Source organism: Amphiura filiformis, chromosome 7, assembly GCF_039555335.1.
Source record: "Amphiura filiformis chromosome 7, Afil_fr2py, whole genome shotgun sequence".
In the NCBI taxonomy this organism is placed as follows: Eukaryota; Metazoa; Echinodermata; class Ophiuroidea; order Amphilepidida; family Amphiuridae; genus Amphiura; species Amphiura filiformis.
Genome location: NC_092634.1, coordinates 41,165,280 through 41,453,637, shown reverse-complemented (window position 1 = coordinate 41,453,637; position 288,358 = coordinate 41,165,280). Strand labels below are relative to the sequence as shown.

The following is a 288,358-nucleotide window of genomic DNA, read 5'->3' as shown; positions in this document are numbered from 1 at the left end:
TCAACTGATTTTTGTATTGAGTAACATCTGTGTGAATAAGGTACCTTTTTACCCCATTTTTTGCTGTTTTTGATAACATAAGCGAGATACTTAGGCTTTACACCCTTTGTACACTAGTGATGGTATACAACTTGAAACACAAGTGCTTCCCTTCCCCATATCAAAGTTTTTGCTATTTGAGAAAGGAAAATTATGAAAATGAGAAAGGGTAACTTTAAGGATTTCTAGATTTCAATTGCTTACTCATATCCTGGAAAAAGTGAACGGCGTAGGACGGGGAGCTTCACCTGTAAAAAGTATTTTCCCCTCTTACCCCCAGTAGGATGCTGGCCGCTCTGTAGATATTCAATGATTTTTAATCCCATAAATGTCCCTGTCCCATGAAAATTGCTATTTCCCATTCCCCCTTTCACATCATAAATTAGACTGGGAAATTAAACTTACATTTATGGTAAATAGGTCTTTTTTTTTTGCGAACAAGTAAAAGGGGCCTTTTGGAGCTGCGAATATTCAAAATCAATGGTCTTTCTTGGCTTTCTAGTTAAAAATTGCTTTAAAAAAACCCAGAAATTTGAGGAATGAGTAAATTAGGGGTCTTTTGGAGCTGAACTTACCAAAATCAAGGGTATTGGCATGATCATATCTCAATTTATTCTTTTCAGAAAGGTTGTCTGCATTTCTCTTAGATTCTTCACCTAAAGATCACTTTTGTTTTGAGATACTTTGTTGCTGCACATTCTAGGATAAAATTTTAATACACAAAAAAGGTCCCAAACTTTCTTGAGCTTTGTTTGCAAATTGTTTTCTAACATTTTTCATACTTTGGTTGCAATTTTTTGCAACCAAGTCATTTTTAGATTAGGGACACAGATCATCAAATATAGGGTCTGTGCGTATACCCAGCTAACATAAAAATATTTTGGAACAACAAGGGGAATGTTAAAATTCATAAGGCCAAATAAAAAATAAACATGTTTCACGAAAAGAGGGTATGATTTTTTTGTATTAGTTTAAGTATTTCCTAGCCTCTCTTAGCCACAGGGTTGGCTACAAAAGACACAGAGTATATCTTAGGATAAACTGGCATGAGTGCGCCGACCCCAGGTTTTCAACATTTCAGGATTGTTTCTGGACGGAGGTCGGGTGAAAAACGAAATTACGTTTACATGACTTTGTCGAAATTCGTCGTGTGACAAGAATGAGTGTATATATGACTAGGGGGGAAGCTTACTTATTTGTGTCTTCTATACTATCCATCATATACCCTAGGCCCTGCATAACGAAATTTAACAATAATCAATATCCAAAGCAATATCCTCACTACGATAGGCCCCAAAACAGAACTCCCACCCCACATAATCGCAAATTGACACGAAAGCTTCATTCCATGAAGCATTTCTCTCGTATTTGATCATCTTCTACTCTTCCCTAAAAAATCATTATAATACCAAATCTAATCACCATGGAATTCACCATATCCCGTCCAGCTCACATTGGGCGCCCCATTCCTTTTTTAAAGGAATTTTTATTTGAGGTTTCTTCAATTTTATTTTTATTTTTTGAAATTCACTTTAGGGGCTGTGCAATAATTATAAGCCCTGGGGAGGGTAAAATTGGGGGGGGGGGGGCAAGAAATTTTTGTCAAGTCGAAAGGGGGGAAAGCAATTTTGGCAAGCCGAGAGGGGCAAGCGATTTTGGCACACATTCATGGGGCGCCTTTTTAATAAAACGCTCTAAAAAGGCTACGGAAAACAGTACAGAAACGCTTAAATATGCAAATTTTCCTGCTCGCTGCGCTCGCAACATAGGCCTACATAGAGACCATTTAAGGTTTGTAAATTGGGATCCCAAAAATTTGGCATGTTCAAGGGGGGGGCAAAGATTTTTTGGCGGGCCGAGAGGGGGGGCAAGCAATTTTTGGCGGGCCGAGAGGGGGGGGGCAAGCCATTTTGGCGAGCTGTTTGAAATTTTACCCCCTGGGGGGCTCATGATAATTATTGCACAGCCTTTATAACTTTTCAAAAAAATATGTCTACCAAGTAGAGATGCTTTAATTCTATAGCCTTGCTAATATCCAAGAAACACTTTTATAAGGTTTTGTGAATGTTTATTATTTTACTTGGCCTTAAAACTTAAAATTTCAAGACAAAATAATTATAAAATGAATCCTAATCTCATCAAAATTTCTAGAAAATTAATTAAAATGAATCATTGCTAAATGACTAGGATACATTTATCATGAAGAATTGGGGTGAAATTGTATTTTATTTCATAGGCATTCACAATAAAAGGAGCCCTTAGATTTAAAATGCAATTTAATAATAACATAAGCAAGTAGGCGAGGCCTATGTATTTTGTTTTGTAAAATAAATTGATAAAATATAACTATTGGTGCATGTATGCATTAAACAAACTAGCATAAAAATATCTCCCATTTGACATTTTGCATGTACATTTTCAAAATAAAGCCATTTAATAACAGTCCCATCTCCCATATTCTGGGCCCATGTACAATATTTGTTATCCCTGCATAAATACTTTCACCAAAAACATGAACATCTTTGAATTATTCTGCATACATTTTGTAGGGCCTGCTACTAGAAAAACAAAGTTGAAAACTCAGTGTGAAAAACTATGGTGAAACTTATTACATAACATTGGTCCTATCATAACCACAGTTAATTAGAATCTGTCATCAAGGCCATGTGTTGGGTTTCATTTTACATCTGGGTGGAGCTATGATTCTGGGGGAGGGTGAAATGAGAGACTCTGAATTTTGACTAATTGCTCACTGCATGTGAGCTATTAAGGACAGTGTCAAGGGAGTAATAAAAATTCAGGTGAATTTGGTAGGGCTCCGTTGCTGACGCAACCTCTCTGGATAGTATACTATTAATAGCAACAGAGCCCGAAAGTAGTGCTAAATTGTCCCAGTAGAACGGGCCAAAACGCTGCCCACCCCTAATACACACACTGGGGCGAGAGCACAGACGAAAGAGCAACAGACCGCGGACTAAGATATTCTCGGGTGGTGGTGGTGGTGGTGGGGGGGGGGGGGGTTATTTCTTGCCCCGGGCAACTATACAGGGTTTGTGTGTGTGTTTTTGTATTATAATTAACATTTTTAAGCATAATACCGTTTGGTTAACTTGATATCAGTAAACCAGCTGTGTACTTTATCGAGCTGCAGCTAGGTATTAAAAAAAAATCTGATAAACATTTTACAGAGATTGTAATTTTATGACGTTGTATACACATGTGTGCATATATTACTTTTATCGAGCTGTAAATTTTTAAGCATAATACCGTTTGGTTTACTTGATATCAGTAAACCAGCTGTGTACTTTATCGAGCTGCAGCTAGGAATTAAAAAACATTTCTGATAAACATTTTACAGAGATTGTAATTTTATGACATTGTATACACCTGTGTGCATGTTTACTTTTATCGAGCTGTAAATTTTAAGCATAATACCGTTTGGTTAACTTGATATCAGTAATATCCGTATACCTTCCTCGATCGAGTCAGTCAAGTAAAATAAAATTTTGAGATTTTCTCATAAACTGCTCATTCTGTTATGCTAGTTGGATTCCTAGCATCAGTTCCTTTCTAAAATTGTATACTTTTATATATTTCTCATAATTACATTTAGAGATTCAGTAAAAAAAACAATATCTTAAGTACTGAGTCGAGGAATGTATTCATACTATAATAATAAGACCGGCACAAAATATTATCGCCATCCCTAAATTGTAGTCAGTCTCGCTTGGGTACACGGATTAGCTCCTTTATTATTTTTTAAAAAAACCAGTGGTTTATAGTGCGCTACGCAAAGGCACAACGCCCAGACGTTGATCCGCAGGCCTCAGCACATTTTACATGTTGTCGCTGACCACTACGCCCCCACAGCATTACATACACCATTTAGGGATGCACCATTAGGTTCTCAGGGTGGGGTAGGAAGATTTTGAAAAAAAAAAAAAAAACTTTCCCCACCAACACTAAAAAACCCAAAAAAACCTCCCCACCTAACTGTGTATAAATGCATGAAATTAAACAAGAAATGTCTTTAAAAGACAACACCATGGATGAAATTCATGTTTCATAATTTTACATTGACAAGTACTTGGAATGCTAGTAATTTTTTGTGTGTAGCACATGCACAACTAACCGGGTTGGAAATGTTGTTATACCACGAATACCACCAATAAGATACTATAAGCTAAATTGAAAAATGTGTGTTAAATAGGTCTACATTTAATTTATACTTAATTTATACTTGTACAAACAAAGGGATCAATGGAAATCACATCCACCGAGTTTCGCATCAATCCAACAATCTATATTCAGACGACTTTGTGATTACGTTTTATGACATGACTTTGAACATTCTGACAATCCAACAATATATACTTATTCCACCTCAGGCTCAGATGACCTTTTAACAATTATAATCAATAAAAATTCCTTTAAAAAAGGAATGGGGCGCCCAAATTATGTGAGCTTGGACGTGATATGGTGAATTCCATGGCATGGTGTTTAGATTTGGTCCCGGGGATTTGGTATCATAATGATTTTTTCTAGGGAAGAGTAGAAGATGATCAAATGCAAGACAAATGTGTTTGATTGGGGAAGGTGTATCACAGGACCGTTTTGGATGAAATAAATTGAATTGGAATGAAGCTGTCGTGTCAATTTGCGATTATGTGGGGTGAGGGAGTTCAATTTTGGGGCATATTGTAGTGATGATATTGCTTTGGATATTGAATATTGTTGAATTTCGTTATACAGGGGGGTATATGATGGATAGTATAGAAGAGGATCTACCCCTATGTTGACCAAAAGAAAAGTTTTTATGAATGTATAACGTCTGTGATACATATACATCATAACGTCTGTGATACATATACATCATCTACTTGCTAATACACTGAAAATCTAATAGAGATGAAGGATAAAAGACAATTACAGAACATTCATTCTTCAAAAGTAGCTATATGGGTATACAATGTTTACAAGATAAGAACGTTAATGTTTTGTACATGAACGTAACATCTTTGATACATAGTTGTTAACACACTGAAAATCTGACTAGAGATTTACAATTTGATGATATCCAAAAGAATACTTACTAACTTAGCATTGAAGAATTAAAATAATTACAGAACTTTCATTTGTTAACATACACGTAGCAATGATTAACAATGTTGAAAATACAAACGTAACGTTTTGTTCATAAACATAACATCCTCGACACATCTAGGATCCGCATAATTTGTTGATTAATGTCATAAACAGTCACAAAAGATTTATGGTCTGATCATTTTATCATTTTAAGGGGGACCTGATATTGCATTTGGAAGAACCAGGCTTTTCAATTACTATCAAAACTGCTGGGTACCAAACTTTTTGATACAGCTTGTATAGTAATTTGTTCTAATTTCCATGCAAAAGGAGCCAGTTGTTTCATCCTTAAAACAAATAGGCTACACCATAATTTCCAATTACCCCATGCAGATAGATAAGACCTTGGTAAGATAAGCGTGTTAATTGTTATGTCACTATCACTATCTTGATCTTGATAAGATGCCTGACTTTGAAACTTTGGGTACAAAAACTCATACTCTGCAAGTTAGGTCAAATTTTGCACTATGATTGTTTATTTGAGCTTATTGGACTATGCCATTCAGATTAGGCTATTGTAATCCAAAGTGTTGGTCACCGTCTATCGGGTTCTAAGAGGCGGTAAACTGGTTACAAAGGTCAAAGTGGTTACAAAGGTCAAAGGTCTCGATTTATTTGGTGTTTTTACAAATCCATTAATTTTGTCTTTTAAACAAAGAATATACGCACACCATTTTATCCTGTGCATAACAGAAAACAATAATAAAATAAAATCCAAGCATATTGTGGATTTATTTCTGAGCAAGGGCATAATTTTAGCAAAATAGCACAACAATTGCGGAGTAAATCTAGTAAGACTGAAATTAGAAGCTACTCACAAGTACATGCCAATATTGTGGGACGCCTGTAGAGGGCGCCCCAAAAGACTGATTACTCAATCCCAGGGATTCCCTGGCTCAATTCAATCTTTATTTTCTGAATGTGTTGATTATAATTGTTACTACTAACTGCCCAGTTGCTCTCCCAAAATGTATAAAACCAAAGCAACTATCTACCCCAATTACTGGTATTTAACACCCCCCCCACTAGTGTCACTCCCAACATCAATTAGTGATGGTATAAACTAACCCTAGTTAACAGAGCAGGTGCCTTATACCCAGCTTGGTTCCTGTCTGGTCAGACAATTGCTCATTATAATTGTTGAATTAGTGGTCACTTGTTGACAGCTTATCAGTAGCCTGGATCAGCAGGGGTGCATTTATATCATTTTTCATAGAGCAATTGTTCAAAATATTTAATGTCAAATGGTTCCTAAAAACCTTATTTGTGAATGGATTTTTATAGTTGAGAAAACAAAATCTATGTTTAATATATCAATTTTTCCATTAACAGCAATTTCCCAAGTTTCCATCCATAAATAATCACAGAGTATCATCTGTTTACACAAATAAGTGTTTATTTTCAGATTTCCAATTAACCATTATCAGTAGGGTGCCAATACTAGTCTCAGCTAATAGTTATAGTCAGAAACAGGTATTTTGTCCTGTAGTCCCTGGCAACCCAGTCTCCTAGTGGCTCACTCGCAAACATACACGACAGAAACCGGCAGTGAAGGAGCCTAATGCACGTAAACTTCCTTATAACATGTATAATAAAATCTGATTTTGAGTATAATAAAGAAAGTCATGCATATGCAAAATGAAGCAATTACCTATTGCTAACTTGGTAAAATGCATACTGTAGCCCAATCTTGTACATCATAGCACCCAGTTTTGGTTTGTGGTTTCAAAATGTTGCAATTAAACATTAGTTCTTTCAAATATGAAACGCTAAAACCCAAATCTAGAACAAACAATCATATATTTAGAAAGATATAGCAAACTTTCCATGATAGAGATTGGACCCAAGACAAAGTGCACCCAAATTAAGTGTCAATTCAGAATTATCCCACCATGGTGGAAAAACAAATATTTTCCGTTCAATACGGGCCGGGCATTGCAACATTGTCGTCAGGTCTTGTTGCTTGCCTGCCCAGAATGCAATTCACGCATACCAAGGTATTGGATTGCAAATTTGGCTATTTATTCACATTTACGCTGAAAATGCTCTCGTTTTTTTACAAAGCAGCATAAAGAAGGCGATATTTGATATTATTATGTAATTTTAAAGACAATCCATATCCAAAACCAATAGGGTTATCCCCTTTAATAGTTTGGATTATTGATATTGCTTTTAACATTTTTTATTATTGTTGATATTGATGTTAATATTTTTGATTATTATTGATATTGATGTTAATATTTTTGATTATTATTGATATTGATATTTTTGAGTGGATGACCAGAACGTTGTGGAGAGTGGGAACCTCAAAGTGGACTATACGACCCGCACACACACATGCTTTGATGTCGGCCGCTGAGTCACGTCATCATCGCCGCAATCCACCGTCAGCTGCCGTTCCTTGCCGCAAGCAAATCCGCTGCTAGCCGTCTGACCTCGTTGCTTATTGTCGGGCTCCGTCGAGCGAGACATCGTCACTCGCCGCCCAGACAACGTCCGGTTTTGGTCGCTAGTCTCCGTTTCCTGCCGCAGCCATTCGTCCCTTGCCGCCGTGTTGTCGCTGAAGGTCGTTCCCACTCGTCAGCGAATCTTGTTTTTCCTCTTTTTGCCGTCAACATTTTGTGATTTTCACGTCCGTCACCTTTCGTTGGTTATCGGCCGTCATAGTGTGACCGGGCCTAAAGACCATGATTGTCCTCTTTTGGGCCATTTTAGCATTAAGATTGCAAATTTGTTCCGGTGAAGTAATTATAGTAGTCAATTAGTGAGACCATTTGAAAATTTTCCCTTGCCTCATCTGCCTGGTCAGCCTATATCTCCCATGTTTAAAAGAAGTCTACGTGAGGTCACACATGTATCATCAAAATAAGTGCTTAGAACGCGTGGTTAAAAAAAAATCTCAGAACTCGGGGGTGGCTACCACCCCTCTCTAATGCCCACTGCGACCAATGTAACTGCACTGTCTTGCCAACGTGCAGTGACTTTTTCCGCCTAAAATAGCCCCTGTGACAGAAGACCCATGAGATATCACCATTAAACAGACACTCAGTGACAAAGTAAACGACGCACACCGACACCGCCTGGCTAATAATTATTTGGTGCAGAAGGGACACTAAAATGAATACACGGGATCCATACACGTGAATTGCTATGCACGATTTTGATATCAGACGAAAATCTTCTGATACCGGGTTAGAAAATGATGAATATCTCCCGGCCTTTTTTTTTTTCTCAAGAAACCAGATTTGGTCTCATAAACTTGGAAATACGTGTTGAACAGATATGATAGTCGCTAGAATGCGCTTTGAAAATTGGCCGTGCGCTTTGAACTCAAAATTTGACCATTTTATATTGCGTTGGTCCTGTTATGGACTACAGCGTGCAGCGTGTAGTATAGCACTACTTTCGGGCTCTGTTGCTATTAATAGTATACTATCCAGAGAGGTTGCGTCTGACGCGCTCGATCGAACGTCTCGCGCTACGCGCTCGGTTCCACGCGCTACGCGCTCGCTAAGTCCGTGAGGGCCACAGACTGCGGCTACGTGTAGTACAGCTGCACTCACTGTAGGCAGTATAAAAGTCGATGACCATTGACCTCAATGGGGTATACAAGCTTAATCACGCACAACCAAGATCGATTACCCGGCTATTGTGAGAAGCCTTAGTTATGTCCCTCGACTAATTATTAGTTTAAAAGAGCTTTAAAGGTTTGAACCAAATGGCTAATCGTGGCTGTGGATTTAACCTACCATGGCGATTCCTGCCATGAAGATATAGGGTCGAAGACACTGTGCGACGTACGTAATATGCCTTCAGTTGAGAAGGACATCAAGAGGCGTACAAGACCCGGTACAAGATTGACGGCTTTGGGCATTTGGTAGAAGGAGTAGCTTTCTTAGAGATGTAAGCGATATTCTCATTTCAACATTTTCAGAGATATGTATACCAAGGAATTTTAAAGGGAAAACTATTTCAATCACCTGGTTATTAATATTGAGACTTAAGTTGGGAAAGCAATAACATTAATTTTACGGGACACCTTTTAAATAACACGCTCTAAAATGCTTAGGAAAACACTTCAGATATGTTCAATTCCATGCAAAATTTACGCGTGTGTAAAGGGGGTGGGGTGGGGAAGATTTTTGGCAAGGGGGAAACAGCAATTTTTCACGGGCAATTTTTGGCACGCCATTTCAAAATTTTACCCCCCGAGCTCATAATTATTGCATAGCCCCTAAATAAATAAATAATACATATACTTCAGATATGTTCAAATATGCAAAATTTATGCGTGTGTAAAGGGGTGGGGTGGGGGAAGAATTTTGGCAGGGGGAAGCAATTTTTCACGGGCTCATAATTATTGCATAGCCCCTAAATACATGGTATGAATAATATTGCAATACACATTGATACAAAGGTAAATTTACATAATTATTATACATTGCATACATTATGCAAATCAATAACATAATATTGGTAACATGGAAAGATAACCTATCATAATATTACTAGGCATCACCTCAAATTCTAAATCTATTATTGAACAGAATCTGTCCAATCCCTTTAATGATTCCGCAGGCGGCATAGGACACGCAACACGGACGTACGAGGCTGGCGAAGATACAGGGCTGACAGCCCCATTCACAATACACGGTTAGCGATTATAAATGGACAATTAACATACTTGCAGTGGGGTACTTTGCAGAACCCCAACGGTTTTAGAGTAAGATAATTTTGCTTTGACACCACATAACAAATTTAGAATTGTTTGTGAAGATTTCATGATTATGTGTTAATCCAATGGCGACGTCAAAAATAGCGATATCGCATCCACCATCATCTGTGATTCCGGCAGTGTTTCAATTGCGCCATCTCGTGTTAGTAAACATTGCTGTGATATTCCAAGCTATTTGACAAATCACGCAATACCTGTCGAAAATACACACGGACCCCCGCCACCACCGCCCACATACCCCCATCACGCACACAACACACACACCCCCACCACATGTGTGTTCATCTCCACGCAATTTAGGGCTATGCAAACGCGGAAGTCTGAAATCGACAAATCATGTACGTATTCGCCTTTTTTGTGTGTTTGTGTATGAGAGTGGTCCACGGTTAAGGTTTAAAATAACGTGAAATGTCATGTGCGTGTCCTCGTTTGTCGGTAAACACAGACGCATAACAAATGAATGGGTGTTTATTTTTCCAGATAATTCATATCAGAACGTGGTAATAATGCTATCTACTGAAGATGAACTATCTATTGAGATGAAGATAGTTCATATCAGATCGTGCTAATATTCTATCTACTGGAGATAGTTCATACCATACCAGATCGTGCACATGATGCTATCTACTGAAGATAGTTTATATCAGACCTGGCTAATAATGCGATCTACTGAAAAGAGTAAATATCAGAATATGCTAATAATGCTATCTACTGCAGCTCATATCAGATTGTGTTAATATGCTATCTGCTGATATAGTTCATATCAGAACGTGCTAATAATGCTATCTACTGAAGATAGTTCGTATCAGATTGTGTTAATATGCTATCTGCTGAAGATAGTTCATATCAGGACGTGCTAATGATGCTATCTACTGAAGATAGTTAATATCAGAACGTGCTAATAATGCTATCTTCTGAATGTAGTTCATATCAGATCGTGCTAATAATGCTATCTACTGAAGATAGTTCATATCAGAACGTCCTAATAATGCTATCTACTGAAGATAGTTCGTATCAGATCGTGCTAATAATGTTATCTACTGAAGATAGTTCATATCAGAACGTGCTAATAATGCTATACTGAAGATAGTTCGTATCAGATCGTGCTAATAATGCTATCTACTGAAGATAGTTCATATCAGAACGTGCTAATAATGCTATCTACTGAAGATAGTTCGTATCAGATCGTGCTAATAATGCTATCTACTGAAGATAGTTCATATCAGAACGTGCTAATAATGCTATCTACTGAAGATAGTTCATATCAGAACGTGCTAATAATGCTATCTACTCAAGATAGTTCATATCAGATCGTGCTAATAATGCTATCTACTGAAGATAGTTCATATCAGAACGTGCTAATAATGCTATCTACTCAAGATAGTTCATATCAGATCGTGCTAATAATGCTATCTACTGAAGATAGTTCATATCAGAACGTGCTCATAATGCTATACTGAAGATAGTTCATATCAGATTGTGTTATTAATGCTATCTACTGAAGATAGTTCATATCAGATCGTGCTAATAATGCTATACTGAAGATAGTTCATATCAGATTGTGTTATTAATGCTATCTACTGAAGATAGTTCATATCAGAACGTGCTAATAATGCTATACTGAAGATAGTTCATATCAGATTGTGTTATTAATGCTATCTACTGAAGATAGTTCATATCAGAACGTGCTAATAATGCGATCTACTAAAAATAGTTCATATCAGATCGTGCTAATATTCGATCTACTGAAAATAGTTCATACCGGATCGTGGACATGATGCTATCTACAGAAGATAGTTCATATCAGGTCGTGCTTAACATACTGTCTACTATAGAGAGTTCATATCACACCATGCTAATATGCTGTCTACTATAAAGATAGTTCATATCAGATCGTGCACATGATGCTATCTATACAATCTGCTGAAGATAGTTCATATCAGATCAAGCTATGCTAGTCTCCTGAAGAGAGTAAATATCATAGGCCAAAGAAACTGTTGGTTATATTTGATGATGGATGAGTAATAATCACGATGGTCAGTCAACTCTGGTTCTGATGACTTACCTGGCATAATTATGACATTCTTTTAGAGTAATTAGGAATTCTTTAAGTGATTATGAGCAACCACCATCTAGGCCATCGCCATGATGACGTCCAGAGAAATACAAACAATAGCTAACACTAGAGATGAGTTCTACGAAAGTGAGCGTTTCCTGCATGATGATTGGATGGTTAAGTTGGATGTGAGTGATGCGGGTTTACAGTATGTGTTTTGAGAGTTAGTTAAGTTTTTGAAGTTGAACAAGGAGGATCACTAAATAAATATTACAGTCAAACAAAAGGAATATGATCTTTGTAGGCCCCTATAATTTTTCACCGTAAATTCATCAGGTCTTTACCTGAGTTATTCCCCAGACCGATCGTCAACACACCTCATTTAGTCCGGTTATAATGGTAATATCGTCTGCAAACGTATAACAGAACAAAATCTAATGTTTAAAAATATTGTTTTACTTGTAATGTCATTTACAAATTACATACAATATGAATAATAAGGTTCCTAAAATTGACCATTGGGATACCCCACAAGAAATATTTCTATACAGATATATATGGGATTTACATGATGTAGCCCAACTGTTTTCTACTACACAAATAATCGTGAACCAATCATACATACTATTCAGTATCGAAGTTACGTAATGTTACTATGTCAACGGGATCACGCGCTAGAGTAATGAACCACGATCGAAATGATCACCACATACTCGAAGGCATACCAAAGTAGCGTGATCCGGTAACCCAAGAGAATTACGTAACCACTTCGATGCTGAATACCCCGGCTCCTGATAAGCCGCAATATTCCAACTTAAACCGATCCTAACAAACTTAACTTTCATGTCAACACGTTATTGCTTTGGTTTGTATACCTCATTTAATAAGTCACCCCCCCCCCAAAAAAAAAATTCAAAGATAATCCATTGACGCTGCTTAACCCTTTTAAAGGGTTTTTTAATTTTTTTTAATGACTATTCATGAGTGGAGAGATAATTGGTGCCGGGAATTGGTGATGTTCGCCCATAATGACCACAGGCTGCGCTGCACATGCGCAGTAATTGCGAACTATGAAATTGCCGACCATCATTAATTTTGCACTGAAGTTGCCCTAGGTTGCTGCATAAATTGAAGCTAAAACTTGTATTTATACACAATTTCATCAACGATAGCAAGTCAAACCAGAAGCTGCTGTTATGTCAGGTAATATTTACATATATGGAGAAATTATTAGCTGTATGTCTGTAACTGTAGAAATAACTGTTTCAAATTCAGCTTTGTTGCAAAAAAAACACTGCACTAGTGTAGTCCGAATAATCAGACCCAGAACAAAATATTAATTTCTGACATGATCGTGTACTGGGTCTGAACTGTTTCCATATGAAATCTTGATGGCAAATTGGACAATAGAAGCACATGGTTCTACGTGACAGCTTTTTAATCCCTATTCAGGTTACGTGAATCACGCTATTGTGGACCATCCTTCTGATACTTGAGTGGAATGTCAGACGACTCGACCTCCGGACTACTCGACTTCTGACAACTCGACCTCCGTGACAGCTCGACCACGGACAAGTCGACCTTCCTGAGAACTCGAGCTTTATATTCACCGTGCACTTGATGCATTCATCGCCGATGGATGACTTGCTGTGCAGTTGCTGATCGTGCATTTCATTTTACATCATGTTGAAAGGTTTGCTTGCTCCATGTTTTCCATAATATTTAGGATGTCATGATTAGATCTACTCATGGTTTTATTTCCTATGGTTTTATTGTCAATTATTTTAGTGATACTAGTATTATATCCAAACTGCACAGTGTAGAACTTTATTAGTTTCTTTGCTTTATTTTCCTCTTTCTTGCACTTAAATGTATTTTTTTATGCATTATGTATTTATTATGTCATGTTTTACTATTATTATGTTTGTTTATTTATTATTGCAATTTTATTTATTTATTTCGTTTATTTGATTAGCAATTAATTAATTTTTATTATTATTTACTTAGTGGTTTATCTAACATTTAGTATATTTCAACATTGCGTGAGGAATTATTTATGGTATATTGACGATAGGTTTATATAATAATAAAAATTATTATAAAAGATAATAGCTTGAAATAGCTCTGCGTAGGAAAGGGATGGGATATCTTGGCAATATTTTGGTATTGTCAACTTGATAAGGTGATTAGCACAATGTCACATTTACAATAGGAACAATAGCCGAATGGCTAGGATATTGAATTCTTTGGTATTAATCATTGACTAGTATGCTATTATTTATCAATGGAATCTAGTATAATCAGATTCTAATCATCGATACCAAGTTGAAGGAAGGTTATAACAGTAAGAAGAATAGTTTGGATTTCAGATTATTTCCAGCTTCAGAGCACTTAAGTAAATTAATATTACTTTCAACTCACAAGCATGATAGCGCATAACAGGCATATCATAAAAAAATTCAAAAACAGAGGGAAACAGGACAATAATTAATTTATATTTATGAAATTTAGGCCTTGATATTTATGATTATAATAGCTGTAAATGTAGAAATCTTCAGTTACATTGATTACAGTATGTATTTATTATTATGTTAAATTTTTTCTGCGGCACTTAAAGCTATGTAAAATAATTAACTAATTTCTCCAAGACAAATGCGCGACAGAGAAACAAACGCGAAGCGCTCGAGCAGCAGCTTGGAGATATTATACTATTTTTGCTCCGGGATTTTTGGGGTACATTCGGCACCCTCGTTTTGCACCGCGGGTATTTCAGTGCTGCCGAAAGCGCCGGTGAGACAGGGGTTGAATCAACGGCACCGAGGAGTGAAACGCATAAAGGTGACTGACAGAACGGACCCGAACGCACGATCGATTGCTTGAGTCCCGGGCCCCTCGGCTGCGTGTTTGCATAAACTGGTATGATCTCATCACTATAACCGCATGGGGAATTACGAGTCTATTACGGGCCGTTTGCCCGTGTATAATACACGGTGTATTGTGTCGTGTCTTTGTGCTTCCGACGTATCCAGATATGTTTGTTTAATTTAGGGCCTATTTTTAACTTATATATTTCATTTATTTAATTAGCAATTAATTAATTTTTTATATTTATTATTATGTTAAATTCCCTCTGTACTTTAAGTTATGTAAAAATGATTAACTAATTTCTCCAAGACAAATGCGCACAGCGAAACAAACGCGAGCAGCAGCTTGGAGATATTATACTATTTTTGCTCAGAAATTTTTGGGGTACATTCGGCACCCACTAGTTGCACCGCAGGTATTTCAGTGCTGCCGAAAGCGCCGGGTGAGACAGGGGTTGAATCAATGGCACCACGACCGAGCACGCTGCACGCAAAGAACGGACCCGGACGTATAATCGATTGCTTGAGTCCCGGGCCCCTCGGCTGCGTGTCTGCATAAACTGGTATGTTCTCATCACTATAACTGCATGGGGAATTACGAGTCTATTACGGGTCGTTTGCCCGTGTCTTGTGCTTGCGACGTATCCGGACCATGTAGCCTACTTGACTCAACGGAAGAAACATGAACTTGACATTTTGTTTCCAAAACTGTAAAGTAGGTAATGGGGATACGCATCCCCCACAAGAACAAATAAATACAATGGGGAACGATTGCTGGCTACAAGAGGAAACTGAATATATTTAATAAGAAAGAATGAACAGTTTACCAACCCAAAGAGTTACAATTAAACATGACAACAAGACATGTTGACACTTTGGGTTCATTCTTTCTGGTTAAATCAACTTTGAACAGCTGCTTTCTGTTACTTTTTCTTAAATTTTAACTTTGCAACTTTTAATAACATTATTTTCACCAATGAAATGGATAGGTATATGTATTTGTCAGTGTTATTTTTAATATATTTTCTTAAATTTAATCCGCCTACTGAATTCGCCAATTTATTTAGCACGTTGCATTTTACTATGCCATACCATCTGCTTTGGATGATTGTAAAAAGAAATAGACGGCTTTCCTTCCCGGCTCTCCTACTCAAATCATTGTTATAAATATTTCATGTTGTTCGAACTTGTCAACAGGAATTAATTAACCACGTTTTTACACTAGCCATTCGATATACTATAATCAGTTTTGGAAACAAACACTGCACACAGTTTTCCTAGTTTTTCAACATTTCAAATATTAAAGGTCGGATTGTTCACCATTTTAGGCCTCATCGACTTTTTTCACAAAATAAAAATTCGGTTTTTTAACTATATTAAAAGTCGATTGAAAAAACTCAATTGGGCCTCGTCGAGCTAGTCTTTTTTAGAACCAAAATTCGGGAGTTTTTCAACTTTATACACTTTTTCAATCATTGAAAGTCTATTTCAAATCCGAAATTCGGCTTTTTCAACTTTTGTGAAATGTTCAAATTTATCAAATATTAAAAGTAGGCCTTTTCAACTTTTTGCAAATGTTCTATATCAAGTTTATAGGGCCGCTGCACCGCAAAATGCTATTTCAGTAGATAGTGAAAAAACAAAAAACTAACAAAACAACAAACACGAAATATCAAAATACTAAAAGTTTTTCCTAATACATTCTGCCAAATGTGTGCATTAATTTTCAGTAGATAGTGAAATAACATAAAACATCAACCATCCCCGTTCATATCTTAACGTATTGAAGCGATGTCAAATAAAACACAAATCTCGTACTCCGTCCCCTCTATACTATACTAATAGTCCTAAGACAATTTTTCCATCCATTCCAAGTAAAGAAGTATTAATTAATTGTGTTTTAATAAATGCTCCGCATGGTGATGAGCTGTATTTAATTCGTACATTTGAACCCAGAGTATTACTAGAGCTTACTAGCAAGCCAAGAGCATTCACATAATTTCATAAGTTTTCTGTAGAAATACGCGGTCTGATCATGATTTTGTATCTGATTTTTCTAGTGATATTTACTCTCCACGAAAACTACTAGTTTCCTTTTATCTGACTCTTTATTAAATGATAGATTCCATTGATCATGTTCATTGATAACAAATACCTGACAGTCATTGATTTTATATAATACCGAAGAATTTAACCTACTGCACCATTCTGCTATTGTAGATAAGTGACAATGCGCTAATCGCTTTATCAAGTGGTAGGTCAATACAAAAATATTGCCATATCTCTCTATGCAGAGTTCTTTATGATGTTGATAATCATGTCTTGTTATATGGAATATTAATTCATATTACGATATTATTTCACACAAAACAATTAAATGTAGGCCTCCTAATTATGTTAGCTACTCAACAAAGCAATAATGATAAATAACAACAACAACAACAACAACTTCGTGAATCATGCATTTATCACTATTGGTGATGAATGCACCAAGTGCACGGCGATTCTGGAGGTCGACTTGTCAGGGAGGTCGACTTGTCAGGGAGGTCGAGTTGTCCGTGGTCGAGTAGTCCGTGGTCGACTAGTCCGGAGGTCGAGTCGTCCTGATACCCTTGAGTGTTTGGACAAGCGGAACGGTTTTTTGTCTACCTCTCTGTTAGCCAGGCTCACATCTCACACTATAGGTGGCGCTATTCGTCCATAGGGAAGTGGAATGTGCCTGTACGGTCCAAAAATGGCTTTACTGTGGGGCTCAATGGAAAAAATTACTAAAAATTAATTTTGACAACCAAAACCTAAGTGATGTTGACTTATGTTGGTACTGGGATAATAATGGATTCATAAACTATCACATAGTGCAATCCATGTTCCATCAAGTCGACACTCGATTTAGCTCAAAAGCAATTTGTGTGTAAATCAAGACCATCCAAAACAGCTTTCTTACAGTAAAGAATAGGAGGTCATCTGGGGTCACATACAGTAGTGTACATTGTACATGTGCCTGCTGTCACAATTTCACACACAAAATTTTGGACAATTTGGTGACACTATTTTTGTCTGTAACTTCAAAAGTATATGCACTAGAAACATGATTGACCCCTTATTGTTTAGGTAATTTGATTCTCTTTCAAATGAAAGAACTTTCAGCTAAAAATATTGAACTTCAAAATTTTATGAACATACCTATCTCTGTTTGTAAACAAACCAGGAGGTCGAAATCGTCCTCCTCGCCGAATACGAAAGTCAGCGTAATAGTACGGCACTGCACTAGTGGTTGACTCGAATGACTCTGAGCAGTAGCGTACGCAGGAATTTTTCAAGGAGGGTGTGATGATAAAAAAAGAAAAAGAAATTTTAAAAATGGCACGAAGGATATCGCGTCGCGTCGCTTAAGGCGCTTGACGCTTAGAGGTGTCTGAGGGGATGTGCCCCCCCCTCAGAAGTAGGAAATTTTGCAAAATGAATACCTAATTGAAGTGATTTGGTGGACCATTTTGGTACTATTAGTGTGTAAAATTTTAGACTGAAAAAGCCGAAAAATTGTGAAATGACGGTCCACGAAGCCTTTTGTGAACAAGTTTTCCCTTTAATTGTAGGCCTATGATTTATGTTAAACACAAATTGGTAAATGTCGAAAGCGAATATGGCCACTTGTTTATGCACTATGTAGGGGTGTGTCTGAGGGGGGATGTGCCCCCTCAGAAGTAAGAAACTTTTGCAAAATGAAGCGATTTGGTGGACCATTTTGGCACTATATATTAGTGTGTAAAATATTAGTTTCAAAAAGCCGAAATTGTGAAATGATGGTCTATGAAGCCTTTCGTGAACAAGTTTTCCCTCCTCAGAAATGTTGCAAAATGAATGTCCAATTGAAGCCATTCGGTGCATAATTTTTCCACTATTTCAATGCAAAATACTGTCTAAATATGCTTTATTTTAACATATTCTTTTGAAAAGCGATTAGATTTAGATTACAAAGTAAATTTGATTACGTAAGTTGCCAGGGGTGTGATGATGGGGGGGGGGGGGTGTTGACATGTATGAACAATTAACACATATACATATGTTACCGGTCAATACCGGTTATGGGGTGAGATAATTTGTGTGGGGGTTGTTAAGGCTATAGGCCTATGATATTATTGTGATCATACGTCCCCTATGCTTTGCTTATCTCCCACCTCTCCTCCCCCTATCTCCCTCCCTCCCTCTCCCTCCCTCTTCCCCCCTCTCTCTCTCTTTCTTTGTCTTTTCTTTTCCCTCATTTTTTTTGACAGATCCAAGGGGGTGTTTCACACGTAACACCCCCCTAAACGCCAATGACTCTGAGCATGCTGAGAGTACTACACATCCAGATTCTCATTGACGGTTTACCACCGCGGCAGATTACCTTCGCGGCTACACCTGGTGTAGCGGTGTAGCCCTGAAGCTACACCTTAATAGAGCTACTCTGAAGCTACTTCGAAGAAGCTACACCTTAGCAAACCCATCGTGGATACACCATATCAGAGCTACTTCGCTGTTACTCCATCCATTGTCTGTCTAGAAGCCAACTCCGGTGCTACACTAGTGCCAACTTCTAGATACGCCATATCGGAGCTACTCCAAAGGTACTCTTAAGAAGCTACTCTGAAGTACATCTGATCAGCCACGAGCCAACCCTGGAGTAACACCGAAGTCAGCTCCGTGTACAACCGCAGCCAAAGCGGGTCACTGACGGCAGCGGTAAACAACTCACCTAACGCGTAATCGGCCGCGTACTAGTGCGCGCGATACCTAGCTATTTTAGCAAAGTTTAACGTTTGTTGTTTTGATTAATTGATTGACCATGTTTGCACGTTTGCATAGAGCGTCATGACGGAGCGAGAATCACTTGCCGATGTCACAGAGACATTTTGTTTCTCTTTATATTAGTGTTTGTTTCCTTTGTAGAAATGTGTTCTTTTGTTTAACGACAGTACCAGTACGACTTCTTCTCAACTTGTTTTTAAAATCATTTTCAATCATTATTTAATTTTGTGTTCCTTGTTATGTTTTTTAGTTTTGCTAACTTGAGATGCTTGTGTGACGTTGTTTTCCTGTGTGCATACTGCCATTACTGCGGTTCGCGGTTCCACTTTCTCATGTTGTTTGTTTATTTACTGTACCCGGGTTTATTATTACAGTTAAAATTTACTCATAATTTATACTTCTTGAATTTCTTGTTTTTACGCTGTTTTCCTAACATTTTGCACCGCATTTACTTTACTGTTGCAAGGCGTGGGCCTAGGCCTATAATACACCTTCTTGCAATACAGTTTGGTTTTGATTTGTTTGGCTAGGCCTTATGCTGGTTTCATACTACCCTGCGCTTGCCGCTGAGCGGCGTGGCGCACGCGTATTGCAGACAAACGGACACAATCAAGGCTTGTCATTGGTTGAAACGCCTTGCCGCAGCGGCAAGCGGCAGGAAAGTATGCTGGAGGCTTTAGGCCTACTAGTCTTTCATCTTTCATTTATGTTATTCACAGTTTTCATATTTTTTTACTTGGTTGTTATTCATCTTTTAATTTGACTTACCTGTTTGATATGTGTTTTTTCGTTTGTTTGAGTAGGCCGTATTTTGTTTGTTTTTTAAACATTTTTTCTTTGCTTATTATACTTGAATGATTGGTCACTTAGTAAAAAGTAAATATTTAAATAACTTACTAAATAATTAAATAGTAAATAAGTAAAATATAATACATATAAAGAAATAATAAATATAAAATTAATAATAAATTGTGGGGTCCTAAAATAAATATTAGCTATAAAATGACCAATCATTCAAGTATAATATGCAAAGAAAAATGCTTAAAAACATACAAAATGCAGGCCTACTCAAACAAATGAAAAAACAAGTAAGCAAACAGGTAATCAAATTAAAAAGTTAAATAACAACCAAATTTTATTTCACATAGAGGCCTAGGCCTCACAGTACTATTCATTTTTTTTTAAAATTTAGGCCTAAATAATGCACATGTTTACTTATTTACTTTCTTATTTGTGTAGTTTTTACTTGTTAATTTAATTACCTATTTATTTACTTGTTTATTCATTGATAAATTTATTTAGTCAATTATTTACATCATTAATTTTACTTACTTGCTTATTTCTGAACTTGTTTATGTATTTATGTAGGCCTATTTACTTGTTTATTATTTTCTGTTATTATATTATTAACATATATTTGAAAAATAATAAAAGAAAGAAAGAACAAAACTCCCTAATATAGCCTAATTAAAGCATACAATAAAGCTAAATTGAGAAAATAGCATTAAATCTGGCAACAGATCATCACGCATTTTTTTACGGAGTACCTCTAGAGGTACTCCGCTATAGTCTGTCTCTACGGGAGGTACACCGTGGAAAACCGGATAGGAGTAGTCCACGGATTTTTGACTCGTGTTACGGTACATCGCTACAGAGTAGCCCTGGAGGTAATCCGGAGTAGCTCCAGAGTACATCCAGTGAGAAATTGGATGTGTAACTTGAACTTAAAGTCATAATGTACGATCTTTTTTCAGAATTTTTTTCAAAACCGATTTTTTGGCATATTTGTAATACTTACACATGTTCTAACTTAAATGTATGAGCAAACTGTCAAATTTGTCCTATTTGTAGTAAAACGGGACGATTTTCTGTTGCCTGTTGGTCCGACATAAAGTCATAATTTTTTAGATTATGACTTTATGTCGGCCACGATCATAAACCATAGTCTCCTACAAAACTAGCTTGGTTACGCTCCCTCCACATGTGGAGGGAGCATAACCAAACTGGCCGCTTAGGAGACTAACTCTGAGGCCGCACTCGCTGTCCTAATCCAAATAGTGCGAGATGCGTCGAGTGATAGAGGTGAAGTTTATGATGTTGTTTCTTTGCAAATTCCCAATGTTTTTCGCGTCCAAATGTATTGGGAACTTTCATAATGATTGCATATTACATTGTATCATTTTAGAAGAAAAAAAGAAAAATCTAAAAATTTAAAAAGATCGTAGGCCTACATTTAGGCTTTAAAGGAGTATTTCGTGATCCTAGCATCCTCTTTTTATGACATTTTTCAGTACATATCCACGAAAAAAGCATATTCCCAAAATATCAGTTGATTCCGATTTTGCGTTTGCGAGTTATGCATGATTATGTGTATTACACTGCTCCATAGACAATACGTTGTAATTTCGTTCTGGTGTACCAGAACGAAATTCAAATTTCGCGATATCTTTGCTAAACGAATTAATCTGCAAGAAATATTTTGTACATGTAGCCAGAGTATTCCAGTGATATAAAAATCTCAACTTTTTTTGAGAAAAGTGGGGGGGATGAGGCTGTGGATCACGAAATGCCCTTTTAAGAGACAGTTCACAAACATTTGTTAGGGGATGGCCTGATGCAAAGGGGGGGCTAAATTTTTGTTGACCCTCCTGGGGGGGGGGCTGAAAAAATGACCACAAATTTTCCTGGGAAAATTGAGTTTATCAAATATGTTACGTGTCATGTCAAAAGCAGACACTTTTCATCGTAAATGGAGATTGAGAAACAGCCAAAAATCTGCCCGGGGTGAATTTTTCACAATTTGGGTTTGTTGCGAATTTGTGATATTATTGATGTTAAAAATATTGTTTGATAGTTTTAGACCAGAATATAATAGTTCACCACGTAATTTGACGTAAACTTGTATGGCTCAAAATTCGGACCACTCGCATGGACAGATATTATCAGTTTGTGAATGACTAAGAATATAACTGGCATCTTGTATTTTTTGAGACACGTTTCAAGGTAAATCCTACTCTCAACAATGACAACATTGTTAGGTATGTCCACATTGCTTATTATAGAGGGCGACGTTCAACTCAAAAAGTTGCGACCACAGTAAATGGCTTAACTGTGTAATCCCCATAGGAAAATACAAAATTTTGAAATTTGGACACCAGAAACTTGGAGACGTAGTCTAAAAAGTGCTGGTACTTTATCCTTGATAGAAGTCATCAACTTCAGCAGTGATAGTTAGATTTCATAAAATAAAATCGTCTTTTTGTAAAATGGATCGCCGTGGTGAAAAATGATGTATTACTTGCTCTTTTGTACAGTAAGTCATTGTAAGGCATCCCATTGTCAATGATGGCCGCAGAAAAATGAAAAATTTAAAAAACAGACATTTGCCCATAACTTTGTTGATATTGGAGCTACAGACATGGTTGACCCCTCATTTTTAACTTAAATGATCACCTTTTTAAACAAAATAATTTCCATGTGAAAAAACCTACTTGAAAATTTTGTGATCATGCCTAACATTGTCAATAATAATTTTAAAGGCCGATATCTCAATTTCCAATTTTATAATATGCAATAGGAAGTTGAATTGAGTTAAGGATTTATGATTTTAAGAATCGGTGGTATTACAGATTATTTTGGTACCAAAATCTCAAAATGGCCAAAAGTGAGTTAAGGCCTTCTGTTTGTCAACCCTCGACATGTTTATGACATGTTCACATACAAACTACTAACACAACTATAAGGTATGCAAATTAGTTTGGCACTGAATGCATGCACTCATAACATGTACAGAACTGACCAATCACATGCATGGGATCTGAAAATTTAGGTGGAAAATCCTTGCGAATATTGCTTCCGGGCAACATGAAGATTGGACTGGGCAGCACAAATTCACACACAGGCATACATGTAATACAATAAACTTTCATCTACTAGATTCAAAATACCTGGACCCCCAGTTTAATTTTTAACTCGAGTTCTAGAAGAATGAAACTTGCATGTGTTCAGTTTTGAAAATTTTGTATGCATTGAGCCAATGCAGAGGTGCATGGAATGTCGTGATGTCATTTTAAGGGGGTACTACATAGCGCATTGGTGACAAGTAAGATATGTATATTATAGGGGCAAGGACTACAACTACTGCACTGAAAATTCAGCAACTCAAGGCAATTAGTTATTGATTTATTTATCAAATATTGGTTTTCCCTCATTTTTGACTGTAACTCCACAACTGTTGTCTGTGCTGAAATAAAATTTCCAGTGTAGCAGTTGTAGTCATTGCCCCAATAATATACATATCTTACTTGTCACCAATGCGCTATAATTTTAGAGAAAAATGCAAAAATAGGCACAAAATTGGGCAGGGGTGTAGTACCCCCTTAATGAGGGGCACTATTTATGCTAGTTGATCTGGCTAGCTTCTGTGGTTGTTTGGCATTAATTCACATGTAAATGGTGCCACACAGCTACCACAGCTCCTTTATCCTTAGAGTTGTACAGTGCCAATGGAACAAGTTTGTTTGTGGTGTTGGGTTCATGAATATTTAATGACGGTAAAAAAAACCAGGGATCACCAAAAGTCTGATGTTATGCACTTTGCATGCTTAGTGGTGCCTGGCGTGCTAACTGGATCCTTTATTTCCAACTTCGTACAGCGTGAATGGGGGTAGTTTGTTCGCAGCATAAAAAGTATGTCTGCAAGAGTGCTAGATTGAAAAACTGGGGGTCTGCAGGGACCCCTGAACTTGCAGAAAATTTCAAAACAGGGGGTCTGAACTCTATTTTGGTGGGTCCGGGACCCCAAAAAGCAACCTAGAGCATGATTGACTGGAACTTTACCCCGCAACTTAACCACAATCCCGGATAGGGAGAACTTCAAAAGAGACAGTGAAAGAATATTTTAAATCAACAACTTCAAGAAAGTAACAATTAATCCGCATGCACAAAGTATCCTGTCCGGTTGACTCCTTTAAATTTGAAATAAAAGGGGTGTTGGACAGTAAGAAGAAGAAGAAGAAGAAGGAATATATAGGTATATCTGCTGTACAATGAATGATGTATTTTATCACTGAGCCATGCTGAACAGTGATTATATTTTTACACTTCCACACAATCACAAGGCTGCAAGTTGAAGTTTATGTGACTTACAAGCGGTAATACAAGTTTAATACATAACATTAACAATGTGCATAGCATGTAGACCTGTTATCGACACATGATTTCTAATTCAACACTGTGTCGGGGAAAAAAATACGACAATCGACATGTGTCAAAACTTGTAATGAGATAAAAAAAATGCTGAAAAAGTCGATAGATAAGCTTAAAATCACACCGATATGAATTACGATCACCGACTTCCGGTGTAAACACACTTCCTGGTTTGTTCTACTACTGGGTTCGGGTCAACTTTGGGGGGTAATTTTCGACTTTCCGATGAAAACATGATCGTATGGTAAGCTTATTTTGACAAAATAGCATGGAAATTTCATTTTTTTCTTTTTTGATGAGTGTCGTAAAGTGTTGAAAAAGGACAATTTCTTTTGAAGTGTCGGATTTAGGTCCAAATTGACGATAATACGACACATACGACAATCGATAACAGGTCTAAATTAGCATAGTTTCATTTGCTCGAGACTAGCCACGAATTTGCTCACCGATGGCTTTGCATTAAAAATCTAGTCGGATTTGTTGAAGCATGACACAGTGTTTTAAAATCAATGGAAGTTCAGATGTAAACAACGTCGATCACGACGGGCGATCGCATCAGAAATGTTGCTAAAATTGCACTTCAACAAAATTTTAGACTGTTCAAAACATAGGCTTAGGAACCAGGGGGGACTTGGGGGGCTTCTGGTATACCAGAACGAAAAATTCAAATTTCACGATATCTTTGCTAAACAAATTAATCTGCAAGAAATTGTTTGTACAATAAACATTATGTAGCCAGAGGTTTCCAGTGATATAAAAATCTGAATTTTTTTGAGAGAAGTGGGGGGATGATGCTGTGGATCACGAAATGCCCTTTTAAGTTCTAATGACCGATGATACTGCATTAGCAACACATTCGGCACTTCAGTAGACCTCAAGAACCGACGGTCCAGTCTCAAGCAATGAAAGGAATATGGGGGGGGCAATTGCCCCCTCTAGCTACCACCATTAGCGGGGGGTGGGGGTGCATCTCTATAGATTTTAGGGTATAAGCTTCCCCAACTGGGTTAACATATTATAGGGCAACCTGTCAAAAAGAAGTCTTCGCCATTGCTTAAGGTAAAAAGGTGTCGCAAAAATGAGAGATTTTAAAGTGTGATTAAAAAAACCCCAATATTCCAAAACTCGAGGGAGGATACCCCCTTGAGACTGACCCTCCCTGAGCAGCCTGCTTGGGCACTAAAGTATTCATCGGCAAACAAGGACATTTTACATGTGATTTATACATGATACACACACCATCAAACGAGGATGTCCATGTACTGAAATGTTCCGCCTAGCTGTGGATGTCTCTGACTTTTTACTATCCAAGCAAGGACTCTACTTCCATACCAGCAAACATGGTCATGGTCTTACGGGTTTTATATGTATATGCATCGTGCTGGCTTCCTGGAATTGAGAATGTCCTTGGTTTACAATATGATTATGTCTGTGTGCCATGTCTTTCCCCCTTAAAAATGGCCCTTTCTGTGCAATAATTTTCTGCGGCCCCCCTGACAAAAAGAGGGCTAATTTTGGCATGGCAAAAAAAAAGTAAGGTGGAGATAACAATTTTGGCAGGTTGAAAGGGGGGGGGGAAGAGATTTCTGGCACATCATAAAAGAGGAGTAAAGAGATTTTTGACACACATTCAGGAGGTACTTTATTACTTTTTTTAATGCAGTTTCTATGTGCATCAGGGCCCTACTCTGTGGTGTAATGGTGCATGAACACATCCTTTTGTCACTGTGTAAATTAGTCATTAAGAAGTGTAATATAAAGCTGATTCTAAACTGAATCCTTGACACCAACCGTGCAAGATATGTGTGTAAATTACAATGGCAATTTGTGTGCACCCATGATTATGTGCACATGTGATTCGCTTTTTAGCATAAACGATCATGTATAAATTCAGCTTTAGAAATGATCAAAGATTGTGTTTTCTCAAGTGGGATCTTAAGCGACTGCGACCTGACACACATTTTGTATTTGTACAAAATGTACATTTAAGCATGAAGTGCTTTCAACTTTTGTACTGGTTTGTTCGAGCCGTCCCTCCCAGGTTTTTGGCCCTATAACCAAAGGTTGTGGTGGGCTTTTTGGTTAATTGATTGTTTGATGGCTGTCTGTCGGGACGGAAGCAAAATCATAATCTACTTAGCATCCTTCATGTAATAACCAATGAACTTCTAATTTTATTTTAAAGTTTTTCATAGGGCAATTTGTAGAAATAATTTTCTTCACAGAATTGGTAGGGTGGATTCACCCAATTGTTACTTTTGTAATGAATTGCCCGAAACAATTTTGCATTTATTTTGTGAATGCAAGAATGTGTCTCCCATGTGGGATGAACTATGTTTTTATATCAACAGTGTCACTGGGGATTCTTTTATATTTTCCAAATTTGATAAAATGTTTGGTATCAGGGATACCTCAGAACATGACCTATGTATTAATTTCCTTTTTCTGTGCCTTAAATTTTACATTCATAAGTGCAGATTTAAACAGACTAACCTTAGTTTCAATGCTTTTCTGAATATGGTCAAATTGAAGCAGAAAATTGAGTATAAAATTGCTGAAAGTAAAGGTAAACTGCGGCTCCATTTCAAAAAATGGACCATTGATCTTGAAGCATCTTAAATTGTTGTCCTTTTCTTCAATTATTTTCAAACTGATTATGGCAGGATCAAGATGGGTGTAACCAAGTAATGTGTGCACTTGTTTGACACAAGACTGGTGCTTGTGTTTTGTTTGTAAGAGTGAGCGTTCTCTTTGTCCATCGTCTTTGTCTCTTTTGTGATTGTTCTTTGTACCTGTTCTTAAAAATTTTGACTATAATATTATGATTTAATTCATGATCGTTGGGAACTGGTGGCCCATTTTGTATGTTTTTTCTCCCTCCACCAGTTCCAAGGACAGGGAATAAAAACTTCAAAAAAAAACAAACAAAAAAAAACTTCTAAATTGGTAGGTGATAAGGTACATGTATGTCTTGTATGATGACCTGATGTGCTTCATAGTTACGCATCAGGTTATTTGCACTTTATTAAATATTAATGAGCTAATCTGGTAGCAATGCAACAAGAAATATTATCAAACATTTATTAATGTTTTTTTTATTTTAATGTTTCATGTAGTTTGAACTACTGATATACATATCTGGAGAGCTTGGACTGAGACAGGATTGTGGTCTGGGAGTACTTGCTGTTCCACTCAAGGACATCTTTGCTAGCATTGACTTTCATGGTGGGTTTGAGGTGTACACACATCTTTATATGTTGTTGGATTAATCAACTTAATATCTTAATCTAATTTATGTGACCTAATTTAATTTCAGTTCTGTTTCAATCTGCTAAGGGATGCAGCAAGTAATATAATATCAAGCATTGTGTTCTTTTAATGTTTCAGGTAGTTTGATCCACTGATATACATATATCTGCAGTTGAACATCAATAAAAGGAGAGCTTGGGCCGAGACAGGATTGTGGTCTGGGAGTACTTGCTGTTCCACTCAAGGACATCTTTGCTAGCATTGACTTTCATGGTAGGTTTAAATTACTTGATAACTTGAACTATATCTTATGTTATTAGGTTCATCTAAAGTTTGCTGTGTAAATACATGTTGGAACTTGCAAGTAGCAACAGATGGCCTTGAAACTTTTGAAACCATTGTGCATTTTGCAGACTCAAGCATTATTCTTTGGAGAAATTAAAAACCCACATTAACAGACATCTTATTAAATATGTGCAGACTTGCAGATGTAAAAGTGTGTTTTATCTAAAAAGCATAAACGTTTAAGACAAATCTACCAAGTGTGCTCGCCCTTTTCACATGGATGAGCCACACTAAAATGGCCATATCTCTAGAACTGTGAGTCAATCTAAAAAGTGATAGGGGTTTTCATCAATTGGAGTTCTGAAAATAGCTCACACATTGAAATTCTAAACCGAATTTTGATTTTAATCGACATCGGATTCGTTTAGGTTGATTACATGATGTGTGCATCCCGATGTGTATTCTCAGCTACATGTTGGATTAAGCAGAGTTTTTTTCATTTCGTGGACAGTGCCTGAAAACTTTTGAATGCAGATTTTGAAAGTTGTGGTGACAGCTAGTTTCTACTGGTGTATTCATACCATTTGTCATTATTTACAAGTAAACAATAGGTGGACTTAGTTCTTTTGAACATACCATGCCCTCTGGTAAATTCTTAAGGTCTGGCTCTGGTTTTAGCTCATTAACCAAGCAAAAAGTGTTACTATAAAGAATTAAAGGTTTAGAAGAAATTAATGCATTAAAGCGTGAGATGCCAATGTTGAATTTTACCACTTACCAAATGTATGTGCTAGTGGCACAGAGGTTCAATGAAATAATTTTCGCAGTAAGCTATGTTCACTACACGTTTGACTGTGTTCTAGACTCTAGTTATCATGATTTAACATTAACCAAGCTAAAAGTGTTACTATAAAGAATTAAAAGTTTAGAACATACATGTATTCAGAGAATAACTTAATAAGAAATTAATGCATTAAAGCATGAGATGCCAATGTTGAATTTTACCACCTGCCAAATGTATGTGCTAGTGGCACAGGTACAAGGGAAGAAGGGCAAAGGTTAACTTATTAGGCCTATACATAGCTTGGTTGGAGATCTTTCATGCTGAGCGAGAGCTTTTAAGCATTTAAATTGTCTTATCATATAATGCGAACACAGCAAGCAAGAAATTTTACATATTTGAATGTGTTGCTAAAAATATTGTTTGTCTCCCCCATTGTGACCTGCCAAAAAATGCTTCCTTCCTCTTTTGGCCTGCTAAAAAATCTTTGCCTCTATATTCACCACATATTTTTTGCACCACCCTTCATGCAAAAAGTAGAAATATGAGAAAAATTGAGAATGTTGCTAGTCACACATGGCTTCAAAAGTGAACAGGTACAAAAATCATTTGGTTTCAAAAGAGCCTTTAAGACAATAATACCAAACATTAATGTTGTTTTAACATTACAGGTATCTTGATGATCAACTGATAACTGCAGCTGGAAACAAATCTGAAGTTCGAAAACTACTAAAAGAGTACCAGGGCTAGGACAGAAACCTGTGGAAGTTGTGTGTTCTTGTACGCTTTGTGCTCCACTCAAGGACTTCAGTCTTTGGACTTTCCATGGTGGGTGAGATGTGCATGAAGTGTCTTAAATGTAGATATTTGAATGTTACTGGATTCATCTAAATTATAAATGCATTGCAATCAGTATGGTAATGGCACTTTTGAAGCCATTTTCTTGTACATTTTCATATAGACGAATCCAATTGCACACATTCCTATACCTCAATGGCTGCCAAAGTTGGGTCCCCGTCAGCTCAAATCTCACCTAAAATGTGAAATAATGCGGCCTTGGAGGGTATTTTAAACTGCATTCTATCACCTGTGTTACACGTGAACAAAAGAATGATGGCAGTTTACAACACAAAGGAATCTAACATCGGCTTTTTGGTATTGCGGGGACCCAAAGATGGCCGACCAAATCCTGACCATGACTTGGCTCGTTGGATTCGTCTATACATGGTAACCACCTGGAATTGGGTTGCCAATAAGTTATATCCAGTTCTCATGATACATGTTTATAATGAAAGGAAAATTTTCATGCCTGCACTTCAAGCTCCTCAGAAAGATTAGACTTGTTTTCACACACATGATCCATTCTGAAATTGAGTTGCCATAAATGTACCCATGCTAATATAGGTTCAATATATATTATGCGATCAAGCTAAATCAGTCGGAACTCGGAAATATTGATTTTGAGATATAGCCAAACAAAGGAATTATTTCCTTTTGTTCCATATTGTTTTGGAAACTCTTTAATGATTCGTATATTTAGGAGTTGTTGTTCAATTTAAATAGAGTTTTCTGCAAAATGCAGCTTGGTAAATGTTTCTTAAGCAACTGAAAATTTATTATTTCCGAGTTCCAACTGATTTTACTTGATCGCATCACATATGGGTTCCAGTGTATGCATGTTCAGGTACATGTAGTATTTTAAATTGGGAAAGCCAGTCAAGAGAATATCTGTACATATTAATATAGCCTTAACTGCTCTGCAATTAAGTACAGGGTGATTTAAAAGGAACTGTACCCAACTTTACCCATTTTTTTATGATATTCGCGGAGATTGTACATATAAAAAAACTATCATAGAAAGCAGTGATAAGTGTTCTGTAGTAGAAATTTTGAATTTTGATAAGTGGTTTTAGTCAGAAGATATCGTATTTTCAATTTATCATCCCATTTTTAGACCAACACATGGAACTAAGTTTATCTGTGTTCTCTACCGCAGTAACAAAATTGGTGTGTTTTATAAAAATGTACTTTTCTTCAAAACCATTTGTGGTAAAGACATGATTTTTTCACCAATATTAGGAAACATACTATCCTGTTACAGCTTACAAACACAAATTATTAAAATGTCGGTAAGTATTTTATTTTTATTTTTGAATTTGGGTACAGTTCATTTTAAATCACCCTGTATAATTAGTAGATCAATTTGAGATTACGTCCTGTTTTAATATTGTGCAACAAACAAGTCACTCTGTTTATATTTAGGTATTTAGGGATCAGTGTTCACAAATTTTTGGGTAACTTCGCACCCAATTGGGTGCATTTCGGCTGCTGACCGACAAGCGTGTGTGGGGGGGCATGCCCTCCTCGCACACCACTGTTAGGAATTCATTAAATGGTTAACATTGCGAAAAGCTGCCTGAGCGAAGTGAACCATGCTGGACATGAATTGTTAAATATTGGCGATCAATGCTGAAATATTGAATCCTTTTAACAACAAAACAAGCTAAAGATTGTCTAATTCACAAGATTATTTCATGAGGGATGTCAGTTAGTCATTGCCACTCAACTTTATAACAAGGAGATTGTTATAATATTTAGAGATTCAATCAATGACGTCTGCATGGTTTACTTCACAAAAACCTGCCCCAGCAAAATAAACCATTGAGACCTGCCGGACGTGAGTTGTTAAATGGTGGTGAACCATGATTATAGGATTGAATCCCTTTTAATTTCAATCATGCAAGAAGTAGAAATCCAAGAAAATTTGAGTGCGTTGAGTGAAGTAAATCATACATGACTTTAAATGTATGAAAGCTTCATTTAGTTTGAAAAGATCCTTTTAGACAATAATACCAAACATTTAAATGCTGTTTTAAAATTACAGGTATTTTGATGATCAACTGATATATCTGCAGCTGGAAACTAATCTGAAGTTTGAAACTACTTAAAGAGTACCAGGTCTAAGACAGAAGTAGTCTGCAGAAGTTGTGGTCTTGTATTGCTTGCTGCTCCACTCAAGGACTTCAGTCTTTGGACTTTCCATGGTGGGTCTGAGGTGCATGCAGTAACTTTTATGTTGATCTTTGAATGTTGTTTGGATACATTTTGAAGTTATAAATACATTTGCAATCAGTATGGTAATGAAACTTTTGAAGCCATTTTCTTGTGCATTTTGCAGACTCGAACTACATTCCTTGAACAAATTGAAAACCCACGTTAACAGGCATCTTATTAAATATGTGCGGGCTCGTAGATACAAAAGTACATTTTGTCAGAAAAACTTGTCAAAAAAAGGTGAGCTGCAAAGACTATTGAATAACCACAGGGATTTATGGTACCGGTGTGAAAACTGTTTAAACATCAAAGCAAACCCTCATGGGTGTGAGTACTGTCAGAAATGTTTTGTCCGAACAAGTGGCTCTGTGAAGCATATCAGAAGTCACCACAACAAAGAGAAACCTTATCAGTGCGAGTATTGTGAGAAACGTTTTACAAGAAGACAAAGCCTCACATACCACATTAGAATTCATACTAAAGAACACTTATATCAGTGTGAATATTGTCAGAAAGGTTTCCCCCGACAAAAAACCCTAGTGGAACATATTAGAACTCACACAAAAGAGAAACCTTATCAGTGCGGGTATTGTGGGAAATGTTTTGCCCAAAAAAGTAACCTTACACGCCACATCAGATCTCACACTGGAGAGAGTGCCGTTACAAAAGAGAAACCTTATCAGTGTGAGTACTGTCAAAAATGTTTTGCCACAAAAAGTAACCTTGTGAATCATATCAGAACTCACACCAAAGAGAAACCCTTTCAGTGCGAGTACTGTCAGAAATGTTATGCCCATAAACATGTCCTTGTGGCCCATATCAGAACTCATACCAAAGAAAAACCCTTTAAGTGTGAATACTGTCAGAAATGCTTCTCCCGACAAACTGTCCTATTGGACCATATTAGAACTCACACCAAAGAGAAACCCTTTCAGTGTAAATACTGTCAGAAATGTTTTGCAGCCAGAAGTGGCCTTGCACGCCACATCAGATCTCACACTGGAGAAAAACCCTTTGCAAAAGAGAAATCTTATCAGTGTGAGTACTGTCAGAAATGTTTTTCCGAAAAAAGTAACCTTGTGAGTCATATCAGAACTCACACCAAAGAGAAACCCTTTCAGTGTGAGTACTGTCAGAAATGTTTTGCTGATGGAAGTAGCCGTTCACGCCACATCAGAACTCACACCAAAGAGAAACCCTTTCAGTGTGAGTACTGTCGGACATGTTTTGCCCGAAAAGGTGTCCTTGTCGAACATATCAGGACTCACACCAAAGAGAAACCCTTTCAGTGTGAATACTGTCAGAAATGTTTTGCACGGGCTAGTAATCTTAGAAAGCACATCAGAACTCACACTAAAGAGAAACCCTTTCAGTGTGAGTACTGTCAGAAACGTTTTGCCCAAAAATATAACCTTGTGTCCCATATCAGAACTCATACCAAAGAGAAACCCTTTCAGTGTGAGTACTGTCAGAAATGTTTTGCCCGAAAAGGTGACCTTGTCGTACATATTAGAATTCACACCAAAGAGAATCCCTTTGAATAGTTAACAGCACATCTAGATTTATTCATAAGTCTTAAACAAGCTTTACATTTAATCGCAAAACATAATCCATGATAATGAAAGTGTTCAACTCACCAAGGTCCAGACCAGCCTTCAAGAACATTGTAATATGTAAGGACAAGGTTACCTGCCCAAATCCTAGTATAAACATTTAGTAATTGCTGGGATTTAGTTACCATGGTTACTGCACAAACATGGCCACTTGGCCTGTTCAAATATATTAGATATTAGTGTGAATACTGTCAAAAAGGTTTTGCACAATCTTGAAAATCTTAAAAAAGCACATCAGAATTCACACCAAAGAGAAACCCTTTCAATGTGAGTAGTCAGAAATGTTTTGTCCAAAATAATGACCTTGTGAAGCATATCAGAACTCGCACCAACGAGAAACTCTTTCAGTGTGAATACTGTCAGAAATGTGTTTTCCCGATAAAGTGGTCTTGTGCAGCATATCAAAAGTCACCACAACATAGAGAAACTTTATAAATGGCCATGCGTTTTAAACTGGGTACACCGATAGGGTGGAGCAGTACTTTTGTGCGAGATTTTTTGTGCTAATTCTTAGTATTTTTAAGTCAAGGGTGTCACCTACCTAGACAAATTACCTATCAATTTATGTAGCATAAACCATTCTTAAGTTATTTTGATCTTAATGAAAACATGACAGGGTGGAGCCGAGGATTGATATGGAGGATTGATATGTAAATTTAACTAAAAATTTCAAAAAAATGAGGGTATATTGATGTATTTGCTTCTTTTAATTGGTTTTATGTTGTAAAGACTTACGAACAATCATTTAGAAACTAAAAAAGGTTACTCTGTCTTTAAATTTAGTGAATTTCTAGTGCAAATCCCTTGATTACAGATAATGCCTTACATTGCACTGTTTGTGTGTAAATCCCTATAGATTCGTAATGCCTCAAATGTGTGTTTCAAATATGTTCGCACACAGCGAAACCTGTAGCAGGTATCACAATAAAAGTATACATTTTTTTAAAGCTCTTGAGCCAAGGAACTCAAATATGTTCTTTTCAGCATAGGGTGTAATATGTAAAAAATATATATCACTGAAGATCAAACATTTTTTATGGAAAATGTTGCTATTCAAAGTCAACTACCTCCCTAGCCAATCTTCCTATTGGGAAACTAATATCATTTTTGGATTCCCTGTTTAATTTCCTGTCAGGAAATGTATACTTTTCTTGTACTTATGGGGTTAGTTAACAAACAATTATATTTTTATCAAAAAGCGTGCATTTTCATAGAGAAAAAAATTGGAAATTTTGGGTACCGAAAAATCTACCAACTCAAAACACATGGCCAAATGTGAATATTGTAAGAAATGTTTTGCAAAAAGGCATGACCTCGCATCAGAATTAACAGGAAAGGAAAACCCTATCAGTATGACTCCTGTTACAAACGTTTCACCCAAAAACATTTCCTAGTGAACCATACTATTACGTATAACGAGAAACCATTTCAGCGTGAGTACTGTCAGAAATATGTTACTCGGAAAAGTGTCCTAGAACATGTCAGAATTCCCGCTAAACAGCCTAAAAGGAAATTTTGGGTACCGAAAAATCTACCAACTCAAAACACATGGCCAAATGTGAATATTGTAAGAAATGTTTTGCAAAAAGGCATGACCTCGCATCAGAATTAACAGGAAAGGAAAACCCTATCAGTATGACTCCTGTTACAAACGTTTCACCCAAAAACATTTCCTAGTGAACCATACTATTACGTATAACGAGAAACCATTTCAGCGTGAGTACTGTCAGAAATATGTTACTCGGAAAAGTGTCCTAGAACATGTCAGAATTCCCGCTAAACAGCCTAAAAGCTTATTGGTGTGAGTATTGCGAAAAAGGTTTTGCACAAAGAAAGACCTCAGACGCCACATCAGAACTAACACCAAAGAGAACCCTTTTAGTGTGAGTACTGTCAAAAATGTTTTGCAAACGTGTTTCTTTGTTTAACACAACACAACTTACACTGGAGATAATCCTAAGAAGTGATTATTTTGCCAAAAAAGTAACCTTGTGAGTCATATTACAGCTCACACCAAAGAGAAACCCTACCAGTGTGAGTACTGTCAGAAATGTTTTTGTGTACCACAACAAAACTCACACTGGAGAGAATCCTTACAAGTGTGAATATTGTCAGAAGTGTTTTACACAAAGGGAAGGCCTGACATACCACACCACAACTCACTCCAAAGAGAAACCGTATCAGTGTGAATATTATCAGAAGTGTTTCAACCAAAAGCAAGCCCTTGTTTACCTCATCAAAATGCACACCAAAGAGAAACCGTATCAGTGTGAATATTGTGAGAACTGTTTTATCCAGTCTAGTAATATGAAAAGACAAATTAGAATTCACAACAAAGATAAACCCTTTAAGTGTGAAAACTGTCAGAAATGTTTTCCTCAAAAGAAGTCTTTTTAAAACATAGCAAAACTCACTGCTGTTTTACTCACTACCTTATACATTACTTATTAGGCACATCAGAACTCTTTCCAAGGATACACCCTTTCGAATCATTGTGAATATTGTCAGAAATGTTTGATTAGGAACAACAGCCTTTCAACACATAAATTTAGTAAAATATATACCTGACGTTTTGCCGACAGAAGTGGCTGTGTGCGCTACAGCAATATTCACTTACAAGTTTGTCAGTGCCAGTACTGTCAAATGCTTTACCAGATATGGCAATTTTTAAAACGTTTTTACTATTTGTAAAACGAACACATAAGAGATACAATAACTATAGAAGTATGAGCACAGGGATTTATTTTGTTCAGGGTTGTAATTCACACTAACATTGATATGTGGAAGAATTTTAGAAGTATGAAAAAGCACAACAGAAATCAACCAATAAGTTTTATTTGCATCGATCTGTGACCTACGAGTGTGTGTGGGCATAAAACTTTGTCAGACTTGTGTATTGCTTGATGCTCCAAAGAAGACATTGTTGTCAAATTGCCTAAATTGAATGCATTGCATAATAATGTCATAACTATAGCAATATATTATTAAATAATGCATTTTTATTAATGGAAATAAGTCGCAAATCTGAAAACATTTGTGTTTAGGAGCATAAAACAAAGCACATTTTGTCGCTTTACCTTCTTCAGGCATAAGAAGGGAAATATTATTTTGTAAAAAAAAAGGGTCTTATGGGTTTTGTAATAGACCAAATATAACATGGCGAAAAAAACCACATTGAACTTACAATGAAGAGAATATTGTATGAAATATTTTGCTTAAATATGGCAATGTCAGCAATGAGAAAAGCCACTGTTGTGATTAGTATAATTATACGTAGAATGTTTTACTATGATTTGCACTGTAACTAGTTTTATTTGTTGAAATAAAAGTTCAAACTTGAAATATAAATTTGAATGGCTAATTAATATTCAAAAGTGAATTTGATAGAGCTTATAGTACATTGCGATATGGGTTTGGGATTTCCTTTTGATACATTAGTGGAATCAAGGTTGATGCATCCTTAAACGTGAAAGGATACAAATTTGATTGGTTCCATTTTTTTCTATACCTCCTGTGGTTCCCACTAGGGTTTCGAAGGTCACAGAGGGACAAAAACTTAAAAATGTGACACGATCTGGTCCATGGAGGCCAAAGGAGGCATTTTTGAAAATTGAGTTACTGTAATTATTACATTTTACATACAACAGGCTATCATTTACTGAAAACACCTAAGGTCTAGCATACTTGTTTCTAAACTTTTTTGATGTCTATTTTCTTATGTATTTTATTGTTTTTTACTCCATATTTTTTCCTTTATCTCAGTTTCAAATTTGCTGCCTTGGCCCCCATGGACTAGATTGTGTCACCAATACATGCAGTCACATCAAGGGGGGGGATTTGCCCCCCAAATAATTTTCTTGCCCCCTGTTTGCCCCCTCCCCACCGCCACTGTCAATATGGGGTTCCAGTGTGTGCACTTTCAGGTACATGTAGGATTCAGTCAATTTAAAAAGCTAGTCGGGAGAATATCAGTACATAATTTAGCCTAAACTGCTCTACCAACTGACCAGCAGCAAGCATAATCAATTTGAGAATAAATCAAGTTTTAACATTGTACTACAAACAAGTCACTCTGTCATATTTTGGGTTCAGTGGCATCTGCATGTTTTAAAAAGTAGGTTTCCCGACTGTTCAAAATTTTTAGGCGATTGGGTGCAACTGACTGATAAAAGTGTGTGGGGGTGTGTGTGTGGGGGGGATCCATGCAATGGTTTACTACGCGAAATGCTGCCCAAGCGAAGAAGACTATGCAGACACGTCAGACCCAGGGGTCGGATATGTGTACATCCATTTTAAAACGATGCACTTGTCGGCTGCTACATGTGTCTCATTTCATATAACAGCTAGGAATAAATAACCAAACTCATCTCAAGTGAAGGTCACTTCAAATCATCCCCAAGTCACATGGTTAATAAGGAATGTTCTCTGATTTCCTAAACCATGTGACTTGGGGATGATTTGAAGTGACCTCTACTTGAGATGAGTCTGGTATTTATTCCTAGATATAATGTGAAATGAGACGCATGTAGCAGCCGACAAGTACATCATTTTGATATGGATGTACACATGAGTTGTCAACCATTACATCAACAAATTACAGCAACCAAACATTACAACAACAAAAACAACAAACTCGTCTAATTCACCCAATTATTTCATGAGTGATGTCAGTCATTATATGCCACCTCAACATTACAACAAGAAGATTGTTATATTTAGGGATTCTGCATTGCATGACGTCTGCATTCGCAAAAGAGCTACCCCAGCGAAGTAACTGACCAAACAGACGCGCCGGACATAAGTTGTTAAACGGTGATGAACAACATTGAAACATGATTGGGGATTGAATCCCTTTTAATTTCAACCGTGCAAAACGTATAAATTCAAGAAAAATTACGGGCGTCGCTGTAGAGCAAATCAAACATGGATTCTGAAGATAAGGTATAAAATCATCAATAATACCAAACATTTATTAATGTTGTTTTAACATTACAGGTATTTTGATGATCAACTGATATATCTGCAGCTGGAAACTAATCCGAAGTTCAAAACTACTAAAAGAGTACCAGGTCTAAGACTGAAGCCCATGGAAGTTGTGGCCTTGTATCGCTTGCTGCTCTACTCAAGGACTTTAGTCTTTGGACTTTCCATGGTGGGTTTGATGTGTATGAAGTAACTTTATTTTAATCTTTGAATTTTGTTTGGATTCATCTAAAGTTGTAAATACGTTTGCAATCAGTATGGCAATGAAACTTTTGAAGCCATTTACTTGTGCATTTTGCAGACTAGAGCTGTATTCCTGGGACCAATTGAAAACCCATGTTAACAGACATTTGATTAAATATGTGCGGTCTCGTAGATACAAAAGCAGGTTCTGTCAGAAAAGCTTGTCAAGTAAAAGTGAGCTGCTAGGGCTATTGAACAACCACGGGAAGCTATGGTACCGGTGTGAAAACTATTTGAACATCAAAGAGAATCCTCATGGGTGTGAATATTGTCAGAAATGTTTTGCCCGCAAAAGTGGCCTTGTGAGGCATATCAGAAGTCACCACAACAGAGAGAAACCTTATCAGTGTGAGTATTGTGAGAAATGTTTTGCACAAAAACATGGGCTCACAAACCACACCAGAATTCACACTAAAGAAAAACCATATCAGTGTGAATATTGTCAGCAATGTTTCTCCCGACAAAATGTCCTGATGGACCACATCAGAACTCACACCAAAGAGAAACCCTTTCAGTGTGAATACTGCCATAAATATTTTGCAAAGTCTTGTAATCTTAAAAACATATCCGAATTCACACCAAGAGAAACCCTTTCAGTGTGAGTACTGTCAGAAATGTTTTGCGCAAAAAAGTAACCTTGGGAAGCATGTCAGAACTCACACCAAAGAGAAACCCTTTCAGTGCGAATACTGTCAGCAATGGTTTGCACAGTCTAATAGTCTTAAAAAACACATCAGAACTCACACCAAAGAGAAACCCTTTCAGTGTGAGTACTGTCAGAAATATTTTGCACAGACTAGTACTCTTAAAAGACACATCAGAATTTGCACAAAGGCATGGCCTCAAATACCACATCAGAATTCACACTAAAGAAAAACCTTACAAGTGTGAAAATTGTCAGAAGTGTTTTTGCACAAAGGCAAAGCCTCGTATATCACACCAGAATTCACACCAATGAGAACCCATATCAGTGTGAATATTGTGAGAACTGTTTTATCCAGTCTAGTAATATGAAAAGACACATTTGAATTCACACCAAAGAGAAACCCTTTAAGTGCGAGCTGTCAGAAATGTTTTCTCCAAAAGAGAAGTCTTTTTAAAACATAGTAAAACTCACTGCTGTTTTACTCACTACCTTATACATTACTTATTGGGCACATCAGAACTCTCGCCAATTAAGGATACACCCTTTCGAATCATTGTGAATATTGTCAAAAATGTTTGATTAGGAACCACAGCCTTTTAACACATAAATTTAGTAAAACATATACCTGATGTTTTGCCGACAAAAGTGGCTGTGCGCGCTAGAGCAAAATTCACTTAAAACTTTGTCAGTGCCAGTACTGTCAAATAATGCTTTACCAGAAATGTCAATTTTGTAAAGATAAAGAGTAAAACAAACACCATTTAAAGACGTACAATAACTATCGAAGTATGAGCACAGGGATTTATTTTGTTCAGGTTGTAAATTCACACCAACATTGATATACAATCAGTGGAAGAATTTTAGAAATTTTGTCCGAAATAGAAGTATGAAAAAGTTTTATTTGCATCGATCTGTGACCTAATACGAGTGTGTGTGGGCATAAAACTTTATCAAACTTGTGTATTGCTTGATGCTCCAAAGACTATATTGTCAAATTGCCTAAATTGTATGCATTGCATAATAAAGTCATAACTATAGCAATATATTAAATAATGCATTTTTATTAATGGAAATATGTTTAAAATCTGAAAACATTAGTGTTTGGAAACATAAAACAAAGCATATCTTGTCGCTTTACCTTCTTCAGGCACAAGAAGGGAAATATTACTTTGTAAAAAATGGTCTTATGGGTTTTTGTAATAGACCAAATATAATATGCTGACAAAAAAAACCACATTGAACTTACAATAAAGAGAATATTGTATGAAATATTTTGCTTAAATATGGCAATGTCAGCAATGAGAAAAGCCACTGTTGTGATTAGTATATACGTAGAATGTTTTACTATGAATTACACTGTAAGAATGAAAAACTAGTCTTATTTGTTGAAATAAAAGTTCAAACTTGAAATATAAATTTGAATGGCTAATTGATAATTATTCAAAAGTGAATCTTATAGAGCTTATAGTACATTGCGACATGGGTTTGGGATTTCCTTTTGATACAATAGTGGAACCAATGTTGTCTGGCACGAGAAAGGAAAAAAATTTGATTGGTTCCATTTTTTTCTATGCCTTCCTGTTGTTACCACTACATGTAAAATTATTCCTCTCACCACCAATGGTGTAACTAGAGTTGGTAGCACCTAGGGCAAGAAACAAAATTGGGGCCCCTCCCCCACCCACCCAGAGGCGTAGCTAGGGGTTGTGGTGGCCAAGGCTAAACGCACAAAATTTAAAACAAATAAGGCCTACCCCTAATTAATTTTGGTTACTAGAAGTTGAATATCGGCCTTAAAATGTTCTTTCAATTGATAATGTGCTGAAATGCACGCGGAAATTTTGACTTTCATCGCTTGAGGGGGGGGGGGGTGCAGAAATGATGCTGAATTGGTCAATTTGGCACCGGGGCACTTTGCCCCCCGTGAAGTTACGCGACTGCTCATCACAAAAATGAAGTCAATTGTCATATTTTTACGGTTCTTTAATAGTTGGCCCGTACGCAGGATTTTTTTGGGGGTGCTGATTTTGAAAAAGTGGACTTCTTTCCAAAGGGGGGTGCAATTTTGTGAAAAGTGGACTTTCCCCCCCCCAAATTTGGACCTTTTTTGACCAAAAAAACCGTGAAAAACAGATTTTTTTACTCACTACGCTCGCAAATTCTTACATTATGGGACTTTTTGTATACTTTTGCAAATTTGGGGAGGTGCGGTCGCACCCCCCTCGTACGGGCCTGTAAGTTGACTTCTAAGGTTATAGGTCAAATGTCAAAATGTTCATACATGTTTTTTGGGCCTTCCCCATTTCAGACCTCAAAAATTTCCCCCCCCCCTTTTGACATGAAAATTAAGGGTTCAACCCCATAGAAAAGCATAAACTCAATTTTCCCAGGGAAATTTGTGGTCATTTTTTTCAGGGCCCCCCTTAGGAGGGTCAAAACTTTTAAGGGCCCCCTTTTTGCATCAGGCCCCCCCCTAAGAAGTGTTTGTGAACGGTCCCTGAGTTGTCAAACATTACATGGAGAACAATGGTGCAATATTATTGAATCATTTTAACAAAAAAACAGTTAAAGCCCGTCTAATTCACACAGTTATTTCATGAGTGATGTCATTCATTAATGCCACTCAACATTACAACAAGAAGATTGTTATATAGGGATTCATTCTGCATGACGTCTGCATGGTTTACTTTGCAAAGGAGCTACCCCAGCACAGCGAAACGGATGCACCGGACATGAGTTGTTAAACGGTGGTGAACAACGTTGAAACATGATTGGGGATTGAATCCTTTTAATTTCAATTGTGCAAAAGTATGAATCCAAGAAAAATTGAGGGCATCGCTGCATGTAGTGCAAATCAAACATGGCTTATGAAGATAAGGTATAAAATCGTCATTTGGTTTGAAAAGAGAAGTTTAGACAATAATACCAAACATTTATTAATGTTGTTTTAACATTACAGGTATTTTGATTATCAACTGATATATCTGCAGCAGGAAACTAATCCGAAGTTCAAAACTACTAAAAGAGTACCAGGTCTAAGACTGAAGCCCATGGAAGTTGTGGTCTTGTATCGCTTGCTGCTCTACTCAAGGACTTTAGTCTTTGGACTTTCCATGGTGGGTCTGATGTACATGCAGTAATTTGATGTTAATCTTTGAATTTTGTTTCGATTCATCTAAAGTTATAAATACGTTTGCAACAATCAGTATGGCAATGAAACTTTTGAAGCCATTTACTTGTGCATTTTGCAGACTAGAGCTATATTCCTGGGACCAATTGAAAACCCATGTTAACAGACATTTGATTAAATATGTGCGGTCTCGTAGATACAAAAGCAGGTTCTGTCAGAAAAGCTTGTCAAGTAAAAGTGAGCTGCTAGGGCTATTGAACAACCACGGGAAGCTATGGTACCGGTGTGAAAACTATTTGAACATCAAAGAGAATCCTCATGGGTGTGAATATTGTCAGAAATGTTTTGCCCGCAAAAGTGGCCTTGTGAGGCATATCAGAAGTCACCACAACAGAGAGAAACCTTATCAGTGTGAGTATTGTGAGAAATGTTTTGCACAAAAACATGGGCTCACAAACCACACCAGAATTCACACTAAAGAAAAACCATATCAGTGTGAATATTGTCAGCAATGTTTCTCCCGACAAAATGTCCTGATGGACCACATCAGAACTCACACCAAAGAGAAACCCTTTCAGTGTGAATACTGCCATAAATATTTTGCAAAGTCTTGTAATCTTAAAAAACATATCCGAATTCACACCAAAGAGAAACCCTTTCAGTGTGAGTACTGTCAGAAATGTTTTGCCCAAAAAAGTAACCATGGGAAGCATGTCAGAACTCACACCAAAGAGAAACCCTTTCAGTGCGAATACTGTCAGCAATGGTTTGCACAGTCTAATAGTCTTAAAAAACACATCAGAACTCACACCAAAGAGAAACCCTTTCAGTGTGAGTACTGTCAGAAATGTTTTGCACAGACTAGTACTCTTAAAAGACACATCAGAATTTGCACAAAGGCATGGCCTCAAATACCACATCAGAATTCACACTAAAGAAAAACCTTACAAGTGTGAAAATTGTCAGAAGTGTTTTTTGCACAAAGGCAAAGCCTCGTATATCACACCAGAATTCACACCAATGAGAACCCATATCAGTGTGAATATTGTGAGAACTGTTTTATCCAGTCTAGTAATATGAAAAGACACATTTGAATTCACACCAAAGAGAAACCCTTTAAGTGCGAGCTGTCAGAAATGTTTTCCCCAAAAGAGAAGTCTTTTTAAAACATAGTAAAACTCACTGCTGTTTTACTCACTACCTTATACATTACTTATTGGGCACATCAGAACTCTCGCCAATTAAGGATACACCCTTTCGAATCATTGTGAATATTGTCAAAAATGTTTGATTAGGAACCACAGCCTTTTAACACATAAATTTAGTAAAACATATACCTGATGTTTTGCCGACAAAAGTGGCTGTGCGCACTAGAGCAAATTAAATTCAATTAAAACTTTGTCAGTGCCAGTACTGTCAAATGCTTTACCAGAAATGTCAATTTTGTAAAGATAAAGAGTAAAACAAACACCATTTAAAGACGTACAATAACTATCGAAGTATGAGCACAGGGATTTATTTTGTTCAGGTTGTAAATTCACACCAACATTGATATACAATCAGTGGAAGAATTTTAGAAATTTTGTCCGAAATAGAAGTATGAAAAAGTTTTATTTGCATCAATCTGTGACCTAATAAGAGTGTATGGGCATAAAACATTATCAGACTTGCGTATTGCTTGATGCTCCAAAGACTATATTGTCAAATTGCCTAAATTGTATGCATTGCATAATAAAGTCATAACTATAGCAATATATTACGGTAAATAATGCATTTTTATTAATGGAAATATGTTGAAAATCTGAAAACATTAGTGTTTGGGAACATAAAACAAAGCATATTTTGCCGCTTTACCTTCTTCAGGCACAAGAAGGGAAATATTACTTTGTAAAAAATGGTCTTATGTGTTTTGTAATAGACCAAATATAATATGCTGAAAAAAAAACCCACATTGAACTATTGTATGAAATATTTTGCTTAAATATGGCAATATCAGCAAGGAGAAAAGCCACTGTTGTGATTAGTATATACGTAGAATGGTTTACTATGAACTGCACTGTAAGAATGAAAAACTAGTCTTATTTGTTGAAATAAAAGTTCAAACTTGAAATATAAATTTGAATGGCTAATTGATAATTATTCAAAAGTGAATCTTATAGAGCTTATAGTACATTGCGACATGTGTTTGGGATTTCCTTTTGATACAATAGTGGAACCAATGCTTTCTGGCACGAGAAAGGATAAAAATTTTATTGGTTCCATTTTTTTCTATGCCTTCCTGTTGTTACCACTAGGGTTTCGAAGGTCACAGAGAGACAAAAACTTAAAAATAGTCCCATCATTTTGTAATGTATGTAAAATTATTCCTCTCACCACCAATGGTGTAACTAAAGTTGGTGGCACATGGGGCAAGAAACAAAATTGTGGCCCCTCCCCCACCCACCCAGTGGCGTAGGGGTTGTGGTGGCCAAGGCTAAACACACAAAATTTAAAACAAGTAAGGCCTACCCCTAATTAATTTTGGTTACTAGAAGTTGAATATCGGCCTTAAAATGTTCTTTCAATTTATAATGTGCTGAAATGCACGCGGAAATGTTGACTTTCATCGCTTGAGGGGTGCGCGCAGAATCGATGCTGAATTGGTAAATATGGTGCCGCGGGCACTTTGCCCCCCCCCCGGTTGTTACGCCACTGCTCATCACAGAAAATGAAGTCAATTGTTATATTTTTACGGTTCTTTAATAGTTGGCCCGTACGCAGGATTTTTTTTGGGGGGGGTGCTGATTTTGAAAAAGTGGACTTCCTTCCAAAGGGGGTGCAATTTTGTGAAAAGTGGACTTCCCCCAAATTTGGATCTTTTTTTGACCAAAAAACGTGAAAAACAGATTTTTTTTGGGAGGTGCGGTCGCACCCCCGCTCGTGTACGGGCCTGTAAGGTTAATAGTTATAGGTCAAATGTCAAAATGTTCATACATGTTTTTTGGGACTTCCCCTTTTCAGACCTCAAAAATTTCAGCCCCCCCTTTTGACATGAAAATTAAGGGTTCAACCCCATAGAAAAGCATAAACTCCATTTTCCCAGGGAAATTTGTGGTCATTTTTTTCAGGGCCCCCCTTAGGAGGGTCAAAACTTTTAAGGGCCCCCCTTTTTGCATCAGGCCCCCCTAAGTAGTGTTTGTGAATGGTCCCTGAGTTGTCAAACATTACATGGGGAACAACGGTGCAATATTATTGAATCATTTTAACAAAAAAACAGTTAAAGCTCGTCTAATTCACACAGTTATTTCATGAGTGATGTCATTCATATAATGCCACTCAACATTACAACAAGAAGATCGTTATATAGGGATTCATTCTGCATGACTCTGCATGGTTTACTTTGCAAAGGAGCTACCCCATCACAGCGAAACGGATGCACCGGACATGAGTTGTTAAACGGTGGTGAACAACGTTGAAACATGATTGGGGATTGAATCCCTTTTTAATTTCAATCGTGCAAAAAGTATGAATCCAAGAAAAATTGAGGGCATCGCTGCATGTAGTGCAAATCAATCACGGCTTATGAAGATAAGGTATAAAATCGTCATTTGGTTTGAAAAGAGAAGTTTAGACAATAATACCAAACATTTATTAATGTTGTTTTAACATTACAGGTATTTTGATTATCAACTGATATATCTGCAGCAGGAAACTAATCCGATGTTCAACACTACTAAAAGAGTACCAGGTCTACTCAAGGACTTTAGTCTTTGGACTTTCCATGGTGGGTCTGATGTGCATGCAGTAATTTGATGTTAATCTTTGAATTTTGTTTGGATTCATCTAAAGTTATAAATACGTTTGCAATCAGTATGGCAATGAAACTTTTGAAGCCATTTACTTGTGCATTTTGCAGACTAGAGCTACATTCCTGGGACCAATTGAAAACCCATGTCAACAGACATTTGATTAAATATGTGCGGTCTCGAAGATACAAAAGCATGTTCTGTCAGAAAAGCTTGTCAAAAAAAGGTGAACTGCAAGGGCTATTGAACAACCACAGGAAGCTATGGTGCCGGTGTGAAAACTATTTGAACATCAAAGAGAATCCTCATGGGTGTGATTATTGTCAGAAATGTTTTGCCCGCAAAAGTGGCCTTTTGAGGCATATCAGAAGTCACCACAACAGAGAGAAACCTTATCAGTGTGAGTATTGTGAGAAATGTTTTGCACAAAAACATGGGCTCACAAAACACACCAGAATTCACACAAAAGAAAAACCATATCAGTGTGAATATTGTCAGGAATGTTTCTCGCGACAAAATGTCCTGATGGACCACATCAGAACTCACACCAAAGAGAAACCCTTTCAGTGTGAATACTGTCAGAAATATTTTACAAAGTCTTGTAATCTAAAAAAACACATTAGAATTCACACCAAAAGAGAAACCCTTTCAGTGTCAGTACTGTCAGAAAAGTTTTGCCCAAAAAGGTAACCTTGGGAAGCATATCAGAACTCATACCAAAGAGAAACCCTTTCGGTGTGAGCACTGTCAGAAATGTTTTGCTGATAGAAGTAGCCTTTCACGCCACATCAGAACTCACACCAAAGAGAAACCCTTTCAGTGTGAATACTGTCAGCAATGTTTTGCACAGTCTAATAGTCTTAAAAACACATCAGTACTCACACCAAAGAGAAACCCTTTCAGTGTGGGTACTGTCAGAAATGTTTTGCACAGCCTTGTTCTGTTAAAAGACACGTCAGAATTTGCACAATGGCATGGCCTCAAATACCACATTAGACAAAGGCAAAGCCTCGCATATCACACCAGAATTCACACCAAAGAGAACCAATTTCAGTGTGAATATTGTCAGAAGTGTTTTATGTTATCCAGTCTAGTGATCTGAAAAAGACACATAAGAATTCTTACTAAATAGGAACTTAGCTTCTTAAGTGTGAATATAACTGTCAGAAATGTTTTGCTCAAAAAGGAGGCCTTGCGGAACATGTCAAAACTCACACCAAAGAGAAACCCTTCAGTGTGAATACTATCAGAAATGTTTACATAATTATATATGTTCACTTGTCTTTCCTTCTGTATGGAAAAAAAGCCAAGGTTACACATATTTACAAGGATGGTGACAAGAATGAAGTCAGCAATTATAGGCCTTTTTAGAACGAACCGTTCATGATCAACTGTACAATTACCTTACTTTAAACAATATTTTAAATACATGTCAGTCAGGTTTCAGACGTAATCACAGTACTAATAGTGCTCTACTAAACAGCCAAATTAAAAAGTCTCCACTAGTTCCATCCCCATTTAATTTATATAATAATTGTCTATACACTTTCCTTCGAAGGTTGATACCAAATTTGATATCAAAAGTTTAATCATCGTAAGCATACGGGAACCGTTGTTTGGAAATTTGTGCAATTTTTAAAATTACAAATACGAATTGACTTCGCAAAAGCCAATGCATGGTATCAGCCTATTATGTGGCCCGAAGCAACCCGTACAGGAATCATTGTACACTTGCCTGTCAAAATTAAAAGAATGGGGTATTTGATTTGCATTTTGATGTGCATGGGTAATTAGACCTCTCAGATGCATGTAGATGTGTAGATGTTGAGAAGAGGTGGTTTATAATTGATTAACCTGCCGGCCTATTCAGGCGACGTAATTCTTGACACTCACGCTAGCTCCGCCGCTGCTTGATACAACTCCATATGTCATCTTTAAAATTGCACGAATTTCCAAACAGCGGTTCCTATGCTCACAATGATTAAACTTTTGATATCAAATTTGGTATCAACATTTGAAGGAAAGTGTATAGAAAATTATAATATAAACTCATCAGACTCTGATTAAATAGGGATGGAACTAGTGGAGACTTTTAAATTTGGCTGTGTTTTTAAAAAAAATAGTTGTAAATGATTAATATGATATCCTAAGTAATGAACAATGGTAAAGTAAGTGGGTAATTTTTTTAGATTTTAAAAAAGCTTTTGATACGGTAAATCATGATCTTTTATTTGAAAAATTGTATTCATATGGTATCACTGGTATGTCGTTGGACTGGTTGAAATCGTATCTGAGTGGTAGATCTCAAGCTGTCAATATAAATTATACTCTTTCTGATTTTAAAAGGGACAATTGCAGCAGCATAGCTGGGATTTTTTCCGGGGGGGGGGGGGCAAGCCTGTATGGGGCGGGGGCCCAAATCAGACCAAATTTCCCTGCACTTGGGGGGGGGCGCGGGCCCCGGGGCCCAAATAGACAAATTTTGCCAGGCTTATTGATAATAATCGTATGATATTGCATATATCGTATGGATTCCCCATCTCTCTGCCCTCCTCTCCCTCTCTCCTCTCTTTTTTCCTCTTTCTCCCTCCTTTTTCCTCTTTCTCCCTCCTTTTTCCTCTTTTTTCCTTGCACTAGGGGGCTGGGGCCCACATCTGCAATTTTTGCCAGGGGGAAATTGCCCCCCTGCCCCCCGGCAGCTACGCCACTGGACAATTGGTTAGACAGTCTGAAGAATAAAGTCCACTAGGGTCATGCATGTTAATGTGTCAATACTTACTGTCATATCACTTACCACCAATTACAAAATATAAACAATGCCAACACGAATTGACAACTGAAGGACATAAGTATAGGGCCTACATACACACTGGTATAGTAGCCTTGATCTTTGAACAAATATGACATACCACAATTAAGTGCATCTATTAATAGGCAGTAAAATGTTACTCCTGTAGACAGATGTGTCAATTCCGATTTAAATATATTAATATTGGGATACCACAAGGATCAATATTGGGTCCTTAGTTATTATTATGTTTGTTAATTCCTTACCAGAATCTTTTAATTGTAAGTGTATGCAGATGAAACAACTTTATTAGTTACTTCACCAGATCCAACTATATTACAAACTGATCTAAAGAGTAACCTTGATATGATAGCCTGCTTGTTTAAGTCTAACAAACTCACCTTAAACATTAAGAAGACTATAAGATCATGCTATTTGGCTACAGGCAGAAATTAAGTAAATTTAAGGACATATCTCTTACCTATGAAAATGAGAGCATAGAAATTGTAAATATATATTTAGGTGTTGTATTTTAATCAAAACTTATTTGGAGTGAACATATAAATTTTATGTCATCTAATGTATCAAAATGTATCGGTGTAATTGGTAGAGTCAAGAATGATCTTCCACATACTACTGTAAACATGCTTGCTAAAGCTCTATAGTCTTCCCTCATGTGTATATCATCATGAGCTCCAGGTCTTGCAAAACAAGCTTGCTCGTATGCTTCTCCATGCTGACATCAGAACTCCAATTGACAAAATGATGGAAGACATGAATTGGGTAAAACTTAATTGTAGATGGGATAATCAAGCACTGATTGTTATTTTCAAGGGTCTGAAACAATTAATGGCGCCATCCTACCTCTCATCTATTTTCACTTTCACACATTCAACTCATCATGACAAATGTTCCCGAAGTCACAACTCATAATGCCCTGATTGTTCCTGCATGGAACATTCTTGCTGGTAAAAGAACCTTCAATTATACAGCTGTGGTGAATAATCATCCACTAAACATTCGTTCAAACTTCATGGCCATGACTATGTACGAGTTCAACAATTCTATTGCTGTTTAATTTGATAATGCTGTGTATACATTTTATAATTATTTTATGTTTAATATGTATTAATAGTAAAATGATACATTTCTTATTATAATCTTATTCTCATGCCTATTCTCATGTATGTCGTTTAATTTAAGAACATATTATGACCTCTTTTGTTTAAAACTGCATGTTCATATTCTTGGCATCTTTGATAAGCATACAGATGAAATAGCCATACTTTTCCTGTCGTTTTTTAAAACCTCATTGAAACTTGTTGTTGGACGAATATATTGCTCTTGTTCCATGCTAGGTAAATTGCATTTTTGGCTATTTCATTGCTGTATTTCCATATCTTCATGATTGTATTATAGTATTCTTTGCATTTTTGTTTTTGTAATTATTGTCCGATTTTAAATTTATGTTGTCTGATCTGGACCTCTTGGGAGATCAGTATGTTTGTATTGAAAGAGCTTACGAGAATAAAGATAAAATGAAAGAATGAATGATAAAAGCTACCTTAGAATTATTTACTATGAACTGCTTACACTTATAAAGAAGATTTTGTGGAAATAAAAGTTCTAATTTGAAATATAAATTTGAATGACTAATTAATAATGATGATTCAAAAGTGAATCTTGTAGAGCTTCTGACTTTTGGGTAAAATTCAGAAATTTGGACTAAAATAATTAAGAATTATTTAAAAATATGTTGTATTCGCTGTAGAAGTAGCCCGGGGGGCCACTCAAATATGACAGTGTACGCATGCGTGACCATTTTTTTTTCAAACACCCCCTAAACGAGTTTTACCCTACCAGCAAATTTAGCCCCTTAGGTAATTTAGTGTAGAATTTACCCCCTAATGAGTTTTTGGCTGATGAAAATGCAACAAATGTACCCTTTTTGGACTCATAATTTACCAAAAATTTGAAAAGGTACCCTAAACAAGTTGTCCTGTTTCAGAAAACTACCATTATTCTTGAAAATCACTGTTTTTTAAACCCTAAACGCGTCACGCGCGTAACTTGCCTTGCCTAAAAAACACCCCCTTTTACTTGTTTTTTTGGTCACGCATGGGTACAGACCATTTATGTGAGTGATCCCCCGGGAGAAGTAGTGATGTAACAGGATTAATTACCATAGTGATAGTAAATGTATTGCTCTGCACTAGACGTACGCTGTAAATCTGCATCACATCATTTGTTATGTGCAAAGAATAGGTATAAAGATCTGGATCGTAACTGTATGGAAATTTCACATCACATTATGCTGAGTCAATGTACATTTCACTCACACCTGTACGACAGACATGACAGGTGATGAGTACAGCCTACTTATAGTGCACGGCAATGCATTAAAAACTTAATTGGTTTACCTATCGCTATGGTAAATAATTCTGTTGCATCACTACTTCTACAGCGAATTGGGATACTGTAAAAAGTCAGAGCTACTCCTGACGAAAGCTTGACAGTTCTAAACTTGTCGGACGGTGAACCTGCTTAAAACCCACTAATTGTTATGAATTCCTGTCGTAAAAGCCTATCCCACAATTCATATAAATTTGTAAATACATATTGCAATCAGCGAAAGGCAATGAAACTTTAGAAACCATTTTCTTGTGCATTTTGTACACTCAAGCTATATTCGTTGGACAAATTGAAAACCCATGTTAACAGACATCTGGTTAAATATGCGCAGGCTCTCGAGTACATTAGTGATTTAGATTTTAGATTAGTGATTTAGCCAACGCAAACAAATAATTTTGATCACAGAACATGGTGAATAAATCTGGGTTTATAAAAAGTGTTTAATTAAATTTAATTGTAATTATAATTTTTATCACAAAAATTAAATATTGAAAAAAGGTGGTCACCATGCGCCATTAAAATTGTGCAAAAAGTAGAAATCCCAGAAAAATTGAGGGAGTCACAGTAAAGAAAAGCACACAATAGCAATATGGCATTAAGTTAGGTATAAAATCATCATTTAGGGACCGTTCACAAACACTTGTTAGGGGGGCCTGATGCAAAAAAAAAAATTCATTGCGAAAATTTTTCGGCCCCCTTTACAGACCTCAAAATGTCAGGCCCCCTTTTGACATGAAAATTATGGGTCAACCCCATAGAAAAGCATATAAACTCAATTTTCCCAGGAAAATTTGTGGTCATTTTTTTCAGCGCCCCCCCTTTTCAGGGCCCCCTTTTTACATTAGGCCCCCCTAACAAGTGTTTGTGAACGGTCCCTTAATTTGCTTTGAAAAGAGCCTTTTAGACAATACTAAACATGTTGTTTTATTAAACATTACAGGTATTTTGATCAACTGATATATGCAGCTGGAGACTAATCTAAAACTACTGACTGAGTACCAAGGCAAAACAGAAAGAAGCCTGTGGAAGTTGCGTGCTTGTATCGCTTGCTGCTCCACTCAAGGACTTCAGTCTTTGGACTTTCCATGGTGGGTCTGAGGTGTGCAGTATTTATGTAAATCTTTTTAGTTTGGATTCATCTCAAGTTATACATTTGCAATCAGTATTAGCAATGAAACTTTTGAAGCCATTTTCTTGTGCATTTTGCAGACTCAAGCTATATTCCTGGGACAAATTGAGAAACCATGTTAACAGGCATTTTATTAAATATGTGCGGGCTCGTAGATACAAAAGTATATTCTGTCAGAAAAGCTTGTCAAAAAAAGGTGAGCTACAAGGACTATTGAATAACCATGGGATGCTATGGTACCGATGTAAAAACTGTTTGAACATCAAAGCAAATCCTCATGGGTGCGAGTACTGTCAGAAATATTTTGCCCAAAAATGTAACCTTGGGCACCACATTAGATCTCACACCAAAGACAAACACTTTCAGTGCGAGTATTGTGAGACATACCACGTCAGAACTCATACTAAAGAAAAACCATATCAGTGTGAATATTGTCAGAAATATTTCTCCCGACAAAATGTCCTAGTGGACCATATCAAAATTCACACCAAAGAGAAACCTTTCCAGTGTGAGTACTGTCAGAAATATTATGCCAAAAAAAAGTGACCTCGTAAAGCATATCAGAACTCACGCAAATAAACCCTTTCAGTGCGAGTACTGTCAGAAATGTTTTTCCCATAAACATGTACTTGTGAACCATATCAGAACTCACACCAAAGAGTACCCCTTTCAATGTGAATACTGTCAGAAATGTTTTGCACAGTCTAGTAATCTTAAAACGCACATCAGAATTCACACCAAAGAGAAACCCTTTCAGTGTGAGTACTGTCAGAAATGTTTTGCCCAAAAACATGACCTCGTGTCACATATCAGAACTCACACCAAAGAGAATCCCTTTCAGTGTGAATATTGTCAGAAATGTTTTGCCCAAAAAAATGACCTTGTGGTACATATCAGAACTCACACCAAAGAGAAACCCTTTCAGTGTGAGTACTGTCAGCAGTGTTTTTCTCTAAAACGTGTACTTGTGAACCATATCAGAACTCACACCAAAGAGAAACCCTTTCAATGTGAATACTGTCAAAAATGTTTTGCTGATAGAAGTAGCCGTTCACGCCACATCAGAACTCACACCAAAGAGAAACCCTTTCAGTGTGAGTACTGTCAGAAATGTTTTGCTCGAAAAGGTGTTCTTGTCGACCATATCAGGACTCACACCAAAGAGAAACCCTTTCAGTGTGAATACTGTCAGAAATGTTTTGCACGGGCTAGTAATCTTAGAAAGCACATCAGAACTCACACCAAAGAGAAACCCTTTCAGTGTGAGTACTGTCAGCAGTGTTTTTCTCTAAAACGTGTACTTGTGAACCATATCAGAACTCACACCAAAGAGAAGCCCTTTCAATGTGAATACTGTCAGAAATGTTTTGCACAGTCTAGTAATCTGAAAACGCACATCAGAATTCACACCAAAGAGAAACCCTTTCAGTGTGAGTATTGTCAGAAATGTTTTGCCAAAAAATATGACCTTGTGTCACATATCAGAACTCACACTAAAGAGAAACCCTTTTAGTGTGAATACTGTCAGACAGGGCCGTTCCTAGGGATTTTGCCGCCCTAGGCAAAGCCTCTCCCTGCCGCCCCACCAAAGCATACCTCGACCTCGCCCCCTTTTTATTTTTCCTCCCATTTTTTCTTTTTATCCGCCCTTATTTTTTCTTCCCTTTTCTTTCTCCATTCCAGGTTTTTCTTCTTTTGCGCCCCTCTTTTGCGCCCCCTAGGCGACCGCCTTATCTGGCCTAATGGTCGGAACGGCCCTGCTGTCAGAAATGTTTTGCCCAAAACCATGACCTCGTGTCACATATCAGAACTCACACCAAAAAGAAACCCTTTCAGTGTGAGTACTGTCAGAAATGTTTTGCACAATCTTGTAATCTTAGAACGCACATCAGAATTCACACCCTTTCAGTGTGAGTACTGTCAGAAATGTTTTGCCCGAAAACGTGACCTTGTGAAACATATCAGAACTACACACCAAAGAGAAACCTTTTCAGTATGATTATTGTGAGAAATGTTTTACACAGAGGTATGGCCTCACATACCACATCAGAATTCACACTAAAGAAATACTTATAGATATGTGCGATTCCTGTCAGAAATGTTCATTAGGAAGGTTAATTTCAACTGTGGATTTTGTTAATTTTGAACAATAGCAAATAAAAAGGAATATGTTTGACTCACCTTTTGTGACATTTCGCCAATACTCTAGTGGTTTCATCAGACTGTCAATGTCAACTCATCATATCAGACTGTTTCCTTATGGGCAACAGGAACCGCTGTAGACGGCGTGGTGATTTGGTCAAAGATGATGTTGAGTGCGTAGGCCCCCACCCCAACATAAAAATGTCCTAGTGGGACATTTGGATCCTCAGAAAGGGATATGACACTCTAAATAAGGACGAGGGGACCTATACTACACATTCAACAACATCTTTGACAAACTCATCACACCCTCTAGGGCCTGTGCAACAATTATGAGCAAGGCAAAAAAAAAAAAAGGGGGGGATAAGCAATTTTGGTAGGTTGAAGGGGAGGGGTACATTTTAGGCACATTCAAATATGTAAGGCTCGCTGTATGCTTGCAGGATATATTTAGATCATTTAAGGTGTGAAAATTGCCATGAACTTGAAGGGAGGGGCCAAAGATTTTTTGGCAGGCAACAAGACAAGCGGTTGAAACAATTAATTTCGGGCAAGCTGGGGAGTGGGCAGGAGCAAATTTTGGCAAACCTAGTAACTTTGAAAATTTTACACACCCCACTGAGCTCATAATATTGCACAGCCCCTAACTTACGAGGCTAGTAAATTTATTTTCTATTTACTTTTTGAGGTGAAAGGTGGTGAGTAAGTCATTGTTATGTTTTCCTTTATTTTCTTTATTTAAAATCTGGGTATATATTTATATTTTAGTTGTGATGGCCGCCACACATATGTCAACATTGCTACTGCCCTGTATGTCATTTTTATATTTTCCTGATCACATACATTGGAAAATATTAATAAAATTGGTCACTTTCATGAAATATCATGTTGAATTGTCGATTGTAACCCAAGTGTAATCTTGCAGGAAGTATCTTTTCAGGAGATAAAAGTCACACTCATGTTGTTAGTGATAAGTTATACTATATTTTAAATTATTCATTTAAAGGAGCATTTCGTGATCCTAGCATCCTCTTTTTATTGCATTTTTCAGTAGATACCCAAGTTATACTATGTTTTAAATTATTCATTTAAAGGAGCATTTCGTGATCCTAGCATCCTCTTTTTATGACATTTTTTAGTAGATATCCACGAAAAAAAGGTTATTCCCAAAATATTAGTTGATTCCGATTTTGGGTTTTTGAGTTACGCATGATTATGTGTATTACACTGCTCCATAGACAATGTGTTGTAATTTCGTTCTGGTGTATTTCAAATTTCACGATATTTTTACTAAACGAATTACTCTGCAAGTCATAAACATTATGTATCTAGAGGTATCCAGTGATATAAAAATCTAAAAATATTTTAGAAAAGTGGGGGATGATGCTGTGGATCACGAAATGATCTTTTAATGGTTAGGTCGTCTTAATTAAATCCTGATTTTCAAAGTTGCCGTGCACGGTTGTAAAATTCATCATTGAAATTCAAGACATTCATTTTTTTGTCTTTTCCTTTTTTTTAAACAAAAAGGCAAAAATAAAACTCAAAATTCCAATTTGATTTCAAGTTTTCAACAAGTTTAAAAGTTCCAAAGCCTGTATTGACACAAAAAATTAAAAAAAATAAACAAAAAATTAAAAGTAAGACCGCCTTTTTAGAATGAGAAAAACATGCAGACATTTCAAACTGCAAAAAAGCAGTACAAAAAATCCCACAAGCAAATAACCAAACCTATTACAACCACTAACCCACCCAAGCTCTCCCCCACACCATTCAACCACATACCTAAACCCTGGACCTAAACCTACACCCACTCACATTTCACTCATACCTAGGCTACACCCCATACACATACACCCCCACCCCACCCCACCCAAAACACACCCCTTCTTGCATACCAAAGTTCAGATGTACCCACGAACTCACCCGCTACATCCCACCCACAAATGGGAGAGAATCAAACAAATCTCATATCAGTTATTATACAGGGTGTCCAAAAAAAAAGAGGCCTCTCATTGCGCCCTCTTTTTCTCCTATTTCAGAAAAGTTAAGTATATGTTGGTATGTAAAGAAGCTTTTACCCGTTAACTCCCGCGTTAACTTTAATAAACTGACACAATTGTTTCAATCGGCTCATAACTTTTGAAGATATGCCCTTTTACAGAAATGTATCCGTTTTTCACTCTGTCCACGGAGGAGGTTTGGCTACTTCAAGGATTGCAATTAATTTGGGCAAAATTTATGTGCGATGGGACTTCTTTTGCTATACTTGCAATTACTTATGTTTTTCTCGGTTATTTTATGCCTTTTTGTATTATTATGTTTCTTACTTTTTTATTTTATTGTTTCTAAAAGGTAGCCCTGAATAGGGCGGTTTAGTTTGTCTTTGTTTCTTTTGAAATGAGTTTATTGTGCTGCTCTGCCCTCTGCCTGGTTGCCTCCTTGACGAATACAGGTTTCAGCCCTAGTCCTCATTGCATCAATTGCGTTGCGTACCAACCCGGATACTTGCGAATATAGCAGTAATACGTTTGCAAAGATCTTGGATTTTGCCACAAATGAAGAAATCAAGTGGTGTGAGGTCTGGTGATCTTGCACCATTTCCCCCGGCCACTCCACAGCATGACCCATCCCAACCACTCTGTTTGCTATCCGTGGACAGAGTGAAAAACGGGTACTTGTCTTTAAAAGGGCATATCTTCAAAAGTTGCGAGCCGATTGAAATAATTGTTTTGGTTTATTTAAAGTTAACAATTAAAGGTTTCTTTACATATCAGAATATATTTGATCAACTTTTCAGAAATAGGCGAAAAAGAGGGTGCAATGAGGGACCTCTTTGGTTTTTTTGGACACCCTGTATCTATGAGCTTTGCAATAATATACATATGTCCCCATGGGGTGGGTAAATTTCAAACTTAAAATGACCCCATAAACATGCCAGAAAAAACCTTGGCCACCCTCTTGACCTGCCAAAACAGGCACCCCTTTTGCACATGCCACATTTTGGGAACTATAGCCAAATCCAAGGAAATACTACTCACGAATCGGAGCTTTCGCCATCTTGGCTGACAGTGCTGATGACTTGATCACAGATGAACTGGTCCACTGCTTCTCCCGCGAGACTTGGTTGCTAAGGATGCATCCTCGTTACCCGGAAGTGATGTTGATTTTAGCAGTGGGTCCAAGGTGCCGAGATGGCGAAAGCTCAGATTCGTGAGTAGTGTTTCCTTGGATTTGGCTAGCAAAAATATTAGTTTTTGATCTCAACAATCCTACCAAATGAATCTCTTTACTGAAATTGGGCAAATCTTTCTTTTCCGATCTAAGCGTGCTTCTGTTGATGTCATGTTGAATTTCACTTAAAGGAGTATTTCGTGATCCTAGCATCCTCTATTTATGTGATTTTTCATTAGATATCCACGAAAAAACCTATTCCCAAAATTTCAGTTGATTCCGATTTTGCGTTCGCGAGTTATGCATGATTATGTGTATTCCCATGCTCCATAGACAATGCGTTGTAACTTCGTTCTGGTGCACCAGAACGAAATTCAAATTTCGCGATATCTTTGCTAAACGAATTAATCTGCAAGAAATATTTTGTACATAAACATTATGTAGCCAGAGTATTCCAGTGATATAAAAATCTCACCTTTTTTGAGAAAAGTGGGGGATGAGGCTGTGGATCACGAAATGCCCCTTTAATTGTCACGTTCATTTTGCAAACGGATTGTGCAATGGTCATTGATGGTTGATGATTTGTGTGAGGTTAGCGACATTCTCCTCCTGAAACTTATAGCCTTTGCTTCTATGAGCAAGTTCAGGGGGCAACTACGAAGAATGTGTGAGGGTAGCTTGGTATAAAAGCAACTATGCCTAACAGATACCTCTGGTGCCAAATATGTTACAGCCATCGATGGTATGGTTATCTCCAATCACTAGATATATCAGAAAGATCAAAACGTGCTCTGACTTCGCAAGCCATTTCATAGAACGGCACTGTTAAAGCATGGTGCGTCGGTGACCATGATCTGATGATGAAGTGTGTTTGCATGAAAGAAGTTGAAGGTCTCCCAAGCTCACAAGAACAAGCAGACACAAAGCTAATTCTACATTGTGTTAATGTCGCAGAACATGGTGCCATGTCTGTCAACATGGTCAAGATTTATTCGCCAGATAGAATCTGGCATTATAGACGCTACCTAAACCTCTGTAAACAATAGTAAAGATATGTCTTTTGAGACAAGCAACAGAGAAAGTAGAGTAATATCGCTTGCGCCCATCTACTTTGCGTTGGGTGCTGGGAAGGTAGCGTCTCTTTCTGGATTCCAATAGTTTCCAATCACTATCGGGGGCAGACCCCGGGGGGCACTTCAATATGAAATGGATATAGGTGTAGGGCTGGCACTTTCGCACTAAGGGGCATTTGGTGAGAGCAAAATGTAAAAAATATGGGGTCATTGGGTGAGAGCATGATTTTGGCATTCGGTGAGAGCAAAATGTAAAAAATATGGGGTCATTGGGTGAGAACATAACCTTTTTTAAATGGAATCTTTGGGTGAGAGCCGAAACAGCGCCACAAAAACCTCGAAAATCGAATTTCTAGTTCTAAATGGCTTCAAATGTCATTGTTTTTTCAAAATAAGTAACAAAATCAGTGAAAAATGACAGTTGCTTTTCAAATTGAACTTGTAAGGGTCTTTGGGTGACAGATCAAATGCAAAAAATAGGGGGTCTTCGGGTGACAGAGCATTTGTTGGTAAAAAAACATGGGGTCTTTGGGTGACAGCGATGCTGAAAAAGGGGGTCTTAACAGCGTCACCTCCAAAGTTGGAGCCGACATCACTAGGAGATTTGCTGGAACTGCATTGGTCGGCGCGGAAAGAACTCGGATGATGATACAGTGTTTGCACACATTGAAGCTAGCAAGTTTAATTTGCCTCACACAGATTAAAATCTGTAAACTGCAGCAGATGTATAAAGCATATGTTAGGGTGCTCTTGAAGAAGAGACAGGCGCAATCAGAGGGGCTGCCGCCAACTAAAGCTTCACTTGTACCAGCTATCATCAACTTCTCTAAAAGCGCTCTACCAGACGATGATTCTAGGGGTACGACCCCAGTATATGGCTGTGACTCGGATTGTTTTTGGCCCAGATTTTTAGTGGGAAGGGTATCAAGGAAAGCATTCAACATAAATTTCATAATATTTTGTATTGCACATTGCCAAGAGAATAATCAACATGGTCAACTGCATTGTGACAGTCCTGGAGGGGGGGGGGGCACTTCAATATGAATAGGTGGAAGGCATTCGGTGAGAGCAAAATGTAAAAAATATGGGGTCATTGGGTGAGAGCATGATTTTTGGCATTCGGTGAAAGCAAAATGTAAAAAATATGGGGTCATTGGGTGAGAACATGACCTTTTTTAAATGGAATCTTTGGGTGAGAACCGAAACAGCGCTTCAAAAACCTCGAAAATTGAATTTCTAGTTCTAAATGGCTTCAAATTTCTTTGTTATTCCAAAATAAGTAACAAAATCAGTAATAAATGAAAGTTACTGTTCAAATTGAACTTGTAAGGGTTTTTGGGTGACAGATCAAATGGAAAAATAAGGGTCTTCGGGTGACAGAGCATGTGTTCGTAAAAAATATGGGGTCTTTGGGTGACAGCGATGCTGAAAAGGGGGTCTTAACAGCCGTACGCGTCACCTCCAAAGTTGGAGTGCCCCCGGGGCTTGTATTCACCTCTGACAAGAAGGTTGTCGATACGATATACGACTCAGCCGGTACGAAAATGGTCCAAGACATGATCAAAAGCATCACCCTGTTTCCCAGAAAATGATAAATCAAAATGAGATCCAAGAATTTATTAGGATCGTCTTGGATTTCGTTATTATTTTCACCTCTAGAGATTAAAATAAATCAAGCAAGTTTTCAAAGTATATGTTTTAATTTGTAGACTAAACTTTATATGCAAAACATCAAGGTGTTATTTTTTCAATAATATATTGATTTCTACAATGAAGATCGATCTTTTTGGCTGCCTCGACCAACAATACTAAAGCGCGCTTCAGACTCCGAGTATTGTACGTACAATATTGTATGTACTGTATGTACGTTATTTAATCCATTGCCATTCTATTTCCAGTAATGTTTAAGTTCTAACGAATGTTTGATGACGAAAAATCGATAATATGTTACATACAATATCTAGCAGAAATATATTATCGATTTTACGTCATCAAACATTCGTTAGAACTTAAACAGTACTGGAAATAGAATGGCAATAGATTAAATAACGTACATATTGTACATACAATATTGTACGTACAATAAAAAGTCTGTATACTGCTTTATAGTCAACCCTTAAGCTTGAATTCATAGGAAGCCAGAACACTAGCCATGCTTCGAGAAACCGGCTCTTAGAGACCCTAATTCGATCAGCATGGTAAGATGTTTTTGCTTTAGTAAACCTAAATTTTATCACCTTCAAAATCTATGAGATTCTTAACAATGACCTTTGATCATACTATGGGTCAAATGCGTGCACTCAAAAAACAAATTCTTCTTTTAGAGCTTATTAGGGGCTGTGCAATAATATGAGCTACCCGAAATTTCAGAACGGCTCGCCAAAAATCGTTTGCCCCCCCCCTCGGCCCGCCAAAAATTCTTTGCCCCTTGAACATGCCAAATTTTTGGGATCGCAAATTCCAAACTTCAAATGGTCTAGATGTATGTTGCGAGCGCATCGAGCAGGAAATTAGCATATTTAAGCGTTTCCGTACCGTTTTCCTAAGCCATTTTAGAGCGTTTTATTAAAAAGGCGCCCCGTGAATGCGTGCTAAAATCGCTTGCCCCCCCCTTGGCTTGCCAAAATTGCTTACCCCCCCTTTCGGCTCGCCAAAAATTTCTTGCCCCCACCCCCACCCTCCACCCAGGGCTCATGATTATTGCACAGCCCCTTATGACTCTTATAAGTTATATTGGTTACCACATTAGTTTAAGTTCAGTATATACTTAATCTATCATTTAGTTATGTTTGTCAGTATTTTTTTTTACTTTGTTAAATTGCTACAGTAATTCCTAATGAGCTTACTTGATTTTATAAAATTCATATGTATTAACGGTTGCCATACAATACGACTTGAATAAGTTTGTCAAATATTTACGATCTTTATCAGGGAATCTACAATGTATATAAATTCATATTGACATAGCTATAGGTCAGTTTTGGGCCGGCATATGTGCTATTTAAGCCCATTTTGTTTCCTATACATAATACATTCCAGTATTGTAATACACGTACTTATATATACACCTGAGACAAATATAATTCCTTTAGTTATATTCGTCATGTTCGTCTCAGCTAGAAACGTTATATGGCCGTGGTCACGGGCGGTCGAGGTCACTTCCCGTGACAGTAAGTTCAGCATTGCTCTTGTAAACAGTCACCTTCCTGTCTAAAGTTTATCTGCTGTTGATATTGGGAACCCGGGGGGGCCACTGGTCATTGACAAGGGGGTATCATGCGTGGCCATGGAGTTTCAAAAAGCACCCTAAACAAGTATGTGCAACGACTGAAAATACACCCCTAAATAAGTATAACAAGTGTAATATCCTACCCTAAACAAGTATTGGCGTTTTTTTACCCCTTAGCAAGTAAAACATATATTTTCGACACCCTAAGCCAGTACGGTAATACTACTTGAAGCTCCATTGCATTGATTTCTTTAATAGTAACTCAGAATGGCTCTGCTACCAGGGCTTAATATGGCTATTTTAAAATATACGTTACATTATTTTAAGCTGATTTATAGTATCAGAGAGCCTAAGAGGGAATTAAATGAAAAGAAAATCTACAAAAGCTTACAAACCTCTAAGAAAAAACAACAATGAAGAAATGAAAATAGAGAAAAAGAAGTCAAGAAATGTTTTTTATATCATTTTTGTAGGCCCTATTAAAGTTTCGACAATTCTCCATCCTCAAAATATTATTATAGACCTACAAATCATGTTTCAAAGTGAGACAAAAATCATAAAATAGTGGTCAGATTTTTTTTTTATGACCTAGGCCTTATTGCGAAAAGATGAAAAGTGCATATATTTTAAAATAATTTATTTTAAAAGCTTAAAATGACAACAATTAAGGCCTACTTCTGGAAGGAATCGGATGGATAATAGTGGTATTATTTCATAAGTTGAATAAAGTATTAGGATGAAAATAAGTCGGTAAATAGCGACTGAGACGCATGGTACTCAATCAGTTCAGCCAAGACTTGCAAGTTGCAGGATTCGTGTATGACTGCAGAATTTGATACCAATCCAAAAACGTATTTTAATTCTGCACCATATCCATCTTACCTTTTAATATTCATTTGATGTTTTCACAATTTATTCAAAAGTTTAAAATTTGTTTTTTAAATAAAATCAAGATCACTTATTGTGACAAAATTCTGACAAAAATCTGATGCTTTTGACGATAATAACATGCATGGTTTTATTTATTTATTTTGTGGATAATAGGTCACAGGTCAAGTCAATCAATCCTCTTCCGTAGATATTTGTGGTTACAACATGAAAATTAGCTTGAAAATCTTTATTTTTATCCATAATACAAGATAGAAAATTCAAATAAGGCCTAGTAAAAATATTTTAAAATGAAATGAGAAACTTTGGACTTTATAAAGGAGAATTAAAACTCTTAAAATCAGAGTATACACGTGCTGTGCATGTACAATGTACATTGTACATGTACTGCATGTGTACATCACCATTGAATATTGTAGGGTTGTGTAGCATTGAATGGGTTAATGGAAACAGGGCCAGCTGGGCGAAGTCGGCAATCTTTATGGACTTAAAGAAGAGACTAAACAGAGAACTACACAGTCAAGTCTAGGGATAAACATGAAGGACATGAAACTTATGAAGGACTGGAGTCTGGGCGGACCCTAAATACGTAAATCTGTTGTGAAAAAGATACCCTTTTTCTCTAATTTCCATGTTTTTGACACCCTATTCACGATACGTACGTACAGTGCCTGATCGTGAAAAAAGACCCTTTTTACGTGATTTTTTGGCCACGCATGATACCCCCTTGTCAATGACCAGTGGCCCCCCCGGGATTGGGAACCAATCTGTACATGATACCTGATAGTAACCCGGCAAGCTAACACTTATATTTTGATGGAACACTTGTATAAAGTCTATTTTAAGTTTCCTGTCGGCCGCCCGTGGTAGTTGCATTAACCATCGTACTGTAACTTGATGGTACCAAATTACCAGTACAAAAACGTCTTTCCCGGTGCCTCGTTCCTCTCACAAAACTTTCTGATATCACCATGGACAGCAGAGTGGTACTCGGAGTCATTCTTTTCGTCATATGCCATGCATCTTTAGTGGAAGGCTATGGCTCAGGGGCACCATCTACATCCTGCGTGACAATGACACCAGGACATCTTAATCCAAACAATGAACCCATTAATCCATCAAGTGATCCTTCACCGTATTCTTTGGCCGTTGACAAAACGATGGTACGGATAGGAGGAACTGTTCGAGGTAAATAGACTATTTTAGCAATGAAAATCAATTACAGGAACATTATTTCGCAGAGGCGGCAGAAGCATGGGGAAAGGGGGGGGGGTGATGGGACGAACATAGTTTGTGCCGCTTTTACTGGAACAATTCTCAATTTCAAACCTTTTTTTGTCCAAAATGAATAGCCCAATCATCAAATTAAAAAATCCACCACTAATTGTAACACTATTAACCATTTAATCGCCATTCATTTCAGAAAAGTATATTAAAGGAGTATTTCGTGATCCTAGCATCCTCTATTTATGTCATTTTTCATTAGATATCCACGAAAAATACCTATTCCCAAAATTTCAGTTGATTCCGATTTTGTGTTCGCGAGTTATGCATGATTATGTGTATTACACTGCTCCATAGACAATGCGTTGTAATTTCGTTCTGGTGCACCAGAACGAAATTCAAATTTCACGATATCTTTGCTAAACGAATTAATCTGCAAGAAATATTTTGTACATAAACATTATGTAGCCAGAGGTTTCCAGTGATATGAAAATTTCATATGAGGATGAGGCTGTGGATCACGAAATGCCCTTTTAAAGAACATATTAAAAGTCCCCAAAAGTCCAAGTAATGGAACAGTGCCTAATTTGCATAAATCCAACATGGCCGCTTGTGTAGGGGTTACAATTTCAAATTTTGTCAATTGTTGTTAAAAACACTAAGGTATTCCCTTTGTCATGTCAAGGATTCAGAAAAAAAGTATCTCCGATATAGGCCAATATTTCTTGAGTTCTGGAGGAAAAGGTCAAAATTTGGATTCCACATTGAAAAATGCCCCGATTTGGATAGAAATGGTTTCATATTGCTCCGCTTGCAGAAACAATAAAAAAGAATAGTTTGCCATATCTCAGGTGGATTGTTACCTTGGTAACATGGCAAAGAAGATCAAATTCCATTGAGCCTTCAGTTGACATTGACCTATTTTGTTGGATTAAAATTGGAGCCTATTTCCATTGTAAACGACCTACTTTTTGCATATAACTCAAGAACTGTATGTCGGAGGCTGGTCAAACTATACTTTTTCCGAGTCCTTATGATGAGCAAGACATTGGTAATGGTTTTAAACCATATTTGACCAACTTTGAAATTTCACCCCTGCATTAGGGGTCATTTTGGATTTATGCAAGTTAGACACTGTTCCACTACTTGGACTTTTGGGGATTTGATATTTTCTTTAATATACTTTTCTGAAATTAATGGTGATTAAATGGTTTCTGTTAAAATTAGTCAGGCGCGTGCCCAAGGGGGGGGCTTTGGGGGCTTCAGCCCCCCCCCCCCGGGTCTTAAAAAAAAAAAAAAAAGAGGGAGAAAGAGAGACAGAAGGGAGAAGGAAGGGAGAGGGAGTGAGAGGCATAGCCAGTGTGGGGAGGGGGACGTAGTACCTCCTAAAATCAAAAGGGGAGAAAAAAGCGCCCAAAAGTGGATTCATAGGCCTATTTCACAAATTTTGAATGGAATTATAACACATTTTATAGCCACTTTTTCGGTCAAATTCTCGTTCAAAAATCCTATAAATACGAGGGGGTATCAAAAAGTTTTAGAAATCGCCCAGAAGTGAAGAGCTATATCAATGAAATTTTGTCAGTGCAATCACTGGTCCTTATGTACACTATGGTGCAAAAATGGTCTCATAAGTATGTTTACTTTTTTGACAGGAGCTAGATGTCACTACCTGCCTATGTAACCACATAACCAGCAAAATGGAGAAAATTGAGGCATGCAGCATGATTAAGTTCCATTTTAAGGGTTACAGTGCCCAGAAAATCTGTGATGAAATAAAAATTCCTTTTCCAAAACGTGACAGTGACATATCACAATCACCACCGAAGATAACTTTCATTTCATCATCAATTTTCTAGGCACTGCAACCCTTCAAAAGCAGGATCTTAATAATGCTGCTTGCCTCAATTTTCTCAATCTTGCAGTTTATGCACAGTAACTGGGGCAGCAGGTTATTGGCATCTAGTGCCACCTGTAAAAAAGTAAACATACTTATGAGACCATTTTTGGACCATAATGTACATAAAGACAAGTGATTGCACTGACAAAATTTCATTGATATAGCTCTTTCACTTCTGGGCAATTTCTAAAACTTTTTGATACCCCCTCGTAGATGCATTATATAAAAGGCTCAAAAATAACCAATAATATTAAATGTAAAAATGTTGCACCAAATGCCTTCACTGAGGCTTTGATTGCGAGTTATTGAGCATGCGTGTTCTTATAAAACTAAAATTCGCGGCTCAGTTGGAAATCTGATAAAATATACATGCTCAGAAAATAACTCATAGGCCTAAATGTGTAAAAATGTTGCACCAAATGGCTCCATTGGGGCCAGTTTACTTTCAAAAGCTTTCAAATTCTGAGGGGGGCACATCCCCCCTCAGACACCCCCCTGTCGCGCAAGCGTTACACCTTTCAACATTTTGCGTTCAGACTTCAGCCCCCCGGGGTCCCGATTTCTGGGCACGCCCCTGTTAGTGGTGGGATAAGCCCTGACTTTCTTTAATTTGATTGCCCTAGAAGGTGAATTGTGGTATTTAATGGCTATTAAATGGTGCAATTTATCATATTTTGGCCCATAACACGGTGTTCATCGAGCTAAAAAGAGGATACACTGGGTAATTATTGCTTTATTTTATCTTCTTTATGATAAAATGTTTTCCCTTTATGAAAGTGTACGGACGAGGATGTGCCGCGGTATTTGGTTAGGCTTCAGCGATATATCAGACTTATCAAAGGGATAGGGCCTATATTGATGGATGAGTTTTCAGTCAATACCAATGGCTATAATTCGCATTTGAGCAAAAATGCCCTTAAGGGGGTACTACACCCCTGTCCAATTTTGTGCCTATTTTTGCATTTTTCTCAAAAATTATAGCGCATTGGTGACAGGTAAGATATGTTTATTATAGGGGCAAGGACTACAACTACTGCACTGGAAATTTTATTTCAGCACAGACAACAGTTGTGTAGTTACAGTCACAAATGAGGGAAACCCAATATTTGATCAATAAATCAATAACTACTTGCCTTGAGTTGCTGAATCTTTAGTGCAGTAGTTGTAATCCTTGCCTCTATAATATACATATCTTACTTGTCACCAATGCGATAAAAATTTTGAGAAAAATGCAAAATTAGGCACAAAATTGGTCAGGGGTGTAGTACCCCCTTAAAAACACTAAATTTAGGCAATTGTGTGCTATTTGGGTGGCAAATTGGTATACTGATGGGTTGCTAAAATAGTGAGTTGTGAGAGAAAAGGTCACTAGCACCCGAAATCTGTGGGCCGCATCACAGCACACATTTGGTTAAAGACCTCCCCACCGGACTTTCTGTTTCCGAAACTAAATATACTAGGCCTACTTAAAGGCCCATTCAGTGATTTGCTCATCCGGACGATCGTAAAAATCATCAAAATTCAGATTTTGGTACCTTTGTAATTGGCATAGATGTGCTAACATAGCCTGCTAGTGGTTCGGTCGAAAGCCGTGTATTTTAGACAAAATAAAGCATTTGCATGATTCTGGACTTTTGATACTGACAGTACAAAAGTCCGACTCGAGATCGAAAGAAGCTCACTCTCCACGTACCAACACGCGTTGCGTATTGTTTCTACTACTTATTACATCAGTAGCTACTATTTTAAACAAAATACACAATTTTAACTGTTTTTCATATTTGAATTGACCGTTAGTTTGCCTCGGTGACCTTTAATTGCTTATTTTGTTTTCTACTACAAAAATTAAGCGTCTGTTTTAAATCAATTTAGACTCTACTTCCCCGTGTTAGAAACACTGGACTAGGAAGTTTTTCCAGTCGATTGGTGGCGCACTGTACGAAAATCTCGATTTTCTCGAGTCGATCTGAGTTGAAGTAGAAAACCTTTCTAAAACTTCTGTTTTTTGACTAATTTTTCGATGTATTCAGGGGAAAAGTGGTTTAATGAAATTCTGTAGACTTATTCTTTATTTCTAACCAACTCTGACAAATTTCCATTTTTTTTAATGTTCCTGTGAAATCACTGAAAGGGCCTTTAATGTAAATTATTTAAAGGTCGCGCTTTGTAATCGATTATTTTTATTAAAGGAAACGCTTGATGAAAGCCAGTGGGTGGACGTGAGGAAAAAAACCCCACACGTTTTGTAATGATGAACTCTACATTTTTCGACGGGGTGGGGGGAGGGGGTGGGGGTGTAACGAAGACGACTAATGAGAGCATTTTTGGCTAATGCGAGCACTTGGAAACAAGGGGCTACACAAAACACAAATAATTATGCACCTTCCGTAAAATTGGAGTTAGATTGAAGTTTGCAAAAAGTGATTGAAGTTTTCAAAAAGCGATATTGAAATTTGCACAAAGTGATTGAAGTTGGTAAAAACTGATTGAAGTCTGCAAAAAGTGATTGAAGTTTGCAAAAAATGATTGAAGTTTGCAAAAAGCTATTGAACATGTTGAAGTTGCCGACGAATGGTTTTTAGTTCATATTAAATTTCCATGTTTTTAATCTTACAGTCACCATTAATCATGTTAATGGCGTCACCTTCCGAGGGTTTCTTCTTCAAGCCAGGTTGGCTGCGGATGGTTCCAGCACGGTCCCTATCGGAACATTTAGTACCTCAGTTGAGAACACAAAGACAACAACGTGCACAGCAACTGATGACAGCGTAACTCATGAAAATACAGAAATCAAGCCAGAAGGCATGGCTGTTACATGGATGGCACCAAGCACCGAGTTTGGGGATATCAAGTTTGTGTAAGAGAAACGATTAGGCCGTGTAAAATTAATATTTTGGTTCTCGTCCCTCCCTCCTCAATTTCTGGGATTTGTCAGATTTTTTTTTTTTTTTAGATTTTTCAATTTTTTCAGACTTTGGAATGATTTATGAAATCTTCATACATATAAATAAGTTTATTAGATCTTGAAACAAATTCATCAGGTTTGGTAATGAACGAATAAATAGAGTTTTTCTTTTGTCAAAACCAATTTGAAGAAAACTTACTAGTTTTTCTTGCTGACAGTTTCGTCAGTTAGCAACTGACTTTATCAAAGCTTGGTGTTGTTGTGATGATCCAACAGCTGACGACTGGCGGGAAGTTATGTCACTTCCGGTGTTAGTCTTGCTGGCAGTCTTCAGAAGTGGATCATACACGTGACTAAGATTGTAGACCCCCTCGTCTCTGTTCTCTGTTCTCTGTCGATTATACGGGCAGCTTAGGTTATAACACGTCCAGAGCCCTGGCTGATATCATTAATCCCATTGTATGCACTACCGAACATCATGTCAAAAATTCGTATGATTTAGCATAAGAATTATGTGGGGTTATGATCGAAAACAATGAGCAATTCATCTCACATGATGTAGTATCCCTATTTACGAATGTGCCTATAGACGAATGCCTTGACATAATCCGTGACAGACTCGAAAAAGATCCGGATCTGAAAAAACGCACGCTGTTAGAGGTTGAAGATATTATGGTTTTAATGAAGTTTGTTCTGACCACTACCTACTTCACTTTCCGGGGCACCATCTACAAACAAAAATTTGGTGCAGCGATGGGGTCACCGGTCAGTCCCCTCACAGCGAACATCTTCATGGAATGGTTAGAACAGCGCGCCATCCTTACTGCCCCACTACAGTGTAAACCCCGCCTCTGGAAACGCTATGTCGACGACGTTTTAGAAATAGATCAAAAAGACTCAGCTGAAACATTGACAGAACATCTGAACCAGGTCGACACTACCTCTAGCATAAAGTTCACGTATGAGGAAGAACAGGACCACCAAATTCCCTTTTGGACACCCTAATAATCCGTAAACCTGACAATTCTATCAAACTCATGGTCTACAGAAAAAAGACCCATACAGACCAATATCTGTCTTTCACGTCCCATCACCCTCTTCATCAGAAAATGGGAGTTGTGCGCACGTTACTTGATAGGAAAGACAGAATAGTTACGGAGGAGGATGATAAAGTCAAAGAGGAGGAACACATACGACAGGCTCTAGCTAAGTGTGGTTATCCTAAGTGGACAATTGATAAAGTCAAGAATCAAATGGAAGCCAAACAACAAGAAAAGACAAAGAAAAGTAAGAGCTGAACATAAAAGTAAACTGGTGGTGTTACCTTACGTAGCGGGAGTGTCGGAAAGAATAAGTAGAACTCGCAAAAAACACGACATCGCGACCGCCATGAGACCCCATACCACGATCAGAAAAATGGTGGTCCATCCGAAAGATAAACAAGATCCGGTTAAAACCCCTAATTGTGTTTATGAAGTTCCCTGCGGTAGCTGTGAGCTAACTTATGTTGGTGAAACTAAAAGAACTTTCGGCACGCGTCTGGATGAACACAGGAGGGAGGCGGAGAAAGCAAGTCAACAAAAGTATACAAGGTCAAAGAGGAAAGAATCAGAGAGCCGTTTTAAGAACTCTGCCATAAGCGATCACGTAGCCAGGGCTAATCATATTATCAACTGGGGGGAGTCCAAAATCTTAGAGAGAGAGAGTGATAGGAAAGCCAGATGGATTAAAGAATCAATACAGATCAGAAAGAGGGGGCGAGGAGTAATGAACAGAGACGAGGGGGTCTACAATCTTAGTCACGTGTATGATCCACTTCTGAAGACTGCCAGCAAGACTAACACCGGAAGTGACATAACTTCCCGCCAGTCGTCAGCTGTTGGATCATCACAACAACACCAAGCTTTGATAAAGTCAGTTGCTAACTGACGAAACTGTCAGCAAGAAAAACTAGTAAGTTTTCTTCAAATTGGTTTTGACAAAAGAAAAGTTTATTAGAGAACAAGCATCACTTCCAAGTCTTTTTGTGGTACTCTAGGGGGTTTATCCCTCAGAATCTCACATTTGAAAAAAAAAAAAAAGGGCCTCATCGTTTCCTCGAGCACTGTTGAAGAAGACCGAAAACTACTGACAATGCTAATTTTACATTGGAAAAAAAAAAAAAAAACAAACACCTCCCTCCCTCATCAATTCATGAAAATCCTCTGGACGAGAACCAAAACATTAATTTTATACGGCCTTAGCAAGTTTCGTTTTTATGCATGTATTCTTTTAAACATATTTTTGTGACACAGATTTTAGGTAAGAGCGAATGAAAATAATGATATAAAATTGGATCGGTTGAGCCCATATTTATTGGTTGAGCTATGAGTTTTAAAATATTTTACAACTCATAGCTCAACCAATAAATATTGGGCGTAAAGCATCCAGTTTTATCAGCTAATAATAATTTTTTAGCTAATTTAGGTGTTTGGAAATATTTGCACTTTGGTGTTTTAGTGTATATGTTATAGGTAATAGGACATTGCCTAGTTAACGTCACTGTGTGAAAACTAACCGGCCAATATTTAAAGTATTCTCTGAAATTCTAGAAAATATAGTTTTGCAACATGTCCTAAATTTTTAGCTAATTTAGGGGTTTGGAAATATTCGCACTTTTGTGTTTTAGGAAGGATATGTAAACGACAGATAACACCAAAAAAATATGAAGAAATTATTTCCAAACCGTGTTACGATCTTCAGCCATTATGTTTCTCATTTTCAAGAATGCTGGTTAACAATGCGCACACTATTGTCTCATTTTGTAAAGAAAGGCTCGCACAGTATTATTACCTTGCGTTTGCTTTATTATCGGTAAACAATAGGTAAAACAGAAACATGTGTAGTGTGGATTTAACCAGAGAAGATCTGATGTAACATAGTTGAGCTGTTTTTAATGAGTGTTATCTTGGTTTAATAGCTTTTAATGGGGTTTAAGTCCTGCAAAGGTCGTGGTGAATTCTACTGTAGACATAACTGCATCATGACCAATAATGTGTGTGTAATGGGGGGGGGCGTCAAGTTGGTGAATTCCCCCAAGGAAATTCATTAATCAAAAATGGTGTATGTTGCCTTTTGATGTGACAATCTTGTCCATGATCACTTGAAACTGATTGATACCAATCATTTTGATACTTGCCTGTACATGTATCACGTACTGGGAGCAGCCGAAGAAGCACGGGTCGTCTGCCTTGACATCAGCAGAGCTTTTGACCAGGGGCGTAGCCAGCTTTTTTGGTCGGGGGGGGCAAAATCAAATTTCGGGGGCACAGACGAAAAACATTACAGTTGCATCATACAATTCATAGAGACTGCATGTCTTCTATATATGCTCATTATATGACGGAAATAAATGGGCATAAAATAGTTTGAATAATCATGTATAACTCTTGTCGTTAAGGGTAGACGAGGTATTGTTGGTCGATGCAGCCAAAACAAAAATCGATTTTCATTATCTAGATCAATATATCATTGAAAAATAACACTTTGAAGTTTTGCAAAAGTTCATTCTGCAAATCAAATACTTTGAAAACTTGCTTGTTTTGTGATTTATTGTTGTTAATGAGTTATGTACGTTTTACAAAAGTGTTGTTATTTCAGCCCTCTTTACAACATAACTCAAGAACCACAGACCCTACAAACGTACATCTGTGCTATTTGAATTCTTCTACACACTCGCTATTAATGATCAAATCGCAACAGTTTAAAATATTTGCTAACCTTAAATTCTGAATTTGATAGACAGTACCGTACTGTAAACCGGATTCACTTGATAAATCTATTGGGGTACGGGGAATAAATTTTGGGAAACTTCGTGATTAAAATGAGCTAAGTTACCAGACACAAACTTGGGCGATATTGAAGTGTCTTTAATATACAATCTGTGTTTGTTTGCATATATTTCAGGGCGACTGTTGCAGAAAATCATGATGTATTTTGGGTTGGTCACGAATCATCTACTGTTTCATATGATCCAACAGGTAAATCACTTTTATCAATGGTGAAATTAGATGAAATTAGATTAGTGAGAAGCGCATTTAGTAGCACTACTTTATTTACTCTTGAGTTCATATGCAACACTACCGAGTCAACTGGCTACAAAGGTCCGATTTCTCAAAGCTTGGGCAGTGGTCAGGCTTCCTAAGCCAGCAGGCTAGCCCACCAAGTGGATCCATTTAATTGATTTACGAGGTGATGTATGATGTGAAATAGTAATAGTAATTGGGATTAAGCCTATAGTGGGTTAGGAAGCCTGACTACTAGCCATGCTTCGAGAAACCGGCCCTAAGTGGCTAGTAGTCCCAGCAAACACAAAACGTTTTCGACAAAAGGTTAGAAAAGATTGCCAGAAAACGTTTAAATGTCGGGTTATAGAAAGGGTATATAAAGGGTATAAAACGTTTCAATAACTTTCAAAAACATTATTGATAACTTACTGCAAACATTGTAACATAACATTGTGTTAAGTGTTGACAAAATATTCGGCAAAAAATGCTTGCAGAAATATTTGTCAATAACATTTTGAAAATATTAAAAAATATTTCTGTAGTGTGTTTTCATGACCTTTATGTAACCCGACATTTAATGTTATTAAAATGTTTTTACCAAAACCAAACAAACAAAATATAACCTGTTTAAAACGTTTTAAAAACGCTGGGCGGTGTACAAGTAGGCCTATATATTAGGGCGTGGGGTGTGTGGCGGTGGGGTAGGGGTAGGATAGGGTGTGTGTAGGTGTATGGGGGGGGGGAGTTATCAAGTTTCATTTGGGTAGGGGTGTGCCGCGTAGAAGGTTTTTTTTAGGCCTTACACTAAATAATAAATACACACCCGGTGGACACATTCTTCACTTATAATAAATTCGCGAAATGTCTCGAGATGTCTTCAAAATTCATGCTCAGACGTAGACGTAGGTTTAATGTGTCTGTGACTGTGAATAAAGAAAAATCATGAAACCCTTAATAGTATTAACCAAGCCGTGCCAAAATTAAAAACAAGTGAAAAATAGATGAATTATTTTTTTCTGCCACATTTGACTCTTGTCACTTATTAGTAAATTCAACAAGTTTCAATCGAGGTAAACGTTTACTTCTCCCTCGCTAACCATGAACAGTTTCATTTGTTCAGTCAACTGATCACAGACTATTCACGTGACAAACTAAATTGCAATTGAAAACAATCAATCCATGACATTGCATATTTTTTTTTTATTTTAGGTAATGCATGCTATTGCTATGACCTTTTGAATGGACAGTAGTGAATATATATCTACTAAACTTGCGGTTCATAGGTACCCTTTACATTGTTCTTTTACATAACTGCTGACTTTCACACGCGTTTTTAAACATCCGATACATTATGACCCAGACGCAAGTGGTCGTACTGACAAGGTGCCTGAGAATTATTTGCCTTAGTTTGAACTACCTTACAATAAAATGATTCAAGTTTGAAAATCAAACTGAACGAAAAAGCAAACTTAATCTTAACTTGCTCAGTCACGGAGAATGTCGATACGTCTACTATATATATAGCAAGTGGTTATGATTGAAAAAACACACCCTGTTTTATGAGCAGTATGACTATGATGTCCAGTATTTCAACATGTCATTGGTTACTTGTGGGTGTGCTCTTACTGATTTGCACCAAGTTTGGGAATGCACATATTGCACAGGGTGAGTTTATTTTCGAATAATTTTCCATATGTACACTGAACAAGGGGTGAGACGTTTTTGGGGGCATTCTTAGGTCTTTTTGGCGACGGGAAGGGAAAGAAGGAAATAATAAAGAAAAAGCAAAGAAAGAAGTTGTTTGCCATGGGTGGGATTCGATTTTTGGATTCGGAGCAAGCTAGCCAAGTCCATGCAAACCGAAACATGCTGCTTCGGCACCTTAAAAACAAATGTAAATACTGTTTGAATACTTGTACGCGTTAATTGTTATTGTTAATTGTTATAACTTTTTATTATACTTATTACGTACAAGTGTTAACAGAATTAATTTTAACGCTTGTGAGTGTGCACCTACTTCACGTGTATGGCAAGCCAAGGGGTCCAAAAGCCTGGAACTGCTACGCGTAGCTTCTTTCTCGTTACGAGCAGCTGTTTGACCAATCAAAATAGTAAAATTTAATCACGTGGTTGGGTCGTTAGCTGCGCGTAGTATAGTGCTAGGTATCCTCTTTCACAATTATTATCTTGTAATTAATTTACGGAATTAGCATAGATAACGAGCGGGTAAGGAGGCCAAATCACAGCACGTATCAAGAGAACATGTTGCTAATGCCTGGCTAAAATGACACAAAGCATATTTATTTAGTGTTTCCAAGTTTACACCGTGTTTAATAGCAAGTAACTTTATACTCGGGCTGTATTAGCGGTGCAGGGGATATGAAGGTCAAACAACAACTACTACTGATGTAAATAGGAGTGGGCTATTATGGCTCTTACTTTGTTTTATTTTCTAAACAGTTTTTTTTGTTCTATATAACCTATCTCAGCATGAAATGACAAAATTTTTGGCAGGGGGTCTGAGAGCGCTGCACACTTTTTTCTCGGACACCACAGGCGGCATAGGAAGCGCAACACGTGACGTACGAGGCTGGCGAAGATACAGGGCTGACAGCCCCATTCAAAATACACGGTTAGCAATTACAAATGGAAAATTAACATACTTGTAGTGTGGTATACGGTCGTACCCCGGCGGTTTTAGAGTAAGATAATTTTGCTTTGACACCACATAACAAATTTAGAATTGTTTATGAAGATTTCATGATTATGTGTTAATCCAATGGCGACCTCAAAATTGGCGATATCGCTTCCATCACCGCCTGGGACACCAGGCCAAATAAAAACTGTTTAGAAAATCATATGACAAAAAAAGTAGTTTTCACCTCTGTATAGCCCACTGCTAATGTAAAGCGCTGTGTAAAGATATTGCAGGGAAAGCGATATCACATGCCACTGTGTAAATATGGAGAGAGTAAAATGGGTCATCATTTTTTTCGGAAGGGGGGGGGGGGGTCCTAAATTTACAAAAAGTCGGTGTCAATAAAATTGCGGCCCTCACTATTTCGGCATCAAAAATGTTATGCCCCCGACTCCCACCACAGATACATCTTACCCCCTAGACAGGCTAAAATTGTATTGAAATCAGTCTTTATGAATACAATAAACACACTATCTGTAGTCATCTTGTGACTCCCTACATTTTGTCATTATCAATTTATGACCCCCTATATTTGGGATCCCCTTTCGAAGAAAATGATAGCCCCCTAATATAGAACAGTCATCATTCTGTTCAGATCTTACTTTAATAGCACCTATACCATTTTTTGCTGATATACTACAGATATTTTCATTTACAAAAAATAACAACGTAATATTTGTGAGAGAGGATGTTTACATCAGCTCCACGTGTTTAAAACCGCGAATCTGATTGGTTAATAAGCTGCACGTAACGAGAAAGAAGCTACGCGTAGCAGTTCCACGCTTTTGGACCCCTTGGCTTGCCATACACGTGCGGTGGTGGGTATTTTCATACCATTTCAATGACACACATATACTATTTTATCATAACTTTTGTTTCTTTGATAGGTCAATTTACGTGCCCAACATGGTTTGCACCATGGGGCAGGAAATGTTATTACTTCCAGGGCGCCCATCAGTCCCTGGCTTTGGCTGAGCATACATGTAGGGCCGTCAATAGGGATGCTCTTCCGGTGAGTTTTCTTTATTTAGAGCTATTTTTGTGGGTTATGAAAGTTTTTGTTGCATTAATTAAAACTATTGGACACCCTTAGCCCTATGCCCTCTTACATCTACAACTGGCCGATCTGCTTTTGAAAAATAATATACTCAAAGTCATAACATGAACTTTTGGATATGTTGGATACAAAAACTCACACAAGATTCGTATAAGATGGGTGTTAAATAATTGTACATCAATGGCGAAAGTGTGCTTCCGACGACTCAGTCACACCCGTCGGCTGTTTGAGAACAAATTGTACCACTGACTTAAGTGGGCGCTTTCACATGACTTTATTTTGATCACTTATTGACAGAAGCCTGGTAAAGCGTTAATACGCTGTCAGATCAGTTACCGATTTAATGACGGAACCCCTTTGTCCTGAACAAAAGGTATCACTGTATGAATAGCTTGCCGGCAAATCAAATCGGCACAAAGAAACGATACGTTACGTAATCTATTCTTATTAAAATCTGCTTGGCTGCCTGGCTAGGAAACACCACCGAGCAGGCAACAATGAGTATTTTTGACGAAAGAGCGAAGGCAGATCCTGTCCAACAAAAAAACCATTGCAATAGATTGGTCTTAAAATAATGCATGTTTGCGCCACCGCCTGTATCAGTAATATAATTATAACTCCAATAATGTTTTTGTGGAGGATGTCTGCCTTTCGTCCAAAGAAAAACACTCATTTAGAGGCAAAGTTTGCTTGAACATGGAATGCTATGGTATGCCATTGGAAATGACACCATTTTGGCTCAAAGTGCAAGCCATATTTTCATGATTTTACGGATTGCAATTATTACTGCAGGTGTTAGTTGAAAGTCAAGCCGAAGGGGACTTTCTTAAGGGCAAACTAAAAGAGCATGACCCAGCGACTCATGAAGGGTTTTGGTTACGATGTAAGGATGATACAACGGAAGGACAATGGACATGTGATAGCTCATCCAACTATTGGAACTCGGCTGGTGATAACTTAGGATTTTGGGGTGAGTTAGTTATTTGTAAAACATTTTATGTTTGCTGGGAAGTTACTACGTTCCAATGATTCAAAGGCTGTCTTGTAATTAATGTAGCTTATGCAAAGCTTCAGCTGAAGAGCTATATCCCAGATATGTCGAAATCCAGCCCTGGCTTGGATTTGCCACGCCATGCATGGGTGAAATTCAACCGCCTGCGAAGATGAGTAGGTCGCTCCAGGGCCAGTATGCATAGATGGGGCCTCACCCAAAGCCCACTTTGTGAGTGCGGAAAGGAAGAGCAGACGGCAGACCACATCATCAAAGCTTGTCACCTTCATCGACCCCCAAATGGAGCCAAGGGACTCTCTGAAGTTGATATTTCCACACGAGACTGGCTGCTCAACAGCAAACTTGAGATCTGAATCTCCCTCTTTAGAAGCATACGAAAGAAGAAGAAGCTGATACTCATTTGTTTTCTCAATCAATTTATATATCAAAATTAAAAGAATCTTTCATTTGTCAAAACCATTTTGAAGAAAACTTACTAGTTTTTTTCTTGGTGACAGTTTCTTCAGTCAGGGCCGTTCCTAAGTATTTTGCCGCCTTAGGCAAAGCCTCTTCCTGCCGCCCATTTCTTCTTTCCTTTTCTCTGCCCCGTTCCTTTTCTTTCTCTCAGGTCACTCTTTTCCTTTTCGGCCCTGATCACCACAATCACAATAACATTCAGCTGATGACTGGCGGGAAGTTATGTCACTACCAGATGTTAGTCTTGCTAGCATTAGACTTAAAGTGAAAAGTCTACATTAGTTTTATTACAAAGAAATCCAGAGAGTGTGAAGTCTACATTAGTCGTAATACAAGAGAGTGGAAATTCTACGTTAGTTTTATTACAAGGAAATCCAGAGAGCGTGAAGTCTACATTGTCGTAATTATGTATAAGGAAATCCAGAGAGTGTGAAGTCTACATTAGTCGTAATAGAACGAAATCCAGAGAGTCGGAAGCCTACATTAGTTTTATGACGAGGAAATCCAGAGAGTGGAAGTCTATATTAGTTTTGATACGAGGAAATCCAGAGAGTGAAAGTCTATATTAGTCGTAATACAAGGAAATCCAGAGAGTCGGAAGTCTACATTAGTTTTATTACGAGGAAATCCAGAGAGTGGAAGTCTATATTATATAGTTCTAATACGAGGATTTCCAGAGAGTAAAAGTCTACCGTAGTTTTGATACGAGGAAATCCAGAGAGTGAAAGTCTATATTAGTTTAAATACGAGGATTTCCAGATAATTGAAAGACTAAATTATAGTCTCAATACAAGAAAATCCAGAGAGTGGAAATCTACATTAGCTTTAATACTAAAAAAAAAAGAAATTCTGAGATCGGAATGTCTGCATTAGGAGGATTCCAGAGAGTCGAAAGTCTATATTATTAATACAAGGAATTCCAGACAATATTGAAAGTTTATATTAGTTTCAATACAAAGAATGCCAGCGAGTGGAAAGTCTATATTAGTTATATTACAAGGAAATGCAAGGGAGATGAATGTCTGGATTAGTTTTAATACAAGGAAATCCAGAGAGTGGAAAGTTTATCTTAGTTTTATTGCAAAGAAATTTGGGAAGAAGAATGTTTGCATTAGTTCCAAGGGATTCCAGAGAAAGAAAACGTAAAAGCTTCATCAAAATGATAAAGAAGCATAAATATATCAACTTGATCATGAGAGTTCGATGCTTATTTAATAAAACAGTACAATGTTCTGACCAAATTAAGTGAGTATCCTCAGCCGGAGTTCGAATGTTAAAGCCATATTATAACATTTGCTGAGGAGGACGCCCCATTTCTTTACACGATTATATTGTACTTTATTAAACCAATATACTCTGCAAAAATCAAGACTCTAGGTGCTGTAGTTTTGTCAAAATCCGAGATTTTGAATAAAACGATGGAACCGGCGTTTTATTATTACGATGGAATTATTAGTCGAACGCATACACGATGTTCATAACACACAGTACGTACACGGCGTGCGGGACGGTGATCTACACAACAAAGGGTCGTACCATAACATGACCGAAGGAGTGGTACGTATTGGCGACATATGCGCTGGTAGTAAATTCCAATTTTCTTTGCTTTGCCGTAGTTTTTCGGCTCAAAAATACACAAAGGGTCGTACCATAACATGACCGAAGGAGTGGTACGTATTGGCGACATATGCGCTGGTAGTAAATTCCAATTTTCTTTGCTTTGCCGTAGTTGTTCGGCTCAAAAATAAAAGGGGATATATCTGACAGTAAAACTAACATTTAATGGCAAAGAAATGCTAATCTATTTTGTAAGAAAATGTTCTAATATGGCTTTAAGTTTGTTGTCTGTTTGGTATTCCAAAATCTGAATTTGGATGAATTTTAGAGCAAATTATTGATTCCACTTTAATTTGCTTTCGCTTGTTTTTATTGACTTTTTTTGTTATAATTTTATTCTTAGATTGGCGAAATGGAGAACCTGGTGGCGATACCGATGAAAATTGTCTTGTGATCGACTTTGACGGCAAATTACGTAGTGTCCTTTGTCAGTTATTGCTATCATTCAATGCAGCGGCCTGTGAACTCACGATGGTGACCGCGCCGACCGTAACGCCTGCGCCAACAGGTCCATCTGAAAGTAAGTCACGTTCAATAGAGTTAAATGTATGATGATTGGATGATGACGGGTTGACCTTATCATTAAACTAACCTGCAAACATGATGAAGTTATCCCCGGGGAAGTTATTCAAGATGGCGACGAGAGGAAAACCTGAACCGCGAGGAATTGACGCAATGGGCTGGGTGTCTGTGTGAGGGCTGTAGGGGAGTGCCAGGTGGTGGCCGTATTGCATTCTCTAAATTCAGTAAATTTTCATCGTCAACCGTGTAATTGAATGGGATTATTTTGAAATTTTATAACGCTTGAAATATCACAAACAAATAGGCATATGTTGATAAATAATATAAATACAAGCTAAAACCGTTGGGGTTCGATAATGAACCCCACAAAACTAACCGATTATATTGGAAAATGCCATACTGCCGGGCGATTTCACAAGTTGTCGGCTCGATCATGTCATCCGCCGCCTGGGGAGTGTGTGACGTTGGTGTCGTTGTAGGGAATTAGGAATATGATTGGTTAGGATTAAAGGTCAGGGGTTGTGAATAATATTTACGTCTACAATGACATCTTGTTAACAGAACCCACATCAGAACCTAAACCAACCACACTAAGTCGTAATTAAACTTAATTTTTGTTATTATCATTTGGTCTTGGTCATCATTATCAGATTTTTCCGTCTTTTTGGTGTCAAGATCTTAAAATCGTAGATATGATCATCATCACCGTCGCCTCAACACTACCAACATGATATGACACACCATTAACCCAGTCAGAGCATGGTGGCATCACTAAGTTTGTGTTACGCTTTCAATTGGTGAATGAAAAAAAGGACTCGCAATTTACACAAGCATAAGTTAGGACTTCACACGCGCAGTAACAAAAACCTAATAATTTTCGGTAATTATAAAGCAAATTACAAACTTCAATTACAGTTGATCTAAATTCCTGTCAATTCAAGAGGATTTAACGTTGCATTTGGAAAAAAAGAAAAGCGCAGTGATAGTGCTCTACGCACAAGCACAACGCCTAGACGTTGATCCACAAGCCTCAGCACACTTTACGAGGTTGTCGCTGTCAATACGGCCCCACATCATTCCATAAACCATTTAACAACAACACAGGGACTTTGCAGCTTCAAGAGCGCACACCCTAGACATTCCACAAATAACCTTCGCAACCAGGATCAGCTCCCCGAGTTTCGTACGGGAGCTTACGGGTTACAACAAGAGAATTAGCAGTAAGTTCCCCTGTCCCCCGGAATTGACGCAATGGGGTAGGTGCCTGTGTGTAGGGTGTAGGGGAGTCGTTGGTATCGTTTTGTAGGGAATTACGAATAATGATTGGTTAGGATTACAGGTCATGGGTTGTGAATAATATTTACATCTATAATGACGTCTTGTTCACAGATTCCACAGAAGAACCTGAACCAACTACACAAAGTGGTGAGTAGTAAGGAACCGTTCACAAACACTTGTTAGGGGGGCTGATGCAAAAAGGGGGAGCCCTGAAAATTGTTGATCCTCCTAAAGTGGGGGGGGCCCTGGAAAAAAATGAGTTTATATGCTTTTCTATGGGGTTAACTCATAATTTTCGAAGCCTTCATGGCTTCACCTGCATCGACACGTTTTTTAGGACGTGCTCGGTTTTGGAGTCGGAACAAGCTATAGTCAAGTCGGGAGTCAAGTCCATGTAGACTGCTTTTGCACCCTAGAAACAAGTGTAAATATTTTTTAACACTTGTACGCGTTAATTGTTATTAATTTGAATTATATTTAATAAGTGCAAGTGTTAACAAAATACTTGTGAGTGTGCACTTTGACGTGCGGTGGTGGGTATTTTTATAACCAATTGAAAAAAATATGTTCAATGACACAGTAAGGTATAAACTATATTTCCATAACTTTGATTTATTTGATAGATCATACGTGCCCAACATGGTTTGAACCATGGGACAGGAATTGTTATTACTTCCAAGGAGCCCATCAGTCCCTGGCTTTGGCTGAGCATACATGTACGGCCGTCAATATGGAGGCTCTTCCGGTGAGTTTACTTTATTTAGAGCTATTAGGGTGGTTGAAAACAACCCAGTTTTCTTAAAGTCTTCAAAACTATTGGAAAACTAAATATTGAAATTTGACCCCTCCCCAAATTTCTTTCTTTTTTGATTTTGGCTTCATCCCCTCCCCTCTCCTGGCGACCCCCCCCTGCGCTTTCCCTTTGTTCACCACTCCCTCCATCACCTCCCCCTTCTTTTAAAATTGAAATTCATGAAATTAAATGAACTCGCTTGACTTTATTAAAATGGCCCATAACTATGATAACAAAATATACTGCAAAATATTTAGTTGATAGAAAACGACACAGGTAGACATGTACCTATATCTAGCAGCCACGCCACGTTGTTACGGTAATCGACCAGCAACTCTATTCAATTTATTTAAATAATACGCCTAAAAAGGTGGCGGTAAATAACTGTACATCAACGGCTAAAGTGTGCTTCCGACGATTCAGTCACATCCGTGGGCTGTATAAGAACAAAAGGTATCACTCGCATTCACATGATTTTCTTTTGATCACATATTGACAGTAGCCTGCCTGGTAAATCGCTAATACGCTGTCAGGTCAGTTACCGATTTAATGACGTAACCGCTTTGTCTTAAACAAAAGGTACCACTGGATGAATAACTTGTAGGGAAATCAAATCGGCACAAAGAAACAGTACGTTACGTAATCTATTTCCTCTCCATTCTTATTAAAACCTCCATGGGTCCGACTGCCTGGCCAGAAAACACCACCCGAGCAGGCAACAATGAATATTTTTTTGACGAAAGATGCGAAATGCAGATCCAGCCCAGCACAAAAACATTACAATAGATTGGTCATAAAGTAATGCATATTTGCGCAAACGCCTGTATCAGTAATATAGTTGAGCCATTCCATGTCAACTCCAGGGATGTGCACCGCAGCACCTCTTCAATTTTTTTTCTTTTTCTGTGTGGTGGTAGATATTAATGAGAAAGTAAAATCCTGAAAATTTGAGCTTCATACTCCATTTCGTTTTCCCGTGGCATCAATTTGAAATTTAGGGGTTCAGCGTAAAAATGTGTTGAAGAGGTGATGTGGTGCACATCCCTGGAGTTGACATGGAATGGCTCAGTTTCGCAAACTCTGACTGTTTTGTGGTGGGTGCTTGCCTTTCGTCTAAAGAAAACACTCATTTTTTTGGTTGTATATAGATGGAATTCTATGGTATTCTATGGTATGCCGTTGGAAATGAAACCATTTTGGCTCAAAGTGCAAGCCATATTTTAAGAATTGCTATTATTGTTGCAGGTGGTAGTTGAAAGTCAAGCCGAAGCGGACTTTCTTAAGGACAAACTCAACGCCGATTTTAACCCAGCGACTCATGATGGGTTTTGGTTACGATGTACGGATAATACAACCGAAGGAAAATGGACCTGTGATAACTCAACCAATTATTGGAACTCGACTGAGGATAACCAAGGATTTTGGGGTGAGTTATTTGTAAAAGTTACTATGTTCCACCGATTCAAAGGCTTTATCGTAATCAATGTAGCTTAAGGGGGTACTACGCCCCTGTGGTAAATTTGTGACTATTTTTGCATTTTTCTCAAAAATTAATAACACACTGGTAACAAAAGTTATGTATATTATTGGGGCAAGGAATCCAATTACTACACTGAAATTTCAGTGACTCAAGACAAGCGGTTCAGTAAATATGATAGGAAATGAGGTACATCCTAGCGATACCTCATTTTCTATCATAAGTATCGTACCGCTTGTCTTGGGTCACTGAAATTCCAGTGTAGTAATTGAATTCCTTGCCCCTATAATATACATAACTTTTGTTACCAGTGTGTTATTAGTTGTTGAGAAAAATGCAAAAATAGTCACAAATTTATTGAGGGGTGTAGTACCCCCTTAATATATAAAGCTTCAGCTGATACTCATTTGTTTTCTCAATCTGTTTATTCAAAGCCTGCATATGATCAGTTGTTGAAAATCCACCTCTCTAGGTTGATTGTTACCAACTATTCTCTTGATTCTGTTCTGCATGATTCGTATGGAAATTGTAAGTTTGTGATAGCATGCTGAATGGTCGGTAGGTTTGATATCATCTTAATCTCCTTTCTTATCATGCTTATTGAGAAGAATAATCTTGACTTCCGTCCAGGCTGCTGGTATATTCTTTTCTGTCAATATTTGGTTGTAAAATGTCGTTAATTCTCGATGAGTCCGTTCTGCATGATTCGTGTGAAAATTGTATGCGTGTGATAGCAGGCTAAATGGTCGGTACTTTTGAAATGGAGAATAATAATCTTGACTTCATTCCAGGCACTGGTATCTTCTTTTCTGTCAATGTTTGGTTGCAGCGTCTCGTTATTTGTGTGTTGATATCTGCACCGCCTATCTTATAGACGAATCCAACGAGCCAAGTCATTGTCAGGATTTGGTCGGCCATCTTTGGGTCCCCGCAACACCAAAAACCCGCTTAAAATGATGTTACATTCTTTTGTGTTGTAAACTGTCATTATTCTTTTGTCTACTTGTCACACGGGTGAAATAATGCAGTTTAAAATGCCCTCCAATGCCGCATTATTTCACATGTTAGGTGAAATTGAGTCGACGGGGACCCAACTTTGGCAGCCATTGAGGTATAGGACTGCGTGAAATTGGATTCGTCTATACAAGTTACTGGATATCACACAGGGAGTTCCGGAGAGGGGAAGTCTATCTTATATAGTTTTATTATAAAGGGATGCGGGGAGAGCAATGTCTGCATTAGCATTAATACAAGGGATTCCAGAGAGTAGATAGTCTATAGTATTAATACAAGGAATTCAAGAGAATTGAAAGTCTATTAGGTTTTATACTAGGAAATCCTGAGAGTTGAAAGTCTAATACAAGACAATCCAGAGAGTGTAAAAAGTCTACATTAGTTTTAATACAAGGAAATCCAGAGAGTGGAAAATCTATCTTAGTTTTAATACAAGGATATCCAGAGAGTGGAAAATCTATCTTAGTTTTAATACAAGGATATCCAGAGAGAGGAAAGGCTATCTTAGTTTAATTATGAAGAAATTCGGGGGAGAGGAATGTCTTCATTAGTTTTAATACAAGCGATTCCAGAGAGTGGAAAGTTACGCGACAGCTTCACCAAAATGATAAAGAAGCATAATGATATATCAACTTGATCATGAGAGCTGGATGCTTATTTCATATAACAGTTCAGATATAACTTGTTCTGACCAGATTAATGACTATCCTCAGCTCGGGTTGGAATGTTATAGTTGGTTGTCTGCTTGTTATTCCAAAATCTGAATTTGGATGAATTTTAGGGCGTTCGAGTTTGGCAATTTATTGATTTCCACTATAATTTGCTTTTGCTTGTTTTTTATTGACTTTTTCTGTTATAATTTTATTCTTAGATTGGCGAAATGGAGAACCTGCTGGTGATCCTGATAAAAATTGTCTTGTGATCGACTTTGACGGCAAATTACGAGATGTCCCTTGTCAGTTGTACTTTTCATTCAATGCAGCGGCCTGTGAAATAGGGTCATCAGCAAGTAAGTCACGTTCAAAAGAGTCAAAATCAGTGGCGTAGCGTGGATCATCCGATTGGGGGGGGCACCGACCATGATGGGGGGGTACCGGGTCTGATTGGGCACAAGCCGTTTTTTGGCCATTTTCCTATGGGATTTTCTAAAATTTGCAGTCGGTTGGGGCGCCCCTATGACGCTACGCCACTGATTAAAATTAAGATGATTAGATGATGACGGGTTAACCTTATCATTAAAACAACCTGCAAACATATGAAGTTATTCAAGATAGCGACGAGAGGAAAAACCCAGAAACATATCAGAGTTGATCTGCAAAAATATGAGTATGTGTATAATAAACTTATTCTGTAACGTTACGAACATTTTCCGCTAGCAATTTTCCAGCAACCGTAAAAATCTTCCGTAAAATTATATACATTCTGTAAGAATATGATGAGAAATTTCTTTTTATTATGCTAATCCAATACACCCGGGTGTCAACGACAAGCTTGAAAAGCGTTTCACCACGAATACGTACACACCCCAACTTATAAACAAAATGATTAGAGAGAGTGAGTGTACATTTTCCCCTCAAAATTTCACCCTTTTAGATTTATCAGACGCATTTCTCCATGAGAGCAAGGCAGCGGTAAAAAGTCAGTCGTTGCAAAAACAGCAGTTGCCACAATCGTTATCACTCGTCCATATTGCCATCGTTGTCAGTGAGCTGTTGTCTTCATCATCACAATAAGCCCAATCGGCATTGGAAGTTTACAATGCATTGTGGGACAGTTTTTGTAGTTTTGGGACACTTTGTCCTTCGACCTATTGGGAAAATTCAGAAAAATTCGGGTTTTGTGCGTACAAAATATAATTTAAAACGTGTTTACTAGAATAAAAACAAACCTAAAATTTTGGTTATTGTATAAATTAATTATTTTATTATTTATAGTGATAACACTATTACAATAATAGATTAATTATTAATAATTACAGCAATTTTCCCGATATGTCAGAGGTCAAAGTGTCCCAAAAATGCTCTCAAAAACCGGAAGTTACGTGAAGTTATGTGAAAGACGAGGACAAGGACGATGATGACATCTACAATGACATTTTGCTATACTTTAATAGTTTTTTTTTTGCCTTTTCATTTTTCAGGCTGGATTGTACCAAGTCTTTCAGCGATGATGAGTCTCCTTGTAGTCGTTTTTGCTCTTTATTACTAATTTTATTGGACTATAAGGTCAAAAAAGTTTGGCTAACCTTCTTTGGCCAAAAACACAAGCTTTTATTTACTGTCACGAAGTGGCCAATTTTTAATTTATAAAAAAAACCTAAAACAACTCACAACCATGAAAAAGAGGAAGCTCAAATGCGAATAACCTATTCGCGATCAGGCAGCTGAAACAAACTTTTTATGGCTTCGTAACTCGGATTTCAGGTGTTTGATGCAGAGAACATCTGGTTTGATGATAGAGGGACATTGCTTATGTTATAGCGCTATTTTCTTTCGATTTATCAATTATTTAAATATATATGTGACGTGTCATGTCAAAAGGAGACACTTTTGGGCAGGATCGTAAATAGAGAAATAGCCAAAAATCTGCCGGTGGGTGGTTTTTTCACAATTTAGGTTTGTTGCAAATTTGTGATGTTATCAATGTTAAAAATATTGTCTGATAGTTTCAGATCGGAATATAACTGGCATCTTGTATTTTTTGAGACATTTTTCAAGTTAATTCCTACTCTCAACATTGTCAATAATATTTTTAAAGGCCGATATCTCAATTTCCAATTTTATAATACCATAACTTCCGAACTCAATATCTTCGCTTAGGAATGTCCGATTTCATTGGGGAAAACGGCGTTGTGAAGCAAAATATCTCTTTATTTAAGATATGTAAAAACCTCAAAATTCATAACCTGCCCAAAAGTGTCTCCTTTTGACATGACACGTCACATATATCGCTCCGCGGTCTTTCTCTCATCGATTCTGGCTAAATACGAATCCTCGTATTTGGCAGCCAGCCAGGCGGCGGATGACATGATCGAGCCGGCAACTCGTGAAACCGCCCGGCCGTATGGCATTTTCCATATACTCGGTTAGTTTTGTGGGGTTCATTATCGAACCCCAACGGTTTTAGCTTGTATTTATATTATTTATCAACATAGGCCTATTTGTTTGTGATATTTCAAGCGTTTTAAAATTTCAAAATAATCCCATTCAATTACACGGTTGACGATGAAAATTTACTGAATGTAGGGACTGCACGTCATACACCACCTGCAGCCAGCTATCGAAGGGACAACATATCGCACTAGCGTATTCAAACCTTAATCAATGTTGTGATACTTTGTGACATTTGATGATACGGAATTAAAGATTATTGTGAAGTTATATTTTGTTATCCGTCTACTTCTCTTCGTGTATTTAGCGAGTTTTCTCCGTGAAACTTCAATGTCATATGAGATCCATCGGTCATCTATTATGGTGTGCATTGCACACTGTGCAATCTATCTTTCATCAGAATAACAGATGAATCTCGTGTAAGTTTCAATGCATATACATGCATCATGTACACCCCAGTTCATTCCTGTTCATCCCAGTTTAATCCTGTTCACCCCAGTTTATTCCTATGCATCATAATTTACCCTGGTACATCCCACTTCATTACTGTTCATCCTGGTTCATTCCTCATCATTCCAGTTCAATCCTGGTCACCCCAGTTCATTCCTGTCCATCCCAGTTTGTTCTTGTTCTTCACTGAGAGTTCTTCCCAGTTAACCCCGTACATCCCAATTCATTTCGTGTTCATCACATTTTATCCCAGATCACCCTGGTACATCCCAGTTTAATTCATATCAGTTCATTCCTATGCATCATAGTTCACCCTGGTACATCCCACTTCATTCATGTTCATCCTGGTTCATTCCTCTTCATCCCAGTTCAATCATGCTTGCCCCAGTTCATTCCTGTTCATCACAATTCATCCCTGTTTACCCTGGTACACTTCCGTTCATTCCTGTTCATCCCAGCTCAATCATGTTCATCACAGTTTATCCTAGTTTACCCTGTTCCTGTACATCACAGTTCAATCCTGTTTACCCCAGTTCATTCCTGTTCATCACAGTCCATTACTGATAATCCTAGTTCACCATGGTACATCCCCGTTTATTCATGTTCATCCCAGCTCAATCATGTTCACACCAGTTCATTACAGTTCATCCCATCCCACCTTGGTACATCGCACTTCATTCATATTCATCCTAGTTCATTCCTGTTCATCATATAGTTCAATCCTGCTCACCCCATTCCTGTTCATCCCATTTCATTCCTGTACAACCCCCGGGGTACACCCCAATTTATTCTTATCATCCCAGTTCACCCCAGTTCATTTCTGTTTACCCCAGTTCATTCCTGTTCATCCCAGTTTATCCTGTTCATCACAGCCCATTCCTGATAATCCTAGTTCACCCTGGTACATCCCCGTTTATTCATGTTCATCCCAGCGCAATCATGTTCACCCCAGTTCACCTTGGTACATCCCACATCATTCATGTTCAGTATAAATCAAATACTGGAACTTACGTTTCGTTAACACGACGTTTCGTCCGAAACCATCGGACATCATCAGGTGACTGAATTAGGTCGATTGGTCACGTGAGAGATGGCGATCAATTCCTTTCAGTGTCTGGTCCCACGCGTGCGAGAGTTGAAAGCGTAGTCCTCCTGTTCTGCGACGGGCTTTCGACTCTCTCCCAGACAGCTTCGCGCACACCCCTTTCAAACCAGCGTTCCTCCTTGTCCAGAATGATGATGTCTGGATTAAAGGTGTGTCCCGTGACTTTGTTGTGGGTGAAAACAGCCGAGTTATGGGCTTCGTTTGAGCTAGGCCTGCGATGTTGGCACCCCTAGCTCTAAGGGATTGTTTTGTTTCTCCAATATAAGAGTCCTTACAGTCCTTTTCCGCACATGAGATAAACCATAAACGATGTTGCTACGTTTATCCTTTGGAGGTTTGTCTTTGACCTTGACTAATTTGCCGCGGAGGCTGTTAGTGGGTTAAAAGATGTGTTGATGCCAAAGGTCTTAAAGGTTTTCTTTAACTGAAAGGCCAGCGACGTAAGGTATGGTAATGTGCGTTGAGTTGGTGTTTTGATTCGTGTTCTGTGCACTTGCCAAGGTCTGATCTTTCTTTGTCTTAGCTTTCTGGAAAGCCCAGTTTGGGTAGCCGCAGGTGCTAAGAGATTTCTGGATGTGATTGAGTTCCTTAGCTTTGGGCCCCTCTTCGCTAACGAGGGTGTCTGCGCGGTACTGCAAGGTTCTATAACCCCAAGTTTATGAATATGGGAGTGGTTGGAGCCAAATTGAAGGCAATGGTCCGTGTGAGTAGGCTTTCTGTATACTATGGAGGTTAGGATGCCATCGGTGTTGCGTTGAACCAAACAGTCCAGAAAAGGCAACTGATTATTCTCACACTCTCCTGGCCTGCGTAAACTTAATGTTAGGATCAACGCTGTTGATGTACTTGAAGAACTGTTCAGACTCACCTTTGCTTATCACCACGTATCTCAACCACAGCTTAATAGAGGGGGTTGCCGGGGTACTTTTTCAGAACCTCTTGTTCAAATGCTTCCATATACAAGTTCACAACAATTGGACTGACACGTGAACATCTCTCACGTGACCAATGAACCTAATTCAGTCACCTGATGATGTCCGATGGTTTCGGACGAAACGTAAGTTCCAGTGTTTGATTTATATCTGTACTTTTGATTTACCAACTGGATGAATAATCTACACCAAGATATCCTGGTTCATTCTAGTTCATGATCATTATAGTTCAGTCCTGCTCACCTCCATTTCATTCCTGTTCATCCCATTTCATTCCTGTTCACCCCAGTTTATTCTTATTATCCCAGTTCAATCCTGTTCACCCCAGATCATTTCTGTTTGCCCCAGTTCATTCCTGTTCATCCCAGTTTATCCTGTTCATCACAGTCCATTCCTGTTAACCCTAGTTCAACCTGGTACATCCCCGTTCATTCCTGTTCATCCCAGCTCAATCATGTTCATCAAAGTTCATCCCAGTTTGCCCTGGTACATCCCAGTTCATCTCAGTTAATTCCTGTTCAACACAGTCCATTAATTCCTGTAAATCATATAGTTCACCCTGGTACATCCCCGTATAAATTCCTGGATCCTGTTCATCCCATCTCAATAATATTAGGTTCATCCCATTTCACCCTGGTACATCCCAGTTCATTCCTGTACATCTCAGTTCAATCCTGTTTACCCCAGTTCATGTTCATTGCAGTCCATTCCTGTTAAACCTAGTTCACCCTAATACATCCCCGTTAATTCCTGTTCATCCCAGGTCAATCATGTTAACCCCAGATCATCCCAGTTCACCGTGGTACATCCCACTTCATTCATGCTCATTCTAGTTCATTCCTGTTCATCCCAGTTCAATCAAGCTCACTCCAGTTTATTCTTATTCAACCCATTTCATTCATGTTCACCCCATTTTATTCTTATTCATCCTAGTTCAATCATGTTCACCCCAATTTATTTCCGTTTACCCCAGCTCAATCTTGCTCATCCCAGTTTATCCTGGTCATTCCTGTTCGTCATGTTCACCACAGTTCATTCAGGTTTACCCCAGTTCATTCCTGTTCATCACCTCACCACAGGAACTGGGATGAACTGGAATGAACTGGGATGAAGGGGAATGAACAGGATTGACTGGGATGAACATAATTGCACAGGAACATATCAATTTGTAAGCACTCTTTAGCAAAGTCATAGTCCATTCCTGATAAACCTAGTTCACCCTGGTACATCCCCATTAAAGCATATTATAACATTTTCATACAAAATAGATTCATCATTTCTTTGCCATAAAATGTTAGTTTTTACTGTCAGATATATCCCTTTTTATTTTTGAGCCGAACAACTACGGCAAAGCAAAGAAAATTGGAATTTACCCCAGGGGGGGGCACTGTAGTGTTCTCTAAATTGGTAAATGAACTGGCAACTTTATATCCTTAACCTGAACTTGAACTGAACTTGAACTTACCCCTGTTCTCATATACACCCTGCCACGTAGGCACACTTGGACTATGCAGGACCATGCTATGGGCAGCTAAAGAGCTGCATCTCTTATATTATTAAAGTGATACATATTAATCATATGAATTGTATTCCTGTGTCTTCATTCATCATGTTATAAACCTAACAACATTACAGGCACTCAACACAAATGACCATACGGATATGCTCCCCCGGAAAGACCCCCCTTTTTGGGTTTCGCAGCTCCGAAAGACCCCCTATATTTGACCAAAATAAAGCTCCGAAAGACCCTTGATATTGATAATTTCCGCTTTAAAAGAAAAAAAAATTGCTCATTCCTCATATTTCTTGTTTTTTCAGGCGATTTTCAACCAAAAAGCCAAGAAAGACCCTTGATTTTGACTTTTCGCAGCTCCAAAAGACCCCATTTTACTTGTTCACAGCCCGGTTCGCAGCTCCGAAAGACCCCTTTTACTGGTACGCCGTCAGCTCCCAAAGACCCACCACCTCAAAATTCCGGGGGAGCATACCCACCAAAAATTTTTGATGTGCCCCCCGGGGAATTTACTACCAGCGCATATGTCGCCAATACGTACCACTCCTTCGATCATGAATATGGTACGACCCTTTGTTGTGTAGATCACCGTCCCGCATGCCGTGTACGTACTGTGTGCTATGAACATCGTGTATGCGTTCGACTAATAATTCCATTGTAATAATAAAACGCCGGTTCCGTCGTTTTATTCAAAATCACGGATTTTGACAAAACTACAGCACCTAGAGTCTTGATTTTTGCACTGAGGGTATCGTGTAAAAATGAATTTTAAAAAATCAGTGAGGGCGTCCTCCTCAGCAAATGTTATAATATGGCTTCAATTCCTGTTCATCCCAGGTCAATCGTGCATGTTCACCCCAGTTCATTACAGTTCATCCCTGTTCACCCTAGTACATCCCATTACAACCGTATGACAAAACAGGCGAAAATAGTAACTTTTTGCTCAAGATTTGCAATTTAAGACAATCGGCCATTTCTCATTTCATTTAATGACATAATGTGAAAAATATTATTAGGAACAGTTGAGGTTTTGACTTTTAAACCCTACATTTTGGTCAAAAATCGTGCTTGGAGAGGTTGTTTTCAACAGATTTACCACATTCGTCTTGCTATAAACATTGAATTGCGTTATCTGATGATGACCAAAATTTAAAAAAAACCCTGTTTTTAGATGAAAGTGTTGGCTTTAGCTCGATATAAAACAATTCTGATTGGATGAAGGGAACACTTGAGGTTTTGAGAAAAACCAATCACAAAAAAGGCCTATTCTCCAGCTAGAATCTCACACAGCTCTCTGGTGCTATGCACTCAACCGTGTACTCTCTAAATTCCTAAGATTTAAAAATAAGTCTAAGAGACTTGTTAGAATGACAAAACCTTTCAGAGACTTAAAATTCAAATCTGTATTAGAGTAAAATTTAAATCCATTAGATTTGAATTTTAAGTCTTTTCAAGGTTTTGTCCTTCTAATAAGTCCCTGGAATTTAGAGAGATAGTGTAATGAAAGACTGTAGAAACAATTCATTGCTAGCTTGGACGAAATTGTGTGCTCAGGTGTATCGAGGTGGAAACTGTGCATAGATGGTTTATAAGAGAATCGTTTTTGCAGCGAAACCTTTCCATATGTGAACTGGGATGAAGAGAATGAACCAGGATGAACAGGTATGAACTAGGATGAACAAAAATGAACTAGGGTGAACAGGAACGAACTGATGGGATGTACCAGGGTGAACTGGGATGAACTGTGATGGACCAGGATAAACTAGAATGAAATGAACGGGATGAACAGGATCGAACTGGGATGAACAGGAATAAACTAGGATAAACAGGAATATACTGGGATGAACAAGAATAAACTAGGATGGACAGGATCGAATGAACATGAATAAACTAGGATGAACATGCGGTGAATAGGGATGAACTGCGATGAATCAGCAGACTGAATCAGGATGAACTGGGATGAGCAGGAATGAACTGAACATGTATGAACCGGAATGGTCAGGATCGAACTGAGATGAACAGGAATGAACTGACATGAACATGAATAAACAAGGATGAACAGAATTGAATTACTCAGTCCCTCATTTCAAATATATAGTTTTGGTTTCTCTATTGTTCAGAAACCAAAAATCAAGGGATTAAAATGTGGAGATGAACTGGTATGCAATCATAACACTATTGTGCTGGGAGGACACAAGAGGGTATATATAATCAAAAGTATAATGGCCTATAACCATACGTATATAATAGCCTATTGTGCTAACATTTTCATTATCGATATCTATCAACGCGGACGACTTTTGATGCTCTCTGCCGTATGTGGCACACTTCCATGACACCATAAAATTACACCCGAGTTTGATAAGTTATGCATAGACATCATGTGCATATATTGAGGGGTGGGGGTGGGGGTGTTTTGTTTATTTGTCTGAAATATAAACGATGCATGATGATGTAGATGATTTGATTATGAATTAGATTATTCCCGGAAAACACAACCCATACCTCTTACCTATGTTCCCTCCGCCACCTATATATAACCTCCTCCCTCCCCCCTCCCCACACTCGATATCGACTCTTCCCTATTATTCCACTCCACTCTTGAGCCCCCCTCTCCCCCTCCTTCCCTTCCCACTTCCCACGCTCTCTCCCCTCTCTTTCTCTTTCTCCCTTACCCCTACCCCCGCCCCCCCCCACCCCACACATACCCTCTTTCCCTGGCGATCTCTCTCTCTCTCTCTCTCTCTCTCTCTATTCTCCAATATATAAATTGAATAAAAGTTAGTTTAAACCAGCTTTCTATGATATTGATCTTCCGTCATGCGACATGCACATAAATAGAGTTGTGTATAATAGTGTTTATAACACTGAAGTCATAATCTGTCAAGTGCCTATTGTAATGTCTGTGAAATATTTCGATGGTCTATATATTTTCACAGTGAAATCAACTTAGGCTAATTCGTAGTCTCAAGTCAATGCTTTCAAACTAAATCAATGCTTTCAAATGTAGACTGCTTTGTTCGACTTCTCTGCTCGTGAATATTGCACTGCGAAATTTAAACATTTCTTTTGTATACTAAGAGTAGGTAACTTCAAATCAAATAATTTTACGATCCACACCACTTATAAGAAACTGAAACCAAAACCGAAACTGACTGACACAAATGTTCGGTTTTAAACAAAAGGTAGAAACAATGAGTTCGATATCTTGTGATTCAAGTGGTTAGGCAGCACTGCCTCATTTCAAATATATAGTTTTAGTTTTGGTTTTGGTTTTGGTCACGTGGTTTCCTATTGTCCTGCCTAACCACTTGAATCACAAGATATCGAACTCTTTGTTTCTACCTTTTGTTTAAAACTAAACATTTGTGACAGGTAGTTTCGGTTTTGGTTTCAGTTTCTTATAAGTGGTGTGACGAATAAAATTACAGGATTTTCGAGTTACCTGATCTAAGTATACAAAAGAAATGTTTAAATTTCGCAGTGCAATATTCACGAGCAGAGAAGTCGAACAAAACAGTCTACATTTGAAAGCATTGATTTAGTTTGAAAGCATTGGCTTGAGACTACGAAATAGCCTAAGCTGATTTCACTGTGAAAATATATAGACCATCGAAATATTTGCATTCGACATTACAAAAGGGCCACTACTGTAATTGTATAGGTGCTATAAACAAAATCGATTCATGTCCTTAATCCCATGTACCAGAATCGATGGAAGGCCATTATATGACCTCTAATAACCTAATGACTTTTACTGAAGCAATTTTTACTGCAAAAGTAGAAGATAGAGGGGAGAAGATTGTGTGTGTGTGTGTGTGTGTGGGGGGGTTGGAGGGCAAGGGGATATGGGCCGGGAGAGAGAGAAACATATGAGAGAGAGCATTGGAAGTGAAAGAGAAGGGGGCGGAGAGCTCGAGATGAAGATATCGAATGTAGGGGAGGAGGAGGGGGAAAGGGGTAATTTAGGAAAGAGGTGGTTATATAGGGAGGGGAGCCCCCTCTTAAAGAGGTATGGGTTGTGCTTCCCGGGGATAATAAACTAATTCATAATCAAATCATCTCCATGCATCGTTTATGTTTCATACAAACAAACAAATTCCCCCACCCCACCCCATCCTTCAGTATACGCGCATGTATATGATTTCTAGGCCTAGAACTCGTGAGTGTAATATGCCACCTATACCTTCGACAGAGAGCATCAACTGTCGTCCGCGGGATAGATATATTTCCGATATCAATCATGGTAATAATTATGTTAGCACAATAGGCTATTGTATACTTCTGGTTATATACCCTATACTGTGTCCTCCCAGCATAATAGTGTTATGATTGCAGATCAGATCAGCTCTACTTTTTAATCCCTTGATTTTTGGTTTCTGAACAAAAGAGAAACCGAAACTATATATTTGAAATGAGGGAAAGAATTGGGATGAACATGAATGAACAAAAATGAACCAGGATGAACAGGAATTAACTGTAATGTACAATAGTGAACTGGGGTGAACCAGGATCAACAGGTATCAACCGGGATGAAAAGTACTGAACTGTGATGAACAGGATATTGATATAATTATATACATTTCATGATGCATAAATCAAAAAAAAAAAAGGGGGAGGAGAAAAATATTGGGGTGGGGGGTGGGAGAGATGCGCCGCCACAGTATGTTCTTCAAAATTAGGCCTTCCGGGAGCAGATCATACTTAAAAGTTGGGTCTTTATTCCTACAAGATTTTTTGTAGCAATAAAAGAAATAAAGCACAAACGTTTCTAAGGAGCAACTATGGGCATGGGGGGGGTGGAAACCAAAAACAATATGGTGGTGTCTTTGGGGGAAATGGGTCACTGAGAGGCAAATAAAGAAATAATGGGGTCTTTGACGGACACACGCGACTCATGATCAAATACGGTCTATAGATAATTTCCTGCGGACGACCTAGAAATACATTTCATGAGGCATAAATCAAAAGGGGGGGTGGATGGGGCAGAAAAATATTGGTGGGGTGGGGAGAGATGCCACCACTGTATGTTCTTAAAAATTAGGCCTTCCGGGAGCAGATCATGCTTACTGAAAGTTGGGTCTTTATTCCTATAAGATTTTTTTAGTACAACAGTAAAAAAAAAAAAAAGCACAAAAGTGTCTTGGGAGCAACTATGGGCATTTGGGCGGGGTGGAAAGTTAACTGGAAACCAAAAACAATATGGTAATGTATCTTTGGGGGAAATGGGTCACTGAGAGACAAATAAAGAAATATATGGGGTCTTTGACGGACACACGCGACTCATGATCAAATACGGTCTATAGATAATTTCCTGCGGACGACCTAGAAACATTTACTGCTAATATGCAATTATAACTGACAGTAGGCTTTGAAATTAGAGCAAAAAAATATGAATTCTACTTCGCAATTATGCACTTTTCAAATGGTCAGTAATGTTTCTATTACTATTGTTCATTATATTAATAATTAATAATTATTGATAATTATTATCAACCACATTCTGAAATTATTGCAAATATGAAGTCAACTTTCAAAATGCATAAGTACAACAGTGCAATAACTACATTTTGAAATTAGTGCAATTGTGAAGTCTATTTTGCAATTATATGCAACTTTCGAAATGCTTACTGATAATAGAGCAATAATTATGCAATTATGAATCTACATTGTGAAGATCATGAAACCACATTTTGCCTTTTCTTTGAATTCTTCCAATAGCTTAAGGGAAGACCCTCATCAAAAACACCCATTTATTTATAGTCATATTTCATATTTCATAATTGTTACTCCAGGTAAAAGAGCCGACCTTTTTCTGTCACATACTTTTTATTCTACAAAAATCGCACTTATATGGTTCCCAGGAAATTGTAGCTTGAAGTAAAGCATCTTGTACGATCAAATGTAGGCCTATTATTTATGTATTTTATTGTTTTTCAAGCAGTGATTATGTATTTCAAGTGGCGATATAATATTTTTACAGTAAAAAAATATGTATCTCAAGAAGCAACAAAGTTTTTAATCATGTTATCTTCACAACAAATTGTAATAAATCAAGTGCCTGCTTTTTTACATGTTACATGTTACATCTAATTTGCATAAAAAAAATAAAATGTGTTTCTAGATATAAACGTATTTTTCCCAAAATGACGATTCTTAACCCTCAAAATGGTCACTGGACCCCATTTTTAAATGGATTTCTGTTGAAGTTGGACAGAATGTACGTCAGGTCATTTATCAAAAAAAGGTTGGAGTCAGATTTCCTGATTTTGCCCACAATTCTTGTGTATCTTTGGCCCTTTTTGTCCAAAAGGGATTTTTGTTAGTGTTTTGGGGGCTTTTTTGCTATGTTAGACCAAAATTAAGGTTTAAAAAACAAACAAACTGACTCCCAATTTTTTTTTAATATGCCTTTTTTCTTTCATTTAAAATAAAAAAACAAGTTCCTAGCTCATTTCCCTGGGTTCATAGACTATTTTGAAATTTGACACCTTCAAATCCAAGATGGTGGCCAATTAAATATGAATGACCCGAACGTCCTGTAGACCAAATTTGGTAATCATAGCACCTTTATTAAAGAAAAAGTGATTTTGATGAGGGTCTTCGCTTATAATCAAGGAGTCTTGTATAGCCCTCTGATATCAATAACACATAAAAAATTACTAAAAATGTGCATTTTATAGGTGAAAATCGAGAAATGTTGTGACTGACTTTTGTGATTTAAACATCCATCTCAATAAACTGATTGACGTTTCATGATGCATAAATCATCAACAAATTCCAATGTAAAAATTTCATGTTGAACTAGACAAAAATCACTAAAAATGAGGGCCTGCTAGATCATGCTAAAAAAAAATTGGTTCTTTATTCCTGCAAGATTTTTTTTGGGAAACAGTAAAAAAAATCCACAAAAGTGTCTTTGGACTATTAATGGTGTCTATAATTAAGTTTCTATATTTTGTACATTTTGTTCTCACTGAATGCTAAATATCATGCTCTCACATTTTGCAATCGACTGGTAAAAAAAAAAGTACATGATTGTTTCAGTGGGGCTATTATTTTATAGTGGTGTGCTCCCTTTATGAGGACGGGCTTGATTTAGCACGAGATTGGCAAGCCAACAAATGCGGCCGCGGCTTGTACTATTATTGCTGTGCTGTTTTTGTTTAAAATATTCATGGTAAAATACTTGATTTTGTGAGATTTCAAGAAACAAAACAGTAAGTGGCATAGTTAAGGGAAGTTTTGTCTAACTCTTAGTACACCGAAAGATCGAACAGAAGCTGTGAACATAGCAAACTTACTATACAAATTTACGTCCGGGTTTGAGGGAGTAAGTAAGCTTAAAGATCCATTCAGTGATCCCAGCGCGGGTCCCAGCGGCGCAAGTGTAAAACATAAATTGTTTATAAATTGCTTTAAAAGGTGAAGGATAAGTTATTGAAATTGTCATTTGGTGTTTTTGAAATGAAGCATTTGATAAAAAATGAAGAAAACAGCAGTATCGACGAAATTGAAGCCCCCTTGGCCTTTCAAATAGTCATGTATATAATATAGTATTATAAGGCCAAGTAACAAAAATAACGTGTATATCGTCCGGACTTTTTCAAAAATCTGTGAGGGAGGTCCTTATTATTTGTTATTGTGTTATTTTTTTACCATTCATTTCTGTATAAAATTGCAATTGCAAAGTGTTTGTCCACACATCATCAAATCTGGGAGGCCCCCAGATATTTTTGTTATTTCCCCCAAAGCCCTACCCCTAGCTTGAAAAAAGTGTTTGCAATGTGTTTATAAATGATAAACAAGAACTTCTGAACATGTCTTTTCATCACAACAATTTTAGAAATAAAGTAAGGGAGCAAAAATTATAGGAAAAATAACAAAGATATTTGAAAATCTCCAAAAATCGGTGAGGGCGGGGACGATATACATGTTATTTTTGTTGCTTGGCCTAAATTACAGATTCATATGTAAATTCCTTATTTGTGACGTGTCATGTCAAAAGGAGACACTTTTGGGCAGGATCATAAATGGAGAAATAGCCAAAAATCTCCCGGGGGGTGATTTTTTCCCAATTTGGGTTTGTTGCGAATTTGTGATGTTATAAATGTTTAAAATATTGTCTGATAGGTTCAGACCGGAATATAACTGGCATCTTGTATTTTTTGAGACATTTTTCACGGTAATTCCTACCCTCAACATTGTCAATAATATTTTTAAAGGCCGGTATCTCAATTTCCAATTTTATGATACCATAACTTACGAACTCAATATCTTTGCTTAGGAATGTCCGATTTCATTAGGGAAAACAGCGTTGTGGAGCAAAATATCTCTATATTAAAGATATGTAAAAACCTCAAATTTGATAACCTGCCCAAAAGTGTCTCCTTTTGACATGACACGTCACATTTTATCTTAAATACATGGCTTTTTGCTGGACCGACATCTATGACAAAGGTACCGTACCAAAATTTGAATTTTGATGATTTTTATTATGATCATCTGGATGAGCAAATCACAGAATGGGCGTTTAAGTTTCTAAAGGCCAAGTAAATTAACATGCATGTCGTCGCAAAATTTGGTAATGGAGTCCTTATTATTTAATTTATATTGCAAATTATTAATTTGCTCAAGAACTGTAGCTTTGAATTTGCACGTATGATAGTTACGCATTCGATTGCTAGAGTGCTTTAATTTGCTAGAGTTTTCAGGGGTGGAATTTCGTTAAGTGCCACAGGAATCCAAGTGGATTCTCGCAGGAGATTTTTGTGAGAGTCCATGGATTCCCGCAAACGGATTCTTGTAGTACAATCTTGCGGGAGTCCAAAATAAATTGGCAAATTTTGTTCACCAAAAGCATCTTGCTTATCAATGTAGATCATTTTGGGCAGGCAAGGTACTTGCATGTAAAATGCATTCAGTACTATAAGGGTGTAGAGTATGCAAATAAATGATTGTCAAATAACACACTCTGATTGTATCTGTACCAACTTTTAATTAGCCAGTGTCATTATCACCATTTTATTTAAGGTTTATAGGTACCGTACTAATGATACGACCCACAATGAGTTCAATTTTGTTCAACCGTACAACGCAAATTCACACTGAATTGTGTGCAACATTGAATACGAGCTCAACATGAATGGAATCGTCCGCCCACTTCATTAGTCCGTCTTTTGATATTGCTTTACCGGTACCCGTCTTGCTAGCCATTGTCACTCGCTCAGAAATGATCCAAAATCGTTTAATTTAACACATTCCAACATGCGGTAACCTTCCAAACAAGTGTGATTGGCGATGACAGCGTGAGAGCGCAGAGTGCAATTTTGACAGTCGTAAACATCTACCACATATACCCGGAAGTGAGCACACAATTTCGGCTTTTTATTTCTTATAAAAAGAATTATGGGTAAAATGGCTGAGGGGCTGGCTTTGCAGACTCAGGTCGGGTAACAGTGCCGTCATGTATAGAAACCAGTTATGATTTGGCGCATTTTAAGATATTTTATATTTTGTCAAAACCAGTAGAATGCAAAACTATGAACGTTTACTGTAGGTTTCAATGTATACATGGTGGTTGTTTACTCTTCCATCTCGTTTTCCAAGTATGAATCTGTAAACAGTGCCCTCACTGTTTTTGAAATGCTCTCAAGGCTGCAAACCTGTTTCTATTTTCTCATTAATTATAAGAATTCAACTTTTCTGGTAACTCAAATTCATGCATATAGGTTTTACACTATCCACCACCCCGGCAATTTTCAATATGCCGGTTCTCAGAAACGACAAGAAGTAGAGACCTACCATTTGAAATGTGTTCAGCTGGCACATATGGTTATAATATATGTGATTCTAAACAAAATCTGAGAACAAATGTTTCAGCCAAATGAAAGTAGCATGTTTAGCTGCCAATAATCAAATATGAACATTGAAGGAGATATATGGCTCAAAATAAGCTAAGGTGTCATAAAAGTGTAACACACAATTATTTTTCCAGCTCTTTTCTTTTGGTCTCCAACCAGGTTTAAATTATAGTATGCACATATATCGCTCATAATACACTAAAAGAAAGATAAGTTATAGACCATTTACTTCACAAATTTAATTTTCTAGCCCTTGCGTACGTTATATTTGACAGACACAATTTTGATGATTTTCTGCAATCAAATAAAAATTTATAAAGTATTACATTAATTTATTTTGTGGTTATTTAGGTGTAGGACCTACAGCAACTGATTGTGGAAAAAAAATGTGTCCAAATATTACAATAAGGAGGATAAATTGTTATAAATAAAATATGTGTGTCTGTCAAGCCATAACATACATAAGATGTCTGTCAAATGTAACATACAGAATAATAATTTGGCAAAAACAGTAGTTCAAGATGGGAAATTGAATAAAGATCACATGCAGTTTATAAATCACATGTTTTAAAACACTTTTATAAACTCTAAACTATCATCATAATGTGAACATCAAGTGATTTTAATTTTTTAAACGCATTGCGTATGTTACTTTTGACAGACACATACAAATCTTATGTATGTTACTTATGCGTACAAATGTTTGACAGACAACACTTAACAATGGATTGTGTCATCAAAAAGCTTCTCCTCACAAAGTGATAGTGCCACAAAGCTAGGTGGAGCTAAATGCTATGTCATGTAGCATAATTAGCTGTATCACCCTAGTTTAGCAGGAATTACAGCACCGTCTTGCGTATGTTACTATTTGACAGACATTTCAAGAAAAAATTTAAAATTGTTATATGTTCAAAAAAGATGGCAGCCACTTAAAATTGATTATAATATGGAGAAATGAAGTTATTTACAATAGATTTACCCTTTAGTTTATGCTTCAAGTCTTTGTTTATAAAAAACTGAGGGACTTCAAAATCAATCAAAAGTTTGACAGACAATAGTAACATACGCAAGGCAAACTTTTAAATCCTTTTTTTGATCTGTTAACTTATAATTCATAATGCCTCTTTCTGTTTTTTTGATTGGTTTACTGCACCATTTGGGGAAACAGGTCACATGAATTTCTATAAGAATCCAAAAAAAAAAATAAAAGCTGTTGAAAAAAAAGGCGTCTCTTGGCATGTTACAAATAAAAGTGTAAAAATAGGCATTTTACAGCTATTTTTATTATTTTTATTATTTAGAGTGAAAGGATTTTACTTAAATTGTGTATGCTATGTCTTTACTACCTAAACTTGCCACTAAACTAGCAAATATTCCATTTCTATAATTATTATTTAAAAAAAAAAAAGATGTCAAAATATATGGCTATAATATGACACCTTAGCATATTTTGAGCCAGATGCGTGCGAAGCGCGCACAAATTTGGAATTTGAAAGTGGCATTTTGCTCCCAGATTAAGTTTCTCTTAACAACTTCCATGCGAAGAGCAAAAAATTAGAACCGAGGGGCACAACTTGTAAATGTACCGACGCAAAATATTTTTTGCATAAATAGAAAAAAAGAGACCTAGGAGGGCCCGTAAAAGGCAAAGAAGAGATACCTTAAGCCTAATGGACAAGAAAAGAGACCTTTGTTGGCCCGTATAGCCTTAATAACAAGGTATTATTGCTTTACCTTTTACAGGCCACTGAGGTCCCCTTTCTTTGCTTTTACTGCCCCATAGTAAAGTGTGTTTTCTTCACTGTTTACGGTCTCCCTATAGGACCCCGGGGTAACGCACCCGGTTACCCCCACCCCCACCCCTTGTCGGCGGCACTGCACGTATGTGATGCTACCGACGATTTATTTGCTGCAAATTAAGAAATAATTTAACAAAGAATTTATCATTTGCTGAAACAGTTTAATAGGCAACTTGAAATCTATTTTGACAAAATCTTTGCTTGTTCCTTTCACCAAATATTTATTAAAGTTATTTTTATCATTACAGGTATTTTGATCAACTAATAAGAAGTTTGAATGTATTTAAAGACAACCTCGGAAGACAGCCAGGGCCAACACAAAAGCTAGTGACGATTGTGGTCTAGCATCGCTTGCTGCTCCACTCATGGACTTCAGTCTTAAGACTTCCATGGTGGGTCTGATGTGCATGACGTAACTTGATGTAGATCTCTGAATGTTGGTGGATTCATCTAAACCGGGTTGGAAGTACATTTGCAATCAGTATGGTAATGAAACTTTTAAAGCCATTTTCTTGTGCATTTTGCAGACTCAAGCTATATTCGTGGGACAAATTGAAAGCTCATGTGAACAGGCATCTGATTAAATATGTGCGGGCTCGTAGATACAAAAGTATATTCTGTCAGAAAAGCTTGATGAAAAATGGTGAGCTGGAAGGACTAGTTGATAACCACGGAAAGATATGGTACCGGTGTGAAAACTGTTCGAACATCAAAGAGAAACCTCATGGGTACTGTCATAAATGTTTTGCCCACAACAGTGTCATTGTGAAGCATATCAGAAGTCACCATAACGGAGAGAAACCTTATCAGTGTAAATATTGTGACAAATGTTTTGCACAAAAACAAGACCTCACAAGACACATCAGAACTCACACGAAAGAGAAACCTTTTCAGTGCGAGTATTGTGAGCAATGTTTTGCACGAAGGCATTACCTCACAAAACACATCAGAATTCACACCAAAGAAAAACCATATCAGTGTGAATATTGTCAGAAATGTTTCGCCCGAAGAACTGTCCTAGTGGAACATATTAGAACTCACACAAACGAGAAACCCTTTAAATGTGAATACTGTCAGAAATGTTTTTCAAAGTCTGGTAATCTTAAAAAACCACATCAGAATTCACACCAAAGAGACACCATTTCAGTGTGAGTATTGTCAGAAATGTTTTGCTCAAAGAATCATCTTACATGAAGCATATCAAAACTCACACCAAAGAGAAACCATTTCAATGTGAATACTGTCAGCAATGTTTTGTAAAGTCTGGTAATCTTAAAAAACACATCAATATTCACACCAAAGAGAAACCCTTTCAGTGTGAGTTTTGTCAAAGATGTTTTGCGCAGTCTATTAATCTTAGAACGCACATTAGAATAATTCATACCAATGAAAAACCTTTTCGATGCGAGTACTGTCAGGAATGTTTTGTACGACAAAGTGGTCTTATGAAGCATATCAAAAGTCACCACAATATAGAGAAACCTTATCGGTGTGGATATTGTGAGAAATGTTTTGCTCGTAGGCAACACCTCACAAACCACACCAGAACTCACACGAAAGAGAAACCTTATCAGTGTGAATATTGTGAGAAATGTTTTGCACAAAGGTATGACCTCACATTACACATCAGAACTCACACTAACGAAAAACCATACCAGTGCGACTCCTGTCAGAAATGTTTCGCCCGAAAACAATTCCTAGATAACCATATCAGAACTCACACAAAAGAGAAACCCTTTCAGTGTGAGCACTGTCAGAAATGTTTTGCTCGGAAAGGTGTCCTTGTGGAACATGTCAGAACTCACACCAAAGTGAAACCGTATCAGTGTAAATATTGTGAAAAATGGTTTTCACAAAGGCATGGCCTCAAATACCACATCAGAATTCACACTAAAGAAAAACCTTACAAGTGTGAATATTGTCAGAAGTGTTATACCCGAAGGGAAGGCCTCAGATACCACATCAAAACTCACACCAAAGAGAAACCACATCAGTGTGAATATTGTCAGAGGTGTTTTATGCAGTCTTCTGTTCTGAAAAGACACATACGAGTTCACACCAAAGAGAAACCCTTTAAGTGAGAGTACTGTCAGAAATGTTTTTCCCAAAAACAAAATCTTTTCATACATAGTAAAACTCTCACCAAAAGATGTTCTAACAGAATTCACAGGATCTCGATGAGAATATTGTCAGGAGTGTTTTACTCACAACTTTACACTTATAAGGCACATCAGATGTCTCACAGATACACCCTTTCGAATCAGTGTAAAATATATTGTCAAAAATATTTGTTTAGGAATAGTTACCTACAACAGATGTTTTTGCCGACAGAAGTGGCTGTGTGTGCTACAGCAAAATTCACACTTTCTCAGTGCCAGTACTGACAAAAATGTGTAACTATAGTCTGCATGCCTTTTTCGAGGCAGTTATATAGATATTATTTTTATTTTATCTTTAAAAAGGATGGATGATAAGAACATATAAAGTAAGCATTTTCAGAAAGGAAATGGCACAAGGAATCCGACCAGCATAAATGAGCGGTTTTTGAGAAAATCACAAAATTGGATTTTACTTTACTGACTTGAGGAAAGGAAACAGAAACGGACTATACAAATGGCAATTTTTAAGATATAGTAAAACATACTAATTCCATTTAAAGGAGTATTTCGTGATCCTAACATACCCTTTTTTGACATTTTTCAGTTGATATTCCCGAAAAAAGCGTATTACCAACATTTCAGTTGATTCCGATTTTTTGCTTGCATGATTATATGTGTACTGTTTCGTACACAATGTACACAATGAATTCGTTCTGGTGTACCAGAAATTGATTAGAAATTTCACCACAATAAATTTTGGTACAATTCTGGTTTACCCTGCGCCACCATAGGGGTTTTTTAGGGTTAGAGTTGGGGTTAGGTTAGTGGTTAGGGTATACTTGTGCGCAGGCCAGGGTATACCAGAATTATTCCAAAACTTGTTGTTCATAACATATGGAGCCAGAGGTTTCTAGTGGTATAAAAAAACCTTTTTTTGGAGAAAAGTGTGGGGGGGGGGGGGTGATGATGTGGATCACGAAATGCCCGAGATACTATGACTATTGTAAGTTTGAGCACTGGTGGATTTCTTTTGTTCAGGGTTGTAAATTTATATACAGCAGAACTTACACCAAGAATTAAACAGTTTTATTTACCATCTGCGACTTGCGTCACAGATTTAAATGCGTATATAACTGTATTTATAGTCTTATTATTGTGTGCCTTTTCACACTAGGATATTTAACTGTTTTAACTGCTAATACAATTTTCATGGTAGTGACTAAACATCGCCGTTTTTTCTGTAATTTTATTGCTGATATCAATCATGTCAACATCACCGATCTTATAATGTTGAGTGGCAATGACTAACTCAGATTTCTTATGAAATAACCATAATGATGTAGACGACCTTTAGCTTCTTTTCGTTGTTGAAACGAATTCAATCATGCTTCCCTCACCGGTGTTCACCCAGGGGGGGGGTATGTGTGACACGCCCAATACACAATTTTGTCGTCAAAACCATGTGACAGTCGGCAAATGTAGTCAAAGGTATGTGTAATTGTCGGCAAATTGCAATAGTCATATCAAAGAATAATGTCTTACGAAATTATGCCGTTGTTACGTATATAGACCTATTGTAAATTTTATAGTAGTTACTACGTACTAGTTAATAACAATTAGTCGAAAATTGCTAAAAAAAAATTGGGTCTACAAATCACAAACGGTGATGAACAATGGTGAAACATGATTGAATTGCTAAACAAAGCACATGTTTATTGCAGGACCTTTTTCAGGCACAAGAAGGAAAAGGTTACATGGTAAATCAATGGTCTTATGGCTTTTGTAATAGAGCAAATATAAAAATATGGCGGGAAAACACCTTGATCTTACAATAAAGAAAATATTGTAAATTATTTTGCTTAGTAGATGAACTCATTGGCAATCTCAGCAATGATAAAAGCTACCGTAGATTTTTTACTATGAACTGCGTACGCTAAGAAAGTTGTATTTGTGAAAATAAAAGTTCAAACCTGAGATATAAATTTGATTGGCTAATATGTAGTTATTCAAAAGTGAATCTTGTAAAGCCTACGGACTTTTGGGTGAAATTCATAAACTGGGACAAAAAGAATGATGACAATTTATTTGAAAATATGTTGCATTCGATGTAGAAGTACTAAATAATGATATAACAGGGTTATCGCCATATACTGATAGGTGCATGAAACAGTTTTTGAATGCACTAGATGAACACTAGACTTACGCTGATTGATTATCAGTGCAAAGTATAGGCATAAAGACCTTCATCGTAATTGTATTGAAATTTCACATTTTATATGTATTTAAATTTCACATTTTATATGCTGAGTCAATGTACGTTTCACTCACACCTGTATGATTGTGTCTTTGAAAAGAGCGGTATTAAATTTATGATTGCACACATACACAACAGACATGACAGGTGATGAGTGCAACCTACTTATAGTGCAGGGCAAAACATTCAAAACTTATTTCACCTATCACTATGGTAATTAATCCTGTTACATCTCTGGTCACATCACTACTTCTACAGCAAATGAGAAAGTAGAAATCCAAGAAAAATTTAGGGCTTCGCTGTGGAGCAAATCACACATCACACTTACCCAATAAACTCATAAGTAGGGGCTGGCATTTTCTTCGGAAGGGGAAGGGGTCCCAAATGTACAAAAAGTCAGCATCAATAAAATGCGACAAAAATTTTATGCCCCCCCCCCCCCCACCACCACCGATACACTTTATTTCCCCTTAAACAGGCTAAAATTGTATTGAAATCAGTCTTTTTGAATAAAATAAACACACTATCTGTGGTCATCTTGTGACTCCCTATATTTTGGTCATCAAAAATTTTGTGACCCCCCACCTATTTTTCTTTCCAAACATTTATTGTGACCCCTAGTATATTTGGGACCCCCCCCCTTTCCGAAGAAAATGCCAGCCTCCTTAAGTTTGAAAAGAGCCTTTTAGACAACAGTACCAAACATTTATTAATGTTTTAACATTTACAGGGATTTTGATGATCAACTGATAAATCCGAAGCTGGAAACTAATCTGAAATTGGAAAGAGTAACAGGGCTAAGACAGAGGCCCGTGGAAGTTGTGTTCTTGTATCGCTTGCTGCTCCACTCAAGTACTTCAGTCTTTGGACTTTCCATGGTGGGTCTGATACAGTAACTTGATGTAGATCTTGTGTGTTGTTTGGATTCATCTCAAGTTGTACATCAGTATTAGCAATGAAACTCTTGAAGCCATTTTCTTGTGCATTTTGCAGACTCAAGCTATATTCCTGGGACAAATTGAAAGCTCATGTGAACAGACATCTGATTAAATATGTGCGGGCTCGTAGATACAAAAGTATATTCTGTCAGAAAAGTTTGTCAAAAAAAGGTGAGCTGCAAGGGCTATTCAACAACCACGGGAAGCTATGGTACCGGTGTGAAAATTGTTTGAACATTAAAGAGAATCCTTGTGAGTGTAAATATTGTCAAAAATGTTTTGCCCGCAAAAGTGGCCTTGTGAGGCATATCAGAAATCACCACAACAGAGAGAAACCTTATCAGTGTGAGTATTGTGAGAAATGTTTTGCCCAAAGAAGTAACCTTGTGAAGCATATGAGAACTCACACGAAAGAGAAACCCTTTCAATGTAAATACTGTCAGCAATGTTTTACACAGTCTAGTAATCTTAAAAAACATATCAGAATTCACACCAAAGAGAAACCCTTTCAGTGTGAGTACTGTCAAAGATGTTTTGCTCAGTCTAGTAATCTCATAACACACATCAGAATCCACACTAAAGAGAAACGCTTTCAGTGTAGGTGCTGTCAGAAATGTTTTGCCCAAAAAGGTGACCTTGTGAAGCATATCAAAATTCACCAGAATATAGAGAAGCCTTATCAGTGTGGATGTTGTATGAAATTTTTTGCTCGTAGGCAAGGCCTCACAAAACACACAAACCTTATCAGTGTGAATATTGTGAGAAACGTTTTGCCCAAAGGCAAGACCTCAGACGCCACATCAGAACCCACACCAAAGATAAACCCTTTCAGTGTGAGTATTGCCAAAAATGTTTTGCACAGTCTGGTAATCTTAGACTTGAGGTTTTCACTCATTTTGGTGACATAATTATGTGACCTAACGTAGACTTGGATACATGGGCGCACTGGGGGGGGGGGGGACCAGCCCGGTGTGTGTGCGTGTGGTGAGTGTGAAGAGGGGAGGGGTTGATGGGAGCCCGAAAATGTTCAAATCGGGCCTACTGATCCGCTACTAAAATTACTTTACTGAGACAAATATGCAATTTTAATGCTAAAATTGGCCAAAATGAGGACAATTATTTTGACCTTAAACTGGGCGAAAGGAAGTAAAATAAGATGATCATACAAAGCTTTTGAATTATTCCAGTGGCGGTGGAAGCATTAAACATAATTTGTCAGGTTTTACAGTTACAGTTGCGTGAGAAGCGCGCATCTCAATTTCAATTTAAGATTATGTTATCCTATTAAAAATATAAAAAGGGTAAATTTTGCTTTTCAGTGCGCGCGGAGCGAGCAAAATGTTGCAATTTTACCCTATTTTGGGCCCAAAACACGGTGTTGTAGGGCTGAAAAGGAGGGTTTGCAGGGTAATTATTGCTTTATTTTTTCTTCTCTTAGGATTTAGAAAATTTAGTTTCGCTGTCAATGATTAATTCTGTCCTGGTATTTGGAGTCCGCGAGATGTCTGCAATCCATCAACTGTAATGTGTTGGAGGCTCATACAATATGCAATTTATCAACAATGCGCGAAGTCCTTCCCAGTCAAAGTTACGCCTAGCTAAATCTGCTCATATATGAATCATGCTGAACAAATTCCGCGTGCAGCAAAAACTCACATTTATAATACTAAATTGGCAATAATGAAGATAAATTTCGCGCATTAAAATTAACACAATCTTTCATTTTTCAATAATAAAAAGGGATATCTAGATCATGTTCAATAAATGCCCGCTTTTTCAGCCTTTTTCACACTAATTGTCCATAATTAAAGTGAATTATTGTTATAAATGGGTCTAAAAGAAGACATCCAGATCCACTGCAATGCATTTTTTATTGAGTTTGTCCCGATATTGAGCCAGAGTAGTTATCAAGTTGCCTTATTATCAGGCCTGCACTAAAATTAAAGTATAACTTGTAATTAAACCAAAGGGACAGTGTTGATTTTATTTTGGATTTGTAATGTGTAGGAGAATAGGTTTGAAAATATGAAAACCTTTTTTCTTGTCTGAAAAAGGTACATGTAGATAATAGTACCAATTCTACGGTGTCTGATCTCCGCCAAACTCCTCCTTTTATAATTCATCTCCCCAAATTTTCAGTTTTCCCCTTTTTCAAATATTTCCCCTTTAACTTTCCCCTTTTCAAATAGTTCCCCTTTTGACTTTCCCCTTTTCAAATAGTTCCCCCTTTCGACTTTCCCCTTTTCAAATAGTTCCCCCTTTTCGAATTTCCCCTTTTCATATAGTTTCCCCATTTTCGAATTTCCCCTTTTCATATAGTTTCCCCTTTTCGAATTCCCCTTTTCATATAGTTCCCCTTTTCGAATTTCCCCCTTTTCATATAGTTTCCCCCTTTTCGAATTTCCCCCTTTTATATAGTTTCCCCTTTTCGAATTTCCCCTTTTCATATAGTTTCCCCTTTTCATATAGTTTCCCCTTTTCGAATTTTCTTTTCACCTTTTACATAATACCATTTTACAGATTTTACCCCATTAAAATAGTTTCTCCTTATTTTTTATTCCCCTTTTTTTTACTCCCTTTTTTATTCCCCTTTTCACGATGCGTAGGCTTTACCAGTAGGCACGGACCATCTATAGTACCGTGCATTCACGTCCCATGTACTTCGATATTGAAATAGGTCCGGCCTACACGTTGAAAGCACGTGATTGTCTGATACAAATTCTTGAGCTAAATAAAATGAATAAAATGATACTTATTATGTAATTTATGAATTCTATAGGATATAGATCTACATTTAAGAAAAATCATAATCTGAATTATATCATGCAACTAAATAAAGACCCAGGAAAAGGCCAGGAGATTGGAATTCGAATCAATTAGATTGGCTTATTAATCGTTATTATTTTGGACTTGTCTCGACTTTTAAAAAGACTAGGCAGGGGTTTTACACCTGTCCAATTTGCGCCTATTTTTGCAATTTTCTCAAAAATTATAGCACATTGGTGACAAGTAAGATATGTATATTATAGGGGCAAGGACTACAACTACTGTACTGAAAATACAGCAACACAAAGCAAGTAGTTATTGATTTATTGATCAAATATTGGTTTTCCTTCATTTTTGACTGTAACTCCACAACTGTTGGCTGTGCTGAAATAAAATTTCCAGTGCAGTAGTTGTAGTCCTTGCCCCTATAATATACATATCTTACTTGTCCCCAATGCGCCATAATTTTGAGAAAAATGCAAAAATAGGCACAAAATTGGGCAGGGTGTAGTGCCCCTTAATTGCTACTTAATTCTTCATCTAACATATAGGGCCTACTAATTCTTTTTGGATTTTTGAGGCGTGCACCACTTTGTCTGGTCAATTGAATATACGCCATAGAGCCTTTGATTAGAAAGCACATTTTTATTGTTAACGGGATTGTTGACAAACAAAGAATAGCGAAAATTACTCGGAACTGGCTTAAAAATAAAGTTGCATAAAATCACACAGCCACACTTGTCATAAATATGCAATGCCCATTTTGTCCAGGCCCGTTTTATAAATGTATGCTTTATTGTCATTTCACTGTTAAGACCGCTTGTTTTAAACTTTGGTGCTAACTTAAAAAAAAACCTTTTGAATAATTATATAGCACAAACAATTCTTATTATCTAGGCTTCTGTAACAATGGCAGCCAGTTGTTTGTTGTCTCTGACATATTCCTGTTTATAGACAAGTTCTTCACAGACTTTCAAACATCATTGCTATGAATTTGACCAGCATAAATATTTATGCATGCCATTTCACCCGTTTAACATTCTGAACATCATTTGATTTATCAATCATATCGGATTTGCTCTTTGTACAGCCCCTCTATAAACGTGCATAAAAGTTGACGGATCCCTAACCCATTGAATTTAGCGGCGCTTGCACAACAGGCTATAAATCTACCTACGTTGGTATCCAAATTCATGTAGAACACCTTTCCAATAATGGATGTAGCGAAATGAGCTCTAGTGAGTGCACGGTACTCTCCGGCTCCAGGGTCCAGGCTTACTGGTAAAGCCTACGCACGGAAAAACGGGGAGTACCCAAACAAAAAGGGAGTATTAAAAACAAAAAGGAGTATTATTTAAAAAGGAGAAACTATTTAAAATGGGAACCTATTTGTGAAAAGCGGGAGGAAAGTTAAAAGGGATTATTTGTAAAAAGGGGAACTATTAATTTTACAAAATGGGTGAAAATAAAAAGGGTATTATTTGTAAAGGGGTAATTCGAAAACGGGGAAACTATTTGAAAAGGGGGAAATTAAAAAAGGGGAAACTATTTGAAAAGGGGGGATTCGAAAAGGGGGAAACTATATGAAAAGGGGGAAAGTCGAAAAGGGGGAAACTATTTGAAAAGGGGGAAAGTCGAAAAGGGAGAAACTATTTGAAAAGGGGTAAGTCGAAAAGGGGAAACTATTTGAAAACGGGGAAAGTTAAAAGGGGAAATATTTGAAAAAGGGGAAAGCATTTCGCAAAAAAGGGGGAAAACTAAAAATTTGGGGATATGAATTATAAAAGGGGGAGTTTGGCGGAGATCAGACACCGTACAATTCGGCTAAACGCCTAAGAATTGATACAGCTCTACGGTTTAGCTAAACGACATGTTTAGATATTGCCATGTATATAATCTAAACACTACTGTTTAGCTCTTCTTATTAGGTTAATACCCCGGGTTAATACAGGTTGATGTTTGACATTTTAACATGTATAATATAAACACACGCTAAACATGGTGTTTTATAGGATGGGGTATACTGTGTTTAGAAAGCGTTTAGATACAAATTCAAAAGTGCGATAACTTGTAAACCGAAGGGACGGTGTTGATTTTATTTTGGATTTGTCATGTTTGTTTAGGAAATGTATATTTCAGAATAATCCAAAATTATCAAGTTATTGAACAGCAAGGATGAATATAACTGACGAGTTTCTTTTTGTGCCTGGTGTAGATTGACATGGGGGGATTGTAAACATATTTTTAAAAATCCATTTTCAAACCAAATAAAATTTGACCGTCCTCCTTTAATTGACGAAGGTTAAAAAAAAAGTTCATAAGCTGTCCTGCATGTAGACCCTTAAGTAGTTCTACAAAGAACAAAAAGGGTTCTGCAAAAGACCATAAAGAACCATTTTAAACATGAAAAAGGTTCTGTAAAGGCCAGAAAGAACCATTTTGACGTTCTTGCAATTCCCTGGATCGCTATCTCTGTCCTGTAATATAACCCCTAGAATGTGTGTAGATTTGATTATTTTCAAGTATATTGAAAAGAATCCAAAAAATCAAATACAGAAGAATTGAACCATTGTTTGAATAGCATGTTTAGTTTAACGACATCGCTCATTCCCCACTCACCCCTTCACTCACTCACTCACTCACTCACACCCCCACTCACTCACTCACGCACTCACTCCCCCCCACTCACTCACTCGCTCACTCACTCACTCACTCACTCACTCTCTCACTCTCTCTCACTCACTCACTCTCACTCACTCTAATTTTATACATTCATATACATTTAATAAACCACTCTCAATCATTCATAATTTCGTTGATTCGTGCAATTCATTCATTCTCCATTCACGCACGCAATCATTCTTCATTTCCATAGCTTTCCATCAACCACTCTCGTTCATTCATTCATTCATTCATTCATTCATTTATTCATTCATTCATTCATTCATTCATTCATTCATTCATTCATTCATTCATTCATTCATTCATTCATTCATCCATTCATTTATTCAATCATTCATTCAATCACTCATTCACATTCATTGCATTAGTCATTTTTAATCAATTTGAATTACTACAGTGAGTGTATTTTTATCTTGATATTCTTCGTCACCTTTGCCACCCTTACCTAATAACCAACCCTCAAGAAGAGTATATTGGTATTTCCTTTAATAAAAACAAGCAAGCAAACAAATTCAACTTTTAAACTACGTCATACTGAAGGAAAACAGGGCATGTCTATAGTGTTGGTTATAGGAAGTGTTTTTGTGGTCAAGTTACTATTAGCTATATTCATTCATTTGCCTTACTAACCCCCGGGACTAATATAGCTCATGAAACCAGCATAGCAGCACGTACAATCTTTTCATACGAAATACACTAATTAAAAATTATGCTAGATTACCGTTTCAGCACAAAATTCAGCATTTACAAATTATACGTTTTCCCCGCAGACAAAAAGTTTAACAAAAAAAAAATCAACAAAATCAGTATATCAGTTTAACAACCCATTTGTGGGACGAGGCGCACAATTTGATGGGCATGACAGTGTTAAAAAAACTTCGCCCACTACTGAGACGAAAACAAATCGCCTCACTGATGAATAAAAAAAACATAATCCCCACCCAACTCTGCATAAAGGTATACAATAAAATTGGAAGTCAAAAAATACAAAAACATAAAAAACCCAACCGACCCAATCTCCCATGCCCCCACCCCTGAAAATTAAATAGTGCATCCCTGGAATACCATCAAGTACCGGTAAACTTAAATTCCACGGAAGCAGCATGGCCGTTTGAAGTGTTTTACTTCTCTGGTTTAACAAAGCAGCTCTTTAAATAATAAATTTTACAATTAGGCCTATATTTATTCCGCGCATGTTAATCAGATTTTGAGTTATCAATAGACAAAGGAATTGGTCATACCCATTCCCAATTGGTTAATTCTGTCCTAAATCTGCTCAAGCCGATTTTCGACGCAAATGCCGATTCTCGACGCTTGCGTCCAAAATCGGCAATTAGAGTAGCATGGCGGGTATCGGCCCATACACGTTCAATTTTATTGGGCAATATCAAAGACCCTAGATACAAAATCTACCATTGTGCACTATAAATGATCGCGTTAACGGGTGCACAAGTATGGTAGATTTTGTATATAGAGTCTTTGATATTGCCCAATAAAATTGAACACATATGGCAGGGTTCAAACTGATGCTTAAATTCAAACGTCTAGTTGTGTATTTACAGGCCTGTGTATTTCAGCCTTGTGAAGTCTATAAGTACATTTTTTTAACTGCTAAATTTATAATTTTGGATAGGGTTAGTATTTAGAAATAGGAGAAAAAAATTAGGGTTATATGATTATATAGAGATGGCGCCTAACCGGGATTATAAATAAAGTTGCTCCTAAAAATGCTAAAAGTAAAATGAAAAAGTTTGACTGTAGCCTATACAAATTTTCATTTGGTAATAAGTTCTATAACTCGAACTATCTGACCAATAATACCCTTTGTACAGAGTTCATGACTAGCATTAACAAGCGTGGCATGGTGGGCGTCTAATACTTTGTATAATTTCCACTCTGTATCGGGTAACCAATTCCGGTCAAAAAGTAATAATAATAATTACGATATTTTAAATTTTAAAAAGTTCATTTGGCTGATGTCTTTGTAATTTTATCATATTTTTCGCAGTAAGGTGTTTTCGTCACAGAGCAGCTTGATCAACACCGCGAATATGCGAATCCTGAGATTTGTTTGTTTTTCACTTTCTAGTGTAGGAGTGAAAAGGGAGACTAAACGAGGAGCTGAAAATAACTATCCCACAATTCACTCGGCATCCTGGTGAAGAACAACCGCGTGGATAAAGTACAAATCAAAATTGAAAACAGAAAATACTAAAACGTTTTTGACATCATTCGCAAAAGGTTATAAAAGGTTGTCAGATAACGTTTAAATGTCGGGTTATATAAAGGGTACATTAATGGTATAAAACGTTTTCATAACATTAAATAACATTTGTTGGCAATTTACTGCACAGCAAACACAAATGTTTTACAGAAAACATTTAAATGTCGGGTTATATAAAGGGTATAAAAACGTTTTAATAACATTCCAAAAACATTTTTGAAAACTTGGTACAAATCATTCTAAACAGAATGTTATTTTGAGGTTGAAAAAATATTTTGAACAAAATGTTTGCCCAAAATATTTACAATAACGTTTTAAAATGTTTTCACGACTTTTATTAGGCATAGCACACTACACACAGTAAAACCTGCCAACCTTGCAATCATGCACAAAAACAGATTTTCACTTGATTCAAGTCAATGTTTCAACAATCATTGTGAGAAAACGAAAGTAGCTATAAACATAATCATTTCAACATTATTTAGCTTGATATGTCCTTGTTATTACCTTTAAATATTATTATTGTAATTACTCCAGAAGTATTTAAAAAAAAATTATTACCGCACCCATGTTTTCATGCACGGCACAAATTGTCACTTCAATGGCCGTAATCACCAGCCTTCACAGAGCTCCACTCAGTTTTGCAAAAACCCCTCTTTTAAAATGGACTCTCCTGGTGTGTTACACTCCATATATAGAGAAACCCTTACCATATATGGTAGCCTGTGACCTGCTCTACATGACCATATGTTCATCTTTTGGACAACACAAATATTTTTGGAGTTACGATCGTTCAAATGAATTTTGTGAACTTGCCCAGAATTGCTTAATTTTTGACCGTTTTGACTAGATGAAACTATATTATAGAAGTATAAACACCATATTTGTCTGTGATCTACTCATATTTTGTGTACATTGAGTGTAACACTCCAGAAAATGCGCGAGAACTTTCAGTTCAACTTTCACTCAACTGATTGAAGACGCCAAGCCATGCCCCAGTGCATGAACAAATTCTTCATTTGACAGGCTGGTCGGCCGACGAAATAACCCATCTTGTGCATGATCGGACTTATTTTGGTAAGATATTTTGATTGTTTTATGTACTTAAACATATTTATAACACGTGTAATAAATAACTTGAGTATCAGAGGCATAATAATGGTAGAATAAATGAGGAAACCAGCACATATTTTAAACATGCATATTTTAGGGAGTATGTAAAGTAAAGAGCACTGCGACCAACAACTTGTTGCATGGAAGAGTATGCTAGCATGTACATGTACGTGTGTATTGTGCGTATGTGGAAGTGCTTTGTTGTGGCTGTTCCACTGATTGCGCTTACTCCAAAGGAAAAGAATTGCATAGAAGAGTTCCAGCTAAATACAGGGAAAACTTTAAAAATTCTAGTGCTGTTTTGGCAAAATAACTGGAAGTTTTTAATGTGTATAATTTTAATATTATCCAGTTCCAATACATGTAGATAAATATATCATGGCTTAGATTTAATAGGCCTATCACATTTCCTAATTTTTCAAGGGAACAATAATGAGTTTGAAAAATGTCATCTTCAGTAAAATTAATTTTATTTGATCAAAAATATTTTGTTCATCACTTTGATTTATTTTTATGGAAAATTTTTTCCAGGGTCAGAAATTCGCAACCAATTGCGAGAATTCTCCCAGTGGAATTTCGCAAGAATCCATGGAATCTCACCGTATAACTTTGTATGATAAATTGAAATATTTATGAGAATCCATTTAGATTCTTGCAATTTTGTTGACGAGAATCTTTACGAGAATGAATTCTTGGATTCAAGCCGAATTCTTGGATTCAAGCCGAATTCAAGCCGAATTTGTGAACGTGTTTTCTGTACATTGTATTTTGTAAAGGAAAAATATGTTGTTAATTAATAATGACTTCCATGAAGACCATGACATAGGTCTACATACGGTATTTATTATTTCTTTTCTTTGTGTCATTTCAGATCACTTGTATATTGATGACCCTGCCAAGACCAACCTTTGCACCGATGGAAATTGGAAATTATCTGACAATGAATCCATTATGGAAAGAACTTTAATGAATCCTAATTAATCGGCTTTGCATATGCAAATAATGTAATTGTTTACACATGTATTCAATACAATCCAGAAATGAAAATGTATGAATCCATCAGCTGTCTATACAAATTCAGCATAATCAAGAAATAAAAATGTTGAATTATTTGAATTTGCTGGCCTGTGGACCATGTTGTGTTTTCGCATATTTAATTAGGCAATCAAGGGCTTTCTTTACTTTAAATTATTTGCATTTGCCAAATGTTTTGGAGTTTTAACATCTTGTGAATGTATTGGCATATTTATTTATGATTGTTGACCAATTCTGTGATGATATGTAATTTCTTTACTGGTTAGTGGCTCAACAAAGTTTTTCGCATATTTAATTAGGTGATCATTTACCATGTTATATTTTCAAACTTAAAAAATAAATTATTTCTTTCAAATTGACAACAATATTCATGTTTCATGTGGTGTAAAGTGTTCAGATATATTTAAACATACTATAGATATGTTGTGGATTACATTCATGTTGAAAAAGTGCCGATATATCATACTTAATTTGCATATTTGAAATTTGAATATGTAATTAGCTAATTTGCATATTTAATGAGATAATTAGCTGAATTGCACATTTTAAGATACATCTTGGCACAAGTAATCATGATACCAAGTTTCATCACTGAACTACTTGTAGAAGTCCAGATATTCAATTTACGCATATTAATTAGCTGTACTTAGTCGTTTTTTCATGATTTTCTCGTTTGCAGTTGTGATTTTTGCATAAATTGGCATATCCGAGAGTGTATTGTACAAAAATGGGATTAGTAATACACCTGATTTTATTACATATGTATTAACCTATGAAAAGTGTCTTGTCTCTGTGATTTTCAGTCATTGTTTTTGTATAATTTTAGTTTTAGGGTGTTTGAACTTGAGAAAATCTCATTTTGGCCAAAATGGCTTTCGGTGGCAGGTTTTCGGTCATTTTTTCCGAACTTCAAATGACAATATCTCAAGAACCGTAAGCCCGATCACGATGATTTTTTCACCATTCTTTTTCTTTTTCAGAGATCTCTTAAATGCGCCTAATTTTGTAGACCTGCTGTGTAATTGAATTTTGTGTGTGCTATACCTACTTTTATATAACCCGACATTTAAATGTTATTAAAACGTTTTGTTAAAACATTTTAAGAACATTTCTGTGTTTGCTGGGTGCAAATATTTTAATATTATGTTATTTAAGTGTTGACAAAATATTTTGCCAAAAATGTTTGCAAAAGTAGTTTACAATGACATTTCGAAAACATTTTAATAATATTGTTGTAGTGTGTTTTCATACAAAACGTTTTAAAACGATTTCATGACCTTTATATAACCCGACATTTTAATGTTATTAAAACGTTTTTACCTAAACCAAAACCCAAAATATAACTTATTTAAAACGTTTTAAAAACGTTTTGTGTTTGCTGGGTACCTGGCAGGCACATTACCCGTCAGCATGGTCACTTTGAAAGTTGATGCCCCTGCGAATAATTTTATATCAAAATTGTGTCAACTTTCATAGTTTACCCCCAAATATTTTCTCAGTCTCATGGAAATGTCCCCAGTTTTGATAAAATGTTCCCTAGTCTGATGAAAAGGCACCCTTTTTGGCTTTCTCGCCCAATTTCCCCTTTTTTGGTGTCAAATCTCTCACCTTACTGCACGCCGACTGAGAAAAAAATAATCGCTAATACTTTCAGCTACTTTCTATTGGCACTCTATCTGTAATATTATACTTATGCCTACATTGTTACGACATCAAAAAGTTGTAGGCCTACACAATTTTTCAAAACTTCATGATATCAAAAAATACTCATCAAAAATAATTGTTTCATTTTTATGTGGAACGCCGGATGGAACGCGACCTTTACACAGACAATTATTTACAGTTTGACAGTACTTAAACGCAATGCATCCTGGGTAATGTTGTAAACCTCTCCAGTATTATAGCCTGGTGAAATGTATATAAAGCACAGCCCAGAGGCTGACATCGCAACTTGTGACCCAGATCATGGTTAGTTGATGGTGCAAATGGTAGAAAAATCGCAGGAATAAGTTATCTACCTGACTACTCACTTTACAAAGACTTTAATAGATTCGATTCTGAGAATACTCATTGCCGAAGCTATAACTGACTGAGATAGAAGATAATTACCTACTTTGGGAGAAAAGCCGTGAAAATGAAGTATTTACCAGCGATTGGCATCGTGATTTTAGCGGTTGTGGCTTTATCGAGCTCACAAGGTAAGTTCTTCAAATCATTGAAATTAGTCTGGGAAATTAGTTTAGATTGCAACCTTTTTTTTTTTTCGAGAACGGGTTCGAAAATTATGAGTTATCTGAGGTTTATAGAGGTATTGGGTTTGGTAAAAATGTAGTAAGAAATTCTCTTCTTAAATTACGCATGACTATGTGTAACTATAATATACTGAATCACTTTTGGCTTCATTTTCGATATGTTGATGTCATAACCGGTCATGCCGCCCTTCTCCAGCTTTCAACAGCATGCAGTAAATCAGCGACCCGATCAGCGATGAGCTAACGTGTCTTTTAAGTTTGACGTACTTCCTTAAGCTTCTTAGTTGCATGCATCGGGTTCCTTAGTCCCTGGTCAGAAGACCATTGCAAATTATTTTGAACACAATCATGATCAGTGATGCGCTTCTGCATCAGCAAAGTGTATTGAGGAGCTTTGAAGAAGACTTGTTCATTAAGGGCTCTAGTATGAACGTTTGAACAGTATTTTTTGTGGAACATGAGAGCACATCCATATGACATCAGACATATCGAATTGAATTCTGAATACGAGGAATATCCTTCTGATATCAAATATTTTGATTTTTTTTTAAAAATTCGCGATATAATAAAAATTTTATGACAAATCATTAAAGTTTGATGTTTTTTTAAACGAAGTAAACTTTTTTAATGATATGCACTTTTAAGTGCATATCATTAGAACTGTATGGAGCTGGGACGAAAAGTCGACGATCAATTGAAAATGTTGACCTTTGATATTGAACACATACATTTTTTCCCAAAAAGACCTAATTTTTTTTTTTTTTTTTTTGGAAAAATCCATATCTTCAATATAAAAGGTCAACATTTTCAATTGATCGCCGGCTTTTCATCCCAGCTACATACACTGTTAGTACATATCATTAGATTTAGAAAGTTTACTTCGATGACTGTTAAATACCAAAAATATCAATTTTTAATCATTGGCCATAAAATGTGTATTATATCGCGAATTTCAAACAAATCAAAATTATTTGATATCAGAAGGACATTCTTCGTATTCAGAATGCAATTCGATATGCCTGACGTGCTCTCATGTCCCACAAAAAATACTGTCCAAACGTTCATACCCCACCCCTTAAGTTTGATACTATTTCACTCTTTTTAGTTGTCAATTCAATTCGTAATCTCCCAGGTTATAGTATACGGACAAGCCCTAGAGCAGCAATTTGACACTATTTATTTAAAGTCAAAATTGACCGATGATGATGAGTAAGTTTGGTTTATTTTTGCTACCATGAGACCAACGTGACTGATAATATTTCAAAACAATGGAAAGTTTGTTGAATGAACAGTACGATTAAAAAGTTCAAAGTGACTGATAATTTAAACTAAGGGTACACATTATTATTGCATTATGCCTGGGACAAAATATTTAATTTGTGTATCTCAAGTTACTAGAACTTTTTCATTATAAACTTTCCATTGTTTTGTTTATCTGGTCAATGTCTTGTCACACTTCGGAATGAAAATACAGCCGAATTCCAATAGGAGTATGTAGGCCTCGAGAATTTGAATCAAGACACATGCACAGTATGTCCTATAGCATTAAAAAGGATATCCGAAGTTTTCATTTCGGTCTTTAGAAAAAGTTGTGCAACAAATTAAAACCTATTTGTCCTGTTAGGAGCACCCTTAATAGAGAAAAGGGTTCTCCAAGGGCTCTTTATAATAATGTTCAAGAGCCCAAAAAATCAGTATGAAACCAATAGGTTTTTAAACGACCCCTCTAGACCCCTTAGGAGAACCTTTAATGGTTCTTTGAAAAACTTTTAAAGGTGCCCCTACAGCTGAAAACTCCTTATAGTGCCCTTTTTCTAAGAGTGATATTTATTGCCTACCCTTTTTAGAAACATTCAATGCTGTATAAGTTATGTGTAAATTTTTGAAAAATATTCCAGCTTTTCAATAAGAGGTCTTTCAAATATTTCAAATGCACGACGAGTAAATATAATAAAGGTCAATAGGTCAAACGTGTTAGAGTGAAAAATAAAACCAGCACGTTCTTCCATATCCTTCCATATCCTTCCATTATTATAAAGAGAATGCATTGCCCTGCCTCTGAAAAGAGAGAAACTTTAGAGGAGAATTATATTTCAAGAGTAAAGTGCGATGAACCCTTTAAAAAAGAGGTCGGGTTCATTTGTGGGTTTTATGTTATAGGTTTGACCACTTTGGAAGTGAAAAAAAAATGCCATTGAATAATTGAATAATATGAAACTAAAAGAGTAATAATTTAAAATTATAGTTGTTCCTTTAACTTCATGGTATTGTTTATAGGTCCTTTTTTGTTTCCTATGTTAAGGAGGTACCACATCCCCTGATAAATTTTGCATTTTTCTCAAAAATTAATTATACACTGGTAACAAAAGTTATATATATATATATTATAGGGGCAAGGAATCCAATTGCTTCACTGAAATTTCAGTGAATCAAGACAAGTGGTTCATTATAGGCTATATGTTAAGAAAAGAGGTACATTCTAGCGGTACCTCTTTTCTTATCATAAATCACGTACCGCTTGTCTTGAGTCACTGAAATTCCAGTGTAGTAACTAGATTCCTTGCCCCTATAATAAACATAACTTTTGTTTCCAGTGTGTTATTATTTTTTGAGAAAAATTCAAAAATAGTCATAAATGTATCAAGGGGTGTAGTACCACCTTAAATAATGCCTATCAATTCGGGAAAATATTTAGGCCTATAGTGCGATAGCGTCTTTTTTACTGTCTGGTTCAGACGCACTACAATATAATAGGCCTACATATTTTGTCGATGGTAGCCTAAACATAAAGTGGCCTCAAAATGAAACGATATCTCAATTATACAAAGGCGTGTTATAGTTCAATGACGTTAATCCTGAACTTGGATATCTCCATAAATTAGGGACCCAGTTGAATTAAATTTGATGTCTCTCATACATAAAATTTTTTCAACACCTCAAAGCATAAAAGCAATATGTTAGCTCTTTCAATTTTTCACTACTAAAAATATTGCACTAAACAGCACTGATTTTGTGTTGAAATAATAATGGTATTGGTTTCAAGCGTATAAAGTGATCATGCCACTATAAATCGTGTCCAACAAAAATTGTGATTTCAAGTTCAGAAAGTTACAACAGCATTTAGAATATTAGTTTTAGTGTCCGCATTACGCATGGAACCATGCAGTAAAATCAAGTTTTATTGCAATTATTATTCTTGATATTAACCATTGACAGGTATGAGGATATGTGTCAGCTGAAATGAAAATATTGAGTGCTAGCTTTTAATCACAACCCAGCAAAGACAAAAATGCATGTTCTTACGTTTATTCAAAACGCTTTAATAACATTTAAATGTCGGGTTATAAAGGACTTGAAAACGTTTTTAAAACGTTATTGTGAAATATTTTGGGCAAACATTTTTGCAAACTATTTCGTCAACATTTAAAACAATACTCTGTTTAGAATGTTTTGCATCAAGTTTTCAATATGTTTTTTGAATGTCATAAAAACGTTTTTTTTATCCTTTACATAACCCGACATTTAAACGTTATCTTTAAAACGTTTTGTGTTTTACTGCATGCCGGATTGGTTGGAGATCTTACTTTCTTAGCGACTCTATTGATATGCCTACCATTTTATATACTGTGCCAAAAAGTATCCTTACAATTGGAAGAAAAATCTAATTTTAAAACTAAACCATATTTGGGTAAATTTATTTGTTTAATAGATTCACTATCTATAATCCGGCACATTATGGCACCACATTGAATCTAATGTGACTTCAATTAGAAGCAAAGTTACAAGCATTTGATTAGACGAAGGTCCAGTTTTAAAAGTGACAAACTGACCTATTCAAAACTCCACGGACTAGACATCTGGGTTGAGAGTCATTTATTCGTGCCTTTAATTTAAAACAAATGGGACAACAGAAAACTGAAACAAAAGAACTGACAAATAAAATGGAAGTTATGAAAAGTACAGTTTGTCACTTTTAAAACGGGACTTTCGTCTATTCAATTGCTTGTAACTTTACTTCTTGAGGTCACATTGGACATGTTGGATTCAATGTGGTGTCATAATGTGCATCATTAGTGCATATATTAAAAAAAATTACCCCAACATTGTTAATGTTCAGTTTTGAAATTGTGATTATTTTTCCAAGTGTAAGAATACTTTTTTGGCGCAGTATATATCATATAACTGGAGTCATATTATGTAGTATCATATTTTGTTCATTTTCTGAGGTGGAAGGCATAATAATGTAGGTTACAGGATATAAACTGTATTTCGCAATGTCCTATATACCTGGAATGAACCTCCGTTTGACAGTCAGTAGTTTAAAGGTTGTTATTATCATTGATTATATGGGTCATTTTTATAATTTTCGTGTAGACTTTCTGCACAAATCTGTCTGACTGCTCCACCAAACGATCAGCAATCTTACATACTCCGATTTGATAATAATATCTCATGATTATTTCATAAAAATCTATCAAACATCGCAAATAACTCATTATGTATTATAAAAATTATTGATATAGGCCTATCCATGACTGCTCGTGCAGACGTACACGTATGTTATAGCCTTGCCCAGCAAAAACAAAACTTTTAAATTTCGGGTTATATGTATAAAAACGTTTTAATAATAACATTAAAAAAACATTTTTGAAAACTTGATATAAAGCATTCTAAACAGAATGTTATTTTTAAATAACATTCTGTTTAGAATGTTTTATATCAAGTTTTCAAAAATATTTTTTTAATGTTAGGTCTATTATTAAAACGTTTTTATACATATAACCCGACATTTAAAAGTTTTGTTTTTGCTGGCCAGTATTTTTTCATGCGCACTTTGTAAATCATAGGTTACAAACTGTTCTATTTTGCAATTATCATTGCCATAAATTATGATTAATGAACTCAAATAAATCAAACATCAAATGAGAATAATCGAGCTTCTATTAATTAAAAAGGGCTAAAAACAGGTGAACCGTAATTATGCAAGATGACACCATTACAAAATATTCAGCATTTTACAAATGAATTACATGTAGGCCTATATCTAAGATAACATAAACACGCCCGTGAAGTACACACTAGCGTATAATATCATGATCATGCTTTATAATACTGAACAAATTGAAAAATTCCACTGTCGTGTGTTTTAACAATATTAGTAGATTTTAAAGTTCAAATTGTAGAACTATAAAGTCCAGTTGATATTGATATATAAGTTTATTCTCTCATCTCCATTCACCGTAGTACTACATGTATATAGTGGGACGTCAAAATCGATTGTTTCCAGGTCAACTGCTTCAGTGCTCTCTGTGTTCGGAACCACGATATTAAATGATCACAACATAAAGTCAATTGGTTACAAACCATGCGTTAATAAGTTACTAAAGTATGACGTATGGCGCAATCGATACAATTGAATACATGAATACAAAAGCCACCTAAGTCCATGCGAAGTTATTTTGAGAGAAAAACCCGTGTATCATTTTAATTCCTTCAGTTAGATTTACCTGGTCAATATGGTAAGTTTTACGTGCAAATGAGTGGATTAACCTGTATTAGGTATGACAATTAGCATTCCAGGGACTTCGTGGGGTTCATTTTAAATTTTGGACTTAGGTGGTTTTTTGAATCATATACAAAGACAACAATGTTAGAATGAGATTACCACTAGTAAGATAATACAAAATAAAGCACACAGGTATGTATAATGTTGATAAGCATTCTGCCATGTAATATAAACCACACACTTTCCTTTATTAAACCCATTTTTTGTTCAAAAGTCATTCTCTAGCAATGAATGTGTTACAAGTGGACTTTTATACATACTGGATTTCAATCAATGTGTTAGAAGACTCAAATCATGGAATTGGGTGATTCTTTCATACATGCTATTTTTCACATGCCCAATAGACACAGAGAATGCATTTGAGTTGTTCTTTCATGCATATGACAGGCCTATGTATAGCAACAATTTCCCATGCTTAACTCAATTTGGCCAAAGTATGGACTTAGGTGGCTTTTGTATTCATATATTCAATTGATAGCTAACTTTTACAGTGATTGATTTTCTTGACCACTTATGCTACCTGGTCAATGACCTGACGGTGTTTTTAAAATTTAAGATATTTTACCTAATATTCAAACTAATATAATGAATGCAGCAATTAATATTGCCTATTGTTTTAATACACTCAAAGTATATGACGGATAATGTACTCGTGCAAATGCATTCGTCAAGATAATCGCACTTGCCATGGAGTTATTGCATTTATCTCTCGAGCCTATCGGCTCTCGAGCTCAATGCAATAACTCCACGGCGCGTGCGATTATCTTGACTAATGCATTGCACTCAGTTCATTATCCTTATCATAAAACCTATAATATTATAAGGTCTATTACGTTTATAATACAATACATACATGTAATCTGTCAATAGTTTTTCACAGTTATTAAAAGTAGAACCGAAATTAACGAACACACTTTTCCATCCTGTCCAATTGTTTGCTGAAATGTATATACCTCAGTTTATGCAACGTTTGAACTGTCATAACAGAATTATGTAAACAAGTTGGTTTGACTTTCATATCATTAATCACCTTCCAAGAGTATCGGGTTTCAATCTTGGAATGCATATCGGGTGAACGAGTGTTCAACGCTGGGCTCAGAGTGAAAATCACTCCTAAAAGAGTGAGAAGGGTGAATATCATTCCAAAGAGAGAAAATTACTCCTAAAAGAGTGAAAACCACTCCTAAAAGAGACATAGACATGATAGAAGGGACAGCCTCTTTTTCTTATATCATACATTGAAAGAGTGGTTTCCACACTTATGGGATGGGAGTGGTTTTCACTATTTTAGAGTAATTTTTACTAGATCTCTTCCCACTCTTATAGATGTTTTCTCTCTTTTACGTTAAGAGAGTAACTTATCCTGGTATAGCTTGTATTGGTCCTATTCTTTGGAATACTTTAGAGAATTCCCTTAAAACATCTAAATCTGTTTTTGGAAACATTTTAAGTTGAAAGTCTACATAGGATTGATTGAAATTGTTTATTTTCGCGACTTTTTTCTTTGTGGTCTTTGAAATTAGAGGGCAGCCATATCTAGCCATATTGGCCTTCTGACCATCTCCTCAATAACTGTTTGTTTATTTATGATGTGTTTTAATGTACATATGTTTGTTATGGGAATTAATAAAGTTCAAATTCATTAATAATTTTGATTTGTTTCTTCTTTAAACGCAACAGAATGTGATGAGGTGATGTGTCAGATGTTTTGTGAGAAAGGTTTCAAACAGGACGCTAAGGGATGCAATATCTGCGAATGCAACGGTAATTAAAGTCACTATCTTTGTATGTTCAACGGTATTTTTTTGGTCCAACGCAATTTACTTATTTCAATTAATTAACAACAATAGGCTACTAAGGGAACAAACCAAAAGATCGATGACGTCCTACAAACGAAACTAGTTTCGTTTAGGGGGGAGGGGGTAAAAATACTCGATTACGTTTGTACAAAAACATCGGTCTGAAGAATGTGTCATTATAATTATTATGTCAAATTTTCAACATTTCATTATTACGTTTCTGGCCGGGAGGGAGGGGGTCGGCTGAGAAACGAAACTAGTTACGTTTATAGGACGTCATCGATCTTTTGGTTTGTTCCCTAATTTGATCATGAGCATTTAATATCTATTTCATAAACATACAAATTACTCGCTCTGTAGTCATGGTAGTGCAAGGCTACGAGTTGTGTCCATTGTCCAGTGTTGACGTTTTCCATGGTTTCCTAACTTCGACATATTTACTTGCCCGATAATAAAGTATGTCACCTACTTGTACTATACGTACTTGATCATCTTCATAAAGTACCAATGAATAATTTCTTTAAAGTACCAATGAATAACTTCTTTAAAGTACCAATGAATAACTTCTTTAAAGTACCAATGAATAACTTCTTTAAAGTACCAATGAATAACTTCTTTAAAGTACCAATGAATAACTTCTTTAAAGTACCAATGAATAACTTCTTTAAAGTACCAATGAATAACTTCTTTAAAGTACCAATGAATAACTTCTTTAAAGTACCAATGAATAACTTCTTTAAAGTACCAATGAATGACTTCTTTAAAGTACCAATGAATAACTTCTTTAAAGTACCAATGAATAACTTCTTTAAAGTACCAATGAATAACTTCTTTAATATCCGATTTCTTTGTCAGATAATTTCACGTTTGTCATAACAGTGTGCGGGTTCATAGTAGGTCTACCGAAAAGAAGTTAAAGTTCCGACCTAAGCGCATGGTCAAGGATTATTTATAGGAAATACGCACAAGTTTCAAAACTTTATATCTATATAATAGGCCTAGATAAGATATCCGTCTAGTATTCTGGTGCAGAGCACCAATACATGCCCTGCGCTATAAATACGTGTCTCAGACTTTGCTCAAATGTATAAGGTAATGTTGTACCGGAGTAATGCTCAAAGGCTCAAGTAAGTTTCCACATGATATTTTCACAGAACGCTTTGGCAGACACCCCACCCCCGAATTAAGTGGCTGTCATTTTCTTCGGATCTTCGGGGGGGGGGGGGGGGGGTCACTAATACATTTGTTATGACCTCCGCCCCTATATCTGGCTAAACAAAAATATGATCCCTTCCGTACATACACCAGAAACAAATTTTTCCGAGGTCAATAAATATGTGTGCGGCTGTGCTCTTGACGGAAAGAAGGTGCCCGGAGCGTAGACCGTTTGCCCGGAGCGAGCACATTTTTTGATTTGAAGTAAAGTTTGTGCAAAAATTTGATGGAAAGTGTAAAGAATGCGCGAGTAGCGCGCTCGAAAAATTTTCGGTATTTAAATTTTATGACCCCTGTATATTCATGACCCCTCTTCCGAAGAAAATGACAGCCCCCTAAATTGTTGTGGGGGAGGCTCCTCGCTCGCGCACGGCGAATCAGTTTTACCCTCCGAATTCCGAGTGCTATTATATATAATGGTATATTCCCTTGAACATTTGTACCCCTGCATGTTGCATGTTGAGTGAGACAATAAAGGTTAAAGAAGTTTTTTAAGTGCACCACACGATAACACCGCCAGCATTAGAACACGCAACCTTCCAATCATGTCAGACCCCGTACCGCTGCAGTGCTCTGTACACCAATAACTGCTAAAAATAAACAAACTAAAACAAATGTCTAAAATAATAGTGTTCAAACATTTTAATGCGCTCAACTGATAAATGATAGTAATTGTTTATTTGCTTGTTTTTCTTTTCTAGAATGTGATGCGGTTATATGTGGGATGTATTGTGAATATGGTTTCAAACAGAATGCAAATGGATGCAATATCTGCGAATGCAACGCAAAAACCGGTAATTAAAACCAGCTCAATTCCGATGTATTTTCAAGTATTTAACAATCCTGTACACATGGTACACATAAGGTTTGGTGTTCAAATCCCGACCCAAGTGCATGCGGCAAGGATTTGCGAATGTACGTGATCTACGTATATTAAATTGGACACATAGACGTATATTCTATCCAGTATGGCATATAAGTATGTTACCTATACTTTAAGATATGCATACAATACATGTAGTTATATTATCATGGCAGCTTTGTATATCCGGCTCGATCTCGTCGCTTCGCGACTCCCACTTGACAAGGAACGTCAGGAAGAATTGTGAGTCGTTTTTGACAATTTGTTTGTAAAAGTGTTTTTTTAGACCAACGAATTATTTAATTTGTTTTTGTTAATTTCCTTCGCTATCTTATGCATATAGAAATTAGGGCTGGACAATGTCCACCAATCGACGAGGATGCAACAGGTACATGCGAGGAGTCATGCGCACATGATGGACTGTGCCCAAGCAATCAGAAGTGTTGTTCCAACGGTTGTGGCCACGTGTGTATGGATACTGTTGTCAAATCTGGTTACTGTCCCGCTGCAAGTTCAATTGGCAGTGAAGTTGGCGTGTGTGCAAACATGTGCGAGAGTGATTCTGCATGTCAGAGTGGCACGCAAAAATGTTGTAAAAATGCATGTGGTGGTACTGCGTGTGTTGAGCCAGCCATGGGTTAGTATACAAACGTATTATCTGTATCACTAAAGGATTTGACCCCATACCAAAATTTAAGAGAGCCATTGAAATAATAGTTGAACAGTTTGATCTCAAAGCAACATTCGATAATATTGCTTTTATTTTGTGATTCCCAATGCATGATTAATTAACCCTAAAACATGTGAAATGGACCATATGGTTTATTGCTATCTGAAGGCAGAGAAGGAACAAAAGATGAGAGAAGATGAAAAAGAGTTCACTTGGTACCCCCGATAATTGACCCTGGGACACCTCGGGTCCCACGCACACGCACACGATCACCGCCACGGGGGTTTCGCTGACCCGGCCAGCGATGCGGTGCTTATGACTTAGGATGAGTGCTTCATGGCATTACGTGGCATGCATGCTTGCTCAATGGTTTTCCTTGTAAGATTTTATGTGGTTAGGGTTAATAAAATCCAATCAACTCCAACATCTATTTCAGAAAAGCGTGGGACCTGTCCTGTAGGAGATTTAGCAGAAGGCACATCAGGGTTGTGTGCTGAGTTATGTGCTGGAGATGGTGACTGTCCTGCCTTGCAGAGATGCTGTTCTAATGGTTGCGGTCATGTCTGTGTTACACCGGTCGATTTACTAGGTAAGTCGCATTGACCTGTTCCATCCAAAAGGTATCAAGTTGGCTTCCAGATAGAACTGCATTGAATACCTGAGCGCAAGAAGACCGTAAGTCCACTTGGCCCCTCAACATGTATACACTAAAGTTGCGTATAGTTTCGTATAGTTTGATAATGTTTTATACATGTTCAGGGGGCAAAACAAATCTTCCACAACATTTCATGATGTTGTCACCCTGGAACATGTATTAAACATGAAACCCTAAGAAACTATATAATACGTAACTATAGTGTATACATGTTGAGGGGCCAAATGGACTTAAGGTCTTCTTACGCTCAGGTCTTCATATTTAGATCGCACGTTTTGTGTACTTGCGACCACCCAAACATTGTACGTCTGAAGAAAAGGTCTCATTTTCCGTGACAGCTGACGCTTAAAACATGAGTTTCTGAAACCTTTTTTTTGCTCGCTACGTTCGTAAATTGGATTTTTTATACCCTTGCAAATTGAGGAGGAGCACACTCCATCTGTCTGGAAATAAACTATGAGCTGATAATTGCTTGTTTACAAATTTTAATTTGGAGATAGAAAACACTTGTTTGGACAATATTCGCCAGAAACTAACCAAACATTCTGCCTCTTACCATTATTTCTACAAGTTCCCATTGCAAAAACATCGTTATCTCAGCCTTCGTGGTTTCCATGTATGTCATCAAAATATTTCAGAAACAACTATAAAGCCCGCGAAAAAAGTTTTTATTACGGCACCCTATATGCCCTGGTCAATTTTTGCAGTTGCCAAAACAAAAGTGATGATGTAACAGAATTAACTACCATAGCAATAGATGAATACAAATGTTGAATATATCGCGCTGTACTTCAACGTTCTCGCAGTACCTATGCATTGAACCATGGATGTCAAAGAACAGGGATAAAGACCTGAATCGTAATTCTATAGAATACTCATAATCATGCTGATCACTCGCACCTGTAAGATTAATATCTTTGAAAACATCGGTATTTTATTCAATCTATAATTACAGACATGCACAGGTGGATGGATGCAACCTGCTTGTAGTACAGGGCGATATATTCAAAAATTGTATTCATCTATTGCTATGATAGTTAATTCTGTTAAATAATCACCTCTACAGCGTATATCAGTGGGAAGAAGATAATATTATTGTAGATATTTTGTTCGTTTATAGGTTACAACATTTGACATTTTGACCCGGTTTTCATTACTCGGCCACATTTTACTTTCCTTTACATTTCCTTCGCGTTAATTAAGGTTGGTACATGACGGTAATGTGAGGTATTGTTATTTCTCTTAAAACAACAGAAGTTCATCCCGGATCCTGTCCTGTGGCTCAACCCGGGCCTGGTACTTGTGCCAATGTCTGTGCTAATGACGCAGAATGTGGGGCCACGGAAAAATGTTGCGGACAAAATGGGTGCAACGGGTACTCATGTGTCGCAGCAATTGACGTTCCAGGTACGTAAAAGTTGTCCTCAGTAGCATTTTGTGGGGTAATGTAAAGTCGAGGCTGTTTGGAAAAATAAAGTCGAGGCTGTTTGGAAAAATAAGTTAAACTTTTTGGGCGCTGAGTATGCTGAGACACCGCCTTGTATTAGATGAAGGAGGAATCCCTTTAAACCTGGGACACACATTCCATGATTGCCGCTTCCATCCGCCACTCTTAAGATGATCTGCTCATTTTGAATAGAAACTTGTCAAATTTGACATTAAGGAAAACTATTCAGATGGGGCTACATGTATAACAGATTTCTCTTCAAAATTAATCGAATATTCTCATCAAAATGACAAGTGAAACTCATCAAATATGATAAGATTGCCGTGTCACTTAAAACGGTGATCTTATCAATTATTATAGATTATTAATGAATAGATTCTTATCAAAAATGACCCAACTTATCAAATTTGAGCAGTTTGTCTTGTCAAAGAGGGACTTAATAGGATCTTGTCAAACTGGAATGGACAATCTTGTCAAATAGCCTAATAGGCTGGAGATCTTGTCAATACTTGTTAGAATAAAACGGAAACTATTCATTTTGATAAAGATTGCCGGTTCAAAGTGATAATACACACCTAATCAAAATGAACAGTAGATCTTATCAAAGATAGTTACGGAATCAAAAATATATCAGTAGGGATTCTATTTTAAAAAAAATGAATAGTGCGAAATTACAGTGTACGTGAGATTTGATCGTACTGTAAGTTACAGTGGGCCTATGTCAAAAATATCACCGTCGTCAATGCCAATACCACCATCAGAAACCTACAACCCAGGAAAAAAAAAAGTTGGCACACTTGCACTAAACAATGGAAATGCGTGCCCTATCAGGGTATCAAACTTGGAGAGGCGAGTGAAACATGCATGCAACATATGTAAAGTACATACTCCCCCCCCCTATATCTCACCCCACCCCTATATCTCACCCTTCCCCACTCCCCATCTTTCAATGTTGGAGGGTCTCACGGACATCTTGACAACATGGCTTGGTCCAACATTGAATTGGGGAGCAGGGGCAGAGATATACCAAAAAGACAGGCAAAGTGTGCCAACCTTTTATTCCGGGATTGTAGGTACATCATGATTGCGTGCAACGATACCATCCGATGTATATCGACGGCCCGAAATTACAACATACCGTAAACATTCGATAATACGCATGTTTTTTAGGTAGTTAGGTAGTTAGTTAAACTTTGACATTTTTTCTTTTCATTAAAGATTATGGTAGGTTCTTTTTACTCCAAAGTAATACTGTCGATGTTCCGTAAAAAGGTACGATGTTTCACCAAAACAATATAATAGTGACATCCTCAATGATTTAATGTTCTTCTCACGGGGTAATTATTAGCCTACATCAGACAAAAATAATTTAAACCCCGAATATTAGAATAGATAGTGTCTAAGCAAAAGCAAAAAAAAATCACTGTTCCTATGTTTTATTACGTTTAGTGAAATGTTCGGACGTGGTGTGTCTTCGATGGTGTGCGCATGGATATAAGAAGGATGGCGAGGGTTGTGATACGTGCAACTGCGTAGACGAACCGACTCCAGGTAATTTCCGCGAGAAAACATCACTATCGATGTTAAGTTTTCCAGGAGTGCTATGCGAGGTGATATTCAGATAGTTCTCAATATGAATTAAGTAGATAAACTGGGCACTAAATGGTGCCGAAATTTCATCATCTTGCATGCATCTCGTTATACTTTACATTGAGAGCTATTGAGAACCATCGCATGGAAAATTTCGGGACGGTCGTGACCTAGCGGTGTTTGCGCTCAAACATAAAGATGACACTCAAAAGGAAAGACCATTGGTATGCATGCAGCAGAAACCTATGGCTACACAATGACATTACACTTGTTTCATTTTTCAGTAATTCACGAAGGTGAATGTAAACCCTCAGCAAACGACGCTATGGGAATCTGCTCGGAAGACTGTGATAATGATGGTGATTGCGAAACCACCCAGAAATGCTGCTCCAATGGCTGCGGACATAGTTGTGTGGAGTCCATTATGCCTAACGGTAGGTTTCATATATTCACCATAATAGTAAGTATAGGCATATATTAATACCCTACAAAATTCACCTAATGCCACATATGAGAGCTTATGAGCTCCCTTGACATAACTGGAATTTTAGGCACAAACTTAAAGTGCCCTCCCTAAACATTTCACCAGCAAATAAAGGCACATACCCTTAAGTCTTGTTTGGATTTACAGAGGAGTGAGTTATCTATTTGTACGTTAAAATTTGCCTCAACCAAAGGAGCCCATGTGCGCCATTAGGAACTTTACGGTATTTGTTCTTAAGGCAGGCCAGAGGGAAGCATGACTGCAGTGTTTGCACTCAAATATTGAGACAAATAAAGCTGACACACAAGGGGAATGGTATGGGTGTTATAAAGGAGATCCCAAGATGATATTTCCAACCCATGTGCATGATATTTCTCGCGATGTATATGAAAACATTCTATAATCTAAATCTTTTTTTTTTTTGCAAAGATCCCGAAGGATGTCCAATCAATTCGGTTCCTGAAGGCGGAGTAGGTATATGCGTTGAGAGCTGCGGTCCTACCAATGAGTGCCCAACAGGGGAGCTTTGTTGTTCAAATGGGTGTGGGCACGCTTGTACAAAACCTGTCACAGGTAGGTGTCATTGTCTGTCTGCACATTTATATGTTTGTTTGTATGTTTATTTGTTTGTTTATTCACAACCTCTCTTTCCTGAAAGTAACTTCAACACATTCGAGTCGACACTGTTTCTTCTTCTTCGTAAATACTGCCCAATCCTCCTCCTTTACGAGCATGATTTACGTGCTTTAATAACTACCAATACAGTTAAATTTCTGCAGTGCCCAAAATTACAAGGCCTATTATAGTACCTATTCCTCTGATAGTTTCTGTTGTAGTTTAACTACGCCATCGATACGATAAAGGTGACCGTGGGTATCTTAGTTAGAGGCGGCTTCAAAACTCGACCGGCGGTTGATCATGTTGAGTGGCAGATGATATTACAACCGCGTTCCATTGCTTAGAATAATAGAAACCGGTTCCAATTGGACAGAACTGGGTGGAACCGGCGGTCGAGTTTAGAAGCCGTCACTGCCTACTATACAAGATCCATTTCAGCTATGGAACTTCAATGTTGTACCATTATGCAGTTACTGTCCGTTTTTCCTATTCAGTGCACACACAGCGCTCCAATTGATGATTGACCTCTAGCTCACTCACTGTATTGTAGGCATAGGCAATGGACTAGTTAGTGGGCTGGTGGGAAAACCCTTCACCCAATAATAGCCATAGAAGCTCACATGTGAATTATAATGTTCATCCTTAACATACTACAATTTGAAGTAAAAAATGTCACGGGAAAGCTGTTGTCGAGCTGTTTTCCCGAAGAAAGTCTTTCAAAATTTTCATAACAGTCGGACATGTAATTTCAATGGCAAATTGTGCTCAACAGCTGACTCGCGATAGCGCCAACTTCGAACGAGCACCATCGAAGCTGTAAATAAACTTCAATTCTTTCCCTCTATGGTCATCTAAAAATGATTAAAATGATTAACCTTGTTAAGTCTAAAATCACATGTTTCTCATTTACTTGTGTGATACGATCACAATGACTGTGACAAGTTTGACATGAGTTGTACCATCCACATGGCTGGAGAACAATATGCAGACTATTGTTCTCGTTTCGGAAACAAAGGCCACGCTCAGTATTGTTAACTGTGCGTTTGCTTTGTAATGGTGCATCCAACTGAAATTATAATACCTATTTCATCACAGCACATTGAATATCGCACAGGTAAATCAGAAACTATGTTTATGAATTTAACCAGGGCTATGAGACCCATCCTTGATTTAACATAGTTGAGCTGTTTTTAATGAGGTTTATCTTGGTTTAATGGGATTTAAGTCATGCAAAGGTCGTGGTGAATTCTGCTGTAGACATGACTGCATAATACTGATACTACGTCTTTTAAAAGGTTATATCGGCTTTATAGGATCGTTGGCAGGTTGGCACTTTACTCCTGTTGTCAAAGAGCTTCAAAATCTTGCTCACTCACCGATGTATAGTAAGCCAAGTGTTTAGTTATTCGATAATCTTTTTCTCATATAAACTTCGGCTATTTTAAAAACTTAGTTTACTGAACAATTTGTGTGATAAACTACGTTTATATGAGAAAACTTATTTTATCTAAGAAAAACTTAAGTTTATCGAATTACTGAACATTATTTTGCTCTAGATGTCGGTAATATCGCGTCTGGAGTAGCCGCCACGTGGTTCCTGTGTAGGATGCGGTGTGATTGTTTAATAGTTAACATTTTCGTTTGGGAATCAGAAATAAACACATACCATTATCAGACATTTGTCACATTTTCATCTCACTTTCTCTCTGTGTCTCTAGTTAGGGAGGGCTCGTGTCCAACTGGAGATTTAAAACTAGGGTGGAGTGGTGTTTGTGTGGAAATGTGCAATAACGATGGACAATGTGCAACCAATCAGAAATGTTGTAGCAATGGATGTGGCCATGTTTGTATTACCGTACAAGAAGAGAGTCCAGGTAAGATAGGAAATTGTTTACAAGTGTAAACTAATAGTTATGGTGATTCGACACTTTGCGGGAAAATTCCGGGTTTTTTACCCGTTTCAAAATGTGTATTTTTCCAAATTCTGAACATACATTTAAATTCCTTTCAAAAATATATAGTTTTACTTTTATATACTTGTCTCTGTTACTTTTAATGATATAATGAAAATAAAGTAAAATTTCATTTCCACATAAAAACGCGATCCTGTATGCACCATTGCACTTTTAAAAGATGTTAGAGAACATTGGCTTAGTAAGATTTTCAACAGGGGGGGGGGATAAAACGTGGACAAAGTTGTGGTGGTCCACCATGGGGGGTGCCCGAGGGAGGGGGGTCCCCATTGGAGTGAGAAAATTTTGCAAAATATAGGTCACAAACACCCATTTTCCCTCTATTTTATAGAACTTCACCTAGGATTATGGGGGGGCTGAAAGGTATTCCAGCCCCGCACCAAAATTATTGAGGGGCTGAGCCCTCCCCAAGCCCCCGGTTCCTAAGCCTGTGCTCTCTCACGATTACTGTACATCCTTGTTAGAATGTCATAGGGTGAGAAATCTACAAGGAATTGTACCCATTTTGTATCAATTTTGTTTGATTGACATAAACGATAGGGAAACCTAATAATTAAAGACAGTGGCGTAGCTGGGATTTTTTCAGGGGGGGGGCAAGCATGTATGGGCCGAAATGGTTGACCCAATATTTTTCCGGTGGTCTAGTGAAAGCAAAAAAAAAAAAAAGAAAGAAAGGATTACAGCGCCCTAAAAGCAACACATTTTGATATATTTTTCCCTCCTCTCCTCTCTCCTCCCTTTTTCCTCTCTCTCTCTCCTTTTTCCTCCTTTTTTCCTTGCGCTAGGGGGCGGGGGCCCAAACAGGCAATTTTTGCCAGGGGGGCAATTGCCCCCCTGCCCCCGGCAGCTACGCCACTGATTAAAGATGACCCTCGAATAACGAACGTAGCAAGCTTGCTGGAATATCTTAGATCATGCCTTCTCAACTAGTTTATTTGAAGTGCCAAGTGGGAAATTTTAGTGATAATGAAGTGCCAACATGTTAGGGAGCATTTTGTGAGGGAGCGTGTGCGAGATCGAACGCATATAGCGGGTGGGGGCCAGGAGGCCCGCGCCTTATGGCCCCTGTAGGGTTCCAGTGTGAAAGCCCCAGCCGCGGGGGTCCGGGGGGCAGCGGCCCCGGAAGCTCTGAGATTTTAAGGCTATCTAAAGGCTCAGATGTGGTATTTTCACCCCTTTTTTGTAAACAATTTATGAGGAAAAAACTAGTAAATTTACCGTGCGTCACTTCATGCGCCACTTCGACTAACTCCAAGCGCCACAAGTGGCGCGCGCGCCGCCAGTTGAGAAGGCCTGTCTTAGATCATCATAGGTATCAGAGTCCACCGGCCACAGGGCCTGTGCTATCTAGCCACTACTTCTTTTTAACTCATTCAAATCGTCTCTGTTTATTTTACAAAAGGTTGTACTAATAATGTAGTCTGTCAGCTCTTCTGTGAATATGGCAACAAGAAAGACAGTCAAGGATGTAAAACTTGTGAATGCCAAGATGCCACATATGGAGGTACGTGAGTCCACAATAGAACTATACAAGCAAATTTACTTGATTTTATATGTAGTCTTGTTGGACTCATGCATACAGTCACATCATACGCCTTAGAAGTACCCTCGGCAGCCAAGCAACACTAATGGAAACTTAAAATGAAAACTATGAGAATTGAAAATGTTCTCATTTCTATAAAACTTTCTCATCCAAATGAATGAGAAATATGTCAACAACCTGTCACACTGTGTAATCGTATTAAATTTTCTCATTGAAAACAATGTGACACGTTGCTGACACGTTGATTAGTATTTGTTATTCATTGGGATGAGAAAGTTTCATAGAAATGAGAAATTTTCAATTCTCATAGTTTTGTCCAATTCATCAGTTTGAAAGAATTCTCATTTTAGATGTCTACTAGTGCATGCAAGAATTTGATTTTCCAAATAAGGTCACCTTCCTTTAAAATAAATGTATTCACGTATTTTCGTTGCATCACAAAATAAGCATTTATAAAATATAAATTAAAAAAAATATGACACCAATTTTGTTTTAGTTGAGAGGCCTGGGGCGTGTCCTGTCGGCTTCTTACCAGAAGGAATTGCTGGCACTTGCGTGGAAGAATGCAGCAGCGACGACAACTGCTCAGATGTGACACAGAAATGTTGTTCCAATGGATGTGGACATGTTTGTGTCGATGCACTCAACATTAAATGTAAGAAAAACTTGTAACTATACTTGATTGTTATCAGAGAAAAAAATTATCGCACGTTAAAACGAATGATGGGGGCATTTCAATATTAATGATTACGAGTTTTGATAATTTAATAGATACCCTTTTTACTCCTAACAATTCCCTTTTAGAATTGTCGACCAATAATTCCCATGCTATAGTTGTCTTTTCAATGTTAATGTTCTTTTATAATGCCCTACAAAGAAGAGTACATACGCACAGATATCACCCCATAATTCAAATACGGTATTGGAAAGAGCGGGTGTTTTTTTTTTAAATATTTGCTCAAAGGGGAATTGAATCGGGGACCTCTCGCACCAGAGTCAGCATGGTTAAAGACCTTAACCGCTGAGCCATTCGGTTCTCTTGTTTATAACTAGCTACCACCAAATGCCAAAGACATATACATTGGAACTTTTCTTCCTTACGAGTAAATATTGGCAACATTAAAAAGCATTTAAAATATAATTAATATTACTGTACTTACAAAAAAGTAATTTGTCCACATTATTGTGTTCGATTGTGTTTTTAAAATACCTATATAGCGGAGTGTCCACCAGTTCTGTGTACTTTGGCTTGTGAGAATGGATTCGAAAAGGACGACAAAGGCTGCGATATATGTACTTGCAGTAAAGGTTAGTAGCTTATGTTATACCAATAAATTGTTATGTTGTCCTTACATGAACATTTTGAATAGGGTCATCTTTGTTAGATGACAGATTTTGACATTTTAGCCAAACAGTATTAATTTGTGTAGATTTTTTTAAATAAAAATTTTCTTTTATAAAAATAAAATAAAATAAAAAAGATGACGACCCATGATACTAGACTAAGGGCAACACATCAATAATTTTGGCCTTACGTAAAAACAAAATCTATGATTTTATGGATATTTTCCTGCAACCGGAACTGTTCTACTCTGCAGACTTGTAGTCGAGTCACTGAAAGTCGAGTCCGAGTCGAGTCGAGTCATCGAGCCCTCGAGTCTCGAGTCGAGTCGAGTCATGAAGCCTTCGAGTCCGAGTCGAGTCGAGTCATTTGAAGTTGTCAGTCGAGTCGAGTCGAGTCGAGTCAGGCCATTCTGTCGAGTCGAGTCGAGTCGGATATGTTTTGTCGAGTCATTTCGAGTCACTTCACGTTTTATATATGCTCATGATACCAGCTGTCAACTTGATAGCCCAATTTGCATGAATTTGTACTTTTTTTAAATTAAAATCCCAGTGAGAGTACATAATATCAATTTATGAATCTATGTGCTCCATCCAGTGCATTGTGGAAATCAGTAATCAGTCAGACTTGTAGTATTGCCATTAGGACCCGCCATGGGTGCGGGTGCGTGTCCCGGACCAGGAGAACTTGTATGGGTACGGGTCCCAGGCCATGGGTACGGATTTCAGGTCATGGGTAAGGGTACGGGTACGGATCCCTAGCCATGAGTATTCAATACTGGGTCCATTCCAAAATAGGGTGCGAGTACAGGTGCGGAGCCATGGGTGCGGGTACAGTATGGGAACGGAAATTGGGACTCGAGTACGGGTACTGGTCCAGTAGTGGTATGGAAATTCTGACTTCAAGTACTTGTATGGGTCCTATTATGGGTATGGGTATAAACAAATAAAATTAATGAAGTACAAAAAGAGATCAAATATTGGTGGTCATAGTGTATTTTGGGATGCAAGTGAAAAAACTATGTCTATGTACAGTATGGACAGCCAGACTGTGCAATACTAATTTCAACATATATTTAGCAATGATGTAGCTTTCTAACATCCCAAATTTCTGTATATGGTAAGAACCTCTCTATTCATTTGACTCAGATGCACAAGCCCAAGCCTGGGCACAAGAAGTACATGTTGATGTGGCTGGTGGAAATGCTCACACCAGTCAGTCACATTGCAATGTAGTTCTTCATGTGTGCAGCATGTAGAGGAGTGTATTTGGATGGGGAATAATCAAAATGATTAATAAAAACTATAATAATGATATTTTAACATGATAACTTGAAATTCACCACAAAAAGAAAGTATCTCGAAATGTTTTCCCAGTTTGCTGGTTTTTTTTTCTGTATTGGTCAGTCATTGTGTGAATGAGACATGTAGCATACATGTAGGGGTGTGTGCACAGGCTGTTACAATGACATGTGTGTAGCATTCATGTACATTTTGTGTAGCCAGGGCTGGATTTACCTTTTTCAGGGCCCAGGACCAGGCTAAAATAAAATTAAGGGCACTTGATATAGCTTGCTATCTGCATCCATGCATTACTCCCACCCAACCCCATCCATGATGTAACCTATTTGTTTAGATTATGATCAGAGGACTCACAGTGGGATTTCCTGCATTTGTGTAGCCACATACTGTATGGTACCCATGGGTACGGTGCGTGTCCGGACCATGAATACTGGTACGGGTCCCATGCCATGAGTATGGGTCCGGGTGCCAGGCCATGAGTACGGGTGTGGGTACGGGTCCCAGTCCATGAGTCCGAAGACAAAATAGGGCATGAGTACGAAAGCACGGGTCCATAGCCATGGGTACAAGTACGGGTATGCAGGTATGGAAATTGGGACTCGAAATGCACGGTACGAGCACTATAAGTCTGATAATCAGCAATGATGGACAATGGACTTTTCCACCATGCCAAGTTTGAAGCATGTAAAAAAAATGGTGGATCTTTTAGCCAGATCGACAGGCAATCATACATGTACATTGTACACACATATACATATAATTTATATTTTAAGTTATTATAAAGATGCTGAGAGATAGTAAGCCCACTTTGTAAAATATAAGAATCACAATACACTGAGATGTGTGGAAGAAAACGTGCAGGTATTATTAGAAATATTAAGGTATAATTTATATTTTCGAGTCATTTTTAAAAAGTCAATTCAGCCACAGTGACTCGAGTCACAAGCCTCGAGTCATCGAGTCGAGTCATTAAATTTCGAGTCGAGTCGAGTCATCGATTCATCAACCCTCGAGTCGAATCGAGTCGTCGAGTCACCTTGCCTCGAGTCGAGTCATCGAGTCACCAAAACTCGAGTCGAGTCGAGTCGAGTCATTTCGAGTCGAGTCACTACAAGTCTGCTACTCAGGAGGCTTTGTTCAATCTCCTCCATATTCTTATGGTAGATCCTTGCAGTTAGACCCGAAATGTCGTCATTTGACGTCACGCTGACTTGCAATGCGCAGTAACGATGTTCGCTAAACGATGTACGCATCGACGTGACGTCAAATAATGACGACATTCACGGGTCTAACCGCAAGGAATTAGGGAATTTCCCGAAAAGGTCAATTGAATAATGTTTAATATTAATGCAATCCTGAATTATTAGAAAACCGTCGGCGTCGTCGATCCCGGGCGTCGTTCATTTTCTTTTATTTAATAAAAATTTTATGTTTAAAATACACTGATACTTTGATTGTTTTCAGAAAAGAAGTGTGGTGACGTGTTATGCCTAAGGCACTGTCCTTACGGAAACAAGGAAGCCGAAAACGGATGTCCAATCTGTGAATGTGAAGAAAAACCAGCAAGTACGTAGATAAAAAAAAATACCATATCTAGCCATTTCTGTTTGACGTTTTAATATTTGGAGCGATTACCCATAATAAATTAGATACCGAACCATGCACGAGTAAACACTGCAATTTGCAATTAGATACCGAACCATGCACGAGTAAACACTGCAATTTGCAATAATAAAAAACCCTGAAAATGACAATGTTAAAGAATTGATTTATTATATAATTTTTACAAGTACAATGTATTCTGAGCATGTAATAATTTCACTTTCCAACCAGCAGAACTACAAGCGGGAGATCATATCTTCGGCGCTGTTGCGAAAAGCGCTAACCCGTCAGCATCACCTTAAATAGCCTTAAAATAATTGTGGTCTTATTGATTTAAAAGGGATTAGCTGCGATATGTAAGATCCTTCTTACAGGTTGAGAAGAATATGACTACAAATCTTATCCACTTCTGTTCTGCAAGAATTGTTTATACTAAATCCCTTTTTTATATTTCAGAATGTAAAGCATCAAATTGTCCCGATTTCTGCATCTATGGTTACCAAAGAGATCCTAAAGGATGTGAAATATGCGAATGTACATCAATGCTTTCAGGTAAGGCACAACATCTTTTTGGTCCTATAGCGCTATCGGTGCCCGAAGAGGTACCGATGACACTTTTTATCGTACCCTGAACTTTTGTACAGTGCATTCCCTCCAAAACAAGCAAAGTCATCTACACTTTGATCAGCTCGTAATCGGCGGGCCTTATAACTTTGCGGATTAATATCTGCATATTTTATTTCGAGAATTGTCTTGTGACCTCTTGCCAGAAGCATCACACATTATTCATTCAAGTCCGATATGTTGTCTATTTTCTTTAACAAGCACAATAGACCAGGCAGGTCAACTATGACATTTTTAATGTGGGTCTTCTTTTCTGCGTAGTGATAAAAGCCTAACAATTCCCGCCGATTACGAGCTGATCAATCTGTATTATAAATGAGGCAGTTTGGCGAAAGTGTAAAAACGGTCTACAATATTTTGGGAAACAAATTGTTGTGATGCGAAGAATAGTGTTGTCCGCATCCCAATAAAACATCAAATTATGTTTTGTTTACGTTAAGGGTCAGGGTGTCTAATAAGTTAATTAGTTTCAAAAGCGCTGAAAGGGCCTTCCGGACTAATTCACCAACAATTATTCACCTATTGGGTTGCTGTTTAACTCTCTCCACGCGGGTGTCGACTGCAGACGACAAGTTTCATTTTTTTTTTTAATTCAAAAATTTCAGAAATGTAAATTTTCATGACCATATTTGGAATCAGTATGAAAAATGCATTAAAATGAGTACAAACATGCCTAGTATTGATCCAGTAGTTCTTAAGATAGCTCTTGATATTTTGAGAAAATATTTCAAAACCTGAACTTTTTCCATTGAAGCGCATGCTAGCACGCAGAGCATTAAATCCGCAGATCCTATGATTTGTCTGATATTGTGTCACTGATACCATTTCATAAAACATGAGAGGCTCACTGAGAAGTAATTTGCATTGTATTGTTTGTTCAACTAATTTGTCAACATTGGCGTATATTCAGTAATCAAATCCCATGCAGAAAGCCGACAATAGAATGTTTTTAGACGATAACTAATAACATTAACATTGATAATGATTTTTGTTTTTCAGCACAAACTGTGAAAGAGGGTACATGCCCGGCAATATCGGGTGATAATGAGGCTGGGTCATGTGCAGACTTATGTGACATCGATGACGAGTGTACTGGTGGAGACAAATGTTGCTTCAATGGATGTGCGCGGGTTTGTACCGGTAAGTTACTTTATTAGTTGGGTACAAACGATATAGTATACCAAGTTTTTATACTACATTCACATTATTTCCCCCGGCGTTTACGATTTACGTACTAGCATAATTCTTAATAATTGTCACAAATTCACAAAATAGCGAAAAGTTTGAGTGCCCATAAACGTAACAAATATTGACCTCTCCCGAAAAAAAGCAGGTCTATAATATAAGCTTGAACCTTAGAAGCCGTCTCAGAAGTAAAGGAAATAATGCACGTTTAGGCTAATAATTCACGTGACTCTCACGTACACTATCATGATGTGTCATCGTGCCACTCACGTGATACGCAGAGTCATATTATAATAATGAGTCGTGATTTCCGCATACTGACGAATCCTCACCGTAGTATAGTATAAACCGCCCCTTTGTATTGAACGATACTGGAGAGCGAAATGTGGTCGCTTCTCGCGCACAGCGAATCGCGTAAGATAATTCACTGGTTATATTTTGGGGACGGTCTGTTAGCTGGTTTTCGACAGTATGTAAAAACAATTTTGTAATTCCAGTATAATACTTAACATGTATCATCCAATGTTGCATTGTATTGTATTGTATTGCAGAAAGCAGGGCCAATCTACTCACATCTTCTATTATGCTTGTGGTTGGGACATTACTCTCCGTCGTAGCAACATGGAAATTCTAGACAGGGAGAGTAAATTTGGGATATGGGCACATGAATCTTAACAGACTTCGGTGATCAATTGCATTATTTGAGAGAGGTCTCACCATTTATGTCACCCAGTTTGAGTTCGCATATTGACTTTAGATTAGATATACTTTGAAAAATCACTTTATTCTAGAACTATAAAGTAACTTTCCTAATTGTTAAGAATTCCGGGTACGCAATGATAACGGCACATAATTCAGAACAATTGGGGTATTTGCAGTAAGTTTAATAAGCATGATAAGGGCAAGTTTCCTGATGGCCACAATGACAATTTAGGTCGAAATATTTCTAAAAATATGAAAAATTAGGATCCTGTACATATGTTTATCAATGTATCAGCTTTACCTAAAAAGGGCATTTCGTGATCCACAACCTCATCCCCAACTTCTTTAAAAAAAAGTTGAGATTTTTATATCACTGGAAACCTCTGGCTACATAATGTTTATGTACCAAAAACTTTTTGCACATTAATTTGTTTAGCAAAAATAGTGTCAAAATTACAACAGTGACCTATGGCGCAGTGTAATACACATAATCATGCATAACCCGCAAACGCAAAATCTCAATCAACTGAACTTTTGGGAATAAGCTTTTTTTCGTGGATATCTACTGAAAAATGTCATAAAAAGAGGATGCTATATAGGATCACGAAATCCTCCTTTAAGCTTTTGCTTCAACTTGGTGAACGAAAATTCTTCGTCGAATATTTAGAGTGTATGTGACCCTTTACGGGCTCTGGTAGCAACGTTTGGACACTTTATTTTTATGGGACATGCGAGGACATCAGACATATCAAATTGCATTCTTCTGAATACGAAGAATGTCCTTCTGATATCAAATAATTTTGATTTTTTGAAATTCGTGATATAATACACATTTTATGGCAAATGATTAACAGTACTCGAAGTAAACTTATATATCAATTATATATCAATTGAAAATTTTGACCTTTCGTATTGAAGATATGGATTTTTTCCCCAAAACACCAAAAAAAATAGGTCTTTTGGGGAAAAACGTCAACATTTTCAATTGGTCGTCGGCTTTTCATCCCAGCTACATACACTTTAATATCATTAGATTATGTTTACTTCGAGGACTGTTAAATATCAAAAATTTTAAAAATATTAAATTTTAATAATTTGCATTATATCGCGAATTTCAAAAAGGCCAGTCCTAGTCCTTTGTCTGGTGTAATCGCAGCTTCCACAAAATGTGCAAATGTTAATATCCGATTCCTTCTTCCAACTGAAATAAGTAGCATTCTTAAAACAATGTGTTTTGATGATTTGTGATGAAATAATTAAGTTTTTCATAAATTGGAACATTAAATTAATTTGAACTATATGTATATTTTGACTCAATATTGATTGCAATATTTATATTCGGCAAAGATGAAGTGTTGATCAATTCTGTATATTAGATATAGTATTTTCATTGGCGAAATAATGGTAAAACTTGGCAAAAGTCGTCAAAATACTTTATAGATATGAGCAAAAAACATGGCAAGTTTGAAGACAATTAATCATATATTTTCAAGAGGAAAGCACTATATTTAACCTGTCACGTGACACATACTTTAAAAGTAGATTTGTCAACTTTTGCTTGGTTTTGTCGTAATAAAGCACAATTATAAATTTTTTTATAATGAAATGATTTTTATATCACGGATGTATTTTGTAAAGAAATAAAAGAAGAAATAAAAGCAAAACTTCTACAAGTTGTTCTTTTTTCTTCCAAATGGTTCATAATAATGACAAACACTACTCATGTTGGATTACTTTTTTCCTTCTTGCTATGACCTTACTCAATAATAACTCCCAAAAACGTTAAATAAATCAAGAGAAGGAAAAGGTATCCGCATGATGTTGTTTGTGATGTTTGCCGATGTTCGGTTTTGAATCCAAACACCATGAACTATAAACCATGATAAACACACATCCACATCCCAATTACCTGTGCAAGGGTTTCGTTCCGGATTTCGTATGCTAAAGGGTTATTTCAGTTGTCTCCAAGTCTGCAGTGCAGTAAATAGATCGGCAGCAAGAACAAGACTTTTATAAAACGAGATTTACTAAACATTTTGGTCTGAAATATGTTCATTTGTTTCTACGCTCTACAAACACTGATAAATTATGGTTTTGAAAAAGGTGACTTGTCAAAAAGTCAAAAGCATGGATACATTTCTCTTTTGCCGAAAGGAATAAACCGAGACAATTTATTGGAAATTGGAGACCAATATCAATATTGAATGTCTCGTATTGCAAACCGTATTAAAATTGTTTTACCAATTAATATTAAAGGGAGTCTCCGGTAATCATAACATTATGTCTAATATCTTAGAAAAATAAATAATTATCAAGCACGAACCACATGGTTTTATTTAAAACAAATTTGACATACAAACATATTGACCATAAAAAACGAATAAAAACAGTCGGCTCTCAACACGCTATATTCAAAATTGCCGCGCCGAAATTATCTAAGTGCAATTGTCGTCAGCCTTCATTGTATTATTGGGACATTATTGGGACGTCACACAGTGACATCGCCCCGATATCTTCATAGTAGAAATCGCCATGGTAGGTTGAATCCACAGCCACCCATGACCATTTTATTCGGACCTTATGAGATGCATATTATTAGCGAAGTGACCTGACTAAGGCTACTGACATAGACGGGTAATTGATTTCTCGCTCTGTGAGCAAGCTTGTATACGACATTGCGGTCAATGGTTATACTCTCTCCACTTGAGTGAGTGCCGCTATAGCCTCCTCCATACAAGACCAACGCAATATAACATTGAGAGTCTTGGTCAAATTTTGAGTTCAAAGCGCACGGCCAATTTTCAAAGCGCACGCTAACGACTATAATATCTGTTCAACACGTATTTTCAAGTGTATGAGACCACATCTGGTTTCTTGAGAAAAATTCATTTACGGGAGATATTCATCATTTTCTAACTCAGTATCCGAAGATTTTCGTCTGATATCAAAATCGTGCATAGCAATTCACGTGTATCGATCCCGTGTATTCATTTTAATGTCACTGCTGCACCAAATAATTATTAGCCAGGCGATGTCGGTGTGCGTCATTGCACTCGAAACTTTCGGCGCCCGGGAATTTTGAATATCGCGTGTTGAGAGACGGATGTTTTTATTCGTTTTTATGGTCACTATGAGTTTGTTTTAAATAAAACCACGTGATTCGTACTTGATAATTATTTTCTTACATAAAATTATTATAAGGCATATGTTGTAATTGCCGGACACTTCCTTTAATGAAAATCAAACTGGTTTTTGTGGCAGACAGATATATTGGAGAAAATATTCGTCTGATATATGATTTATTTAGCTATATTGAAATCGCCAATATTTCAGGTATGATGTTATTAATTGATTATTAAAAAGCTTTTGATACGGCATCTCACAATTTTATCAGAAAGACAATTAACTTCTTTAATTTTGGTAAAGATGTTATCAAATGCATTTGGTTTAATATATTTTATAATAAGATCAATTCATCCGTAACTTTAATGGACACATTATATAATTCGTTTAACATTTCTGCCGGGTGGCGGCAGGGGATCCTATGTCCTCATATATCTTTGTTTTGTGCGTTGAAAGCTTTTTGGTTCGATGATCTGATGTATTGAGTCAATTAAAGGCATTGTAATAAATTATATGTCTTTTAAGCTCTCCAAATATACCGATGACACACCCTTAATTCTCGATGGAACTTTTGAATCATTAGAACATGCGATGAAAATATTGAATTGAAAATCAATTTAAAAATACCTCTGCAATTTGGATAGGCTCAAATAAACACAAGCGAGAGTCAATATGCACACATTTGAAACTAATATCTCTGGTGCAATTATAAAATTATCATAAAAACAAACAAACAAAAAACAACAAAAACAAAACGAAAGCAAAACCAAACAAACAAACAAAAAATACAGAACCCTCATTGCTCTCACTTTTTCTTCCATTTTAGAAAAGTCAATCAAATGTGAAGAAACCTTGAATCGTTAGCTTTTATAAACCGAAAAAAATATTTCAATCGGCTCATAAAGATATCCTCTTTTTTATGCTGGTTTCATACTACCCTGCCGCTTGCCGCTGAGCGGCGTGGCGCACGCGCATTGCAGACAAACGGACACAATAAAGGCTTGTCATTGGTTGAAACGCCCTGCCGCTTGCCGCAGCGGCAAGCGGAAGGAAAGTATGCTGGAGGCTTAAGAAATGTATCAGTTTTCACTCTGTTCACGGAGGAGGTTTGGCTACTTCAAAGATTGAAAAGGAGTAGACGTACCATGCATGCATGTGAAACATTCCTCAATGATAACTTCATAAGATAATAATATCAGGGAATGGGCTTTACCGGTGGACTTATGGGTTATGGATTTTGTTAAGTGTCATTAATTTATGGGCAAAATGGACGTGGGATGGGACTTCTTTTGCCATACTTGCAATTATTTTTTTCTTGGTTATTTATGCCTTGTTGTTTTATCATGTTTCTTACTTTGTTGTTTCTTACTTTATTTTTATTTATAGCATAAGTCATTTCTCTTTTTGGGATAAACGGTAGCCATGAAAAGGGCTGTTTGGTTTGTCTTCGGCTTTTCAGAAGTGAGTTTACTGTGCTGCGCTGCCCACTATATGGTTGCCTTCTTGACAGGTTTTAGCCCTGGGCCTAATTGCACCAAATACGTTGCGTTCAATCCTTGTGCACCGGATACTTGCGAATGCAGCAGTATTTCGGTTACCGAAGATCTTGTAGGATATATTATGGTACTCGCTCACAGACCAATAGTTAGCTTTAATAAACCAAAACAATTATTTCAGTCGCCTCACAAATTTCGAAGATATGTCCTTTTTAAGAAATGTACTCATTTTTCACTCTGTCCACGGATGAGGTTGGGCTTACATTAAAGATTAAAATGAAACGCATGGTTAATGCCATGGAAAAATAATAGCATAATGTTTTGGAACGCATTCAGTATGAGCGAGGATAACCAGCCAGCTTCCCAGATTTTCCCAACCGTGTTACTGATGCATTCGCAAGCATCCGGCGCACAAGGATGGTACGCAACTCAACTGATACGATGAAGACCAGGGCTGAAACCTGTATTCGTCAAGGAGGCAACCCGATAGAGGGCAGAGCAGCACAGTAAACTCACTTCAGAAGAACCAAAGACAAACCAACTTTTCAGGGCTACCGTTTATCCCAAGAAGAGAAGTGGCTTATGTTGTACATAAAAAGTAAGATACATAATAAAACAAAAGGGCATAAATAACCAAGAAAACAAAAGTAATTGCAAGTATGGCAAGAGAAGTCCCATCCCACATCCATTTTGCCGAAAAGTTAATGATACTAAACAAAATCCATAGCCCATAAGCCCACCGGTAAAGCACATCCCAAAATAACTTATTTTGAGAAACGTTTGATATTCATGTATGGTATGTGGAATCCTTTAAAAGAGCATATCTTCAAAAGTTGTGAGCCGATTGAAATATTTTTCCGGTTTATTAAAGCTAATTAACTTACCAAAAACATATTTGATTAACTTTCCAGAAATAGGAGAAAAAGAAGGATCATCTGTTTTCCTCTGGGACACCCTGTATTTGCGGTAAACATTAACTTAGATTATTGTCAAAAATCTATATTTAAGCTTTTTTGGGACACCCGATCTTAAAATTTACATTAACAGTGTGGTTAACACACTACATCCTGCAGGTAATATTTCAACCACTCTGGTATCGATATAGCCCGAACAGGTAACTTAAAATTGATAGTCTCTTAGTTATAAAGGATAGTGCAGAGGCTTACATCGTCACTTGTGACCCAGATCCAGCACCGTCCAAATGTGTATGGTATAAATGGTGGAATAATCGCAGGAATAAGTTATCTAACTCACTAAAACATCTGTAATACTAGCAGATGCGAGCATCTGTCTCATCTAAGAATCCTCATCCCCGGAGTTACTGAGCTGAAGATATAAAGTACATTCATATGCCTACTTTGGAAGATAAGTCTTGAAAATGAAGAATTTGAAACCAATTGGCATCGTGATTTTAGCGATTGTGGCTTCATCGAGCTCACAAAGCGGGTCACAAAGTAAGCTCTTCATATTCTTGTAATTATTTAAAGTTGCGAGTGACTTTTTTTTGTAATTGACGTAATAGTTATGATTATCATAATCATAGCAGTAGTAAGGTTAATACATGAGTATCATTTGTTGAGAGTGAAGTTGGGAGTACGCATTTATTAACCTATTTCATACACGAGAAAAAAATCCCGTGATTTTTGGTATTTTCATAACAAAATTGACGCAAAATATGTTGAAAAATGAAAGCAAATATAAGTGCATCCACTCGCAAATAAAATGAACGCGTCCGAAAGCACTACGCGGAATGTGCGCCCGTGTAATTGTACAACATTTATGCACGGCTAGTAATTTACTAATGTTTGCTCTGATTGGTTCTCACTATCTAGGAGTCGATGAATTTAGTACAAACAATATTCGAATTTAAAAAATATGATGGGGTGATATAATATTCTCTTTCCGAAGACCTCGTGGAAAAATTATTTTGAGTTATAGCTTTATATTTCCATTATTGTGTCGTTCTTTCCACACTTCTTTGTGTTGTTTGAGCTTCTGCTCTATGTTTCGTACTTCTAATACGTGCAAGTAACACGTAGGCCTATAGGTCAATAATATTAAAGTGATTATAGGTAAAACCTGCACGAATGCACGTACTTCCATTTCCTCCCATTATTGAAGCAATGTCCATAAGAATTGATTTTTATTTTTTTCCACAAAATTTTATTTTTCACTGTCCCCTCTCAATTTTGAGCCGAACAAATGAAGTTATGAAATTAATTCCAGCGCCTATAAACCCAAAGTGTGTATCTGTATGCCTATATGTCGGTCGTGACTGAGGGTGATCGGCTCGATACACTCTAAGAAATAAAGGTTCTAAAAATGTTCCAAAGTTGTTCTCTAAAGAAACCAAAAATGGTTCAAAATCCATCGAAAATAGCCCCAAAAATGTGATACAGAACCGTTTTCGGTTCTTTAGAGAACCTTAAAGAGTTCTCTAAAATTAAACAACCCTTTTTAGAGGTTCAAGAGGGAGGGTTCTTATGAGAGGACAGAAAGGTTCTATCTAGACCCTTTATTTCTTAGAGGGTATGTGTTATGAACACGCCATGTCAGTGCTATGAACATCGCGGACACGTCCGATTAATATCGATCAGGGTCTGATTTTGACACTGTACGTACAAGGCGTATGTGATGGTTAACACATCAAACTGATCGACCTCAGTCACGGTCAACGGAGTGACACGCATTGGCGACATAGGCGCTGGAATTAAAGAGTAATTTTCTTTGTTTTACCTCCTTTGTTCGGCTCAAAATTAAAAAAGGGGGAATTTCTTTAGAGTGAAAACTAACATTTTGTGGAAAAGAAATACAATACTATTTCTTATGGAGTATTACATGGATTTAAAGAACTGTGCATTGGATTGCAATAGATCTTATATCTTAAAATGAATAATCAATATTGATGACTTAATATTATTGGATTGCATGCCCATATAGTGGCAATTATTTTAAACTGTTTCGATTTGGTAGTTCACAGCATCTTGCGATTGGTAGTGAGCTTTGGCAAAAAATGCATTGATCATTTCACAGCGAGTGTGTAAAAGAATTCAAATATCACAAATATGCTTTTGTAGGTCCTGTGGTTCTTGAGTTATGTTGTAAAGAGGGCTGAAACAACAACACTTTTGAAAAAACGTACTTAACTCATTAACAACAATAAATCAAACACGTTTTCAAAGTATACCCTTAACATATTTTTGTTTATTTCTAAAGCGGAAAGCATAATGTAGGTTACAGGAAATTATATTTCTCAGCTTCCTGTACCTGTATATGAACCTCCGCGTGACAGTCAGTAGTTTTGGTTGTTAATGTTGAAATGATCATTTTTTTATATTAAAGGGATTACCAGAGGGATTCTGTACGAAATTTGTCTTACATGCACGACAATAACGCACAGTGGCGTAACTAGGGAAGGGCGGGTCGCGAGTGGGGGGGGCAACGTGCCACGGGCGCCACCCTTAGGGGGGCGCCAAATTGATCAATTCAGCATAAATTCTGCGCCCTTCCAAGCGATGAAAGTCAAAATTAGTTAGTGGTAGGCCTTATTCGTGATTGATAATTATTTTTCTTACATATAAGGCATAGTGTTGTGATTGCTGGAGACTTCCTTTAAAACCTATAATTATAAGCATGCTGTCCTGTAAGGCTGTATGAATAGGAAAAAAAACAGAAACGAAGAGCAAGGAAAACAAATGCCACTCCCAGCAAATCAATTGTACAATGGCATTTAGACATTGGGTCGAGAAATAAGATATTTTTACCCTGTATAAGATACTTATCCCGTGCCCCGAAACAAAGGCTACTTGGTAAACATACAAAAGTAGAACCGAAATTAACGAACATATTTTCCATCCTGTCTAAATGTGTGCGGAATTGTATTTAGGTTGGCACAAGGTGTCCCATAAAAGGTTACATGTTGAAAATGAATCGCATTTTCTGATGGTATAACAAAACAATATCATTTTTTTCATATATTATTTGTTCATCCTTCTTGTAACTGTTTGCTAAGTTTCATTTCCGTATCTTAAAAGCAACTTAACTTATGAGTGCAAGATGACATGGATGTCAAGAGTGGCTAACCATCAAAATATCGCACAACGAAAGTTGAACACAAGCACACTTTTGGACTTTTGTTTTGAGATTTTATCTTGATTGATTTTCACTATTGAAATTATCGCAAAAAAGAAACATATTGAAAAATTAAATATTGTTCACTGAAAATAAATCAGTGATAAAGAGCTTCTTGACTCTTGGTGGTAACAAATAAAGGAAGATAGTCATAAGAGAAGAACATCTTTTTGGTGAAAGCAGTTCTGCACGCTGTATCTCCTGTTATCAACATAGTGAAATGAATAACAATCATTTGCATTTAGGCATTGCTTGGATTTTGTTGACTTGAAATCGCTGCTGTTTGTTTTAAAATTTCTGACTGAACTCTTGAAATAAAACTAAACAAATTTTATTCTTTGTTTATCGGAATAAAATACTGCATCTACCATGCTATGGCTGGGCCTGCTCAAGTACCCCGCCAAATGTGACGGCCAGTATAATGAACCTCGTGTTGCAATATGTGACGTGTCATGTCAAAAGGAGACACTTTTGGGCAGGATCGTAAATGGAGAAATAGCCAAATATCTGCTGGTGGGTGATTTTTTCACAATTTGGGTTTGTTGCTAATTTGTGATGTTATTAATGTTAAAAATATTGTCTGATAGTTTCAGACCGGAATGTAACTGGCATCTTGTATTTTTTGAGACATTTTTCAAGTTAATTCCCACTCTCAACATTGTCAATAATATTTTTAAAGGCCGATATCTCAATTTCCAATTTTATAATACCATAACTTCCGAACTCAATATCTTTGCTTAGGAATGTCCAAATTCATTTGGGAAAACGGCGTTGTGGAGCAAAATGTCTCGATATTTAAGATATGTAAAAACATCAAAATTCATAACCTGCCCAAAAGTGTCTCCTTTTGACATGACACGTCACATATGTCACGTAAAGAGCTTGGTCAGGAATGCCTGGAATGCAGGCTAAGTACGTAGGGTGTGAACTTGACATTCACAGGGGTACTAGTAGAGGGTGCATATTTATATTTGTTAACATTAACTTAGATTATTTTCAAAAATCTACGTGTAACCTTTTTCGGATACTCGGTATAATTCGCGATTTTAACCCTAACGCTAAATGTGGTTTTTGGCTATCGGAACGAAAAAGGAGAGAAGATGAACAAAATTTTGACTTGGCACACCCGGGATTCGAACCTTGGACCCCTCGGGTGCCACGCACAAGATCACCGACTTGTAGCTACGGGGGTTTGGCTGGCCCGGCCAGCGATACCCTGGGTATATATGACTTAGGCTGATTGTGTCATGCCCGACACGTACAATGCACTGCATGCGCAGTGGTTTCCTTTTTAAGATTTTGCAAGATTTTTACGAATTATGATGATCAATTTAGAATCACGACAAGAAAGAAGAATGTGCTATTGTTGTATTTGTCCGAACTTTTCAAGTGTGTGACTTACTTCTAAAGTGAGAAAACGAGTATTTTGTGGAAAACTGGGATAATACATTTTGTGTTTATTACAGCTACTGAATGTCAGAGACAAGTCAGCGAAGCAGGACCTCCGATTCCTGGAAAATACATTCCACAATGTACGGACACTGGTGAATTCGAGCAAATACAATGTCATGGAAGTACTGGATTCTGTTGGTGTGTCAATGATAATGGAGAGGAGTTGGTTGGCACAAGACGTGGACCGGGAGAGGGGAAACCATTATGCGAGCGTAAGTACTTTGGAGAGGCGAGGCTTTAGTTATCCGAAGGTGCGGTGTATGACATGTTTGATGGAACTTAATCAAAAATAATGGGCAAAGGGCTATAAAGTGTTTTTCCAGACAATGTGAAACTTGTCTTAGTGTTAGAGAGTGTGACGAAGGAGTTAAGGTACCTCACTGTCGTGCACTCACTTCTGGCGCATGTATGAAGTCCTGGCGTTGTTCGACTTATACGGTATTGACCTAAAAAGAGGATGAATTTTTAAATTAAAATTCGTAACATCGATACTATCATGAAAGACAGAGATAAAGGTCGGTATGCACAAAAGAGTTAGACCGGGTCTAAAGTTAGACTGGGTCTAAGTGGAATTTTGTTCCATCAAGAATGGTGCTTTATTATTATTTTCCTCCAATAGTAGCTTGCAAATTCAAAAGATAATGCAAAGTTTAAAGGAATCTGCAAAGGAAAATGTCCTTTCTCCTGAGACTAACTTCCACTTAAGTTCGCGTCTGAAATTCTGACAACTAAACAGAAAATGCCGTACTGCGCAGTTCGGTAACCAATCATGGCGAGCCTTTGCCCTGACGTCAGACACGATTTAGTCTTTTTTATCTCTGTCATTCATTATATAAATTCCGCCCCCCTCACTTTCCATATGTACATTTATAATGAACCATGACAGTACTCCGTCTTTTGGAGGGATGTTGATTTAAAAATCGTCGTTCCCGTGTACCGTACATTTGGTCAGCTTCTGTGATTCACATAGACTATGCCATAGTTGATAAATAAAATACGTCAATACTGTGCTCAGATGAATAAAATTTGTGTTTTCTTTTCTAGAATGTGATGAGGTCACGTGTCGAATGAATTGTGAGTATGGTTACAAACAGGACACGAGTGGATGCAATATATGCGAATGCAACACAAAAACCGGTAATTAAGACTTACTTAATTCGGACATTTTAACCCATATACTTACTCATTTACTCATAGTCTCATAACCTCATGAATTATACGTGATGCAAGAGACCCAATAATATTGAATTGATAATGTCCCAGAACGCAAACGCGATGCGCTGTTTTCTAATATTGGACTTCCGTGCTTGGTATGATACTAACTATGTACAATAATGACTTACAATTTACGCACACACAACTACCGTATATTTTGTATATACATACAAAATGTTTAGCCTACGTTTTTCACAATACCCAATTCAAAAGCTCATCAGTGAACCATTGAAGTTCATTATAAAGCAAGTAAACGTAAAAAACTGACTGAGGTCCGGGGCTCAAGTCCTGGCACAGTGCAAGTTCGGCCAGGTTTTAGGAAACACGCTGGACCTGTCTAGTGTCATACATGTACGTCAGTGATAAAAAAAAGAGAGCTGAAAATGCGTACCGGTGAGTAGAGTATTTGTATTTGGACTTGTACAGATAGTAGTAATAATAGTATAATAATATTTTATAAAGTATTTTATAATTATCTGATAACTCCAATTTCAGTGTTCATTAATATGTTAACTTTCTTCTTCTTTATCTTTATCTAGAAATTAGGGACGGACAATGTCCACAAATCAACGAGGATGCAGTAGGTACATGCGTCGAGTCATGCGCACATGATGGACTATGCCCAAACAACCAGAAGTGTTGCTCCAACGGTTGTGGCCACGTGTGTATGGATATTGTCAAATCTGGATACTGTCCCGCGGCAATGTCAATCGGCAGTGGATTTGGCGCGTGTGCAAACTTGTGTGTGAATGATTCTACGTGTCAGGTTGGCACGCATAAATGTTGTAAAAATGCATGTGGTGGTACTGCGTGTGTTGAACCCGCAACAGGTTAGCAAGCCAAATTATTATTAAAATAGAGGTTTCTTGGTACAAATCCAAAAATGTGGGTTGATGTTACGTACCTCAATGACAGTTACGTGTTAAGACTTAGCACTCTCTCAAATTGACTGGCCAATTCCTGCACATCGTCGGCTACTTCCGGATGGAGCTGGTAAAGATGGCGCTGTTAGGACTTGGTCGGAAATATGCGGAATAAAGTAGTTCCCCTCGTCTCTGTTGAGTGTCTTGCCCCCCCCTCTTTCTTATCCAGATGGCTTCTTTTATTAAAATACCAGATGGCTTCTTTTATTAAAATTCAATCACAATATGCTTTGACTCAATGCCAAAGGTTATAAAGCACTGGGACCCAGCACTGGGTGCAAGAGGTCTCCGGTTCAATTACCGGTGGATGCAAAAGTCAAAAACTTATTGTCCACTCACTCAATTACTGCATTTAAATTGAGGGACAGGTGCAGTGAATGACAAAGATCTCACAGCCAGTTCAGTTCAGGATAAAGTCTGGCTGTCTAATGTGCATCCTACTCTGGGCATCATTGGATAACAGTATCTAGCATTTACTTGATTCTGTGATTAAATCCTTCGCTGAATAATTATTATCCAACTCCAACATTGTATTTCAGAAAAGCGTGGAACATGTCCTACAGGAGCATTGCCAGAAGGCACATTAGGGTTGTGTGCTGACTTATGTGCTGGAGATGATGATTGTCCTGCCTTACAGAAATGCTGCTCTAATGGATGCGGTCATGTCTGTGTTACACCGATCGATTTACTAGGTAAGTCACCAAAAAATGCCCATGAGCAGTGATACATTTGTTCGGCATAGATGCGTATTTTGCGGGTCGCAGTACCGAATCACCGAGTTAATCGCGCAGAGCGTACACGCACGCATGGATGGCGAATTGTTGGCACCCTTGCAGCGCAACCGTAAAAAACATTGACTTCACTACCGAACTTGAGGTGAACCAAAGAATAGACAGCATTAAATTTTGCTCGTGGACGCGGCCTAAACGTCGTCAATTTGACGTGATTCGTGTTCAAGAGTGCCGATTGGCTAGCTACAACGGTTGAATCGGCGTCATATTATGTCCAATGTCCATGTATCGCGTCCACGTGGAAAAACCCAATGCTGTCTTATGTCGTATTATTGGTAATTGAAACGTTTCACTCTTCGAACAACTATCAAAGCTGATTCTGTTTTTTTTAAAAAACATTTGATGATAGAAAACATTTATTTTGACATAATAAACGACAAATAGAACCCAGCATTCAGATCCTTTTACCATTGTTGCTACTAGTAATAGGCTACTCCAAAGTCCCCAAAAGCATTGCAATCAACACACTTTCGTGGTCTCGGGTATAGGGTGTACACATATCACGGAGACAAATATAAAGCCCGAGAAAAAGGTCAACGTTGGATTTTGTGTTTATTGTGACACCCTGTATGCCATAGTTGCAGTTGTCAAACCAAACTTACAGAATTATATCAGTGAAAAATTAAAATGAATTTGGAAGAACACACTAACATGACTAAAAAGGTAATCATATTATAGATATTTTGCTTTCCTTTGTTTACATTTCCTCTGCGTTGACATGGTTGATTAAGGCTTGGTACATGTTGTATGTAATCATGGTGATGTGAGGTATTGCTATTATATTATTTCTATTAAACAACAGAAGTCCATCCCGGATCATGTCCCGTGGCTCAACCTGGGCCTGGTATTTGTGCCAATCTCTGTACTAATGACGCAGAATGTGGGGACACGGAAAAATGTTGCGCGCAAAATGGGTGCAACGGGTACTCATGTGTCGTAGCAATTGACGTTCCAGGTACTTAAACATTTTTGTGGGATAATTTAAAGTCAAAGCTGTTTGGGAAAAAATTGTGAATGTTTCTGGGCTTCCCGCTTCTGTGAGATCGCTCTTATCATACCTTTGTCACCATGACAGTATATCAAAGTCGCTAAATACCGTGTAAAATACTAAAATTCATGGTTTGGATAGGCCAATGTTAAAAATCTGATTTTGGTTAATATTTTTAATTGAAATTTTAAATTGCTTAAGGGAAGGGGTATGAACGTTTGGACAGTATTTATTGTGGGACATTAGAGCACATCAGACAAATCGAATTGCATTCTGAATACGAAGAATGGCCTTCTGATATCAAATAATTTTGATTTTTTGAAATTTGCAATGTAATATACATTTTATGGCAAATCATTAAAAATTGATATTTTTGATATTTAACAGTACTCGAAGTAAACTTTATAAATCTGATGATTTCTACCTAAAGTGTATGTAGGTGGGATGAAAAGCCGACGATCAATTGAAAATTTTGACCTTTCCTATTGAAGATATGGATTTTTTTCCCCAAAACACCAAAAAAAATTAGGTCTTTTGGGGAAAAAATCCATATCTACAACATGAAAGGTCAAAATTTTCAATTGATCGTCTGCTTTTCCTCCCAGCTACATACACTTTAAAACTATATCATTAAATTTATAAAATTTACTTCGAGGACTGTTATATCTCAAAATGTGAAAATATAAATTTTAATAATTTGTCATAAAATTTGTATTATATCGTGAATTTCATAAAATGAAAATTATTTGATATCAGAAAGACCTTCTTCGTATTCAGAATGCAATTCGATAGGTCTGATGTGCTCTCATGTCCCACAAAAAATGCTGTCGAAACGCTCAAAACGCTCATTCCATTTCCCTTAAGATTAGCAACTATTTTAAACTGTCGCGATTTGGTAGTTCACAGCATCTTGCGAATGGTAGTGAGCTTTGGCAAAAATTGCATGGATCATTTCATAGCGAACGTGTAGAAGAGTTCAAATATCACGGATGTACTTTTTTTTAGGTCCTGTGGTTCTTGATTTATGCTGTAAAGAGGGCTGAAACAGCAGCACTTTTGTTTCCATTAACAACAATAAATCAAGCAAGTTTTCAATGTACATGATTTTGATCAAAAAATGGCGCAACAAGTGGCATAAAGTATATGATTTGTACAATGAACTATTGCAATGCATCAAAGTGTTATTTTTCAATAATATATTGATTAAGATAGTGAAAATCCATGTTTTGGCTGCTTCGACCAACCGTCACCGCCGCGTGTACCCTTAAGGTAGGCGAGATACTCAATGCACTAAAATGCGAGATACCAATTCACCAATGCACCAGTGACTTTCTCATTAATGATTATAATAATCACGGTTCACTCGCGGAGAGCAAATGAGTCCAAAAACCCAAGATTTCAAATGACGAATATCATGTTCAAACATGAGTTCAAACAAATAAGATAAGGTAACTGCCATTTTAATATTTTATTACGTTTAGTGAAATGTCCGGATGTGATGTGTATTCGATGGTGTCCGTACGGATTTAAGAAGGATGACAATGGTTGTAATACGTGTAACTGCACAGAAAAACAGGTAATTAAAGTTCGCGCGAACATAATTATGAACACCTTCAACCTGTCAAAGTTTAGGTGTGTCAGAATGGAGCATGTCCTAACCGGGTAAGCCATGCCAAAAACTAAAAGGAAGTTGCAAGTAGAAGTTTGTCTTTTGTACTGCCTGCGTTATCAGCGAGTAATTCCTCCTAATGCTTCCAATGCGGCTGATCGACCGCTTGGATTCTGAGGTGGAAGCAAGGCATATGAAACCAGGAAGTGGCACTAAACTAGGATGTGATCTATCATACATGCATTCTAGGGCCCTCACGTGACGGCGCTCTGCATCTCTCATGTGCCTTATCGTCACCTCAAGAGACCCGGTTTTCCTGTATGGATAAAAACCTACCGTTTACAAGGCTTATGCGCATTTATATCTTACCTTATTACTTTAAACTTAAATTTAATACCACATCTCTCTCTAACCGGGCGCCTTATTGTTAATTTTGCACCTTCAAACATACAAACCATCTTAAAAGTTAGGTCTTTATAGAAACTTTCTTTCTCGAAGGCACCATGTCAACAATGCCTAGAAAAGTTGCTTTAGTGCCTTGTAAAAGTACGTAATTTTCACCATTTTCTGCTATTACTTTTCACCGATCAGCAACAGATACATCGGCCTTCCTTTTACGCGCTATTAACCAATCAAGGATCGTAGGGAATTTGATTGACAGTGATGTCAAACGCGATAAAGTCTTTTTTATTTCTGTCTTTCATTACATTTGCGCGATACATAGTGTACTTGCTCCGCAATATATCTTGTTTTCATCACTTTACATTTCAGTAATCCATGAAGGTGTATGTGCGGTGGACAACTATGATTCAGCAACCTGCGTTGATAGTTGTCATGATGATGGTGATTGTAAATCCACTCAGAAATGCTGCTCCAATGGATGTGGACATGAATGTATGGATCCCTATCATCCGGGTAGGTTGGCCATGCCGATTTTCCTCAAACACCATGCGATTTTCTCATAAGCCCGTCAAATTTGTGTGCGGAGACGAGAGCAAGCGGGTTTGGATAGGACAGGATAGGGATAAAGTTTAGTTCTGTAATAAGAAATGGTTATTGATGAGACAGAATGCAATCACCCTCTTACCTAGGTAACAAAACACAAGTGAGATATGGCAAACTATTTTTGTGTAAAATGTTGCTGCAAGTGGTATATTTTGAGATCAATTTAATCAAAATCGCAACATTTTTCACATTTTGCCCCGACCCCCATTAAACAAAAAAACAAAACGAAAAAACAAAAAACAAAAAACAAAAAGAAAAAAAACCAAAACAAAAACAGTAGTATTTGTTCTATTATTTCCAATGTAATCAGTGCAATAACAATTAGTTTATTTGGAAGTAGAAATATTCTAACCTGCCTACTTACTTATTTTGCAAAGGTCCTGAAGCATGTCCAATCAACACTTTTCCTGAAGGCGAACTAGGAACCTGTGAACTGCTGTGCAATCCTAATACATGCAAGAGCCCACCAGAGGAATTTTGTTGTTACAATGGATGTGGGTTTGCTTGCAAAACACCTGTTACGGGTAGGTGTCTTTGTCTGTCTGCACATGTTGTTTGTTTGTTTGTTTGTTTGTTTACAACTTTTCTTGAAAGCAAATCTGTTCACATGGTCTAGTAAACTATTAAGTACCCATTCATATGACAGCTATTTCCATAGCATTTCTGAATATCAAAATAAGCTGTGTTCACATTGTCGGACGTACGCACGGCGTAACTAGGTCGGCGCAAATTGCAAGGAGTAGCGGTAGGTGCTGCTAGGAGTAGTGGCAGTGTGAACGATGGTCAGCGTAAGTTCCGCCAGGCGTACGTCCGACGATTTATTCCTGACAAAGGTCAGGAGTAGCGAGCTGGGTGCCCGGGGCTGGGTGTAACCTCCGCCAGGCGTAAGTTGCAATGTGATTGCTGCTACTCCAGGCACCCGGTGTAAGTTTGACCTTTTGTTGGTCGGAACTAAGACATTGTATATCGCGAGGTTGAAAAGGTCACGGAAACACCGGAAGTGGTAGCCGATGTTTACGCCGATCAGAAGTGAATGCTTGGTGGAACTGGTCGACGTAGTGTTAGGAGTAGGCTAGGTATGGACACACGGTAGGAGTAGCGAAAATATTTGTGGAATGTTTATCAATGTTAACGAAAGTTTACGCCGGGTGTAACTCCAAATGTGAACACGACTTATAGACGAATCCAATTTCACGCATTCCTACACCTCAATGGCAGCTACAGCTGGGTCCCCGCCGGCTCCATCCCACCTAAAATGTGAAATGATGCTGCCTTGACGGGGATTTTGAACTGCAGTCCATTACCCGTATTACAAGTAGACAAAAGAATGATGAAAGTTTACAAACTCTAACTCCAATTGGGCAGTTACAACACCAATTTGGTGTGGAGAGGACCCAGTAATGTCCGAATGAATTCTGACCATCACTTGGCTCGTTGGATTCGTCTATAGCAACGGTGGTCATGGACCACATAGATTTGTGGTCATGGACCACAAGTTGGAAACAGAATATTATTCTGCCGTCAAAATCTTGCTCATGCCGACAATATTGCACTTACAGTAGGTGCGACCATGTGGTAAGAATATTTCTTCGGCGGTTGTGCCATTTGTTGCGCCATTTTTTGATCAATTATCAAGGTGCTAAAACGTTCCATTCTAGCAACGACACTGCACTTTGCCGTCAACGCACGGGACAAACATACAAAAGGGACATGAATCCCCGTACAGTACTAGCTAACAATCATTGCATTGTAATCAGAAAATGCATAACTTATTATATTTTTCACTTTCGTCAGATTTTCACTCGCCATTCTCACCATGTATTTTTGTCATGTCCAACTGGAGATTTAAAAGTAGGATGGAACGGTGCTTGTGTGGAAATGTGCGATAGAGATGGACAATGTGCAACCGGTGACATCCCGCTATCTCTAAGGTCCGCTATCTCTAAGGTTCGCTATCTCTAAGGTTCGCTATCACTAACGTGTAAAGTCTATGGCGATCAGAATCCCGCTATCTCTAATAGAGAAAAGGGTTCGCTATACCTAAAAAAGGTCCGCTACTTCTAAGGTTCGATATCACTAATTTAGAATAAGGTTCGCTAGTTCTAAGGTTCGATATCACTAATCATAAATAAGGTTCGCTATCACTAATTTAAAATAAGGTTCGCTATCACTAATTTTGAATAAGGTCCGCTATCACTAATTTATTGAAGGTTCGCTATCTCTAAGGTTCGTTATCACTAATTCCAATAAAGGTCCGCTATACCTAAGGTTCGCTATCACTAATTTTGTTTCAGGTTCGCTATCCCTAATTAATTAAGGTTCGCTATCTCTAAGGTTCGTTATCACTAATTTCGATTAAGGTTCGCTATACCTAAGGTTCGTTATCACTAATCTTAAATAAGGTCCACTATCTCTAATTTTAAATAAGGTCCGCTATCTCTAATTTCAAATAAGGTCCGCTATCTCTAATTTTAAATAAGGACCGCTATAGCGAACCTTATTTGAAATTAGAGATAGCGAACCTTATTTAAAATTAGAGATAGCGAACCTTATTTAAAATTAGAGATAGCGAACCTTATTTGAAATTAGTGATAGCGAACCTTAGAGATAGCGAACCTTAGAGGTAGCGAACCTTAGAGATAGCGGACCTTATTTAAAATTAGAGATAGCGAACCTTAGGGATACCGGGATTGTTAAAATTAGAGATAGCGGACCTTATTTTAAATTAGTGATAGCGAACCTTAGAGATAGCGAACCTTCAATAAATTAGTGATAGCAGACCTTATTTAAAATTAGAGATAGCGAACCTTATTTAAAATTAGTGATATCGAACCTTAGAAATACCGAACCTTTTTCAAAATTAGTGATATCGAACCTTAGGTATAGCGAACCTTTTTCGTAATTAGTGATAACGAACCTTAGAGATAGCGAACCTTAGAGATAGCGAACCTTAGAGATAGCGAACCGTAACCGTGCAACCAATCAGAAATGTTGTAGCAATGGATGCGGTCATGTTTGCATTACCGTGCTAGAAGAGAGTCCAGGTAAGATGCTAATCTGTACTTCGTAACCATGGTAACAAAGATCCCTTGATGTTAACACTATGTATACTTTCATTCATCTGGGAAATGTTCAAATTGTGTAAAATTGAATCAGAAAAACTCACTTTGGTTAGATGGAATCACCGACGTTGCGGCCAAAACCTTTGGCCTTCAGGTGGGTGGATGATCTAGGGTCATCCGAGATCAATCGATGAGGAAGTTGCTTGATGACCCGATCCCAACCATGTGACAGATTCACTCTAACGCCCCCACTCCTGTTGAGCGACGGTTGTTCGGCTCGTACCCACACTGCTTCTTTGACACCCCGTTCGAACCAACGAGGTTCCCGATCCAAGATGTACATGACCACGTCGTCTATGTCAAAACTGTGGCCGCTGCCCTCAAGATGTTTGTAGACCGCCGAATCGTTGCCACTTGAACTGGCGCGTCTATGTTGGGACATGCGACTCTGCAGGGGTTGGCCGGTTTCTCCAATGTAACGATCTTGACACTCCTGATCCTCAGGGAGGTCTTGCACCAGAATTGCCAGGAAGATAGGTCATCATTTCACTTCAGTTTTCTTTCATCATAACACGCATTGGTACAAGTAAAGAATACTGTAATACAGAGTCAACGTTTTCGTAATCATGCTAATAAATTAGTATACATATACTAAAATTAAATTCAAGACATAATAATTAATATACAAATGAGATAATGACCGACCGTCGTGGTGTAATACTATGATCTAGAAACACAAATATGATAAAGGGCGTTAAACTTTGACGAGGCGATGCTGAATGTGCTGTTCACTTGATGATACAGATTTTTTAAATACTTTAATCAACTTTTACCTCATGATGTTTGATGTCTGTTTTTTCACGAGGTTGTACTGGTGTAAACTGTCGGATCTTTTGCGAATATGGCTACAAGAGATACAGTAAAGGCTGCAATATTTGTAAATGCCAAGACGCCACAGATGGAGGTACGTTAGTCAACCAGGCAAATTCAATTATAGTTATACGTGGTATAGACTTAAATCAACGAATCAAAGGAACATAAATCACAATCAACCATTCATCTTACACGTATTCATTTATTATCAGTTCCAACTTCAGTGACACCTCATCCCTATTTTTCCGGCCATGATCCCGGGGATTGTACTCAGTACAAATGACGATACGGGGACGTGCCGCAAACATGGGTAGCATTTTCAGCCTTCTGGTATATCAATGACCCCTTTTTCTAAGCCTATTTTGGTATATGAATGGGTCCTTTTTTCAAAATTTTCTCAATTTTTTCGGAAAACAGCCCAATTTTTCCTTAATCTAGCCAAAATTTTCAAAATTTCCCCAAAATTTTGGGAAAATTTGTAAAAACTAAGACAATTTTGGGTAAATTCGGCCGAAAATTTTGACTTTTGGTATATCAATGGGTCCAAATTTCTCGAAAAATTGGTATATTTATGGGTCTACTTCCAAAATCTCAGCGGCACGTCCCTACCAAAACCAAACTTGAGTACCCCCCGGGCCATGATCATGATTAGTCCTAAGTTCACTGGATGGGCATTAATACTAGCACTACAGCACAGTGTCATTATCCCTATCTTTGTGCAAAATGATCAGCCATAGGTAATTAATGACATGAATAGCCTCACAAGTTTAAGTGGCCGCTTTTTTGTTTTACTGTTTAAGTTGAGAAACCTGGCGAGTGTCCTGTCGGCTTCTTACCAGAAGGAATTGTTGGCACGTGCGTGGAAGAATGCAGCAGCGACGATAACTGCACAGACGTGTCACAGAAGTGTTGTTCTAATGGATGTGGACATGTTTGTGTCGACGCCCTCAACATTAAATGTAAGAAAGGCTTGTAATTATCATCAGAAAAGGGACATAATTAATGATGGGGCACTCAAATATTAGTAAAAATGTCATGCCTTTTAGATGGCACCGACCCTTTTGTATATCCCAATTACCTCCCTTTTAGGATCTAATGACTGCACCTTTTAACATATTTAAGATATCGTTTTAAGTTTAAATTGAAATTAAAATTAATCTTGCTTGTTTTTGGTTGAAATTCTATCAATTTATTCAAAAATTATTTCGTATTATTTTAAGAATGTACTTGTAAAAAAAGGCAATTTGATGACATCACCTTTGTTCATTTGTGTTTTCTAGCGGAATGTCCTCCAGTTCTGTGTACTTTGGCTTGTGAGAATGGATTCCAAAAGGATGACAAAGGCTGCGATATATGTTCTTGCAATGAAGGTCAGTTCATTAAAATGAGACAATCTTTGATACCGTATTCCATTCGAAATCTGCCAGAATCCTGTGGAATAATATTGTAGGACGCCTTCAAAAGTTCTTTACACTGTTTTAATGTAATTTAGTAAACTAACAAACCGTGCAAAAATCAAGACTTATAGGTGCAGTAGTTTTTTCAAAATCCGAAATTTTGAATAAACCGTCTGAACAAGACGTATTATTATTATAATGGAAATATTTGTACCCGATGTTCACAACACAGTACGTTCATATCATGGCGTGCGGGACGGCCATACACAGATCAAAGGACTGCACTGCGTAGCACGACCGACGGAGTGACACGCATTGGCGTCATCGGCACTGATCATGCTGATAGTAAATTCCAAGTTTATTTGCTTTAACTTAGTTGCTCGGCTCAAAATACTAATCTACTTTTATGGAAATGTTACAATATGGCTTTAAGAATCATCTTCTACAGCGGGGATATGTTTTGAAATTATATTGCCTAGGGTTAATTATTTGAAACCCATACTCCCTCTGCATGAGGCTCGGTTTATATGTATCTTCCACAACTGGAGTGATTACCGTAAAACCTCGTTTACAAGCATTTATAGTGCTATTGGTGAAAGCTAAATTAATCAATCCATCGGCAGAATTATAACATTTTGGAGTATGAGCAAATAAATAACAGATACAAATTTATACAAATAAGCATTATTGTAAGACTAATCCAATTGTATCGGCATATTTTCGGCTGTGACGTATTAATTTTGCTTTCATCAGAAACACTGTAATGCTTGTAGACGAGATTTTACGGCATTCCAATTCAAATGGCAGTTGCAATTGTCTATTCTATTTGAAACCCTCAACTCCCTCGGTAGAAGACATACGCTAAATCGTCCACGGGGGGAATGTGGATAGCAAATAAAGTCTGCACAAAAAGTAACTCAGCTGTTATAAATACGCCTATAGATTCAGAACTAATAATTGTTTTCACAATATTTCAACATAGAGAGAAGCATGATTTATTTACGCGCATTTTGATACCCCATTCGTCAAATGTCGTTCAATATTAACAACACAGTAGTGCTTTTACAGAAAAATACCCGAGTTTAAAACTTACAGTTTATAGCGATCAATGGTTATAATGCCAGCACTGTAAACACGTAAAGCCCGCCATTAACTTCGCGCTTACTTCAAATCAATACAAATAACTGCAACTTTTAAATTGGGGCATTTTTCTTTCAAAGCACTGCTGTATTGTCAATATTGAACGAAATTGGACAAATGGGGTATCAAAATGCGCGTAAATAAATCATCCTTCTTTTTATGTGGAAATATTGTGAAAACAGTTATTAGTTCTGAATCTATAGGCGTATTTATAACAGCTGAGTTACATTTTGTGCAGACTTTAGAATAGCAAAATGTGTCATTTCAACTGGCTCAGTTCATGCAATAATCATAATCAAATTAGACCTCAAGTTGTAGAGTATGAGTAATGGTACCAATGCTTTCAGTCATTCTATTACTGTAGAAACATAAAGAAATAGAAGAAAATGTTTGAGATTGTAACATTCGCCAAAATTAAAGATGCTGATTTTGAAACAAGCATGACTGAGTAAATAATTATTACTTTGCAAAGGGCAAGCGTGAAAGCAATCTTATAAAACCAAAATCTCGTGCGCCAGTTTGTTATGTTTTAATGTTTCCATGTTCCAGTGTATGATGCGCACGGTAAGCCTCTTCCCCTGTTTGTATGATTATATTAGGCTGGCGGGTAAGCATATTGATCTCGTACACTGGTATGTAATGTGTTGTTTGTACAGCTCACCCTTGACTGCTCATATCCATAAGTACCAGACTTGAGTTCTGTTTTAATATCAGGGACAGTCTGTGTAGATCAGTGGTAGAGCGCTCGCCCGACAAGCGAGAGGTCTGGGGTTCAAGTCCCCGCACAGGCAGATATGGCCGGGTTTACGGAAATATTTTGCCGGAACACTCAACTGCTTCCATAAAAATAAGTTTACGTTAAGTTTAAATGAGCAGTTCTAGCAACTGTCCTGCCGGGATCGGGGAATATACGGATAAAAATTGCAGCAAAGATTGTTTACAGTGTATTCTCCTTTTGGGCAATGTTGAATAAAAATGCATACCCGAAGTATCAGACTATCGGCGTCGTCCATTCACTTTCTATTGAATAAAATTATGTGTTTAAAATAATTATACTAATACCTTTGCTTTCAGAAAAGTCATGTGGCTCTGTATTTTGCACAGGACACTGTCCATACGGAAACAAGGACGACAAAAACGGATGTCCAATTTGTGATTGTAAAGAAAAACCAGCAAGTACGAAGATAAAATAATACAATATTTATCCATTTCTCATTTCACGTTTTAATATTCTCTGTTTTATTTTTTTCATCTCGTGAAAGTTATTCCTCAAACATTTCAGGTTCTTTTCATTTGTAGTAATAGTTCAATGTTGTTGATTTAATAACAAATACCGCAAGTAAACACTGCAGTTTGCATAATAAAAAACTCTCAAAATAAACATTTGAATTGAATTAGTTTATAATTATTATAAAAATTAAAATTTATTCGTGATCGTTTAGTTTTGATTTCCAACCAGCAGTAGTGCATATGTCAATATTCAGATATTCATTAGAGAATGAATTTGGAGAAAACCTTCTGATAATTACAAACATTCGCTGAGCAGCAAGACATTCCCTCTAAGATTTTAATCCGATAAGCTGATTATCTATTTGTTTTCATGAATTGGAAATTCTTTGATGTATTACTGAGCTCAATCATCTGAAATTACTGGAGCGTGAGTCACCCAGGCTGGTGGCTCAGCATAGTATCTTATTAACAGAAGGTTTTCTCCAAATTCGTTTCCTAATGAAATGGTTTTTGAGTTAGCATCAAGTTTTTCTACATTAGTGGAATCAATGTTTTTTGGCATCCTTACACCCCAAAGGATAAAACTAGAATTGGTTCCATTTTCCTCTATGCCTTATGCCCCGATGGGTCGAAGGTCATAATGGGGCCAAAAGGTAATATTTTGTTCTGTCATGCTGTAATCCTCAAATTGTTCAAGTCATTGCTAATAAATAAAAATTCCTTTAAAAATACTAGTCCTAGATAAGACTACCTAACATGTAATAGATCATAAGAATTACAAGTTGTTTATTAAAGGGGAGGGGGTAACCCCCGGTGTTGTCACTTCCTATTCAAAGGCGTAACGCATGATCGTTCCCAAAGTCAAAAATACCCCCCTATTTTGCGCGGTTTCAAGAACATTTTCAGCATTTGTTACCCCTATTTTACACAAAAATGGGTACAAATTAGCCTTAAAAATTACCCCTATTTTTTGCATTTCAAGTACACTTTTACAAAGGCACCCCTTTTTAAACATTTCTAGAACACATACCAAAGAACACAGCGGCCAAACTTGGAAATGAGTTCCTGAATATTACTTGGAATGCACAAAAGTTTCACAAAAGTGAAATTCGGGAGTAAATTGAGCAAGAAATGGTATAATGATTTCAACATCAGGATTCACAAAATATACCTTACCCTATTTTTTAATTTTGAGTACACCGTCGTCAAAAACAACCCTATTTTTTAAATATCGCGAACGTTTTATGTTCGCGAACATAGTTTAAACATAACCCCTTTTTTCTTGAAATTGGGAACGATCATGCGTACACATAGTCAATGTTAAGTGATAACACCGGGGGGTAACCATATTTCAGAATATATACGATCTTCCTTTTGGGATTGAGCACTTTATTCAAAAGATGAGTAAAATGTTGTTATTACGTCCTATTTTGCAGTTGAGCACTTTCTGACTATCTCCGATAGACAGACTGACTCTGGGATATACTGTGGCTGTGCTGACACCAAGAGATGGTAGTCCCTCCAAAGCATTTCATCGTGTCGTCCGATGATTGCCTTTTTAGGCATGAAACTCAGAGTAATTCTGGAAGGTCTGTTCTTAGAACTTTTATACGCTCTCCCTTTTGGGACTGAGCACTTTATTCAAAAGATAGTCTAACTACGAGTAAAATATTGTTATATTTCAGAATGTAAAGAATCAAATTGCTCCGATTTCTGTGAATATGGTTACCAAAGAGATTCTGAAGGATGTGAAATATGCGAATGCACATCACAGGATTCCGGTAAGTTTTTCTCAGGACAAGCAAACCCAAAGTCGTTATTATCAGTTCAAGCGGGAGTTCAAGCCGCCAGACCAAGTGGAATTAGATTTGTGGATTTCAGCTCGAATCATTGTATCTTGTGAAAGTGAAAACCAGGGGCGTAGCCAGCTTTCTTGGTCAGGGGGGGCAAAATAAAATTTTGGGGGCACAGACGAAAAAAATTGCAGTTGCATCATACAATACACAGAGACTGTATGTCTTTGAGCTTCCCGAAAAGGGCTTTATTGGGATGATGTGCGCGCGCAGCGTGAAAAAAATGGTATTTTACACTATTTTTGCCCATTATCCGGCTAAAAAAGGGCTTTATTGTTACAATGTGCGCACGTAGCGCGGAAAAAAATTGTATTTTAGACTATTTTGGCCCTGAATTTGGCTAGAAACGGGGCTCCTTGCCCTTTTTCTTTTCTTTTGCCCTCCTGATTTTCTCTTTCATTTTTTGTCAGAGGGCACTTTTTCTTTCAACATAAATCCATTAACATTTGGGTATTCCAGGGTGTCTTCTACATGGGGTCCCAGTATATTCATACGCAAAATTGATACCAGTTGACATAATCAGGTCTACATCTTCTACACACTTAGAATGAGGACCGAGACAAGTTTCATTTATATTTGGCTAAATGTGATATGACCGTACATTACTCACGAGAATTATGAGTCCATTCAGTGGAAGCACCTGGATCTCCTAACCCTAAGAAGATCATCACTCGGTCACCATAGTGGAAGGTCTTCATCGCTGTTTTCTGAGACAAATGAAAGTACAATCATAGGCATACATCATACTCTTTTTATAGCAAAATTGAGGCAAGCCATCAAGTGAAGAAGGTTGGTGGTAGGATCTAGGAATGGGATAATGTGTGTCCTGTAGCCTTTTTTCAGTTTGTCAAGCTGCTATTCACGACAGCGGGTCATTTAATTAAATCAACCATATTGTGGTCCAGGCATGACCTCCAGCTAGCGAAAACTATTTTAGAATTTAAAGTCCTCCCTTCATACTACCAGGTTTGCTGGTGATCAATACTGGTGAGCCCTCACTGAAGACTTCCATCGGAAGACTTCCATTTTGTTGACATAGAAGGTTTCAAGCAAAATTGCGACGGGTGCATTAAGGTATGCAGTGACCATGTTCAAGAGTGAGATAGAAAGAATTTAGCTAGTCCTCTTTCAAGTACCTTATTCTACGAACTTATTGACCGCCTTAATGATTTTAACTTTTGTTTTTCCAGCACAGATTGTGAAAGAGGGTACATGTCCCGCAGTATCGGATGATAATGAGGCTGGGTCATGTGCTGACTTATGTGACATCGATGACGAGTGTACCGGTGGAGACAAATGTTGCTACAATGGGTGTGGGCATGTTTGTACCAAACGTTCTCAGTCGGAAAACGGTAAAATACTAATGGCCATGTTTAAATCGAGTTAAACACGTATTCCCTGAGGCGTTTACGGTCCAGAATCGTAGCAAATGTTGACAGCCCCTGCAGGTTTATACACTTAGGCTCAATTAGAAACCGTCTAAAGTATAAGAAATATAATAATCCACGTTTTAGGCTAATAATTCATGTGACTCCCACATACACTGTCATGATGTCATCGTGCCACTCACGTGATACCGGTAAATTGTGTATTTCTACATACTGACGAATCGTCACCGTACTATAAACCGCCCTTATTATTAGTGGTTGGCGTTTTTAGATTATTTTTTTCTCAGTGCAAAGTCGTTTTTGACGTGGTTGCTTCTCGCGCTCAGCATGCTCAGTGAATCGCGTAACATAATTCACAGGTTATATTATAGGGACGATTTATATTAATCTGGTTTTCGACAGTATGAAGCGGAAATAATGAAAATATGAAAACAAATTTGTAATTCCAGTATACTAAACACCATATCCTTTGAATGTTTTATTGTATTGCAGAAAGCGGAGCCAATTTACTCGCATCCTCTATCGTCCTGCTGCTGGTTGGTACATCACTCTCCGTCGTAGTAACACAGAAATTATAGGCACAGAGAGATGTCATGAAATGGATCGGGCGCGTAAATTTACAATATGACTTCGGTGAAACAATAATATAAGTGACAGAGGTCTCACCTTTTATGCCACCCTTGACTAATAGAAATGCATTAAAAACTCACTTCCCAAATAAACAAAATTATTAAAGCCAGTCATTTTTCTGATGGCCACAATTTGGGATATCATGAAGTATCATGATTGGTATACTTGTTTATTGAATATTATGAAGTACATTTTTGCTTTATAGGCTACTTTATAACATTATTTTCAAGGTTTGTTCATTTTATTTTATTTTTTTCGATGAAAAGTTACAAGTTATACATGTTATACAAACATGGTAATTATTGTAGGTCGTTTAACATTCACGGCCTTAATAATTATCGTAGGTCGACCTTCAATAGGTCGTTTTAGTTAAATTCTAAGATCTTAAGTTAATAAGCCTAATCTTTAAAAGGTCTAGTTGAATTTGACTAGATTCCCAGTAACAAAAGATATCACTGTACCGTAAAAACTCGATAGTTAGCATACGGTAAAGTGCTGCGCTTACTATCGACCGCATTTTGAAAAAAAAAATTATATTGTACCAAAGTCCGGCACTTTACCAACTGAGCTAATGGGGTTGAGACGCAAATTTGCAGGTTTACTTATTCGTATAACTATATGTATCGATGATTTGCTCAAAACCCTTTACACTTTTGTGGATGGGGCACTTCAGTGTTTGCATGTTTTAAAAGCGCTCGATAGTAAACACATATGCTAACTATCAAGTTTTTACGGTATAGATATAGTTAAAATTTCACCCGAAATTATCATTCTGAATGTTTCCAACTTTATAATTCTTAGGTTGTGCAACTATGTTATAGTTTAACTTTCCAAGGAACATTTGAGCTAAGAATGACAATGATCAAGTGCTTATAGCTTAATGTGTGATGGAGGTTTAAAAGAAAACTTTGCATTACAATTTATTGGAAATATTCCATAATGTGTGTGAGATTGGAATACACACATTAATGCGTGTGAGATTTTTTAAGGGATCTAAAATGAGCGTTTATTGCTTTTCGACAGTATTTTTTGTGGGACATGAGAGCACCTCAGACCTATCGAATTGCATTCTGAATACGAAGCATGTCTTTCTGATATCAAATAATTTTCATTTTTGAAAATCACAATATAATACAAATTTTATGACAAATTATAAAAATTTGATATTTGTCAAATTTTGATATATAACAGTCCTCGAAGTAAATTATATAAATCTAATGATATATTCTTAAAGTGTATGTAGCAGGGAGGAAAAGCCGACGCGTCGGTCAATTGAAAATTTTGACCTTTCATATTGAAGATATGGATTTTTTCCCAAAAAGACCTAATTTTTTTTGGTGTTTTGGGAAAAAATCCATATCTTCAATACGAAAGGTCAAAATTTTCAATTGATCGTCGGCTTTTCATCCCACCTACATACACTTTAAGTATAAATCATCAGATTTATAAAGTTTACTTCAAGTACTGTTAAATATCAAAAATATCAATTTTAATGATTTGCCATAAAATGTGTATTAAATTGCGAATTTCAAAAAATCAAAATTATTTGATATCAGAATGACATTCTTCGTATTCAGAATGCAATTCGATATGTCTGATGTGCTCTAATGTCCCAAAATAAATACTGTCCAAACGTTCATACCCCAGCCCTTAAGCCAGTTGAAATTCTTTATGCAATAGTTCTTTATACAACATTTATATCAACATTAACGGAAAAAGATATAATAATAATAATAATAATAATAATAATAATAATAATAATGAATGGTTCTTTTAAGGCGCAAAATCTTCCGTGGAACTCAGAGCGCGCAAACACATGAAAACAAACAAAGAAGCAATTAATTCTGCGAATCTGGAAAAGCTTGACGAAAGAGATGGGTTTTAAGCTGACGTTTAAATTGAGTACCTTGCATCATCTTACATGCAAGGTTTTATTTTTTCAATGTCGTGCAGGTTTTCAAATTAGCACAGTAAACTCACTTTAGAAGAACCAAAGACAACCCAAACCGCCCTTTTCAGGGCTACCGTTCGTAATGTAAGAAACATAATAAAGCAAAAAGGTATAAATAACCGAGAAAAAAAAAAGTAATTGCAAGTATAGCAAGTGAAGTCCCATACCACATCCATTTTGCCGAATAGTTAGTGACACAAAATCCATTGCCCATAGGCCCATCGGTAAAACCCATTCCACAAAATTAATAAAGTTGTTATTTTGAGGAATGTTTGATATTCATGTATGTTACGTGGACTCCTTTTTAACTTAACCAAACCTCCTCCGTGGACAGAGTGAAAAACAGATACATTTCTTTAAAAGAGCATATCTTCAAAAGTTGTGAGCCGATTGAAATATTTTTTTTCCGGTTTATTAAAGCTAATGAATGAGGGTTTCTTTAGGCCTACATACCAACAAATATTTGATTAACTTTCCAAAAATAGGAGAAAAAGAGGGATCTGTTTTTTTCTGGGACATCCTGTATTTGCTTCAAAATTTATATTAACATTAACTTAGATTATTTTCAAAAATCTGTATTTAAGCTTTTTTGGGACACCCGCTCTGAAAATTTACATTAACAGTGTGGTTAACACACTACATCCTGCGTCTAATATTTCAACCACTCTGGTATCGATATAGCCCGAACCGGGAACTTAAATAGTCTCTTAGTGAAATATATATAAAGGATAGTGCAGAGGCTTACATCGTAACTTGTGACCAAGATCCAGCACCGTCCAAATGTGTATAGTATAAATGGTGGAATAATCGCCGAAATAAGTTATCTAGCTCACTAAAACATCGGTAGATGCGATCATCCGTCTCATCTTAGAATTCTCACGGAGTTACTGAGCTGAGATATAGGATATAAGCTACATAGGTCTAGTTTGGAAGATAAATCTTGAAAATGGAGTATTTGGAACCAATTGGCATCGTGATTTTAGCGATTGTGGCTTCATCGAGCTCACAAAGTAAGTTCTTCAAATTCTTGTAATTACCGGGTGTCCCAAAAAAAGGTTAGGCCTACATGTAGAGTTTTGAAAATAATATATGTTAATGTTAACAAATATTTATCTATTTTTCATGACATAATCTATGCACCCTCTACTAGTATCTATGTGAATGTCAAGTTCACAACTGTTGTAGTTAGCCCGCATTTGACGCATTCCTGATCAAGCTGTTTACGTGACGTTTTAATGTATACGAGGTTCATACTACAGTCACAACCCCGCGCATTTGGCGGGCTTTATGCAGTATTTTATTCTGATGAACGGAAAATCAAACTTGTTCAGTTTTACTTCAAGAGTTCAGTCAGAAATGTACAATATTCTTGCAGTATCACAGCAGCGATTTAAGATTGTTATCAATTTTACTGTGGTGAATTTGTGATGACATGACAGGAGATACAGCGTGCAAAAACGCCGTCACCAAAAACGTCTTCTTCTCTAATGACCCCCTTCCTTTATTTCTAATTACCCCCTTCCTTTATTTGTTATCAACAAGAGTCAGAAGCCAGAAACGCTTTAACTGATTTATTTTTAGTGTACAATATTTAACTTGTCAATATATTTCTTTAATGCAATAAGTTCAACCATTAAAAAAATAAGAGAAAAATAAAAGTATAAAGGCAAAATAATTAAAACTAGACTTAGCTGTGGTCCAAGACACAGCCGTGTTTTGACCCGTTAATGACCTTTGACCCCAAAATCTACGAAAACCCCACAGGCATTGCCTTATGTCAATGCATGTGTGCACTGGCATGTTATTTGTGACAGAAGGGACATTTGAATGTTTTTTGTCTTGGACCGGAAGTGATCCCTTAATAACCTTTGACCCTAAATAAATAATATCACATATACATTAGGTAAACATAATTCATGTGTGCACATACCGTCACTCTCCTATGTTTTTCTTAGCTAATACATTTTTTGAAGGAATTTGGTTTTATACCGTTTATATTTAACGTCAACGGATGTGTAATAACCTGTGCTTGTGTTCAACTTTCGATGTGCGATATTTTGATGGTTATAGCCACTATTGACAACCTTGTCATCTCACGCTCATAAGTGAATTTGCTTTTAAGATACAGAGTTGTAACTTAACAGATAAGTACAAGAAGGATGAATAAAGAATATCTGAAAATTGATATTGTTTTGTTGTACCATTACCAAATGCGGTTCATTTTCTACAAGTAACCTTTTTATGGGACACCTTGTATGTAGAGTTGCGAATGACTTTTTTTTTTGGTAATTGACGTAATAGGTGTCATAGCAATAGCATGTCTTAATTTAGTACAAACAATATTCGAATTAAAATAATATGATGTGGTGACAAAATTATAATATTCTCTTTCCGAAGACCTATTCGAACCCTGGCGATTACGCTCTCGTGGAAAAATTGAGTTTAATATAGGTTTATATTTCCATGGACAAGGAATATTATTGTGTCGTTCTTTCCACACTTCACATTGCTATATATGGCAATATCATTGCACGTATCATAGCACGTGAAGGGGGGGGGTCATAAACCTATAAGCTTATTTGTGTGCAGCCCTGTCATACATCTACACAATCCTAGTTGATAATACTCACATGCCTATCGCAGACTTCCAAATGTCCATAAATCCATAATGAACATGGAATTAAACAGGCTTTTATGATGCTATCTGATATCACGTCCATGTTCGTACATTTTGTCATGGTGCTGAATTCGGCAGCAGTTTAACCAGTTTGTCCGGGTGGAAACAGGCTTGGGTCCTGACGGGATAGGCTTTAAGTAAAATGCTCAAGCCAAGCTTAAAAGCTTATAATTATAACCATGCTGTCATGTATGAATAGAAATAAAACAGAAACGAAGAGCACGGAAAACAAATGCCACTCCCAACAAATCAATTGTACAATATTGCATTTAGCCATTGGGTCGAGAAATAAGATACTTTTGAATTCTTATTATCACGCGCCCGAAACAAAGGCTACTGGTTAACATACAAAGTAGAACCGAAATTAAAGAACATATTTCCCATCCTGTCTAAATGTTTGCTGAAATGTATTTAGGTTGGCCTATATATATAATAATTCGAAACTCTGTCGCTAAACGTGGTTTTTGGCCAGGAGGGAGGAACGAAAAAGGAGAGAAGATAAAGAAATATTTGACTTGGCACACCCGGGATTCGAACCTTAGACCACCGACTTGTATATAGCTACGGGGGTTTGGCTGGCCCGGCCAGCGATTCCCTGGGTATATATGACTTAGGCTGATTGCGTCATGCCCGAAGCATACCATGAATGCACACATGCGCAGTGGTTTCCTTTGTAAGATTTTTACGAATTATGATGTTTAATTTAAAATTACGACAAGAAAGAATGTGCCGTTGTTGTATTTGCCTGGACTTTTCAAGTGTGTGAGAAAACGAGTATTTTATAGACAACTGTTACTGAGATAACACATTTTGTGACTCCTTTATAGCTACTGAATGTCAGAGACAAATCAGCGAAGCAGGACCTCCGATACCTGGCAAATATATCCCACAATGTACGAACACTGGTAAATTCGAGCAAATACAATGTCATGGGAGTACTGGATTTTGTTGGTGTGTCAATAATATAAATGGAGAGGAGTTGGTTGGCACACGACGTGGACCGGGAGAGGGGAAACCATTATGCGAGCGTAAGTATTGTGGAGAGGCGAGGTGTGCATGCTGGAACTTTAATAACCAAATATGTGACCATCCAGCACAACTGAGCCCTGAAGTCGCCAATCATCATTTTTGAGATATTCAACCAAAATATTCTGCTTGAAATTAGCTTTAAAATGATGTATATCATGTCTATAGTACTTGATATTTAAGTAGTGAAAAATCAATAAAACAGTCAATAAATCCTTTGTTTCCTATTGTTTATTGTCAAGTTCAGTGGAGCATATTTTAATAGTGGCGACATCCGGGCTCAGTTGGGGTGGATGGTCACATATTATCCGCTGAGTGCACCAAAATCCGCGTAACTAATTTAATTGTACAAGTTTGCTCTTAGTTCTTCAAGTTTGGTCGAGAAACAAGATATTCTGGAATTCTTATTCCGTCCCTCATATTTTCAAACCTGCTTTATACTGTGCTCAGATGAATAAAAATTGTGTTTTCTTGTCTAGAATGTGATGAGGTCAGATGTCGAATGAATTGCGAGTATGGTTTCAAACAGGACGCGAATGGATGCAATATATGCGAATGCAACGCAAAAACCGGTAATTATTTTAAAACATTTATATACTTAATTCGGCCATTTAAACCCATATACGTAATCATTTATTTATGACGTGTTATCGTGCCACCAATACGTGATACATTGTGTATTTCTACATACTGACGAATCGTCACCGTACTATAAACCGCCCTTATTATTAGAGGTTGGCGTTTTTAGATTATTTTTTCTCAGTGCAAAGTCGTTTTTGACGCGGTCGCTTCTCGCGCTCAGCGAATCGCGTAACATAATAACACAAGTTATATTACTAGGGACGGTTTATATTAATCTGGTTTTCGAAAGTATGAAGCGGAAATTATGAAAATATGAAAACAAATTTGTAATTCCAGTATATTAAGGTTGGTCTGAACCCTGGAATTATGAAAACTTTCGGGCCTCATAACTGCTAAATTATTAGTCTAAAGAATATAAAAGTATACATTTTTAGAATGGAAATGACTTGATGAATTCATCTGTGAGGCCCAATTTGGGCCAAAATGCTCATTTTTGGAGAAAATCCTAAAAAACGGTTTTTTATTGATTTTTAAAAACTAGATAAAAATATCTAGGGAGCGTTTTTCATTTTTTTGAATTTTGACCAACTTCACCAAAAATATTTGAAATTTGGGCGAAAATCACTTTTTATGATTTTTTGAAAATTTTGCATTTTTTGACCATTTTTGGTGCAAATTTCTCAAAGTTGGTCAAAATTCAAAAAAATAAAAAAACGCTCCCTAGATATTTTTATCTAGTTTTTAAAAATTAATAAAAAAATTTTTTTGGCCAAACAATTTTTTTGTTACGTTGCACGAAAAAATTTGGGCCAAAAAACCCGTTTTTTGGGATTTTCTCCAAAAATGAGAATTTTGGCCCAAATTGGACCTCACAGATGAATTCAGCAAGTCATTTCCAGTCTAAAAATGTATACTTTTATATTCTTTAGACTAATAATTTAGCAGTTATGAAGCCCGAAAGTTTCCATAATTCCAGGGTTAAGACCACCCTTAAGGGTACATGCCACCAAATAGCTTTCCATATAGACTTTACGTGCAAAACAGGGGTCACGTTTTAGGCTATAAGTCGAGTTACGTCTTACTTTGAAATATATATTTGATATCATTTTAATCAGAACAAAATTCTGCATAACATATCTGAAAATGACACCATATTTTAGGTCTACTTTTTGAGAAAAATAGCGCTATATAAAAAGACCCGATTTTCCCGTGTTTACGTCTGACTGCTAACCGCGTTTTGACCTCGTGTGTTCATGCGCTCATCATCGTAAACATCACTCAAATTTTCGCGTTTTCTGTTCAAATTAGTAGAGATCACATTCACAAGTTCTAGCAAAACACGATTTGCAACACTAAAATTGTTAATATTGTACCGATTTTGCACATTTTTTTTTTTTTTTTTGGACTATAGTCGTGATAAACTTTTACCTGAAACCGCTTCACACGCGGATTTAGTGGTATGAACCCTTGAAGAGGCTAAAACATCGTTTTTAGGCCTTGAAAATGATTTTGTTATCTTTTTCACTACATTTTGAATAAATTGTAAGAAATTTTGGGTTATTTTCTTTCATACTTTAGACAGGATGCCGATTTCAAGCACAAGCATGATAGCCGACAATTGCCATTTTTCGTCATTTTGATGCACATGAATGAACAATGGTTGCTGATTTGCTATTTTCATGAAGATATTAATTGATGTTAATAGTAAACGTTCTTTGAACATCTTTTGCAAGTGCATAACTTCAAAATTAAAACATTCTCAGTACCTGCAGAATATTTAAAAAGACAAGAAATGTCAATCAAGTAGGCCTACCCCCCCATCGTCACTTTTAACCCGTTTTGTCCAAAAAGCAAATGTAATGAATGGCTATTTGAAATTAAATATTAATATAAATTAAACTTTGAATGTTATAACAATTTAAAATACTGGACAGTGGTATAAATAAAGCAAACTAGAAACTTAAATATCTTAAATCTAATTTTTTATGTAATTTTATTAAAATTGAAGGCCAAAACTTGAGTTTAAATGACAAAAAATTGGTTAAAAATAACAATGAAATTGAAAAACTTCTTTGTAATTTAAACACCAATAAACAATGTTTTCAATATTTTGAAACTCTTCTTTATTCATATCAAAAGGTTTCAAACTTCTACCAAAATCGGAACTTTTATTAAATTGGAGATAAAAGTAAGCCTATTCGCGGAAAACGCACGTACAGCGAAAAACATGGCGGCGTCCATGCACGCGCTTGTTGATGTCCTTCCTAATTTCTTCGCGTGCATTTGAAATAGATAAAGACGCGCGAAAAACGCATGGAATTGCTAAGGGTACATGCCACCAAATAGCTTTCCATAGACTTTACGTGCAAAACAGGGGTCACGTTTTAGGCTATAAGTCGAGTTACGTCTTACTTTGAAATATATATTTGATATCATTTTAATCAGAACAAAATTCTGCATAACATATCTGAAAATGACACCATATTTTAGGTCTACTTTTTGAGAAAAATAGCGCTATATAAAAGACCCGATTTTCCCGTGTTTACGTCTGACTGCTAACCGCGTTTTGACCTCGTGTGTTCATGCGCTCATCATCGTAAACATCACTCAAATTTTCGCGTTTTCTGTTCAAATTAGTAGAGATCACATTCACAAGTTCTAGCAAAACACGATTTGCAACACTAAAATTGTTAATATTGTACCGATTTTGCACATTTTTAATGCAACGTTGGGACTATAGTCGTGATAAACTTTTACCGGAAACCGCTTCACACGCGGATTTAGTGGTATGAACCCTTAAACACCATATTCTTTGAATGTTTTATTGTATTGCAGAAAGCGGAGCCAATTTACTCGCATCCTCTATCGTGATGCTGCTGGTTGGTACGTCACTCTCCGTCGTAGTAACACAGATATTATAGACACAGAGAGATGTCATGAAATGGATCGGGCGCGTAAATTTACAATATGACTTCGGTGAAACAATAATATAAGTGAGAGAGGTCGCATCATTTATGCCACCCTTGACTAATAGAAATGCATTAAAAACTCACTTCCTAAATAAACTCTTCCAAAATTATTAAAGCCAGTCATTTTTCTGATGGCCACAATTTGGGATATCATAAATTGCGAGCATTGATTATTGAATATTATGAAGTACATTTTTTGCTTTTTATAGGCTACTTTATAACATTATTTTCAAGGTTTGTTCATTTTATTTTTTTCGATGAAAAATTGCAAGTTATACAAACATGGTAATTATTGTAGGTCGTTTAACATTCACGGCCTTAATCATAATCGTAGGTCGACCTTCAATAGGTCGTTTTAGTTAAATTCTAAGGTTTAAGTTAATAAGCCTAATCTTTAAAAGGTCTAGTCGAATTTGACTAGATTCCCAGTAACAAAAGATCTCACTGTACCGTAAAAACTCGATAGTTAGCATAATGTGCTGTGCTTAATTACTATCGAGCGCATTTTGAAAAAATGATATTGTACCAAAGTCCGGCGCTTTACCAAAATGGGGTTGAGACGCAAATTTGCATGAAGGGGAAACATGACAGTGTTGAAAATATTTGAAATTCCTCCAATTCCTCCGTAAATAATGACCGGTCCCTTAAAAGGTCAAAGAGAACGATGAACATTGATAAGCATGATATTAAATAGTTAAAATAAGTTAATAAAGTTAAAAAAAAGTTTAAATTAATTTGGGATACGGAATGAACAATATTATGTACATGTTGGACCAAGATTTATTGCAATATTGTTAATATTCATCAAAGACGAAGTGTTAATCAAATCTATTGAAATAATAAAACACATTATTGTCTTGGAATAGAGCTGCAATCCGAGACGAATATTCGTCTCAGGCTGCAATTGCATTTTCATTGGAGAAATAAAATGGCCGCAAAACTTGGCAAAAGTTGTCAAGACACTTTAAACGATATAGGCCATAAAACATGGAAAAAACAACAACAAAAAAAACCCCAAAAACAACAACAACAATAATGTTCAAGAAACTATGGGAAAACTACTATAACCTGGCCGTTTGATACCGTCAACTTAAAACGTAGGCATATAGAGGCCCTGCATTCTTTTATCGATTGGCTCCAAACAAAGGATTTGAACTGGTGTCCTTCACCGTAGTTATGGCGGAGTGCAGTCCATTCAATCAAATGTTGTCATCAACCTATTCGATCGTAGTGCAGGGTTATATGAGCGAGACGAACTGTCACGGTAGATTGCAATCATGCTTTTGTTGAATGCATTTGAGTAGTCAGCCATATTTACGGGATGATACGTCACATGCAAGGCCTCTATACCTAAAGGAATCACATCACATGTAGGTCATGTTTACTTTTCAACAGGGGCTACAGCTTAAAGCGGTAAAACCAGTACTGAAGCCGGGGTCCAGACAAACGAGGGGGGGGGGTCAGAGTGCGCATCCCCTGACAAAGAATGAAAGAGAAAAGTGACCCTCTGACAAAAAAGAATGAAAGAGAAAATCGGGAAGCAAAGGGGACAATAGGGATAAGGAGCTTGGGATAAGGAGTCCGTTTTCCAACCGCACTTGAAAATTCTAGGATCATCATGAATAGACCTATTATTGTGTTTTCAATCATGTCGTCACCAAGTTCGACCTCGACTTCGATTCATAAGAAAAGTAAAACTAAACATTTAGATACGCATAAGAATTGTAAATAGGATAAGAATAACATCAGTTGATCGATGTTCGATTTAGTTCATCGAACACAATTGAGGCGACACTTACACCTGAGACTATTATAGGCCTACCTGAGCCTATTATATAGTCTCAACTTACACTGAGGTTTCTGAGATCATTATTTGCTCACAACCAAGGTAAAATAAGTGATGCCAGTGTTACAAAGTAGCCGCCCAATTGGGTTTATTTTTCATGATAAAGATATCACTCAGTCCATACCATCTGGGTATCAATGATCATGACTGCCTCAATTTGTAAGCTATTGTTGAAGATATTGTTTAAATATCACAGAGAAAATTGTTTAATACGAAATATCGAACTCCATAACTTTTATATACTAAAACAGACATTTTTTAAAATCAACTTTTTACTAGGTCGTCGAAACTAACATAATTGTACAATTTGTTATTTTTGGCATTCAATTTCTGGGAATATTTTGACACAACAGCTACGCAGTCCTATATTACTCGTATAAAATATAAAGGGCTGGGGTATGAACGTTTGGACAGTATTTATTGTGGGACATTAGAGCACATCAGACATATCGAATTGCATTCTGAATACGAAGAATGGCCTTCTGATATCAAATAATTTTCATTTTTTGAAATTCGCAATTTAATACACATTTTATGGCAAATCATTAAAAATTGATATTTTTGATATTTAACAGTACTTGAATTGAAGTAAACTTTATAAATCTGATGTTTTATACTTGAAGTGTATGTAGGTGGGATGAAAAGCCGACGATCAATTGAAAATTTTGACCTTTCGTATTGAAGATATGGATTTTTTTCCCAAAACACCAAAAAAATTAGGTCTTTTGGGAAAAAATCCATATCTTCAATATGAAAGGTCAAAATTTTCAATTGACTGTCGGCTTTTCGTCCCTGCTACATACACTTTAAGAATATATCATTAGATTTATATAATTAATTTCGAGGACTGTTATATATCAAAAATTTGAAAAATATCATATTTTTATAATTTGTCATAAAATTTGTATTATATTGTGATTTTCAAAAAATGAAAATTATTTGATATCAGAAAGACATGCTTCGTATTCAGAATGCAATTCGATAGGTCTGAGGTGCTCTCATGTCCCACAAAAAATACTGTCGAAACGCAATAAACGCTCATTTTAGATCCCTTAATTTCAGGTAATTAATAAAGAAATTAGGCCATAATCATCATCTTTACTCACGGTCTACGGTGGTTAAAACTTGTTAAGTAAGTTATTACTATCATTGAAAGCACCCGTTTTTCTTTTAAAAGTCCACTAGCCCCGAGTTTCGTTTACACTGCTTATCTTTGTTAATGTTAGTGTCCTCGTTTGTTTATTTGTTTATTATTATTATTGTTTTTTATCATTGATCATGTTCTGTATGTTCATGGTTTCAAGCCCGGTTTCAAGTCATCGCGTTTTGTTATAACCATGAGCGCGATTATGGCAACACTGTACCAGGTACAAACATATCTGAATGCAAATTATTCATAATCACACTAAGGACCTTCAATGTATTGAAGATCTTTAAATTATCTGCCGGCGGCTCCGATTTAATTTAAAGGTAGGCCTACTCTAGACACGTACACACCTTGCTTTGCTCAGTGCAGCGGCAAACCATCGGGGCTTTCTGGATTTCTTCAGCTGGAGACTTTGGACTTCACTCAAGGTATTTAAATATTAAAAAATGTAATTATTCTACTCAAAAATAAAGAGGGTTAAAGAAATAGCAATCGTTTAAATACATATGAAATAAGGTTAAACCAATATATTTGTACCTCATCTTCCGGGCTCATCCCACGGATCTGCATTTTAAACCATTGTCGAAATTTACCCCTCTTTTTTGACAGTGTTCATTCTAAAACTGGTATCATTTATTGTGTATACTGTAAAATGATATACGATAATACTGAATTAGAATATGCAAGTTTATTTCTTAAATTAAATAATTACAAAAGCAAATTTGTAAGAGATGGCAGATAGGATCCGTGGAAGTAAAGTAATGCCGGCATAATGTATCGGTCAAATTGTGATTTTGTTATATTCTTTATCCAAAATGCTAAATAGTAGTGATAACTCACAAAGTTTTGAATTCAATCTGGAACTGGAACTTGCAACCTGCTACGTTTCGTCTAATACCTGAGACTAATATACCTGAGATACTTAGTCGATTTACATTATCTAAATCAATTATTGAAAAATAACACTTTAATGTTTTGCTATACAAATTCATTATACAAATCATATGTGCCTGGACACCTCGAATAAGCCGTAAAGTCCCCCTCTGGTCATTTGTACTTTTTTACATATTTGCAAAGAGCATGTTTCAGGGATTAAAATGACACCTCAATGAACTTCATAATGACAATCAGAAGCGAAGTTATGGCTTGTTATAGGTTGCCATGAATCAAAACGCGAAACCAAGAAAAACGCGTTCAAAGTTAGGGAAGCAAAATCACCATTCATCAGATGGGCCTCAGAAAATGTAGATTATTTCATATTTCCACTTATTTCTTTAAAATAAAACTTTGTATGTGTTTAGAAGAAAGCTTAAACATTTCAAATCTGCAAAAATCTCAACTTCGCCAAAATACGAGATTTGCATATATTTTCACCTGTAGCTCGAAATGAAGTTTGCCGAGTTTACGGCTCATTCGCCGCGTCCAGCCACATATACTTAGAAAACTTGCGTGATTTATTGTTGTTAATGAGTTATGTACGTTTTTGAATTTTAAGAATTGTCTCGTTGGGTCATTTCTGTCGTTTTTTATACTGGTGCTAATCACTTTCCTGTATTTTATGGATTTAAATATGTACATTCTGGTTTAAAATGTGTACATTTGTATTTTTTATGATGTTTGAGTGTTGAATATAAATATGAATAAATGAATGTACGGCTTTAACAAAGCCACGGGCCCTAGCTCGAGCCGCTCCAGACAAAGTATTTCGACGTAGTTTGATTTTGATGTAACACGTCTTCGTTATTTAATCTATTTCCATTTAAAAGGGCATTTCGCGATTCACAGCTTCATCCCCGCACTTTTTTCAAAAAAAAGTTCAGATTTTTATGGAAACCTCTGGCTACATAATGTTTATGTACCAAAAATTTCTTGCAGATTAATTCGTTTTGCAAAAATATCGTCAAATTTGAATTTAGTTCTGGTATAGTGATTTTGGGAATAAGCTTTTTTCGTGGATAACTTCATAAAAAGAGGATGCTAGGATCACGAAATCCTCCTTTAATTCTATTCTCAGTAATGTTTTTAAACATTCGTTAGAACTTAAAAGTTCTAACGAATGTTTGATGACTTAAAATCGATTATCATGTTACGCAGAATATCTGCATGGTAGAAATATATCATCGAATTTTCGTCATCAAACCATATTCGTTAGAACAACATTGCATTACTTATCTCGAGCTAGGGTCCGTGGCTTTGTTAATGGCTTTGTTAAAGCCAGTCATACATTAATTCATTAATCATATTTATGTTCAGCACCCAAATATATAAAAAAAAATTACAATTGGACATCCACCAAAAAGTCGTGAACATGGTGAAGGTCTTTTATCTGAAACAGGTTTACACATACAATCTAACATTTTCTATAATCAAGATAATGACAAAAACTATCAATGGAGCAAAAAATATTTCAACTATAATATACAAAAATCAATAACCTTGTTGGGTGGGTCATGATTTGCATACAAAAGACATCACAACGAACCATGTATCACTTTTTACTTCTCTTAACGCATGGACGGACAAACAACAAGTTCGCTATAATTTAAAAATTATGGATGCTCAATAGAAAGACATTATAATGACGTCAGACAAGAATATCCACTTGAAAATTTGAAATTGTTTAATATAGCCCGTTTATAGTGGTATAATTCGCATTTTTTCGATTATATCCGACATCATCGACTTTGCATCTATTGTTTTTTCCCATTCTCTCTCTAACTTGCAGGTGTAGTCGACATCCTATCTTGGTAATGGAATCATCAAAATCGACTGAAAACCTCGCTCCCAAAATGTCTAGTGAAAACGGTCGAATTCTACTGGTGCTGGTGGTAATGGCATTGGTGGTTTCCGTTGTTGCCTTGGTTGTAGCATGTGTGGGTCTCAGCCTCAAAGGAACCACTCAAATCATGATGCCAGGATACGACGATCATGCAGACGATCATGATCATCATCATGCAGACGATCATGATCATGATCATGCAGACGATCATGATCATGCAGACGATCATGATCATGATGATGATCATGATGATCATGATTATGAGGAGGATCACTATCACGGATCAGGTATGGTTTTGAATAGATTGGGAATCGAACCCGGAATTGCAAACATTGGGAATCGAAGCCGGAATTGAAAACAGACGATTCTCATCACGATTATGATTTTTTGAAATGATAGAGTAATATGCCAACTTGCAATGCCTTGTGATTGTTTTGAAATATTAAACTCCAGTGTGTGTTTTTGTTTGGGTTAGATAATGATCAGTAATATATTTTTGACAGTTTGCGTGCGTTTCTCTACACCGGTGAATGCAATACGTCATTCAGCTATTAAACATATAAATGAACATTCGCTTTGACCCCACCCCAATATTCCAGAGGATGATTTAAGGAAGCCCCATCATGCACTGTAAATGTGTTATCACTAGAGTTTCAACTGCCACTTTACTTTTCAAATCCCATTGAACTCTGTGCAAAAGATGTTGTTTTAGAATTGCCCGTGTGTTGTCATTATTTGGTCGATTTCAGATCTAAAGTGATGTATGCATGAATGATAATTCACACCTTCTGTAGATAACATAAAATGTGAAATCGACCAACTTTTTGAAGGTGTATTTATTGTAAATATATCTGTCCAAATTCAAATTTAACCATGCACGTGTGTATGCAGTGGGCGGGCAGTGGTGTCATGTTTACGCACACAGCTGTGCTAACCGCAAGACCTGCTGGGAAGTGCTTAAATCATCCTCTGCCAATATTCATTTACAAATAATTTTAAACATATTTAGTACGTCATGTTCTCTAATCTTTTCCCAATTTTCTGTTAGAAATCCATTATATTATCATCACAATGATGATGATCATCATTTGACTAATTCTTCCAGTATCTTTTTTTTTTCCAATCAAGAGGAGCGATTCTCAATCTTTTAGCGATTAAAGTTAGGAGCAAATCATTTTCAATTGAATTTTTAGTAGAAAGGATTGATTTTCATTGTCTTTCAATCCTTTGAAGGCTAAGGACAAATCCTTTTCAGTTGAAAAAAAAAAAATTTGAAAAATGTTTGAAATCTCATTCCAAATATAATATTCCAAAAATGTAACACATGTTATTTGGCAGTACATTAGGAGAAACACGCCATAGTGAAATCAGTCTAAAAAGATTAAGATTCAAACCAAAAAACATTTCAATCTATTTTACTTGGGATTAAACTAAAGATAAATAATTTAAAGATATATATATATATGTCTGATGTGCTGTAATGTCGCAGAAAAATGCTGTGCAAACGTTGTTGAACGAGCCCTTAAACATTACTGGAAATACAATGTTGCATCGAATATTCTACGTTGAATAGAAGCGGGCCTTAGTTTTGTTTTCATTATTATTATTTGTATAATTACGTGTGGAACTGAATGTACGCATACCGTAAAACCTCGTCTACAAGCATATAGCATAATGAAAACTTCGCGACATCTGCTCTGCACACTACTACACGGCCACTAAAGCATGTGTCAAACCCTCTCTGTTTTACTTCCATAGCTCATATCTTTGGATTTACTCATAGTATCAACCTGGGGTGAACGGCATTGAAAAGAACTTTTTTTCATCTAGTCAATGGACTTCAAGTGATTTATATATAGCTTCACAAAATATATGGGTTTTTTTAACTAGAAAAGTTCATGTCTGACTACTTCTCAATGGAGAATTTCCCCTTTGGCCTCAAAATATCTGGGTCGGACAGTTATCTCAATTTGGTATATGAAAACCAAAGGTCGTACAAATTGCATTGATATGCCATTGAAATTCTCCAGCTTATGATATAAACCTCATTCCTGTTGAATAAGCAGATGTATGGTTTTTTTAGCTTGAACATGTTGAAAAACTGTGTTCAGTCGAACTTATCCTCTGTGTTAAACAGGAAGCCCCGCTTGGTCAGTTCTCCACAGAAGAACTGACAATACACCTGTTATTTTGATGACAGACAGAACAGAATTTACATGGACAAATTTTAACCTTGAATAATTCCCCAAGGAACTTGAACCAAAAGTGGGACTTTCACTTTGAGCTCAAATCTGTGACGTCATCAGAACTGACTGCGCGGAGTATCCCACGCACTACAACCCGGGAAATTAATAGTTGGCACACATGCACTGATTAATTGAAATACGTGCCATATCACAATTCGAGAGGGTAGTAAAACATGCATGCGATATATGTGACGCACAGACTCCCCCTGTATCCATTCTTCCCCACTCCCCATCATTCAATGTTGGAGTGTCTCACGGACCTGTTCACAATATGGCTTGGTCCAACATTGAATTGGGGGAGTGGGGGCAGAGATATACCAAAAGACAGGCAAACTGTGCCAACCTTTTTTTCCTGGATTGTCCGAATCAAATCCTAAATAATGCATCTGTTTTCCGTTTTTGCTCTATAACTCTGGAACGGAATGTCGTATTCACTTCAAATTTCACACACAAACATGTAACATATAGAGGTTTATGATGAAAAAACAACGATGGAAAAACACATCTTTTTATTTCGGGAGCGGTCATTGAAACATCGTTTTTGCTGAATTTTGCGTTATGCCATATTGGTAAAAAGGTGACTTTGCTCAACATTGGTTGGGGGGATGGGGGTGTTTACATTACTTGTTATTCAAATATCATGTGTAATATTAGAATCAATGTAGTATTGATCATGTTGCCACATTCATTTGTTTGCTTGTGTGTTACATGTTTGTAGGGATTGCAATGTGGGGTGGGGGGGTGACTGTAGCGTGGGTGTAGGGATGTGTTGGGATAATGATGTGTGTTATACAAGTTGAATACGGGCCCGGGGTGTTCTTTTAACTACCAGTCCTTATAAGGAAACCCACACATCCTTACCCCCCCACACCCCCACACCACAAGCTACAACCCCCCCCCCCACACACACACACACACACACACACGTTCCAAACCCTACAAATATACATACACAAAGAAATGAATGTGGGAACATGATCAATACTACATTGATTCTGATATAACACATGACATTTGAATAACAAGTAAGTAAAATTAACTTCTTTCACCATTACGCTTATATATTTAACAGTTTGAAGGAAACCTTTAATATTACCTCAATTGGCAACTTTCAATTGGCAAAATGACGTGATGATGTTCTTCAATAAAGCTGACATATTTGCATTCCGAATACGAAGTTCATCTGTGTAATGTTAACTCCGTATTATTTGAATGGATATGAGCAAAATGGGAAACTAAAGTAACACGAGTTTTACATGAAAAGTTCCAACTAATTTGAATCTGTGGTGTTGCAGTCAGAAATAAATAAGGCGCCTCTTTAACATGAGTTTTCTTTTGTATTTTAAGTACACATTTATAGGGTGAAGTCATCATCACGATCGCCTTGCATTTCAAAATTCACATCACTTGCGATCACAGTTTTATAATACATGCACGTACAATATGGCTCTCTTGCAAAATCACCAAGTCCGCCAAGTATATCTGATTACTTATAGTCAGGCTGATTTACAGCAGTTTCCTACGAGAGAGACTTTTGCTGTAGCAGTCACTGATGCTTTCGCCTCTCAGGGACTTGCCTCAGTGACGCAATGGGTTTGTGCTAAAGAGCAGCATGAAAACGGCGGAGTGCATTACCACATGGCCATAAAATTAAACCGTATGCAACGATGGCTTCGTGCCAAGAAATACTTGGAAGACCATCATTCAATCGTTGTGAATTTTAGTGCCAATCATGTAAACTATTATACTGCATGGTTATATGTGACGAAAGAAGACGATGAACCTCTTCAATCTGAAGATCACCCGATCTTAGCCAATCCACCACAGACATTGCAAGCAAGTCAAGCCCATAATGATGACATGCGTCCGCGTAAGAAGCAGAAGAAAGTGAGATTAACGTCTTTTGATGTTGGAGAAATCTGCATAGCAAGTAACATAAAGAATCGCTTGCAGCTTCTTGCCTTGGCAAACAGGCTGAAAGTCGAAGGCAAGTCGGATCTGGCTGAGTTTATATTCAAGCGTGGTAAGAAGGCCGTCGAAGAAGTGATATCCACAGCATGGGATATGGCAAATGCCGAAAGTGCTCTTGAGCGTGCTCAAATGCGTCGGGTAGACATCCTAAGAGAAGCTTTTGATACTGAATGTGGATGTAATGGATCTTGGTTGGACCAGGCCAAAGACATTCTCAAGAGGAACTCAATTACTCACGACAGATTCAGCACAGGAGTCATGTCCCTATTACAATTGGGACGTGGCAAGTATAGAAATCTACTGATCACAGGTCCTACCAACTGTGGGAAAACATTCATTCTTCAGCCTCTAGCCACCATATTTAAAACATTCAGCAATCCATCAACAGCTACGTATGCCTGGATTGGTGCAGAGGCTGCAGAAGTGATTGTTTTAAATGATTTCAGATGGAGCCCAAAGGTTATTATTAATATCGTAACAATTCGTATATAAACATAATGTGCTATTAACGAGTTACTGGGATAAGAACGACATTTAGTTTCTTAAATTTGTAATTGTTCCCTTTTAATTTAATGTCCGTGTTACAGATATTTGCCAATAAAAAGAAGAAGAAAATGACAAAGTTAGTTAACTAACTACCCTACAAATTTGTTCTTGTCTGAGCAACTCATTAATAGGCACATGATGCTTGGATACGAATTTTACGGTATTAGTTATTACTGTCAATAGTTGTGTTCTATATACCTTGTAAAATTATATTCACAATAATGTGTTTCTTCGTCTTTTACATATTATACAGGTCATTGCGTGGTCAGATTTCCTCCTACTACTGGAAGGCGAAGTAGTACATCTGCCAGCCCCAAAGACGCATTACTCCCGTGACCTGTTCATTGATACTGATGTGCCCATATTTTGCACAACAAGCCAAGAAATCCAGATGGTTGCAGGAGGTATGGTCCAGGAGAGAGAGTCAGCGATGATGGCGGTGCGGTGGAACCACTTCAAATTCACCAGTCAGATTGCACAGGCAGATCAACGACCCATTCCCCCATGTGCACGATGTTTTGCGGCACTTGTACTGCCAACTGCAGATCATCAGCAAGAATAATCTAAATATAAAAGAGGAAGAACACAGAATAAGAAAATAATGTTCGAAACCAGCACTTAAAAGCAAGGAAACCCTGATATCATTTCATATATTTAATAAGTATTTCAAATACGTTGATAGCAAAGAGAGCTTATTTATTTAAATACGTGAACATGTACAGCCATTATAAAAACATTCCAAAACATATTTGTGTTCACTGGGATAACAATGCTGTCTTCAGTAGATAGCAATATTTGACAAAAGAACAGTTCGTGCATAATGTTAATATCGTGTAATTGAAAGGATATTGCCAGCTAAAAACTAATATACAATTGTGTAAAGATTAATGATGACATTAAGTACGATGTGAAGTGACATCGTGTTTGGGAACAAAGTATTTAAAATATGTATAATAATTGCTAAAAATGACAAAATTGCTCAATCAATCAATCAATCAATCAATCATCCAATTACTTAGTAATCATGTAGCCTAATCAATCATCCAAGCAATATATGCACCAATAATAACTGAAATAAGTTAAAATGAACAAATAGTCTTCAAAATGTCATCAAATAGTGACATTTGGATGCAAAAATGAACCAAGACAAACCAAAAAAGTAAAGAAATGCAGAATCAGTCATCTATCAATCAATCAATAGATCAATCAATATATCATCCAATCAATCGTGTAAGCAATCATGCAAGCAATACATGCACCAATAATTAATAAACGTTTTAGTAAAATAAGTTGAAAAGGAAAAAATAGTATTAAAATTGTCAAGCATTGTTTATAATAATTGAGTATAGACGTGATTTTGGATGAAAAAATGAACAAGGAAAAGGAAAAATTGAAGAAACAAATTATAATCAGTCAATGTATCAATCAATCAATCAATCAATTAATCAATCAATCAATCAATCAGACAATAGATCATCCAATCAATCATGTGATCAATTATCCAAGCAATACATGCACCAATAATTAATAAAAGTTTTAGTAAAATAAGTTGAAAAGGAAAAATAGTATTAATTGTCAAGCATTGTTTATAATAATTGAGTGTTGGCGTGACTTTGGGATGAAAAAAAGAAAAGATATGCAGCGTCATTGAATCAATCAACCATTCAATCAATCAATCAAACAATAGATCATGTAATCAATCATGTCATCAATGATCCAATATATAGGCCGACATCCTGATTGACAGAATATTTACGGAAATGGAAAACGAAGAAATAGCATTCAAAAGATCAAACATTATTTATAATAGGGCTAATTGCATGTAGGCCTCAGTTTTTGATGAAAAAATGAACAAAGAGAGAAATGCCAAATGGAAAGAAATGCAAAATCAGTCAGTCAATCAATCAATCAGTTGATCAATCAATCAAGCACTCCCATCCAGCAAATATTGAATAGAATATTGCCATGCCCGTTTTGTCCCGTAACCTTTTTAAATTTATAACTGGACACATTTTAATCTTATGTCAAATGTTCCCTGACAGTCATGTGAAATGTTCGGAGACATTATAGTAAAAGATATTTTCATTTTGTACAATGTACGCAATGAATGGCGTGCGCCAAAAACGTAGAGAACTCATAACACGAATGCACATCATTCAGCCATTGCCATTTTAATGCATTAGAGGTACGATTACTTTGGGTATGCGGTTATCCATTGTATATCAGGATCGATCTTCACAACGGCATACGCCACGATATACAGCATAGGGAGACACGTTGTAAGACGGTCTACAGTATAAAAAAGAAAAGCTTTTAGTATACATTATACTTACTTCTTGATAAAAGTGTATACCGTTTGTAATTTGCCCCACGAAGCATGATAATGTCCTTAAAATGATTAAATGATGGCCAAGGTGTCAAATACAATTCCCAATCAATTAAACGTTGTGTGAAATGAAGAAAATTATGAAAAATCAGCCTTTTTGTGACTGTATATCGTCTGTTGTGTTACTACGCCACACACGTGCATACACATAGCCTAAACCTTTCAAATTTTTGTTCAGCACTGGATTGTGACGCTACTTCGTGCCGCAATGAATAGCGAGAGTTGAACTGTCCACCACGACACGCATGAGTGTGTATACTGTATAGTGTATGCACCGGTTCGGGACCATCTCAGGGCATATCATTATTGCATTTGTTATTAAAAGTAGTAGGCCCTATTTGTTTTTCCTTTGAGGTTCACGCTTTAAATATAAATCTCGAAAATTACTCACCTTTATTATACTAACAATTCTGCTGAAGTTAATATTTCGTTCTCTGTCCGCCCGTTGATAAGATCTGCTGCAGTCGTGTCCTCGTTGATTCTATTGTCTTATCAATTATGTCCTTTGGAATGTTGTGCAAAGTTCTGACAATCCTTATTTTAAAATCCTCCAACTTTTCCTTGGAGAGATTCAGTTTGATGGCGTCTTCTCTCAGTGCCTTTCCTCCTATATGAAAGATGGTTTCTATAGGGTTCAAATCCGGACTGCGGGCCGGAATGTTCAAAACCTGCGCGTTCGCGCGTCTTATGGCAGCAAGAGCTTTTGCTGAGTTCTGTGATGGATCACCATCCTGGACAAACAAATTGGTGTCTTTGTCACAAACATCAAGCATGTTTTCAAAATTGTCGTCCACAAATGTGGCAAAAACGTCACCATTCATGCTGTCATAGGGTTCGCAAGTAACAACTCCTTTTCCATGAGATACTGCTACTATAAATTTGGCAACTGTGCCACCAGATCCCTCTTTTCTGCCCTTCGTGGTACATCCGCGTAATAGGCCTTCTCCTCTTTTCCGAAAAATTCTTGATTTAGGTGCTCGTGCTTGATCCAGTGGGTTCGTTTTATACACGAAACCGACACCATCCAGATAAAAAGCTACATCTCTACACCAAAAATGTATGGGCCGTTTAACCATTCGTGCAGCAAATTGCTTGCGATTCTTTAGGTCTTTTAATGTCAGTAATCCCTTCTTCCGGGTCTGCCTAAACTTATACCCGTTTCGATGAAGAACGTTCAGCACAGTTCTACGAGTAACATTAGCTTCTGAAATTCCTGCAGCCGTCATTAGGCGTGACACAGAAAACGTGCCCTCAGACAGTCTGAGTTTCTTCAGTTCACGCAGTAGGTAGCGTTCCTCATGTTCTGATATCTTCCGTGGTCGTCCTCTTGGACGTGCGACCCGTTTCTTTTTTTCCTTTTTACCTTTGTCTTCGTCGAGGATCCGTTTCACGCTACTCCAAGAAATCTTGCATTTTGTACCAATTGCACGGAGAGACATGTGACATTCTTCTCTAAGCAGTTTCACGTAGGCCTTAACCTTTTCGGGAATAGGCGAACGAAACACCATGTTTAAATAAAATTTGAAAACCACTCTTAGGAAAAACTAACGGCTCAGCTCAAACTCATATACTGCTTTTCTCAGGTAGGGTGTGGGGATGCTTTTATTTCGAATGATAGTACCTAAATGAACAATTCAATTTAAAAACTTTAAATCTCACGGTTATTACCAAGGCGGGATTCCCTATATCGATCCATGGTGTATACACCCACATTTAAGACAGAACACCCACTCTCTGATCTCCCCGCTATTTCTGATCTCCCCGACGGCGGAGAGATCAGAAAAATATCGATTAATCAATGGAAAGAAAAGATCAGTGTTTAAGTGTCATATTGGCGATTACTGTGAACTTGTTAATTATAAGCGTGTAAAACAAGAATTTAAACTATTTTAATTCCTTGATCTAAGAAAACTATGATAACAATTCACAACTTGATAGTATTACTATCAAAATAGGTATGTCTTAGTTATATCATGCATGTTTTAAGCGCATGTTTTAGGGAAATTGGTGCGTGTATAATGATAACTCCGAAATATTACAAATTAAATTGCCACTCCAAGATTTGAAAGCCCAATCAAGTGAACCATGTTTAAAGATGTTAGTAGTTTAATATTTTAAAAGTTCGTGTTTACACCTCGGTAAGGTTACATGCTCTTAAAATTCCTAAAAGAACGCAAATGAAATGCTTGTCGTATCCAGAATATTACAGTTCAGTGAAGTTTATTTATTTTCCATCAAATAAAAAAAAAAAAATGACAAATATGTTACTCAATATGAGACAAGAATATGATAATACTAAATATTAAATACAAAATATGACATTAGATGGTTTTGAAGATTAATCATAGCTTTGAACTGCGAAAATAATCGGCACTCATACATTATTCTTTTGACATATCCGTATTTCGCAATATGTTTTGTTAATATTCATTTTGTATATTAACATGAATAGGATAAATAATCCCTGAAAACTTGGTGGCCATATCTTTTATGGTTTTTATTCTATAAGCCAAAATATGACATTATATGCATATTTTTGAAGATTTGTCAAAACTTTGAAACTGAAAATATTCGGCACTCGTACATTATTCTTTTGACTAATCCCGTATTTCACAATATATCTCATTAATATTTCTTTGATATATTGACATGAATGTGAAAATTCATCCCTGAAAATTTGGTGGCCATACCTTTTATGGTTTTATTTTTACAAGCCAAAATATGAAATTAGATGTATATTTTTAGAATTGATTCGGACAACCCGGGAAATTAATAGTTGGCACACATGCACTGATTAATTGAAATACGTGCCATATCACAATTCGAGAGGGTAGTAAAACATGCATGCGATATATGTGACGCACAGACTCCCCTGTATCCATTCTTCCCCACTCCCCATCATTCAATGTTGGAGTGTCTCACGGACCTGTTCACAATATGGCTTGGTCCAACATTGAATTGGGGAGTGGGGCAGAGATATACCAAAAGACAGGCAAACTGTGCCAACCTTTTTTTCCTGGATTGTCCGAATCAAATCCTAAATAATGCATCTGTTTTCCGTTTTTGCTCTATAACTCTGGAACGGAATGTCGTATTCACTTCAAATTTCACACACAAACATGTAACATATAGAGGTTTATGATGAAAAACAACGATGGAAAAACACATCTTTTTATTTCGGGAGCGGTCATTGAAACATCGTTTTTGCTGAATTTTGCGTTATGCCATATTGGTAAAAAGGTGACTTTGCTCAACATTGGTTGGGGGGATGGGGGGTGTTTACATTACTTGTTATTCAAATATCATGTGTAATATTAGAATCAATGTAGTATTGATCATGTTGCCACATTCATTTGTTTGCTTGTGTGTTACATGTTTGTAGGGATTGCAATGTGGGGGTGGGGGGGGTGACTGTAGCGTGGGTGTAGGGATGTGTTGGGATAATGATGTGTGTGTTATACAAGTTGAATACGGGCACGGGGTGTGCTTTTAATTATCAGTACTTATAAGTAAACACACACATCTTTATCCCCACACACCCCTACACCACAAGCTACACCCCCCCCACACACACACACATACACACGTTCCAAACCCCTACAAATATACATACACAAAGAAATGAATGTGGGAACATGATCAATACTACATTGATTCTGATATAACACATGACATTTGAATAACAAGTAAGTAAAATTAACTTCTTTCACCATTACGCTTATATATTTAACAGTTTGAAGGAAACCTTTAATATTACCTCAATTGGCAACTTTCAATTGGCAAAATGACGTGATGATGTTCTTCAATAAAGCTGACATATTTGCATTCCGAATACGAAGTTCATCTGTGTAATGTTAACTCCGTATTATTTGAATGGATATGAGCAAAATGGGAAACTAAAGTAACACGAGTTTTACATGAAAAGTTCCAACTAATTTGAATCTGTGGTGTTGCAGTCAGAAATAAATAAGGCGCCTCTTTAACATGAGTTTTCTTTTGTATTTTAAGTACACATTTATAGGGTGAAGTCATCATCACGATCGCCTTGCATTTCAAAATTCACATCACTTGCGATCACAGTTTTATAATACATGCACGTACAATATGGCTCTCTTGCAAAATCACCAAGTCCGCCAAGTATATCTGATTACTTATAGTCAGGCTGATTTACAGCAGTTTCCTACGAGAGAACTTTTGCTGTAGCAGTCACTGATGCTTTCGCCTCTCAGGGACTTGCCTCAGTGACGCAATGGGTTTGTGCTAAAGAGCAGCATGAAAACGGCGGAGTGCATTACCACATGGCCATAAAATTAAACCGTATGCAACGATGGCTTCGTGCCAAGAAATACTTGGAAGACCATCATTCAATCGTTGTGAATTTTAGTGCCAATCATGTAAACTATTATACTGCATGGTTATATGTGACGAAAGAAGACGATGAACCTCTTCAATCTGAAGATCACCCGATCTTAGCCAATCCACCACAGACATTGCAAGCAAGTCAAGCCCATAATGATGACATGCGTCCGCGTAAGAAGCAGAAGAAAGTGAGATTAACGTCTTTTGATGTTGGAGAAATCTGCATAGCAAGTAACATAAAGAATCGCTTGCAGCTTCTTGCCTTGGCAAACAGGCTGAAAGTCGAAGGCAAGTCGGATCTGGCTGAGTTTATATTCAAGCGTGGTAAGAAGGCCGTCGAAGAAGTGATATCCACAGCATGGGATATGGCAAATGCCGAAAGTGCTCTTGAGCGTGCTCAAATGCGTCGGGTAGACATCCTAAGAGAAGCTTTTGATACTGAATGTGGATGTAATGGATCTTGGTTGGACCAGGCCAAAGACATTCTCAAGAGGAACTCAATTACTCACGACAGATTCAGCACAGGAGTCATGTCCCTATTACAATTGGGACGTGGCAAGTATAGAAATCTACTGATCACAGGTCCTACCAACTGTGGGAAAACATTCATTCTTCAGCCTCTAGCCACCATATTTAAAACATTCAGCAATCCATCAACAGCTACGTATGCCTGGATTGGTGCAGAGGCTGCAGAAGTGATTGTTTTAAATGATTTCAGATGGAGCCCAAAGGTTATTATTAATATCGTAACAATTCGTATATAAACATAATGTGCTATTAACGAGTTACTGGGATAAGAACGACATTTAGTTTCTTAAATTTGTAATTGTTTCCTTTTAATTTAATGTCCGTGTTACAGATATTTGCCAATAAAAAGAAGAAGAAAATGAAAAAGTTAGTTAACTAACTACCCTACAAATTTGTTCTTGTCTGAGCAACTCATTAATAGGCACATGATGCTTGGATACGAATTTTTACGGTATTAGTTATTACTGTCAATAGTTGTGTTCTATATACCTTGTAAAATTATATTCACAATAATGTGTTTCTTCGTCTTTTACATATTATACAGGTCATTGCGTGGTCAGATTTCCTCCTACTACTGGAAGGCGAAGTAGTACATCTGCCAGCCCCAAAGACGCATTACTCCCGTGACCTGTTCATTGATACTGATGTGCCCATATTTTGCACAACAAGCCAAGAAATCCAGATGGTTGCAGGAGGTATGGTCCAGGAGAGAGAGTCAGCGATGATGGCGGTGCGGTGGAACCACTTCAAATTCACCAGTCAGATTGCACAGGCAGATCAACGACCAATTCCCCATGTGCACGATGATGTTTTGCGGCACTTGTACTGCCAACTGCAGATCATCAGCAAGAATAATCTAAATATAAAAGAGGAAGAACACAGAATAAGAAAATAATGTTCGAAACCAGCACTTAAAAGCAAGGAAACCCTGATATCATTTCATATATTTAATAAGTATTTCAAATACGTTGATAGCAAAGAGAGCTTATTTATTTAAATACGTGAACATGTACAGCCATTATAAAAACATTCCAAAACATATTTGTGTTCACTGGGATAACAATGCTGTCTTCAGTAGATAGCAATATTTGACAAAAGAACAGTTCGTGCATAATGTTAATATCGTGTAATTGAAAGGATATTGCCAGCTAAAAACTAATATACAATTGTGTAAAGATTAATGATGACATTAAGTACGATGTGAAGTGACATCGTGTTTGGGAACAAAGTATTTAAAATATGTATAATAATTGCTAAAAATGACAAAATTGCTCAATCAATCAATCAATCAATCAATCATCCAATTACTTAGTAATCATGTAGCCTAATCAATCATCCAAGCAATATATGCACCAATAATAACTGAAATAAGTTAAAATGAACAAATAGTCTTCAAAATGTCATCATTTTGAATAAATGGGTGTAGGCGTGACATTTGGATGCAAAAATGAACCAAGACAAACCAAAAAAGTAAAGAAATGCAGAATCAGTCATCTATCAATCAATCAATAGATCAATCAATATATCATCCAATCAATCGTGTAAGCAATCATGCAAGCAATACATGCACCAATAATTAATAAACGTTTTAGTAAAATAAGTTGAAAAGGAAAAAATAGTATTAAAATTGTCAAGCATTGTTTATAATAATTGAGTATAGACGTGATTTTTGGATGAAAAAATGAACAAGGAAAAGGAAAAATTGAAGAAACAAATTATAATCAGTCAATGTATCAATCAATCAATCAATCAATTAATCAATCAATCAATCAATCAGACAATAGATCATCCAATCAATCATGTGATCAATTATCCAAGCAATACATGCACCAATAATTAATAAAAGTTTTAGTAAAATAAGTTGAAAAGGAAAAAATAGTATTAAAATTGTCAAGCATTGTTTATAATAATTGAGTGTTGGCGTGACTTTGGGATGCAAAAAGAAAAGATATGCAGCGTCATTGAATCAATCAACCATTCAATCAATCAATCAAACAATAGATCATGTAATCAATCATGTCATCAATGATCCAATATATAGGCCGACATCCTGATTGACAGAATATTTACGGAAATGGAAAACGAAGAAATAGCATTCAAAAGATCAAACATTATTTATAATAGGGCTAATTGCATGTAGGCCTCAGTTTTTGATGAAAAAATGAACAAAGAGAGAAATGCCAAATGGAAAGAAATGCAAAATCAGTCAGTCAATCAATCAATCAGTTGATCAATCAATCAAGCACTCCCATCCAGCAAATATTGAATAGAATATTGCCATGCCCGTTTTGTCCCGTAACCTTTTTAAATTTATAACTGGACACATTTTAATCTTATGTCAAATGTTCCCTGACAGTCATGTGAAATGTTCGGAGACATTATAGTAAAAGATATTTTCATTTTGTACAATGTACGCAATGAATGGCGTGCGCCAAAAACGTAGAGAACTCATAACACGAATGCACATCATTCAGCCATTGCCATTTTAATGCATTAGAGGTACGATTACTTTGGGTATGCGGTTATCCATTGTATATCAGGATCGATCTTCACAACGGCATACGCCACGATATACAGCATAGGGAGACACGTTGTAAGACGGTCTACAGTATAAAAAAGAAAAGCTTTTAGTATACATTATACTTACTTCTTGATAAAAGTGTATACCGTTTGTAATTTGCCCCACGAAGCATGATAATGTCCTTAAAATGATTAAATGATGGCCAAGGTGTCAAATACAATTCCCAATCAATTAAACGTTGTGTGAAATGAAGAAAATTATGAAAAATCAGCCTTTTTGTGACTGTATATCGTCTGTTGTGTTACTACGCCACACACGTGCATACACATAGCCTAAACCTTTCAAATTTTTGTTCAGCACTGGATTGTGACGCTACTTCGTGCCGCAATGAATAGCGAGAGTTGAACTGTCCACCACGACACGCATGAGTGTGTATACTGTATAGTGTATGCACCGGTTCGGGACCATCTCAGGGCATATCATTATTGCATTTGTTATTAAAAGTAGTAGGCCCTATTTGTTTTTCCTTTGAGGTTCACGCTTTAAATATAAATCTCGAAAATTACTCACCTTTATTATACTAACAATTCTGCTGAAGTTAATATTTCGTTCTCTGTCCGCCCGTTGATAAGATCTGCTGCAGTCGTGTCCTCGTTGATTCTATTGTCTTATCAATTATGTCCTTTGGAATGTTGTGCAAAGTTCTGACAATCCTTATTTTAAAATCCTCCAACTTTTCCTTGGAGAGATTCAGTTTGATGGCGTCTTCTCTCAGTGCCTTTCCTGCTATATGAAAAATGTTTTCTATAGGGTTCAAATCCGGACTGCGGGCCGGAATGTTCAAAACCTGCGCGTTCGCGCGTCTTATGGCAGCAAGAGCTTTTGCTGAGTTCTGTGATGGATCACCATCCTGGACAAACAAATTGGTGTCTTTGTCACAAACATCAAGCATGTTTTCAAAATTGTCGTCCACAAATGTGGCAAAAACGTCACCATTCATGCTGTCATAGGGTTCGCAAGTAACAACTCCTTTTCCATGAGATACTGCTACTATAAATTTGGCAACTGTGCCACCAGATCCCTCTTTTCTGCCCTTCGTGGTACATCCGCGTAATAGGCCTTCTCCTCTTTCCGAAAAATTCTTGATTTAGGTGCTCGTGCTTGATCCAGTGGGTTCGTTTTATACACGAAACCGACACCATCCAGATAAAAAGCTACATCTCTACACCAAAAATGTATGGGCCGTTTAACCATTCGTGCAGCAAATTGCTTGCGATTCTTTAGGTCTTTTAATGTCAGTAATCCCTTCTTCCGGGTCTGCCTAAACTTATACCCGTTTCGATGAAGAACGTTCAGCACAGTTCTACGAGTAACATTAGCTTCTGAAATTCCTGCAGCCGTCATTAGGCGTGACACAGAAAACGTGCCCTCAGACAGTCTGAGTTTCTTCAGTTCACGCAGTAGGTAGCGTTCCTCATGTTCTGTTATCTTCCGTGGTCGTCCTCTTGGACGTGCGACCCGTTTTCTTTTTCCTTTTTACCTTTGTCTTCGTCGAGGATCCGTTTCACGCTACTCCAAGAAATCTTGCATTTTGTACCAATTGCACGGAGAGACATGTGACATTCTTCTCTAAGCAGTTTCACGTAGGCCTTAACCTTTTCGGGAATAGGCGAACGAAACACCATGTTTAAATAAAATTTGAAAACCACTCTTAGGAAAAACTAACGGCTCAGCTCAAACTCATATACTGCTTTTCTCAGGTAGGGTGTGGGGATGCTTTTATTTCGAATGATAGTACCTAAATGAACAATTCAATTTAAAAACTTTAAATCTCACGGTTATTACCAAGGCGGGATTCCCTATATCGATCCATGGTGTATACACCCACATTTAAGACAGAACACCCACTCTCTGATCTCCCCGCTATTTCTGATCTCCCCGACGGCGGAGAGATCAGAAAAATATCGATTAATCAATGGAAAGAAAAGATCAGTGTTTAAGTGTCATATTGGCGATTACTGTGAACTTGTTAATTATAAGCGTGTAAAACAAGAATTTAAACTATTTTAATTCCTTGATCTAAGAAAACTATGATAACAATTCACAACTTGATAGTATTACTATCAAAATAGGTATGTCTTAGTTATATCATGCATGTTTTAAGCGCATGTTTTTAGGGGAAATTGGTGCGTGTATAATGATAACTCCGAAATATTACAAATTAAATTGCCACTCCAAGATTTGAAAGCCCAATCAAGTGAACCATGTTTAAAGATGTTAGTAGTTTAATATTTTAAAAGTTCGTGTTTACACCTCGGTAAGGTTACATGCTCTTAAAATTCCTAAAAGAACGCAAATGAAATGCTTGTCGTATCCAGAATATTACAGTTCAGTGAAGTTTATTTATTTTCCATCAAATATCACAATAAAAAATGACAAATATGTTACTCAATATGAGACAAGAATATGATAATACTAAATATTAAATACAAAATATGACATTAGATGGTTTTGAAGATTAATCATAGCTTTGAACTGCGAAAATAATCGGCACTCATACATTATTCTTTTGACATATCCCGTATTTCGCAATATGTTTTGTTAATATTCATTTTGTATATTAACATGAATAGGATAAATAATCCCTGAAAACTTGGTGGCCATATCTTTTATGGTTTTTATTCTATAAGCCAAAATATGACATTATATGCATATTTTTGAAGATTTGTCAAAACTTTGAAACTGAAAATATTCGGCACTCGTACATTATTCTTTTGACTAATCCCGTATTTCACAATATATCTCATTAATATTTCTTTGATATATTGACATGAATGTGAAAATTCATCCCTGAAAATTTGGTGGCCATACCTTTTATGGTTTTATTTTTACAAGCCAAAATATGAAATTAGATGTATATTTTTAGAATTGATTCGGACAACCCGGGAAATTAATAGTTGGCACACATGCACTGATTAATTGAAATACGTGCCATATCACAATTCGAGAGGGTAGTAAAACATGCATGCGATATATGTGACGCACAGACTCCCCCCTGTATCCCATTCTTCCCCACTCCCCATCATTCAATGTTGGAGTGTCTCACGGACCTGTTCACAATATGGCTTGGTCCAACATTGAATTGGGGGAGTGGGGGCAGAGATATACCAAAAGACAGGCAAACTGTGCCAACCTTTTTTTCCTGGATTGTCCGAATCAAATCCTAAATAATGCATCTGTTTTCCGTTTTGCTCTATAACTCTGGAACGGAATGTCGTATTCACTTCAAATTTCACACACAAACATGTAACATATAGAGGGTTATGATGAAAAAACAACGATGGAAAAACACATCTTTTTATTTCGGGAGCGGTCATTGAAACATCGTTTTTGCTGAATTTTGCGTTATGCCATATTGGTAAAAAGGTGACTTTGCTCAACATTGGTTGGGGGATGGGGGTGTTTACATTACTTGTTATTCAAATATCATGTGTAATATTAGAATCAATGTAGTATTGATCATGTTGCCACATTCATTTGTTTGCTTGTGTGTTACATGTTTGTAGGGATTGCAATGTGGGGGTGGGGGGGGGGGGTGACTGTAGCGTGGGTGTAGGGATGTGTTGGGATAATGATGTGTGTGTTATACAAGTTGAATACGGGCACGGGGTGTGCTTTTAATTATCAGTACTTATAAGTAAACACACACATCTTTATCCCCACACACCCCTACACCACAAGCTACAACCCCCCCCCCACACACACACACATACACACGTTCCAAACCCTACAAATATACATACACAAAGAAATGAATGTGGGAACATGATCAATACTACATTGATTCTGATATAACACATGACATTTGAATAACAAGTAAGTAAAATTAACTTCTTTCACCATTACGCTTATATATTTAACAGTTTGAAGGAAACCTTTAATATTACCTCAATTGGCAACTTTCAATTGGCAAAATGACGTGATGATGTTCTTCAATAAAGCTGACATATTTGCATTCCGAATACGAAGTTCATCTGTGTAATGTTAACTCCGTATTATTTGAATGGATATGAGCAAAATGGGAAACTAAAGTAACACGAGTTTTACATGAAAAGTTCAACTAATTTGAATCTGTGGTGTTGCAGTCAGAAATAAATAAGGCGCCTCTTTAACATGAGTTTTCTTTTGTATTTTAAGTACACATTTATAGGGTGAAGTCATCATCACGATCGCCTTGCATTTCAAAATTCACATCACTTGCGATCACAGTTTTATAATACATGCACGTACAATATGGCTCTCTTGCAAAATCACCAAGTCCGCCAAGTATATCTGATTACTTATAGTCAGGCTGATTTACAGCAGTTTCCTACGAGAGAGACTTTTGCTGTAGCAGTCACTGATGCTTTCGCCTCTCAGGGACTTGCCTCAGTGACGCAATGGGTTTGTGCTAAAGAGCAGCATGAAAACGGCGGAGTGCATTACCACATGGCCATAAAATTAAACCGTATGCAACGATGGCTTCGTGCCAAGAAATACTTGGAAGACCATCATTCAATCGTTGTGAATTTTAGTGCCAATCATGTAAACTATTATACTGCATGGTTATATGTGACGAAAGAAGACGATGAACCTCTTCAATCTGAAGATCACCCGATCTTAGCCAATCCACCACAGACATTGCAAGCAAGTCAAGCCCATAATGATGACATGCGTCCGCGTAAGAAGCAGAAGAAAGTGAGATTAACGTCTTTTGATGTTGGAGAAATCTGCATAGCAAGTAACATAAAGAATCGCTTGCAGCTTCTTGCCTTGGCAAACAGGCTGAAAGTCGAAGGCAAGTCGGATCTGGCTGAGTTTATATTCAAGCGTGGTAAGAAGGCCGTCGAAGAAGTGATATCCACAGCATGGGATATGGCAAATGCCGAAAGTGCTCTTGAGCGTGCTCAAATGCGTCGGGTAGACATCCTAAGAGAAGCTTTTGATACTGAATGTGGATGTAATGGATCTTGGTTGGACCAGGCCAAAGACATTCTCAAGAGGAACTCAATTACTCACGACAGATTCAGCACAGGAGTCATGTCCCTATTACAATTGGGACGTGGCAAGTATAGAAATCTACTGATCACAGGTCCTACCAACTGTGGGAAAACATTCATTCTTCAGCCTCTAGCCACCATATTTAAAACATTCAGCAATCCATCAACAGCTACGTATGCCTGGATTGGTGCAGAGGCTGCAGAAGTGATTGTTTTAAATGATTTCAGATGGAGCCCAAAGGTTATTATTAATATCGTAACAATTCGTATATAAACATAATGTGCTATTAACGAGTTACTGGGATAAGAACGACATTTAGTTTCTTAAATTTGTAATTGTTTCCCTTTTAATTTAATGTCCGTGTTACAGATATTTGCCAATAAAAAGAAGAAGAAAATGAAAAAGTTAGTTAACTAACTACCCTACAAATTTGTTCTTGTCTGAGCAACTCATTAATAGGCACATGATGCTTGGATACGAATTTTTACGGTATTAGTTATTACTGTCAATAGTTGTGTTCTATATACCTTGTAAAATTATATTCACAATAATGTGTTTCTTCGTCTTTTACATATTATACAGGTCATTGCGTGGTCAGATTTCCTCCTACTACTGGAAGGCGAAGTAGTACATCTGCCAGCCCCAAAGACGCATTACTCCGTGACCTGTTCATTGATACTGATGTGCCCATATTTTGCACAACAAGCCAAGAAATCCAGATGGTTGCAGGAGGTATGGTCCAGGAGAGAGAGTCAGCGATGATGGCGGTGCGGTGGAACCACTTCAAATTCACCAGTCAGATTGCACAGGCAGATCAACGACCAATTCCCCCATGTGCACGATGTTTTGCGGCACTTGTACTGCCAACTGCAGATCATCAGCAAGAATAATCTAAATATAAAAGAGGAAGAACACAGAATAAGAAAATAATGTTCGAAACCAGCACTTAAAAGCAAGGAAACCCTGATATCATTTCATATATTTAATAAGTATTTCAAATACGTTGATAGCAAAGAGAGCTTATTTATTTAAATACGTGAACATGTACAGCCATTATAAAAACATTCCAAAACATATTTGTGTTCACTGGGATAACAATGCTGTCTTCAGTAGATAGCAATATTTGACAAAAGAACAGTTCGTGCATAATGTTAATATCGTGTAATTGAAAGGATATTGCCAGCTAAAAACTAATATACAATTGTGTAAAGATTAATGATGACATTAAGTACGATGTGAAGTGACATCGTGTTTGGGAACAAAGTATTTAAAATATGTATAATAATTGCTAAAAATGACAAAATTGCTCAATCAATCAATCAATCAATCAATCATCCAATTACTTAGTAATCATGTAGCCTAATCAATCATCCAAGCAATATATGCACCAATAATAACTGAAATAAGTTAAAATGAACAAATAGTCTTCAAAATGTCATCATTTTGAATAAATGGGTGTAGGCGTGACATTTGGATGCAAAAATGAACCAAGACAAACCAAAAAAGTAAAGAAATGCAGAATCAGTCATCTATCAATCAATCAATAGATCAATCAATATATCATCCAATCAATCGTGTAAGCAATCATGCAAGCAATACATGCACCAATAATTAATAAACGTTTTAGTAAAATAAGTTGAAAAGGAAAAAATAGTATTAAAATTGTCAAGCATTGTTTATAATAATTGAGTATAGACGTGATTTTTGGATGAAAAAATGAACAAGGAAAAGGAAAAATTGAAGAAACAAATTATAATCAGTCAATGTATCAATCAATCAATCAATCAATTAATCAATCAATCAATCAATCAGACAATAGATCATCCAATCAATCATGTGATCAATTATCCAAGCAATACATGCACCAATAATTAATAAAAGTTTTAGTAAAATAAGTTGAAAAGGAAAAAATAGTATTAAAATTGTCAAGCATTGTTTATAATAATTGAGTGTTGGCGTGACTTTGGGATGAAAAAAGAAAAGATATGCAGCGTCATTGAATCAATCAACCATTCAATCAATCAATCAAACAATAGATCATGTAATCAATCATGTCATCAATGATCCAATATATAGGCCGACATCCTGATTGACAGAATATTTACGGAAATGGAAAACGAAGAAATAGCATTCAAAAGATCAAACATTATTTATAATAGGGCTAATTGCATGTAGGCCTCAGTTAAAAAAAAAAAATGAACAAAGAGAGAAATGCCAAATGGAAAGAAATGCAAAATCAGTCAGTCAATCAATCAATCAGTTGATCAATCAATCAAGCACTCCCATCCAGCAAATATTGAATAGAATATTGCCATGCCCGTTTTGTCCCGTAACCTTTTAAATTTATAACTGGACACATTTTAATCTTATGTCAAATGTTCCTGACAGTCATGTGAAATGTTCGGAGACATTATAGTAAAAGATATTTTCATTTTGTACAATGTACGCAATGAATGGCGTGCGCCAAAAACGTAGAGAACTCATAACACGAATGCACATCATTCAGCCATTGCCATTTTAATGCATTAGAGGTACGATTACTTTGGGTATGCGGTTATCCATTGTATATCAGGATCGATCTTCACAACGGCATACGCCACGATATACAGCATAGGGAGACACGTTGTAAGACGGTCTACAGTATAAAAAGAAAAGCTTTTAGTATACATTATACTTACTTCTTGATAAAGTGTATACCGTTTGTAATTTGCCCCACGAAGCATGATAATGTCCTTAAAATGATTAAATGATGGCCAAGGTGTCAAATACAATTCCCAATCAATTAAACGTTGTGTGAAATGAAGAAAATTATGAAAAATCAGCCTTTTTGTGACTGTATATCGTCTGTTGTGTTACTACGCCACACACGTGCATACACATAGCCTAAACCTTTCAAATTTTGTTCAGCACTGGATTGTGACGCTACTTCGTGCCGCAATGAATAGCGAGAGTTGAACTGTCCACCACGACACGCATGAGTGTGTATACTGTATAGTGTATGCACCGGTTCGGGACCATCTCGGGGCATATCATTATTGCATTTGTTATTAAAAGTAGTAGGCCCTATTTGTTTTTCCTTTGAGGTTCACGCTTTAAATATAAATCTCGAAAATTACTCACCTTTATTATACTAACAATTCTGCTGAAGTTAATATTTCGTTCTCTGTCCGCCCGTTGATAAGATCTGCTGCAGTCGTGTCCTCGTTGATTCTATTGTCTTATCAATTATGTCCTTTGGAATGTTGTGCAAAGTTCTGACAATCCTTATTTTAAAATCCTCCAACTTTTCCTTGGAGAGATTCAGTTTGATGGCGTCTTCTCTCAGTGCCTTTCCTGCTATATGAAAAATGTTTTCTATAGGGTTCAAATCCGGACTGCGGGCCGGAATGTTCAAAACCTGCGCGTTCGCGCGTCTTATGGCAGCAAGAGCTTTTGCTGAGTTCTGTGATGGATCACCATCCTGGACAAACAAATTGGTGTCTTTGTCACAAACATCAAGCATGTTTTCAAAATTGTCGTCCACAAATGTGGCAAAAACGTCACCATTCATGCTGTCATAGGGTTCGCAAGTAACAACTCCTTTTCCATGAGATACTGCTACTATAAATTTGGCAACTGTGCCACCAGATCCCTCTTTTCTGCCCTTCGTGGTACATCCGCGTAATAGGCCTTCTCCTCTTTTCCGAAAAATTCTTGATTTAGGTGCTCGTGCTTGATCCAGTGGGTTCGTTTTATACACGAAACCGACACCATCCAGATAAAAGCTACATCTCTACACCAAAAATGTATGGGCCGTTTAACCATTCGTGCAGCAAATTGCTTGCGATTCTTTAGGTCTTTTAATGTCAGTAATCCCTTCTTCCGGGTCTGCCTAAACTTATACCCGTTTCGATGAAGAACGTTCAGCACAGTTCTACGAGTAACATTAGCTTCTGAAATTCCTGCAGCCGTCATTAGGCGTGACACAGAAAACGTGCCCTCAGACAGTCTGAGTTTCTTCAGTTCACGCAGTAGGTAGCGTTCCTCATGTTCTGATATCTTCCGTGGTCGTCCTCTTGGACGTGCGACCCTTTCTTTTTTTCCTTTTACCTTTGTCTTCGTCGAGGATCCGTTTCACGCTACTCCAAGAAATCTTGCATTTTGTACCAATTGCACGGTGAGACATGTGACATTCTTCTCTAAGCAGTTTCACGTAGGCCTTAACCTTTTCGGGAATAGGCGAACGAAACACCATGTTTAAATAAAATTTGAAAACCACTCTTAGGAAAAACTAACGGCTCAGCTCAAACTCATATACTGCTTTTCTCAGGTAGGGTGTGGGGATGCTTTTATTTCGAATGATAGTACCTAAATGAACAATTCAATTTAAAAACTTTAAATCTCACGGTTATTACCAAGGCGGGATTCCCTATATCGATCCATGGTGTATACACCCACATTTAAGACAGAACACCCACTCTCTGATCTCCCCTATTTCTGATCTCCCCGACGGCGGAGAGATCAGAAAAATATCGATTAATCAATGGAAAGAAAAGATCAGTGTTTAAGTGTCATATTGGCGATTACTGTGAACTTGTTAATTATAAGCGTGTAAAACAAGAATTTAAACTATTTTAATTCCTTGATCTAAGAAAACTATGATAACAATTCACAACTTGATAGTATTACTATCAAAATAGGTATGTCTTAGTTATATCATGCATGTTTTAAGCGCATGTTTTTAGGGGAAATTGGTGCGTGTATAATGATAACTCCGAAATATTACAAATTAAATTGCCACTCCAAGATTTGAAAGCCCAATCAAGTGAACCATGTTTAAAGATGTTAGTAGTTTAATATTTTAAAAGTTCGTGTTTACACCTCGGTAAGGTTACATGCTCTTAAAATTCCTAAAAGAACGCAAATGAAATGCTTGTCGTATCCAGAATATTACAGTTCAGTGAAGTTTATTTATTTTCCATCAAATATCACAATAAAAAATGACAAATATGTTACTCAATATGAGACAAGAATATGATAATACTAAATATTAAATACAAAATATGACATTAGATGGTTTTGAAGATTAATCATAGCTTTGAACTGCGAAAATAATCGGCACTCATACATTATTCTTTTGACATATCCGTATTTCGCAATATGTTTTGTTAATATTCATTTTGTATATTAACATGAATAGGATAAATAATCCCTGAAAACTTGGTGGCCATATCTTTTATGGTTTTTATTCTATAAGCCAAAATATGACATTATATGCATATTTTTGAAGATTTGTCAAAACTTTGAAACTGAAAATATTCGGCACTCGTACATTATTCTTTTGACTAATCCCGTATTTCACAATATATCTCATTAATATTTCTTTGATATATTGACATGAATGTGAAAATTCATCCCTGAAAATTTGGTGGCCATACCTTTTATGGTTTTATTTTTACAAGCCAAAATATGAAATTAGATGTATATTTTAGAATTGATTCGGACAACCCTGGGAAATTAATAGTTGGCACACATGCACTGATTAATTGAAATACGTGCCATATCACAATTCGAGAGGGTAGTAAAACATGCATGCGATATATGTGACGCACAGACTCCCCCCTGTATCCCATTCTTCCCCACTCCCCATCATTCAATGTTGGAGTGTCTCACGGACCTGTTCACAATATGGCTTGGTCCAACATTGAATTGGGGGAGTGGGGGCAGAGATATACCAAAAGACAGGCAAACTGTGCCAACCTTTTTTTCCTGGATTGTAGTATGTTTTACCATACATGTGGACTAGGATAGGTCACAGAGTCAAGATAATACAGTCTCCCCACAGACCTGTGGCTCACACTTAGTATTTGTCCATTTTCTTGGTAAAGTTTTCATTATGGCTAGTGTTTTTGATGAACGCTAAATTAATACGAGGCAGCCGTAAATATGCCATTACAATAGATTAGTTTTACAACAGTACTTGTTTGTATATGCTTGTAGCGGTAATTTATTTGCTCAAACTCCATAATGTTATAATTTTGTCGACGGAAGGCGCCCGGATTGAGTTAGCTTTCATCAAAAGCACTCTATATGCTTATAGACGAGGTTTTACGGTAGTTCAGTCGTTTTTTTATTAGCCATGATAACTTACCAATGAGATGGAATAAATCTATTTATACACCAAGTACGTTCCATCTTTAATAAGAACAATCGTTTATTCAGTGATGAAAATCACTGGACCGTTAAAGGTTGTCTGCATTGAAAAAGTATCTTATAATGTAAGGTCGTTTATGAAGTTGTGTAAAAAAGGATTTTAGCAAAACAAAACAGTGACCTCTCAAATAACCTCCATTTAACCCTCTTCACGCGGGTGTCGACTGCAGACGACATGTTTCACAAAAATTTTAAAATTCAAAAATTTCAGAAATGTAAATTTTCATGACCATATTTGGAATCAGCATGAAAAATGCATTAAAATGAGTACAAACAAGCCTAGTATTGATTCAGTAGTTCTTAAGATAGTTCTTGATATTTTGAGAAAATATTTCAAAACTTGAACTTTTTCCATTGAAGCGCATGGCTAGCACGCAGAGCATTAATAATGTATAATCTGGGCAAATGGTATTTAAAAATATTTTTCAAAATATTGAGCCTGCTTATAACACAGCTTATTCACATAAAGCTAGAAATTATTACAACATACTGCATGTCTAAATTTGTAGCAATTTTTGTCCGCCGCCGCGCGCTGCTCATCCCGCTTTTGCTCCAACATCACTACCATACCTTTATCCGCTAAAACTTACTCAGGGTTTTCTCAGTATACTTCTCAAACGTGAATAGGCCCGTTCATAAATACTGACATAATATTTACGCATTACTATTATCTTTAATCATGACGTTGCTATGATTATTAATGACTATTATCATTCTTCTTCTTCAGGAAAGATTTGGTCTATTGCAATTGGGCATGGTAACTACAACGAAGCCTACATGTAAGTACTGATCAATGACTCGCTGAATGAAAAATTGAATGAACGAGCAAGTTATAAAAGCCATAATGTGTGCCCAGCAAACACAAAACGTTTTCGACATCATTAGCAAAAGATTATAAAAAGTTGTCAGAAAACGTTTAAATGTCGGGTTATATAAAGGGTATATTAAGAGTATAAAACGTTTTCATAACCTTAAAAAACATTTTTTGATAATCTTCTGCTTAGCAACCAAAAATGTTTTACAAAAAACGTTTAAATGTCGGGTTATATAAAGGGTATAAAAACGTTTTAAAAACATTCCAAAAACATTCTTGAAAACTTGATACAAAACATTCTAAACAGAATGCTATTTTGGGGTTGAAAAATATTTTGCGAAAAATGTCTGCCCAAAATATTTTCAATAACGTTTTAAAAACGTTTTCATGACCTTTATATAACCCGACATTTAAATGTTATTAAAGGGTTTTGAAAAAAACATTTTAAGAATATTTCTGTGTTTGCTGGGTTCAAATATTTTAACAAAATGTTATTTCAGTATTGACACAATATTTGGCAAAAATGTTTGCAAAAATAGTTTACAATAACATTTTTGAAAACATTTAAAAATATTGTTGTAGTGTAGTTTTCATACAAAACGTTTTAAAACGTTATGATGACCTTTATATAACCCGACATTTTAATGTTATTAAAACGTTTTTACATAAACCAAAAGTCAAAATATAACTTATTTAAAACGTTTTTAAAACGTTTTTGTGTTTGCTGGGTGATTTGCATAAAGAATAGATTCCTATTTAAATATTAGATTTCAATTATCACATTGTCCCCTTTTAATTTTGAGCCAAACAACATGAACAAAGTGAGGTAAAACGAAGAAAATTGCTATTTCATCCCAGCGCCTACAATGCGTGTATTTAGCTCGCCGATCATATTATTGTCATAAACAATGGTGTAGCTTCACACAGCTAGGACGAACAAACAAGACGGAAGACGAATCACGATATGCACACAGTTTATACGTCAAAACGTAAGACGAATAGCGCTATGTAGACAGTTTATACATCACTGATTCAATAATACACGTGCACGTGATGTTTTTAGCCACCGCTCAATCGGCGATCTCCGGTTTTAACCCCGGGTTTTAACATGTTTAATATAAAATCTTAAATCTTACTGTATAAAGAACTTCAGGCTCATGAGTCTTTCACATGGTATTCAAGTACACAATTATAGGCATTACAATCATGCAACAAAAGAAATTCAACAAAAATTGAGGGCGTCGCTGCGATGTGGAGCAAATCACACATTATGGCTTTATGAATCATGAATGGAACGAATAAGTAAATGAAAACAATGAATGAAATAATGAATGAACGAACGTTCGATACGTACGTTAATGAATAAATGATTTTGACTTACCAGATTCCGCCCAAAGTAGCAATTCCCTGGACTAATTATATAATGTGCTTCACTATTCTAACATAATCGCCACTTGTCAGGGCTGTCAGGGCACAGTTCATAAAGACTTTAACCCCAAAAAGTTCAACGAATGACCTATGCATATTTTACAACTTGAGGTCAGAATTTGAATAATTCTTGAAGCTGCTTGACATAGCGTTGTGTGTACATGTGATTTTATTGTTATTACCAATGTTATTGACCGTGCTTCACACGTATTTTCTTCTTCTCAGTGATGAAGCAACGGGTACTTTGAAAGGTTTCCTTATAGATTTTACGAACGCAGGTAAGAAAATGGTTACAACATATACATGATCATACACAAAAGAAGACAAAGACAGACAAGGTTATAAGGTTTACATTCACAGACTAACACAAAAGTCGTTACAAAGACAGATATTGGGGTTGCACCCACAACTATACACTCTTACTTCAGAAGTTACGATTGCGCTGTTTTTGAGAAAGTTTACGATTTGAAGCACTTTCTGTTTTTAAACATACATACATACATATTCATTTAAACATACATACATATTCATTTAAACAATTTGGTTTAGCCGGTTCAAACAGAAGAATAAGATCAGTTAACTTTTTACAAGTTAAACCTTTAAGCAAGTGGGTTAGTTACCATGGTTACGGAAATATCCTAGTTTTGGGATATTAAAAAAAGATTTTGTGGGCATAGTCAACGGAAATGTTTAGAATGTTAATATTTTGATCTCATGATGTGGAGCAATCAACACGAAATAACAAATGAAAGTTGCAAGAACATTTATTTGTACAAAACAACATGATTTGTGGGAGTTTGTGTTTTCTCAAAACTCTAAGGTTTGGGCTATTTTTGTGTATGAGTACCATTTTGTTACAAGCGCATTCTGAACTAGATAAAGTAACAGTCTATAAATTATAAAGCTGCAAAGGCATGCAATCCTAACAAAGAAATATTAATTTGCTTCCAATTAATTGTGAACGAATCTCACAGTTGCCAAGATCTAAAATAAAACAGAAAGAAAGAAACCCCATCCCCAATCCTATTGACCCATTCATATATTTAGACAATTATTGTTTAGGTCGAGCGTACTTTATACAATTAACGTTCAAAACCTTTTAAACAATTGATAACGAGTAAAAAAGGTGTTAAAATTTAATTTCCATAACAACATGAATAACAAGGACCTTAAATGGAGCCTTGAGGTACACCACAACAGATATGTGATCAAATTACATTCATTTGGAGATTATTACTACATCTATTATAGCAAGAGTCCTACCATCCTGTTCTTACGACAATGATTGTTTTGGTTGTGAATCTGTTGAGGTATTTGTCTCAATATCAATCTATATTTAATGCAATGTTTCCCTCCTCTTCATATAGTTTGCCAAAAAGCCAATAAGAACTGCCGCATTGTGTACGACATCTGGACACGTTGTTGGGACTCCGAAGGAGGACAGGTTGCACGTGGAGGAACCGGCCTTATGAGTGATTGGTACGATGCATGTACAGGTAAGATCATCAACACTATCATGGCACAGACAACAAAAAATTAAAACATAGGAGATTGATACTTTTACAGAGACACCCGGGACATTCAACTTTCGAAGTAATAGGTATGTGTCTGCTTTCGTCGGGAAGTAGGGAGGAGTCTATGACGTATAAATTATGTTTAACAAAAGGGGTTTTTGGGTATTTTTAGTATCTTTGGTATAAAGAAATGAAAAAGGTGGTCATTGGGTACCAAGTTTTGATAAAAGGGGGTCATTGGGTATACATTATGAAAACATGTGTAATTGGGTAGAAAATTTCGAACAAAATTCATTAAATTTTTCCCAATTTACAATACATAATTGCTGAAATAAGAGAATTTGAAAGTTTCTACATTATTCTATGGCATTTGGCTGATGATATTCTTGGAATAAAGAGGGTCATTGGGTAGCCGAACCTAAGGGGGGCGGGGGCGTCATCGGGTATATTCGACTTCAAAAAGGGGTCTGGCAGGCAAATACCCGTCATTAGTAAAGTTGAAATTTTAGACTTGTTCCAAGTCTTTGATTTTTGTGACTTGATTGTCAGAAAACATGCCGAAAATGCATGTTTTTGGCTCTTATTTCAAGAAATTAGTAAAATAGTAAGCCCTTTCTTTTATCTAAATGCATGATTTAATAGCATTAGGATTAAACTATGTTTCATTTGTCAGAACTTGGTAATATTTTTTAATCCGAACAAATTAAAGGCTGTATTTTTCTAGAATGGGAAATAGTTAATTGCAAATTACACGCATTTCTTGAAAGTGGTGAAATATTGTTTTTTCCCTTGTAGGTTGGTATGGAACCTATGACAGGTACAGAACATTCGCATTCACGGACGCATACGGCAAAGCTGATCCTGAATCCTTGTATGTAAAACCCGGTAGTCCTCTGAAAACAACATGGAGGGAGCAAGCTGGGAAGAAGATTGGTATTCTCGATGGCTGGTGGACTGATGAATTTTGCCTGAATCGCAATGCTGATAGCTTTACATCGGTAAGCCATTTAAAGTCTACCATGTCTACCGAGGCAGTATTGTATGTATGTGTGTGTGTGTGGGGGGGCTTTACACATGCATGACATGTACTCATAATATATGTGACCGTACACCACGAATGAGCCGTAAAGTCGGCCCAGTCAATTTTGTTTTATTTCGTGTTTAGAACATATAAAATCATAAGCTTTAAAATGTTATATCATTTGACTTCAAACGATATCCAGAAACGGAGTTATGGTTTGTTGAACTTTGCTCCTTCAACAAAATGGTATACCTTTTTCGGTTCTACATGTGTCTCTTTTCCCACATTGCTGGTAATAAATATCAAACAGTCATAAGTGGCGGTCATTTCAGAGCATCCCCAAGAAAACGAAATTCAGGAGTGTCCTCTCATTCATCCTGTTCTTTGCCAATCTCAATCTTTGCCACCCGTCGAGACTGCGATACTTTGAAGATGATTATGTTGTCCTCTGGAGCCCTCTGTCTCTCCTTCCATTTATCTTCCCCGTAAGAAACAAACACTCCAGGTCTTCTTCTCATTGTTAATTCACATGTTAACAATGTTGTCATTCCCATCCTGCTATCACCTGTTATAATTGTTTTCAAGGTATCTTTATCCAACTTGCAACATATATTGTGGTGTGTATTATGTGTATTATTGTTGCATGAAGTCAATAGAAATGTCTAAGTTATATTCCAACAAAACATGCCAAATAGGAATTACCTTCATAAAAAACAATTGCATCAATTCGTATATTAAGTAGTATTATAACACCGTGAGTTTCTTGTTGTAAACATGGGAAACAATGACAGATACTCGTAGCATGGATAGTCAATGACAGACATTTTCTTATTACTTGTTTTCATTGCAGGGAACACCTTTTACTTCTGATCGGATTTGGCATTATCAAAATCCAACTGATCTTGTAGAAGCTGTAATGAATGGAGAAGTAAGTGCAAAATATTTTTTAATCACTAGACATTTAATTTCAATAATTCAACCCAACATTGAGGGGGGGCAAACTGGGGGGGCAAGAAAAATATTGGGGAATGCCCCTTGCCCCCCGTAGCGCCGCCACTGTGTGCAATGTGCATAGGGTATTATAAATCACTGGGGTCTGGTTTTAATTTATCATCTACAATAAAATAAAACTTGTTTCATGATATTCATTGTCTATCGTCGTCACATGTATCTTTAATATTACGATATTATTGAATCATCAGGTTGACTATGCTTTCCAATCTGCGACCAGTTATGTTGCTCAAGAACTTGAGCGTGTTGAAGGTGATCCAGTTATTCCCTGTTCCGTGCACGGCCCTGCCACCATGACCCGCCAAGTCAACCAAGAATTCTTGAACTGGTGGAATGAAGCGCAGAAACGACTGATGGCGACCACAGAATACAAGAGGATTTGCAAAGATTTAGAAGAAGAACACGGTAAGAAGTTAATTATACGTTTTAACATATTTATATAACTGTGCGTTACTATATATATATAAACTCCTCAAAAAAAGTTTGGAAACTTTCCAAAACGGCTTTATATCAAAAATATTTGAAATCTATTTCCACATTGTTTCAAATCAATACAAGCATTGTTATTTTCTGTCAAAACTTACACCAAATTTGTGACCATAACTTATTCCATTTTTGAGTAACTGTCTTTGAAAGACAAGGAGGTCTCAAACAAAATGTGCCAAATCTGCCATTGTCTGCGCCATTTGCATCAGAAAATATGAAAAAGGAATATCTCACTGTTTCATTAAAAACGGTTTCAAAGTGCTACCAGTCTGATGTGCCGGTCTTCTGCAGCCGTTGTTTTTCTTTGGCGACCACTTCTGTCTTTGACATCTCCGGTCTGACGAAACTTGACTTTTAGCTTGGAGATCATACAGCGGGAAACTTTTTTTGAGGAGTTTATTGAAAGAGAATTTTACATCATACCCGTCCCAAGAACGTTAGTGCTTGCTTCATGTGCATCATGTACGTCTCCGACACGTTAGTTTTAGTCTGATGTTATACATTCAAGTGAAAAACATGATGATGCGAGTCAAGGGTTGGCGTATTAGTCTTATTTTGCCCGTGTGACGTTCATTATCTCCCAATGATAACTAACGATGTTTATGTTTTTCTTCTTTTTTTACAGGTCACATACCTGGTCAGACTGCAAACAACTACTGTTTCATATAGGGTCTTTGGTTAGACAGAAAAATGTACATTTTTAATAACTACCGTATATAAATAACAAAGAGTGACTAGCACTTAAATACCATAATACATGTAATATGGCAGATAGAGTAGATTAAACCCTTTTAAATCTTACCCTGAGGTATCTTTGCTTTGCTTTTATGGGCTCATTAAGGTACGTTTTCTTTATTTTTACGGGCCCCTAGGACCCCGGGCCCGGGGTTACACACCCCTTCTTGTCTGCGGCACTGATAGCAATCAGTGGTTTGCCAAGACAGAATGCTTCACAAACTTCGTAGATTTCAAACTACAGGCGTTGTCGTTTGTGGAACTATAAAGGTTCTCATTAATTTGTTGAACCATTGGAGTGTAAAAGATTTAGTCTAAACCTACCGAGTAAGCCTATTTTGTACTAGAAGCACTTATAAGAAGCGAGACTAAAAGATGATGCCTACAACATAGTGACAGAACTGTATAGCTACAGTGAACTGACGTATAGATAATGCAGATATAGTTTGATCAGCTCGTAATAGGCGGGAAATGTTAGGCTTTTACCACTACCTCGAAAAATAGACCCACGTTAAGAGTACTATTGGTTGACCTGTATGGTCTTTATTTTGTGTGTTAAGAAAGTAGACAAAGTATATAGGACTTGTATTAAAGGCCCATTCAGTGATTTGCTCATCCGGACGATCGTAAAAATCATCAAAATTCAGATTTTGGTACCTTTGTAATTGGCATAGATGTGCTAACATAGCCTGCTAGTGGTTCGGTCGAAAGCCGTGTATTTTAGACAAAATAAAGCATTTGCATGATTAAGACTTTTGATACTGACAGTACAAAAAGTCCGACTCGAGATCGAAAGAAGCTCACTCCACGTACCAACACGCGTTGCGTATTGTTTCTACTACTTATTACATCAGTAGCTACTATTTTAAACAAAATACACAATTTTAACTGTTTTTCATATTTGAATTGACCGTTAGTTTGCCTCGGTGACCTTTAATTGCTTATTTTGTTTTCTACTACAAAATTGTAGCTTAAAAGCGTCTGTTTTAAATCAATTTAGACTCTACTTCCCCGTGTTAGAAACACTGGACTAGGAAGTTTTTCCAGTCGATTGGTGGCGCACTGTACGAAAATCTCGATTTTCTCAGAGTTGAAGTAGAAAACCTTTCTAAAACTTCTGTTTTTGACTAATTTGTCGATGTATTCAGGGAAAAGTGGTTTAATGAAATTCTGTAGACTTATTCTTTATTTCTAAGCAACACTGACAAATTTCCATTTTTTTAATGTTCCTGTGAAATCACTGAAAGGGCCTTTAATAATTCGTGATGCTTCTGGCGAGATGTAACAAGACAATTCTCAAAATAAAATATTTTGATATCAATCCACGATGTTATAAGGTCCGCCGATTATTATTTTATAGTGAATTTTGTGGGTATTTGTCTTTGAAAGATAGAGATGAAATCCTGCATGAATAAACAATTACAAAGAACATATTAAGAAAGCATGACCTATTTACACTTATTAAAGGAAGTCTACAGCATCACAAAATTTTGTCTTGTATGTTAGAAAAGTAATTATCAAGCACTAATCACGTGAATTTTGTTTAATCAGGCTCATATTGACCATAAAAATGAATAAAAGCAGCCGTATTTCAACACGCGATATTCCCGGGCACTGTAATTGTCTAGTGCAATGACGTCCCAGTAATACAATGGAGGTTGACAATAATTGGACACAAATAACTATTACGTCATTGCACTAGAAAGTTTCGGCGCGGCAATTTTGAATATCGCGTGTTGAGAGCCGGCTGTTTTTATTCGTTTTTATGGTCAATATGAGTTTATTTTAAATAATGTGATTCGTGCTTGATAATTATTTTTCTTACATATAAAGCGTGATGTTATGATTGTCGGAGACTTCCTTTAAAAACCTAAATACCTTGATCAATTTTGACAAGTGATATCTCAAAATAAAGCTAACTAATAATTTTTTTCTTAACATGGCACTATATTATTTTGAGTTTACATCCAATTATTTCTTTTATCATGTTTATAAACACAAATAACTTTCTATTTACATAAAATGTAGAAACAAACAATATGGAAAATTCTGTTCCAACTGACCAGCAGGCAACCAAAGGATGGATCTAAAAGGGATACATCAGTGTCACACTAGCAATGAATAAAATTAAAAACAGGGAAAATGTGACACAACATCCAACGATGGAATGACACGAAAAATGATCTTTAAAATACCCGTTTAAAATCCGCCCGGGCACCTTTGTTTCAGATGGACATTTTATTGTGAAAGGACCATATATTTCATTGTACAAACAATACAATACAGTAAAAAATGAAAAGTATTTGATTAAAATTAGCTTTGTAATTACTCAAAAAGTATTTTGTGTGAATTTAACATCCGAACTTATTCAATTTTTATTAGCCTTTTTATTTTACAGGTAAAGTCAAATGGACGGCAATATTGAAAAATCCTCATTTTGGGCCATTTTAGACACTAAAATACCCATAAAAAAGAATATAAAATTGTTATAAAATTCACGCACAATCCTACCTGAGTGAGAACGAACAAATTAATACAGGCTAAGTTAAAAAGAAGTAAACTCATGTTTGAGGGGCTGTAACTCGAGATCTGTAAGGAATCTGCTAAAAATGAAAATACCACTGAAAAGAGCATATTCTACACGTTTAAAAAAAAAAAAAAAAGAATTGTTGCAATTGCTCACAGCAAACTCAAGTTATACTCATTTGAATACAACCACCCATTTGTGTAGCTGCACACACGGTTTCACTTCCCAAGTAGGGGCCTACCTATTATATTGATTGGTAAGGCGCGATTATCAAATGCAAATAAAGTTCTATGACAGGCGTGGTTTCGATTAATAATTCCTACATGTTAAAGGTCTCTTTTCAATATGAAATTTACCTTATTGCACTACATAATAATAAAACGGGCCAAATGACAACATGGCACCACAATTTACCGCACGGGAGCGCACGTTTCTATCGACGAAGTATCATGAAACTAAGAGTCCCACTGCAGTTCGGCGTCTTTTTCTTTTCGTCTCCAATTTCCTACAGCTAAACGGCTTTCATGTTTATAGGGAGCAGTATATAAGAATGTGAACAAGCTCAATGTGCACGAGCCATTAAGGAACAGACAGCCGGAAGCTTTAGGCAGACCACGAACTGCTAGATCACAACTGAACATTGGTAGAGTTAGACATGCGTTACAGCAAGACCAAAGACAAGAACGATCAGCTCAATCCTTTACCCAACATTCCCCGATCAAGCTTCTGCCCGATCGTTCGTAAAGACTTGAATTGGTATCCTTACAAACTATGGTAGCGTCATCGACTTTGTTGAATATTAATTAAAAGCAAAAGTTGTCTTTTCAACAATAAATCATGTTAGCACTTTGCTGATTCGTCGAAATTGAAATGGATGAAAATCAACCAGCTAAAAATGGGTGGATGTATTCAAACGAGTATAACTTTAGTTTGCTGTGAGCAATTTTATTTAGACGTGTAAAATTTGCTTTTTCTAGTGGTATTGTTATTTTTAGCAGAGTCCTTGCAGATCTTGAGTTACAGGCCCTCAAACATGAGTTTACTTCTTTTTGACCCAGCCTGTACATTTCGTTCGGGGCTGTAGCAAAAAAAAAAGAAATCCCATCCCTTAATGGTTACAGAACAAAGGGTGTGTGTGTGTGTGGGGGGGGGTCTAATCGTTTGAAGTGACTGGTTTGAAGTGACTGGTATGTCCCCTTTTCGGAAGTCGAATACCCCTCCTTTTTATATTTTGTCATTTTATGCCATAAAATAATGCTGAAACATTCAAATTTAATGCTCCCATTAAACAAACTTGTATTATAAATTTGCAAAATTTGGATAAAAAAATAGAATTTTGCAAAATTTTCTACTCGACTCGATGACCCTTTTTTCAAAAGTGTATACCAAATGACCCCCCTTTTCTGAATTTCAAGTTATACCCAACGACCCCCCTTTTTTTTAAACAACATTCAATTTAAAGGCCCCTACTTTCTGAAGCCAATAGGCACATACCAGTTGTTGAGTTAAAATACCACATTACATAGACCCCTGCTGTAGAGAACCTTTTTAGTTGAGGAACAATTGATTTAGTTCATTTTTGGGAACAAGGTGTATACTTGTAATTATTGTTTTTGCTTTTCATGCCCTGACAAGGGAGTCTGATGAGAAGTTTTAATTAAAGGTGCAGCACCATGCGCAAAGGTTTGCACAATATACGACAAAGTCAATGCAATTTCAATATTCACTGATGCGAGATAAAGTATAATTATGAAACTTTCCATTTTCCATTATATCCCGTAATCCTATTTTGAAAAAAGTAAAATGCAGTTTTATGTTTTGTTACTTTATGCGACCAATATTATTACAACGTGACATATCGCGAAATGCATTCTGGGATGCGGCATATAATACAATAGATGTAGGGAGCTCCGGACCAATTGTTCTTTAACAAATGGTTTGACCATATTCGTGATTTTGTATTAATATTTTGTATTTATTATTAAATTCCTGAAATCGGGTAAAAGTACGCGGCGTGGACTGGTTTAACATCAATATAGTTCTCAGTTCAGTGTTGAAATTCTAAGTCAGTTGAATATTTGCTGTATCGTTGGATCCGGTAAGTTATTCTTCTTATTATTTTTCTTTCCCATGCTAATGTTGAGGTTGAATTAACTACTCAAAGGTCGCTTGCAACAATGTCTTTATGTGCGTGAAAAAAGAAACCTTACTGAAGATGACGGCCCGCTGAGACAGCTTACCATTGGGTTCGCAAACGAGGGGGGGGGCACACCGACATCGCCTGGCTAATAATTATTTGGTGCAGCAGTGACATTAAAATGAATACACGGGATCGATACACGTGAATTGCTATGCACGATTTTGATATCAGACGAAAATCTTCGGGTACTGAGTTAGAAAATGATGAATATCTCCGTAAATGAATTTTTCTCAAGAAACCAGATGTGGTCTCATACACTTGAAAATACGTGTTGAACAGATATTATAGTCGTTAGCGTGCGCTTTGAAAATTGGCCGTGCGCTTTGAACTCAAAATTTGACCAAGACTCTCAATTTTATATTGCATTGGTCTTGTATATGGACTACAGCGCGCAACAGGCTATAGCGGCACTCACTCAAGTGGAGAGAGTATAACCATTGACCGCAATGTCGTATACAAGCTTGCTCACAGAGCGAGAAATCAATTACCCCGTCTATGTCAGTAGCCTTAGTCAGGTCACTTCGCTAATAATATGCATCTCATAAGGTCCGAATAAAATGGTCATGGGTGGCTGTGGATTCAACCTACCATGGCGATTTCTACTATGAAGATATCGGGGCGATGTCACTGTGGGGGGGGGCACACGGCCATGCTTGAAATGCATCCAGTCGGGGCGGGAGATGTCATGGAGCTACCAATTAAGACGATCAATGTTAGCAGTCAATGGATCTTATACCTGTACGCCCTCATTTTTGAAAACCTGCGTTTTGGCGTATAGCCTACCTGCTATGGATTTAGGCTCTTTGGAAAGTAGTCATGGTAGTATTTCTTATTCTGGCCAGGTAAGTTTTGGGCTTAATTCTCCCCACCCGAAAACCTCAGCATAGTGCATATGGGCGGACATGACACGCCTTATAATTATCATGTGTATCAATCCTTGTGATTTTCTTTACAAATCTACACCATAAGTCTTGTGTCAGTTTTATTTTTCTCAATATTTGAGGGCAAATACCCGCGCTAGGTCTTGTTCCCTTTTGACTCAACTTAAATTGAAGTATAGCTGAAACTTTATTAAAATATATTCAAAAACACTGTTTTGTAAAACTCAGTTCTATTTTGTTGACAAACTTGGTTTTGACCCATTTCCCCAAACTTGTCGTCAGGCTAAAGTCCACCGGCAAACATTTTCAAACACAATACAGTTTAAGAATTATGTCAAAATTCAAAATCTGCAAAAAATTGGGTCAAACATGGAGAGTGTTTTTGATCATTGCAAAACTATGTAATGTAAAGTAATAAATTCGGGTAAATTTTCAAAAGAATATTAAATGTTACTTGAACGTGATTCGTCATGCTCATTGTTCTAGAATAAATATGAGGTCTATTTCTGTGCTTTGTTCAAGTGGTAATGTGACCTACTTTATATTTATTTTTTTCAAAAATCTATATGAAATTCAAACCGAGTTTGTCACACATGAATTCAGTTCGGGAATGCTATAGACCGAGGTTTAATAGAAACTTATTAGCATTCGTCTTTATTCTCAAGACAAGTTCAGGGTTTTTCTAGTTCCTGTACTGTACTTTTGTCGCATGAAACTCGATGAATCTCTAGAAACCTTTCAGATAATAGGCCTATAACTAATATAAAAATATTGATATTATACGTATGTAAGGTCCATGGTTTAACTTCAACGCCTTTATCAGGACTGAGCCACAGTGGGGAACTCAACTTTAGAAGTAACGGTATGTGCCTGTTAATTGAATAGGCCCCTGTTTTGAAGTCGACTATACCCAATGACCCCCTTTTTTAAATTTATACCCGACGGACCCCCTCTTTTAGTTGCGGCTACCCAATGAACCCCTTTTTTCTGCCTACCACTAATTAATTTTGGTTATGATGAAGTTCAATATCGGTCTTAAATATTGATCTTTCAATGATTATGTGTTGAAATGCGGTCGACGCGCAAAAAGTTTTACTATCGATGCTGAATTGGTCAATTTGGCGCCCCCTAAAGGGACTAGGGCACGTGCCCCCATGCCTCACCCGTCGCTACGCCACTGTCTATAACTTAGCAATGTGTATTTTCATAATCTGACATTGTATTCTCGATTTAGTATCGAATCCATCGATCTTATTTGAATTTTCCCTCTCTGTCTTTCTTAAACATGTTAAAGGTGAATAGTTAGTCCTGTCACAGATCCCTGGTCGTATCAAGGTGATGGAATCAGCCAAGTCTACTGAAAACCTCGCTCCCAAAATGTCTGGTGAAAACGGTCGAATTCAACTGGTGCTGGTAGTTATAGCTCTGGTGGTTGCCGTTGTTGCCTTGATTGTGGCATGTGTGGGTCTCAGTCTTAAAGGAACCACTCAAATCATGTTACCAGACTATGAGGAGGCGGATCGAGTATCATCAGGTAAGGTTTTGGAAATATTGGAAATCGAATTTGGGGGGGGGGGGGGGCAATTTTAGCTTCAAAGTTTGCACATTTATACCCAGAAAGTTATTTGCACTGTCAACAACACACACTTTTTAGCGGTCCCACATTGAATGTCAGCACCAATGGCTCCGTTTTCTTGGAAGCCCACATTGAATGACGCCTCGTTTTTTAATTTGCAGGCACTATTAAAAATTGAGTTACAACAACTCAACCAAACAAAGAATGTCTTGTTGGTTGTAAAATGGTCTATTATTACAAAATAGCTTCTCGTTTCATTGAAAAGTGACTGAGGTCAACTTGACAATCCACTTTCTTATTCTTTAAAAAATAATTCCGTACTAAGACTGGGTCTTATTCTTTTGTAGGGTCGCTTTTGTTCGACCTTTTCCATTTATTGTTCAATTACGGCAAGAAAACTAAAAAGAAAACCAAAAATTAACCTTTCTTATTGTGTGACCCTTAAGGGTATCCGTAGGGAGAACACTTTGTTTTACGGCCAGGTCCCCGGGGGGGTACTCAAATTTTTTTTGGGTAGGGGTGTGCCTCCGAAGATTTTGAAGTAGGACCCATGGCTATACCACTTCAAACCTGATTTTTACTACCGATGCATATACCAACATAGAATAGACACCCATGACTATACCAGTTGAAAAGACAAAAATACCACCCATTGATATACCAACCCCATATTCTGACCCATCCATATACCACTCAGGGTTGGATCCAGGAATTTTGATAAAGGGGCGCCTTTTGGTCGACGACGAAAAAATGTGTTAAAGGGGTTACCCCTCGAAAACTCAACGGTTTTGGCCCATTGTTTGCAATTTTGTATTTTTATGTTACCGGCGCCCTTTGCTAGTCAAAAAATAGAGGGGCACCCCCCCTAAATCCGCCCCTGCCACTATACGTTTAGAATACCGTAACAAATTTTCATATCATATTTTTTATTTCTTGTTTACTGTATTTTGTATTTTTTATTCTAGATTCTATCAAGGGTCTATCATTTATTAATTATTATTTTGTTTAGGGGTGGTGCAATAATTATGTGTACCCCGGGTGGTGAATTATAGGGGAAAAGATTTTTGGCAGGCCAAAAGGGGGGGCAATTTTGGCAGAACATTTTGAGAATTCACCACCCCGGGTACACATAATTGTTGCACCACCCTTATTTTGTAATGAATACAAATCCAAAATATATTTGTTGTTTTGTTTTCTCAGTTTCCTTCACTTATGTTCGTTTGTCTTGTAGGGCCAATATCTAGCATAGTTTGTAACAAGTATTGTGTAGGGAAAGATGATTCTTGCACTTATTTATTTTAAATTTTATTTAACAACATACAAAAACCACGAAAACAGTGGTGCAGCCAGTGCCCCCCCCCCGCATCATACCCTGCATGGTGAAAGAAGAACGAAAAAAAAATTAATAAAAATTAATAATAGAAATTTTGAACATCAACATGAATTTTTTTTTTTTTTTGTACAGTACGTTTTTTTTCCCACTCATGATTTATTGACATTTTAAACGAATTGAATATTAATGCATTTCTGTTCAATGCAATTGCAATTATCATTGAATTATCGAACCAAAACAACATCAATTTGACCCATGCATATCGATCGTGTATGATCTTGGCAGTGCTGTCGACGCGTGTCATGTCAGCTGAATTCGGCACCAAAAATAAAACTCAACTTTACACTAAAAACTTACCCGATTGTTGATAAAACCTATTTATATGATTCGATGCATTTAAAAAGTGGCAGTTAATTTATTCAAAGTTTGCGATCCCGAGTTCTGAGAGGCAAAACTGACTTAAAAAACAGCGATGAAAAACTTGCTGTTGCAACTTCGGTACCGGTACCGATAGTATTTCAGTGATTTTGGCTGGAGTAAACAGAAGTAGTGCTGGGCTCACATATACTACACCGGAAGAGTGTCGCTATCTGTTTGCAATGACAACTCAACGTTTGCTAATCGGACTATCAATTGATTTGCCCAGCTCTAAATTTATGGTTCTGATTTGCCTTATTTGGATAGCGACGTACCTTATTTGGACAATTTATTTTCGTGAAATTCATGCAAGTGAGTTTAAAGATTTTCGACCCATTGATATACCAAAATCTGATTTAGACCCCATTTCAATACCAATTTCAACTTACTACCCATGCGTATACCACAAAAACGGAAAAAATAAGGGGTCATTGATATACCAAGCGGCCGAAAATGCGACCCATGTTTGCGGCACGTCCCCGTATGGCCATTTGTACTGAGTACCCCCCGGGGCCAGGTCTGGCCAGATGCATGTTTGTTCGCAGTCTACAGGTGTAACTAGGTTGTTGTATATTCTATAATTTTCCTGGTGTGTTAACTGTGATTACATCTAGACACCAGTTTATTTTTTATTTGAACGGGACCCTAATTTAATGAGAAAAACGCCGAAAAAGAGAGGCCCGGCAAAAGCCGATTTGCAGACAATTTTGTAGCTACAGACAGCTCGTATTCCATATAACAACTACGGAAACCAATCAGTGCCAGAAGTGTTGATTTATATTTCATCCACTTAGGTTTGGCTTAACCCACTAAAAGGTAAAACTTTAAGGCTGATCATTTTTATTATAAATGTAGTGTGTGTGTAAAAGTATATTTCTCAAAATGGAGGAGAGCGCCTATGACTATTGTCCGTTCTGTCTACATGGTCTATGATAATTATTTTACCAAAATATATTCACTTAACACAGACCACGGTTGCTTACCGAAATATATTCACTTAACACAGACCACGGTTGCCAAACAAATGAGGGCAAACCGCGGGTCAAATCATTGAAAAGTCGCCCAATATTTTTTTTTATCAACCGTTGGTTTCTCTGAGATAAAAAACTACCAGACGTCGCGTAAGCCAATGTTGAGAAGTCATGCAATATTTTTCTTAACCATCAATTGGTGTCTATAGGACAGGAAATTGTCGCGAGGAAAATCTTCAAAACTCATCCTATTGACCTAGGCCTATTACATCGCGGGTTTGGCAACCCTGCAATATATACAGTTATATAACATCGCACCGCATTGTGAGGTGAACGAACTGAATGTTGACATTGTATTCAGTATTTAAAACAAGAACTGTCTTTAACCAGACAATGCGGTTGGTATAAAACATAGCGTGTGATATCATGATATCAACTTCAAAATCTAAAAACAAAAGTAAAGAAATAATTTAGGGCGAAATAAATAAACAGCGTACAGCAGGTGCTATCTTGTCAATAATGATAAGAGGAACATGAAAAAACCCAGCAGAGAGCATGCACCCCAGTAAAGAGTTAAATAAAGCAAGGAAAAATCATAATGTGCAGAAGGCCTGCTTTTCGGATGATATTCACAGAAACAAAAATAAAGAACTAAAGATCTAAAAACAAAAGTAAAGAAAATGAGGGCGAAATAAATAAACAGCGTACAGCATGTGATGACTTGTCAATAACGATAAGAGGAGCATGTACCTCAATAAAGAGTTTAAATAAAACAAGGAAAATCATAATGTGTAGAGGCCTACTTTTCGGATGATATTCACTGAAACAGAAAAAAAGAAATAAGTTTAAAGAATTATATATGTTAAGATTAGATAATGAACAATCATACATAAAAATGTGACAGGTGTCTGATGATATTTATACACTTCGAGCAAAAAATAAAGAACTACTTAACACGCGACATAAATAAATAGCCATATTTTATGAACGAACTGAATGTTGACATTGCGGACCAGGATTTGAAACAAGAACTGTTTTCAAAAAAGAAAACGTGGTTGGTATAAAAACATAGCGTGTGCTATCATGATATAAACTTCAAAATCTAAAAACACAAGTAAAGAAATAATTTAGGGCGAAATAAATAAACAGCGTACAGCAGGTGCTATCTTGTCAATAATGATAAGAGGAACATGAAAAACCCCAGCAGAGAGCATGCACCCCAGTAAAGAGTTAAATAAAGCAAGGCAAAATCATAATGTGCAGGAGGCCTACTTTTCGGATGATATTCACAGGAGGCCTACTTTTCGGATGATATTCACAGAAACAAAAATAAAGAACTACGTTAGTACGTTTAAAAAATTATATAATTTGAAATTAAATAATGCAAAATCATACATAAAATGTGACATGTGTCTGATGATAATTATACACTTCGACCAAAAATTAAAAAAATACTTAACACGCGACATAAATAAACAGCCATCTATCAAGAATGACAAGAGGAACATGAAAAAAACCAACCTAATATATGAGAGCATGCACCCTAATAAAGAATTGCTTTAAAATAAAACAATGAAAAATCATGACATGTGAAATGTATGTTGATACACTTATAAATAATACTCAAGGGTGAAATAAAAAACCCCTTATCTACCGATATTTCCACAGTTAAACATACTCAGTGATCACTTGTACTAAAACAAAAATAAAGAAATACTTCACAAATGATAAGAGGAACACATAAAAATAAATAAGCGAGCATGTCCCAAAAAAATTAGTAAAAGATAAAATAATGATAAAACGTACAAGAAGGGCAAAATATTTGTCGCAAAAACTTATTAAATGCTCATTTGCTCTAAGATATTTAATGTTTGCAATTTACTCCTAGTTTATCATTTATTTATTATTTATCTAGGCTTATATATCTTTTATTTATTTAGCGTAAGTGAAAAACTGTCAGGAAGCTCTTCAGGAGAAAGTGCTCAATTCTTTATTGAAGAGCGTTCTAGTAGTTGTACAGAAAATAACAGTTAAATGTTACATGTTTTTAGTAGTAACTGGCAGTTTCATGCTGCACACGTCCATATAGGATGGCAACAATCATCAGACTGATAAAACAAGTTCATTTTACAACAAAAAACATTATTGATCAAGAGAATACATAAAATCAATTATTGATTACAACAAATCAGTTCTGTGCTGGAGGTGTTGCCAGGTGAAAAGTTGCTAGGTGATGCTGAATTGTTCCAGTTTGTGCTTATTTCTGTGCCTGCAATTGGAGATGAGTTCGGAGCGCTTGTTAAGAGTTAAGTTTCTTTTATTTATTTATCTATTAATTTATCTATTTATCAATTTATTTCAATATCATTATTATTAAGTGCCTATTTATAATGATATTTAAATCTATCAACATTATGCTTACGTCATCCAGGAGTTATTATCCCACTTGAAATCGCCATATAAACACAAATTAATAAAGAAATACCCAATGGGTGAAATAAAAGCATGATCTATCTTTTCAAGAATGAAAAGAGGATATAAAAATATAACAGAGCATGTCCTATAAACATGATAAAGAATTATTTAAAATCGTACAAATGTGAAACATGTAATATGACATATACTTAAGGGATCTGGAATGAGCGTTTTGAGCGTTTCGACAGTATTTTTGTGGGAAATGAGAGCACATCAGACATATCGAATTGCATTCTGAATACGAAGAATGTCTTTCTCATATCAAATAATTTTCATTTTTTGAAATTCACGATATAATGCAAATTTTATGACAAATTATTAAAATTTGATATTTTTCAAATTTTTGATATATAACAGTCCTCGAAGTAAATTTTATAAATCTAATGACATATTCTTAAAGTGTATGTAGCTGGGAGGAAAAGCCGACGATCAATTGAAAATTTTGACCTTTCATATTGAAGATATGGATTTTATTTCCCAAAAAGACCTTTGGGGGAATCCATATCTTCAATACGAAAGGTCAAAATTTTCAATTGATCGTCGGCCTTTCCTCCCAGCTACATATACTTAAAGAATGTATCATTAAATTTATAAAATTTACTTCGAGGACTGTTATATATCAAAAATATCAATTTTAATGATTTGTCATAAAATGTGTATTACATTGCGAATTTCAAAAAATCAAAATTATTTGATATCAGGACATTCTTAGTATTCAGAATGCAATTCGATATGTCTGATGTGCTCTAATGTCCCACAATAAATACTGTCCAAACGTTCATACCCCAGCCCTTAACATAAAACAAAATAAAACGGTCATGATAATATGACATTTAGGGCGAACACCACTAATGAAGCGTCTTGGTTGAAATGCGCGTGAAAATTAATGTCTTTCTTTGCTCAATTTGAGGCCTTTTTGGCTCTCATAGTTGCCTGATGTACCCCGTTACATTTTATTAAGAAACAAGGTAGTATAGTTTCTCTCCATTGATTTTGCAATAGCGTCTCCAGGAGGGGGGGCTCAGAGGGCTTTCAGATTTATGCGGGGGGGGGGCTTAATGGCTAAAATCGCCAAAACCGCCTGATTTTACATATCCCTCTAGCGTTGGTTGTCAGTAGATTGCAGTCACTCCTCATCAAGTGTTGACAAAGACAACAGTGGTTGTTGAAACGTACACAGTAAGTGCATTTTCTTGGATCAGATACTACGAACTCTGGTTTACTAGTTTACTCTACCGATCCTGATGAATTTGTTCAATCAATAACGATATCTGGGGACCAATCACAAGCCAGATTCATTTAAAGATGCATTACATCATGACCAATTTTAGTTAGGCCAGAAATTGGCCTAACTCTCCATAGAATCCCGTGTTAAAAAGTTATCCGCAATCCAAAGTCAGTAGTCCACTTGGGAAGCTAACAAACAGAGGGCGTACGGTGACTGAAAAGATTAGATGTGAAAATCTATCAATTGTGCACAAATAATAATCAGAGTTTTAAGCTTAAATGCAATAGCCAGAAGCACAATTGGCAAGTGGAGTACGGAGAAGTCTAGCTACACCCTGGAAGGGAAAAAACAGTATTTGAAACGAGGAAATGTGCAATATGACTTAATGTAATACATTAGAAAAGGCTTAAAAGGCAACTATTAGGCCCTGATTCATATTTAATCATCATTTAGGCCTGTAAATTAGATTGTCTGTGTAAATTTAGCAGGATCCGACTTTTTATGACGACTTTCAAAATGTGTTACATTTCAGAAACACCAAGCTGTTTGTGAGGTGGCGTTAGCTGTATGGGTTATAGGTTGAACTTTTTACAATATTTCTGGAAAAAAATCCTGAAATCCATATATTAATTTTTACAATGGATGTCGTCATCTGACCTTCTGCTTGCAGAAGGGGGAAGTTTTGAAGAACTGAGTTGTTTTCCCGGCCCCTGTCTGTACAGAAAGTCAGTGGGGGTTATTTACTGGTGTGCACCCTAAAAGGCCCTTGTCATAACCAATGGTGGCGGCATGATTTTTCCCGTGCATGAGGGTTTAGGGAAAATTAAATTATATGTCTAAACTTGAGGTTGCATGTGTAAAACATGGTCTTTTTTAACGCATGTTTGGGGTATTGAAATGATATTTTTTTGGCTTGCACAATCATGGTAAAGATCCATGTCATACATAAGAGATTATAGGACATACAATACTTGGTAGGCCTAATGATAATGCGTAAACTTTGTACCTGTGTTAGGGAACTGAAATCAGACTGAAAACACAAACGTCATTCGAGGCTCTGTCTCACCAGTTGCATTTACAAGGCCCTTGTTATAACCAGTGGTGGCGGATGATTTTTTTCTGGGGGGGAAGGGTCACACAAGGTTCTGAACAGAAACGTCACATACGGACCAACCCACACTACCGAGAACCGCGAATGCCGAGAACCGCGAAAGCCGAGAACCGCTCTAGTTGAACGATCTAACTAGGCGAACAATTAGCATGATTAGAGCTCGTACTTAAATATTTTCGATAAATATTGTGAGACTGCGCACATTGAAATAGCTACATGTAACAATGGTGGCAACAAACAACATACTGCCAAACTTTCAGTAATTTCTGTCCACCGTTAGTTATCCTTCTGACATAAACTTGTCAAAAGTTATTTTTTACTTCAGTCTCAAAATCGAAGCAACACTGACATCCATTGTTTATTTTGTAGTCCGCACGTATAGGCTACCGTCTGATTAAAATATATATCTTCTTCTTTCTTCTTTTTCAGGAACTTCTGGCGACAAGATTTGGTCTATTGCAATTGGACATGGCAACTACAATGAAGCCTACATGTAAGTATGTCTGACTGATGACTGATGAACGAAAAAGCGAATGAATTATCTGAATGAACGAATAATAATACTAATGATAATAATAAAAGTTTGGCTTTCTATCTAAATGTGAAAGAGTGAAAAATCACTCAAAAAGAGTGAAATCTCACTCTTTCAAAGAGCCATCTGAGTGACAACTCTTTTAGAGTGAAGCTCACTCTCAAGAAAGAGTGAAAAAATTCACTCCGGAAAAGAGTGAATCAGAAAAGAGCATTTATTTATTTATTTATTCATTTAGGCCTATTTTATATACAAGAATATCACAGCAGTTCATAACAGCTACTATGTGCTTTAAATTGTTGTGAGGCTAGGCCCCAGGTTAGGGTAGGGCCCGGTCTAGGAATATTGAACTGGTCTAAAGCTTAAGCACATACATGGTGTCGAACTTCAGTGTGGGATGAATGATGAAAAACTTTGGATTTAGTGAAGCTAATAGTCAAACTGTTCAATGGTGAGTACACTTAGGTGTAGGACATAACACTTGGCAAATACTATGTTTACGGTCACAGTCTGGAGAAGCGTGATGCGGCGTAACCTACATAAGCTTACATATGCGTACATGTAAACCGGCACTGGGCCGGTAACAAACCGCTCACATATGACTTTAAAAGCTTACTGCCGCCGTTGTCTCCAGACCAAGTGTATATACTTGCTACGAGTTATGACCTACACATAAATGTAATCACTACTGAGTATGCTGTCTATTTCTTCATCAAATCCGCTTTCTTTTCGCCATTCATTCACACACTGTTCGCCATTTTGTTACACAAGTTCAACAAACATCGGCCGATTTTCGGCGCTTCTGATTGGCTGACAGTTCACTCCAAGAAAGAGTGAGATTTTGCGCCACTTTTGAGCGAGTGAGGCTCACTCGAAATCGCGAGTGAAATTATGTGTACTGTTTTCACTCTTTTAGAGCTAAAACCCACTCTTTTAGAGCTAACTTAAATTCACTCTGAAATTCAGAGTGGTTTTTCACTCTTTTACATTTAGAGAGTTCGCTATCGTTTGTTTTTGTTTTCTGGAGTTGAAAGTTGGATTTCGAGGGTCCTACGCGAGCTGGATGCGTTAAGCAACTCCATGGCGAATTACAGAGAAAATGAATGAATGATTAATAAATAATTCAAAACAAAACAAAAACAAACAATAAAAAACATGCATTATTTTGTACAGGTACTACAAATTAAAAAGATCTTCGGAGAGGTTTTAAAGCATGCATTTAAAACACGCTGACATGGTAACACTCCTGATATGGTATAGCAAATTCCATTCTTGCACTGAATGTATAAATGAATGAATGAATGAATGAATGAATGAATGAATGAATGAATGAATGAATGAATAAATAAATGAAACAATACACAATACGATGATATTTGAATGTTAGACGAGTCAATTTAAGTAAAATAACGGTGCACCTCAAAGCCAATTAAATCATGTTAACCTTGACCTATTTGACCTGCAATGTTACCCAAGTAGTAAAGCTCAAGAACTGTACATCGGAGATAGGTCAAACTATACTTTTTCTAAATCCTAATAATGAGAGGAATACAATTATTTGCCCAATTTCGAAAATTTAGCCCTGTATAAGCCACCATTTTGAATATATGCAAATTAATTTTTGTCCTATGTCCTTTTTATTCCCCTTTGGATATGTTGTTCTGAGCAAGCAAAAACATTGAAGTTCCAATTTTGTTTAGCTCAAACATAAATTGACTCGTCTTTGTGTTAAGTACAAAAACTCATACAGAATATGAATAATGCTTTGAGTGATAACTTTTTGTATGATTCTTTTTTAATGAACAATATTGACGACGTTTTTTTGCACGTATTATCTTTTCAGCGATGAAGCAACGGGCACTTTGAAAGGTTTCCTTATAGATTTTACGAATGCAGGTAAGTAAATGGTTACATGCAGTCGTTCACATCCTATAATGCAGAAGTCGTTTAAAATAAATATTTTCTTTTAAACGTTTAACTTCTGACATTCCTGGTTATGGTCGTCCTGTCAGATATGTCTCATTACGAGTGACACAAATTCTAGATGTTTAAATATCTTTTACAAAAAGCGTATAAATAATAAAGACAATGGTCTATAATGTAGAACACCAAAACGGACATGTTTATATTCTGATCAAATTAATTTTATTTGAGATTATTTTACTACATATACATCAAATTTCATACAAAGTTAATCACGGACCATCCTGAAACAATTTGTTTCATTTGGGAATCTAATTTAGGCTAATGTCTCAAAAGTATGCATGATTTAGCTATAACACATAATATTATTCTTAAGGTTTGGCTACAACACGATTCTCTTATAAACCATCTATGCACAGTTTCCACCTCGATACACCTGAGCACACAATTTCGTCCAAGAGCTTCCAAGCAAGCACTGAATTGTCTCTACACAGTCTATGATTACACTACACGGTTGAGTGCATAGCATCATAAGAACTGTGTGAGCTTCTAGCTGGAAAATAGGCCAACAGATAACACAATTCAATGTTTGTTTATAGCAAGGCGAATGTGGTAAATATGTTGAAAACGACCTTTTTGTGGGTTTTAAAAGTCAAAACCTCAAGTGATCCTTACAATATTTTTCAGATTTCATGTCATTTAATGAAAGAGCAAACTTATATTGTCCATATACTATAGCTTCATTTCAATGAGCAGTGGCCAATTCTCTTTAGATTAGAAATCTTACGCACAAAGTTACTATTTTCGCCTGTTTTGACTTTGCTAAAGAGCGCTTACAAATTGATATGATGGGACATTATTTTTTCGATTGAAGGTACCTGCAATAGGTCTATGTATTATTATACAATGATTCAACTTGCTTCTGCTTTTTCCCCTCATCGTTTAGTTTGCAAAGTAGGCAATAAGAACTGTCGTATTGTGTACGACGTCTGGACACGTTGTTGGGATTCAGAAGAAGGACAGGTTGCACGCGGTGGAATCGGCCTCATGAGTGATTGGTACGATGGATGTGCAGGTAGGAATATGGATTATTATTTATATGAAGACACGAAACGTCCGCAATCAGGTGGGGGGGGGGGGGGGGTAAACCAAAAAAGAACATGACTAATGCGTTATATACCATAATGCATGTATTGGGTGAGAATGTGGAACAACCCGATGAAACATTATTTACGTTGGGTGACAGTTAGTCTCCTCCGCAGCCAGTTTGGTTACGCTCCCTCCACACAAACAGTCTGCCAATGGCCACTTATAACGCCGGTTCTGATTGGCTACACGTAAGTAGCCGTAGAGCTGTACATACGGGAACTTGATTGACCTCAGTCTAGCTGGCGAGATGGCGGGTCAAACTTGCTCATGAATAATAAAGTAGCCGTCTAGCCGATCGACCAATTGAAAGCTTTGTTTGACCTCAAGCTGGATGACGTCGGCAGAAAACCGTTAGCGAATCAAAAAGGACCAGTTCGTGACCATTGGCAGACTGTTTGTGTGGAGGGAGCGGAACCAAACTGGCTGCTGTGGAGACTAGGTGACAGTTCGTAAGGTGCGCACACTCCCTGTCCAGATGCCACAGGGTAATATGTTTTAAACATCTTCTGTGTGTTGACCCTGACTCTATGAGAATTTACCGGTATTACCGATATGCCTTGGCAATCTGTGTCACTTATTTCACTGAAGTTTCTGCCTCATGTAGTTTAATAAGAGTATTAACATTTGTTGAAAATGGGATGTGGTGGTGGCATGAGGTGGTTGGGGTGTGGTGTGTAGGTGTGTGTCACATGTAGACCATTCCTATAATTGGTATTTTCCTGTCATTGACGGGGTGAACATTGATGTTACAGCGATATCAGGTATTATAAACCGAAGCAAGGTCACGGTAATGTTATTCTTGATTTCGTTTTCGTTTATTTCATAATACGCATAACACGTGATATCGATGGTTAATGGCAGGAAAGTGTAAACTATATAAACATCTAAAAAAAAGCAACCAACCCCCCTTAAATAATGGCCATTATTTAAAAACGGGCTATTTGTATTGCAAATCTGTAAAATGCGTATTTCTGCGCATTTTGACACCTCATTTGATACGATAGCCCAGAAACCAATAACACCCCGGTCTATTTAATGTAGTGAGGTCCAGCTTTGAAAGTTGCACTTACATACAAATGTTTACAATACAAAAACACTCAGTTATCATTACACAGATTTCCTTCCATTACACTGAATGCAAAATCAATATAATTTACTGCAACTTTCAAATCTTGGGTTACATTGATTTAATTGTACGCTGTGACGTCAATATTGAGTCAATTGCTACAAATGAGATGTCAAAATGTGCAGAAATAAATTCTGCTTCCAACGCATTTTACAGATTTGTAATACAATCACCCGTTTTTGATTAATTGTCATTATTTAAGGGGGGTCAGTTACTTTTTTTGAGATGTTTATATGAACATGATGAATGGTCTATTATATTGCATTCTTGTATAGGTTGGTATGGAACCTATGACAGATACAGAACCTATACCTTCTCTGAACCATTTGGCAAAGCTGATCCTGAATCCTTGTATGTAAAACCCGGTAGTCCTCTGAAGACATCATGGAGACAACAAGCTGGAAAGAAGATTGGTATTATGGATGGCTGGTGGACTGATGAGTTTTGCCTGAGGCGCAATGCTGACAAGTTCACATCTGTAAGTCATTATGAGACTACACAGGGGTTTATAGTAGGTGTGTGTGGAGGTGGGAGGGGGTGTTCACGGGGTATATATGTGTGAGTATGGCCTACTCCCGATTCCATACATAGTGCAGTTTTGTCCATGGCAAATTCACCGTGACCTTTTCAGCCATAAACCCGCTTAGTGAAGATTAAACCGAAATATGCAGTACTAAACCATTATAGTAATCGATTGTCCAATGCGAATTTCTTACCACGTGATAATATTAATCCAATAAGCGATCGAATTGTCCGCTACGGTCGACTAATCCAATCGATATGACGCTATTAACATGCACGGGCGAAGCTCCGCTGACTGAGTTGTGGGGTATTATTCACTGGTTTGCTATCATTTACTTATCAAGGCGGTCCCCCGTTACAAGGAATATGCTAAGAATTTAAAGATTGACATGTAGAAAATAAACCATACTTGATTGACAGAAAGTACTAAATTTGTACCTATTACGGTTTTGTGGCACCCCTCTTGCAAATGCGACCAAGTCAGGGCGGCCCGGTGAAGCAAAATGTGCATTGGTTTAACACGGGAGTTTGGATAAGATGTAGATTTCCTTTCTCATACAAATGTATGGTCCCCGTTATTAAAGCTTATGAAAAGAATAAGTAATTGAAACATAGAGCAAGTACTAAAATCATAGCTTTTATACTTTTTGATATATGACGCTAACTAATTCATCTCCTATATCTACAACACAGCGCTACCAGTGCGGGTCATTTGCCTATTGTGTTATGTGCATTAATAATAACTGCATGATGAATAAAATACAGCACTATTTTGGGAGGATTTGAAACATTATTTTGTTTTGGAAAGATGAAACTTAACTCATCTAGTTTGACCTAACTGGCACCAATAGTCAACTTTTAATGTTAATGTTCGGCCACTTTTTGGAAATAGTGGGCAAAAGTATGCATTAATGCAGTTAATGGATTTTTTTCATGCTTCTCGAGCAAGTATAATGTCTATTTATGTCGCTTTGTATCAATGAAGTATTCTACAGTATTTTGTTCAATAGTTTGATCAGCTCGTAAACGGCGGGCCTGATGACATCGCGGATTAATATTAATATTTTGTATTTCGAGAATTGTCTTGTGACATCTCGACAGAAGCATCACAAATTATTCATGTAAGTCCTATACGTTGTTCATTTTTTTTTAACACGCACAATATAGACCAGAAATGTCTTTAAAAAGTAACCAACCCCCTTAATTAATGATCATTACTAAAAAACGGGCGATTGTATTACAAATCTGTAAAATGTGTGGAAACAGAATTTATTTCTGCGCAGTTTGACACCTCATAATGTAGCAATAATATTGAGGTCACAGCGTAAATTTAAATCAATGTAACCCAAGATTTGAAAGTTGCAGGAAATCCTATTGATTTGTATTCAAATCTGTGTAATGATATCTGAGTGTTTTTGTATTGTTGTAAGTGCAACTTTCAAACCTGGACCTCACTACATTAAATTGACAGGTGTTTTATTGTTTTCTGGGCTATCGTATCAAATGAGGGGGTGCAATACTATAGTTAATAGTAACATAACATCATAATTTATAATTATGTTGGTCTTGTGAACAATGACTGGTAGTCTTTCATATGGTCACACCATATATATTTGTTTTAATTTCAGGGAACACCTTTCACTACGGATCAGATAGTGCATTATTCTGAACCACAAGAGCTTGTCGAGGCTATAATGAATGGAGAAGTAAGTCAGAAATAGTGCTTTTTCTTTATCACATTTCAGTGTATTTTGCCCAGCCAGTCTGCTGGTTGCTAGGGCCATTTCCTATTGTGAAGGTGGTTTTTATTTTAATGGCAAGCGCTCAAAAAATGATAGCCGTTATACGATGTGAACACGATCAAGGTGGTTTCGGGTTTTTTTGTCATCTCTGGCTTAAGTTTTTAACGAATTTCTCCAGTGTTTACAGATTAGATTTGGTTTCATATAGGTGAAGTATCCTGTAAGATTTACCCCAAACGGTGGTCGAATTTTAAAGAAAATCAAGAAAATTATAATTTGACAGTGTAGTTTAGAAATATGCTTCACTTTCGCAAAACTCCTGTCACTCAAAATCCTGTACAGGGTGTCTCAATAAAAATAGGCCCTGTGGATTGGGGGACTTACCTTAAAATGTCGGCAGTAAAATTAAAACTGTTTAAAAGATTCAAAAACCACAACGCTTCTTCTTTACAATGGTGCACAAAACATCAAAATCCGTTCACGCGTCACTGAGATAATTGGGATCTTACAAATAGACCCATTTTTGAACCGTTCCAATGGGACAATACACATTAAACACCAATGTGCTGCATTGTAGTTTAGAATGTACAAAAAAAATAAAGTAAAACTCTCAGTCTTGCTGGGTACGAGTTAAGCAAAAGTAACCAATCAAATAATCTCTCAAAGAATGTTTTTCACACCTTTCTGTTTGGGTTATAACAATATGTGAAAATAATCTTTTAAAAATATTGTTCAAACATTTCTCAAACAACACCGTGGTCAAGGGGGCCACTTTTAGTTATAATATACACATGTGACCCGAAACGCGAAAAAGGGTTTTTTTCCAAGAATAAATCTCACTAATGGCATTTAGGGGGTCAAAACGCTAGTTGATGCACGACTAGTGATTTTCAAAACAGCCTAAACAGCATTTGCCCTTTTGAGCAAACACACCCATGGAATTTAGCTCATTTTAACAACAAATAAGTACGATTTTTATCTGAAAGGTACACTGGATTTAAAAAGAATACACCGTCCATTTGTATGTTTGTTTTTGATCATTTTCCAATATTCATAAAGTTTGAGTGATGGTCATGATGCATATCAGTCGAGAGAACATGTTTTGCGAATTAGCGGGACCAATAAAATTACTAAACGCGTCAACTAGCGTTTTTGACCCCCTAAACGCGATTCTTTCTCTGATTCATTTTCTGGTCACGCATATCTACATTATCAACCTTACTTACCCGGTTGCTTCTTGAGAAATGCATAGAAGGTACTACTGTCTGTTCAATTAGCTTAGATTCTTGTATTTTGAGAGTTACTTCATTTCTTTCCCCCATTCTAAACTACAATACAGCACATTATGTGTATTATGTGTATTACCCCATTGGAACGGTCCAAAAATGGGTCGATTTGTACAATCCCAATTAGCTCAGTAACGCGTAAACATATTTGGATGATTTGTGCAGCATTTTAAGGAGGAAACGTCATGGTTCTTGAATCAATAAAAAAGTTTTGATTTTACTGCTGACATTTTATGTTACGTCCCCTAATCCACAGGGCCTATTTTTATCGAGACACCCTGTATAACTATTCAAAAGGGTTCAGATCATATTTGGTATGCAGTAAATAAGGGCACTATTCCTCATGTTCATCAAGAAGCCGTAATAAATATTGGTATTGGCCCTATTTATCAACTCAAAACCCTTCCCTTTCCTTCCCTTCCCAGAATCCTTTGCAACATAATACCTTCCATCATTTCAACAAATGACGCTTCCATTACTTTGTACAGGTTAATCCTTGTTTTCATTTTGGTCGCTAGTCAAGAAATAAACATATTTTGCAAGATCTCGATGAGCTCTTTACACTGAGGTTTATTTCGTCACTATCTACCCATGTGGAACAACATAGCAAATCAGTACAGAGAATTGAAATGGAAGAAATGCATTATGGGAAGTGTAAGATACGTTATCTGCTCCAAGCCACAACTTATTAAAGTTGTTCCTTGTTATGCAAATGAGACATTTAAAGCTCTCGATAGCTTTTTAACACAGATATTTCGGACCTTGCTTTTATTATGTTAACTATTCATTTCCACACAGGTGAACGGCATCGGCATGAAAAGTCTATCAATATTATGCAATTGAATATATGAATACAAAACCCACCCAAATCCATACTGCACTGTGGCCAAATTGAGTTAAGCATGGAAAATTGTTGCTATACATAGGCCTGTCATATGTATGAAAAAACAACTCAAATTCATCCTCTGTGTCTATTGAGCATGTGAAAAATAGCATGTCTGAAAGAACCACCCAAGTCCATGATTTGAGTCTTGTAACACATTGATTGAAATCCAGTATGTATAAAAGTCCGCTTGTAACACATTCATTGGTGGAGAGTGACTTTTGAAAATATTATATATTACATGGCAGAATGCTTATCAACATTATACATACCTGTGTGCTTTATTTTGTATTATCTTACTAGTGGTAATCTCATTCCAACATTGTTGTCTTTGTATATGATTCAAAAAACCACCCAAGTCCAGCATTTAAAATAAACCCCACGAAGTCCCTGAAATGCTAATCGTCATACTTAATACAGTTTAACCCACTCATTTGCACGTAAAACTTACCATATTGACCAGGTAAATATAACTGAAGGAATTAAAATGATACCAGGTTTTTCTCTCAAAATCACTTCCCATGGACTTGGGTGGGTTTTGTATTCATGTATCCAATTAATTGTAGGCTCACGCCAAGTTAATAAAACGGGAGATAAAATTACTGCTTTGTGTCCATCACTTCCAAACAGATGTGTATTTTGGACAAATTTTTGACACATTTACAATATTTTTACACTTTTTTTTGTCTCAACCTAAATCTGAAATCTGGAAGCTTATGATTAAATAAAAAGTATTTTGACCCTTGTTTTCGCCACTGTTTCTGTGCTGAATTGAACATGTTTATGTACAAAACGTATAGCATGCATCTCACTTGTTGTGTTACCCGGGTGTGTGACCCATTGAGATCGTTGATTGTACTCGGCTGAGATTTTCCATAGCGATAGTAAAACGTGCTTCTCTTTTGTTCGCCAGAAAATCTCTGGAATTTTTTGAGTTCTGCTTTCGCCACTTTTTTGAGCCGAATTGATCAGGTTTGTGTACAAAACGTATTCGCATACATCTCGGCCGTTGTGTGGCGGATTGCCATGATTTAAAGTCGGGGTTCAAGTTTACGTTGTTGATAATCAAAATTTTAAGGAACTTCAGTCGCGCAAAATTTGCGCTTCCGTTTTACTTCTTTTTGGTTATTTGCAGTGCATTAAACTTTTAATTGTTTAGTTTCTTATTGCCCAGCTTCGTTTTTATGTAAACGTCAAACAGATTCCATTCCATTGCTTGTCATGTTTATCATCTGCAATAAAATTTATATAAAAAAATTATTTTTAAAGTTGTCATTGTCTATCTTCATCAGATGTACAGGGTGTATCAAAATGATTGGTACCGAAGACTTCTCAATTTTTGCCGAATTTTTTTACTATTTTTTGTGCCAGTTTGGGGTTAATTGTTTAAATGTTTGTAATTATAGAAGTTTTATCTTCTCTAAGAATTTTAGATCATAAAGATGGCACATTCTATTCAGAAGTTACATGATTCTAAAGGAAAGTAGGTGTTTTTACACTTTTCATCATAACGCTGGATCAGTAGCGCACCATTTTCAAAGCTCTATTTTACTGCAAATACCTTGTGAGGATGATATGTTGAAAATCATGGAAATGTTTAATATTTTCCTTGCCTTTCTCTTCATTCATAATATATATAAATGTTATAATCAATATTTATTGCTTGAGAGTAATATTATTGACTTGAATAATTCAGGTGGGGTGATAGAAGTTTGTGTATCAACACCATCCAGGGCGGTAATTTAAATTGTATTATTGAGATTACTATAAAGTAGATGGTGTGGCAGAATGGCTATAGAGTGTAGACAGTGTAGGTTAGTTTAGACCTAGTAAAAGTTATTGGAATGGCTCCACAGTATTCCACACTTCAGTGTGCATTCATAGTTAAGAATCACCGGCCGACACGAATCTACGGAGAAGTGCAGAGAAGATTTAGGAGACAGTTTCAAAGAGCAAGGCGTATATCCCATGCAAACATGCTATAACTTGCAATGCTTCAAAATTTGATATGGGCAGTTACAGAATGGACCCATCCCAGGTGTTAAGTTCTTTCAAGATAGGACTTCACCTCACACTGCAAGAGTCGTAAGGCAGGGACTTCGGGAACTATCTTTCTAAAAGCATGTGTAATGCAATTTTATGTTATGTATACTGAGGAGTATGTATGCAATAAATGGTTCAAGCAGAGAACCTATTCATCTTGTGTTGTGTAAGTCAAACCATGATTACGTCGATCTTCGTTTAAATGACAATAGCTCCCAGATGCAGCAACCTATCAACTTCAGATTAATAGATCAATAAGTTAACATATGCCCCTCTCTATTTATAGTACAAAAACTATATTAATTAGCAATTTTATATTTTTGATTTATTTTTGAAAATGTCACATAGCCCGGTACCAATCATTTTGATACACCCTGTATCTTTAATAACTGTTATAATAGGTGGACTATGCTTTCCAATCTGCAACCAGTTACATTGCTGAAAATCTTGAGCGTGTTGAAGGTGATCCAGTCATTCCCTGTTCCGTGCATGGTCCTTCTACCATGACCCGCCAGGTCAACCAGGAATTCTTGAATTGGTGGAATGAAGCACAAAAACGACTGATGGCAACCACAGAGTACAAAACAATTTGCCAAGATTTGGAAGAAGAACACGGTAAGAAGTAATATTAGGCAAATTAATGTTTGCGCTGTGATTTGTTGGGGCGTCAGGGGCAAGTGCATCGGACAAGCATTATACAGGGTGAGTCAAAAAAGTGCAATAGAGCAAAGAATCGATATTTATGCAAGAACCAAGTCAAACTTTCCCATTATAGAACATTTTTATAAATGCCACACTCAAAAGTCACCTTCTGTGAAAATATGAAGTGAATCGTGACTACCGTTTAATTTTTATAAGTCCTTTAGCTGCAGTACCCAATTTCGTTATTTGTCCACGAGATACCATGTATTTTGAATGAGAGCACACAATGCACGGTAAAGGCATTAGCTCTGAAACTGACATCAGCTTTAAAAAGGTTGATTTTTGCGCTATTTTAATTTCTTTTTTTTCTGTTCAAACAAACTTTCTAACATTACTTTAAGGGGGGTCGATCTTTTGTGTGTAATTATAGAGGGCCAGGGGATTCACTCTATCATTAAAAAAATTATTTGAAGAAGTCAAAGAGCCCTAGGAATAAAAACTGTAGTGTAATTCACGCCAGATACAATTTCTTTATACGACAAAAATTTATTTTTGTAATCGATCAATAAACAAACGTTTTATATCAATTTTAAATTTAGCCTGAATCCGTAAATATGGTACCTCTCGCCCTTTTTTAGGTCAAGGCTATTTTTACCATGCAGCGAACCATTGTTGAAGCTATTTCACATACATGTACAAAACATTCTAGAGAAAGAATGAGGTCATATAGTGTTGAAATATCTTTTGTTGATTTCGAATGATAATGTCATGAAGTCGTAAATTTTAAGGTCAAATTCCTAAAATCAAAACAAAACATTGCGACGCAGATAATTTCCGACTTACGCAATTTCATCATCACATCAGTGTCTTTATTATTTGTTCGAAACCTTTCTCAAACGTTCGTGCTATTTATGTATAAAACGACTAATCTATCTTTACAAAACGCGTCTTTTTTAGTAAACAAAAGGCTAAAGATGGCATTATGAGATTTATCTTTTATCATTACACTCATCAAATGCCACGGTGGCCGAGTGGTAAAGCGCTAGACGCGTAATCGAAGGAAGTTTAGAATCGCTGGTTCGAGTCCCAACGAAGCCTGTGGAAACTTTTTTTCTTCAAAATTCATGATCGCATTCCGAAATGAGTCACTTGTCGGTAAATCATGTCTCGTATTTAAGTCCTTCATACCTCACTCGACTTCAATTCCAGTTTTTTAATCCCAATATGTCCAACTTACTGGATATTATATAATTCACTCCACTTCAATTTGCGCGCATTTTATTTTGACATTTGAAAAAACCCGCCTGCAAATTTGTATGTTTTGATTGAGAATAAACATCTTTAAGGGGGTACTACACCCCTCGATAAATTTGTGTCTATTTTTGCATTTTTCTCAAAAACTAATAACACAGTGGTAACAAAAATTATGTTAATAATGGGGGAAGGAATCCAATTACTACACTGGAATTTCAGTAACCCAAGACAAGCGGTTTGTTATTTATGATCAGAAATATGGTACCGCTAGGATGTACCTCGTTTCCTATCATATATACTGAACCGCTTGTCTTGAGTCACTGAAATTTCAGTGCAGTAATTGGATTCCTTGCCCCAATAATATACATAACTTTTGTTACCAGTATGTAATTATTTTTTGATTATATTGCAAAAATAGTCACAAATTTACCACATGGGTGTAGTACCCCCTTAAAGTAAAGGTAAAATGAAAATAACAACAAATAATGTTTCCTTTCCTTAAAAAAGACCAAGGGCAATAACACTTTGGGTGCTCCATTTAATTTCAATGCCAATGAGGTTAAGAAAATGGCAGTTGTTCCAAATCTACCTTACACAGAGTGCGCTGACATTCAAATTTTAGATAATTGTCTCTTGGACAAACATTAAAATTGGGTATCGCTATAAAATGTGTCATAAAAACAAAACGGTAAATGCTAATTCCTTGATTTCTTCACACAAGGTTGCTGATGAATATACCATATATAAAATGTTTTCAAATCTAAAAGGTTCAACTCGGTTCTTTAATAAAAATGGATTCTTTTCTCTATTGCACTTTTTTTTGACTCACCCTGTTTATGAAAATTTTAACGTAAGTGATTTGTTTAATTTTTCGAGTAACAAGTAATACACAGTTGTTAACCTACTTCATATACATATGAGAAAGAAATCCTGCGATTATCGGTTTTTGTAACAAAACATGCACTAAAATGTCGGAAAATACAAGCAATAGTTATTTACAATTTATCTTATTTTACACACCGTAAAACGGGCGACTTTTAACATAAGTTTGTTTTTGCAAAACTTGATACTTACTAGGAATAGGATAACAACGTTTACACCGTATTTTTGTGGACCTGAGAGTACATCAGACATATCGAATTGTATCATGAATACGAGGAATGTCCTTTTCATATCAAATATTTCGATTTTTGAAATTCGCGATATAATACAAATTTTATGGCAAATTATTAAAATGTTAAATTTTTGAAAGTTAACCGTCCTCGAAGTATTATAAATCTAATGATGTGTACTTAGAACTTATGATTACTAACCGCTATCTTTCTTTCTTTCTTTCTTTCTTTATAGGTCACATACCTGGTCAGACTGCTAATAACTACTGTTTCATATAGCAAGACATACGAGGGGGTATCAAAAAGTTTTAGAAATCGCCCAGAAGTGAAAGAGCTATATCGATGAAATTTTGTCAGTGCAATCACTGGTCCTTATGTACATTATGGTCCAAAAATGGTCTCATAGGTATGTTTACTTTTTTTACAGGTGGCACTAGATGCCAATAACCTGCTGCCCCAGTTACTGCGCATAAACTGCAAGATTGAGAAAATTGAGGCAAGCAGCGTTATTAAGATCCTGCTTTTGAAGGGTTGCAGTGCCTAGAAAATTGATGATGAAATGAAAGTTATCTTCGGTGGTGATTGTGATATGTCACTATCGCTTTTTGGAAAAGGAATTTTTATTTCATCACAGTTTTTCTGGGCACTGTAACCCTTAAAATGGAACTTAATCATGCTGCATGCCTCAATTTTCTCCATTTTGCTGGTTATGCGGTTACATAGGCAGGTAGTGACATCTAGCTCCTGTAAAAAAGTAAACATACTTATGAGACCATTTTGCACCATAGTGTACATAAGGACCAGTGATTGCACTGACAAAATTTCATTGATATAGCTCTTTCACTTCTAGGCGATTTCTAAAACTTTTTGATACCCCCTCGTACAATAATCAACATCTAATTAGTATAGAAAATGTAATAACTACCATAAAATTAGAGATAAGATTAATAAGATTACAGTAGCAATTTTGTTGAACTGCAAATGAATATTTCTTCTAGTTATTCTGAGTGCCAAATTGAAGTAAATGTGAGTCCAACCTTGACCAAGGTTTTTGGTTCACTTTGACAGATATGACTCACCTACTTTGCATAAGTATACAACCGCGTTTGCAGTTGTCTTTAATAATCCGAAAGAAAATGTTATGTCTCAAAGTTTGCGAAGATTTTGAAATCCAATGCGGATTACGCCCCCTCCCCTTTTCTGGCCGACTCAATCTCACACAATAAAATGCTCGAAACTGTCAAAACTTTGAAAAACTAATTTGAGTGTCATGATATAATGATAAGACAGAGATAAAAAAAAAAGACTAGTTCGCGTATGACAGAAAATGCCGACCTGCGCAGTCCCAGCAATTCCAGCAGTCGATCGGCCATAAGAGGATTACTTATCACGTTATCGCCAAAAGATATTTACCAGAGCAGATGAGAAAATAAGAGATCGCTCGAACAAACACTCCTAACATGTATCGTTACACTTGCTTGAAAAATTCGTGATGATTAAAACATAAACTAGCTGAATGCAGCATTTTATACCTGCAAATATTTTGACACATCATTTGTTGCTCTGCGTTGAAAAAGTACTTCACTGTTCACAAAAATCTGACGTACGAGGTGTCTAAGTTATATCTTCTTGGCCAATGATGTTCCACTTTGTCAAAAGGATGCGACGCAAACCCTCTAAGTAGGGATGACCATCAAAATTTCAAGTTGCCCCTATTGCTACAAAAGATTGCTTCTGGAAAGAACGCATCAGCAGAAGTATTTTGGTGGTTAAATGGTCAAAATCGGTCAACAACTTTTCGAATTATGAATTTTCAAAGTTTGCCATTCTGACTAGTCATTGTAGTCCAAAAATAGCAATGGGAGCAAAATTGATATAAGCATATATTTACCTTTTTATATTTCTTTATTTTAATATATATGCAAACATGAAACAAGCATATTGTGAAAGTATCAAAGGGGTTTCTTATGAAATGGTACTTTACTAGTCAATAGCATAAATTATTTCTTCAAACCGAGGCACCGATATCATGCTTTTAGAAAACATTTGCCAAAAATCATCCAAAATGGCCGAAATGGCACAAAATCATTTTTTCATAACCAAAAGTTTCAATGTTATTGGGTTTAATATGCATCAAATAGTAAAATAAGACATATGGCACGTTCTGGTACCACCAAGTACCAACATGCACAGCTTTGTCCTTATATCACTTTTGGTTTGCATAAGGTATCTCTTTGATAGCTGATAATGCCCAGTGGCTAATAACTGACCTTCATCGGCTTGAATGAACACTGTCATCTGCTACAAAACCCTCGCACTCTAGGACCTGGTCACTCCATAATGCTACAGGGAGCACAGTACTTGAACAATGGAGTGAAAGACTCATTATTGATTAGGCGCGTATTTTAAAAGTACAGCCCCTGTGCGTGTATATCAGCAAGTCAATTTAGATGGTATAAATATAAGAAAAAGTTTAGGGTTGAGATCAGGTGAAAAAGACATCATCATGAGCACGAAACTTCACATTTATGTTCAGAAAGGTGTCTTTTTTAACATGACTCGAAAGATGTATGGAAATTCCAAAGGGAAGCTGGTGATTAAATTTGTAACTCGAGATCGACTTGTCCATTTTTTAAACCTTTTTACAGAGGGTATGATAGAGGTCATAATGGCAACTCTGCCAAATTACAGCTCAGTAGGTCAAGGTTTTCACCTGATCTTATTGATCTGAATATTTTGTGCCATTCTGAGCAAATAAGTTATGTTGCTGTAATTTGCAGGATAGTTACAAAACATAATTGACATTAACATCCCCAATTTTTACAGAAAAATTATGAAAAATAAAAGAATGAGCTCAATTTAGAAATGTCTGTGCAAGCAGTTCACAGTTGAGCTCCCTGCATGTCTATGGGAGCGTTCTAATCAAGTTGATGGTTCATTGGTCATCCCTACTCTAAGGCTGAGTCTTGCTTGATGGACTTGTTGCCATCTTCTTCAGAGTGTCCCATAGGTTTGCTATTGGTTTCAAGTCTTTTCATCGATTAATCGACCATGCTACAAGTATAATAGTTTCTAAATATTTGAATGAAATTGGCGAGCACTACATTGGATACTCACCCGGTAACCTATGCAGAATACTTTGCATAGGGGTTTCTGCAACTTTGGAATCCTACCCTTTACCATTGAGATGCCTGTAATTGTTTTCAATTTCAACAAGATCGCAACAAATGAGGTGTCAAAATTCGAAGTGTAAAATGCTGCATTCAGCGAGTATATCAATTTGCTCAATTACTCTTTGATTTTTTATTTCATGATGATTTTTTCATGACTAGTATTACGATACTGTGTTTGAACACTGTCTTATTTTGAGTAATTACTTATCAATTATAAATGTAATAACAAGTGCATAATTTGGAACAACGGATTGATGATGAATATTGGTTATTAAAAGAATTTAATTTTTCCGATGTTTGGTATATAAGTAAATGTAAACACAATTATTCACAGTATTACAGTGTTGTTGTGGGCTAGTTAATGTGCTAACAGTCCATATGGCTTTAATGGAAGGAAATTGCGAACCAGAATAAAATTCCATCAGCAAATACATGAAATAAGGGCACGGACCCTAACTTCTTCTTCGGATTTTCAGAGAAGAGGCTCTCTAGTACGATAAATTTACCGCAAGGCAAAGAAGCTTATGTGTACCATTAAACGAACCTTTACGGTAAACTCAAATTATCAAAATAATAACTTTTTTCCAACAAAATGGATCCATAATTTTATGATCCATAGGATATAAACCCAGCAAACACAAAAACGTTTTCAAAACGTTTTAAATAAGTTATATTTTGGCTTTTGGTTTACGTAAAAACGTTTTAATAACATTAAAATGTCGGGTTATATAAAGGTTATGAAAACGTTTTATATGAAAACACACTACAACAATATTTTTAAAATGTTTTCAAAATGCTTTTGTAAACTATTTTTGTAAACATTTTTGCCAAATATTGTGTCAATACTTAAATAACATTATGTTAAAATATTTTCACTCAGCAAACACAGAAATGTTCTTGAAATGTTTTATTCAAAACGTTTAAATAACATTTAAATGTCGGGTTATATAAAGGTCATGAAATCGTTTTTAAAACGTTATTGCAAATATTTTGGGCAAACATTTTTCGCAAAATATTTTTTCAACCCTAAAATAACATTCTGTTTAGAATGTTTTGTATCAAGTTTTCAAAAATGTTTTTGGAATGTTATTAAAACGTTTTATACGTTTTTTACAACATGGCGGCACTTCCACAGCGAACGTACCTGCTAAAATATTTTTTCAACCCTAAAATAACATTCTGTTTAGAATGTTTTGTATCAAGTTTTCAAAAATGTTTTTGGAATGTTATTAAAACGTTTTATACGTTTTTTACAACATGGCGGCACTTCCACAGCGAACGTACCTGCTATCAACAAGGCGACCGCAACGTGCTCACGTAAGATCATGCGTATTACGCTAGACTCTTTTCATAGAACTATATCTAAGCATGATGAGGATCGTCGTTTCTTCGCCAATAACCTTGTCAACCTTTGTACCAGACCTGTACTCTACGATATCCGTGCTTTCATACATGAACAAAATCAAAGGTATTTCCAATGCTTGAAACATGTCAAAGAATCAAAAATTGCCTCGCTCAAGCATACCCAGAAGAAGACACCACGCAATCACAAAACTAATGAGAAACTCGTTGTTACTATACCCGAGGACTTGACCATCTCAGAATCTGAACGCAGTGTTCTCGCCAAGGGATTGAAATTTATCCCTATCAATAGACATGTTGATGAATTCCAAACTCGTCAAGACGCACAACAATTCTACAGACGACTCCGTTTAAAGGCCCATTTCCATTCACAGAATCAGAACGATGATGACGATACAGATGATGAATCAAATGATAGTACCGATATCCAACCAGTATCCAGTTATCTAGATACTCTGCAGAAAGTGAAGTCTAACTTCACACCAAAAGAAGGTCAGTTACCTGTTCTTGACTTTTTCATCGACAAATGTGAAAACGACATTAACAAACTGGATTTCAAGCAATCTCATAGGAGACGCAGCACAACTGTAGAAGAAGATAAGGCCTTGAAATCTCTTCACAACAATCCAGACATTGTTATCAAGCCAGCAGATAAGGGTGGTGCAATAGTGGTATGGCGCAAAGATCTATATCTGGAAGAAGCGGAACGTCAATTATCGGATAATTCGACCTACCAACAGCTAGATAGTGACATTACTGAAGACCACCAAGAACTTGTCAAAGAAACTATTGACGAATTGGTCAACTCTAACGAACTTCCAGATGCTGCCACCTATCTCATCAACCCTTTGCCACGTACGAGCAAATTCTATCTCTTACCCAAAATCCATAAAGTTGGCACACCCGGGAGACCTATTGTATCCGCATGTAATTGCCCCACTGAACGGATCGCACAGTACTTGGATGAAATTTTAAGACCTATCGTTTAGCCTCTACCAACCTATGTCAGAGACTCCCCACACGCTCTTCGTATACTCAATGAACTGGATATACATGATGAACGTCTTCTTTTGTTTACTATGGATGTTAAGTCTTTATATACTTGCATTCCTCATGATGAACTTGTGAGGACTCCGAGCTCTACGCTTCTTTCTCGATCAGCGATCCGAGAAAAATCCCTCCACCGACGCACTGTGCCGTCTTGCCGAGTTAGTACTCACTCTCAATTGCTTCGAATTCAACGACAAGTTCTACCTGCAACTACGTGGCGTCAAAATGGGTTCAAGACTTGGTCCAGTATACGCATGCATCTTCGTTGGTTTTATTGAACAACAATTTCTCGCCCGCTACCAAGGTACTAAGCCCATTCTATTCCTGAGATACATCGACGATATTTTGGGCATCGCGAACTGTAGAGAGGAGGATCTTCTCCAATTCATGAACTTTGTAAACACATTCCATCCCGCTCTTCAGTTTACTTGGGATATATCTACCACTCAGGTTACTTTCCTTGACATCTCCATCAGTGTTAACCAGGGCTCGTTATCTACCTCAATCCACTACAAGCCTACAGACTCACATTCATATCTCACATATTCGTCTTCTCATCCCAGATCATGTAAGGATTCTATCCCATCTTCACAGGTACTACGTTTAAGACGTTTATGCAGCGATGATGGCGATTTCAATCAGCAAACTACCAAGATGATTGATTTCTTTACTGATCGTGAGTATCCCCGCGATGTCACCACAGCAGCCGTCGAACGTTTCCAGAACATCACAAGAGACGAATGTCTTCGTATCAAGCAACCCCGTAATGGTTCTAACCGTCCAGTGATGGTATTAACATACCATCCCAACACCGTACCCGTTAGCAACATCATCATCCGGAATTGGAAACTCCTTCAAGACCACCATTCTACCAATGAAATATTCCCTGAATCTCCCATGATATCATATCGTAGAGATAAGAACATTAAAGATCGGCTTGTTCACTCCTATCTCAATCCTACCGACAGCTCAGCGTGTGGCACTGTTCCATGTCATCGCCGTCGTTGCAATACCTGTAACCACATATCTGATACTAATTGTGTCAGTAGCACTTCAGGCACCTACCACATCAGAAGCGAGTTTTCTTGTACTTCTACACATGTGATTTATGCACTTGGGTGTCGACGACATCCGCATATTCTGTACATCGGTGAAACTGAACGGCGTTTGGCGGATAGGTTCACCGAACATAGACGAGACGTCCTCATACGTGACACCGCCAAACCCGTCCCTCAACATTTTAGAGGGGATAGTCACACCATCACGGACCTTACAGTTACCGCTCTCACCCAAGTGCATAATACTCACAAACGGAAAGTCGAGGAACAACGCATCATATTTAATCTTGGCACACTTCAACCCAATGGGATGAACATTCAATTTAATGTCTTCAACCTCAATATTTAACTTTTCACATTACTTTCATCTTTTGCATTTCCTTTCTTTTCTTTTCTTCTTTTCTTTTCTTCTTTTCTTTTTTCTTGTCTTGTCTTCTTTTTTCTTTTCTTTTCTCTCTTTTCTTTTCTTTTCTTTTCTTTTCTTTTCTTTTCTTTTCTTCTCTTCTCTTCATTTCTTTTCTTTTTTCTTTTCTTGTCTTTTCTTTTCTCTTTTCTTTTCTTTTCAGGTTTCTTTTCTTTACTCTAATTTTTTTTTTTTCTTCTCTTCTTTTCTCTTTACTTTACTTTTCTTTCTTTATTTCCTTCATTTTTCTTTGCAGTAATTTTGATTTTGACCTTTTGCGTGTCTTCCCCCTTTGCGTCGCGATAGACCTCGCGCCTTTCAATCTATGTTTTCACGCACGACTCCGCGCGCGACTCCTCGCGCGTTTCTGTGCTCTCCTCTTCCTTTGTTTTCCGGCACGCAAAAGGTCATCACTTGACAAAGGTCTATGACCGAAAATTCGTGTTTAATTTTGCTACGCAAATAAATCTATACAAATGTGGTTTGACACCAAATATTTCTGCTCTTGGACTCTTTTACGTTTTATACCCTATATATAACCCGGCATTTAAACGTTTTCTGTAAAACATTTTGTGTTTATTGGGCAGAAGATTATTAAAAAATGTTTTTTAATGTTATGAAAACGTTTTACACCTTAATATACCCTATATATAACCCGACATTAAAACATTTTCTGACAACCTTTTATAACCTTTTGCAAATGATGTCGAAAACGTTTTGTGTTTGCTGGGAAGGGGCGAAAATTATATTCAAATCAATTATCGTATTGTTAGCAATTATATTAATTAACATGTTTAAAGCAATTGGGCAATTCAAAGCAATCAAATCCTTATCTTTTAGAAACTTGAACTATATCCTTTTAAGTATAAACAACTAGTATTATATATCTGGTATAATAATATGGATCTTTAAAAGAGTGACTTTTCACAATTTTAGAGACTCAGTAGTTGACGACGCTCGAAGTGTTTTGAACACAAGTTATCGTAAATTATCGGGCGTAAAATATTAGTCAGCATCTAATGAATTGATTATTTTTAGACAAAATACCAAACCTGGGAATTGGTACACCTTGTTATAACCAGTTGTTTAAAGCTTTAACTGTGGTCGAATCCTTGACACAACCGGGAACACAATAGTATTAATCATGATGATTGAGCAATAATAATACTTCGCGTAATTGTGGCATATGAAGACCACCGACCAAAGGTAGATATTTTGCAAGCCAAGTTCATTGGCGTGGTCATTTATAGTGAAGACGCTCCGCGTGAAAAGGTAAGTCAAGTGCGAGTGCTATAACTAATTTGGTACCGTGTTAGTATATTCGTTTTATAAGCTCTCAAATATGTTTTGCAGAAGAGTTTATCAGGTTTTACTTGCTTTTAACTTTGCCAGTGCACCTGTTTCGCAAATTGCATTGAATATTTCAGTTGAGAATTCTGTGCCGGATGGAGGGTGATAATGTCTCGATTAAAATTTTTTATAGTCAATGTTCAGGATTTGTACGCATTCAACTTTATTGTCGTTGAAAATGGTTGCAAAAAATTGTGAAATTAGCATTTTGCGTCGGAGATATGACATTAATTAAACGATTTGAATCAAAATCAAGTGTGGCCACGAAATATGAATATAATGTTCTTGAAAAATATATTACGTTCAGTTTCTTCATAATTGAATCACTCGTTCGGCGACGGTGCAGCTTAAAGAAACTTGGTCATAAACGTCATTGATTTGAACGTTGATATTGCTCACGGGACTAAAGAAATCCATGCCACTATTCATTGACAACAATGGCGTCTGTAAGTTTTCAAAAATGGGTGGGGCACGGGTCTCGATTCCCCTTCTGTTCAAACATTTTCGGCTCTCTTTGCGCACGTCACTGATTGTCAATAACCTATGAAAACCATATTTTGAGAACAAGTTAAATGTAAATTATAACAGAAAATTTAATTTTGCACCCAAATCCAATTTTGTTGAGCATGACCTATACGTTGGTTACCGTAACTTTGAGGTCAAACTGTTTTTCAAACATTTAGAAGCAATCAGCAGTGGATAGTCCCATTTTCTTTCCATCGAAAACTGAGGCGACATTAGTTTATATTAAATGTTATATTTTTAATTAAAATATCACTTCTTAATACTACTCTTTAGAGCGCCTTTAACAGTTTAAGGGGGTACTACACCCATCGCATTTTTTTACGGGTTTTTTGCATTTTGTGAAGAAATGAGAAAAAAAAAATTGGACATAGTGGTATGCAAAATGAAGGGCAAATCTTCTCGTTCTATTGGTGGCATCGGTATCAATGTAGCTTACATGCTTTTGAAGGTAGAAGCCAAAAGGTGGTACATCACTGATGTTTTAAATTCACTTCATTTTGGAAAGCTTGCTATCAACGGATTTCGTTAAAATTTTGGATATGTGTTGCTAACGCATTAGAGAAATAATGTTGATATGTAAAATGGGAATAAGTGGTTCCTGATGGCTTCATGAACTTGGTGATTTTCAGTGCTCCACATCTATCAAAAACGAACTGGTTAAAATGCTTCTATTTTCAATGTTGAGCTATATTTTGTATTTTTAACTAGCGACATTATTTCACTGAAACTTAATTAAGCCATAGGTAACAGGTTACCACAACCATACTACAGCAATGTTGAAAAAATTGCATTTCTCGTCACCTATACCCACCATATTTCGTAAGTGCGTTAAGCTTATATTTGCGATTTTGGTAACTATTTTACCTTTTGTTTTCTAACCCATTTCAACTAGGAACTCCAAAATTGATACAGTGATAGCATATTTTAAGCGGAGTCATATCATTTGTAACTTACCTATGATTGTCGCTATCCAAGGCAAAAAAATCAAATATTGTGTATATTTCCATAGAGTTCTGCACGATATACGGTAGCCGAATTTTGACACACGACAATTTTGACAAGTGTTCACCCACAATCCATTGCGTTATACGAGTTGCCGAGTTTTGGTATATATTTAGGTATTTTTAAGATCAAATTCCGGCGTATGGGGCAAATCCCAATACGGAGCCATGGAGAAGGAAAAAAACAAATTTTAGACAAGCCAAGACGTGCCGGGCCGGGGGGCACAGGAATTTGGGAAAATTTGGCAGATCGAAGGGGGGAATTTTTGGCGCACATTAAATGGGACACGTCTGATTTTTAAATAACACGCACAAGGCTTTGGAATCACGTCAAGGGTATGCCTACAGAATAGAAACGCAGTCAAAATCATGAAAAAATACCTGCACGTTATCCGGCCCGCTCAGGCCTATAACGTAGGCCCTACGCTCGAATTTAGACATTCCCATCTATACAATTTTAAAGGCCTATCCAGTGATCCCAGCAAAGTGTGAAAAATTAAAATTGTTTATAAATGTCTAAAAGTGAAGGATAAGTCATTTAAATTGTCATTTAATATTTTTGAACTGTATTTGGCATAGGATCCTAACAGCAGTAGGCCAATTGACAAAGTTGAAGCCCGATATAATGTAGGTGGCCTATCATAGGCTTATCCCGGCTAGTAATCAGATTCGTGTAAAATGTCTGATGATTTTTTCCCGGGATGAGATTTTGTCTTTAATAGGCCTACTCAGCGTTTGGCTAAACCACTAATAGGCCTACTATAACAACAAACAGGGACAACAAAGGCGATTATGAAGGCCGGGGAAGGGGTAAGATTATAAGAAATTCAGTTGGTAGGCCTACACCATTTGGAAATCCCCCAGTGAGCCCCTTATCATGCTTATTTCATCATCTAATATTTTAATTATATGACTGCCCCGGGCTATAACCTTTAACTTTCATTTTTCCGTGTTACCTTTAAAATGTAGGCCTACGCCTATTATTTTGCGGAATTGTAGGCCTATACTCGTGCTTTTCACCGCTGATTAAGTTTATATTATCGCAACTCGCCATCTGGGGTGGTGAATTTCTTTCCCCATGCCAACAAATCTTTGTCCTCCCCACTTTGACATGCCAACCCCCCCCTCTATCGACATAGGCCTACCAAAACATTGTCCCCCTAGGCCTACATGGCAACCGGTATACTTTTAGGCAGGCCGAGAAGGGGCAAGCAAGTTTTGGCACGTAGGCCTATATTATTGCAAAAGCCAAGTATTAATATACTCCTTTAAAATGCCTCTTCTGGCACAAAAGAAATACCGGTAGCAGAGTGATGCCACGTGCACATGTGCATTGACATTGGCCAATCTCTATGGGTGTAATAGGTCTACTATTATTTATTATTCACTTTTTCTACTCACTTTATTAGGGCCTACCATTTAAAATGTCTAAAATTGCGGAATTGTTAAAATGTCTTAATTTGCGGAAATGAGCAAATTTCTCATACGTCCAGTGCCGTACATAAGGGGGGCAATGGGGGAAGCTACCCCAACCCCCTGTGGAAAGTCCGCCCCCCTTTGGATGCGGTCGCCCTGAAGAATTTTACTAGGGTTTTTTTTGTACTTTTGAGCCTATTTTGTTTTGTTAAAGATTTCCCCTTAAATGAGGGTTTCCCCTTTCACTCCTTTGCCCCCCCCCCCTTAAAAAGTCCTAGCTACGCCCATGATCCCCATGACGCCACTTCACGGGGAGGGGGGCACAACATACATTTCTGGTGGGTATGCTCCCAGTGGCGGCGCCAGGAAATTTTTTTCGGGGGGGGGGCATTAGGGTGCAAAGTGAATTTCAGGGGGCAAAATCAACAAATTTTGCGCAAAATTACCGTAAAAAGTGGAAATTTTCGTAATTTTGGGTTTTTTCTGGGGGGGCAACAGGGGGGCAAGAGTTCTGACTGGGGGTATTTTCCCCCATGCCCCCCCGTGGCGCCGCCACTGTATGCTCCTGGGGTATGCTTCCCCAGAATTTAGTAGGGTCCGGGGACTGAGCTCCCGGGGGTGCTGACGGCGTACCGGGGTATATAAAAGGTGGTCTTTTGGAGCTGCGAATAGTCAAAATTGGGTCTTTCTTGGCTTTCTGGGTGAATAACGCCTGAAAAAAACCCAGACATGTGAAGAATGATCGAGCGATGTAGGTCTTAGAGCTGAAATTGTCAAGTTTCCGTGTCATTACGTATGCCTGCGCCTGCGCCTATAGCTCTATTTTGGTCACGGGTCTTTTGGAGCTGCGGAATCCAAAAAATGGAGGGGGGGGTCTTTCCGGGAGAGCATACCCGTATGGTCTTTTGTGTTAAGTTCCAACGCTTAAAATTCAATTTTAATAACACGACGGTCACAATCTTGATTTTATCAGGGATTTTACCAAGAGAAGGTGCTAGGCATACATGCTCATGTTTGAATCTGGCAACTTTGAACTTATGCGGTAGTCTTGTAGCCGTCCGGCCCTGTTCAGTTTTATACACGCATTTGAATAGGAATTGTTTTGCGCACTTACCTAATGTTTATGGAGCACATTTTCTTCATTAGTTTGTCAAGTTGATGTCAAATGTTCTATTCTATATTATTTGGCAATAGTGTTTTTTTTGCCTATAGTATGTCCAAACATGGTCAAATGTTGTAATTTGTTGTTTTTGATCGCGAAGGTCGGATATTTTTATTCCCGATTTAACTGTGCACCCGCCGGAGGGCTTCGCAAGGGTGCAGAATTCGGCGAAAGTTTGACGGTAATTTTGCCTTTTTTGACACTAAAACGCATTCGATCCTTAATTTTATTTCAACAAAATTTTTGATTAGGTAGCATATTAATGAGGCGGCTACAATTTTTTTTACCAAATCTTAAAGAATTATTATTCTCAAATGTCTGACCTGTGTATTTCCTATTGGTAATACACATTGACGTGTCAGCCCTAAACATACATAGGCAGGTCGTATTTTGGACTGGTAGCAAGTCTAATACTGTATACGTGAATATCCATAAATGTTAGAAACGGCAGAAACCGGTTGTGACGGAGACTACGTGGTAGCGTCCTTAACAACCAGTCAACTTTAAGACAAATAGGTGAAAAGGGACACTTTCACGATGTTTTTTCATATTTTTTTTATTTCACATGATCAGTGCATATATCGCCTAGCTTGAAATGATAAAATATTTTTTTAGACCAATCAAACCAATATATGGGTGTAGTACGCCCTTAACTTAAATTATCTCCTTAAGGGCTCGGATAGGAACGTTTCACAGTATTTTTTCTGAGACATGAGAGCACATCAGACATATCGAATTGCATTCTGAATTCAAATTCTGATGTCAAATAATTTAGATTTTTTTTTGAAATTCACGATATAATACTAATTTTATGACAAATTATTAAAAATTGTCAATAACATGTGAAAGTTTTTAGGTCTTTTGGGGAACAAAATGTGTACCTTCTATTCGAAAGGTCAAATTTTTTAAATGATCGTCGGCTTTTCTTCCCAGCTTCATACACTTTAAGTACATATCAATTATCATTTGATTAATTAAGTTTACTTCGCGTACTGTTAAATATCAAAAATAGTTTTTTTTTAATGTATTATCTCGCGAAATTAAAAAAAAATCTAAATTATTTGATAACAGAAGGACATTACTCGTGCTCTCATGTGCCAGAAAAAAATACTGCGCAAACGTTGTTATTCGAGCCCCTTAATATCACTCCTTGAATTTTTATATTAAAATATCAAAACTTAAACCTAATATAGAATCAATAAGTTTGCACCAATTATATACTAAGTATGCATTTAATTGTTTCTGTGGTGTTTTGGTTTATTGTATATATAAAATGAAATTATTCATTCTATACCATCAAAGTATTCATTTATATATTCAAAGTTGTTTTGACGATTAGATCGTATAATGATGATTGAAGTAATATAATAATAAAGAACAAATGCAACGTATTCAAATTCACTCAATACGATTGTTGTTAAAACGTTAACTCATCATGCGCGCATGATTTCCACTTCGTGGACAAGCTTGGTTTTGACTAATTTTCCGTAAAATTGGGCAATTCCAGTTGACGTCAATACATCCTTTATGGAAGACATGGCCTAATCTCCCACGCAGGGAGTGTAGACTTCAAACGGAGTCAATTAACCATTCAGGTAACCCCATTTTAAAATCACACTCCCTGTGTGGGAGAGTAATAAGATCATGTCTTCCATAGGGTGTATCGATTTCAACGGGAATAGCCCATTGTCATATTCAAATTCAAAACAAGCGGCTAATTGTACAACATGTTTCAGTAAACAATTTCAAAGACAGTTCAGTTTAGATTATGTAAATATTCAAAGGGGGTCGAGGTGACTAGTGTTTTGATTGAGAAACCATGTAGAATAATAAATTCGTGTGTGATTTTCCAAAACGCAGGCTAAAGACTATACCAAGCTATTACGTAATTGATTTCTCGTGTTCATTGTTCAATAATATAATACGTGGCCTCCAGCATTGGGGTGTTTTTAAATTTCAATTTCAATTCAATTCCACTTTATTTCAATAAAAATACAAAATACTCCCTAAATATACTGCTGCAAAGAAAGATTAACGATTATATATATAGGGAATGGTTGAAAGGCTAATAAGGCCATTGGGGTAACAAAAGGCCAGTCATGGTCATAAGACAGAAAAATTAAAAACTAAAAAAGTTAGAACTTTTTACAATACTTTGGCTTGTTTGACGTTTTAAGTGACCACTATTTTATTTTAAATAGATATGCTGTGCATTCAGGTGTTTTATATCACCTACTATTTTTTCTTTAATATTTGAAATCAAAACTGGTTTGGTCATGCCCGAATTCGTTTTGGGAATTTGTATAGAATAATGAAATAGAGTAAGGTTGGTTGTGTCTAAACTTATTCGTGTTATTATTGTCAGGTCAAAGTTTGTACTTCCGATTCAGACAAACACAGCATTAACTATTTGCCATTTTTGATTAAAAAAATAATGTCATGATTGATGTTTTACCAAATGAAATACAACCTAATCATTAAGTCGGACCAAGCTGACAAAAAACAAACATAAAACCAAAACAAAAGACAAAACAAACAAACAAACAAACAAAAAACAAAGCAACAACAATACCCCAAAAATTTTGACATTGTTAGTTTTTATACAATACAGTCACAAACTGCAAAGACTTGGCACAAGTTTAAGCATTCAGAATCTTGAGTACAGAATATAAGATGTTGCTTTTACTATTTTTTGCAAATTTTCATAATTGGTTACAAACAGAGGTGGTGGAAGTAATAACAAAACTAGGAGGATTTGAATATTTTGATAGGGAATGCTCCCGTCATACTGAAACATTCTGTTAAGGGGTGTTTTTAGATGAATTGATAGTCAGAATGTGTTACTACATTTTGTATACTTATAGGCACGTGATTCAACATTAATTGTATTATTATATGCCTACTTTAGACATTTTATAAAACTATTGAGAATCTGGAAGCACTATGGGCTTAGAGATATGGAACTGCGTATTTTGTGATTGTGTTTTCACTCTGTCTTTATTACTTGCAGCTCATAGCAGCTACCTATCTGCATGTTGGTAATGGAATCGGCTAAATCTACTGAAAACCTCGCTCCCAAAATGTCTAGTGAAAACGGTCGAATTCAACTGGTGTTGGTAGTAATCGCAGTGGTAGTTGCCGTTGTTGCCTTGATTGTAGCATGTGTGGGTATCAGCCTCAAAGGAACCACTCAAATCATGTTACCAGACTATGAGGCGGACGATCGAGTATCATCAGGTATGGCTTTGTAATTTAAGATTGGGAATCGAACCCGCGTAGACAATAAGTAAAAGACAAAGGTAGAGCACCCAATGTTTTTAGAGACTCTAAACACCTTCCTTAAGGGGGTACTACACCCCTGCCTAATTTTGTGCCTATTTTTGCATTTTTCTCAAAAATTATAGCGCATTGGGGACAAGTAAGATATGTATATTATAGGGGCAAGGACTACTGCACTGGAAATTTTATTTCAGCACAGACAACAGTTGTGGAGTTACAGTCAAAAATGAGGGAAAACCAATATTTGATCAATAAATCAATAACTACTTGCTTTGAGTTGCTGAATTTTCAGTACAGTAGTTGTAGTCCTTGCCCCTATAATATACATATCTTACTTGTCACCAATGTGCTATAAAAAAAAAAAAAAAAAATGCAAAAATAGGCACAAATTGACCAGGGGTGTAGTACCCCCTTAACAACATATCCAAAAGGCAAAAATGTTAATTTGCATCTATCCAATATGACCGCTAATGCAGGGCACATTTTTTTCCTCACGGACGTGATGGTACGCAGACAAGTTGGAATTGTCACATGGGACACAGAATACGTATGAATTTACATGGCTTGTTAGATTAAATAAAAATATTAATAATAATAATAAAAAAATAAACAGCTGTTTTTTGTCAAATTTGTCATTTCAAAAATATCTAATGATAATTGTAATGATTTATCCTTCACTTCCAGGCAATTAATACATTAATTTTACTGCTTCATGCTATCTACGTTATTCATTAAAGGCCTATTCCGTGATTAGCTCAGAAATGACAAAATGATAATAAAGACAGAATAAGAAATTTTACACGAATCTTTAACTTTCCTACTTAAGTAGAGAGATTGGCAACATGTATCTGAAAGGTGCTTCAACTTTGTTAATAGTACTGTTTTTACTTGTTTTTTTTGTCAAATTTGTCATTTCAAAATTACCAATTGTAATGATTTATCCTTCACTTTCAGGCAATTAATACATAATTTTAATTTTTTTTACACTTTCGCTGGAATCACTGAATTTGGATTCACTAATCAAGTTCGAGGTCACGTATAGGCCAACAACAATCAAAAATTTTGTTACACACGACTAGCTGTAACTTCTTTTCAAATATTTATTCACAACCTTTCTGGCAACCTTCTTTACATTGTATTACTTCTGCTTACGAACATTATTAATAAACCATAACAGGGAATCCCCATTTATGTTTGGTTAGTTCATCGCGTGTAATTAAATCAATGATAATTATTTGTTTCATATTTGTCACTCGTTCCTATGCCATTCTATTTCTATATTAGACAAAACTAAACGAGATCCCTTTTTGTATCTGTAACATTCAATGTTTTGACAAGGACGTTTCCCACGACTTTTAGGCAGATCTGTAGATTGCGGATACCTTCAAAATACGCCTAACCCTATACACGCATAAGATGCCACCTTAGACGTCTAAGATGCCGTCTTAGACGTCTAAGATTGCATCTTAGGTGTGTAAGGTTAGGCGAATATTTAAATATACCGTATAAGTCAGTCATTTTAAAGGGAAGTTTAGTAAAATAAATTATTATTAAAATAATGAAAAATTTCGGACAAATTCGGATGTTTAAGTTTTTTCACAAAATGATAAAATGGCATTACTTTTCACTGTCAAAAATATTGATTAAACAAAGTGTATTCAAATTATTATTAAAATAATGTAACATTTCGGACAAATTCGGATGTTTAAGTTTGTTCACAAAATGATAAAATGACATAAGTTTTCACTCTCAAAAAAAAAAAAGATTCACTTTGTGTTGAACTAAAAGAAAATGATGAGGTAACACCCTGGGCTATTTTCATCTCGGAGATCCCCTCTGACGGTTATATCATAAGCTTAAATTCTTCGGTTACTCACAACTTAATTCTGCACACCTTCGAGTGTAATCATGATAGGTGCCGTACGGTATAACAATTTATCAACAATATTTATCTTTTTCATATCTAGTAGTAATGACAGAGGCTCCGGAAGATTTTGAATATTGGGGGTGCCCAAAATTTGTGGCCTTCTCAGAGGCGCGAAACGCTGAAGGGGGGTGCAGGAGGGTTGCGCGGAAGCTTTTGACATGCATACATTTTTACATGAATTGTACCTTACATTTTGTATTATACCCTAAAATAATGAATTTTACCTTAAAATTATGAATCTGACCCTAAAATTATGAATTTTACCTGAACATTTATGAATTTGACCCTAAAATTATGAATTTTACCCGAAAATTTATGAATTTTACCCTAAAATTATGAATTTTACCCTAAAATTATTGAGGGGGCCGGGCCCCCCAGGCCCCGGCGGTTCCGGAGCCACTGAATGATATTAATAAAATGTAATTGTTCAAGGTTAAATTTTTGCGCTTTTTCTTAAAAAGTCGCTGCAGGAGTGCTAACAATGTTAGAAGTCCATGATGAATGCGCAATCCTGGGTTTTTTTTTATCATGCTGTTGTCATTATTATCATTTTTTCTTCTTCTTCAGGAACTTCCAGCGACAAGATTTGGTCTATTGCAATTGGACATGGCAACTACAATGAAGCGTACATGTAAGTACTGACCATGCTGACTAATGACCGTGTGAAAATAAGAACGAACAAGTAACTGAATGAACATACTGCAGTTACTGTCCGTTTTCCTATACACAATACACAGTGCTCTTTCCAATTGACGCGTGACCTTTAAATAGCCCTACGTTAACAGTATGGGGATATGACTAGTTAACGTCGCTGTGTGAAAAATAACCGGCCAATATTAAAAGTACTCTTCTAAAGTTCTAGAAAATATAGTTTTTAACATGTCCTAAATTTTTAGCTAATTTAGATGTTTGGAAATATTCGTACTTTGGTGTTTTAGTTAATGTTATAGGTAATAGTACATTGCCTAGTTAACGTCGCTGTGTGAAAAATAACCGGCCAATATTAAAAGTACTCTTCTAAAATTCTAGACAATATAGTTTTGTAACATGTCCTAAATTTTTAGCAAATTTAGATGTTTGGAAATACTCGTACTTTGGTGTTTTAGGAAGGATATGTAAACGACAGATAACACCAAAAATATGAAGAAATTATTTCTAAACCGTGTTAAGTCAAAAATCATTATGTTGCTCATTTTCAAGAATGCTGGTTTACAAAAAGCACGACATTGTCTGATTTCGTGAACAAAGCCACACATAACATTGTTTCCTTTCGTTTCCTTTATAATCGGTTACCCAACTGAAGCTATGAATACCATCTTTATTGCGATATCGCACATGAAAACAGTCACTTGTGCACAACCAGAGAAGATCCGATTTAATCAGTTGAGCTGTTTCAATGAGTGTTATCTTGGTTTAATAGCTTTTAATGGGGTTAAGTCCTGCAAAGGTCGAGATGAATTCTACTGTAGACATGACTGCATCATGATAGACGAATGGCCGATAAATGGATGAATGAATGAATGATTAATTGATGAATGAATGAATGTATGTATGAATGAATGGTGAATAAATGAATGAATGTATGAATGATTGAATGAATGAATGAATGAATGAATGGTGAATAAATGAATGAATGTATGAATGATTGATTGAATGAATGAATGAATGAATGAATGAATGGTGAATAAATGAATGATAAATGAATGAATAAATGAATTTGAATGAATGAATGTATGTATGAATGAATGGTGAATATGTGAATGAATGAATAAATGAATGAATGAATGAATGAATGAATGAATGAATGTATGTATGTATGTATGAATGAATGAATGAATGAATGAATGAATGAATGAATGATTTTACAATGTTTCGCATGTACTTATTTCTTCTTTGCTTCCTCAATGACCAATTTTACTTCATACGCGGGTTTATTATGTGATGTTGATGCCTCACCCAGTGTTCGAAATAAGCCCTATTGCAGTGCAATTTGCACACCAAAATTCGCCTGTTGCGATACAAATTTAAAAGTGTGATGCAAGGAAGGGCGTATGTAGGGCTGTTAAGACCACTTATCAGCACCGCTGTCACCCAAAAACCCTATATTTTTCATGATCAGATGCTCTGTAACCCAGGACTAAACCTTAATGCTTTCACATTCATAAATGAATGATAAATGAATGAATAAATGACCTTTACATGTCTTGGTACACAAATTCATATTTAACGGTCAGAATTTGCATAATGCTTTGAGAGATAGTGTTTTGTGATTATTTCACTGATGCTATGTTTTATACGTATTTATTTCTTTTTTAGCGATGAAGAATCGGGCACTTTGAAAGGTTTCCTCATAGATTTTACGAATGCAGGTAAGGGAATGGACATGCACAGCAAAATAATTTCGTTACAAATAAATAATTTCATTGATAAAGGGACTCTCAGTGATTCGCCGAATCACATAATCTATAACAACCAGCAAAATCCGATTTGTGCATTATACATGATATTCTAAACGGTATTAGTGTGCTAACATGCTAAGCAAGTGATCACACCCAGCACGACAATAATAAGGTCCAGTTAAAGTTGGAGGAATCTGTCCGTACGGGCATTTGTAGCAACATGTAATTGAATGTAACTTCATATCATCACTGCCTTATTCTTCATATACTGCCAACTTAGTTTCCATATAAAACACTGAATGACAATTTGAAGTATCCTTCACTTTTAAGCCATATAACCTTCTGACAATACTGGTAATGGTCTTCCTGTCAGAAGTATATCTCAATTCTATGTGTTAACAATGTAATTTATTTTATGGCATGAATAATAAGGACCTTAAATGGAGCCTTGAGGTACACCTAACGGATTGTTTTATTCTGAATCAAATGATTTAAGACTATCAATTGATATTAAGTTATCACATCTACATGAAACGTTATACCAATCATGTACCATGATGGACCATCAATGATTGCTTAATGTGTGCATCATATTGTTTGTGTGTTCGTCTCGATAACCATGATAACATATTTTTGCAATGAGGTATTATTCTAGTCTAGGTGAAATCGATACAACCCCTCAGTAAACTTCATTTGATATTCACACTCCCTCTTGGAAGATTCCATGTCATGTCGTCCATAGGGAGTGTGTGGACAACGGGAATAGTTTATCGAGTAACTCTTATTGCTTTTCCACCTCTTCATATAGTTTGCAAAATAGGCAATAAGAACTGCCGTATTGTGTACGACGTCTGGACACGTTGTTGGGACTCCGAAGGAGGACAGGTTGCACGCGGTGGAATCGGTCTTATGGGTGACTGGTACGATGCATGTGCAGGTAGGGATACATATTAGCAAATGAAAGAAAAAAAAAAGAAAAAAAAAGCGCAGTGATTTTCAGTGCGCTACGCACAGGCACAACGCCTAGACGTTGATCCACAAGCCTCAGCACACTTTACAGGTTGTCGCTGACAACTACGGCCCCACATCATTCCATAAACCATTCAACAACAAATCAGGGATTTTGCTGCTACAAGACCACACCCCCTAGACATTCCACAAATAACCATCGCACCCAGGATCAGCTCCCCGAGTTTCGTACGGGTTACAACGAGATAATTAGCAGTAAGTTCCTTGTCCAGGGGAATTTCAAGCTAACTCAATTTTTCCACGAGAGCATACTAGGCACCACCAGGGTTCGAACCCGCAACCTCTAAGTTAAACTATATTACAACGGGGAACTTAAAATATATATTATCAATGAGCCATACCATGCATACGTAGAGGGAAAGCGTTAAAGGGCTCTGTCCAAGGGTGTTTGCCAAAAAGGGGGTGTCGCAAGGTGTGTGTGTGGTGTGGTGCTGTGACGTGGTGTGGTGCGTTGTGTTGTGTGACAGGTATCTTGGAACGGTTTTTGTATATTCCATGCATGTTGCATGCTGGAATTATCATTGAAAAATGATCTGGCCGCAATTGTATTTTTCCTTGTAGGTTGGTATGGAACATATGACAGATACAGAACCTATGCATACACTGAACCATACGGTAAAGCTGACCCTGAATCCTTGTATGTAAAACCCGGTAGTCCTCTGAAGACATCATGGAGACAACAGGCAGGGAAGAAGATTGGTATTCTTGATGGTTGGTGGACTGATGAGTTTTGCCTGAATCGCAATGCTGACAAGTTCACATCGGTAAGCCAGTATATTCTACAGGCTATAGATGCGCGTGTGGGCTATAGATGCGCGTGTGGGTTATGGGGTAAGTGTCACCCGGGATGTGGGGCGTAGGTGTGCTGCGGGTGCATATCCTTATAATTGTGCACGTGAATGAGTGTAGCATATATCCGCTTCAGATTACGTGACCGTTACGTTTTACGTTTGTATAGTCATGCATTTTCACGTTATTGATTCTTTTAACATGAAAAAACGGTGGCATGATCGAGGGGAATTCTATGAATAAACATAATTTTTCACCAGGTTTGACGTCACAAATAATAAAGGAGACAAGCAGAAAAAGTGATCAGGCCCGGGAGTCGAACCCAGGACCTCAGGTTTACAAGACATGTGCCTTTAATAACCATTGGCCACCGGAGCTTCGTGATTAGGCTGGTTGAAATTCTAACCTATATACGCGTTCACTTAAACTTATTTTGTTTCTTGTTAACTTGTTTCTTAACTTGTACTTAACATGCTTAAAGAACGAAGGTGATCACGATGTAACTCACACAAATGGTAATATTTGTTTTAATTTCAGGGAACACCTTTCATTTCTGATCGGGTTGTGCATTATGCTGATCCAACAGATCTTGTAGATGCTGTAATGAATGGAGAAGTAAGTACAACATATTTTGGTCAGTGTTTTTTTTTATCTACATGATCTAGCTGTAGACATTTTCACATTCCTTCTTCGACCAACCAAGCTACCGAGGTATGTTCTTATCAAATGGTGATTGGAACTTGGAAACTCCATTCGGGATTATTGTCGTGAAAAAATAAAATCCAGTTTGTTTCTAAATCAAAACCACATTACATAAAAAGAAAAATAGTAAATAATAAATATTATTTGAAACAGGCTGTCGCGAATGCAGCTAACATCACAATCTATTGTTGTCCTTACGGAGAAACCGACAATAAACCAGTGCTTAAGCTTAAAATTGCGGGGCTATTCCAGTTCAAATCTATATATTTCCTTTGGAAGACATGACCTTAATATTCCACACAGGGGAGTGTGAATTTAAAATGGTTACCTGAATGGGCGACTCCATATTTGAAATCTACACCCCCTTTGTGGGAGCCCGGGGGTCACTCGCAGCATATAATGGAGCTACTCATGCTCGTTAAACAACCCCCTAAATGGACCCTAAGCGGCGCAACCAGCACCTTTTAATTTGCTACCCTAAATTGCGTGACTCGACAGTTTTCAAACCCTAAATGGCGTGAATAACTAAAATTCTCCCCTAAATGGCGTATTAACCAATTACTTGTGTAAATAACACAATAAACTAGGCTCGAATATGAAAGTGACATACCTGTGCCCACCAGCGTAAGAATCTAGGGGTCTATCGGTGTAGAAATTTTCCGAAAAAAGGGGGTCATTTGGTGTTGGCAATGTCAAAAATGGGGTGATTTAGTATGGGCGCGCCCAAAATTACACATCATTGACAATCGAAAATAGCTTTTTTACCCAATTTTACAGTACAAAATAGACAAAACTAATTTATTTTGCTCAAAATGCGCGCGAAGCGCGCCGAAATTTCAATTTTATTGTTCAAGAAAGGGGGTCATTCAGGCTACTGAGAAAACGGGGTCATTGGGTGTAGGATTTGCCAAAAATATCGGGGTTTTTTCATGGGCACATGACGTATGTCAATATAATTGTGGGAGTGCTCCCCGGGGATGACACACAATTTAAGGAACATAGGTCTCCTACAGCAGAACAATCAAACAAGAAAAAAAGTTTGGAGCGAATATCAGACAAGGAAAAGTGTTCAACATACGTGTGACAAAAATGGATATACCTCTCTTATGTTGTTTTATAAAAGTGTCTCATACTAAACATGCTAAGCAACAGTCTGAAAAAATGTTCTTTTAAAATGGTATTTGAATTTGATCTAAATATTTTCTACAATTCTGAACTGTGTGCTAGACTTACCAGTTAGGACGCTGGACAACCAATTCTTTAGAAATGCATAGTCGCGCTAAAAGTCGATCGATACATGTTAAAATCAGCACAATTCAGAGATACACCTTTTTGCTATGAAATTTATTTTCTTGGTCAAATATAAAGCAATATTTTTTTTTCTTCAGTAATGTCAGTTAAAGACATAGTGCTTGGATATACATTTTTTTTAAATCCTGGTGTTAAAATTCAAGCATTATATTTTGTCTTTTAGTGTGATATTTTTGATTTTTATAGGCCTTTAGTTCGCCCGCGAGCTTTTTACGGAATTCATTTTTTAGCGTCTCAAACTAATATAGTTTGCTAAAGAAAGATATTTCCCACCTCTGTAAAGCACATCGTGTGGGTCTATATATTATAGTTTTGTCCGAATTTCCGTTTTTACCCAGCAAACACAAAACGTTTTCGACATCATTCGCAAAAGGTTATAAAAGGTTGTCAGAAAACGTTTAAATGTCGGGTTATATAAAGGGTATATTAAGAGTATAAAACGTTTTCATAACCTTAAAAAGCATTTTTTGATAATCTTGTTTACAGAAAACGTTTGAATGTCGGGTTATATAAAGGGTATATTAAGAGTATAAAACGTTTTCATAACCTTAAAAAGCATTTTTTGATAATCTTTTTTTACAGAAAACGTTTGAATGTCGGGTTATATAAAGGGTATAAAAACGTTTTAATAACATTCCAAAAACATTCTTGAAAACTTGATACAAAACATTCTAAACAGAATGTTATTTTGGGGTTGAAAAATATTTTGCGAAAAATGTTTGCCCAAAATATTTTCAATAACGTTTTAAAAACGTTTTCATGACCTTTGTATAACCCGACATTTAAACGTTATTAAAAGGTTTTGAAAAAAACATTTTAAGAACATTTCTGTGTTTGCTGGGTTCAAACATTTTAACATAATGTTATTTAAGTATTGACACAATATTTGGCAAAAATGTTTGTAAAAATAGTTTACAATAACATTTTTTGAAAAGATTTTAAAATATTGTTGTAGTGTGTTTTCATACAAAACGTTTTAAAACGTTATCATGACCTTTATATAACCCGACATTTTAATGTTATTAAAACGTTTTTACCTAAACCAAAAGCCAAAATATAACTTATTTAAAACGTTTTTAAAACGTTTTTGTGTTTGCTGGGATATTTTACCCTTTTTCCCTTAATGCTCCGAAAATGTCAAACTCAGTACTTTATCTCGAGAGCAACCAGCAGAAATAATCGATATTTCAATTGTTGTCAACAAGGTCCCTTTTCCATTGAAAACCAGGATTGCCTGACCAGCGATTTGGTAGCCCAAATCCCCAATTCTGGTAAATGAGGTGAATTTTGGAAATTTGCTCCCGTGATAGCCTGCAATTTCAATTTATAGGGGCTATGGATTTCATGATAATGAAAACCATTTTGTCTGTTTGTTTGTTTGTTTATTTACCTAGGATGAGGTCCATGGGAAAATCCACTGTCCAAACCTAGAAAAATTCGCGTGTTATTACTGTCCCTCCTATCTCCAGGTGAATTTTGAATGACCCCCCCCCCCCCATCGCGGGTTGGCATTTTCATTACACCCTTCAGACTTGCGTTCGGGTTTGTGTAGGCCTATTTGTCATAATTTAGCGCTATAGGACCTACTTTCTAAATGTATAGCTATAGCCGTGCTATATAAATATTATAAGGTACCGGTATGTAATATTATGTAGGCCTATGGGGTGGGGTGGGTACTCAACACATTTTAACCATGACTTACAATGCAAGGCTCATTGTTGCCATAAATGATTTTTCCTTTAGGTCATTATAATAGGTTGTTATAAACTTCCATGTTTAACCTTTTATTGTTTTGACTGCTTCATTATGACTTTCGGTGGGTTTAAGCAATTTCAAACAAACACAAACAAAAGGCACTATACCCAGTCACCTTCATGACAATTGAAACACTAGGTAATTTCTTTGCTATTGAAGTTCTGGCAACACTGTATCCAGGCCGGCCGGGCACCCAGAGATATCGATCCACAATGCTAGCCTAAGATTTCACGCGTGGATTTGAAAAATTTTCAGCTGGTAGTCAAAAATTATGGAATCAAAACGGAAATTCTGACAAAACTATGATATATCGCTCACGGTGATGTGCGTTAGAAAGTTGGGAAAAATCCTTCTTTAGCGAACTATATTACTTTGAAAAGCTAAAAGGTTGATCCAAAAAAGGCTCGCGGGCAGAGTTGAAGCCTATCAAAATCGAAAATCTTACACTAAATGACTGAATTTCACGACTAAGTTTAACACTAAGATTTGAAAAAATACAGTATCAAGCATTACAGTTTTTCCTGACATTTACTGAAAAAATGAAAATTATTGCTTTTCATTTGGCCGAGAAAAACATTTTACACTGTCCCTGCCATACGACTCTGGCAGTGTGAGGTGAAGCCCTATCTTGAATGAACTTAACACCTGGTATGGATCCATTTGGTAACTGCCCATATCAAATTTTGAAATATTACAAGTTATAGCATGTTTGCATGGGATACTCCTTGCTCTTAGAAACTGTCTTCTTAATCGTCTCCGCACTTTTCCATAGCTTCGTGTCAACCAATAATTCTTTACTATTAATGCACGCTGAAGACTAATAGTGTGGAATACTGTGGAGCCATTCCAACTTTTACCATCAGGTTTAACCGAACATACACTGTCTACAGTCTATAGGCATTCTGCCACACCATCTTCTTAGTAATCTCAATGCATCTTATACTACAATTTAAATTACCGCCCTTGAAGGTGTTGATACACAGACTTCTTTCACCCCACCTAAACTATTCAAGTCAATAATATTACTCCGACCATTAATATTGATTAGAACATTGATATAATATTATGAATGAAGAAATAGGCAAGGAAAAAATTAAACATTTCCATGATTTTCAACATATTATTCTCACAAGGTATTTGTAGTAAAATAGAGGTATGAAAATGGCGCGCTACTGATCCAGCGTTACGATTAAAAGTGTAAAAACATCCACTTCCCTTTAGAATCATGTAACTTCTGAACAGAATAAGCTATCTTTATGATCTAGAATTCTTAGAGAAAATAAAGCTACTATAATTTCAAATATTTAAACAATTGACCCAAACTGGTAAAAAAAAATAGTAAAAAAAATCGGCAAAAATGAGAAGTCATCGGTACCAATCATTTTGATACACCCTGTATTAAAAATTTTTAAAGTGCAAATGAAGGTATCGATTTGTGTGTGTAAGCTTAACCAAAGAATGTTCAATTACTCACGATTTTTTTTCATAAAAATCATCGCTTTCAATGTTGACATCATATATTTTGTAGTAATTCATTTTATAATCCATGTTGGTAGACAAAACATGTTTATTTATCTGTACTAAATATAAAATTCAAATTATTGAAAAATAAACAACACAAAAAATCGCGACCTATTTTTTCAGATTTTAGGGTCGGCTGAGAAGGGCAATACAATTTCGTTAGGCCTTATCTGTAATGCAATGAACCTTTGATTTATTAGTGTTTGATTGCCTATCTTCATTTATTATGAGAATGTTAGAAAAGATTCCATTCCATTTCTTTGATTTTGATAATTTATATCATCTTCAATAAAATAAAACTTTTAAATTGTTTCAAGATTTTCATTGTCGATCTTATGATATATCTTTGATGTTAATGTTTTTGTTACTATTGTAATAGGTTGACTATGCTTTCCAATCTGCGACCGGTTATGTTGCTGAACAACTTGAGCGTGTTGAAGGTGATCCAGTCATTCCATGTTCCGTACACGGTCCTGCCACCATGACCCGCCAGGTCAATCAGGAGTTCTTGAACTGGTGGAATGAAGCACAGAAACGACTGATGGCAACCACAGAATACAAAACGATTTGCCAAGACTTGGAAGATGAACACGGTAAGATGTTAACATATGTAGTCATTTATATTTAAACGCGTATCACATGTTGGGAGTGAAATATAATGCACGCGTACTGAGATGTAGATGCGTCTAAATGCACGAGCCCCGAAGGTGGGAGTGCATTAGACGCATCAACATCTAAGTACAAGTGCATTTATTTGCACACTTTCTCGAGCAAGAAGTGATACGCATTTATTAACCTATTTCATATACGAGAAAAAAAATGCATGATTTTTGTTATTTTTGTGATAAAATTGTCATTGAAAATGTTGGAAAATAGAACCAAATATATAAATGCATCAACCCGCTCGAATATGAATCAATCCTACGCAACTCGAACGCGTGCGAAAGCACTGTGAGTAGTACACAATCAATGCACTCCGCGTACTTTTCCTACCGCTTTTCTGATTCGCTGCTTTGATAATAGGAGTGTATGAACTCAGTGATTTGTAATCAGTAAATTGGGTAGCTAGCTGTTAATTATTATACATAAATTATTATCCCAGTTTTGGTCAAATTTGGATAGACATTGTACTTTGACAAATAGTGTCAAATTCTTGTTGACTAAAAACAAGTCAAATTTGACACAAATTTGGGTCAAATTTAACGAGAAAATGGTACGTTTTTTCTTCTTCAATTCGATTAGACAAACTTCAATTTTTGGTAGAACCTCGGGATTAGAACCTTACATACATCACAATGTACAAGTCAAGTGAAAAGTAACATGATGGGTTGACACAGGCCCTACATTACATCTTTTTGTGAATGTTAAATTCATTGTCTACTATATTATTACCGATTTTTATTTTCTTTCTTTTACAGGTCACAAACCTGGTCAGACCGCTAACAACTACTGTTTCATATAAATAGCAAGATAGGAAAAGAAATTTAATTGTATAGAAAATATAGACAGAAGGTGGGCAATTAGCACTAACCATATGGTAGAGTATATAGCTGCTTTGCAGTACTGTGAAGGAATTGTTATACTTTTTTCAATTGTGAGGCATTTATAACCACTCCCTACCATGATCTTCAAGGTGCATCATTTACCTGAATGGACGACTCCATTTAAATGATATCTAAACCACGTGTGTGCATGTGCTGGGAGATTAAGATCATGGATAGGGAATATATAGGCTATAGTTTTCAACTGAAATAGGACGATGCGGCGTCATTATCAGAATCAATATATTACTGAAAAATAACACTTTGGTGTTTTGCAAAAGTTCATTCTACAATTCATATACTTTGAAAACTCTTTACAACATAACTCAAGAACCACATGACCTACAGAAGTATATCTGTGATATTTGAATTCTTCTACACGCTCGCTACATGTATGAATTGAGCAATGCAATTTTTGCTAAAGCTCACTACCATTCGCAAGATGCTGTGAACTACTTTTTTCTGCTGCTTCGACCAACAATACGTCGTATACCCTTAAGGTTGTTTTTTCACTACTGGTCATGCACAATAGAGGGTGTGCATATGACGTATCATACCGCAAATATGGCGGACTACTCAAATGCATTCAACAAAAGCATTATTGCAATCTACCGCGACAGTTCATCTCACACACATAACAAAATGCACTACGATCAAATAGGTTGATTACAACATTTGATTGAATGGACTGCACTGCGCCATGATTACGGTGAAGGACACCGGTTCAAATCCTTTGTTTGGAGCCAATCTATAATTTCACGCACAACCTCTATATGACATTCTTTCTCCTCAATCTATGATGATGGGGGGGGCGGTATTTCATTACGCAATTTTAGAATCTCATATCCGTCACCCCTGTCATACACCCTCCGATTATTTTGATAACGTTGTATAGATAAGTTGACCTCAATGTTTATCAACAAAGGCAAGGGACTGGTATATCTTTATGCTTGAGTGAACCCCATGCAACCACTATAGAGGGTATTCATTACTACGTCATTGATGTGATTGCTCATGCATAAAATTCCTCCACATAGGTTGTTTAGCTTAATCGGGAGAGTGACCTCTTGAAATGATGATCACGGTTATCTTTGAGTTATTACAGTGAGGGCCACGTACAATGTTCAACACAAAGTGAACAATGCTATAACTTGAGGACAAACAAACCAACACCGCCAAATTCGACTGACATGTGTACAACGTGGGAAGCTATGGGGAAATTGAACACTTGTTGTCTGATCATGCATGTGTTTGTGGTTCGGGTAGCGGTTACTTAGCAACTCTCGTTCCGCTTGGGTTTATTGCATACACTCTATATTGTTCAATAGTCTTATAGTGATGTGGCGCGGCGGGAGTTTTAAAAACACGAGCCCTGAACAAAATATGATGCGCGCGCACACTGTCAGGCATTACCGTCAGAAGTCAACTCATCTATACTCACGGAATAAAGCGCAGCGCATGGAACTGAAGACTTCGTTTATCGTTTATAGCATCGTTTATAGTGAAATGCATCCTGATATGATGTCACTTAGGGCGAATTTCTCGACGGGTGTCTTAGCAATTGGCTTGTCTAGCCTCAAGGCTTAAGAGGTCGTAAGACCAGGCTTAACTGAAAACGTATTTCCCGAAACACGGCTACCATAGCCTCGAGGCTTCGTTAGCCCGTGGACCAGGCTTGTAGGATTAGCCCCAGGCTTCAGTAAAATTTGCATTTCTCGAAATCAGTCTTCTGTAGCCGTAGTCTACGCAAGCCTGTTAGACCAGGCTTACAGCGGCTTTTCTTGGCCCTGCCTCAGAGCAGGTCTTAGGTCGTAAGCCTTGGTCTATTTCAATTTACAAATTATTTAAATTGTAACGCAAAGTTTATCTTTCATATTTTTGACGGTCTTTCAATTAACATGAGTAAGCAGTCGCGTCTAGGGGGGGGGGGGGAGCGGGGGAAGCTCTTGCCCCCCCCCCCCCCCCATGAAAAAGGTAAATTATGCCTACTTCTGAGAGTTATTAATTAACCTCATTATTTGGTCATTTTAACCTTAAAAACTCAATTTTTAAATAAATTGCATTTATCCTACTTTTGTACCATTGGCCTATGTCACCATGCAGCTTTAATACCTTAAATATGGCATTTGTAACATTTTTTTTTCAATCCCCCCCCCCCCCCCCCCCCATGTCAAAAAGAAATCTACGCCAATGTTCCGGGGACACATTCCAAGCAGATCCCATAACTCCTCAGACCCACTCCACCCCTTACAAACCCAAACAGCATGAAAGATGCCTGCCCCTCATTTATTATGTTTGCCCCCGCTTTCCCCCACCCCAGCCCAAATGAAAATGTCTAGTTACGCCACTGTGGGTAAGTAATTGTTCGATTTAGTTGAACATTTCAGCATTTTGTTTTAGTGTTCATTTGAGTTAGTTGAATTTTTTAAGTAGCTGTTGCTATCATAAGACCTACTCATTTTGAATGATGGTTTTTTTAACAACGATATAATTTTAAAAAAAATCTTTCATCATCATCATGATCATCATCATCATCATCATCATAATCATCATCATCATCATCATCATCATCATCATCATCATCATCATCATCATCAGCAGCAGCAGCAGCAGCAGCAGCATCATCATCATCATCAGCAGCATCATCATCATTATGAAGACCTATATGATACCACCTGTCCCTATCCAAGCCTTAATAGTTTGATACTCGTACTTTTCATACGTAGGCCTATTACAATATTATTTTGGAGTGCCTATATTATACCAATAGAAGAAGGACAAAATTGGTAAAGATATAGTAAATATTTGACACGAAACAATAATGTATGCAGTATTAAAACTGAATTTACGGATAAGATGCATATAATATTGCTATATCTTCTACTTAAATAATTATAAATATTGTACCAACAGATAACTTCATGTGAGATCTGAGAAGACTACTGTTATCAGCAGTAGATAGCACGTTGGTTGCTTTCCTTTTAGGGAATCACAGATTCCTTTCCATCAGGCTTAAAAAAAAAAAAAAAAAAAAGCGCAGTGATTTATAGTGCGCTACGCACAGGCACAACGCCTAGACGTTGATCCACAAGCCTCAGCACACTTTAGAGTTTTTACCCTTTTTGGGATGCAAAGAAAAAATCACGAGTATAAAGCATAGGCGTATCATTCATACAAGTTGGACTCATAAAAAGTCAAGTGGAAATAAAATAATACATAAAAGACACAAAAACAGACGCAATATTCTTGCATCAAGTTGTGTACGGTATAAGCCCAAGCACAAGACCGCTGGTCCAGGCTAGTCTTTGCGCCGGGAACATTGCGATAATGAGACGGCAACCTTGTTAGTACGGTAAACCGTGAGGACCACAGCTTATGTACATCTACCTCCAACAGCCTATACAATTAAGTCGCTGGTTGAAAGGGACGAGGTTGTCAAGCGTTAAGACTGCAAGGCCACTAAGACTAGGTTGAATTTGCGTTGAAGAAATCCGGCTAGAGTTAAGACTCCGGCTTCGAGAGCGGGCTAGGCTTAGTAGCCTCAAGGCCACCTTAAGACTACGGCTTAATAAGACTCCTGTCGGGAAACTCGCCCTTAGGGTCTGTGACATAGTTTAAACAGTGCTGCTTGATTTAGAGGATTTGCCAGGTGCAAGGGGTGGAGGTAACGACTTTTTGGCAGGCCGAGAGGAAAGAACGCGATTTTTGGCAGGGCGAGGGAGAGGGGGCAATTTTTGGCACGTCATTTGGAAATGTTACCCCGGCTCATAATTATTACACAGCCCCTTACTAATAACATTTTATAATATTTGGCAAAAAATAACCTAATTCAAATTTGACAGAATCGTATAGTAAGACTTTAAGGGCGAATTTCTCGATAGGAGTCTTAGTAAGCCTTTGGCTTAAGGTGGCCTTGAGGCTACTAAGCCTAGCCCGCTCTCGAAGCCCGAGTCTTAACAGTAGCCGGATTTCTTGAACGCAGATTCAACCTGGTCTTAGTGGCCTTGCCGGCTTAACGCTTGACAACCTCGTCCCTTTTTACCAGCGACTTAATTGTATATAGGCAGTTGGAGGTAGATGTGCATAAGCTGTTGTCCTTCACGGTTTACCGTACTAACATGTTTAGCAGCGCAAAGACTAGCCTAGACCGGCGGTCTTGTGCTTGGGCTTACACCACTGTACACAACTTGATATGCAAGACTAGTATTTTTTCTTTTTTTGTGTCTTTTATGTATTATTTTATTTCCACTTTTCTTTATTATGAGTCCTGCTTGCATGAATGATACTTCTATGCTTTTTACTCGACTCATTCTTTTGTGGTTTTTTTGCATTTCAAAAGGGTCAAACTGCAAGCCTACAGAAAAGGAAACTTCGATTCCCCTAAAAGTAGGCCTAAAGCAAAAATTGTTTCACACTTCAAACAAATCATACGCATGTTTGTCAAAAGTAAATCATTATTTAAGGATAATTTTGGTGCAAAAACAAAAACATAACCAAGCATTTGACCACCATCGCGTGTGCTACTGCTGATATTTTCATGTTCTATTTGCGAATTTAGCATGAGTGCATAGTTTATGATGATGATGATGATGATGATAAAAAGTTTTGTTTTTTGATCATTCAAACGTTTCAAGAACTGTTCCTTCGGGTATGTTAACGAAACGACTCCGTTCACAAATATAATCATTATTACCATGATTACTTTCAGCATGCCTCCGAAAGCTCCGAAGTGAAGTCGAACTCAGGCAACAAATGTACATGTTTACAAAATAATAAATCTCAGGCAAAAAAGAGGAAAGCATGGGAGCAAGTTCATGTGGAAGGTCAAGGTTTTGGGACATGTCAAACATGGGGGGGGGGCACTTCTATTTGTTGACCGTTACAAGTTAGGTTCAAGCAGATCAGTAAGCCTTAAAACATTGCCTTTACAGAATCGGCAGCGCGATTTAAATTTGGTATACGAATACTTCAGAAAAGGATCCTTCCTCTCCTGAAGACGCTCACGATAGCAAGTTGACGTCGAAGATTGCGTCTTGCTTTAATTGCACCCCTTTGGCACCGTTGCTCCAAAAGAAAGTCCATATTCAAAATGAGTAGGCCTTTATATATCACAGCAGGTTTAACTGATTCGAATGAACACTAAAATAAAATGGTGAAATGTTCAACTAACAGCAGGTTTAACTGACTCGAATGAACACTAAAATAAAATGTTTTAATAAATAAAAAGTGTTTTAATAAATAAAATAAATAAAAGGTGATATGTATTTTAATATGTATTGGTTATTTTTTGATGTTTTAAGTTTGACCCCTGGGCTAAACTGAAAAACAGTGTTTACACTGAGTTTTGTTACCCAGGCAAAAGAAGTTTGAATAAATAAATAAATAAATAAATAAATAAATAAATAAATAAATAAATAAATAAATAAATAAATAAATAAATAAATAAATAAATAAATAAAATGGTGAAATGTTCAACTAAATCGAACAATGATTATTACTTAGGGGTAGGGGCCTACTATATGTTAATTGAAAGACAGCATCTGTTTTGGTTCAAAATATGAAAGAAAAACCATGAAAACTTTGCATTACAATTTAAGCAATTTGTCAATTGAAATAGACCAAGGCTTACGACCTAAGACCTGCTCTGAGGCAGGGCCAAGAAAAGCCGCTGTAAGCCTGGCCTAACAGGCTTGCGTAGACTACGGCTACAGAAGACTGATTTCGAGAAATGCAAATTTTACCGAAGCCTGGGGCTAATCCTACAAGCCTGGCCCACAGGCTAACGAAGCCTCGAGGCTATGGTAGCCGTGTTTCGGGGAACGTGTTTTCAGTTAAGCCTGGTCTTACGACCTCTTAAGCCTTCAGGCTAGACTAGCCAACTGCTAAGCCACCCGTCGAGAAATTCGCCCTAAGAAGTATGACTGTTTTGTTACAAAGTAATTTGTATTAAACGTGGCTTTTGATAACGAAATCATAATAAATTATGCATTCGTTTGAAACATGATCAACGTGTGAAGCCCTTATTTCTCCTAGACGAGCAATCAAATTGTTTCTTCCAAATGCATATTTGAATGGTTGCACAAAAGAGGATTGACGGTCACTATTCCCCATGTTCATCAAGAAGCAATAATACATCTTGGTATTGACCCTATTTTTATATATGAGTCTCCCATTACTTTTACAGGTTTCCTTTGTTTTCATTTTGAGAACAGACTGGCTGAAAATGGGTCGCTGGTAAGAAACAAACATATGTTGCAAAATCTGCACGTGGTCTGTTCACTGAGGTATATTTCATCACTATCAACTCATGTGGCACAACACAGGAAATCAATACATAAAATTGAAATAAATTTAGAAGAAATGCGTTATGGGAAGTGTAAGATACGTACTCTGCTCCCAAGCCTACTACTTCTTAAAGTTGCTCCTTGTTATGCAAATGAGACATTTTACGCATTTTTACATTTTTGTGAATGTAACCAGACCCAGTTAACAAGTAGCACAACCCGCAGAAATTTACTTCGTGAGTTCGAATTTTACTAGGTCTAGATATTCCATAGCGATAGTAAAATAAAAAGTGCTTCTCTTTCGCTCACAAATACGTGTCGTCCTGCAGTTTTCTGGTCACTCATGAACATGGTGTCAAGAAGATGCTCCACATGAAAAGGTAAGTCAAGTGCAAGTGTTAACCAGGCTGGTACCGTGTGAGTATATTCTTTTCATAAGCTCTCAAATATGTTTGGCAGAAGAAAAGTTTGAACCGCAAGCCATACTGCAGTTACTGTCCGTTTTCCTATATACAATACACAGAGCTCTCACAATTGACGCGTGACCTCTACAAGTAGTGTATGTTAGAAGTATAGGCAATTGCCTAGTTAACGTCACTGTGTGACGTCATTTTCAAGAACGCTGGTTAACAATAAGCACACCATTGTCTCAGTTCGTATACAAAAGCCTACACAGTATTATTACCTTGCGTTCGCTTTATAATCGTTCACCCAACTGAAACTATAATACCAGCTCATTGTTCATTGCACAGGTAAAACAGAAACATGTGTAGTGTGGATTTAACCAGAGATGATTTGATTTAATCACTTGAGCTGTTTTCAATGAGTGTTATCTTGGTTTAATAGCTTTTAATGGGGTTTAAGTCCTGCAAAGGTCGTGGTGAATTATACTGTAGACATGACTGCATCATGCTTTACTTGTTTAACTGTGGCAGTATACCTGTTCGGCAAGTTGCGTTGAATATATTAGTCGAGAATTCTGTGCCGGATGGATTTTGAATACCCAACATTCCTAAAGTACAGTGTTATAGGGTGATGTCTGAATTAAAAAAAAAAAACTTATAATTTTTACATATTCATAACAGTGTTGTCATTAAAAATGTTTACCAAAAATTGTGAAATTAGCATTTTGCGTCGTTGAGATATGACATTATTTAAATGGCATAATGAGTCTAAATGCAACGTATTCACGAAATATAAATATTCTGTTCTTGAAGAATGTATTACTGTTACGAATTTAGTTTTCATGTTTTGCACCATCTGGGCTGTGCCATATAATTCTTAACTAGTAACAAACGCAGGGCGCATGCGCGAGCCGGGAAGTTCAAGCTTGCTGTAGAATCGGTCCCTACACATGTACGACACGTTTGCAACGCCCCGACTCAGGTGTCAATTTGTGGATTAAATTAAATAAAATTAAATATCTTTTTTCTATATGTCCGTTTCTCCGTCTCCCGGGGAATTGACTTGAAAACACTATGAGGATTACTCAGTTAATTTTTGAAGACCAAAATCATGACATTGGTGGTGTACGGGAATTTTTTATGGCCAAGTTT

The 288,358-nt window shown here is 36.8% G+C and overlaps 9 protein-coding genes across 17 annotated transcripts; all 9 read left to right on the top strand.

Moving 5' to 3' along the window:
* The first annotated feature begins 27,963 nt into the window (after positions 1–27,963).
* On the top strand, positions 27,964–53,314 carry LOC140157177 (uncharacterized). Of its 9 annotated transcripts, none has more exons than XR_011859641.1 (7): positions 27,964–28,060; positions 28,223–28,357; positions 29,822–29,978; positions 32,035–32,194; positions 38,813–38,969; positions 42,649–42,805; positions 52,745–53,314. XR_011859641.1 is itself a non-coding variant. In XM_072180280.1 (4 exons), exon 4 carries the CDS (start codon positions 32,285–32,287, stop codon positions 33,746–33,748), a length of 1,464 nt encoding a protein of 487 aa, XP_072036381.1. In that variant the 5' UTR covers positions 27,964–28,060; positions 28,223–28,357; positions 29,822–29,887; positions 32,035–32,284; the 3' UTR covers positions 33,749–34,785. The 9 variants fall into 9 exon arrangements, 4 of the variants coding, with proteins under 4 accessions (XP_072036381.1, XP_072036378.1, XP_072036379.1 ...); XR_011859640.1 differs by lacking the exon at positions 52,745–53,314 and adding an exon at positions 46,473–47,727; XR_011859642.1 differs by lacking the exon at positions 52,745–53,314 and adding an exon at positions 42,941–44,460.
* A 10,884-nt stretch (positions 53,315–64,198) lies between these two features.
* On the top strand, positions 64,199–87,957 carry LOC140157180 (uncharacterized). The gene is made up of 11 exons (XM_072180283.1): positions 64,199–64,627; positions 69,180–69,420; positions 73,414–73,487; positions 77,100–77,224; positions 78,062–78,239; positions 80,698–80,874; positions 82,266–82,301; positions 82,778–82,899; positions 84,193–84,373; positions 86,310–86,447; positions 87,579–87,957. Exons 1-11 carry the CDS (start codon positions 64,411–64,413, stop codon positions 87,644–87,646), a joined length of 1,557 nt encoding a protein of 518 aa, XP_072036384.1. The 5' UTR covers positions 64,199–64,410; the 3' UTR covers positions 87,647–87,957.
* Positions 87,958–121,269: 33,312 nt separating this feature from the next.
* On the top strand, positions 121,270–148,274 carry LOC140157174 (uncharacterized). Its single transcript, XM_072180274.1, has 17 exons — positions 121,270–121,519; positions 128,820–128,903; positions 130,855–130,947; positions 131,359–131,652; positions 132,122–132,274; positions 133,595–133,747; positions 135,237–135,338; positions 135,662–135,811; positions 136,291–136,434; positions 138,198–138,353; positions 139,855–139,956; positions 140,492–140,650; positions 141,214–141,303; positions 144,103–144,204; positions 144,697–144,792; positions 145,864–146,004; positions 146,601–148,274. Exons 1-17 carry the CDS (start codon positions 121,456–121,458, stop codon positions 146,681–146,683), a joined length of 2,166 nt encoding a protein of 721 aa, XP_072036375.1. The 5' UTR covers positions 121,270–121,455; the 3' UTR covers positions 146,684–148,274.
* A 4,080-nt stretch (positions 148,275–152,354) lies between these two features.
* LOC140157859 (uncharacterized) lies at positions 152,355–162,656 on the top strand. Its single transcript, XM_072181107.1, has 8 exons — positions 152,355–152,824; positions 156,968–157,165; positions 157,998–158,090; positions 158,708–158,998; positions 159,631–159,783; positions 160,685–160,837; positions 162,352–162,446; positions 162,603–162,656. Exons 1-8 carry the CDS (start codon positions 152,749–152,751, stop codon positions 162,654–162,656), a joined length of 1,113 nt encoding a protein of 370 aa, XP_072037208.1. The 5' UTR covers positions 152,355–152,748.
* A 2,662-nt stretch (positions 162,657–165,318) lies between these two features.
* Positions 165,319–176,145, top strand: LOC140157175 (uncharacterized). The gene is made up of 9 exons (XM_072180275.1): positions 165,319–165,392; positions 166,465–166,528; positions 167,412–167,510; positions 168,220–168,378; positions 168,700–168,789; positions 171,031–171,132; positions 172,872–172,967; positions 174,230–174,391; positions 174,920–176,145. The coding sequence occupies exons 1-9, from the start codon at positions 165,363–165,365 to the stop codon at positions 175,003–175,005; spliced, it is 888 nt and encodes a 295-aa protein (XP_072036376.1). The 5' UTR covers positions 165,319–165,362; the 3' UTR covers positions 175,006–176,145.
* A 433-nt stretch (positions 176,146–176,578) lies between these two features.
* Positions 176,579–185,147, top strand: LOC140157176 (equistatin-like). The gene is made up of 4 exons (XM_072180276.1): positions 176,579–178,018; positions 180,513–180,713; positions 181,191–181,283; positions 184,129–185,147. Exons 1-4 carry the CDS (start codon positions 177,955–177,957, stop codon positions 184,212–184,214), a joined length of 444 nt encoding a protein of 147 aa, XP_072036377.1. The 5' UTR covers positions 176,579–177,954; the 3' UTR covers positions 184,215–185,147.
* Positions 185,148–187,503: 2,356 nt separating this feature from the next.
* On the top strand, positions 187,504–223,106 carry LOC140157171 (uncharacterized). The gene is made up of 9 exons (XM_072180271.1): positions 187,504–187,683; positions 189,981–190,321; positions 216,551–216,602; positions 218,291–218,343; positions 219,433–219,561; positions 220,375–220,577; positions 221,451–221,528; positions 221,803–222,016; positions 222,723–223,106. Exons 2-9 carry the CDS (start codon positions 190,006–190,008, stop codon positions 222,764–222,766), a joined length of 1,089 nt encoding a protein of 362 aa, XP_072036372.1. The 5' UTR covers positions 187,504–187,683; positions 189,981–190,005; the 3' UTR covers positions 222,767–223,106.
* Positions 223,107–229,740: 6,634 nt separating this feature from the next.
* Positions 229,741–252,054, top strand: LOC140157170 (uncharacterized). The gene is made up of 8 exons (XM_072180270.1): positions 229,741–229,974; positions 237,981–238,044; positions 239,927–239,979; positions 240,953–241,081; positions 242,557–242,759; positions 244,432–244,509; positions 249,159–249,372; positions 252,001–252,054. The coding sequence occupies exons 1-8, from the start codon at positions 229,779–229,781 to the stop codon at positions 252,042–252,044; spliced, it is 981 nt and encodes a 326-aa protein (XP_072036371.1). The 5' UTR covers positions 229,741–229,778; the 3' UTR covers positions 252,045–252,054.
* A 7,310-nt stretch (positions 252,055–259,364) lies between these two features.
* Positions 259,365–281,489, top strand: LOC140157173 (uncharacterized). Its single transcript, XM_072180273.1, has 9 exons — positions 259,365–260,083; positions 267,276–267,502; positions 270,039–270,102; positions 271,788–271,840; positions 272,679–272,807; positions 273,461–273,663; positions 274,226–274,303; positions 279,357–279,570; positions 280,396–281,489. Exons 2-9 carry the CDS (start codon positions 267,298–267,300, stop codon positions 280,437–280,439), a joined length of 990 nt encoding a protein of 329 aa, XP_072036374.1. The 5' UTR covers positions 259,365–260,083; positions 267,276–267,297; the 3' UTR covers positions 280,440–281,489.
* Positions 281,490–288,358: the final 6,869 nt, after the last annotated feature.

Coding starts and splice junctions, on each gene's coding strand:
- LOC140157177 (XM_072180280.1), top strand. CDS start 32,285: ATGGTAATGAAACTTTTGAAGCCATTTTCTTGTGCATTTTGCAGACTC.
- LOC140157180 (XM_072180283.1), top strand. CDS start 64,411: ATGGACAGCAGAGTGGTACTCGGAGTCATTCTTTTCGTCATATGCCAT. Junction 78,240..80,697: donor TGATAACTTAGGATTTTGGG/GTGAGTTAGTTA, acceptor TTTTATTCTTAG/ATTGGCGAAATGGAGAACCT. Junction 80,875..82,265: donor GCCAACAGGTCCATCTGAAA/GTAAGTCACGTT, acceptor TCTTGTTCACAG/ATTCCACAGAAGAACCTGAA.
- LOC140157174 (XM_072180274.1), top strand. CDS start 121,456: ATGAAGTATTTACCAGCGATTGGCATCGTGATTTTAGCGGTTGTGGCT. Junction 130,948..131,358: donor CGAATGCAACGCAAAAACCG/GTAATTAAAACC, acceptor TTATGCATATAG/AAATTAGGGCTGGACAATGT. Junction 139,957..140,491: donor CCAAGATGCCACATATGGAG/GTACGTGAGTCC, acceptor ATTTTGTTTTAG/TTGAGAGGCCTGGGGCGTGT.
- LOC140157859 (XM_072181107.1), top strand. CDS start 152,749: ATGAAGAATTTGAAACCAATTGGCATCGTGATTTTAGCGATTGTGGCT. Junction 152,825..156,967: donor CTCACAAAGCGGGTCACAAA/GTAAGCTCTTCA, acceptor TGTTTATTACAG/CTACTGAATGTCAGAGACAA. Junction 157,166..157,997: donor GGGGAAACCATTATGCGAGC/GTAAGTACTTTG, acceptor TTTCTTTTCTAG/AATGTGATGAGGTCACGTGT.
- LOC140157175 (XM_072180275.1), top strand. CDS start 165,363: ATGTGCGATAGAGATGGACAATGTGCAACC. Junction 168,379..168,699: donor CGACGCCCTCAACATTAAAT/GTAAGAAAGGCT, acceptor TGTGTTTTCTAG/CGGAATGTCCTCCAGTTCTG. Junction 172,968..174,229: donor ATGCACATCACAGGATTCCG/GTAAGTTTTTCT, acceptor TTGTTTTTCCAG/CACAGATTGTGAAAGAGGGT.
- LOC140157176 (XM_072180276.1), top strand. CDS start 177,955: ATGGAGTATTTGGAACCAATTGGCATCGTGATTTTAGCGATTGTGGCT. Junction 178,019..180,512: donor GGCTTCATCGAGCTCACAAA/GTAAGTTCTTCA, acceptor ACTCCTTTATAG/CTACTGAATGTCAGAGACAA. Junction 181,284..184,128: donor CGAATGCAACGCAAAAACCG/GTAATTATTTTA, acceptor ATTGTATTGCAG/AAAGCGGAGCCAATTTACTC.
- LOC140157171 (XM_072180271.1), top strand. CDS start 190,006: ATGGAATCATCAAAATCGACTGAAAACCTCGCTCCCAAAATGTCTAGT. Junction 218,344..219,432: donor TATAGATTTTACGAACGCAG/GTAAGAAAATGG, acceptor CTCTTCATATAG/TTTGCCAAAAAGCCAATAAG. Junction 222,017..222,722: donor AGATTTAGAAGAAGAACACG/GTAAGAAGTTAA, acceptor CTTTTTTTACAG/GTCACATACCTGGTCAGACT.
- LOC140157170 (XM_072180270.1), top strand. CDS start 229,779: ATGGAATCAGCCAAGTCTACTGAAAACCTCGCTCCCAAAATGTCTGGT. Junction 229,975..237,980: donor GGCGGATCGAGTATCATCAG/GTAAGGTTTTGG, acceptor CTTCTTTTTCAG/GAACTTCTGGCGACAAGATT. Junction 244,510..249,158: donor AGGCTATAATGAATGGAGAA/GTAAGTCAGAAA, acceptor CTGTTATAATAG/GTGGACTATGCTTTCCAATC.
- LOC140157173 (XM_072180273.1), top strand. CDS start 267,298: ATGTTGGTAATGGAATCGGCTAAATCTACTGAAAACCTCGCTCCCAAA. Junction 274,304..279,356: donor ATGCTGTAATGAATGGAGAA/GTAAGTACAACA, acceptor CTATTGTAATAG/GTTGACTATGCTTTCCAATC. Junction 279,571..280,395: donor AGACTTGGAAGATGAACACG/GTAAGATGTTAA, acceptor TTTCTTTTACAG/GTCACAAACCTGGTCAGACC.